This window comes from Antedon bifida, chromosome 10 (genome assembly GCF_963402885.1).
Source record: "Antedon bifida chromosome 10, ecAntBifi1.1, whole genome shotgun sequence".
In the NCBI taxonomy this organism is placed as follows: domain Eukaryota; kingdom Metazoa; phylum Echinodermata; class Crinoidea; order Comatulida; family Antedonidae; genus Antedon; species Antedon bifida.
This window is the reverse complement of record NC_136235.1, coordinates 7,443,126-7,697,380: the sequence shown is the minus strand read 5'-3', so window position 1 is coordinate 7,697,380 and position 254,255 is coordinate 7,443,126. Positions and strand designations below refer to the sequence as shown.

At 31.7% G+C, this 254,255-nt stretch overlaps 4 protein-coding genes and 4 long non-coding RNA genes across 12 annotated transcripts; 6 read left to right on the top strand and 2 right to left on the bottom strand.

Annotated features, from left to right (window-relative positions):
- Nucleotides 1–4,955: 4,955 nt before the first annotated feature.
- LOC144854413 (uncharacterized) lies at nucleotides 4,956–5,796 on the bottom strand. The gene is made up of 2 exons (XR_013614595.1): nucleotides 5,261–5,796; nucleotides 4,956–5,081 (listed from the first exon to the last, which is right to left on the bottom strand). It is a non-coding gene; the product is annotated as an uncharacterized LOC144854413 (long non-coding RNA).
- Nucleotides 5,797–7,838: 2,042 nt separating this feature from the next.
- On the bottom strand, nucleotides 7,839–11,231 carry LOC144853847 (uncharacterized). 2 transcript variants are annotated; one of them, XR_013614436.1, is made up of 5 exons: nucleotides 10,443–11,231; nucleotides 9,306–9,366; nucleotides 8,955–9,032; nucleotides 8,332–8,391; nucleotides 7,839–8,081 (listed from the first exon to the last, which is right to left on the bottom strand). It is a non-coding gene; the product is annotated as an uncharacterized LOC144853847 (long non-coding RNA). The 2 variants fall into 2 exon arrangements; XR_013614435.1 differs by lacking the exon at nucleotides 8,332–8,391.
- Nucleotides 11,232–18,420: 7,189 nt separating this feature from the next.
- On the top strand, nucleotides 18,421–21,592 carry LOC144853848 (uncharacterized). 2 transcript variants are annotated; one of them, XR_013614439.1, is made up of 3 exons: nucleotides 18,421–18,589; nucleotides 18,791–18,826; nucleotides 21,415–21,592. It is a non-coding gene; the product is annotated as an uncharacterized LOC144853848 (long non-coding RNA). The 2 variants fall into 2 exon arrangements; XR_013614438.1 differs by having other exon boundaries at nucleotides 21,353–21,464.
- A 2,163-nt stretch (nucleotides 21,593–23,755) lies between these two features.
- Nucleotides 23,756–24,969, top strand: LOC144854624 (uncharacterized). Its single transcript, XR_013614641.1, has 3 exons — nucleotides 23,756–24,253; nucleotides 24,585–24,689; nucleotides 24,808–24,969. It is a non-coding gene; the product is annotated as an uncharacterized LOC144854624 (long non-coding RNA).
- Nucleotides 24,970–68,478: 43,509 nt separating this feature from the next.
- On the top strand, nucleotides 68,479–254,041 carry LOC144853836 (uncharacterized). Of its 3 annotated transcripts, XM_078711687.1 has the most exons (3): nucleotides 68,479–70,127; nucleotides 253,263–253,484; nucleotides 253,936–254,041. In XM_078711687.1, the coding sequence occupies exon 1, from the start codon at nucleotides 68,560–68,562 to the stop codon at nucleotides 69,322–69,324; it is 765 nt and encodes a 254-aa protein (XP_078567813.1). In that variant the 5' UTR covers nucleotides 68,479–68,559; the 3' UTR covers nucleotides 69,325–70,127; nucleotides 253,263–253,484; nucleotides 253,936–254,041. The 3 variants fall into 3 exon arrangements, with proteins under 3 accessions (XP_078567813.1, XP_078567811.1, XP_078567812.1); XM_078711685.1 differs by lacking the exon at nucleotides 253,936–254,041 and having other exon boundaries at nucleotides 253,263–253,661; XM_078711686.1 differs by lacking the exons at nucleotides 253,263–253,484; nucleotides 253,936–254,041 and adding an exon at nucleotides 70,539–71,524 and having other exon boundaries at nucleotides 68,479–70,348.
- LOC144854623 (uncharacterized) lies at nucleotides 82,399–87,653 on the top strand. The gene is made up of 8 exons (XM_078712557.1): nucleotides 82,399–82,527; nucleotides 82,774–82,863; nucleotides 83,228–83,777; nucleotides 84,230–84,568; nucleotides 84,989–85,027; nucleotides 85,269–85,682; nucleotides 86,124–86,226; nucleotides 87,519–87,653. The coding sequence occupies exons 3-7, from the start codon at nucleotides 83,243–83,245 to the stop codon at nucleotides 86,183–86,185; spliced, it is 1,389 nt and encodes a 462-aa protein (XP_078568683.1). The 5' UTR covers nucleotides 82,399–82,527; nucleotides 82,774–82,863; nucleotides 83,228–83,242; the 3' UTR covers nucleotides 86,186–86,226; nucleotides 87,519–87,653.
- On the top strand, nucleotides 170,150–174,234 carry LOC144854409 (uncharacterized). The gene is made up of 5 exons (XM_078712356.1): nucleotides 170,150–170,743; nucleotides 171,722–171,859; nucleotides 172,435–172,647; nucleotides 173,099–173,154; nucleotides 173,904–174,234. Exons 2-5 carry the CDS (start codon nucleotides 171,791–171,793, stop codon nucleotides 174,097–174,099), a joined length of 534 nt encoding a protein of 177 aa, XP_078568482.1. The 5' UTR covers nucleotides 170,150–170,743; nucleotides 171,722–171,790; the 3' UTR covers nucleotides 174,100–174,234.
- On the top strand, nucleotides 189,938–194,022 carry LOC144854410 (uncharacterized). The gene is made up of 5 exons (XM_078712357.1): nucleotides 189,938–190,531; nucleotides 191,510–191,647; nucleotides 192,223–192,435; nucleotides 192,887–192,942; nucleotides 193,692–194,022. The coding sequence occupies exons 2-5, from the start codon at nucleotides 191,579–191,581 to the stop codon at nucleotides 193,885–193,887; spliced, it is 534 nt and encodes a 177-aa protein (XP_078568483.1). The 5' UTR covers nucleotides 189,938–190,531; nucleotides 191,510–191,578; the 3' UTR covers nucleotides 193,888–194,022.
- Nucleotides 254,042–254,255: the final 214 nt, after the last annotated feature.

Sequence of the window (254,255 nt, the reverse complement as noted above, 5' to 3'; positions counted from 1 at the left end):
GCCCGGGCCACTAGGGCAACACCCCTGGGTCCGCCCCTGCTAAATATAACCTTGATAAAATCTATTTATTTTCATATTTTATTATAAAAAGACAAAATGGTTAAATTCAACCAAAAACCAATTGACTTCAAGTTAATTTACTATTTTTCGTTTTTTTCATGTATAATTAATAATTTGTTTTTGATCTAATTTTTGGTCAAAGTGAACTAGTACTGTATGTGACATTAAAATGGCATATTCAACAAAAATGTTCTAAAAATACAATATATTTTTAATCTGATGACATTCCATAAGTAAACATTCTAAAACTGCCTAAACATACCAAATTCGTCATCCGGGCGCCGGGAGTTTGTCCGTGGGCCATGACAGGACTCTAGGTGCCCATGCCACGTGGAGGAGTATCACGCAGTTCAGATCTTCCAGGTTGGTAACTATATACTTTGCAGCAAATATTGTAGTAGGTTTTCTTTACGGCTGTTGCTGTTTTTGTTGTTCATGTATTTCATGGCTTAGTTTTTTTGAATGGAGAGTATTACCATGTAGCGTTAATTATAAATATTTTTACTTTAGATAAAAGATTTAATTTTACAACAGATATTGTTTCTAATTGGTATAATAATGTTGTTGGTTCATATTCAAGCTAGATGCTGTGTAACTAAGTACTTACAACAATATGTTTTAGCTTATTATTTGGTTTTATATTCAAGCTAGATGCTGTGTATCTAAGTACTGAATACAACAATAGGGCTTGTTATTTGATTTCATATTCAAGCTAGATGCTTTGAAATTGTCGATTAAATAGCATAGCAGGCATGAAGACTAGTTTTGTAACTCACAGAACGCAGTAAAACGGGTGTTGGCACTTTGCATAACTATAAACATGTAGGCAGTGGAAGTATTGACATACAGTAACGTTATGTGCTAGGCCAGGTAGAAAAACAAAGTGGCTTTTTAGACTAAAACTTACTTTTTAGGAAACCTACTATATGAGGTATATTCCACAATACTCTTGATATACTGTAGATTCAGTACAGCAGCCATGTAAGTTTACAGTAACTTTCAGAATTATTTATAAACTTGTGATCCAGTATGATTTTGTATAAAGAATATCTTCCTAACATTTTTTGTCATTCTGTCATGATGCTTTCCAAGATTTGTTTCCAATATTTGTTTCCAATTTTCGGTTTAGGGCAGGATGGCTTGTAATTATGTTATTGTCTAGATTTTCCTTTTAAATCTTTATTTATTTGGTTCATCCAGTTTTTTGGTCTTCTGGTTTGTTCTTCATTGTTATAAAAGATGCCTGTCTATTAAAATATGGATAAATAAAAGATCATTTCATATAATATTAAACGGCTGATGAATGAAACAGCAGGCAAAACTGTTTGTGAACAGTTATGATGGTAGGATACATACTAATGATATACATACATGTAATTATTTAAATAATTATTATTTACAGTGTAAAGAATATTTATTGAAGTAATATTGTTACAGTAGTTATTATTGTGATATGAATTTTTGCCTGGAAAAGATGAATAACACATCTTAGCTATAAATAATATACTGTAGTTGTAATATGAAAGAATCTAGAGCAAAGTATATGTGAGGCTCCAATTTGTAAATGGGTCTGTAACGATATCTCCCCCCGAATTGATCATCATCAATTTGGTGGAATTAAGGAATCCTCAACAACTCTGGTTGAGATGTTGGATACTCTTTATAAAGGCTCTGACAAACCAAACACAGCCGGTACGTTAGTTGCGACTGACTTCACCAAGGCTTTCGATTCCGTCAACCATACGCTTGCAATCCAAAAGCTTTTTGACCTTGGTGTTCGAAATGAAATATTGCCCTGAGTAGTTGATTTTCTTACCAACAGACGCCAAAGAGTTCGTTACCATTCCGAACTCTCTGACTGGGTAATGCTCTCTTGTGGCGTCCCTCAGGGCACTAAGTTTGGTCCAATTATTTTTAACGTTATAATTAACGATGCTGCCGTAAACGCCCAATCATCTAAATTTAAGTATGTTGACGATATTAGCCTTGTCGAGGTCCATCGTGCTTGTGATCCCACTTTTGTTGATTCTGATGTTTGTGATCTAGATAACTGGGCTAGTCACAACTTTCTCAAACTCAATCCATCAAAATGTAAAGCCTTGCAAGTTTGTTTTAAAAAACACCCTCCCGATCCTCCAAACCTAGTTATACCTCGCCAAACTCCTAAAGCCTGTTTTCCTGTCGACGTTAGTCGACGCTATTATCGTTAATCGTTAAAAGTTCAACGACGATCGCTTGAAAACGATCAAGTTGAAATGATAACGATAGCGAGTACCTTTTCCTGTAAATCGTTAACATTTTTACCCGATTCTCGTACGGTTCATGTCTAACAACAAGAAACTGCTGCGCTGTTTCATGTCAAGCGACCATAACAGGCCCGTCCATATCACGCATGTGTCACTGTTGCATGTCCCAGTACTGTACTACTGTAAAACTTCATTCATCTAATGTAATTGTCCGCCGGCAACCAGAGTCGAGTCGTAGGCCCAACCAAACAATGGAACTCGCTCGTGATTGGTGAACATTATTATAGACCTGGGTTAAACTAGGAGGCCAAGGCCCTAGATTTGTGTATGTTTCGAACAGTGTATGCAATTCTAGGATTTAGATTTCTGTTTAAGCAAACTATCAGGATATTTCAGTAATAATGTCGATGATTTTCCACCAAGAATTAGTTAGCGAAATGTCTGTACAAGTTCGCCAAATTTGGTACGGGTTGACCTGATCGTCTCTAAAATGGGTCCGATATCGCCTTGGACGAGTCCTCCTAAATACCAAGCCCCCCTATCAATAATTATAACTTGGAGGACCCTCTTGAACCATGCTTGAACCGACCCGACCGATCGTATGTCAACCCTTTCTAGCCTGCCTAAGGAGACCATGCAGTTTTGTGCCAAGATAAGTATAAATAAATATAGATATAAGTATATATAAATATATGTAAGCTAGGCCTAGCCTAGTGGTGGCCTGTAGTAGGCCTAGCTAGACCTATCTAGTAGGCTAGGCTACTAGGCTACCCATGCATCCGCCTCAGGATGCTCTAGCTGATTGCTCTATGAGGCCAGGCCTCATTATACCCCAACACATTTTATATATGATTCATACCCAAGTACCTAATTAAATGCTAAATGCCTAGTAGTATAATGTTCGATTCGGGTATGAACTGACCAAAATATATACAATTTGGCATGGGTAAGAGTGGCATGGGTACGAGTTTGTTATGGTACGGGTGAGCCAGTATCCCCTCCCCCACCCCCTTAGCTAGGCTAACCAATGGCGATCCACCTATGGCATGGCTAGGCCCAGTAGTATCATCCATTTCCCGGTCTTCTTGAGATAAAATTAAACTAATGATGTTTAACTACATTTTTGCTACAAACTACAGCACTGAACTACTAAATACGTCCGGTCAACCCCGTCCCGTACCCATACCAACTCATATCCATGACAGCTGATGCGTATCCAAGTAAAGTTGAATGCTATGTAAAACATTTATTATTTCTTGAAATGGGACCCTCTACCCACTTTACTTCACGGCATTTTTCTCGCTCTTCTGTGTTCGATCTGTAAATCCTATGATAGACTTTAGGATTTCGTATTCTAGATAACAATTTTTTTAAATAAAACATCTAATTGGTTAGTATGAATTATTTTACGTTCATAAAGTTAGGGGAGACTGTACTCAATAAAAATATGTAGTTCCCCATAGTATCTCAATTGTGTGTACATTCCATTACCCAAATGATATCGGACCTATATTTTAATGTATAATAATAATGCAACTATAAATGTACATTTACACAATGTTTATGCAAAATGTTTTACCTCTATAATATAATTTCAAAAGATTTTAATTGATTGACTATACATAATAAATATTATTTTATTAATTTTGATTTCATTTACTTTACAGTAGTATCTTTTGTTTTTTATTAAATATGTTAATTAGTAACCAATTGAAATAAAATTTAATACATGTTGCGATCCGTGAAATTAAACTATATTAAAGCACTAATAATGTATTTGACTTGTTTGCTTTAATTAATTATCAACAACATTTACACTAACACCAAACTGCATGTCAGTCAGCCATAACAGGTAATTTTATGATGGTACACTTGTTCGGCTACCATATAAAGGAAGAATTTCCAGTATACAGAATATGCCACTGGTAAACGCTCTAGGCTAAACTAAAGCATTTTGAGGAATACAGTAATAGGATGTACAACAAGCCAAGTTTAATTGTTCTAGATAGTTATTCATTTAAAATACCATTTACATACAGTTATATACAATAAGGATTTAAAAATATTACATACACTATGACTATATGAGTTAATTACACAGGCTTTTGCCAGTATTAATGTGCAGCAATCATACCAACTCACCCAGCCTGATGAAGTCAAATTATTAATATACATGAGCCCAGACATCAATAAAAAAATTAATGCTCATATCAATAACAATGACCAGATTATTTTATTGTTGATCAACTTCACAATTTACAAAAGGGCCAAATATTTCATTATTGACTGATTTGGTAAAGGGTGGTGGCACACCAATAACTGATTCTACCTATCCGAAAGATGCATTGGTTTTATAGTAGATTGATTTGGATGATGCTATTGTACAGTTATGTATGTTATTCTACATATATGTTACTCTACATATACAAACACATTACCTGGTTTATTCTCATTAAATAGATCAGGTATTAGGCTACGACCTCCAAGAGCAAATCTTTGCAGAACTAGAAAATCCTTCGTTGTAAATAGTATTCATATTTTTAATTCTAATGTAAGACGATAATGCAATTTTTAAATAGTTTTACATTTTTAACTTTTTATCTTGTATTTTTAATCTGTTATAATACTGCACGTTTTAAATTGTTGCAATATTGTTGTTTTAATCTACCAAGCAAAGTGAATTTCCATTTTTATGGACAAATAAAATTTCTTGAATCTTGAATCTTGAATCTTGATGGGTACCCACACTTTTACATAAATGTTCCATATCTGTAGCTGAAAAATATAAATACGTCACTGCATTAGATATTTTAGTAATGATACAATAAAATTAGCTTTTAATGTTACCATGCAGCAAACAAAATATATATATATTTCTCACAGAATTTGTTATTAAGTGTAATAAGTACTTTTTAGGATGAGAATTAAGGTATAATCTCTGAGAAGCTACTTACCACACACAAATGATGTGAACTGATAAAAATTGCTTTGCTTTGGTGGTACTGTACCTCTAAATCATGCCGCTCTCCTGCGAGAGTGGTGCTAAACCATTCCAAGTTTTTCAAGAGACCTTCTAGTATAGTACAGTATTGAGAAATTTGATTTGATACACTAATAAAGATGCTTAATAATATTGGCTGCTACCATCTTCCGTTGACTGCAATGTAGAAATTGAGACGGACAGTAAATTTTTGTTTATTAACATTAAACATTTCATAAACTGTAACATGGCTTTTACAGTGGTCGTACAGGTATAGAATATAATATAATGGATGGTTTAAAATTTGTATAGCGCATACTAGTGCTAGTAGTATGTAGTAGGCTAGGCAGCCTTCATCATTAGGTCCTGTTTTTAGTATTCAAAGAAATTATTTCGACTCAAGCTTTCTTTGAGACAACTTTGCTGTAAGTATAAGAGTTAGTTAGTTAGTTGCTGGCCAGAGACTCGTCAATTTATTGTTGATATATTTTATTACTCCATCGTCGATAACATATTTCATTTCATCACATTTCATAATTTGTTTTTGTTTAGGTAGTATAAGTGTACATTATTTGATTTATTAAACTAGAAATAAATGGAACTACTAGTAACTTCCCTATTTAAAAATGGTCTTGTCTAGCATCGGCCTTGCCTTCTACTGGGTATAGGTAGGAGGTAGAGCCCGCCGAGGCACTCTGGTAGACACGAGCTAGGCCCCCATTAAAGAAGACCAAGGCCTACCCGTAGGCCGACCTCTCTCGCGGAGTGACTAATAAGCATACGCGGCTAGAGCGAATCTCTTCCCGGTTCCATACACTGAACCACCACTCTAGCTAGCCTACAATATTTAGTGAGACTCGTCAATTTACTATTAAGGCATGCATTGCTAGATATTTTACACATTGATAATACATTTTCTCATATTGGAAGTACTTATTATTTTAATTCATTATGTTTCATACTTTATTTTTTTAGACATTAGTTTCCTTCCTTGATTGAATGAATTGAAAATAAATAAACATATTGTATTAATTAAAGGTTCCTTTAGCAAAATGGAATAACCTTTCCTGTAGTATAAGAATACAAAAATAATTGGGAGCTCCGTACCTGTGCGATGAAGTCTGTGAGTTAAAGAGTACTCGAGCGGAAGAATAACACATACACTAACCTAATCTATTTACCAGCATAACAGCGTCCTCTCCGATTTTTTCGCGTAGATTTTAAATAACGAAAAAATAAATGTCAAATAATAGTTAATTAATGACTAATTATTACACACACTTAATATTTAATAGTGTAAGTTTGTTCCACACATAAAACAGCATTTAATTCCAAAATTGTAATACAATTATATTGGAAAGTTAGATTTGTATTGGTAATTGAAATTTATTATTTGGACTAATAATAAAACACTGTAAAACAGCATTCAAAAACTATCGCGGAAAAATACTTAATCATTTGCAATTTTGTTCAAATCTGGTACAAGCATTTTATATGTATTTGTTCATCTTTGGTAGAAAAATTGGGTAATTTACTAAGATTTTAGATTGTTTGGACCATTTGTAGTTTCAAAATATGATGCCTATGAACACATATGCAACTTGAACTCATTTAGTGAAAATGCTCCTATTAATAATGTACAACAAAAAGAATGACACAGTATTATTCTTTTACATTAATAATAGGTGAAGGCAAATCTTACAACTTGAAGTGACACAAACTTTTTTTTTACGGAGACAGAGTATTATTCTTTAAAATAATGTTACTATTATTAGGTCTAATGCCTTATTTCAAAATGTATTAAACTTAGTTGATTGAAATTGACTCTTTCAGGTGTAGCTACTACACATCTAAATGAACTACTTAATATCATTTTATTAATTACACATAAATACGGGTACATGGGAAGAGGATGTTATCAAAACCAGTAACACCCTACATGGCAAGTGCACCCGTAGCCAGTTTTTTTTTCTTTAAAAAGGGGCAAATGCAAGCAACTGAAGAAAAAATATATTTAAGTCTACCTATTAGATGAAAAAAAGTCTGCTGGCTAGGAGAATTGGCCATAATTCTCATGAGTTAGGCATTTACTAGCAATTTCGCTGATGGTCTCTGTGTGAAAAGGGCACTTAAGAAAAAAAAAGTGGGTGGAACTCATTTGTTGAAATAAATGTGAATATGAATGAATGAATATTCGAGTGGCCATTATGATGACGTCACTTCACGTCATTTTTCATGAACTAAATTTCTTCATTTCAGCCTTTTAGTGGAATATTTAACAGTAACATGACTAATAATGATTATTATAACAATTATTATTTCGCATAATATGTGCAACTTCCATCAATTGGTACATGTGTATTATGAACAAAGTGAACATTACTAAAAGTAGGCCTTTAATAATGCTCTGTTGCAAAATATACTCTCAAGAAGAAACTAGGAAATTAGGAGTGTTGTATGTATACATTTTATTGCAATACCATATAAACCAATAGTAACAACAAGACATGTAATTTATTGTACTGTTAAATAAAACAAAATACTAATTTGTACTATAAATTTCTAAAACATCTTTTATTAACAGTAATTTCTTTGTCACACTAAAATATCACATACAACTAAAATTATTTGATATTTTTAAATGTTTATTTGATAATGCTTTTTCATAATTAAGGAATATTTTTAGGTGCTAAATTCTGTCTTGGACAGGTGATGGTCCTAACAGTGTCATTTCATCCTCAAACCCTATTTCTTCATATGTCTGTTTATGTATTCACACGATCCTGTATTGTATCCTGTAACAATAAATACAACTGTAATTACATGATCACCGAAACAACACATTAATAACATACAACATATAAGGATGAGTAAAAATGTTAATGTTAAACAAACCAACTATTAAATTGTGTAAAATAATATGCCATGTACAATGTTGCCATTGCAACTAAATAAAAACACAGAAATGAATACAAGTGTAACTACACATTAACACAAACAGTGGATAGGGAAAAATCTGGCTTTGTACTAGGCTGTATTGTAGACTTAAATTGTAGACAAAAATATCCTCATCCTCATGATATTTCATATGGACCACTACTGTAGCTTTAAAGATTGATTGAAAATAATTGTTAAGCATATCAGCCTTTTGTTAAGCATCTCAGCTTAAAAACAGAAGTACCTCCAAGATTTAAGGCTGTTGGTTAAAAGTAATTAGATTTATAAGACTTCTTCATCCAAGACCAAAATTTGTTGTTGTTATTTTTCATTTCATTAGCAAGTGCTTGTAAGTAAGAGTAGTACTTGCTCCTACAAAGTTTTTTGAAATTTGCACGAGCAGTAATACAGAATCAGTAAGATACTTCTTCTTGAATTTAAGAATTTTTCTTTGGACTTAAGATGAGCAAGAAGAATGATAAGAATTAAAAATGTCATCATTACAATTAACACTATTAGAAATATCCTTATTGCAACAAATCAGGTCTAAAACATAAGTAGGTTCTTTATTAATTACATTGAAAAAAACCAAAAAGGATTAAATACAACTACACAGCACAAACATTGAATAGAGGCAAATTGGGCTGTCTACCTGACTGTGCACAATACCACAAAGTGAATAAGTGCAAATTTGGCTTTAAACTAGACTGTGCTGTAGACTCATAACTTACTTTTAATGTGCACAATATCAACATCCTCATGACATTTCTATGGGAAAATTTTGCAAGTCCAATAGCATACATGACAACCTGTGGATAGAAGCGCAATGACTGATTAGGACATATTTCATAGTTAAATCATGGACCTATAAATTAGATTAATTTATAGGTCGATTGTTAAATTATTAAGTTAAAATAGACAGCTAGTAGACAAATCATCTAATGATATTATGTTAGTTGATATGCTATGTAGGCCAACATCAAGTTGTACTGGCAATGCAACTAATATAAAACTACAAAGCACAAACAGTGAATAGAGGCAAATTGGGCTGTACATGGCTGTTTAGTAAAATCACAACTTACTTTTAATATCAACATCCTCATGATATTTCTCTGGAAATGCTGCAAGTTCAATAGGAACAAACTGTGGACAGAAACAAAATGATAATGCCTAATTAAGACATGTGTAAACTATGAAGTCTAAAATAGACAGCTAGTAGACTAGTATTTTAGAGCTAGTATTTTATCTTCAACAAGTTGTACTGACAATGCAACTAGTATTAAAAACCCAGCAATTTATAGCTTGTTGACAAACCATCTAATCATTTTGTTAGTTACATGGCATGTACAAAAAGTTGTACTGGCACTGTACTAATATAAAATAAAACTCAGTGTACAGTTACAATGATATACTGTAAAATCTTTTATTTTCATGGCACTAAGTTTTTGCAATTTCATGATTTCAAGCTTAGCATTTCGCCATTTTGATTTTCATAATGGAGCGTTTCTCGTCCATAAGTTTTTCTACACTTACTAATTGTAGCAAAACCATAATGCTAAGTTTTAACCAACATATTTTGCTTAGTATTAAAATTATTATTTGGCTAGGGCTAGCTTATTGGGGGGCTAGCTTAGCAGCCATAGCCTGCCTAGTTTTCAAAGCATTTTAGCGAAATTTTATACTCACTAGGCCTAGGCCTATGCTTGTATAATATTCATAACAATACAGTATTTTATAAGACGCAAATTCAATAAAGCCTTCCCGCGATTTGTTTTAAAAACTACACATCAACCCTACCATATATTAACTGTCAATAATTACTGTTTAACAAGAGGTCAAACTATAGCCTGAGAACACATCAACACGGTATCGGCTAAATTTATGATTCTTCTACTAGCCTTTTTTTCAGATTACCTTTTTTCAGATTTTCATTACACGTAATCTGTGTATTTTTAGCGTGTTAAACATAACTGTAACCTCAAAAGGTTTAGCAGAAAGCCTTAGCAGCAAGTAAGTTGGTAGGTCTAACAAATGTTTCATACATTTAAATATTAAATCAAAAATATACGGTCAGATTATGTGAATCAAATTTGCTAGCTTATAATTAAACAAGATAGTTGACATCAGACATCAGCCAACACGAAAGTTTGGCAAGTGTAAACCTGGACAGTGGGGAAAAACAGTAAAACTGTCATAACTTGTGAATGATTTTTACTTACTTTACAAATTTCAAGAACATGAAGAATTTTCTGCCGGTGTGTTACCAGCAGACATGACTGGCTGAAATATACTTTTGGACCACAGTCCAAACATCGAAAAAAATGTACATTATTAAAATCTGCACCACATGAAATGTGGGCCCGCCGGCCCATCATCTTCAGTTTTGGGTCAGTCATAGGCGTTGGGCACAATAGTCTTACCGTTGGGTCTGATAGTTCTAATGTTTAGCTGGGCTTGGTTGTTTTATATTCTGGTTTGAAAATCTTTTTCAATATTTTAAATAACCAATATTCCATGATCAACTGTTTTATATTGAGTTCTTATACCTACTTTTTGACATGCCATGGATAATAAAGAGATATAAAACTTAAGTTTATCGTTATAATAATAATAATCAAGAATTGGGTTGTGAACACAATTCTATTTTGAGAACGGAGAGGGCGGGTTTTCGACCTCTTTGATCAAGCACGCTCTCTGTTAACACGATCACTTTAAGTTGAAGACAAATTTTCTTATTTTTCCATCACCGATTTCCATCCTAACACGACAACTTTTTTACAAGTAAGTTTTCTAACAATCCGGCACCTTATGCGACACAACTCAGTTACTCATAATTTCCACGACTACAAATACAGCCCTTTCCGTTATGGAAAGTCTACCTATGTACTGTATGTGTGGTAACGTGAGTGCATTTTAGGGTGTGTCCGGACTGGTGTGATTCCAGTTTACACGAGGGCCAACTGTACTAATGTTCGGTCGCCATTGTGATTTAACACACGTTTTTTTTTTTTTTGCTGACTTTATACATATAACATTATATATATTATATATATATATATATATATTTCTGTATACTTATACACATAATTATTCTCTTATATGTCGTGCGATGATTGACTCGCACATGAATCGTATATGTCGTACGATAATGACTCGCACATTTACTTTCGCCTTAGTCGAAGACAAGGCCCATACATAAATCCTCTTGTATGTCGTGCGATTAACGACTCGCACATGAATTTTATATGTCGTGCGATAATGACTCGCACATTTACTTTCGCCTTAGTCGAAGACAAGGCCCATACATAAATCCTCTTATATGTTGTGCGATTAACGACTCGCACATGAATTTTATATGTTGTGCGATAATGACTCGCACATTTACTTTCGCCTTAGTCAAAGACAAGGCCCATACATAAATCCTCTTATATGTCGTGCGATTAACGACTCGCACATGAATTTTATATGTCGTGCGATAATGACTCGCACATTTACTTTCGCCTTAGTCGAAGACAAGGTACATACATAAATCCTCTTGTATGTCGTGCGATTAACGACTCGCACATGAATTTTATATGTCGTGCGATAATGACTCGCACATTTACTTTCGCCTTAGTCGAAGACAAGGCACATACATAAATTCTCTTGTATGTTGTGCGATTAACGACTCGCACATGAATTTTATATGTCGTGCGATAATGACTCGCACATTTACTTTTGCCTTAGTCGAAGACAAGGCACATACATAAATTCTCTTGTATGTCGTGCGATTAACGACTCGCACATGAATTTTATATGTCGTGCGATAATGACTCGCACATTTACTTTCGCCTTAGTCGAAGACAAGGCACATACATAAATTCTCTTGTATGTCGTGCGATTAACGACTCGCACATGAATTTTATATGTCGTGCGATAATGACTCGCACATTTACTTTCGCCTTAGTCGATGACAAGGCCCATTCAAAAATCCACTCGTAGGGAGATATTAACGACACAAACATTTTTGTGATAAAAGCTCTTTTAACAGTACTGTATCAGGTTCGGGCCAAAGAGTACGATTTATACTGAAATCAGGCGTGCTTTAACTGACAGGCACCATAGTAACCGCAAACCACATTACACATTGGTATGGTATATCGGGCGATAACAGACTAGCATTTTCGCCTTAGTAATCAGATATTAAAACTTCCAGTATCCAGTTTTCCCTACTGTGTGATATATTTACTAAGGACACTGTTGCCTATTTATTTCATTTATATACATTAGGTCAAAGTGACGAGTTAAATTCTAGTTTTAATAATATATGTTATTTTATATATATATTAATATATACACACTTCCACTTCTTAGTAAAAAAAAATATAAGCTAACTTTCTATATTAACGTCTACGAACTGAAGTTTGAATTCAGCCTAGCTCCATTATACATATGTATAATACCTATAAAAATTATATCGAACGGCAATACACACTACGTTTGGTAAACATTATTAACATTTTGTTGTATTGTCTTCTTATACCGATTTCTGCTAGGGGTTCATAATGGCTAAACGGACAGCACGTAAGACACAGAAACAACAAACAGCACCCAAACAATCCAACAGCACTTCTGGGGCTTCTGGTGCACCAAAAAGGAAAGCACAAACTACACCTAAACAACTAGCTAAGAAGAAAAAGCTCCCTACCACTGCTTCTACCAGTAGGCCTACAGCTAATACTGACACAAGTAACGTTTCGGCGGTTTCCGCCGAGGTCTCGGAAAGGCTGGAAAAAATGGAGCACATGATTTCTGGATTGGCCGAGGTAGTAACTAATTTGAGTAAGTGTGGGGAGTCTAATATAGACATATCCGATACCACTACTACAATAGCTAACGACGGAGAACTAAACAGCACTCGGTTCTTCGACGACACAACACCAAGTAGGCCTAATATATCAGATATTGCCATGCCACTCACTCAAGCACCAGACACTATTGCCACACCAGCTAAAGACACATTTATTCCATATACTATTGTTGAAGGAGATGCAGCTCAAAACCCCCTCCGGTATACCGGGGGAATTAAGGCCGGAGCTTTGGTCCCCGACAAATTAAAAATAAAAATTAAAGACCAAAAATATGTTGAATTTTCAGATATCGTTAACCCAGACGATAGCGATACATTCGCGTTACAGTTCAACGGGGGCCTTGAAATGGTGCCAAAAAAGAAAAAACGATTCTTGTCCGAACATGAATGGTCCATGGCATTTTACGACTTCGCCACCATACACCTAAGCTATCACCCTACAGATATGCAAGACATTTTCACTTACGCAAAGCAAATTCAAATCATGATGCGAAACAACGCACAAAATTGGCGGTCATACGATGAGGCTTTTCGGAGAGCTAGAGAACATACCAAATGCTCATGGGCCACAGTACGGGGCGACCTTATTCACAATGCTACAACGCTATCGCCCACAAAGTCATTTTCGGGGCTTTAACACCCCACCTTTCAACAGGAAGACCACCGATTCCCAAATACCACTCGGATACTGCCAAGCATACCACACCCCAGCGCGAAAGTGCTTACAACCATACCGCTGTAAGTTCTCTCATAAATGCTTTAAATGCTCCGAAGACAGGCCACACCCATATTTCCTGTGCAAACGAGATACAAATCAATCACGACACACTATGAGTTTGTTAATCGTCGCTGTCTCCGAGTAGCAAAAATCAAGAATTGGGTTGTGAACACAATTCTATTTTGAGAACGGAGAGGGCGGGTTTTCGACCTCTTTGATCAAGCACGCTCTCTGTTAACACGATCACTTTAAGTTGAAGACAAATTTCCCTCCCTCCCGCCCAATATTTAGACACTTAATAAGGGCTATTTTTCTCTGAGCATCCCTGTTGTGCTTACTTAGAATTGGAAAATTATTGCTATATATAACTTATATTTGCTTATGACTTTTATGTGCAGTTTTACATGGGCGAATGTTCATTTACTAATAAACTATTTAAGCCAGAACTTATGTTGTATGCATCTTTATTTAGTATTCTATGAGTTTGTTAATCGTCGCTGTCTCCGAGTAGCAAAATTCATTTTTTACCTAATTTTACATTTGCAATCTTCAATTTAGTTGAGTACATCGTTACGTAGAACATCATTTGACCTATTTTTCAAAACTGAGGGGAAAAAAATGTGCAAATTTGTTTAATACAGTAGTACAAATTCATCTGTTTTATAAAATGTTGTTATTATGAATGAACCGATCACTGATTGTCTTTTCCCATTAAAAAAAACAAATTTGCGGCCCAAACGTCCTAAAAGTACATTAGTTTGTCCTGATCGTCTTGAAATGACCCTCATCATCTGTGAACCCGATTAATAGTTTGACAACCGACTATCCCACTAGGCATAGGTTTAATAGGATCTGTTACGAGTAAGCCAAATAATTAGGTAGTACGGGTTTGCATGGGTACACTACGGGTTAGCCGAAGTGAGTACAAATTGACCAATTTGGGTACGAGTTGGCATGGGTACGGGTTGGTTTGGATACGGGTTGACCAGCATCCTTCCTACTAACCTTCTTGAGGCTATGGCATAGGGCCTATGTGGTGGTAGGCTAGAGGGTCTAGTACAACAAGGCCTAGAGTAGTAGTATAGTAGTACTAGGCTAGGCTAGTAGACTACCTAGAGGGGATTCTAGAGGCCTATCATAACCTACTACTAGATGGTAAGTTTATTCAATATTTAATGTACATCTAATAGAATTTTAAGGGACAAAGACAACCAAGTGGGAATTGATCAACCAGATAGATCCTAACTAACAACATTCATACGAATGAGGGACGAATTGACCAGACCGATTCAATTCAGCAATTGGTCTAGGTGCACACAGCACGTACGTAATATGTGGTAGCTGGTTGGCCAGCAGGCGCGACAACTTGTTAACACAGTTTTACATCGATATAATATACAGTATCTACTATATAATTTAGTTTTAATATAACTAAGCTTATATAATATTATAGGCAGGATAATGCATCACTTGATATTTTTTATACTTAATTTAAATAGTTTATACGTAAGTATTATTTTTAATTTATGTCAAAAGATGACCTTTTGATACGCGATTTTAAAAATAAAATATCACTTTTAATCTGTCAATAAAAAATTAATAGATAATAAATAATATGTCAGGCAAGAACAAAAATATAATAATGCATTTAATTAAATTGTAAATGAAATGTCCATGCAACTGATATTACAATATATTTACAAAAATGATAATGGTGACAATCAATAATATCAATTGGCATTCAGTCTGGTTGCCGGCGGACAATTTCACATTAGATGAATGAAGTTTTACAGTAGTACAGTACTGGGACATGCAACAGTGACACATGCGTGATATGGATGGGCCTGTTATGGTCGCTTGACATGGAACAGCACAGCAGTTTCTTGTTGTTAGACATGAACAGTACGAGAATCGGGTGACATTTTAATGTTAACGTTGAAGATTGCCGATTATTGTTAACGATAACGTCGACAGGAAAACAGGCTTTAATGACAAATGATTCCTGTTTTTTTGGACGTCATGTGCAATTTCTCCTCGCGTGTTTGTGTACTGCTTTTGTAAATTTTCAATTTTGTATATTTTTTATAGATTTTTGAATTTGCACCTTTAGGCCTATATTTTTATATTTGTAAATTTTTAGATTTTTGTCCTTTTGATGTGTACATTAACATGTTAATATTGTTTTAATTCAGCCTTGTGCTGCGATTACGATATATTGAATAAATGAATAAATAATATCGGAGTATAACCTTATTAAAGGAAGGAGTCTGTGTTTTATGCTGTATTTTGTGTGTAGGGATTGTTATAAATACAAGACAAGTATTTTTTACTTTGTGTATAACAAAATCAATGTCCGTAAATAGTTCCGAATTTTATTCTTAATATAATTTGGTTTTTTAAATAATTTGTCAAAGTACTTTTATCACTAGTACTAGTACCTCAGTTTTCATATTTAAAATATCAATTTTTAATACATTTATAATAAGTGCCATTTCCGACCATCTAGATTTGTTATTTTTTCAAAATCGCCTCAACTCAGCCCCAACCTTGGTGGGGCTGAGTTGGTGTGGACTTCCTACAATTGCGCTCCCTTCCCTTCCTTTCACAAAATCCTGGATCCGCCCCTGGATCATGAATGAAATTAAAAGTCATTAACAGAACCTCGAAAAGTCAGGAAATTTCCGGCCTTCTAGGACCCAAAAGTGTTGCCGGCAGAGACTGTCCACTCCTACCCCTAAAGTAAAGCACCATGCTAAAGTAATGCCTGTTTTTCTAGTTTGATTGAAAATGCAAATTAAAACTTGTGAACGATCAAACAATCGGCGGTTCCCACACAGAACACGCGAATCTCAAAAGTGTGCTTGTCGACGGAATTCCGGAAAAAGTCCGATAATTTTTCTGAGTACTAGAGCACGCTATGGGAATGTAATTTCCGGCCAAGTACAGGTGTCATTTAACTTCAATTTTACGTGCGAGAGTACCATTTGCGGCCATCTAGGGGTGTAATTTAACAAAATTCGATTCGACTCAAATACTTGGTACCAAATTCGAACCCCCCTCTGTTAAATCCTGGATCCGCCCCTGCTGATTTTGTAAATCACAGAAAGCAGTAAAACGGATGTTGTCACTTTGCATAACAAATGCAGGTTTCTTGATAGTACAGTAGCATTATGTGCTAGGCCAGGTAGAAAAACAAGATTAGAAAAATGAAAATTCCGTAAAATGAGGTGACTTTTTTGATAAAAACATACTTTTCAGGAAACCTACTGTTAAGTATTTTAACATGAAAAATGAAAATTAATAAAATCAGACTTTGAATAGGCCATTTTGTAGTTTGCAAACAAATTCGTAAGTAATTCTATATTTAAGCTTTAATATCAAAATAGAAACTGTAATTATAATAAAAACAATATTAACTACGGTAATGCTATGAAAAAAGACAAGAAATGAAACAAACTCAGTTACTCTAAAAATTTGCTTTAAAAAATTGTCATAATGTATAGTTAATCCACAGATATTGAATCCTGATTCCTAACATAATGTAAAATGTAATTTATTGCAGATTTGGTAGTAAAATGGCTGAAATTGAATATAAAATGGAAAAATTCACAAAATTAAAAGCTGATGTTAGTAAACACTATGTCGGTGACACATATGCTTGGTTGCAGTTTATAATGTTGGATCATTTACGTGTAGGGGACATCACCAGACAAGATTACACTGCACAAGATTTACTAAATGCTCTAGGTGACAAAGGTCATATTTCTCCTAGTAATGTCCAACTTTTACTCGATATCTGTAAACTATCAGAATTGAAGGCTGCTGAAAATCTTATCATTCAGTATATCAAAGATGTTGAACAAAGTACTGAGGATTATCAACCGTTGTCGCTGTATAGGAGAACCCTGTTTGCTGCATTGAGAGAAGTTGACCCAAAGGGGTTTAGTGATGTTACTGCTAATTATCAACTTAAACAATTACATTTTGACAATATTTGGAAAGTAGTACTTCACCTGGAGGTTAATCAACTGTTAGCCATTGAACCAGACAAAATTAAAAGGTTCGCAAATTGCCTTGGACCACGAGCAAAAAACATATTACTAAAAAATGGTACGTACAAGGGCATGCTCACAAAATCTGCTGGTTTTTTTTTAGTTATTAATATATTTAGGTTAAGAAAAATGTTAGGGTATAAAATGTTGATAATTGGTTTTTGGGCATCTCCATCTACATTTTTGTCTTATTTTTGTTTTCACTTATTTCAAAACTAACAATCTGCATTAAGGTTTTTAATACAAACAATATAAATATATAAATATGACAAAATAATTTAAAAGTGTTAACAATTTTAAACCTTAAAATATTTAAACATGAGTCAAAGAAAGTATCAATATCTTGTAAGTATTGTAGTAATTTTGTGTTGACTTTATAATATTTTTTTTTATTTAAAGGCGCAACATTTCCTATCATTGTCCGTTCCAAATCTAAACTGAGCGCACTTGATGATTGTGTAAAATCTATTGAGCAAGACAACAAATTGAGCCAAAGTTTACCACCATCCTATAAAGTCATTGGAGTAGGATTCAGTGATCCAAAGTCATCGCTATTCTTTCGTCTGTGGACAAATGATCAGAATGCTTTAACACAACTGTTGATCATGCATGTAAATCAAACTCTAATCGAGGGTTTGGCAAATATCTTAGTACCACAACAAAATCAGCAGAAGTTTTTAGAGGACTGGGAGACCATAGTTGATGCAGAGGAAGTGAAAGCTGCATTAAATAAACTAAAGCAAAAAGGTACAGTTTAATTGAATTTAATTGATAATAGACTACTTTTATTGTATACACAATTTGCAATTATCTAAAGTTTAGGCCAAGCATAGGTAGTGGCGGCAGGCTGCATCACTCTTTCTTCTGCTCCGCACCCCATTAGTAAATAACAATAGCATGTATAATTTTGTCTAATAAATATAATCTAAAAACTATTTCTTATTACAGAAACATCAAAAAAGAGACCGCTAAGTCCAGATCCAGGTATTTAGTGATTTTGGGGATTTTTTTTGTAATTAGTGTGTTCCAAATTGCAACTGATAGAAAGAATGATATATAATTTTGGTATTAAATGAGGTTGATTTTCCAAATTGCATATGGTAGAAAGAATGATTATATTCTATTTTTAATATATTGTTGTTTAATATAAACCACACAGTAAAGCCAAAAGAAATTTTGTTATTTAGCCAGTCTAGTAACATTTGTAGGCCTGCGTTAACAAATACTGTAAATTGTCTGTACTAGATGGTTCGCGTCTCGGTCGTGCCCACAGATGCTTCTCGAATACACAGTAATTTCAGCATAAAAAAATGGCGATTTCAAATGTACTATATAATACATTGTCGTTTACAGAAATGAATAAATAGACACAATGATTTATGTAGTCAAATAAAATTAGCACCCTGGGAATTACTTTCGAAGAGCTTGTCACAAAATGAATCAAAATATTTTATTTAAACAAACCCAATTTGTGTTTTGTATGTAACATTAGGGTTGAGAGCTCGGGAACAGGATGGGTACAAAGACGAATAGTTTTTAAATATATTCTTTATCCACTCAGTAAAGAAATATTTTGTTCATGTTTTATAGGCCTATAAATTATAATTATACCACTAAATACAGTAAAACATTTGCGATTTAATACTTTGTTAAAACTATAGAAATTCCAGAAATTACGCGCAATTTACCAAATTTTGGCCTTACGTAAATTTATATATAGATGCATCCCATATGACTATACATGGAGTATTGTAAATTAAATAGTAAACTAGATTATACTAAAAGTGCTGATTATACTACTGTATCTTCATCGTCGTAAGTTCCGACATATTGATCATTATGACACCCTGTAAATATGTTTATAATGTTTAAACTTGGTGTGGTAGTTCGAGATCAGTCGGACACAATCATATGAAGGCAGCATTGATTTTCATCAGTATTTCATTTATTCATATTCATATTCACTGGCATTTATCACATTAAACTACAATCGGCCATCTCTTGAAAAAAAAACCTATAAATACAACAAACAAACATACATAATAATCCACATTTGCTAACTATTATACTCATTACATAATCTTTACTACAATCCATACACATCGCATCAGTATTACATTATTATCAATTATACATAACAAGTGGTAACCACATCTATACCTGGATTAAACGATGGTAATTTTGGAGGTGCATACCCATCTTTAGTCAGCCTCCATCTCCATTCAGCCCAATCTATTAATAAACATGTAAAACCAGGTTCTTAAAGTGGAGGTGTACTCAGGGCTTTTCCTTCTGTTATTTACTTCAGTATATTAATATTAGTAGGTACAAATATAAAAAATCATATAAAAATAAGCAGTTTCTGAGAAATCAGAAAAATAAAAAAATTTTCAAAAATATCGAAAAATCGCTGTATATTTTTTTCAGCAGTTAGGTAATGACCTTAGTTGTAAAGGTCACATTACCAAGTTATGTTACGTCACCTCTCCTCTCTAGGTCCGTTGCGCGGATCGCTCGAGCTGACAAAAGACGCGCAACTACACGTGTGTGATGTGTATCACACCATTTTCGGCCCCCTGCTCTCATCCACATCCGATCGAACAAACACAATTTATTATTGTCTTGCCTTTTGTTATTACTTTTTGCGTCTACTCTTAGCTTCAAAATAAAGCACTGTAAAGAATATAAGTGCCATAGAGAGATATCAATCAAGTGAGGTTAATCTCCATTCGTCTCGCTGATGCTGGGGCCTAGCTAGGCCTAGTCTGATTCACATCTTCGCCGTCGGCAGTTTGTGATGATTGTATGGGCCTAGGTTCTGGTTCAAACGCATAACCATGTCTTTCTGGTCGAGGCCTACGATTAAACATTGCAGTTTTAACTGATAAAATACTTTTATTGCAACTTTTGGGTTGAATTATACAAAAATATATACTTATACTTAAATGAAAATATATCCAATCCATCAACAATAACAATCAAATTACACAAACCATCGAAGAACAGACAAAACAGAAGTCAGGGGAAGATACGACTGTGCATGGATATTTATGCCTACCACTTGTGAAACAGACCAAAGTTTACAATGAAATTTTTTGATCGTTACGTTTTTACTTTTGGAATGCAAAATTCTTTAACTTGTCTTAAATTGTATCTAGATTTAGGTGCTTTTGTCAGAAGGTGATGTAGTCTATGGGAAGGGTTTTTAAGTTTCTGATAGTAATCCTTGCACAGTCTAGTTCGACGTTCACATAGCACAGGCACATTACATTGATCCATTGCTTTGTTGTAACTGAGCTTTGGGAACGTGATTCTAAGCGCCCTACGTTGGATACTTTCCAGTTGGTCAGACTGCAATTTAGTTAAGCACATTCCCCAAACGGGGACGGCGTATTCTAGAACAGGTCTGATAACACAACAACAGTTTGATCCTATATGTATAATATTTCTGGAACTTACATATATTTTTTATAATTTTTTTAAAACGCATGGTTTTTTTTAAATTTACAGGCAAATGAATAGGGAAAAAGGTTTGTAATTTGAACTATCCCCCCAGATGGCATTTTTTTCAGAATAACCATGCAGCATACTACAAATTTGCCTGTGACAGACGTGGACAAACCCCTTCATAAAATCTTCGTTTGCGAAGCAAAGCCAAGAAGTACGGGGCGCCGTATGGGACATTGCTAATTTTGTTGAAATATTACAATTTTGTCTACACAAAATACATTTTGTCAATACAAAATTCATTTTGTCAACACAAAATTCATTTTGTATTGACAAAATTCATTTTGTGTTGACAAAATTTAATCTGTGTGGACAAAATTCATTTTGTCTTGACAAAATTAATTTTGTCTTGACAAAATTCATTTTGTCTCAACAAAATTAATTCTGTGTAAACAAAATTCATTCTGTGTAGACAAAATTAATTCTGTGTGGACAAAATTAATTCTGTGTAGACAAAATTCATTCTGTAATGATAAAATTAATTTTGTGGCGACAAAATTCATTCTGTAACGACAAAATTCATTTTGTGGCGACAAAATGTATTCTGTGTAGACAAAATGTATTCTGTGTAGACAAAATTTATTCTGTGTAGACAAAATTCATTCTGTGTAGACAAAATTCATTCTGTGTAGACAAAATTCATTTTGTTGCAACAAAATTCATTTTGTTAGCCGAGCCTACTCAAGCGTGGGACAAAACGTTTTAACATTTAAATTAGAAGGCGGGGTTGTTATTGGAAACTCAAAGATTGACAGTTATAGGCCTACTATCAAACAGCGGGCTAATATCATTTTACGACCTCCTCTACACCGGTGCCAAAAAAATGGTTAATAGGTAAAGGAATTTAAATTAATTTATCTACCGTGAGTAAAAGCAAACTAATTAAGCAACAGTCTAATATGGAACTTGAATACTTTGCGTCGAGTATAAGTACAGTTTATACTGACGTATAACAATATTATTGTATAGTTAAAATTAATTCCGATTCAGAAAAACGGAACACGTAGCCCTATATGCCTACCAATTTTAGTAATAAATATTAAAGATGGTTGAAGACTTATATCGATACCGATAATATTGATTAAGAAAATGACAACACTATTTACGATAACATCTGATAAGTTGAGTAGTAATGAAATGATTTTAGTTAATACATTTATTTTAATATAATAGTTAGTATAGGCCTATTTATTCTTATGGGAATTGCGTCGTCTATATAGGCCTACCAAGTTTATTTGATAGGAATACTAAATTGCTAATAGGCCTAACTCAAGGCATATATTAATTGTCTCTAATTGGAATAATAGAGATATCTTTATTGAAAAGATATCTTGGTTATAAACAGGGATATATCTCTATTGGAACCTAAGATCTATATTGTAAACTAACTACATCTATTAAAAACTAAGATATTTTAGTTGCCTAAACTAAATAAATGACAGTTTGGTACGCCATAGATTATGATATTGCAAATTGTCGTTAAAAAGTTAAATTTAATTTCAAATTTACGTTTAACTATTAATTTTACTCTCGGTTGCATATTATTATATATTTACACCCTCGAAAGATATAATTCAACCTTGACCAAATAGTTATATGGGTGTTCACACAACTGACATATGGCGTCTCTCAAGTATCCATTCCCATGGCAGTGTATATAACCTTTCCACCTTCTCCACCTTCTCCATGGTTGATTTTAATTATTATACATTGCTATAAGTGCAAATAATTGTTTATAGGTTTACATTATTCTTTGTACTTTTAATGTACGTATTCAGTCTTTGGCTGGCTTGATAAGATTGATGTTAAATAAAAATGCATTTTCCACTAATAAAATATGGAGTTGTATCGAGAGAGTATCGTAATTTCGGGCAGAATGGTTTTCGGTCTGGAAAGGTCATTATTACATTGTCTGGGGTGTTGATATTTATACATCGAATGTTTTATGGGCAATCAGTCCTGAACCTAGCCAACGTAGGCTACCTGGCCTAATTAGGTTTCGCAGGGTGGATGACTGTTATAATAAAACTAACGTGAGCAATCTTTTGTAGTCAGTTCTTTAAATGTTTTTTTTTAAAATAACGGACAGCTTTCAGCATCATTATTTCTGCAATGATTATTATTATCTTAAAATGGATATGAAAGAGTTCCTAGCAATATCATTTTATTGGCTCAACGTGTAGATCAATCAGTTTTAAGCTTGCCATAGTCATACTTAATGTTTTGGAGGACGACAACGGCCTCAAAACGCCCCTGGGAAACCTGTGAAAAACTTTTTGTGACGTCACTAAAAGTTATTTTTGTATTACAGAGATATGAATTTAGGAGTAAATCATTGATTGATGCAAAAGCATGGTAGTAATTACTTATCGCTTTTATACTTTTATTCTTGGATAAGTATGTTAGCTTAATCGAATAAAATTAATTCATATAATCAACCATGTTTTTTTTTAAACGGATTTTAATTTCGTTTTTCAAGGCCACCTTTCACGAAATTCATAGCCAAATGCCTATCTTGCTGGGTACACGGAGTTATTTTGCGCATGCGTGAGAATCACAGAGTCGATCACCTTGGCCTCTCTCTCGACCCTCCTCTCGCGAGCGATGTTTATTTCGCTATTTAGTATACACGTATTATTGAAACATTCATTTTATTATTATTCGTTGTAATTAACTGAAATTGATGGAAATTCGTCCACATCGTCTTGTTAACACGGGTGTTAACATCGTTTTGAAGAAACCGTTGGATGAGTAAATGGTGTTTGACAATGCCATGGCCTGGAGCTAGCTAGGCCTAGGCTAAGCCTTTTTAGTAGTGATGACTGCTGGATACGATGTTTAGTCGCCCGGCCAGAGGTGAGCTGAGAGGGTATGCTTCTTGATGTATCGTTGAGGGTGTTAATGGTAGGCACAATTGTGTTACTGTATTATGTATATACACATTATTTATAAGTACGTTTATTATTATTGTTGTGTGCTGTAGTGTCCGTTTTTGACTAACGCATTAATATTAAATATTGTTTTGTTATTATTACATGCCGCCCTAGGCTAGGCAACACTGAATACTAAATATATTAGGATTCCCAATAAAATGAATAGAGGTGGATTTTCTCTAATGTAGTAATAAAGGGTATAACAGGCCAGGCCAGGTCTAGTTAGGGGTATCTGAGCTTGTATCATATATTATTAATACAGTATAAATAAACAATTCATTTGTATTTTTACCTACCTACAGGTCTATAATTGGAGTGCAACTATGATAATTGATGGACGGGATAAGCAAATGTATTTATTGATTGGAATGGAAGCGCAAATGTTAGAGTCAAATTATAATATTAAGGTAATAGGATACTGAGCATTGCTATTTTAAACTGTTGATCAAACCTACATAATACATTATACTAAATTATTATTTTGAGGGCAGATAAACATGTGCTTATTCATTTTCCTTTTTTCAGGTGAATAGAAAGATGCCCAGCGTACTTTATAATAGATGCTACTTGGATCATGCTTGCACGATACATATGCAGTATACTAAGACACCAAGTATTCAATTCAATTCAATTCAATTCAAAGCAACATTTATTTTCTCCTTTCATATACAAAACAGATTTCAATGAACAATATATATGTAAACAAAATTTCGAAAGAAGAAGGTACACGCCCAGAAAGATGAAAAACACATCTTGTGGAGGACGTACCTATTACAGACACAGACAATGAAAATTTAAAAAAAAATATAAATAAAAAATAAAAAATAAAATAAAAAATAAAAATAAATATAGAATGAGCGCAGACAATTAAAATTACAGAACTAAATATTTATGAAGAATAGTAAAATATGCATAATAGAATGCTTTAGACGTGAATGCTATGGTTACAGTCATACTGTAACTATGGTAATGTATTACCAGACAGTACACTAGTAGTAGCAGTGCATCATATAGTGTTTGTTTTTAACCATCTAAATCCAAATACTATGTACAATGGACATTTATGAAAGAATCCATCTCTTGAATATGATGGAGCTGGCTGGTGTTGATAGAATTAAAATGTATCACTCAGGTCTCAAAAGTAATTTATGTCCCGTTTGAAAAATCCTGCTTGTTCCAAACTCATTATGATACATTTGTTCAATAAAATTCATTCCACACACTATTTCTGCCATATAATTTGTTGATGTTTACAATTTTATTACTAGTACTATTACAGTTTTTCAAAGCCATCTCATGTACTGTTGATTCCATAAATCTGCAAAGATAAGACCAATAAATGGATGGAAATGTACTATTATTTTAATTCAATCCTACCTAGGCCCTATATAGTATTATATTTTATGACTTGGTAACAAACAGAAAGAGGTTATTATTTAATTACAGTACTAACTAAACTATAACAATCCTCTGTGCCTCACCTCTGCTCTACTTTAATTATTAGTATTATTATATTACTATATTAGTCAATAACAAAGTCAGAGCCAAAAACAAGTTCAACACAAGCTTACCTTTTTTATTTACGTCGCCTTGTCCACTTCCTGGAGGTTCGTCGGTGGACCGGCTACTACTACTCTCTTGTACTGTAGGCCATGGAGTGACTCTATGTGTAGGCCTAGCCTAGTAGTAGTATAGTACTAGCGAATTTAGAAGAAACTATAGTCTACTACTAGACCTAGCCTACTTTGTAGTCTGCGTGAGTGGTTTAGTGTGAGATGTACAAATACACCCTTTCTTCTTTTCACGTACAATCTTTGCAGACATAACTTTTTATTGATTTGTGAAATATCGATATTTTCTACGACTGCAGCAACAGGGAGCTTGCAACACGTGAGTTTCGTGTAGGATGGGTTTGTTTATTTTGTTTACACCACACAGTCCGCGAACGAGACAAGGCGGTGATTGGACTGTATTAAAATTCATTAACCAATCACAAAACGACTACTGCCGTGGCTACAACCCCGGGTGTTTCAAACTCTAAATTTGACGATCTCGTACGTGCGTATAGAACGTTCATAAAAATTAAGATGGCGTGCCAGTTGGTCGGCCATTTTGCGGACGTTTTATACCAAAATTTAATTTGTTTATTTCTCAAGTTCTACTAGGTATTTGAATCTAATTTTTTGTGTGCTGTTTATTAACATTAAAAGGATTCATACAAAGTCATTTTTATGAAATTTTAAAATCCTTTCATATCCATTTTAAAGATATATTGTCCCCTGAAAAAATGTTTTTTTTAATCTTTTTGTTGAATATGTTATTTTAATGTCACATAATAGTTATTCACTTTTACAAAAAATTGGGTCTGATAAAAAATTATTTACCTGAAAAAACTGTAATTTAAAGCAAAAATGGTCAAATTGTCTGGAAGCCAATGAGTTTTTGGGTAATTTAACTGTTTATTTTGTCTTTTTATAGGTGAAATAATTTTTCCCCGTTCTTTTTTCTTATGGAAGTGAACAACTTCATTAAAACTGCATAATGGCCTATTAAGTCCGATTTTAAAAATCTTTATTTTTCATGATTTTGGGAGACAATACATCTTTAATTTTAAAATAAAGTATATACATTTTATAAGACTAATAAATAATTTTTTAAACGACAAAATATTAAATAGCCCCATTACTACAATTTTACTTAAGTAATAAGCAGGGCTCTATAAAAACCATTTTCCGATTTTTTAATATAGAATACATTATAATTATAATTATTACTGACGACGTAGATATTAAATTGTCAAAGTATGAATACTGATCATATCTGATAGTTTCAGGGGTCCCTGATATTATAAAATAGATTAATATGATAGCAATAGAGACGGAGGCATGCTCAGCCATAATAACTGAACCAATAACAAATGTCAAAGATTCGCGCGCTGTCATCATTTATAGCTTCACCCTGTCTTGCCCTTTTCACGTTTAAACTCCGCCTTCTAATTTAAATGTTAAAACCGAGCCTACTCAAGCGTGGGACAAAATGTTTCAAAAAACGTTTTGTCCCACGCTTGAGTGGGCTAGGCTAACAAAATTCATTTTGTCGCGACAAAATTCATTTTGTCTACACAGAATGAATTTTGTCTACACAGAATGAATTTTGTCTACACAGAATTAATTTTGTCCACACAGAATTAATTTTGTCTACACAAAATGAATTTTGTCTACACAAAATGAATTTTGTCATTACAGAATGAATTTTGTCACCAAAAAAATGAATTTTGTCGTTACAGAATGAATTTTGTCTACACAGAATGAATTTTGTCTACACAGAATAAATTTTGTCTACACAGAATACATTTTGTCGCCACAAAATGAATTTTGTCGTTACAGAATGAATTTTGTCTACACAGAATTAATTTTGTCCACACAGAATTAATTTTGTCTACACAAAATGAATTTTGTCGTTACAGAATGAATTTTGTCACCAAAAAAATGAATTTTGTCGTTACAGAATGAATTTTGTCTACACAGAATTAATTTTGTCAACACAGAATTAATTTTGTCTGCACAGAATGAATTTTGTTTACACAGAATCAATTTTGTCGAGACAAAATAAATTTTGTCCACACAGAATAAATTTTGTCAACACAAAATGAATTTAGTCAATACAAAATGAATTTTGTGTTGACAAAATGAATTTTGTATTTACAAAATTAATCATGTGTTGACAAAATTGTAATATTTCGACAAAATTAGCAATGTCCCAAACGGCGCCCCGTAAAGAAGAAGAAGAATGTTTATTATGAACTGAATAAAATAAAAATGTGAAATTTTTTTAGAGCACCTCCACTTTAACATCATACTATTCACAACTACATATGACCACAACATTGGTCGCCATATTGGAATCCGAACTCGCACACTGTATCTGCGAGTCATTCTACCATCAATTATAACTACATATATGAGCATAAATAACACATTTAATACAATACTACTATTCATTATCATGACCAATACATCACATTTATTTTGTCCTCCAGATTTCTTGCTTTTCATATTCAACCTTGCTTGTTTTGGAATATTTTTATACAAATCAAATAAAATAACATTGTGACACATGGCTATAATTAACATATTGCATGGTCCACCTGCGATGACGTAACAACTCTGTATTTAAGAAACGGCGTGCTATTGTGTTCGGGCTCTGTTCGCTCACGGCTGGCATTCAGCTTACATGTATGTGTTAGTGTTAACGCCAATAAATGGTTTTTCTGGAATAATATATCGTAGTTGTTGTCTGGCCGTCTGTTATTCTTATCTGCTATCTCTGCGCCCGTAACTACATATACCCCCCAAAAAATCTTATATTAATGCTTAATAATATTATAATGAATTCATAATTGGAACATGGCATTGAACAGACCAAATGCACTATGTCAGTTTTAAAACATTGCATTTTCTTTTCTTTTTTAAAAATGAATAAACATTAAGATGAACCTGGGTCATCAAAACAATTCAGAAGTTCAAGATATCAAGGTATTTTTCAGTTATTTAGTCATTTATTAAAAGTAATAATAATAATAATATCCTGGATTTATAAAGCGCCTAATTTTTTTTTTTTTGATTTTTTTTCATTATTTGCTCACTTCTGGAAACATACTCCCATAATGCAGCTGGTTATCAGCACAAATTTGTTTTTTGACCTTAGTAGGTATCCATTTTATATTTGTAAACCTGGGGGGAGAGAGGCAAATATAAGTAAAGGATACAAGCAATGCGATGAGCACTGGTTTTGAATCCATTATCTCTCAATCCAACGTCCAACAACAGTAAAAATATTTTATTACAAAATATATGTTAAAAACATAATCACTGTAATAGGCCTTTTAAACAGCATCTAGATATTAGAAACTTTCCTTAACCAGATTCCCATTAATTTTGTTTCTAATGTTCAAAATATATTCTGTAAACAGACATTTTGGGCCAGCTCAAAGTTGCTGTAAAGACTATTTGAGAAAATGTGCTCTATTCTATTATTAGACAACTGTGGCTATGATACATGTTAAATGACACGCCATATCTCGGTTGCCATTAGACCACATATTGCATCTTTAGACATTGTTTAGAATGTTTAATTACTACTTTTATAGATGAACCAAAATACGATAAGAAACAAGTGCTTGAAGGAAACAATTTTTTAGTAAAAGAAGATTCACCAAAAGAACATGAAATTGGTAAGTGGTTTGATGTAACATAATAAGACTGCTTTTTATTTGTAAATTCAATTCAATTCAACTTTTATTTCAGACAATTGTCCATATGGTATAATACATTACAAAAAAAAAGATGAAGGAGAGAGGACAAAACTTTTATTTAACTTGAACAGCTTTTAAAGTCAGAATTTAATGTTTCATACAAAGTCAAGTTAAAACCTTGTGCATGGACTCTGCCATTTTTAGAACATAGTTATTTAAAGCTCAGGTACAGGCATGAATTTTAAATATAATATCTGGTTAATTGTACATAAATCAAATATTTGTAACAGAAATCAAGACGAAAAAACATGAATTTCCCTTAATTCGGTCAAATAAAAAATTTTGCAAAATTCTGCCATAAAAACCAGGAAGACTGTTTTTCAGTAGTTAGGTAGTTTAACCTAATGTAATAACATGTCTGGTGACTCCCTAGAAGGTGAAAAAAGATGGTGGATATACGGTGGATAATTTTTGCTATAGCATGGAAATAAAAATCTGAAGTTGAATAAAAATACCAGAAATGTAAAATTCAAGTTATATTACTTATATTTAGTCATCTGATAACATTTTTTACCACACCGTTTATTTTTCATACCTTTTGTAATATAATGTTATGTTATGAGGTACTTTGTAAGGAAGACTCTTTACTCGCTTTGCTGTCGTAACATATATTATTTATTCAGAATATACTTGATACAATAATAATGATGCAGCTAACTAACTGACTAAGGAACAGAGGATTAGTGATGCTGGCTGTAAGGTGTGCGCTCTGTAAAGTGGCTGTAAGGTGTTCTTCTGAAGAAGTGGCTGTGAGGTGTGTGCTCCGTGAGGTGGCTGTAAGGTGTGTGCTCCGTGAGGTGGCTGTAAGGTGTGTCTGGGCTCTTCTGAAACTTGGGAGTATATCGGCTTCGGTTCATTTACATATGTCACTACGTAATCTGTGAGGGTAACGATTGGTTCTAAGTTGGTCCAGGGGTGTTTAAGTGGGAGTGATTAACGGTATAATAAGGTATTTCAATGATGGATGACACTGTCAAATCTGTACTTAAATAGTGTCAATCTCTCCTGGTTTAACGATGGGATAGGTCAAATGTTAAACTAAGTGTTTTCTTTAGGGATTCTTTTATAAACTAATGGTCATTAAAAAACATCTGGACAAACTCTCCTCTGGACTTTCTGGGTCAAATTTGTGAACTCAAATACAAAGGTTGATAGAAATTATAAAAGTATATCATTACATTACATCCCTCTGTTTCCCTTTTTTTTTTCTAATCTATTTAAAATATAAAAATGGTTATAATAGTGGCATGCAAAATTAAAGTTATATAAAAGGAAAAAAAACATGATTATACATATAAGCAAAAATTGAGTTAGCCAAAACCATTGACTCTGAAGTGTAACCTTATCACTTTCACTCTCTCTCTTCTCTCTCTTAAAAAAAATTGAAATTAAAACTGAATTTGGTATAAAATTTCCGGAATTTATAAAAAAAATTTGGAAAAAAATGTATAAAAAATAAAAGTGTTCTTCAAGATCGACATAATTGTGGGTCCGTTGCTTTGGAGGCATGCTACACTCGGATTACCGAAATAAAGACATCACAACGGTTGGGTTTCCCTAAAGAACATCGGTCAAGAAGGCAACTCTTGTTAATTATGCACTCTAATCTATAATAACGCGTTTAGAGATTCGCGTAAATCAAACAAAATCGGTCAAAATAAAAATACAAAACTTAAAAATAGTATGTTACATTGAACATACATCAAATCGTGCCGTCTGTAGGCTCACAGGGCAGTTTGTTTGGCATAGGTGGTGGTGCTTTTCTGAGTGGACACTTGCACGTGATAGTCTCAAGTTCCTGGGCGGAGAGGGTTGTCGTCATCGGCACCGACCTAGGTGTTTCACCTATCATTGGGAAGGACTTGGAGACTATACCGAGTGCTATACATGCCTCACGACTAAGGAATATTTTTTCTGAGCTTTCGGTGATATACGTAACTTGTCTAGTAGTGACAGTCTTACCAAGTTCATCCACACCACTATATCGAAGGATGGCGGCACCAAGTATCGTGATTCCACCATTATTTGCAGCCCTCATTTTCATCGAAACTCATCGCGTTCTAATTAATGGCCTTCAAACATAAATCAATCAAATTAAAACATAAAACTGAAAACTGTGGCTGATTAGCCTAAAATCAATAATTGACTCAAAATATCAAACTTAATCACTTAAAACTTTAAAAGAAACAAACGTGTGTGTCCCGTTGACACAAACTTATCCACAATATATCGTTATCATCACAACTTTATCGATTTAAGCATTTATATTCACAGGTAATTACGATTTCAATCGGTCGACAAATTCGACTTTTGTACTTGATGTACTTGATGAAAATCTCCTGTTCTTGTATATAAATTAATTAATTAATGCTTGAGATTAACGACTCAAAGGTTAAACAAAATATTTGTTACAAATGATTGTCGTTCTTTTCAATATCTCAATATATCGATCATCAAAATTCAAAATTAATCATTATCAAACTCGTTACAAAATCAATACTTAATCATAATTTCAATTCTCTTTTAACTGAAATCACATCGTTACTAAACAAATCTTATCAAATACGTAGACTATGCTATCATTAATTTAGCAAATGTCGTAATTAAAAAAAATTCTTGCAAAAAATTAAATCAGTAATTTGTTGCATTATACAAACGTTTTATGAATCGTTTTGTCGATCCACTTATCGGTATCTGTTTATCATTAATAATCTCTTTAATCAATTTATCTGTATCGTTATATCTGTCGATATTCCACCAAAATTTTCGAACATTGGAGTCGTGTTTTGTTTTATCGGTGTTACATTTGGCTGAAGTCGGTTTAGAATACGAAACTAAAACTTGGAAATGTCCTGCTTTAAATCTACCTCGGTTTAATGTCATATTTGAATCATTAGGTGCTGTCATAATTAGATTAGTTTGTTCCTTAATTTGTTCTTCTTTCATTTGGAATGGGGCTGCTAATCCCATGTTATTCTCTACACAGTCAATGTAAGGTTGCAAGTCAAGGGGTTCTACTTTAGTTGGGTGTGTAAAGGTATCTGATTGCAATTGGGTGGGTGTCCTATCATGTTCGTCGACAAATTCAACATTGGTTTCGTCATTTACTACATTAATGGTATTCTGAATTTTCTCGTTATTATCGGTGGTTTCATTTTATTATTATGATTATTTTAACAATTTAAAAAAAATTTTAAGTGTATACCATGAACTTTCACACAGGGTTACAATTCAAAAATCAAAATGGCTTTGACTTACCCCAATGCTTCGGATCCAATTAAAACGAATTAAAGGAAATGCAAAAAAGTGTTCAACAATGTTCAAATGTTCAAACAACGAATTAAAGAAATGTTAAAAGTGCTCATCAGTGTTCAAATTTTCAAGCAACAAATTCAAAAAATGCGAAAGGTGTTCATCAATTTTCAAAATGGTAAAAAGAGTAAATGTTAAAAAAAAACGTTCTAAAAAAAACTTGAAAGTGTCCAAACGAAACGTTCTTGTCCGCTTGCTTCTGTTTTGATTCTTCTTGTGTCTTCCTCGATTATCTTCTTTGTCTTCATCCAACGGTTATACGAAATTTAAAAATTCTGCTTCTCTTGATCCAGTTAAAATGCTGTCTTGAAAAAAAAAAATTCTGCTTCTCTTGATCCAGTTAACTGCTTAATTGAAAAAAAAACTCTGCTTGTCTGATTAAAATATAAATTTTAGCTTGTCTTCGTGTAATTTTCGGTTTTCTCCTATCAAACAATTATCTGACTGGTGGCTGGTTTTCTTCGTCTTCGTCTCTTGTTCTGTTTCAAGAAATTATCTCTTGCTTTTATTTTCTGCTTCTTGTCTTTATGTTAATTTTCTTGTAAATTTTGGTTTCCTCGCTCTTTTCCTTGTAAAATTTGGGTCTTCCACCATGTAATATAATGTTATGTTATGAGGTACTTTGTAAGGAAGACTCTTTACTCGCTTTGCTGTCGTAACATATATTATTTATTCAGAATATACTTGATACAATAATAATGATGCAGCTAACTAACTGACTAAGGAACAGAGGATTAGTGATGCTGGCTGTAAGGTGTGCGCTCTGTAAAGTGGCTGTAAGGTGTTCTTCTGAAGAAGTGGCTGTGAGGTGTGTGCTCCGTGAGGTGGCTGTAAGGTGTGTGCTCCGTGAGGTGTCTGTAAGGTGTGTCTGGGCTCTTCTGAAACTTGGGAGTATATCGGCTTCGGTTCATTTACATATGTCACTACGTAATCTGTGAGGGTAACGATTGGTTCTAAGTTGGTCCAGGGGTGTTTAAGTGGGAGTGATTAACGGTATAATAAGGTATTTCAATGATGGATGACACTGTCAAATCTGTACTTAAATAGTGTCAATCTCTCCTGGTTTAACGATGGGATAGGTCAAATGTTAAACTAAGTGTTTTCTTTAGGGATTCTTTTATAAACTAATGGTCATTAAAAAACATCTGGACAAACTCTCCTCTGGACTTTCTGGGTCAAATTTGTGAACTCAAATACAAAGGTTGATAGAAATTATAAAAGTATATCATTACATTACACTTTTTAAAATGCCTCTCTATTTACAAAATTTGTGTACAAAAGAATAGAGATTTTACTGTGTAATTTGAACTATCCCCCCACTGATAAGAAAGTGCTTATTTTCAACAAGCTTGTGTAACACAAATAAAATCCCAAAAATTATGAAACATAGGGGAAACTATAGATTGATAATTATTGGAATGTATGATCAATAGAAATTTTTTGCCCGCACCTGGCCTTTAACACACCATGTTTAACTTTTAAATGAATTAAATTTGGGCAGACGGCAGGCAGGCCTTGAAATGAGTCTATTTCGAATATAGTGTTTATTCATTAAAAAAAGCATATATTTTTACTAATACTAATATAATACTAGTTACATTGCACATTTTTCACATAGGCCTAGTACTGGGCAGGCCTAGGCCAAACCAGTCAAACATCCTGCGATGACATACATTAATCAAAGTGTAGCATTTAATGATATGAATAATAACGTGGGTCTGTTATGGTAGTATTGTGTATAATAATTGTGTTTAATAGCTCTGTAATCACCTTTCACTTTGTCTCTCTTGTTTGTTTTCCTGTGTTTATTGAGATTCAAAAGAAAACGGTACAGCATAATGAGCATTCTATGGATTTTGTTCGTTTAAGGTGTGCGATTAACTCTTGTTAAGAAGCAAAGTTCTTCATCAGCCAATTGCAGCGAGCAACCATATGCACTTGAACTCCTGTTCAGGTTAATGGAAGAGCAGAAAGAGTGGAGTAAAAAAGCTGTCAATGATGTTCATGAAACAATAAAACATCTTGATGCTTATTTTAGAAAAAAGAAAATACAATTTCAGAAAGTAGAAACTGGATGTATAGTGTTACATCTAGTGTCACATGACACTGAAGCATTGAATGAGCTATGGGACATGTATTGTAATAAAACGCTGCATAAAGATTTAGCAGAAATAATAGGAGCAGATGAAGACCAGAGCGAACATCAATTGATTGATGTTACGATTCATAAACAAGATTACCAGAATGCACTGGGAAAACTAAAAGAACTTGGTAAAGTATTTGTATTTTGCTATCTTTCTTAATATTAAGGATGAGAGATAAATAACTGTATAATGAATAAATGAATACAAAAAATAATTAAAAATACAAAAAAAAAATAGTTGACTGCAATATTTTGGAAACTTATAAAAAAAAAAATTATACCCTATATATATCACTGCATGGTGTGCTTGGAAACCATTGTTATCTTTTGGAACTAAAACACTATTACTGTAATATTGGTTGATAGTTCAAATAAAATGGTTTGGATAAACTACTTTCTGCTTAGTTTGTATTCTGAATTCACCAACATTCATTAATAAAATGTTTATTTGTTAATTTTGGTCTTGTGCATCCTACAGGAGTAATGATTCATATACATAGATATTTTTTTTTAAACAGAAAAATCTGACAAAGAAAAACTACCAATCCGTATCAAAGAAGATCATAGCTTTCCCAAACTTGTTGAAACAAAAACAGGTGAGCAATTGCAGTTGACAACATATTTCTCAAGCTTAATTAGCTTTTTTTAATGTTGATTTGGCACAGTACCTTTTTCAAAAAGACTAATAGCAATTGACCATGGTAATTTTCCTTCCAAAAACACATTTGTTAAAGCTAACACCTTCTGGACCCAAAAAACTGTTTTAAAGATGTGTCCAGAGAACAGAGATTGGCCAATGTGTCCAGCATCATATATTACTCACTTTTTTCTGAAAGTATTCCTTAATTTGATAATTGGTGTCCCAAAGGAGGAGTTTTTAAATCATCCTAGTTTTCAGTACAATCCAATAAAAAGATATAGTTTTAAAACATTTCAGAATAACAGTTATGAACAAATAGATACCAAAAACTTAACTTTGTGCCAGTTTTTTAAATAGAAGAAATCATCACTCACTGATGAGATTAGACATTGAACTCATTTTTAAACGTTGATAATATTGATACTGTATTGAACACAATATGCTACAGTAAATTGTTTGGCCATCACGCGTGATGCATAACTATAATAACCATAGTTTACAGAATATCACTTCACTTGTTCACTTACACATGATGACAGGCACCCAAAACATGTCGACAAGGTTAGTTGCTTTTAGATGCTCATGTGGTATGGGTAACCGCTATCAGTTTGATTTTACCATATAATCGGTTGTGCATACTGGTTCCTATACAAAAATGAATCATGTAATGTCGTGTGCACCAAGACAATCAGTTTCAGTGTCGACATAAGCACTCACACACTGGTTCCATTCAGTTCCTTGGATATAAGCGCTCTCGTGCAACTAGTTCCTTTTAAATGTTGAGTTGAGTTTCATGTCGACATAAGAGCATCTTGATAAGTAGAACATTATATCCCAGTGAGTATAAGTATCTGTGTTTTTTATTTTTGTTGATAGGTGTACAAAAATACTTTCCAGTGTTAAAACAAATGCATGATGAACTAAAAAAGGAATATCAGGAGAAACATGAAGGTGAGTGTAAAATCATCAAATAATAAGTCTGAACTTAAAATGCATACCGAAAAGTAGAATGACATTTTTTGTCAGCCCAAACAAGGGTGTCTGGTTTTAGATTGTTTTTGAAATTTGAGATGTGAAAAGTCAGTGACACCAGTAAGTTGCACAATATGTGACTACTGACATGTGAAATAGAACTTTTATTTTCATTACAAAGGTAGTTATCAACGTTCAGATTAAACTACAGGTTTTAACAGCTGAAATTTCTAGTTTTATAGACCCGTACATGCAAATAAAAAAAAAAGAGTTTTCTAAAGATCTACTTTGCTTGTGTTATACTAACTAACTAACACTAACTCGGCTATTGTCACTTTGTGGCATCACAAAAATCAAAATGTTGAGAGTGAGATGAGACTCAGAACTCTTCTGCTTGATAATAGGCCTATACAAATTTGTTATCAGATATAAATCATGACATACGTATCTTTATACATGGTGTATATTGAAAATTAATCATGGAGTTACCAATGCTATTAATTTATTCAATTCTGCTCCTCTTGCATAGTTTGAAATAAATAATAAACAATTTTAAATTTAATATTTTGTTATTAAGCAGAGGAATATAACAAGAAGTTTGGCGAATTGCCAATTTGTGAAGAAGAACCCAAGTCACCGAAATCAGAAATGAGTGAGTAAAGCATCTATGTAAACGCACTAAGAACTCTCTTGAATTTGAATAATAATGTTTTTTTTCTTTTGGCACAAAAGGTCATTGTACCTTGTAGATGTTTCATTTATACACAATAGTTTTAGACTGAAATTGAATTTCATCACAACTGTGTTGTATTAGTATGTTTTTGTGTTTTCTTATCAGGAGATTCAGACGAATTATTTGATACATCATTGTCAATTGAGATGTTGCCAATCAGTTTTAAAGAAAAACATGAATCACAAGGACTTGTGAAATCAGAAACAGGTAAATATTTGCAAAATATTAAGTAAATTTTAAATAATTGGACTATTGAGTACCTAAAAATTTAAATATAACTAGATTTAATTCGTCACTATGACGAATTATAGGTTATATGCATTGATTAAAATAAAGATAATTGATTTGTAAAAGATATATTGATTGATTGATTTTCTCAGAATCTTTAATTATTTATAATATATGCTAGGATCTTACTAACGCAAATACAATAGCCGGTATCGCAATCCGATCAAAGATCCCTCTGCGTATAATGTCATAAACCACATTTGTTACATAATAATAAAGACATAAGTTTCTTTTTATCTAGATTTCATTATAAATCATGTGTATAATCTATACACTAAGAAATAAAATTGAACAAACAATACAAATAATAAAAAAAAATCTTATTTCGTTTCGTTACCCAAGGTGAGGCTCGATCTCGGTACCTTGAATGCTATAGACACGAGCACAGACCACCGAGCCATACGCAACTTACTAAAACATGTAGAATGATTCCTCCGTGTATTTACTATTCAGTAGCCACTTTGGTGCAGATAGATTATTACATACCGCAATGAATTATAATTTATTACTATGATGACATCTTTAAAAATTTAAAAAAATGATGCACTGTCAAACTATATACTTTTAACTTTAATATATGAAATTCTTAAGAAAGAAAGTTAATGTTAAGTTTGTTATTTCGGCCTAAGAAAATGTCAAAATTTGTTTGATTGTCGAAATTAATTTTTTTTAATTCAATATGCAATTAATGATGACTTAATCAACTTTTGTTCTCTTAATTTGATAATAATTCATACATATGATACATACACTTCAAGAAAATGAAATAAAAAATAGGTGTTCCCCAGCATTCTGACGATATATATTAATTTTAAAATTTAGCATATTTTCACTATTTTGTTAACTTATACGTGCGTAGCCTGTCACTTTTGACGTGCTTGTATAACGCAATTTCGAGTTGAAAAGTGAATCAAATATGATGATATTATTAAAGAAAGATTGTAAAACAGAAATCGGGCAAAAAGAGTGCGCATTAACGTTTAACGCGCAGTGCGCGTGCAAAATTCTGCGCACTCGTGGCAATTTTTTAAACGCTTAAAATTGCCTGAAACGTACTCTAATTTCATCGAAAATAAATTTTGACAATTTTAAAACTTTTAAGCGCGCGTACGCATGCGTTATATGCGCTACGCACGTAATTATATTGCCATATGATGAAATATGACCTGAAATTTATGAGTACCAAATTTTGTTTAAAAGTGATTCATGCTTGTGAAGATATGATTACAAACGTGATTTCATTAAATCGCGCGTAGACCGCGTAATTTATGATTGCGCAGCGTGAAAACATGACCACATCGATTCCTGGCCATAAGGAATATACTCTGAAAAATTGACTTAGCTAGATGAAACTGATGCCAAGATAATTCACGGACAAAATAGTGCTAAGGAAAGAATAAATAAATAAATAAAGATCCTGACAGAATCAAGAGGTTATATGCATATCATGCATATAACCTAATAACATAAATTAAAAGAAATTTAGATTCGTGGGAGCAGACTATGTCAATTTATTCCAGATCTTTTTTCACCTATTAACCTTGACGGGGTCACATGAGCTCTCTGATTGTTCTTGTATATACTTTTATAATGGGGTGAAGTGAAGTTTAGGTGACTGAGATATTTTCTTCGTCATCTTTTTTTTCCAAAATTTGTTACTTTTTTCTAAGAAAAAGTAGTGTTTTTTTTAATGAAAGAATTCATATTCATGTCCTTAACATAAAATCAACTACATTTTTAAGATGTGTTGTCCCTTTGACTAATTCCAAAAAAAAAAAAAAAGATTGCGAAAAATTAAAATTAATTTACCTGTTAATTACGTAAACCTGTTTTTGGCTCGAATTTTCAACTTAAAGTGAATAACTTTAATATTACTTTAATATGGCCAATTTAAATTTAGGATATTTTGACCTTCATTTTTATGTTTCAAGAGACAATACATCTTTAAAATTACAAAGAAGAAAAGAAAATCTGACCAACCCTGCTTGAGCAGCATAACAAATTTGTTTAAGCTTTACACACTATTATATGTACCTGAAAACTAGATTTGACAAATACTGTATCAAATAAAAATTAAACAATAATGCTATCAAATTAAAAGCATTCAAATTGTATTCAATACTTTTTATTTCCTTATTTTTACATATATTTTTTTAGGTATCCAATTACAAAATAGTGTTACCAAATTTAGAAACACATTTTAAAATTGGATCCACATGAGTGTAATATATCCATGTGTTTTTTATTTGATAGGTATACCAGAACACCTTCAGTTGTTTCAACAAATGCTAGACCAATTGAAAGAGTATGCTGCAATAGAAACAGAATATCAGGAGAAACAAACTAAAGAAAGGAAACATGAAAAAGTACCTGTGTCAAATGAGAGTGAGTTTAATAGAAATATATTTATAATTTACACCACAACAGACAACACACAATTTTATTTTTAGTGTAGGCCACTATGTAATTTCGTGTCATTTTTTTGTTAAAAGCAAAATTCCAGCTGATTTAGTGTCTTTAGGATGTAAAGTAATAAAAAAAATATGTTGCCATTTTTTTAAAAAAGCTTAAGGGTGTCAAATCCAAGATGGCCGCCAATACGTAAAATATCCAATAAATGTACCATATTGGACAAAGTAACACCCATTATGAATAATATTTTAAGTTAAAATTAATGCTATATGGGTTCTCTGCTATATAAAAATTATTATAAACCTATATTCATTAGTATTTTGACATTTTGAATTTCAAAATGGCCGCCATTTTAAAAAAATGGATTAAATTTCTTATTAAAACATGTGCAAGTTATGACGTTGATTGAAATCACATAAAATGATAGGCCTATGACAACAACACGGTTATTAACACAAAATGGTGGCCATTTTGAATTTCAAAATGGCCGCCATTTTTTTAAAAAGGGTTAAATTTCTTATTAAAACATGTGTAAGTTAAATTAAATTAGATTGAAATGACACAAAATGATATGCCTACAACAACATGGTGATTAACTAACTCTGCCAAATGAAATATTTCTAATCAGTGCGCTGTCTTGAATGCATATATTATGCATGCAATATAGTAAGTTGACCTTCCTTCGTTCTCTACTATTGTATCCATCAAACTTCAACAGACTGATCTGTGATCCCAACAAGCTTGTTCAGAAACAAATTGGCAAAAGTACTGCAATCAATACCTCATTTCACCCCCAAATGCTCATACGTTCTTATATACAGTACTGTACCAGCTGACTATGTGATACGACAAAGAATCTCTATTGGAGTCCTCTTTTACTTTATAAGTTTGTCACCTGTATTCACCGTCATATATATTTTTTGCCAATATTCATCCTTTTCTTAGGATCCCATATAGTTTGCCTTCTACAAAACTTTTACCAATGCCTCAAACATTTTCTGTCCAATGTCATCATGCCATGGCCAACAAACACCTCTGTGGGATTTGCAGCATTCTTCATTAATCAAGATATTATCTCTCTTTAAATGTTGGCTTTCAAACTCATCAACTAGATTTGCCAGCTCTGATGAAATTATTAATTTGTGTTATTCCAATGATACCATGCTCAATGACCTTGATCAATTGATGTAAATCCAGCAATTCCCTTTGTCACACATACATGTCGTCTCATAAACTCCAATATCAGTTATCTGTTGAAAGTGATACAGCTGAAGTAACCGGCCATAGTTCAGGTGGTCATGAGCAAAGAAATATTTTATAAAAGCATGTGTACTTTCCATGTGTGCAGATATCGTTGTCTTGTGTCTCTGACATATATAGGGATAGTTTAACCACATCTCTCTGTATTCAAGTTAATATCTTTATGATCAGCGTTTTTCAAACAAAATGATACGTCACTTAGAATCATTTTCTCTGTCTGAATTTTTTCGAGAAAAGTGTCAGAAGTTGTAGAGAGAAAGCAGAGTTTTTAAGATATTTGTGTCACTGTTGTATAGGTAATACAATACAACAAAAGCACTGGCCGCAACACTATTTTCACAATGCTACATGTTTAAAAGCCATATAAGTCACCAGGTCGAAATAATTGCTTCTTGGTGTCATCTCTGTCCACCTCCACTCATCTCGGCCAAGAGTCATCACCAGGCATTATCTTGTATTTCCCTAGTACATGAGTTTTTATACCACAACCATGTGCACTCATCAAACCAGTGTATAATGGTGGTCAACTTTAAGGTACATCTAATGAAATCGGTTGAGATTGTAGAAGATGAGAAGTGGGAGTTAATGCTGCCCATGAAGCTTGTGAATGAGCTGTATCTTTCTTCAAGCTTTTGCCAAAAGTTGACAGGTTGAAAACTTACCAACCATACTGGTGACCATGGCCTTGAAGTTTCAGACATTGAATTACATGGCAATAACGCATTTATTATTGAACACCATATTTATACAGGATTTCACAATCTATAAATTTTTGTTACTGCACATAACCTTACATATTGGGTATCAAAATGACCAGAATTGTACCGTTTTAATTTGAACATCATCCGCCATCTAGGATCTAAGTTAAGCTTGGTTCCCACTAGGACGCAATGCAAAGACGTAGACGCAACGCAAACCAGTTGACCAATGACAAGCGACCGTCAAATAAACCCATCGCTTGTGATTGGTCAAATCCCTTACGTTGCGTTACGTCGTTTTGTTGCGTCTCTAGTGGGAACCAAGCATTAGGGGCCAAAATGTGGTCAAAATGGCCCACTTTTCCTCACTTTCGATGTTAGTTCTGTTTCAGCACGTAACCATGCATATGGGGTATCAAAATGACCGCAATTGTACCGGGAATTTAATTTTATTTAAGTCAATATGACACTTATTCATTTACACAGTTTACAACGTACTTAAAACATAGGCCTATCATAGCTATGTATACCCCTAACCCTAAAGTTGAATTGAAATTTGTCCTGGGAAGAATTTGTTTTTAAAAAAGAGTGTGGGATGTTATTGAAGAGGGGTGGAGGTTGGCGGGTATAGGGACACTGGGGTCTGAGAAGGCTTTAAACTAATTTAGAAAGCCGCCCTGTGGCGGGTATAATTGCCAGTAAGGTATAAATACACTTGTTTTATATTGTGGTCCTGTCTGAGATACAAACATTGAAATACAAGTTTCACTTTTATGAAAAGAAATGGGATCTATAATTTTGCTTAGGCTAGGGGTAGTAAGCTATCAAATTGACCAGAACTGTGTGGTAGGAAATTGTTATAAAGTATTTTAATTAGCCCTGGAAAGGGGGTGGGGATGTATGCCTGTCACCAAGACCGAAACTGTACTGGGAATGTTTTAAACTACATCTGAAAACAGGCACTGAGGGATTATGAGTTGGTAGTGATGGCTAACATAATTTGTACTGGAAACGTCTTAAACACAATCACCCAGTATCTGGGATGTGTTGGGAGGGAGGAAGAGGGGCGGAAATACTGGCGTAATGAAGTATAACGTGATTGGAATTGTACTAGGAAAAGTTACTACATTTGAACTGTCCATGGGAGGAGTTTGTTTTTGTGGCTGGGATGGTGATAGGAGAAAGAAGGCTGGGGGCCACAGTATCTAAATTATATATATCAGCCAATATGACACCTATTCATTTACACAGTTTACAACGTACTTAAAACATAGGCCTATCATAGCTATGTATACCCCTAACCCTAAAGTTGAATTGAAATTTGTCCTGGGAAGAATTTGTTTTTAAAAAAGAGTGTGGGATGTTATTGAAGAGGGGTGGAGGTTGGCGGGTATAGGGACACTGGGGTCTGAGAAGGCTTTAAACTAATTTAGAAAGCCGCCCTGTGGCGGGTATAATTGCCAGTAAGGTATAAATACACTTGTTTTATATTGTGGTCCTGTCTGAGATACAAACATTGAAATACAAGTTTCACTTTTATGAAAAGAAATGAGATCTATAATTTAGATTTAGAATTAATTGTTGCTGAATATTTGATATCAATGTAAGTTGTTCCATACTTTTGCAACTCCAACTTTGAACGATTAGGTAATTCAAGGGTCATAGTAGGGGTATTATATATCTATTATATAGAGAACATTGACAACTTTAGACAGCCTTATATTTAGACAATCCTATGAGAAGTGACTATTTTAGAACATTGTGTTGAAACAACAAAAATTATTTAAATTTATTTTTTAGTGGCGGCCATTTTGAAATCCAAGATGGCCGACAGATTATCGCTATACATAGTTAAGATTGTATAATGTGTAATACCATCAAAACGGACTTGTTCCACATTCATAATTTGTGTTATTGGTGATATTCTGGTTTTAAATAGGGTTATTTGAGTATTGGCGGCCATCTTGAATTTGGTCCTTTAAATTTCTTTAGAAAAAATGGCAACATATTTGATATGAAGATATGAAATAAAGTCGAAGTTTGCTTTTAACAAAAAATATACACGACATTCATATAAACGACATACCAGCCTACATTATTTGGTTAATGTAATCTCTAATGATCATGCAAGGGCTTTCAGGCCACATTTTGTAATAACATTCAGATTGATTTTCAGACCATCATTATTATTAGTTCACATCGGGTGTCTAGAAAACTCAGATCTATAAAACTCAGATCTCAGATATATCTGAGTTTTCTAGATCTAGAAAACTCAGATATCTGACTTTTCTAGATCTAGAAAAATCAGATATCAATATCTGATTTTTCTAGTTCCAGAATGGAACTAGAAAACTCAGATCATCATATGATTGGTTGGTAGGTCATTTGGATCATTCCATTATTAATCAGAAGGTATAGGTCATTTGAAATACTAGAGTATTATTAAAACTGATTACTGTGTACGTTTTCTTACTAATATTGTAACATGTGCTGATGTAGAAGCGGCCTACGGCTTAATTAAATCATGCTAAGCCTACTGTACATTTTAAAAGGTGTATACTGTATTTCTTTATGATTTAACATAGGTTGCTACTACAAGTTACAATAATTATTATAAATATTAGTAAGAAAACGTATAATAATACTGTAGTATTTCAAACAAGCTACCCTCTGATAATAATGGAACGATCTATTTGATGATCTGTGTTTTCTAGTTCCATTTTGGACTACTAGAAAACTCAGATCTTGATATCTGAGTTTTCTAGATTTAGAAAACTCAGATATATCTGAGATCTGAGTTTTCTAGATCTGAGTTTTCTAGACACCCGTTCACATCACATCAAAGCTAGGAACTTTAAATAGTTATAGACAATGTCAAATAGACAATGTCAGTTGAGAGGATGATTTTAACCATTTAAGCCAAATATGTGTTACGTAGTACAGTAGTATATGTCTTCTATAGTTGCTTTTTCTGAAAATAAATATGTTAAAACAATTTTTAATACAAATTTTGTTTTCAATCTAGGAGTACGAGATTTTATTTTTACCTACATTAAAGCAGAATTTTCTCGCTGGTATGACAAGAGGGATTCACTCAGTTTGCTGAAAACCTTGTACAAAGACCTTCTGCTCCCTCATATGCTGGACAAGGCATCTAGCACAATAGACCTGCTGGAATTCTTAATTGAATCTAATCATCTGACAAGCCAGGATTTCACATTGTTTTATGACACCATCAATGCAACAGGAGAATTTGAATTTGTAAGAAAAATTAAAGAGGAAGTTGTAACATTCCCAAATGTCGCGGAGATTTCCTTTTCAAAATTCAGTCGTTACAGATGCATGTTGGTAGAATTTGGAAATAAGCTGACCACAAAAAATGTGGAATCCATCAGTGATCTTGTTAATGAGGCACCAACATTTTATGAAGATAAATGGAGTCTGATTAATGATCTTGAAAAAAGACAGATCATCAGTGAAGGGAAGATGCAACTATTTGTCGAGAAATTAGGTATCTTGAAGCTTGGAGAACCTGAACAAGTTCTAAGAAAATGTATGCATATTTTATGTTTGTTTTCTTCAATAGGACTTTAAAACTATATCTTTTCATGACAGTTTGTGATTTGGATAATAATGAATTATATTATTATGATTTTATTTTATTCATTACTAGTTAATCAAACCAAAATATTTACAGTATTCCACATTTTACAAATTCTCTGTTATAGATAAAAAAAAAAGTTTTATTAAAGTTGAATTAAATCTAGGCCTATATTAATTATTAGTACAGTATTTAAAATCACTCCATACCATTTATTATTTAAACATTACATTTCAGCAACAACAAACCTCATTGTTTGTGATCCTGTAAACATATTTGTGCTACAATTACCGTACTGACGCGGGTATAAGCCCATACTCGGGTATAAGCCCACCCCCGACTTTTGAAAAATGAGGCACTCAGGTATAAGCCCACCCATTAATTCGAAGATCTAGTGTGTGTCGTAATACATATTTTTGTATTTGGCGACGTCCATACACCGAATACACCTACCTTTGATCATAACCAAGCTAGGCTAATATACGCTAGCCCATATGTATGGAACGCCTCCTCTGCCTTCAGTTCACATTTATCATGCAGTACACACCAATGGTCATGCAGTACACACCAATCGTCATGCAGTACCCACCAATGGTCATGCAGTACACACCAATCGTCATGCAGTACACACCAAACATCATTCAGTACACACCAATCGTCATGCAGTACACACCAAAAATCATGCAGTACACACCAAACGTCATGCAGTACACACCAATCGTCATGCAGTACACACCAATGGTCATGCAGTACACACCAAACATCATGCAGTACACACCAAACATCATGCAGTACACACCAATCGTCATGCAGTACACACCAATCGTCATGCAGTCAAATATTGCGTAATTTATACCGCCACCTATCGACAAAATCCAATATCACGTGACGTTTATTAGACGACTGTAAACTAAGGCTATTCAAACTGTATACTACAGGAACTCACGATGTCTACTACTACATCGCACGTGCTTTATGACTAAAATGGCTCGCAAAACTATTAAAGCAATCTTGGAATCTATAGGACGTAGGCGCGGCTAGGAGGCCATTGTAATCATTGAATTCCATAAAAGAAATAATAAATAGTCTTAGTTTTACAGCCGTCTAATAAACGTCACATGATATTCGATTTTGTCGATAGGTGGCGGTATAAATTACGCAATATTTGACTGCATGACGATTGGTGTGTACTGCATGACGATTGGTGTGTACTGCATGATGTTTGGTGTGTACTGCATGACCATTGGTGTGTACTGCATGGCGATTGGTGTGTACTGCATGACGATTGGTGTGTACTGCATCATGTTTGGTGTGTACTGCATGACGATTGGTGTGTACTGCATGATGTTTGGTGTGTACTGCATGACGATTGGTGTGTACTGCATGACGATTGGTGTGTACTGCATGATGATTGGTGTGTACTGCATGACGATTGGTGTGTACTGCATGATAAATGTGAACTGAAGGCAGAGGAGGCGTTCCATACATATGAGGCCTAACGGTCCTGTTTTGTTTACACTCCATCGCGGTCGAAGATCGCTTCACACACGACGCTACATACAAGTCGCCAAAACGGAAAACCACTATTTGATATCGGCTGCCATAAACAAGCTTATTACATTTCTTTGGTACATTTCTATTTAACGAACATTGTATACTTGCTTTTCTGCTTGATAAATTCTTGTTCAATTGATGTTTAAAATAAGATATTCTACGATAAATTACACGAACTATAAGCTTAATTTTCCGACACTCTACACCTCGTGTATTTGAGGCAACGCCGTACACGTGAGGGCGCTCGCTCGCTCGCATGGTGGAAATACACAGTGTGCATGTGCTGTTTTTGACGATCTGCATTTTTGGATCCTCGGGTATAAGCCCACCCCCCAAACTTGACGTGATTTTATGTTCGAGGGGGGTGGGCTTATACCCGCGTCAGTACGGTAATGATTTAAAAATCGTAATATTGCAGATATGGATGATACATAAATTATTTTTTAAAAATGACCTAATTTATCATCATTACCATTTCACATGTTCTCGTGTTTTAGATGTGTCAGAAGATCCAGTTAAAGCAAAGAAACCAAGAAAATCAAGAAAGAGTAAGTATACTGTAACCATGAGGTGTGTGAAAGTGAATTGTTCTGGGAGCGGAGTCTTTTTAAATTAAACGTCTGTAAACTGGAAAATTACCAGAAGCAGCAATATATTCACCAACAATTAGTCAATCTGAACCTGAGCTTGAAAAACAGTGGAAACACCATTTACTGTTAAGTTAATTTGTAGTATTTTATCTTGTTTTATTAGATGAGTCAGAAGATCAAGTTGAAGCAAAGAAACCAAGAAAATCAAAAAAGAGTAAGACAGACAATAAATCATGTATTTTAATTTTAAATGAAAAACATGTAAACAAAAAATTATTATATTTTTTAAATATACTTTTTATATAATACATAAGTTTATATTTGATTTCTTTGATAGAGACAACATTAAGAGACTATGTAAGAGAAATGTTTGTAGAGAAAAAATGTTCTGTTAAAACAGATTCTGAGAAATCACCAAAAGAAATGGAACTAATTAAAGGTAATTAAAAATAGTAAATGTAACATTTATTGTTATTAGGTGATCATTTAGAATAAAATGATCACCTATTGTTATTGTATGAAATCTTTATTAGGTGATCATTTAGAATAAAATGATCACCTATTGTTATTGTATGAAATCTTTATTAGGTGATCATTAGAATAAAATGATCACCTATTGTTATTGTATAAAATCTTTATTATTTTTTTTTTCTTTTTATTGTTTCTGTACACTATTTTGTGTAACAATTATCTCAAAAAGTTAATGTCAATGATTACAAAAATTTCAGAATATCTTTCAAATAATATAACTTAATCTTAATAATCTTTCCAGCGTGATCACTCATCCGTGACGACATTTATACGCCATTTTGCGAAATCACATTATCAATCATATCTCCATAATTCATTATCACATATTAATGAAATTCACTACACGTAAACTTCAGATCAAGGGTAAAAATATTAGCAAATAAAAACGCACGCGCACGTAGGTTCATGCGCGTGATATCGCGCGTTAAAAATTTAAAACGCTCAAAATTAAGTTTTGATCAATTTAGAGCATGAATTAGGCCATTTGCGTGTTTCAAAAAATTACTGCGCAAAAACACGTTTTTGTGCGTGCGTATATAGAAAGCGTAAAAAATAACAATTTTTTGTACAAATTCCATTCTACTCATCTTCCTTAGTACATTCACTAAATTTGAGTCCATTTCGACTTCAAATAGTGCTATACGAGAACGTTAAAAATGACAAAATGCGCACATTAATTGTACAAAAGTGCTAAAAATGGTAAAAAATAAGGCCTCTTTAAAATGAATAGAACTCTTCAGAATGGAAGATGACCCCCAATTTTTTTAACTTATTATGGAAGCCAATGAGTTGTAGATATAAATGCATATACGCATTAGACGTACAAAATGGTATGACGTCATCATTTGGCCACATGAATTTTTAAAATAGGGTTTTTTCCCCTTTTGTCATATACCACCATATTCAACAGAGCGCAACTCGCTTATCTGTGATCGATTTTTTTTAAATTTTTAATATATTCTACCTCAACCAATTATGTTACTTATGAGTTGCCAATATTTTCATTTTGATGGTGTCATCATGTCTTAAAATTTGAATAACGGTGGTTACGTAATTTCACCTACAACGTATATTTGAATACCTTACAGCTCTTCTGAATTAAAGTTGACCTTGATGTTTATAACTTATTGTGAGAGCTGGTGAAATGTAGTAAGAATTCATATAAAGATTAAGCCTATCGAATGTTGTGACGTTATCATATGGCCAGTTGAAGTTAAAGAGTAGTTTTTTCATCTCTTTCGTCAAAGTTATACAAATTTTAAAGAGCGCGCACCGCGCTTCTACGTGCCAAATTTTCTTCCAATTGTTATATTTTATTACTCAATTCATTATCTTTCGATATTGTTATTCACAAGTTTATTTTGATATTGTCATCAGTGCCAACAAATTAGAACATGATGTGTGTCCGTAATTTCACCAATGCTACACTGTATATAGATATACAGTATATACTGTACATAATATATATGGCATATAATAGGCACAACTCAGCACTATAAACGTATAATAGGATGGCATACATCAACATTTTCCGATTGTATGTTAACATACGTGCATGTTTAAAAAATATTAATGTCAATAAAATGATAAAAATGATCACCTATAATTCGTCAAAGTGACGAATTAAATTCTAGTTAGGTGATCATTTAGAATAAAATGATCACCTATTGTTATTGTATAAAATCTTTATTGGTTATCCGCCACAAGCGGATAACCTTTGTTATTGTACGTGTTTCTTTTTTTTTTTATTATTCTTCTTTCTTTCTCAGATTTTGTGCACGCGTTTTCTCTTCAACGTGTTAACATAACATGTTGTAACTTGGTCAACATTTAGACATTTAACTGAAGATGTTCAGCCAAGCTTTTGGACGCTGTCAGATCCGCGTAGCGTAAGTCACGCGCGATTTTCTGAAAATCTTAAATCGGTCATAACTTCGAAACCGATAAATATTTTTTTACGAAATTTTCAACCACGTTTTCTTCACATCAATGGCTAACTTTTGGAATGTTTAACAAATTTTTGGAGACTAGAAAGTTTTCGCGTAAATTGCGTTTGAAATATTTTACTCTTCTTATTTTGTGCACACTGTTTCTCTTCAACGTGTAAACATAATATGTTGTAACTTGTTCAGCATTTAGACATTTTACTGAAGTTGTCCAGCCAAGCTTTTTGACGATGTCAGAGCCGCGTAGCGTAAGTTACGCGTGATTTTCTGAAAATCTTAAATTGGTTATAACTTCGAAACAAACGAATATTTTTTAACGTCATTTTCAGCCACGTTTGCTTCACATCAATAGTTAACTTTTTTAACGCTACCGCAATTTGTAACGTTAGAAAGTGCGCGCGTAAATGGCGTTTGAAATTTTAAAATGCTTCAAATCAATTTCTGATTAAATTAGAGCACGATTCAGGTCATTTTAAGCGTTTAAAAAATTGCCACTGGTGCGCACATTTTTACGCGCGCACGGCGCAGGGAACACGTATGAGCATTTCTTTTACACGATTTGTGTTTTTAAATCTTCGGTTAACAATTTTACGTTATTTTATTCACTTTTCAACTTGAAATGGCGTTCTACGAGCACGTTAAACATGACAGGTTGCGCACGAAAACGTCAACAAATTGTGAAAATGTTCCAAAATATGTCTACTTTTAAAAATGAAACAGTTCACCAGAATGCAAGGTTACCCCAATTTTTTATTTTATTTTCTTGCAGTGTATGAATCATAGGTCTAATTTATAATAGTCTTGAATGTTAAAAAGTGTTTGATGGCTACATTATTTGCATATTAAATGTAATTTTTGAAATAATTATCATCAAACAAACATAAACATATTCAAAGAGTAAAACAATAAACATAACGTTTATCTTTTTTCTTTACATGTTAATATATAAAACTTGAAAGTATGCACTTTCATAATATGTCACTGTTTAAAATGTGTGAAGATTTCATCATAGTAAACATTATGATTAAATTCGATATGTAATAATCAACTTGCATCGAGGGGGTTCACGACATACCGAATGAACGAGGATTCTTTCTTCGGATTTTCTTCACCAGGTGCTCATATGGCTCGATGTGTAGTGCAACCGACTTTGGTATCACAGGTACCGGGTTCGAATCCCATCACGGGAAAACAATCAATTAAAAGGATTTATTTGGTTATTACACTTACAGGGCAGTTTTAATTTTGAATAGGCTACTTTTTTGGAAAAGTCATAACTGAGAAGTACTTTAATACGCAAGATACGTTTTGTTGCGGGCGGATAACCAAACTCGTCCTCAAGTGACGAGTTTAAGATCTAGTTTATTTTTTTTCTTTTTATTCTTTCTGTACACTTTTTGTGTAACAAATATCTCAAAAAGTTTAATGTCAATGATTACCAAAATTTCACAATGTCTTTTAAATACTTTAACTTAGCCATAATAAGCTTTTCAGCGTGATCACTCATCCGTGACGTCATTTATACGCCATTTTGCGAAATCACATTATCAATCATATCTCCATAATTCATTATCACATAATAATGAAATTCACTACACGTAAACTTCAGGTCAAGGGTAAAAATATTAGCAAATAAAAACACACGCGCACGTAGGGTCATGCGCGTGAAATCGCGCGTTAAAAATTTAAAATGCTCAAAATTAAGTTTTGATCAATTTAGAGCATGAATTAGGCCATTTGCATGTTTCAAAAAATTACTGCGCAAAAACACGTTTTTGCGCGTGCGTACATAGGAAGCGTAAAAAATAAAATTGTTTTGTACAAATTGCATTCTACTCATCTTCCTTAATACATTCACCAAATTTGAGTCCATTCCGACTTAAAATAACGCTATATGAGCACGTTAAAAATGACAAAATGCGCACATTAATTGTATCAAAGTGCTAAAAATGGTAAAAAATAAGGCCTTTTTAAAATGAATATAACTCTTCAGAATGGAAGATGACCCCCATTTTTTTTTACTTATTATGGAAGTTAATGAGTTGTAGATATAAATGTATATACACATTAGACGTACAAAATGGTATGACGTCATCATTGGGCCACATGAATTTTTAAAATAGGGTTTTTTCCCACTTTGTCATAGACCACCATATTCAACAGAGCGCAAGTCGCTTATCTGTGCTCGATTTTTTTTAAATTTTTAATATATTCTACCTCAACCAATTATGTTACTCATGAGTTGCCAATATTTTCATTTTGATGACGTCATCACGTCTTAAAATTTGAATAACGGTGGTTACGTAATTTCACCTACAACGTATAGTTGAATACCTTACAGTTCTTCTGAATTAAAGTTGACCTTGATGTTTATAACTTATTATGATAGCTGGTGAAATGTAGATATGAATGCATATAAAAATTAAGCCTATCGAATGTTATGAAGTTATCATATGGCCAGTTGAAGTTAAAAAGTATTTTTTTCATCTCTTTCTTCAAAGTTATACATATTTTAAAGAGCGCGCACCACACTTCTACGTGCCAAATTGTCTTCCAATTGTTATATTTTATTGCTCAATTCATTATCTTTCGATATTGGTATCCACAAGTTTATTTTGATAATGTCATCAGTGCCAAAAACTTAGAACATGATGTGTGTCCGTAATTTCACCAATGCTACACTGATATAGATATACAGTATATACTGTACATAATGTATATGGCATATAATAGGCACAACTAAGCACTATAAGGGTATAATAGGATGGCATACATCAACATTTTCCGATCGTATGTTAACATACGTGCATGTTTGAAAAATATTGATGTCAATAAATTTATAAAAATGATCACCTATAATTCGTCAAAGTGACGAATTAAATTCTAGTTAGGTGATCATTTAGAATAAAATGATCACCTATTGTTATTGTATAAAATCTTTATTAGGTGATCATTTAGAATAAAATGATCACCTATTGTTATTGTATGAAATCTTTATTTATTTTTTTTTTTATTTTTATTCTTTCTGTACACATTTTGTGTAACAAATATCTCAAAAAGTTGAATGGCAATGATCACAAAAATTACACAATGTCTTTCAAATACTTTAACTTAGACATAATAAGCTTTTCAGCGTGATCACTCATCCGTGACGTCATTTATACGCCATTTTGTGAAATCACAATATCAATCATATCTTTACTATTCATTATCACATATTAATGAAATTCACTACAAGTAAACTTCAGGTCAAGGTAAAAATATTAGAAAATAAAAACTTGCGCGTTTCAAGGTCATGCGCGTGAAATCGCGCGTTAAAAATGTAAAAAGCCCAAAATTAAGTTTTGATCAATTTAGAGCATGAATCAGGCCATTTGCGTGTTTCAAAAAATTACTGCGCAAAAACACGTTTTTGCGCGTGCGTACATAGAATGCGTAAAAAATACAATTTTTTTGTACAAATTGCATTCTACTCATCTTCCTTAGTACATTCACTAAATTTGAGTCCATTCAGACTTAAAATAACGCTATACGAGCACGTTAAAAATGACAAAATGCGCACATTAATTGTACAAAAGTGCTAAAAATGGTAAAAAATAAGGCCTTTTTAAAATGAATATAACTCTTCAGAATGGAAGATGACTCCATTTTTTTTAACTTATTATGGAAGTTAATGAGTTGTAGATATAAATGTATATACCTATTAGACGTACAAAATGGTATGACGTCATCATTTGGCCACATGAATTTTTAAAATAGGGTTTTTTCCCATTTTGTCATAGACCACCATATTCAACAGAGCGTAACTCGCTTATCTGTGCTCGATTTTTTTAAAATTTTTAATATATTCTACCTCAACCAATTATGTTACTCATGAGTTGCCAATATTTTCATTTCAATGACGTCATCACATCTTAAAATTTGAATAACGGGGGTTGCGTAATTTCACCTACAACGTATAGTTGAATACCTTACAGCTCTTCTGAATTAAAGTTGACTTTGATGTTTATAACTAATTATGAGAGCTGGTGAAATGTAGATATGAATGCATATAAAAATTAAGCCTATCGAATGTTATGAAGTTACCATATGGCCAGTTGAAGTTAAAAAGTAGTTTTTTCATCTCTTTCGTCAAAGTTATACACATTTTAAAGAGCGCGCACCGCACTTCTACGTGCCAAATTGTCTTCCAATTGTTATATTTTATTGCTCAATTCATTATCTTTCGATATTGGTATCCACAAGTTTATTTTGATAATGTCATCAGTGCCAAAAACTTAGAACATGATGTGTGTCCGTAATTTCACCAATGCTACACTGTATATAGATATACAGTATATACTGTACATAATGTATATGGCATATAATAGGCACAACTAAGCACTATAAGCGTATAATAAGATGGCATACATCTACATTTTCCGATCGTATGTTAACATACGTGCATGTTTAAAAAATATTAATGTCAATAAATTTATAAAAATGATCACCTATAATTCGTCAAAGTGACGAATTAAATTCTAGTTTATTTTTTTTCTTTTTATTCTTTCTGTACACTTTTTGTGTAACAAATATTTCAAAAAGTTTAATGTCAATGATTACCAAAATTTCACAATGTCTTTTAAATACTTTAACTTAGCCATAATAAGCTTTTCAGCGTGATCACTCATCCGTGACGTCATTTATACGCCATTTTGCGAAATCACATTATCAATCATATCTCCATAATTCATTATCACATATTAATGAAATTCACTAAACGTAAACTTCAGGTCAAGGGTAAAAATATTAGCAAATAAAAACACACGCGCACGTAGGGTCATGCGCGTGAAATCGCGCGTTAAAAATTTAAAACGCTCAAAATTAAGTTTTGATCAATTTAGAGCATGAATTAGGCCATTTGCGTGTTTCAAAAAATTACTGCGCAAAAACACGTTTTTGCGCATGCGTACATAGGAAGCGTAAAAAATAAAATTGTTTTGTACAAATTGCATTCTACTCATCTTCCTTAATACATTCACCAAATTTGAGTCCATTCCGACTTAAAATAACGCTATATGAGCACGTTAAAAATGACAAAATGCGCACATTAATTGTACCAAAGTGCTAAAAATGGTAAAAAATAAGGCCTTTTTAAAATGAATATAACTCTTCAGAATGGAAGATGACCCCCATTTTTTTTAACTTATTATGGAAGTTAATGAGTTGTAGATATAAATGTATATACACATTAGACGTACAAAATGGTATGACGTCATCATTTGGCCACATGAATTTTTAAAATAGGGTTTTTTCCCACTTTGTCATAGACCACCATATTCAACAGAGCGCAAGTCGCTTATCTGTGCTCGATTTTTTTTAAATTTTTAATATATTCTACCTCAACCAATTATGTTAATCATGAGTTGCCAATATTTTCATTTTGATGACGTCATCACATCTTAAAATTTGAATAACGGTGGTTACGTAATTTCACCTACAACGTATAGTTGAATACCTTACAGTTCTTCTGAATTAAAGTTGACCTTGATGTTTATAACTTATTATGATAGCTGGTGAAATGTAGATATGAATGCATATAAAAATTAAGCCTATCGAATGTTATGAAGTTATCATATGGCCAGTTGAAGTTAAAAAGTATTTTTTTCATCTCTTTCGTCAAAGTTATACACATTTTAAAGAGCGCGCACCGCACTTCTACGTACCAAATTGTCTTCCAATTGTTATATTTTATTGCTCAATTCATTATCTTTCGATATTGGTATCCACAAGTTTATTTTGATAATGTCATCAGTGCCAAAAACTTAGAACATGATGTGTGTCCGTAATTTCACCAATGCTACACTGTATATAGATATACAGTATATACTGTACATAATGTATATGGCATATAATAGGCACAACTAAGCACTATAAGCGTATAATAGGATGGCATACATCAACATTTTCCGATTGTATGTTAACATACGTGCATGTTTAAAAAATATTAATGTCAATAAATTTATAAAAATGATCACCTATAATTCGTCAAAGTGACGAATTAAATTCTAGTTAGGTGATCATTTAGAATAAAATGATCACCTATTGTTATTGTATAAAATCTTTATTATTATTTTTTTTCTTTTTATTGTTTCTGTACACTATTTTGTGTAACAATTATCTCAAAAAGTTTAATGTCAATGATTACAAAAATTTTAGAATATCTTTCAAATAATATAACTTCATCCTAATAAGCTTTCCAGCGTGATCAATCATCCGTGACGACATTTATACGCCATTTTGCGAAATCACATTATCAATCATATCTCCATAATTCATTATCACATATTAGTGAAATTCACTACACGTAAACTTCAGATCAAGGGTAAAAATATTAGCAAATAAAAACGCACGCGCACATAGGTTCATGCGCGTGATATCGCGCGTTAAAAATTTAAAACGCTCAAAATTAAGTTTTGATCAATTTAGAGCATGAATTAGGCCATTTGCGTGTTTCAAAAAATTACTGCGCAAAAATGCGTTTTTGCGCGCGCGATACTTAAAAAGCGTAAAAAACATGAATTTTTTTTACAAATCTCATTCTACTCACCATCCTTAGTACATTCACCAAATTTGAGTCAGTTCCGACTTAAAATAACGCTATACGAGCACGTTAAAAATGACAAAATGCGCACATTAATTTTACAAAAGTTCTGAAAATGGTGAAAAATAGGTCTTTTTTAAAATGAAAATAATTCTTCAGAATGCAAGATGACCCCCGATTTTTTTAACTTATTCTGGAAGCCATTGAGTTGTAGATATGAATTCATGTACACATTTTTAGTACAAAATGTTTTGACGTCATCAAATGGCCACTTGAATTTAAAAATTAGGATTTGTTATCTTTTTGTGTAGATTATCACATTCAACAGAGCGCATCTTGGTTATGTGTGCTCGAATTTCGCACAACTTTCAGTATGTGCTTGCTTAATTAATTATCTTTATCCTGAGTTGACACTATCTTCATTTTAATGACGTCATCACGCGTAAAAACTTGAATAACGTAGGCCGTGTAATTTCACCTTCGCAGTAAATTTGAATATCTTACAGCTCTTCAGAATTGAAGGTTACCTTGATGATTATAATTTATTATGAAAGCTGATGAAATGTAGATATTAATTCATATAAAAATTAAGCCTATCGGATGTTGTGACGTTAACATATGGCCAGTTGAAGTGAAAAAGTATTTTTTTCAAAGTTATACACAATTCAAAGAGCGCGCACAGCGCTTCTACGTGCCAAATTTTTTTCCAAATCTTATATTTTTTTGCTCAATTAATTATCTTTCGAAATTGTCATCTTAAAGTTTAGTTTGATAACGTCATCATGCCAAAAAATTAGAACATGTGTGTCCCGTAATTTCACCTATGCTACACTGTATATAGATATACAGTATATACTGTACATATTGTATATGGCATATAGGCACAACAAAGCACTATAAGCATATAATAGGATGGCATACATCAACATTTTCCGATCGTATGTTAACGTACGTGCATGTTTAAAAAAAATTAATTTCAGTAAAATGATAAAAATGATCACCTATAATTCGTCAAAGTGACGAATTAAATTCTAGTTAGGTGATCATTTAGAATAAAATGATCACCTATTGTTATTGTACAAAATCTTTATTGTTGTTTTTGTTATTGTTATTATTCTTCTTTCTGTACACTTTTTGTGTAACAATTATCTCAAAAAGTTGAATAGCAATGATCACAAAAATTTTACAATGTCTTTCAAATATTTTAACTTAGACATAATAAGCTTTTCAGCGTGATCACTCATCCGTGACGTCATTTATACGCCATTTTGTGAAATCACAATATCAATCATATCTTTACTATTCATTATCACATATTAATGAAATTCACTACAAGTAAACTTTAGGTCAAGGTAAAAATATTAGAAAATAAAAACTTGCGCGTTTCAAGGTCATGCGCGTGAAATCGCGCGTTAAAAATTTAAAAAGCCCAAAATTAAGTTTTGATCAATTTAGAGCATGAATCAGGCCATTTGCGTGTATCAAAAAATTACTGCGAAAAAAAATATTTTGCGCGCGCAATACTTAAAAAGCGTAAAAAAATGCGATTTTTTTTTACAAATCGCATTCTACTCACCATCCTTAGTACATTCACCAAATTTGAGTCAGTTGCGACTTAAAATAACGCTATACGAGCAGGTTAAAAATGACAAAATGCGCAAATTAATTGCATCAAAGTGCTGAAAATGGTGAAAAATAAGGCATTTTTAAAATGAAAATAATTCTTCAGAATGCAAGATGACCCCCAATTTTTTTAACTTATTCTGGAAGCCATTAAGTTGTAGATATGAATTCATGTACACATTTTACGTACAAAATGTTTTGACGTCATCAAATGGCCACTTGAATTTAAAAATTAGGATTTTTTATCTTTTTGTGTAGAATATCACATTCAACAGAGCGCATCTTGTTTATGTGTGCTCGAATTTCGCACAAATTTCAGTATGTGCTTGCTTAATTAATTATCTTTATCATGAGTTGACACTATTTTCTTTTGATGACGTCATCATGCGTAAAAACTTGAATAACGTAGGCCGTGTAATTTCACCTTCGCAGTAAATTTGAATATCTTACAGCTCTTCAGAATTGAAGGTTACCTTGATGATTATAATTTGTTATGAAAGTTGATGAAATGTAGATATGAATTCATATAAAAATCAAGCCTATCGGATGTTGTGACGTTAACATATGGCCAGTTGAAGTGAAAAAGTAGTTTTTTTCATATTTTTCGTCAAAGTTATACACATTTCAAAGAGCGCGCACAGCGCTTCTACGTGCCAAATTTTTTTTCCAAATCTTATATTTTTTTGCTCAATTAATTATCTTTCGAAATTGTCATCTTAAAGTTTTGTTTGATAACGCCATCATTCCAAAAAATTAGAACATGATGTGTGTCCCGTAATTTCACCTATGCTACACTGTATATAGATATACAGTATATACTGTACATATTGTATATGGCATATAGGCACAACTCAGCACTATAAGTGTATAATAGGATGGCATACATCAACATTTTCCGATCGTATGTTAATGTACGTGCATGTTTAAAAAAAATTAATTTCAGTAAAATGATAAAAATGATCACCTATAATTCGTCAAAGTGACGAATTAAATTCTAGTGAGAAATTGTTTTTGTAAAACAAAAAATGTTTCTTCGCAATTTCTTTCTGTACAGATTTTGTGTAACAAATATCTCAAAAAGTTTAATGTCAATGATTACCAAAATTTCTGAATGTCTTTCAAATACTTTAACTTAGTCCTAATAAGCTTTTCAGCGTGATCACTCATCCGTGACGTCATTTAGACGCCATTTTGTGAAATCACATTATCAATCATATCTCCATAATTCATTATCACATATTAATGAAATTCACTACACGTAAACTTTAGGTCAAGGGTAAAAATATTAACAAATAAAAACGCGCGCACACGTAGGGTCATGCGCGTAAAATCGCGCGTTAAAAATTTAAAAAGCTCAAAATTAAGTTTTGATCAATTTAGAGCATGAATTAGGCCATTTGCGTGTCTCAAAAAATTACTGCGCAAAAAAAATATTTTGCGCGCGCGATACTTACAAAGCGTAAAAAATGCAATTTTTTTATACAAATCGCATTCTACTCACCAGCCTTAGTACATTCACCAAATTTGAGTCAGTTCCACCTTAAAATAACGCTATACGAGCAGGTTAAAAATGACAAAATGCGCAAATTAATTGCATCAAAGTGCTGAAAATGGTGAAAAATAAGGCCTTTTTAAAATGAATATAAATCTTCAGAATGGAAGGTGACCCCTAATTTTTTTAACTTATTCGGGAAGCCATTGGGTTGTAGATACATATTCATGTACACATTAGACGTACAAAATGGAATGACGTCATCAAATGGCCGCTTGAATTTAAAAATTAGTAATTTTTATCTTTTTGTGTGGGTTATCACATTCAATAGAGCGCATCTCCGTTATTTGAGCCCGATTTTCGCAAAAATTTTAGAATGTGCTTGCTCAATTGATTATCTTTCTCATGGGTTGTAAACATTTTTATTTTGATGACGTCATCACGCGTAAAAACTTGAATAACCTAGGTCGTGTAATTTTAGCTACACCATACATTTGAATTTCTAATAGCTCTTCAGAATTAAAGGTGACCTTGAAGATTATAACTTATTATGAAAGCTGTTGAAATGTAGATATGAATTCATATAAAAATTAAGTCTATCGGATGTTGTGATGTTATCATATGGCCAGTTGAAGTTAAAACGTAGTTTTTAGATTTCTTTAGTCGAAGTTATACAAATTTCAATGAGCGCGCATTGCGCTTCTACGTATCAAATTCTCTTCCAATCCTTATATTTATTTGCTCAATTCATTATCTTTCGAAATTGTCATCTTCGAGTTTATTTTGATAATTCCATCATACCAACAAATTTGAACATGATGTGGGTCCCGTAATTTTACCTATGCTACACTGTATATAGATATACAGTATATACTGTGTATATTGTATATGACACATAATAGGTACAACTCAGCACTATAAGTGTATATGCATCATGTCATAGGATGGCGTACATCAGCTTTTTACGATCGTATGTTAACGTACGTGCATGTTTAAAAAATGTTAATTTCATTAAAATGATAAAAATGATCACCTATAATTCGTCAAAGTGACGAATTAAATTCTAGTGAGAAATTGTTTTTGTTAAAAACAAAAAATGTTTCTTCGCAATTTCTTTCTGTACAGATTTTGTGTAACAAATATCTCAAAAAGTTTAATGTCAATGATTACCAAAATTTCAGAATGTCTTTCAAATACTTTAACTTAGTCCTAATAAGCTTTTCAGCGTGATCACTCATCCGTGACGTCATTTATACGCCATTTTGTGAAATCACATTATCAATCATATCTCCATAATTTATTATCACATATTAATGAAATTCACTACACGTAAACTTTAGGTCAAGGGTAAAAATATTAACAAATAAAAACGCGCGCACACGTAGGGTCATGCGCGTACAATCGCGCGTTAAAAATTTAAAAAGTTCAAAATTAAGTTTTGATCAATTTAGAGCATGAATTAGGCCATTTGCGTGTTTCAAAAAATTACTGCGCAAAAAAAATATTTTACGCGCGCGATACTTACAAAGCGTAAAAAATGCAATTTTTTTATACAAATCGCATTCTACTCACCATCCTTAGTACATTCACCAAATTTGAGTCAGTTCCAACTTAAAATAACGCTATACGAGCAGGTTAAAAATGACAAAATGCGCAAATTAATTGCATCAAAGTGCTAAAAATGGTGAAAAATAAGGCCTTTTTAAAATGAATATAAATCTTCAGAATAGCAGGTGACCCCCAATTTTTTTAACTTATTCGGGAAGCCATTGGGTTGTAGATACATATTCATGTACACATTAGACGTACAAAATGGTATGACGTCATCAAATGGCCACTTGAATTTAAAAATTAGTAATTTTTATCTTTTTGTGTGGGTTATCACATTCAATAGAGCGCATCTCCGTTATTTGAGCCCGATTTTCGCAAAAATTTTAGTATGTGCTTGCTCAATTGATTATCTTTCTGATGGGTTGTAAACATTTTTATTTTGATGACGTTATCACGCGTAAAAACTTGAATAACCTAGGTCGTGTAATTTCAGCTACACCATTCATTTGAATATCTAATAGCTCCTCAGAATTAAAGGTGACCTTGAAGATTATAACTTATTATGAAAGCTGATGAAATGTAGATATGAATTCATATAAAAATTAAGCCTATCGGATGTTGTGATGTTATCATATGGCCAGTTGAAGTTAAAACGTAGTTTTAAAATTTCTTTAGTCGAAGTTATACAAATTTCAAAGAGCGCGCATTGCGCTTCTACGTGTCAAATTCTCTTCCAATCCTTATATTTATTTGCTCAATTCATTATCTTTCGAAATTGTCATCTTCGAGTTTATTTTGATAATTCCATCATACCAACAAATTTGAACATGATGTGGGTCCCGTAATATTACCTATGCTACACCTTATATAGATATACAGTATATACTGTATATATTGTATGACACATAATAGGTACAACTAAGCACTATAAGTGTATATGCATCATGTCATAGGATGGCGTACATCAGCTTTTTACGATCGTATGTTAACGTACGTGCATGTTTAAAAAATGTTAATTTCATTAAAATGATAAAAATGATCACCTATAATTCGTCAAAGTGACGAATTAAATTCTAGTTATTATTATTTTTTTTCTTTTTATTGTTTCTGTACACTATTTTGTGTAACAATTATCTCAAAAAGTTTAATGTCAATGATTACCAAAATTTCAGAATATCTTTCAAATAATATAACTTAATCCTAATCAGCTTTCCAGCGTGATCACTCATCCGTGACGTCATTTATACGCCATTTTGTGAAATCACATTATCAATCATATCTCCATAATTCATTATGACATATTAATGAAATTCACTACAGGTAAACTTCAGGTCAAGGGTAAAAATATTAGCAAATAAAAAGTTGCGCGTTTCAAGGTCATGCACGTGAAATCGCGCGTTAAAAATTTAAAACGCGCAAAATTAGGTTTTGATCAATTTAGAGCATGAATTAGGCAATTTGCGCGTTTCCAAAAATTACTGCGCAAAAATGCATTTTTGTGCGCACGATTCTTAAAATGCGTAAAAAATAAAATTTGATGTATAAATCACATTCTACTCACAATCCTTAGTACATTCACCAATTTTGAGTCCATTCCGACTTGAAATAACGCTATACGAGCATGTTAAAAATGACAAAATGCGCACACTAATTGTACAAAAGTGCTAAAAATGGTAAAAAATAAGGACTTTTTAAAATGAATATAACTCTTCAGAATGGCAGATGACCCCCAATTTTTTTAACTTATTATGGAAGCCAATAAGTTGTAGATACAAATGTATATACACATTAGACGTACAAAATGGTATGACGTCTTCAAATGGCCACTTGAATTTAAAAATTAGGGATTTTTATTTTTTTGTGTGGGTTATCACATTCAATAGAGCGCATCTCCGTTATTTGAGCCCGATTTTCGCACAACTTTTAGTAGGTGCTTGCTCAATTAATTATTCTTCTAATGAGTTGTCAACATTTTTATTTTGATGACGTCATCACGCGTAAAAACTTGAATAACCTAGGTCGTGTAATTTCAGCTACACCATACATTTGAATAGCTTATAGCTCTTCAGAATTAAAGGTGACCTTGAAGATTATAACTTATTATGAAAGCTGATGAAATGTAGATATGAATTCATATTAAAATTAAGCCTATCGGATGTTGTGATGTTATCATATGGCCAGTTGAAGTTAAAAAGTAGTTTTTAGATTTCTTTAGTCAAAGTTATACAAATTTCAAAGACCGCGCATTGCGCTTCTACGTGTCAAATTTTCTTCCAATCCTTATATTTATTTGCTCAATTCATTATCTTTCGAAATTGTCATCTTCGAGTTTATTTTGAAAATTCCATCATACCAAAAAATTAGAACACGATATGAGTCCCGTAATTTCACCTATGCTACACTGTATATAGATATACAGTATATACTGTACATATTGTATGGCACATAATTGGTAGAACTCAGCACTATAAGTGTATATGCATCATGTCATAGGATGGCGTACATCAACTTTTAACGATCGTATGTTAACGTACATGCATGTTTGAAAAATGTTAATCTGATTAAAATGATAAAAATGATCACCTATAATTCGTCAAAGTGACGAATTAAATTCTAGTTATTTATTGTTATTTATTGAAATAATGGAAAATAAAATGTTTTTATTCATATTTTGGTTTTTATTAATAAAATAACATTTAATTACAGAATATAATTATAAATTCTATACATCTAAAAATACACTTTAAGAAGTGTGTGTTTATATTTTTTAAACCTATAATAGTTGTGCACATTTTACAGTTTTTGTTTTTTTTACATTATTTTAAAATTGTCATATATTAATTTATGCTGTGTATATCTTAAGCAATAAAGAAACTTTAAATATTGTAAAAGTTGACATTAATCTGGTAAATATATAAATTGCTGCACACCCATTGTCTGGTTCCACCATGTCTTATTAATATATAAAATGAATTCCTTTTACAGGTATTGATGATAGTGAGCCCTCAACTTCACATCAACAGCTACCAAGTCAAGATACAATGACAGACGAACATGCTATAGATGAGATATGTAACTCTGTAAGAAGATTTTGCAGTTACATGAGGGGTGATAACAGATTAAAATCAGATCAGAGTATCATAAAGATGATAAGTAGTCTGAATCACAAAGAAAAATGGAAACAAAAGTGGGAATGGATTCGATGGGAACCATTAAAAGACATTGGTAGAATCCTAGCTCATGTTTTGATTGCTGTAAAAGATGAAAAGTATGTGTTATCTAAAATCATTCCATCATGTACTGATGATGTGGTGAAATATCTATCTACCGAATGTAGTAAATATACCTTTAAATACACTATAGAAGCTTTTCAAAGCAGCCTATATGCAAATGATACAGATTTGTCTACATCATTTTTAATTCATTTGTTGATTAATGCACCACCACTCAAAATGCTTCAATTGAGTAATTTAACAGGTGTAACTATGAATGATACTGTTGGTGCACTATCAAAGAAAGGATTAGTGTTGGAATTAGAGAACCTTAATATCCATTCCAGCTATCTCTATGATATCACAGGTTCTTCATTTGGCACATTACTGGCTATTTCACCTAAACTGAAAACACTTGACATAAGATACTGCAGACTGTCAGGTGTTATCATAGATGCTATGGTGAGGGAATGTGTCAATAGAAACCTAGTGTTGGAATTAGAGAATCTTGATATCCATTCCAACTATCTCAATGACATCACAGGTTCTTCATTTGGCACATTACTGGCTATTTCACCTAAACTGAAAACACTTGACATAGGCTGGTGCAGTCTGTCAGGTGTTATCATAGATGCTATGGTGAGGGAATGTGTCAATAGGAACCTAGTGTTGGAATTAGAGAATCTTGATATCAGTGGGAATACTCTCAGTGACATCACAGGTTCTTCATTTGGCACATTACTGGCTATTTCGCCTAAACTGAAAACACTTAACACAAGCAACTGCTATCTGTCAGGTGTTATCATAGATGCTATGGTGAGGGAATGTGTCAATAGGAACCTGGTGTTGGAATTAGATAATCTTGATATCCATGAGAATATTCTCAGTGATATCACAGGTTCCTCACTTGGCACATTACTGGCTATTTGTCCTAAACTGAAAACACTTAACATGTACAGATGTGATCTGTCAGGTGTTGTCATAGATGCTATGGTGAGGGAATGTGTCAATAGGAACCTAGTGTTGGAATTAGATGAGTTTGTTATCAGTGATAATTCTCTCAGTGACATCACAGGTTCTTCATTTGGCACATTACTGGCTATTTCACCTAAACTGAAAACACTTAACATAAGCTGGTGCAGTCTGTCAGGTGTTATCATAGATGCTATGGTGAGGGAATGTGTCAAAAGGAACCTAGTGTTGGAATTAGATAAGCTTGTTATCAGTGATAATACTCTCAGTGACATCACAGGTTTTTCATTTGGCACATTACTGGCTATTTCGCCTAAACTGAAAACACTTAACATAAGCTGGTGCTGTCTGTCAGGTGTTATCATAGATGCTATGGTGAGGGAATGTGTCAATAGAAACCTAGTGTTGGAATTAGATAATCTTGATATCCATAAGAATATTCTCAGTGATATCACAGGTTCCTCACTTGGCACATTACTGGCTATTTGTCGTAAACTGAAAACACTTAACATGTACAGATGTGATCTGTCAGGTGTTGTCATAGATGCTATGGTGAGGGAATGTGTCAATAGGAACCTAGTGTTGGAATTAGATGAGCTTGTTATCAGTGATAATACTCTCAGTGACATCACAGGTTCTTCATTTGGCACATTACTGGCTATTTCGCCTAAACTGAAAACACTTAACACAAGCAACTGCTATCTGTCAGGTGTTATCATAGATGCTATGGTGAGGGAATGTGTCAATAGGAACCTAGTGTTGGAATTAGATAATCTTGATATCCATGAGAATATTCTCAGTGATATCACAGGTTCCTCACTTGGCACATTACTGGCTATTTGTCCTAAACTGAAAACACTTAACATGTACAGATGTGATCTGTCAGGTGTTGTCATAGATGCTATGGTGAGGGAATGTGTCAATAGGAACCTAGTGTTGGAATTAGATGAGCTTGTTATCAGTGATAATACTCTCAGTGACATCACAGGTTCTTCATTTGGCAGATTACTGGCTATTTCACCTAAACTGAAAACACTTAACATAAGCTGGTGCAGTCTGTCATGTGTTATCATAAATGCTATGGTGAGGGAATGTGTCAAAAGGAACCTAGTGTTGGAATTAGATAAGCTTGTTATCAGTGATAATACTCTCAGTGACATCACAGGTTCTTCATTTGGCACATTACTGGCTATTTCACTTAAACTGAAAACACTTAACATAAGCTGGTGCAGTCTGTCAGGTGTTATCATAGATGCTATGGTGAGAGAATGTGTCAATAGAAACCTAGTGTTGGAATTAGAGAATCTTGTTATCAGTGATAATACTCTCAGTGACATCACAGGTTTTTCACTTGGCACATTACTGGCTATTTGTCCTAAACTGAAAACACTTAACATGTACAGATGTGATCTGTCAGGTGTTGTCATAGATGCTATGGTGAGGGAATGTGTCAATAGGAACCTAGTGTTGGAATTAGATGAGCTTGTTATCAGTGATAATTCTCTCAGTGACATCACAGGTTCTTCATTTGGCACATTACTGGCTATTTCACCTAAACTGAAAACACTTAACATAAGCTGGTGCAGTCTGTCAGGTGTTATCATAGATGCTATGGTGAGGGAATGTGTCAAAAGGAACCTAGTGTTGGAATTAGATAAGCTTGTTATCAGTGATAATACTCTCAGTGACATCACAGGTTTTTCATTTGGCACATTACTGGCTATTTCGCCTAAACTGAAAACACTTAACATAAGCTGGTGCTGTCTGTCAGGTGTTATCATAGATGCTATGGTGAGGGAATGTGTCAATAGGAACCTAGTGTTGGAATTAGATAATCTTGATATCCATAAGAATATTCTCAGTGATATCACAGGTTCCTCACTTGGCACATTACTGGCTATTTGTCGTAAACTGAAAACACTTAACATGTACAGATGTGATCTGTCAGGTGTTGTCATAGATGCTATGGTGAGGGAATGTGTCAATAGGAACCTAGTGTTGGAATTAGATGAGCTTGTTATCAGTGATAATACTCTCAGTGACATCACAGGTTCTTCATTTGGCACATTACTGGCTATTTCGCCTAAACTGAAAACACTTAACACAAGCAACTGCTATCTGTCAGGTGTTATCATAGATGCTATGGTGAGGGAATGTGTCAATAGGAACCTAGTGTTGGAATTAGATAATCTTGATATCCATGAGAATATTCTCAGTGATATCACAGGTTCCTCACTTGGCACATTACTGGCTATTTGTCTTAAACTGAAAACACTTAACATGTACAGATGTGATCTGTCAGGTGTTGTCATAGATGCTATGGTGAGGGAATGTGTCAATAGGAACCTAGTGTTGGAATTAGATGAGCTTGTTATCAGTGATAATACTCTCAGTGACATCACAGGTTCTTCATTTGGCAGATTACTGGCTATTTCACCTAAACTGAAAACACTTAACATAAGCTGGTGCAGTCTGTCATGTGTTATCATAAATGCTATGGTGAGGGAATGTGTCAAAAGGAACCTAGTGTTGGAATTAGATAAGCTTGTTATCAGTGATAATTCTCTCAGTGACATCACAGGTTCTTCATTTGGCACATTACTGGCTATTTCACCTAAACTGAAAACACTTAACATAAGCTGGTGCAGTCTGTCAGGTGTTATCATAGATGCTATGGTGAGAGAATGTGTCAATAGAAACCTAGTGTTGGAATTAGAGAATCTTGTTATCAGTGATAATACTCTCAGTGACATCACAGGTTTTTCATTTGGCACATTACTGGCTATTTCGCCTAAACTGAAAACACTTAACATAAGCAACTGCTGTCTGTCAGGTGTTATCATAGATGCTATGGTGAGGGAATGTGTCAATAGGAACCTAGTGTTGGAATTAGATAATCTTGATATCCATGAGAATATTCTCAGTGATATCACAGGTTCCTCACTTGGCACATTACTGGCTATTTGTCCTAAACTGAAAACACTTAACATGTACAGATGTGATCTGTCAGGTGTTGTCATAGATGCTATGGTGAGGGAATGTGTCAATAGGAACCTAGTGTTGGAATTAGATGAGCTTGTTATCAGTGATAATACTCTCAGTGACATCACAGGTTCTTCATTTGGCACATTACTGGCTATTTCACCTAAACTGAAAACACTTAACATGAATGACTGCAGGCTGTCAGGTGTTATCATAAATGCTATGGTGAGGGAATGTGTCAATAGGAACCTAGTGTTGGAATTAGATAAGCTTGTTATCAGTGGGAATACTCTCAGTGACATCACAGGTTCTGTACTTGGCACATTACTGGCTATTTCGCCTAAACTGAAAACACTTAACATGAATAAATGCAGTCTGTCAGGTGTTATCATAGATGCTATGGTGAGAGAATGTGTCAATAGAAACCTAGTGTTGGAATTAGAGAACCTTGATATCCATTGGAATACTCTCAGTGACATCACAGGTTCTTCCTTTACCACATTACTGGCTATTTCTCCTAAACTGAAACAGCTTCATATGCAGTGGTGTGAATTGCCTAATGATATAGTGCAGAATATAGTGCAGGATATGTGGCAACACTTCCAGAGAATAAATGGTGAATTTTCCTGTTAACTGCTATACAGTAGTTATTAAAGTGCAGCTTAATTTGACATTCATTACAACTGCATGATACATGTACTACAGGCACTTGTTTGTTATCATAATCTTTGGTAATATAAATGTAAATTAAATCATGGTGAATATTGTATTTTAATACATGTCATATTATATATAAAATTGTTTATTTAATATTTGTAAACAATATATTATGTTTAAAATTCAATATTACCTTGGATTTAGTATATTAGTATCTTAAGACAATTGCTAATGCAACCTAATATACTGCACACATAGAATATCATTTGTAATATGTCAGAATTAAGATTTTGATACAGTCTATTTTGATATGCCAGTATTTTTATAATTTGATGAGTCATCTTGAATTTAATTGTAAGACATATTACGCCAAATTTTGTTTAAAATTGTTAGTTTCACAGGATTTGAATGTTGCTATGAGGGGCTTTTCATCGTGATCATAATTCTTCAACTATTTTTTCAATTTTTATTCACTGAAAACTGTACAACCATTTAGTTTTTAAAATAGTTCTTTCCTTTTCTTGTGAATTATGTTTATTATACCTCCATGGTTTATCTATGTATACAAATAAATGACAGGTAAACAATATTTAATTGTTTCTAACTTTTTAAAAGCTACATTCACACCAGAACAGAAGATGGCGCTGTTCATTTATTTTTATAATTTTCCATGAAGTTCTGTCTGCACCATCAAACTTTATGTGACAAAATGTGATGTGCCCATATATGGCATATATCACTACCATATTTGGGCACATCACACTTTTTTTGTCAAACTAGTGTTGCTTTAATATCTATCAAACTAATTGTACAGTTTTATATTTCAAATTGTTAATTTATAAGATGTAAATATTACAGTTTTATATTTATTTAATTTTTGTAAGTATTATATAGTGTTATATTTGATATTAATTCTATTGCACAGTACTATAAGTTCATTCCAATTGATGTATTAATTGCTATTACAAACATTCAACAAGTTGTTGAACTATATAATGAGGTAATTGTTATTACAACATTCAACAAGTTGTTGAACTATATAATGAGGTAATTGTTATTACAAACATTCAACAAGTTGTTGAACTATATAATGAGGTAATTGCTATTACAACATTCAACAAGTTGTTGAACTATATAATGAGGTAATTGCTATTACAAACATTCAACAAGTTGTTGAACTATATAATGAGGGAATTGTTATTCTTCAAAGAGCATAAAGGTGCAACACTGAAGGCATAAACATTACTCAGATGTAAAGTACTAGGCCTAGAAATAAAAGTTAAATTAAAATTACAATTAAACACTATTGCACCTGCAATCTATATTATTTTTTTTTTAAATCACCCGAGTGTGTGATGTGATTGAAGAGAGGAGGAGGTTGGTGAGTATAGGGAGATACTGGGGTCCAGGGGTTATGAGGTAAAACTAAATTTGAAACCTGCCTTGCTAGTAAATAAATAAGTTTTGTTAAGGATAAAACACACATTTTCAAGTTGTCTTTCAGGTCTAGTATCAGATTATGTGTACTTCGTTCTTGTATGTCAAGATATTTGAACTTTCCTAATTCAAATTCTATTTTTAACTTGAATATGCAGATTATATGCCAGTAATTTCGATAATCTACTATTTTTTACAGTATTTTTTTACTTTTTTTATTTTTATTGAGATATTTCAGTTTACTTTGTTGGTGCTCAGTACTAAGTATTAACTGTTACAATTGTAAAGGAAATAAATTTTGCTATTTTAGAAAATTAGACAAATAAATGCAATAAAAATGTCTAACATTCATATATTTTATTGTAATTGTAAGACTTAATTTACTGCTATTGTGTGTTATTACAAAATAATGCAAAAAGGTTTTGAATAATAATCAGAATTTTATATTATGTCATTGTAAGACTTTAGATATTTTCCTGGATATTTGTTTTCAGTTGTGTGTAGGTCGGATGGGGTGGGGAGAAGGGAAGAGGGCATTGGCATAGGAATTATGGTTTTGGAGTTATTATGTAATTATGTATTGGTGGGAATTGTGAATAGAGAATCAGTGTTACTACTATGTATATTATCAAATTAACCTGAGATCAATAAAATACATAATGTATTTTAATGATTATGATAAATTATTTTTTAAATAAAAATATTTTTTATAATAGATAATTTTGACTTTATTTTATTAGACATTGTTTGTGTGGGCGTGTTGTGGGAGAGGGAGTGGACTGGATCCAGAATTTGTGATGTGTCAGGGGTTGTAATTAATAATAATCTTTTAAAAAATAGAGTAACATAAAACGTTTCTAATTTCATCTGGCTGTTTCCAACCTGAACTTTAGATGAGGATGATACATAACCAGTGAAAACAAACTGGATTTAGAAATGTAATTGAATTTCTTACTTATTCAATGCTAGATATCTTGTAAATGGACAGACAGACAGACAGAGAATACAAACATATTGGAGGAGGCTATTAAAGCTATGTTTACACTTCTCCACCACGATATTTTTTTATTCTCCTCTGTTTATTTATGCATTCATTACAAGATATCACAAGAAGATCTTGCTCAACCTTAACACGCAAAACAATCTTAGTTTCGGTCAGAATTGGGTGCTGTACTCCCCAAAAACAGAAACTAGAGGAATGCTTCTCAATAAAAAAAATGATTTATGTTAATATTCCAAATTCAAATTATCTTAATCAGGAATCATTCATGGTAAAATACTTTTACAAAGACTTTTTAGCTAATGGGATTGGAGGGCTATGTTATATACTTTTTATATTTTCACTCAAAAGGCAATTTGACGCTCCATACTCTTTAGAGGTTTACATGTACTACCATCTTGGAACCGACATTTATTCCGTTTTAGCTGTCAGTAGCGAGAGTACACGTGGGTAAGAAAACGTGCCGTTTGTTGTTTAAAATTACCATATAGCCTAGGCCATGGGGAATAATTTAAAGTAAAGGCTTTTGGAAAATAAACATTAAACAAATTCATTGTAAGATAGTTAGTATCATTGAATGAATACTGTTTAGCAACTTTTTTTAGGCCTAGCCTAGGTAGGCCTAGCTAAAACTTTCACCCGCTGCATGCTGCGCGGTGATGATGAGTTACCATGAATGCCCAGTACTGCAGTAGCGCCCCTAGACCTCCTTTGCTTGCCAGGCCCAATGCGATGCAAAACTGCCACTTTTGTTTGCAAGCGGAGTAATTCGGTCCAGTGTGTAATCTTGGTCGCAAACCAATTTAAGCCTAGACTAGCCTCTAGGCTAGGCCTAGCTAGCTAGGAAGTAGTATGTGGACTGTTTAGGATGTGGACATGGGACATTAACAATCAAAAGCCTGGGCTGAATAAAATAGACTGGTCTGGCCACTAACTAAAGTTCAGACTATATGTATCCGAAGAAGATGCCAAAAATGTTTTAAAAAAAGAGGGAAAAACGAAAATAGGCATTTAAGTCTCGAAAACCAATGTTTTTTTTATTATTTATTTTCCACACACAAAATATATAACATAGTATTGGTAATAAACATCATTTAGGTAGAAGAAAAAACAGACAAACTAGTTAAATGTCTTATATAAACCAAGACATGTAAGAGTGCTAAACTAGCCTCAAATAGGAATAGTAGGCCTAGGTAGGTGTAGCCCTTTTTTGTCCTGGCCCCAACTAGCTAGGCTATGCCTATTAAATTATTTATAGACTTGGTCTAGGTCTATTCAATTTATTTTGTAATTAATTTGATAATTTAGTCTAAGATAGATGAAGAATGATAAAAAGGCCTATCTACAGTTATTATTTGGTGCATTTTATTTTGCAAACAAATTGTAAACATTGTTTGAACTTATATTTACATTTAGCAGGTAACAATTCAAAAGCCATATACATCTGATGATGGAGGTACTGGTGAAATAAGATATATTGAGACATGGTGTATTCAAATGCCATATACATCTGATGATAGAGGTACAGGTAAAATAAGATATATTGAGACATGGTGTATTCAAAAGCCACATCTGATGATAGAGGTACAGGTAAAATACCATAAATCTTTTAATAATAACCCACTACTCTAATAGTAACCCATGGGGGTTACTATTAGAGTCACAAAAACTATTGACAAAATGACACTAAAATCAACTTTTTTGATAAGGAGATAATGCATGTTGATCTCGAGAGTAGGGTGGATCGAGTGACGTGTTTTTGAGTTTATAAAATAAAGTTAGAGTTCAACCAAATTTGTTTATTCGTACTGTTTTATTATTTTGCTATGAGTTGCTGACCGGAAATGTTGGGGGTGGGTATTATTTTCAGGTGCCTAATTTAAGATTAGTAATAGTAACCCACTACTCTAATAGTAACCCTGCTTCTAATAGTAACCCACCCTAAAAAACAAGCAAAGAATTATAACCCTGGGTTACAATTAGAAGATTTACGGTAAGATTGTGACATAATTTATTCAAATGCCTTTGTTGTTTTATAGGATGTTATTTTTACAGGAAAATATTGCTAGCAATGGAGCTGACATAGGTCTTATGGGAAAACAACAAAAGAATCCAAGCCAATGGGAGATTTGGAACATGAATGACAATGCTAGATTGATACTACCACTGAACGCCAACAATGATGAAACATATCCATCAGAATTAGATCAGTCAGGTTAGTCAATAAATGATTTGAAATCATTCTTAATGAGAATCTCAGTGGGCTTATTCTTAAAAACATTTTAAGTTCATCTCAAAATGAGTCTGTGTGCTTAATTATTTCAAAAGGAACCATTCACCCCACCCTTAACCTAAGTTAGGTGAGGGCGCTGTGCTAGACATGCGACATCGTATCTGAAGTAGAATCTGCACTAAATATCGTTTTTGTTGTTATAAGTGTTGCACAGTGTTTATTTTCAACGTAAATCATGAATATGAATCGGAGAAAAATGATTAGTCTATGGCTCTGTACCAGTTTGATCTTTTTTCGAGTAAATTATGCTGCAGTTACGCAGCCCAAATGCCGGTTCCGGTAGCTGCGATGGGAAATCACCAGCCCGTGAAAATCACATACAGCCGCGAGGAGTTGTTGCAATTAAGGCCAAATCTAAACACAGATGGGCCTAGCAACCTAAATCTCAATTACAATCCAAAGCTGCGTAAAAGGGGACGCAGAGGAGGAATTAAGGGAAGGCTCAGACGGTTAAATCGTCTTCCTCTACCAACTGTTATTTTTGGAAATGCTCAATCCCTGTGTAATAAGCTTGATCAACTGGAAGCGTGTATGGCAATACAAGAATTCCAAGAATCTAGCTTACTGTGTTTCACCGAAACGTGGTTTAAAGACCAACATACCACTGCAGATGTCAGTATTGATGGGTTCTCATGCGTGCGGGGAGATAGAGATCTGCATGTTACAGGAAAGGAGGGAGGCGGTGGTGTCTGCGCATACATTAACACACGATGGTGTAACAACATCAAGGTAGTAAAAAAACATTGCTGATGTTGAATTCATTGTGATTGCACTACGCCCTTTTTACTTGCCGAGAGAAATACCACAGATCTTTGTGTCAGTTGCATATGTTCAACAAGAAGGAAGTCGTATAGAAGCAGGGAAAAAAATCGCACAGGAAATGAGATTATTAGAGAGCGAGTCACCAGATGCGTTAAAGCTGGTGTTAGGCGACTTCAATCATTGTATGCTTAAAAGAGCACTACCACATTGTCATCAATACGTGAAGATACTTGCCTAGTTGGTTTAATTTCAAATAATAATACATCCCTGTTTAATGAATATGTTGAACAATTTATAGTCTGGTGTAAACAAAATTTTCTTGAACTAAATGCCAAAAAAACTAAAGAGGTTATTGTCGATTTTAGAAGGAAAAATAAAACTAATCATGTAAATATTGAAATTGACAATGAAATTGTTGAAATAGTAGAAAGTCATAAGTACTTGGGATTAATAATTGATAATAAACTAAATTGGGAGAGCAACACTAAAGAACTCCGTACCAAGGCTAATAAGAGAATGTACTTTATATACAAAATGAAACGGTTTAATGTTAGTTCTCATCTCATTCATATGTTTTATTTCTCATATCAATGTAAACAGTAAAAGTCAAATTCAGAGATTAGTAAATAAGGCCAGCAGAGTTATCGGTGTAGAAGTGAAACCTTTAGATGAAATGTTTAATACATTCATACTTCAAAAATTTGACACAATTATGCAAGACCCATCACACCCATTACATTCAGACATCATTATAAGTAGATCAGGAAGGGTTAGACTGACACAGAAACAAATATCCACAAACCGTTTCAGATTTTCACCAATGTACATAGCATGCAATTTATTTAACAAAAACTTTTCAAGATAGTCACTTGTATCATTTGTATTTATTTTTATTGTTATCACATTATATTATTTATTCTACTCGGGTACAAAACATATCTCGAAATTGTTAGCAATTTTGACAATAAAGTTAACTTGTATCTTGTATCTTGTATCTTGTATTGTATCTTGTATCTTGTATAAGTAAATGTATTAGAAAGAAGCACATCTCAAAAGAAAAATAATCAGTGGGCTAAATCTCAAGAACATTATTTGTCTAGAAGTACAGTAATTTCCTCCTTATTTTAGGTGAATGACTGGTCTCAATAGTCATAATATTGTCTGAATCAACCAGCAACTATCAGCCAATCAACATTCTCCAAAAGTTATGTCTCATCTTTGTCAACAGAGGGCTCACTCTACAATTTTAAACCAATCAACATTCTCTATAAAATGCTTCCTCATACTCATCAATAGAGGGCTCACTTTACAACTATTCTATAAACTAGAATAACTACAACCAAAGAATATATATCACAAGAATTAAAGTAATCCGCGATTTTCCCTGTAACAGTAATATTGTCCATGTGGTAGGGCGACGCCATAAGTGAGGATGTATACAACTTTTTGTGACGGTTACACTAATCTAAACCTGGACCACCGGTAGTATTTTCATGATAAAAAATGTTATCCACTACATGCCAACATCATGTTAAATGCTGTTTGGATATTTAATTGTTCGTTTCAATTTATGTAGTAAAAACTGCAGAATAAACAGTTCGCTTCATCAACCGGGCGCTACGATAGCGCTACCAGGCGTGTTGGTGTTGACACGTTTTCACGAAGGGTAGTTTAATAATATTTCTATATTTAACTTGTTTCTGGTAAAACAAATAAATGTTAATGAAATTTAACATTGTATCCTATTAATAACATGTATTTTATACTAATTTATATCATAAAAACAATACTTAATTTACCGGGCGTAGATTAGTATGCGGCAATGGTAAAGAATAGGCCGTGCTGAGTAACGCTTCATTGATTTTTGGTGTTGCTGTTCGGCCTTTTTTGTGAACTAATTTAGCATGGTAGTAAATAATTGTCTGTAGAAGTGAATATACACTAGTTTGTTATTAAATATGTTGTATAAAATGTTTTACAATTGCAAAATATATTATCATAATTCTATTTAATGTGACATGTATAACATCTAATAAATCAAGTCTTATTTAGTCTGTATACATCCGCCCTTATGAGGGCGGCATCACTCTCTGTTACAAATTTCTCATGCCAAAATCGCGGAATACTCATTCTTGTGATATATATTCTTTGGCTCTTCTCAGCATAGGTGAGTCTTTTATCTTTGTCAATAGAGGGCTCACTTTGCAACTTTAAGCAAATCAACATTCTCTAGTAGGCTGTACTGCTTCCAATTTTCCTTCTCTGCACACACAGATCATCAGTATTGGGTTTCTCACAACCAGCTTTTCTCCCTATATTTTAAAAATAAAATTCTGTCAACTCTCACAAATCTTGCTTCTTAAATCAGTATTATTAAATTATTACTTGACACAGCCAAGAAAAGAGAGGGAATCTGGGAGCACGGTATACTGTACTAGAAAAAATATAAATACCTTTTTATATCCAAAGATGTAGACGTAAAAGTATAAGCTTATTTGAATTTCTGTTTAATATAAATAAATAATTGCGAAACTTTAATAAGAAAAATAATCATAATAATTTAGTATATTTTTATAATCTCCTTATTTCGTTTTTTTATATGCTCCTGTTCATATGTAATTAAGATTGTTTGCTTGCTTTTTTTATTGTGTTCTTCTTTGTTTTATATTTGTAAATCACAGGTTTGCCCGCTGGGATTGTTGTGATTTTTTTATACCGAATAAATAAAAAAAAATAAATAAATATACTCAGTTTTAAAAACCCCATCAAAATAGAGTTCACAAATAATTTTTGTTTATGCAACTGAAATATTTATTTTTCATCTAATAAAGAAAGATTATAATGCTTGAATTAAAGTTCATACCTGCTGGTAGATAATATTAGAAAATTTAAACAAGATTTCGGCACTGGGAGAAAATTCAACATACCTTGAACTGATGTCATAGGAGGTCATAATAAATCTCACAACCTCACATGGTTTCTTCTGATCAAGACATTTGTTAAAATTCGTGGATATGTTGTTTGTTCGTTTATAATAGTTTGTCTTTCCAATATTAATTCTTATTTGAGACAACACACATACTCCAAATTTCATTTCCATCATTTCATATGAAATAATAAAACAAAAATATATATAATAAATATAATATAAAATAAATATTATCGCGCATTTTATAATCGATTATTCAAATTCATTCCTCTTTGTGTTGCCAGGAAATCATTAATAATCATAAATATTAAGTAATAATAATAATAATATAATATAAGTTCTACTCCAGCACTTGTATTTAGTATTCATAAACACTATACTTGGCGTATTACACAAAATCCTAATTTAGGTGATGCATAGAGAGTTACACAACAATACATTCTGTCTGCTCTACTTTCCCTTTGTTCATTGGAAAATCAATAAACACAATAAATTTCTATATATACAGAAGGCAGCCATGCAAGAATGGTCCTATGATATCAGAAATTCTGTTGTCACTTTGCATAACAATACAAATCAATAGAAATGTACAGTACCACTGTGTAGAGTTTCGGCCACAACAGATTTCTATGGCGCGCCATTCACGCATATATTAGACCGGGCTATTGTTTTTGCTATTAGTTATCGCATCTCATGCTTTGTTGTATAGTATTTTTTATGACTATTACTACACATTACAGTGTTATCATTCTTAACGTTATTCCACTACAATTTGCATTTATTAGATTTGTTGTTTCCATTCCAGTTTAGTTGTATCATGGAGTCTTGGCGAAAAACAAATTCAATTGTCAGTGACACAGTTAAATACTCTCTTAGTACAGACGTATTAATAGTTTGGCTATGAAAAAAGAAATGCTAAGAAAAAAAAATAAGTTTAATTAAAACGTTTTTCCTTCCATTGCTTAGGTGACCTAAGGAACAAAGAGGAATATCAGGAACTTACACATCAATACAAGCAGAATCAAGAAGAAAATTAGTGATAAAAAAAATAAATTTAATAAAACTTTGTCGTCTTCATTTGATTGGTTTTTAATACAACACAGGAGTAATTCAATGTTTTATCATGGAGCTCAGGTCATGTCTTAACACAGGTGCATAAATAAAACGAACATATCAGACCCAACATAAAAATAATAATTGAGTAATTTGCGGAAATATGCATTTAACATATTTTAACATGCACAGAATAAATGAACATATCATATCATGTCAATATACAAACAAAATGAGTAATAATTGGGATAAAAATGCGACTAAAGATAACATTTGTTGCGTTCAATGCGAACGTCAGAGGAAGTCCCCAAACTAATTACTATGCCTATTATCAATTATTATTTTATTCAGAAAGAAGCAATCAAACACTGTTATTTCAAAGTTCGGAACGTCTGTAATTACTACGGAAATTCGGCCCAATATTACGGACGTAGGGAAATGAAGATAAATAGGGTACTACGGAAATACTTAAATGATGGGGAATCCCCGGCAAAATGCAATGACTACGGACAAATCAACGACCCATATGACGGGGTTTTCCACGTACCTTCTCATGACGCACACAGTCAGAAATTCATTCCGAGCCTGTTCAGAAACATATCTAAAAAAAATTCTTCAATGCCTTTTCGCATAATTCCTCTTGGGTAGTGGTGTTCATTTTATTAGGTAAAATTTTACACGCAAAAACAAACGCACGCATTTCTATTAACATATTTACCAGTGTTTCATTTACATCTTACAACATATTAATTCTTAATAATTATATACTTAATTTCTTCAATTGTTTCTTCCGATAAAATAAATCGTATTCTTAACCACTTCTTCCGTTTCTTATTCCTTCAAAGTTATATGTATTGTACCTCGACACATTAAAATTAGTATATATCCCTACGTACTTCAATTCGTTTTATATTTATAGAAAAATGTACATGACGTTAATAATTCTTTACCGAAACATTTAATTATCACTTTAGTAAATCTTTGTTTCTTATATTATAAATCATTTCTATTGTACCCTGACACAAAAAATTAGTATCACTTAGGCCTCATTCAATTCATTTCTTTTATTTGTAAAAACTATACATTTTAATTTTCACCGTATTGTATTTGTTGTACTCTGAAATATCGGTATCTACGTAATTCTTCGTTTCTTATCTCATCATGCCACCTAGCTACAAAATACGTTCGTATTTTATTTTCATTATTAATTAATTAATTAATTAATTGCCAAGTTTGTCTGTGTCCGTGTTTTCCTGTGTAAAAACAAAAAACAAAAGTAAAACACAATGAAATCGATAATCCTGTATTACATTGTCGTGTCTCATTGTTCCCCTATCAATGGCACTATGGGCGTTCCATAGATATGGTAGTATTATTGTCTGTGGCCGAAATTGTCTGTGGCCGAAGTTGGCCTAATCCACTAATATCAACCTATGAAATGGCAGTAAGCAATAATAGTTTAAACATTATGTTACTAATGCCAACTAAATATAGCCTTGATAAAATCTATTTATATATATATTTTCAACTATTAAATATGTATTGTCCTCCAAAAAACACTAATGAAAAATGAAATTAGTAATGACCGACTTTGAATAGGCCAATCACTTCCGTAAAAATTGTTTTCACTTATAAAAAGACAAAACAGTTAAATTTAACCAAAAACCCATTTACTTTCATCCAATAATTTGTTATTGCACTATATGTGACATACTCAACAAAAATATTCTAAAAATACAATATATTTTTAATCTGATAACATTCCATAAGTAAACAATCTAAAACCGCCTAAACGTACCAGATTCGCCTGACGAGCCCCAGGCGCCGAGAGTTTGTCCCTGAGCCATGACGGGGCTCTAGGTACCCCTATGCCTAGTGAAGGAGTCTATCACGCAGTTAAGATCTTCCATGTTGGTAACTATGTACTCGCAGCAAGTATTCTATGTTTTTTTCTTTACGGTTGTTGCTGTTTTGGTAATTTTTGGCTAAAAATAGTGTATTTCATGGCTTAGTTTTTTTTTCAATAGACAATATTACCATGTAGCGTTAATTATAAATATTTTTACTTTAGATAAAAGATTTAATTTTACAACAGATATTGTTTCCAATTGGTATAATAATGTTGTTGGTTCATATTTAAGCTAGATGCTGTGTAACTAATACAACAATAGGTTTTAGCTTATTATTTGGTTTCATATTCAAGCTAGATGCTGTGTAACTATGTACTGAATACAACAATATGTTTTAGCTTATTATTTGGTTTTATATTCAAGCTATATGCTGTGTAACTAAGTACTGAATACAACAATAGGTTTTAGCTTTGAAATTGTGTGAGGCCCTAGGCTGGTGAATAATGCGTGATTGATAACCGACCTGTAGAGTGCGCTGTCTATTATTATAATAGGCCTAATAACAATGTTCAATTTACTGTTTTGTGTCTATTAGCATAACCTTTTGGTTTCAGTTTCTTTATAGAATTGATTGAAAATGAATAAACGCAGAGTTCAATTTTCAATTAAATAACATAGCATGCAAGACGGATTTTGTAACTCACAGAACGCAGTAAAACGGGTGCTGTACGTCACTTTGCATAACAATAAACATGTAGGCAGTGGAAGTATTGACATACAGTAACGTTATGTGCTAGGCCAGGTAGAAAAACAAGTTGACTCATCCAGGTAGAAAAACAAAATGGCTTTTTAGACTAAAACTTACTTTTTAGAAAACCTACTGTATGATATTCCATAATAATCTTGATATACTGTAAATTCAGTGCAGCAGCCATGTAAGTTTATAGTAACTTTCACAATTATTTATAAACTGGTGATCCAGTATGATTTTGTATAAAGAATATCTTCCTAACGTTTTCTGTCAATCCGTCATGATTTTGGTCTTCTAGTTTGTTCTTCATTGGTATAAAAGATGCCTGTCTATTAAAATATGGATAAACAAAAGATCATTTCATATAGTATTAAACAACTGATGAATGAAACAGCAGGCAAAACTGTTTGTGAACATGTATGATGGTAGGATACATACTAATGATATACATACATGTAATTATTAAAATAATTGTTATTTACAGTGTAAAGAATATTAATTTAAGCAATATTGCTACAGTAGTTATTATTGTGATATGAATTTTTGCCTGGAAAAGATGATATGATGAATAACACGTCTTAGCTATAAATAATATACTGTAGTTGTAAAATGAAAGAATCTAGAGCAAAGAACATGTGAGGCGTCAAATCTCAATTATTGGAGTATAACCTATATTGGACTCTGTGTTTATGCTGTATTTTGTGTTTAGGGATTGTTATAGATAAGACAAGTATTTCTTACTTCAAATTTTTTGATCCCTGAAACTATAAAGCTCCATCTACACTATCAAACTAGTTTGACAAAAAAAGTGTGATGTGCCCAAATATGGTAGTGATATGCTCAAATATGGTAGTGATATGACATCATCATGTCCATATATGTTTACATTTTTTTGTCACATAAAGTTTGATAGTGTAGACAGGGCTTTAGTTAGTGTTGTTAATTTCTTGATTTAAGACAAACAAATTTTGTATTTTAGTTGTTTATGTTCACTGTAGACTTGATCTATTGTGGTAACGACAGCTGATTTTGATCATGTTCATTAAATAAAAAATATATGCAAAGAAACATTATATTGGCCTGTATCCAGAGGGGTGCGTAAAGGTGTGTATAATATTTAATTATACTTTGATAAAGTTTTACAGAAGTGTATATTGTGTTTAGTTGCATTTACCTTTGGTTTATTTATTTGTCTTTTTATGTGTTTAACAAATGTTGTTAATTTTTCAATTGAAAAGGCTACCAATCAAGACTGATTGTTGAAGGTATATGATATATGACGCTGTATAATGAGCGTTGATACTTTGCAAAACAAATACCTTATATACTAATGTACTATTGATCTTTTAGAGCAGCGTTGCAGAATGCTAGGCCAGGGAGATGGGAAAGGTGGCTCATTATAAAACAATGGTTCTTTTGTAGGAAAGCGTACAGTACCAGGTAATCTATAAATTACCTAGAAAAAAACTCTAGCAGGAAGTCTGTAATATACTTTAATAGATTGAGTGCAGTATACAGTCTATCAATTCTTTAAATTTTACAGTAATTTTATTCATTGGTTGAGCATTATTATTTTCAGTTTGAAAAGAAATGATCAGGATTGTAAATGTGAAGTACTGTTCTGTGAAAAAAATTGTAAAATATAGTACTGACATGTAAAAGAAAGGGAAAAAGAACTCTTGTTAATTAGATTTGCTTGAAAATCATGGCTTTTCGTGATCTAGAGGGATGGGATGCCTTGTAATTTTTTTAGAAAATTCACAAGTTTAATTATTATCTAGTAAACCTACTATTGATTTTTTAGACTGGTACTGCTGAAATGGCAGAAGGTGATGCTGGAAAGGAGAAGTTCTCTGATTTGAAAGCTGATCTTGGTAAACACTATGAAGGTAACAAATACTTATGGTTGCGGTTTGTCTTGTTTGATGAGTTAGCTTTAGCAGACATTACCTGTAAAGATAATGGGGCTAACGATCTACTCAATGCACTACAAGACAAAGGTTTTATTACTCCTACTAAAGTTCAGCTTCTTCTCGAGATTGCCATATTGACCGAATTGAAGGAGGCTGTAGATATTGTAATTCAGTATATGAAAGATAACAATGTGGAGAGTAGAGATGAAAACAAATTGTCACCTTACAGAGGAAAATTGTTTAAGGCGTTAAGACAAGTTGACCCAGATGCATTCAAGGGTGTTATTTCTTACTATAAGCTAAAAGATTTAGATTGTCAAAATATTTGGGACACAGTACTAAAACTGGAAATTAGCGGAGAGTTAGCAGATGAACCAGACAAAATATCCAGGTTTGCCTGTCGCCTTGGACAACGTGCAAAGAACATATTGTTAGATAGAGGTATGCATAAGTTGCTTAAGTTTTTAATTGGTTGGGTACAGTATCAATTGTAAATTACCAAAGCAAATAATATAAATTTGTTAATAAGTTCAGAACTTACACAGAATAATAATAATCTTTTGTAAAAGTTATTGAGAGGATTAGGGTTATTACAAAAGGTATTTAGTTAGTTTTTATCATAATTTTTGTCTGGAGGAAATAAGAGAGCTAAGTGCATGACAGGATAAATGTGATTTATAATTAGATCAGCTAGAAATTTAAATATAGGCATGTTCTCTGAATAGTGTTAAAATATTCTCCTTGTTAATTTCATGGGAAATTGTCTCCTTATTAGGAATTTCCCCTGAATATTGGTGTCCCAAAAGAGGAGTCCTACTAGATATTTCACTTCACTTCTGTAATATTTTTTTTATATGTATTATAACAAACTTTTTGTTCTTTTTCTTTAAAAGATGTAAAACTTAAAATTAAAGTGAAGTCCAAGTGTATTCTCAGTCCGCTTAATGGATGTGTGGAGGCTGTTGAGCAACAGAACAAATTAAAAAAAAGTATATTGTCCTCATTTAAGTTTAATGGATTGGGAATCAAGGATCCAAAAGCATCGTTGTCTTTTTGTCTGTGTACAAATAATCAAAAAGCTTTAAAAAAATTGTTGAGAATTCATCTGAATGACAAATTAATCAAAGGTTTAGCTGACATTTTAGTACCAGCCAATCGACAGAAATTTTTAGAAGACTGGGCAACCGAAATTGATTTAAAGGAATACAAAACTGCTTTAAAGGAGTTAGAAGGTAAAAGTTGAATTGACTAATTTGTTTGTGGACACTATTTGCAACATTATTTCAAAGATAAACCAAAAAGGGATTAGTAATTTTATTAAATTGAAACAGGAACAATCTGATATGTCATTACTCTTTATTTGTATTGAGTTGTACTGTTACACCAAAACCAGTCCTGTGTACTTGTTTTACTTGTTTTGCATGTTTTGGTGGACCATTATGGCTCTTAAAACCAGTTCAGGCAGATGAATTTTGGGCACCGCCAAGTTAGTTGGGCTAGGATAAAATCAGCGGTAGGAATGTTTTTGGCTGCCAAATTGTGTCCAGGCTTTACTGGTATTATTAAACCATAGTATGCTAATCTATTGTTAGTTTACCTACTGTTCTTTCACAGATATTTATAATAATAATCAATATCTATTTATTTTACAGGTGCTTCTTCATCGAGCACTGAACAGGAAAGAAGTGATGGTAAATTTGTTTGTGATCATTTTATTAGAGAAAAGAAGCAGTTTAATTATAACAAAAAAGAATTTATCTCTGTACAATTGAGTCTGCCCAAGACAAACCAGATTTACTGTGGGGCTAATTTATTCAAATGTGACTCATTGTAATGAACATCTTTAAATTGTATTGATGTTGTGGTAATTATATGCATTCTTAATGAGCTCTAACACAATTTAAATATATTTACAATTTATTTTTTATTTAGGTGTGCAATTATTAGTAACTCTTGTTAAGAACAAAAGTTCATCATCAGTCCATGACAGTGAGCAACCACATGCATTGGAACTTCTCTTTAAAGCAATGAGAAAACAGGAAGAACTAAGTAGAAGAATTGTCAAAGAAATTCATGAAATAATGGAACAGCTCACTATTTATTTTGATGGAATGCATTTACAATTTGAGAAAGTAGTAACTGGGTGTATAGCATTATATGTAGTGTCACATGACTCTGAAGCATTGGAAAAGCTATGGAAAATGTATTGCAATAAAACACTTCATAAAGATTTAGCCCGAATATTAGTGGTAGATGAAGACCAGAAAGACCAACTTGGTGAATTGGTTAACATTACTATCAATGAACACGATTACAACAGTGCCTTGAGAAAATTAAAAGAATTTGGTAAGAAATTTATGATTTGTAGTTTGTATTGACTATCGTACAGAAAGACCTGGGTTTAATTCAGTCTACTGAGCTGTAAATGAGTACTTAGTTGGAGGATACTAGGGAGGATAATGTGGTGTTGAAAGGAACAAGGACTCACCTTTACCTTTTATGAAAGTTAAATTTTACTTTAAATTACTGAACTGTACACAAGAACAAACACAAACTGAAAACAAGAGGGTTAGGCCCAAAGTTGTCATACTGAAAACCATCAGTTTTAAGCCAGCCCAAGAGTGTCAATGTATGAAAAATCACAATAGTGGGTTTTGTTAATCAACAAACCATCCACCTTTGAAATACATTATTGTTATAGTTATATATACCTATAACTAAATATTAAAATTAAGACAAAATGTTTGATTCACTTCACTTTAAACTGCCATGGAACTCAAATTTCAGATTTTAGAGGATTCAGACATTGTAGCTGGTACATCAACAGAGATATTGCCAACCAGTATTAAAATAGAGCATGGATCAGAAGGACATGTCAAATCAGAAACAGGTAAAAATATACTGTAAATGAAATGTTTGATTGATTTCCAACCTAATATTTAACAATAGAACATTAATTACCAAAAGAAAAAATACATATATTTTACATAAAGATGAAACGTCAAAACAGAGATCTTTAAGCCCAGATCCAGGTATGTTGTTGTCTTATGTTATTATGAGGTTGATTTTAGCCAATTCTAAGTTAATACTGTATACTAAATTTTCTCTATTTTCTTAGGCAAAGACCAATACATTTTTAAATTCATCGTTTGTTATTTTCCCTAGATTATGGGAGCAACTTCCCAATGAAATTAAACAATGTGCTACAATTTCAGACTTTAAAGCCCAACTCATCAAACATTTGATCTCAAAATATTAAGTTGTAATTGTTTATATTGTTTATTCAATGCAGCTTATTTTTAATTGGTGTATCTCATTATAACTTTGTTTTGTTTTGTTTTATTTTGACTTAATTTGTGCTACTTAGTTTTGTTATTTTTGTATTTTATAAGTAATGATGGAGTAAGAGCAGTTTTCTGTTTGGGCTCATGCCTATTACTTGCTCCTGGCAAGATGAATTGTAAAATGTACTTTATGAACTTTTGCCGAATAAATATTATTATTATTATTATTATTATTATTATCTTCACCTCCTATTTTTTTTTATTTGTTTATTTGGATTAAAATTATACTAAAGGAACTAAGTAAGATTTATTCATTTCCAATTATCTAGCAAAGTGATAGACCCCATACATGTAAATAGATAGAATTATAAACTACTTTGATAAAAAAATATTTTTTTATTGTCAAAACTTAAACTGGATATCATTGAATTTGACGATCATGTGACATTATTTATAGGAAAAACAAAATCATTCATGCTTTTTTGTTCCTAAATTCTACATTTTCTATTTAAATACAAATAATTACTATAGTGTATAGTCATCATCATCATGTCTTTAGGTGTGTCAAATACATTATTAATATATATTTTAAACAAGGTACTTTTTGTTCAATTTATCTATTTCTTTACAGCAGCAACACATGTTAAATAGTTTGATAGGCCTGTAATACCATTTTAAAACAATGTTAGAAATATACCTTGAGTGTCTCCATGTTCTCACTGATTACAATTGGTATCTTATTAGGAATCCATTATCTTAGGATTGTACCGTCTAATTTTGTTTAGAAATAGAACCAAATTATGTTATACATACTTAAAATCAATAAGCTATGCCTAATAAAACATCGTAAATTACTGTAGTTATGTATGATACAGTTATATAAGTTTATTCTTTGCAGACGAACACAAAACAATGGCAGATTCAAAAATGTCCGACAATTTTCGAGATCTAAAAGCTGATCTTAGTCGATGCTTTGACGGTGATAGATACCTATGGATAAGATTCCTACTATTTGATGTCTTAAGTATCGGTGACCTTAAAAACCCACTTTCCATTGGAAACGATTTGCTGAATGCACTTGAAGATAAAGGTTTAATCACACCAAATAATGTTAACCTTCTCCTAGAAGTTACGAAAACATCTGAAACGACACAGGCCAAAGATCTTGTATCAAAGTATATGAGAGACAACAACGTTCAGGATAGACGTACTACTAGCAAAACTAAGTTGTCACCTTACAGAAAGCGACTGTTTAAGACCCTAAAACAAGTTGACCCAGACGCATTTAATAATGTTGCTTCTTTCTACGGGTTAAGAAAATATAAATTCTCCAATATTTGGGATGCAGTTCTAAAACTGGAGATTGAGGAAGAATTAGCAGATGATTCAGAAAAAATAAAAAAGTTTGCTAGTCGTCTAGGCAAAAGAGCAAGAAACACACTACTTGTTAAAGGTATGTTTAATTTTTTCCGGAGTTAATTGTAATTAAATGTAGTTAAATAGTAATTTTAATCCGATCATTGATGGGTCAATTGCAATCAATAAATTGTTAATGTATTAACTGATTGTTTATTTTATAGTCAATAGTAAGAAGGACGAGAATGAGACTGCGTCATCAAGTCAAGAATGTGAACCAAGTGAATGTAAATTATTCACAAAGTAAATAAGATAATGGTATGGTAGGGAGAAAACCATAAGAAGGGTAAACAAGAAGATTTATAATATGATTAATAATATTTTGTGACGATGATTATAATGACAGTATTATTCCAACAATGTAGGTTAATGTAATAATGTGTTGATGAATAATGGAAATTTAGAGTGGGTTGTTAATAGTACGACAGCTGAGTATAGGTCAAAAAAACTATTGTGATGCTTTAATGTATTTATGTTCATTAAATTCTTAATCTTCGTTTGAAAGTTATGATTTCAATAATCAAAATAATATTAATCGATTACAAAGTTACAGTAACATGTTTCTATTTTTTTAATCAATATATTAGATTTCTCGATGGATGATTTTAGACACTTAATTGCGGACTTTGCAAGATGGTTTGATTCTCGTGGATTCCTTAACAGTCTAAAAGTTCTATTCATAGAAATGTTAGGTGATATCGAAGCGTTGAAAAGAGCCAACGGTACAACCGAGCTGTTAGCTCTTTTAATGGGGCCTGGGCTATTAAGTAAAAAAAACCTTTCTGTCCTCTATGACACAATAAAGGTAACTAAAGAATTTACCTTTGAGTCAAGCATCACAAAGAAACTTAATCCTTTTACAAATATCAGGGAACGTGAGGTAGTATCATTTTCACAACATACCATTAGTATTTTTGATCTGGGAAAGTCTCTTAGTGATAAGGATATAAAGGATCTTGATGGACGATACAACTTTCCTGTTGTTAAGATGTATACAGATAAATGGAGTTTGATTTTGGATTTTGAACATCGAGGGTTGTTGAGTGAAGACAATATCACGTATCTTAAGAATTTCAACAAGTAAAATATTAAAATGAAGTTGAATTATTAGTTTAATGTAGGTCATGTATGACAACCAATAGTTGTGATAAATTGATGATTATAATAGTTAATAATGAGATTATTTTTGGTTTTTAAAACTGTGAGAATTTTACATACTTTTCCTATTGAGTTTATGACAATTATATGCAAAAAATATCAATAGGCGTATACTATTACTCGAGGTAAATACATGATATTCTTCACAGATTTTGTTTTTGTTGTGGTTTTGTTTTTCACTGATGCTGTTGATTTTAAGATACCATATTATTGGAAGAAAACAATTATTAAAGTAGTTTTGTAGTTTTGAAATAAATGTTTGTGATAGAAATTAAATATGTGGTGTTTTTTTTTTCTTAAGCATTGTTATTCTTTTATTTTAGACACAAACAGTCCATTGTACAAACAGTATACTAATATACATGAATGAATATCATTAATTAATAATACTTGTATATGTGTGCATGCATATGGACTAGGCATAGATGACTTTACTTTATTTATGTACTGTAGTACCAAAGGACAACCGATATTATTTGTCTATGGTAGTACATACTACCACTAGAATGGAATAGCCTTATTAAAATATTCATATTAGTGGTAGTGGTAGTACGATCACTTTTCATGTACGGGATTTTCCATCCAGTGTAATTATAGCTTTGAAAAAAACCCATAATTTATAAAAATATAACAATGTTATGATAATTATTCATCGCGTTAGAAGTGGGAGTAACGCTAATTACCGTTCTGTCAACTTGTATGAGGTATATTCCATAATACTCTTGAATACTGTAGATTCTGTGCAGCAGCCATGTAAGTTTATAGTAACTTTTATGTCTGTTCTTAGTTCCTAGTTCCTTATTCAAATTCAATTAAAGGGACAGTCACAAATATTTTAAAAAACAGAATTTAATACGTAATAATTGTCTAATTGAATTGTTATTGCATCAACATGTTAGCCTTGACCTCCTCTACTTCTTCCGGTCAAAGTTCAATAACATTTATGCATTTACGCCCTCTACGGCGAATAAGTAAGCTTAGAACGTTATAACACTATTACGTATTAAAATCTGTTTTTTAAAACATTTGTGACTGTCCCTTTAATTGAATTTGAATAAGGAACTAGGAACTAAGAACTAGTAACCAACGTCACAGACATGTTACCTTTCACAATTATTTATAAATTGGTGATCCAGTATGATTTTGTATAAAGAATATCTTCCTAACGTTTTGTTATTCCGTCATGATGCTTTCAAAGATTTGTTTCCAATTTTCGGTTTAGGGCAGGATGGTTTGTTATTAATATTATTGTTATTTTTTTCCTTTTAACTCTTTATTTATTTGGTTCATCCAGTTTTTTGGTCTTCTGGTTTGTTCTTCAAAGATCCCTGTCTATTAAAATATGGATAAATAAAAGATCATTTCATATAGTATTAAACGGTTGATGAATGAATCAAAAGGCAAAACTGTTTGTGAACATGTATGATGGTAGGATACAATACTAATGATATACATACATATAATTATTATTTACAGTGTAAAGAATACTAATTGAAGCAATATTGCTACAGTAGTTATTATTGTGATATCAATTTTTGCCTGGAAAAGTTGATATGATGAAAAAAACATCTTAGCTATAGAAAGAATCTAGAGCAAAGTATATGTGAGGCGTCAAAACTCCAATATTGGAGTATAACCTTATTAAAGGAAGGCGAGTCTCTGTTTTATGTTGTATTTTGTGTGTAGGGATTGGTATAAATACAAGACAAGTATTTTTAGTCGCGACTCTACAGCTCACTATGTCGGTCGGTCGGTAAACACTAACTTTATATGGCCTTGTCTTGATATCAGTTTCATCTAGCTAAGTCAATTTTTTACAGTATATTCCTTATGGCCAGGAATTAATGTGGTTATGTTTTCACTGTGCGCAATCAGAAATTACGCGGTCTACGCACGATTTAACGAAATCACGTTTGTAATCATATCTTCACAACCATGAATCACAATTAAATAAAATTTGGTACTCATAAATTTCAGGTAATATTTCATCATATGGCAATACAATTACGTGCACAGCGCATATAACGCATGCGTACGCGCGCTTAAAATTGTCAAAATTTATTTTCGATGAAATTAGAGTACGTTTCAGCCAATTTTAAGCGTTTAAAAAATTGCCATGAGTGCGCAGATTTTCGCACGCACACTGCTCGTTAAACCTCAATATGTACTCTTTTTGCCCGATTTCTGTTTTACAACATTTCTAATATCATCAAGAATCTCCATGTAGGGCTTTCTCTTTCCAGCCCTTGGTTTTCTCCTCTTGACACCTCTTCTGATAATCTATAAGAGTTCCTTTTTCATCGAAAACCTTCTCCTTTAAAGCAAATTGCAGCATCCACTGTAGTATTTTTACTCTACTCAACAGCTCACTATGTCGGTCGGTTGGTCGATCGGTAAACACTAACTCAAATTTGAGCACGCGACTGCAGCCATTTATATGGCCTTGTTTACTTCTAATTTTTCGATCACTGAAACTAATAGTTATACTAATTTAAATTTGTATATTTAAATTTTGAATTGTTTATGTTGCCAGGAAATCATTAATTATAATCATAAATATTGTTTCATGAATCAGGCAGGTATGAATTGATGAGGGAAAGCAGATTCTGGTGCAGATACCCTAATATTATTTCACTTCACTTATAAAAAATAATGCTTAAAATGTAATTAGGTGATCATTTAGAATAAAATGATCACCTATTGTTATTGTACAAAATCTTTATTATTAGGTGATCATTTAGAATAAAATGATCACCTATTGTTATTGTATGAAATCTTTATTAGGTGATCATTTAGAATAAAATGATCACCTATTGTTATTGTACAAAATCTTTATTATTAGGTGATCATTTAGAATAAAATGATCACCTATTGTTATTGTACAAAATCTTTATTATTATTAGGTGATCATTTAGAATAAAATGATCACCTATTGTTATTGTACAAAATCTTTATTGTTATTATTCTTCTTTCTGTACACTTTTGTTTAACAAATATCTCAAAAAGTTGAATGGCAATGATCACAAAAATTTCACAATGTCTTTTAAATACTTTAACTTAGCCATAATAAGCTTTTCAGCGTGATCACTCAACCGTGACGTCATTAATACGCGATTTTGTGAAATCACACTATCAATCATATCTCCATAACTCTTTATCACATATCAATAAAATTCACTATACGTAAACTTCAGGTGAAGGATAAAAATATTAACAAATAAAAACTTACATTTTTCAAGGTCATGCACGTGAAATTGCGCGTTAAAAATTTAAAAAGCTCCAAATTAAGTTTTGATCAATTTAGAGCATGAGTTAGGCCATTTGCGTGTTTCAAAAAATTACTGCGCAAAAATGCGTTTTTGCGTGCGCAATTCTTAAAATGCGTAAAAAATATGAATTTTTTTTACAAATCGTATTCTACTCACCATCCTTAGTACATTCACCAAATTTGAATCTGTTCCGACTTAAAATAACGCTATACGAGCAGGTTAAAAATGACAAAATGCGCACATTAATTGTACAAAAGTGCTAAAAATAGTAAAAAATAAGGCCTTTTTAAAATTAATATAACTCTTCAGAATGCACGATGACCCCCAATTTTTTTAACTTATTCTGGAAGCCAATGAGTTGTAGATATAAATGTATATACACATTAGACGTACAAAATGGTATGACGTCATCATTTGGCCACATGAATTTTTAAAATAGGGTTTTTTCCCCTTTTGTAATGGACCACCATATTCAACAGAGCGCAACTCGCTTATCTGTGATCGATTTTCTTTAAATTTTTAATATATTCTACCTCAACCAATTATGTTACTTATGAGTTGCCAATATTTTTATTTGGATGATGTCATCACGTCTTAAAATTTAAATAACGGTGGTTACGTAATTTTACCTACAAGGTATACTTGAATACCTTACAGCTCTTCTGAATTAAAGTTGACCTTGATGTTTATAACTTATTATGAGAGCTGGTGAAATGTAGATATGAATTATTATAAAAATTAAGCCTATCGGATGTTGTGACGTTATCATATGGCCAGTTGAAGTTAAAAAGTAGTTTTTTCATCTCTTTCGTCAAAGTTATACAATTTTTAAAGAGCGCGCACCGCCCTTCTACGTGCCAAATTTTCTTCCAATTGTTATATTTTATTGCTCAATTCATTATCTTTCGATATTGTTATCCACAAGTTTATTTTGATAATGTCATCAGTGCCGAAAAATTAGAACATGATGTGTGTCCGTAATTTCACCAATGCTACACTGTATATAGATATACAGTATATACTGTACATAATGTATATGGCATATAATAGGCACAGCACTATAGTATAACCGTATAATAGGATGGCATGCATCAACATTTTATGATTGTATTTTAACATACGTGCATGTTTAAAAAATATTAATGTCAATAAAATTATAAAAATGATCACCTATAATTCGTCAAAGTGACGAATTAAATTCTAGTTGTTATTATTATTATTATTAGGTGATCATTTAGAATAAAATGATCACCTATTGTTATTGTACAAAATCTTTATTATTGTTATTATTAGTTATCCGCACTATGGCGGATAACTCCTTGTAACTGTCCTGTTTCATCATCTTATTTTTTTTGGTTATCCGCACTTGGCGGATAACCCCTTGTTATTGTCAGGATCTTTTTTTTTTTTTTTTTCTTTCTTATTCTTCTTTCTTTCCCAGAATTTTGTTGCGCGTGTATCTCTAAATCTTCTCAACATAACAGTGTATAACTTTATCAAAAGATTGACCTCTATCTGAAGATGTCGTAATAAGGTTTTCAATCCCGTGCAAGTGGCGCAGCGTAAGTTACGCGCAATTTTAGGAATTTCGCGTATTTAACATAGGTTAAAAACCAAAAGTCATTTTGTATTGACACTTGGTGAAAATTTAAGTCATATCAAGGGCAAACTTTCTATGGATTAAAAATTGCATGTTTCACACAAAGTTACACGCGCACGCGCGTTTAAAATTTCAAAGTGCGAAAAATCAATTTCTAATCAACTTTCTATGCGTTTCATGTCATTTTGAGCATGTAAAAAATTCCCACGCGCGCGCAAATTTTTACGCGCGCGGTGCGCACGTAGCGTTAAAACATGCTTTTTTCGCGTGATTTATGTTTTTCCAGCCATTTCTAATAATTTTACCAACTTTTAAACAATTTCGACTTAAAATCACGTCATACGAGCACGTGGAATTAGATAATTTACGCGCGTTTTTGATGAAAAAGTTCAAAAATTCGTCAAAATTATGCCTTTTTTTAAACAGTCATAGATTCTAAACTACATGGTTAATTTTATTTTTTATTACATATTCTGAAAGTAGATGAGTTGTAGATATCAATCATGCATCGATATGGCTAACCCGACATTGTGACGTCATTGTATGGCCACTCGAATATAAAATAGTGGATTTTTGTCTCTTTCGTCATAGCTCATCACATTTAATAGAGCGCATCTCCACTTATCGGTATTCCATTTCCCGTTATTTTTTTATATTGTCTAGGTCAATCAATTACCTTTCGCATGATTTACCAGTTTTTAAAATTGTGATGACGTCATCATGTTCAAAAGCGTCAATAACTTTGGTCACTTTTTTTCATCTATTCTGCACTGAATGTAGTACGTATACAATATAGTGTTATGCTTAATATTTCTGTATTCTGTAGACGTGACACAAAATAGAGAGCACACTAAAATTGTTCCAATGGCATAATCGTTTTTCTGTGCGCAATATTCTAACGTATGACGTGCACGTGCAGTTTGCGTGGCGGATAACCCGAATTCGTCAAAGTGACGAGTTCAAATCTAGTTAGTTATCCGCATTCAGCGGATAACTCCTTGTAACTGTCCTGTTTCATCATCTTTTTTTTTTTTTTTTTCTGTATTATTCTTCTTTCTTTCTGTCATTTTTGTGCAGAGCGTATCTCTCTAAAACTTGTAAAGTTAACATTTCATAACTTTGTCAACATGTGGGCATTCACTTGAAGTTGTGCTTTTTTATTTTTGAATGACTTCAGAGTTGCGCAACATGACTTACGCGCGTTTTAACGAATTTCGCGTATTTAACATAAATCGAAAACCATATAACATTTTAAATTGAAACTTAGTAAAAGTTTAATTTATATCTTGCGCTAACTGACTGTGAAAAAAAAATGGCATGTTTCACACAAAGTTACGCGCGCACGCGCGTTTAAAATTTTAAAGTGCGAAAAAATAATTTCTAATCAACTTTCTACGCGTTTCATGTTATTTTAAGCATGTCAAAAATTACCACGCGCGCGCAATTTTTTACGCGCGCGGTGCGCACGTAGCGTTGATAACATACTTTTCCCGCATGATTTATGTTTTTCAAGCCTTTTATAGTACTTTTACCAACTTTTAAACAATTTCGACTTAAAATTACGTCATACGAGCACGTCGAATTGGATAATTTGCGCGCGTTTTTGATGAAAAAGTTCAAAAATTCGTCAAAATGATGCATTTTTTTAAACCGTCGTAGCTTCTAAACTAAACGGTAAAAATTATTTTTATTACATATTCTGGAAGTTAATGAGTTGTAGATATCGGATCATGCATTAATATGGCTAACCGGACATTGTGACGTCATCGTATGGCCACGCGAATATAAAATATAGGATTTTTGTATCTTTCATCATAGCTCATCACATTTAATAGAGCGCATCTCCAATTATCTGTTTTCCATTTTCACCCCGATTTTTATATTATCTAGGTCAATCAACTATCTTTCACATGAGTTAAAAATATTTTAATTTTTATGACGTCATCATGTCTAAAAATGAAAATAACGTGGGTCACTTATTTTCATCTTTACAGTAAATTTCAATCTTTTATAGCTCGTCAGAATAAAACGTGATAATCATTATTAAAACGTTTTCTGGAAGCTATTGGATTGTAGATACGAATTCATGTAAACATTTTGCCAATCGGATGTTGTGACGTCATCATATGGCCAGTTGAATAAAAAAAGTCGTATTTTCATATTTTGCGTAATAGTTCATCACATTTAAAAGGGCGCGCATCTATATTTTACGTATTCAAATTTCTTCTACACGGTAATATGTGGTTGCTGAGATAATGTCCTTCCGAAATTGCTATCTTAGTGTTTCATTTTGATACCGTCGCCATGTTGAAAATAAGAATAAACGGGGGGTCCCGTAATTTCACCTATTCTACACTGTATGTAACATGTATACAGATTATACCGTTTGCACTGTATATACTATATGACGCAAAATTGACAGAATTCAGCACTAACAGCATATGATATTCTTCAGTTCAGGTCATAATGCCATAATCTTTTTCCGTGTGCAAAATTCCAACGTATGACGTGCGCGTGGCGTTTGTCGTGCGGATAACTAACTCGTCAAAGTGACGAGTTTCATGTCTAGTTGGTTTTCCGCAACGAAGTTGCAGGAAAACCTCTTGTGATTGTACGAAATCATCATCATCAACAACTTTTTATTAGTTATCCGCTTAGTAGCGGATAACTCCTTGTAACTGTCCTGTTTCATCATCTTTTTTTTTTTTCTGTATTCTTCTTTCTTTCTGTCATTTTTGTGTCACGCGTAACTCAAAAACGTGTAAACATAACATTTTATAACTTTGTCAACATGTGGGCGTTCACGTGAAGTTGTGCACCCGCTATTGTGAATGACGTCAGAGTTGCGCAACGTGACTTACGCGCGTTTTTATGAATTTCGCGTATTTAACATAGATCGAAAACCATATAACATTTTAATTTGAAACTTAGAAAAAGTTTAAGTTATATCTTGCGCTAACTGACTGTGAGGAAAAAATGGCATGTTTTACACGAAGTTACGCGCGCACGCGCGTTTAAAATTTCAAAATGCGAAAAATCAATTTCTAATCAACTTTCTACGTGTTTTATGTCATTTTGAGCATGTCAAAAATTCCCACACGCGCGCATATTTTTATGCGCGCGGTGCGCACGTAGCGTTAAAAACAATTTTTTCCGCGTGATTTATGTTTTTCCAGCCTTTTCTAGTAATTTTACCAACTTTTAAACAATTTCGACTTAAAATTAACGTCATACCAGCACGTCGAATTGGATAATTTACGTACGTTTTTGATGAAAAAGTTCAAAAATTCCTTAAAATTTGTCAAAATTATACCTTTTTTAAAACAGTCGTAGTTTCTAAACTAAACGGTAAAAGTTATTTTTATTACGTATTCTGGAAGATGATGAGTTGTAGATATCGTATCATGCATCAATATTGCTAACAGGACATTGTGACGTCATCGTATGGCCATGCGAATATAAAATATAGGATTTTTGTATCTTTTGTCATAGAGCATCACATTTAATAGAGCGCATCTTCGCTTATCCGTTTTTCATTTTAACCCAGATTTTGATATTTTTTAGGTCAATCAACTACCTTTCGCATGGGTTAAAAATATTTTAATTTTTTTGACGTCATCATGTCTAAAAATGTAAATAACGTGGGTCACTTATTTTCATCTTTACAGTAACTTTCAATCTGTTATAGTTCGTCAGAATAAAAAGCGGTAATCATGATTAAAACGTTTTCTGGAAGCTATTGTATTGTAAATACGAATTCATATCAACATTTTTCCAATCCGACGTTGTGACGTCATCATATGGCCAGTTGAACAAAAAAAATTGTATTTTCATCTTTTGCGTCATAGTTCATCACATTTAAAAGAGCGCGCATCTATATTTTACGTATTCAAATTTCTTCTACATGTTAATATGTTGTTGCTGAGATAATATCCTTCCGAAATTGGTATTTTAGTGTTTCATTTTGATACCGTCGCCATGTTAAAAAATGGAATAAATGGCGGGTCCCGCAATTTCACCTATTCTACACTGTATGTAATATGTATTCAGATTATACCGTTTATACTGTATATACTATATGACACAAAATTGACAGAATTCAGCACTAACAACATATCATATTCTTCAGATCAGGTCATAATGCCATAATCTTTTTCTGGGTGCAAAATTCTAACGTATGACGTGCACGTGGCGTTTGTCGTGCGGATAACTAACTCGTCAAAGTGACGAGTTTCATGTCTAGTTTATCTTCTTTCTTTCTGTATGATTTTTGTGTATCGCTTTTCTCTGAAACTTGCAAACATAACATTTTGTGAACTATGTTAACATTTTGACATTTATGTAACGTCGTCAAGCGAAGCTTTTCATGATGTTTACAATTGCGCAACGTGACGTACGCGCGATTTAACGATTTTCTCGTATTTAACATAGGTCAAAAACCAAATAACATTTTATATTGAAACTTTGCACAAATTTAATTTATATCATGCGCTAACTTTCTGTCGAACCAAAATTGCGTGTTTTACACAAAGTTACGCGCGCACGCGCATTTAAAATTTCAAAATGCGCTAAATTATTTTCTAATCAAGTTTCTACGCGTTTCATGTCGTTTTAAGCATGTAAAAAATTCCCACGCGTGCGCAAATTTTTACGTGTGCGGTGCGCACGTAGCATTAAAAACATATTTTTTTCGCGTGATTTATGTTTTTCCAGCCTTTTCTAGTAATTTTACCAACTTTTAAACAATTTCGACTTAAAGTAACGTCATACGAGCACGTGGAATTGGACAATTTGCGCGAGTTTTTGTTGAAAAAGTTAAAAAAATTGTCAAAATTATGCCTTTTTTTAAACAGTCGTAATTTCTAAACTGCACGGTCAACTTTTTGTGGATGACATTTTCTGGAAGTTAATGAGTTGTAGATATCGGATCATATATTAATATGGCTAACCGGACATTGTGACGTCATCGTATGGCCACGCTAATATAAAATTTAGGATTTTTGTATCTTTCGTCATAGCTCATCACATTTAATAGAGCGCATCTCCACTTATCCGTTTTCCATTTTCACCCAAATTTTGATATTGTCTAGGTCAATCAACTGTCTTTCGCATGAATTATAAATATTTTAATTTTTTTGACGTCATCATTCCTAAAAATTTAAATTACGTGTGGCATTAATTTCATCTTTACAGTAAATTTTAATCTGTTAAAGCTCGTAAGAATAAAATTTGATAATCACGATTAAAACGTTTTCTGGAAGCTATTGGATTTTAGATACGAAATCATGTGAAAATTTTGCCAATCGGATGTTGTGACGTCATCATATGGCCAGTTAAATGAAAAAAGTCGTATTTTCATCTTTTGCGTCATAATTCATTGCATTTAAAAGAGCGCGCATCAATATTTCACGTATTCAAATTTCTTTTGCACGTTAATATGTTGTTGCTGAGATAATATCCTTCCGAAATTGCTATCTTTGTATTTCATTTTGATGCCGTCGCCATGTTAAAAATTGCAATAAATAGCGGGTCCCGTAATTTCACCTATTCTACACTGTATGTGATATGGATACAGATTATACTGTGTATACTATATATGAATCAAAATAATAGAATTCAGCAATAAAAACATATCATATTCTTCAGTTCAGGTCATAATGCCAACGTGGACACTTCCTTTTGTCCTCAACCTATCCCCTTAATGTTCGGTACGGTAAGGTACGTCGTTACACGTTCATGTTGCACCACTTGCGCGGCGGAAAACCAAACTCGTCAAAGTGACGAGTTACATGTCTAGTTCTGTATTATTCTTCTTTCTTTCTGTCATTTTTGTGCAGAGCGTATCTCTAAAACGTGTAAAGTTAACATTTTATAACTTTGTCAACATATGGGCAATCACGTGAAGTTGTGCTTTCCTATAATTGAATGACGTCAGAGTTGCGCAACATGACTTACGCGCGTTTTTATGAATTTCGCGTATTTAACATAGATCGAAAACCATATAACAATTTAAATTGAAACTTAGCAAAAGTCTAATTTATATCGTGCGCTAACTTTTTATGCACTAAAAATGGCATGTTTTACACGAAGTTACGCGCGCACACGCGTTTAAAATTTTACAATGCGAAAAATCAATTTCTAATCAACTTTCTACGCGTTTCATGTCATTTTGAGCATGTCAAAAATTCCCACACGTGCGCAAATTTTTACGCGCGTGGTGCACACGTAGCGTTAAAAACGTCATTTTTTCGAGTGATTTATGTTTTTCCAGCCTTTTCTAGTAATTTTACCAACTTTTAAACAATTTCGACTTTAAATTACGTCATACGAGCACGTAGAATATGATAATTTGCGCGCTTTTTTGATAAAAAACTTCAAAAATTCGTCAAAATTAAGCCTTTTTTTAAACAATCGTAGTTTTTAAACTAAACGGTAAAAATTATTTTTATTAAACCTTCTGGAAGTTGATGAGTTGTAGATATCAGATCATGCATTAATTTGGCTAACTGGACATTGTGACGTCATCGTATGGCCACGCGAATATGAAATTTAGGATTTTTGTATCTTTCGTCATAACTCCTCACATTTAATAGAGCGCATCTCCACATATCCGTTTTCCATTTTCACCCCGATTTTGATATTGTCTAGGTCAATGAACTATCTTTAGCATGAGTTAAAAATATTTTAATTTTTATGACGTCATCATGCCTAAAAATTTAAATTACGTGTGGCATTAATTTCATCTTTACAGTAAATTTCAATCTGTTATAGCTCGTAAGAATAAAATGTGATAATCACGATTAAAACGTTTTCTTGAAGCTATTGGATTGTAGATACAAAATCATGTGAAAATTTTGCCAATCGGATGTGGTGACGTCATCATATGGCCAGTTAAATAAAAAAAGTCGTATTTTCATATTTTACGTCATAGTTCATTACATTTAAAAGAGCGCGCATTAATATTTCACCTATTCAAATTTCTTCTACACGTTAATATGTTGTTGCTGAGATAATTTCCTTCCAAAATTGCTACCTTCGCGTTTCATTTTAAAACCATCAACATGTTAAAAATTGCAATAAATAGCGGGTCCCGTAATTTCCCCTATTCTACACTGTATGTGATATGTATACAGATTACACTGTGTATACTATATATGAATCAAAATAATAGAATTCAGCAACAACAACATATCATAGTCTTCAGTTCAGGTCATAATGCCATAATCTTTTTCCGTGTGCAATATTCCAACGTATGGCGTGCACGTGGCGTTTGTCGTGCGGATAACTAACTCGTCAAAGTGACGAGTTTCATGTCTAGTTATTAGGTGATCATTTAGAATAAAATGATCACCTATTGTTATTGTACAAAATCTTTATTATTGTTATTAGGTGATCATTTAGAATAAAATGATCACCTATTGTTATTGTATGAAATCTTTATTGTTATTATTATTAGGTGATCATTTAGAATAAAATGATCACCTATTGTTATTGTACAAAATCTTTATTATTATTAGGTGATCATTTAGAATAAAATGATCACCTATTGTTATTGTACAAAATATTATTATTATTCTTCTTTCTGTACACTTTTGTTTAGCAATTATCTCAAAAAGTTGAATAACAATGATCACAAAAATTTCACAATGTCTTTCAAATACTTTAACTTAGCCATAATAAGCTTTTCAGCGTGATCACTCAACCGTGACGTCATTAATACGCGATTTTGTGAAATCACACTATCAATCATATCTCCATAACTCTTTATCACATATCAATAAAATTCACTATACGTAAACTTCAGGTGAAGGATAAAAATATTAACAAATAAAAACTTACATTTTTCAAGGTCATGCACGTGAAATTGCGCGTTAAAAATTTAAAAAGCTCCAAATTAAGTTTTGATCAATTTAGAGCATGAGTTAGGCCATTTGCGTGTTTCAAAAAATTACTGCGCAAAAATGCGTTTTTGCGTGCGCAATTCTTAAAATGCGTAAAAAATATGAATTTTTTTTACAAATCGTATTCTACTCACCATCCTTAGTACATTCACCAAATTTGAGTCTGTTCCGACTTAAAATAACGCTATACGAGCAAGTTAAAAATGACAAAATGCGCACATTAATTGTACAAAAGTGCTAAAAATGGTAAAAAATAAGGCCTTTTTAAAATTAATATAACTCTTCAGAATGCACGATGACCCCCAATTTTTTTAACCTATTCTGGAAGCCAATGAGTTGTAGATATAAATGTATATACACATTAGACGTACAAAATGGTATGACGTCATCATTTGGCCACATTAATTTTTAAAATAGGGTTTTTTCCCATTTTGTAATGGACCACCATATTCAACAGAGCGCAACTCGCTTATCTGTGATCGATTTTCTTTAAATTTTTAATATATTCTACCTCAACCAATTATGTTACTTATGAGTTGCCAATATTTTCATTTGGATGATGTCATCACGTCTTAAAATTTAAATAACGGTGGTTACGTAATTTCACCTACAAGGTATACTTGAATACCTTACAGCTCTTCTGAATTAAAGTTGACCTTGATGTTTATAACTTATTATGAGAGCTGGTGAAATGTAGATATGAATTATTATAAAAATTAAGCCTATCGGATGTTGTGACGTTATCATATGGCCAGTTGAAGTTAAAAAGTATTTTTTTCATCTCTTTCGTCAAAGTTATACAATTTTTAAAGAGCGCGCACCGCCCTTCTACGTGCCAAATTTTCTTCCAATTGTTATATTTTATTGCTCAATTCATTATCTTTCGATATTGTAATCCACAAGTTTATTTTGATAATGTCATCAGTGCCGAAAAATTAGAACATGATGTGTGTCCGTAATTTCACCAATGCTACACTGTATATAGATATACAGTATATACTGTACATAATGTATATGGCATATAATAGGCACAGCACTATAGTATAACCGTATAATAGGATGGCATACATCAACATTTTCTGATTGTATTTTAAAATACGTGCATGTTTAAAAAATATTAATGTCAATAAAATAATAAAAATGATCACCTATAATTCGTCAAAGTGACGAATTAAATTCTAGTTAGGTGATCATTTAGAATAAAATGATCACCTATTGTTATTGTACAAAATCTTTATTATTGTTATTATTATTATTCTTTCTGTACACTTTTGTTTAGCAATTATCTCAAAAAGTTGAATAACAATGATCACAAAAATTTCACAATGTCTTTCAAATACTTTAACTTAGCCATAATAAGCTTTTCAGCGTGATCACTCAACCGTGACGTCATTAATACGCGATTTTGTGAAATCACACTATCAATCATATCTCCATAACTCTTTATCACATATCAATAAAATTCACTATACGTAAACTTCAGGTGAAGGATAAAAATATTAACAAATAAAAACTTACATTTTTCAAGGTCATGCACGTGAAATTGCGCGTTAAAAATTTAAAAAGCTCCAAATTAAGTTTTGATCAATTTAGAGCATGAGTTAGGCCATTTGCGTGTTTCAAAAAATTACTGCGCAAAAATGCGTTTTTGCGTGCGCAATTCTTAAAGTGCGTAAAAAATATGAATTTTTTTTACAAATCGTATTCTACTCACCATCCTTAGTACATTCACCAAATTTGAGTCTGTTCCGACTTAAAATAACGCTATACGAGCAGGTTAAAAATGACAAAATGCGCACATTAATTGTAGAAAAGTGCTAAAAATAGTAAAAAATAAGGCCTTTTTAAAATTAATATAACTCTTCAGAATGCACGATGACCCCCAATTTTTTTAACTTATTCTGGAAGCCAATGAGTTGTAGATATAAATGTATATACACATTAGACGTACAAAATGGTATGACGTCATCATTTGGCCACATGAATTTTTAAAATAGGGTTTTTTCCCCTTTTGTAATGGACCACCATATTCAACAGAGCGCAACTCGCTTATCTGTGATCGATTTTCTTTAAATTTTTAATATATTCTACCTCAACCAATTATGTTACTCATGAGTTGCCAATATTTTCATTTTGATGACGTCATCATGTCTTAAAATTTGATTAACTGTGGTTACATAATTTCACCTACAACGTATATTTGGATACCTTACAGCTCTTCTGAATTAAAGTTGACCTTGATGTTTATAACTTATTATGAGAGCTGGTTAAATGTAGATATGAATTAATATAAAAATTAGGCCTATCGGATCTTGTGACGTTATCATATGGCCAGTTTAAATTAAAAAGCAATTTTTTCATCTCTTTCGTCAAAGTTATACAAATTTTAAAGAGCGCGCACCGCGCTTCTACGTGCCAAATTTTCTTCCAATTGTTATATTTCATTGCTCAATTCTTTATCTTTCGATATTGTTATCCACAAGTTTATTTTGATAATGTCATCAGTGCCAAAAAATTAGAACATGATGTGTGTTCGTAGTTTCACTAATGCTACACTGTATATAGATATACAGTATATACTGTACATAATGTATATATATGGCATATAATAGGCACAACTCAGTACTATAGCGTATAATAGGATGGCATACATCAACATTTTCCGATTGTATGTTAACATACGTGCATGTTTAAAAAATATTAATGTCAATAAAATGATAAAAATGATCACCTATAATTCGTCAAAGTGACGAATTAAATTCTAGTGAGAAATTGTTTTTGTACAAAAAAAATGTTTCTTCGCAATTTCTTTCTGTACAGATTTTGTGTAACAAATATCTCAAAAAGTTTAATGTCAATGATTACCAAAATTTCAGAATTTCTTTCAAATACTTTAACTAAGTCCTAATAAGCTTTTCAGCGTGATCACTCATCCGTGACGTCATTTATACGCCATTTTGTGAAATCACATTATCAATCATATCTCCATAATTAATTATCAGATATTAATGAAATTCACTACACGTAAACTTCAGGTCAAGGGTAAAATTATTAGCAAATAAAAACGCACGCGCACGTAGGGTCATGCGCGTGAACTCGCGCATTAAAAATTTAAAAAGGTCAAAATTACGTTTTGATCAATTTAGAGCATGAATTAGGCCATTTGCATGTTTTAAAAAATTACTGCGCAAAAACACGTTTTTGCACGTGCGTACTTAGAAAGCGTAAAAAATAATTTTTTTTTGTACAAATTGCATTCTACTCATCTTCCTTGGTAGATTCACCAAATGTGAGTCCATTTCGATTTAAAATAGTGCTATACGAGCACGTTAAAAATGACAAAATGCGCACATTAATTGTACAAAAGTGCTAAAAATGGTAAAAATTAAGGCCTTTTTTAAATGAATATAACTCTTCAGAATGGCAGGTGACCCCCAATTTTTTTAACTTATTCAGGAAGCCATTGGGTTGTAGATACATATTCATGTACACATTAGACGTACAAAATGGTATGACGTCATCAAATGGCCACTTCAATTTAAAAATTAGTAATTTTTATCTTTTTGTGTGGGTTATCACATTCAATAGAGCGCATCTCCGTTATTTGAGCCCGATTTTCGCAGAAATGTTAGTATGTGCTTGCTTAATTAATTATCTTTCTCATGAGTTGTCAACATTTTTATTTTGATGACGTCATCACGCGTAAAAACTTGAATAAACTAGGTCGTGTAATTTCAGCTACATTTGAATATCTTACAGCTCTTCAGAATTAAAGGTAACCTTGAAGATTATAATTTATTATGAAAGCTGATGAAATGTAGATATGAATTCATATAAAAATTAAGCCTATCGGATGTTGTGATGTTATCATATGGCCAGTTGAAGTTAAAAAGTAGTTTTTAAATTTTGTTAGTCGTAGTTAATCAAATTTCAAAGAGCGCGCATTGCGCTTCTACGTGTCAAATTCTCTTCCAATCCTTATATTTATTTGCTCGATTCATTATCTTTCGAAATTGTCATCTTAGAGTTTATTTTGATAATTTCATCATACCAAAAAATTAGAACATGATTTGGGTCCCGTAATTTCACCTATGCTACAATGTATATAGATATACAGTATATACTGTACATATTGTATATGAAACATCGTATGTTAACGTACGTGCATGTTTAAAAAAATGTTAATTTCATTAAAATGATAAAACGTACGTGCATGTTTAAAAAAAATGTTAATTTCATTAAAATGATAAAAATGATCACCTATAATTCGTCAAAGTGACGAATTAAATTCTAGTTGTTATTATTATTATTCTTCTTCTTTCTGTACACTTTTGTTTAACAATTATCTCAAAAAGTTGAATAACAATGATCACAAAAATTTCACAATGTCTTTCAAATACTTTAACTTAGCCATAATAAGCTTTTCAGCGTGATCACTCAACCGTGACGTCATTAATACGCGATTTTGTGAAATCACACTATCAATCATATCTCCATAACTCTTTATCACATATCAATAAAATTCACTATACGTAAACTTCAGGTGAAGGATAAAAATATTAACAAATAAAAACTTACATTTTTCAAGGTCATGCACGTGAAATTGCGCGTTAAAAATTTAAAAAGCTCCAAATTAAGTTTTGATCAATTTAGAGCATGAGTTAGGCCATTTGCGTGTTTCAAAAAATTACTGCGCAAAAATGCGTTTTTGCGTGCGCAATTCTTAAAATGAGTAAAAAATATGAATTTTTTTTACAAATCGTATTCTACTCACCATCCTTAGTACATTCACCAAATTTGAGTCTGTTCCGACTTAAAATAACGCTATACGAGCAGGTTAAAAATGACAAAATGCGCACATTAATTGTACAAAAGTGCTAAAAATGGTAAAAAATAAGGCCTTTTTAAAATTAATATAACTCTTCAGAATGCACGATGACCCCCAATTTTTTAAACTTATTCTGGAAGCCAATGAGTTGTAGATATAAATGTATATACACATTAGACGTACAAAATGGTATGACGTCATCATTTGGCCACATTAATTTTTAAAATAGGGTTTTTTCCCCTTTTGTAATGGACCACCATATTCAACAGAGCGCAACTCGCTTATCTGTGATCGATTTTCTTTAAATTTTTAATATATTCTACCTCAACCAATTATGTTACTTATGAGTTGCCAATATTTTCATTTGGATGATGTCATCACGTCTTAAATTTTAAATAACGGTGGTTACGTAATTTCACCTACAAGGTATACTTGAATACCTTACAGCTCTTCTGAATTAAAGTTGACCTTGATGTTTATAACTTATTATGAGAGCTGGTGAAATGTAGATATGAATTATTATAGAAATTAAGCCTATCGGATGTTGTGACGTTATCATATGGCCAGTTGAAGTTAAAAAGTAGTTTTTTCATCTCTTTCGTCAAAGTTATACAATTTTTAAAGAGCGCGCACCGCCCTTCTACGTGCCAAATTTTCTTCCAATTGTTATATTTTATTGCTCAATTCATTATCTTTCGATATTGTAATCCACAAGTTTATTTTGATAATGTCATCAGTGCCGAAAAATTAGAACATGATGTGTGTCCGTAATTTCACCAATGCTACACTGTATATAGATATACAGTATATACTGTACATAATGTATATGGCATATAATAGGCACAGCACTATAGTATAACCGTATAATAGGATGGCATACATCAACATTTTCTGATTGTATTTTAAAATACGTGCATGTTTAAAAAATATTAATGTCAATAAAATAATAAAAATGATCACCTATAATTCGTCAAAGTGACGAATTAAATTCTAGTTAGGTGATCATTTAGAATAAAATGATCACCTATTGTTATTGTACAAAATCTTTATTAGGTGATCATTTAGAATAAAATGATCACCTATTGTTATTGTACAAAATATTATTATTATTCTTCTTTCTGTACACTTTTTGTTTAACAATTATCTCAAAAAGTTGAATAACAATGATCACAAAAATTTCACAATGTCTTTCAAATACTTTAACTTAGCCATAATAAGCTTTTCAGCGTGATCACTCATCCGTGACGTCACGTATACGCCATTTTGTGAAATCACATTATCAATCATATGTCCATAATTCATTATCACATATTTATGAAATCCACTACACGTAAATTTCAGGTTAAGGTAAAAAATATTAACAAATAAAAACTTGCGCATCTCAAGGTCATGCACGTGAAATCGCGCGCAAAGATTTTAAAAAGCTTAAAATTAAGTTTTGATCAATTTAGAGCATGAATTAGGCCATTTGCGTGTTTCAAAAAATTACTGCGCAAAAACACGTTTTTGCGTACGCGATTCTTAGAAGGCGTAAAAAATGAAATTTGATGTATAAATCACATTCTACTCACAATTCTTAGTACATTCACCGATCTTGAGTCCATTCCGACTTAAAATAACGGTATACGAGCACGTTAAAAAAGACAAAATGCGCACATTAATTTCACAAAAGTGCTAAAAATGGTAAAAAATATGTCTTTTTTAAAATGAAAATAACTCTTCAGAATGCACGATGACCCCCAATTTGTTTAACTTATTCTGGAAGCCAATGAGTTGTAGATATAAATGTATATACACATTAGACGTACAAAATGGTATGACGTCATCATTTGGCCACATTAATTTTTAAAATAACGTTTTTTCCCCTTTTGTAATGGACCACCATATTCAACAGAGCGCAACTCGCTTATCTGTGATCGATTTTCTTTAAATTTTTAATATATTCTACCTCAACCAATTATGTTACTTAGGAGTTGCCAATATTTTCATTTGGATGATGTCATCACGTCTTAAAATTTAAATAACGGTGGTTACGTAATTTCACCTACAAGGTATACTTGAATACCTTACAGCTCTTCTGAATTAAAGTTGACCTTGATGTTTATAACTTATTATGAGAGCTGGTGAAATTTAGATATGAATTATTATAAAAATTAAGCCTATCGGATGTTGTGACGTTATCATATGGCCAGTTGAAGTTAAAAAGTAGTTTTTTCATCTCTTTCGTCAAAGTTATACAATTTTTAAAGAGCGCGCACAGCGCTTCTACGTGCCAAATTCTCTTCCAATTCTTATATTTATTTGCTCAATTCATGTTCTTTCGAAATTGCCATCTTCGAATTTATTTTGATAATTCCATCATACCAAAAAATTAGAACATGATATGTGTCCCGTGATTTCACCAATGCTACACAGTATATAGATATACAGTATATATAGGCTAGTCAATCTAGCATTTTGAGTGAAACAAATTGCAAACAGAGATTTTTTTTTTTTAAATGGTTACATATGATAAGGTGATTATTTTTTGAGCATCACACCTCTGACACTCATCCCGAAGGTATGCAAATTAGCTTAAATATGCAAATTAGGGTGAAATTACAGGGTTACCATATCTTAAAAACTACTAATCATAGAGAGTTCATTTTTGCACAGTCTGGTTCAGAATATATATATTTATATTTGCTCTAATGAGACATTTTACATAAAAATGTCCGGAAGTACCAAATTTTGACCCTTGACCCCATTTCTCAATATTTACATAAATATGTGATTAAAATGTCTGTAGAGACTTTATTTTGGACTCAATGACTTGGATATTGTTTTTCAATATCCCCCATAGAACTGTATTATAATTCCCAAAATCACAACTTCGTGACGCACCTCGAAAGTATGCAAATTAGTAGTACAAGTAATATTAAATATGCAAATTAGGGATTGAAATTACAGCGTTGCCATATCTCGAAAACCGCTAATGCTAGAGTGTTGATTTTTTCACTAAAATATTTAAAATGTATATATTTATATTTGCTGTAATGAGACATTTTACAAAAAAATGCCCGGAAGTATGACATTTGACCCTCGACCCCATTTCTCAATATTGCATTATAATGAAAACTAAAATGTCTGTAGAGACTTTGTTTTGCCCTTAAATGACTCTGATACAGGTTTATAATAGCCAACATAGGAATGTTTAGTAAATCTCAAAATCACACCTGTATCACTCACCTTCAAAGTATGCAAATTATTAGTACAAGTTACATGAAATATGCAAATTAGGGGGTGAAATTACAGGTTCCTATATGTATCGAAAACCGCTAAGGTAGAGAGTTGATTTTTTCAAAAACTTGTTCAGAATGTACATATTTATATTTGCTCTAATGAAACATTTTACGAAAAAATGACCGGAAATACAACAATTGACCCTTGACCCTATTTATCAATGTTTGCATACATAATGCGACTAAAATGTCTGTAGATAATTTTTTTGGACTCAAATGACTCGGATACAGTTTTCCTATCGTCAGCATAGGACCTCTTTGTAATTCCCAAAATCACATCTTTGTCACACACCTTGAAAGTATGCAAATTATTAGTACAAGTTACATGAAATATGCAAATTAGGGGTGAAATTACAGTCTTCCCATATCTCGAAAACCATTAATGCTAGAGAGTTGATTTGAATTCAGAGTTGATTCAGAATGTACATATTTATATTCGCTGTAATGAAACCCTATTTCTCAATATTTTCATATAATTCAACTAAAATATCTGTACAGACTGTTTTGGCCGCAAATGCCTCAGATACAGGTTTTCTATAGCCAGCATAGAACTGTTAGTAATTCTCAAAATCACACCTTTGTTACTTCCCTAGAAAATATGCAAATTAGTAGTACAAGAGGTGAAAGTTGCCATATCTCTATCGGTCATTGGCGTTTTTCGAGATACATAAGGCTGTAATTTGCATAATTTCAAATAACTTGTACTAATAATTTGCATACTTTCGAGTTGCTTGACTTTTGGAATTACTAAACGATCCTATACTGGCTATATAAAACCTGTATCCAAGTCATTTGAGGCCAAAACAAAGTCTGTACATACATTTTAGTTGCATTATATGCAAATATTGAGAAATAGGTTCGAGGGTCAAATGTCATAGTTTTAATAATTTTTTTTTTCGATAATGACCCAGATACAGATTTTCTATAGCCAGCATAGAACTGTTTAGTAATTCTCAAAATCACACCTTTGTTACTTCGCTTGAAAGTATGCAAATCAGTAGTACAAGAAAGTTGCCATATCTCTTTCTCTCGGTCATTAGCGTTTTCGAGATACATAAGGCAATTCATTGTAATTTGCATATTTCATATAGCTTGTACTACTAATTTGCATACTTTCAAGGTGCTTGACTTATACTGGCTATATAAAACCTGTATCCGAGTCATTTGAGGCCAAAACAAAGTCTGTACATACATTTTAGTTGCATTATATGCAATTATTGAGAAATAATAATAATAATATCCTGGATTTATATAGCGCCTTATGTTGTGAAACCTCTAAGCGCTGTACATAAACTAATACGAAAAAGGGAATTCCAACCATGCCAAAACGAAGGCGTGATTTTGGGAATTACAAAGCGGTCCTATGCTGACTATAGGAAACATGTATCCGAGTTATTTGAGTCCAAAACAAAGTCTCTACAGACATTTTAGTGGCATTATGTATGCAAACATTGATAAATGGGGTCGAGGGTCAATTGTTGTATTTCCGGTAATTTTTTCGTAAAATGTTTCATTAGAGTAAATATAAATATGTACATTCTGAACAAGTTATTGAAAAAATCAACTCTCTAGCCTTAGTGGTTTTTGATATATAGGAACCTGTAATTTCACCCTCTAATTTGCATATTTCATGTAACTTGTACTAATAATTTGCATACTTTGGAGGTGAGTGATACAGGTGTGATTTTGAGATCTACTAAACAGTCCTATGTTGGCTATTAGAAACCTGTATCGGAGTCATTTGAGGGCAAAACAAAGTCTCTACAGACATTTTAGTTTCATTATATATGCAATATTGAGAAATGGGGTCGAGGGTCAAATGTCATACTTCCGGTCAATTTTTTGTAAAATGTTTCATTGGAGCAAATAGAAATATGTACATTCTGAATACGGCTGTGAAAAAATCAGCTCTCTAGCATTAGTGGTTTTCGAGATATAGGAAAACTGTAATTTTTTCCCCTTATTTGCATATTTTATTTAAATTGTACTACTAATTTGCATACTTTCGAGGTGTGTGACAAAGGTGTGATTTTGGGAATTACAAAGTGATCCTATGCTGGCTATTAGGAACCTATGTCTGGGTCATTTGAGGGCAAAATAAAGTCTCTACAGACATTTTAGTCGCATTGTATATGCAAACATTGAGAAATGGGGTCGAAGGTCAAATGTTGTACTTCCGGTCATTTTTTCGTAAAATGTTTCATTAGAGTAAATATAAATATATATATTTTGAATAGATCAGTGAAAAAATCAATTCTCTCGGACTAGGAGTTTTTGAGATATGGTAACCCTGTAATTTCACCCTAATTTGCATATTTAAGCTAATTTGCATATCATCGGGATGAGTGACAGAGGTGTGATGCTCAAATTTTGATCTCCTCATCATATATGACCATTTAAAAAAGAAAAATCTCTGTTTGCAATTTGTTTCACTTTGGGCTGTTTTTTTTGCTAGATTGACTAGCCTAATACTGTACATAATGTATATGGCATATAATAGGCACAGCACTATAGTATAACCGTATAATAGGATGGCATACATCAACATTTTCTGATTGTATTTTAAAATACGTGCATGTTTAAAAAATATTAATGTCAATAAAATTATAAAAATGATCACCTATAATTCGTCAAAGTGACGAATTAAATTCTAGTTATTAGGTGATCATTTAGAATAAAATGATCACCTATTGTTATTGTACAAAATCTTTATTATTGTTATTATTATTATTCTTTCTGTACACTTTTGTTTAGCAATTATCTCAAAAAGTTGAATAACAATGATCACAAAAATTTCACAATGTCTTTCAAATACTTTAACTTAGCCATAATAAGCTTTTCAGCGTGATCACTCAACCGTGACGTCATTAATACGCGATTTTGTGAAATCACACTATCAATCATATCTCCATAACTCTTTATCACATATCAATAAAATTCACTATACGTAAACTTCAGGTGAAGGATAAAAATATTAACAAATAAAAACTTACATTTTTCAAGGTCATGCACGTGAAATTGCGCGTTAAAAATTTAAAAAGCTCCAAATTAAGTTTTGATCAATTTAGAGCATGAGTTAGGCCATTTGCGTGTTTCAAAAAATTACTGCGCAAAAATGCGTTTTTGCGTGCGCAATTCTTAAAGTGCGTAAAAAATATGAATTTTTTTTACAAATCGTATTCTACTCACCATCCTTAGTACATTCACCAAATTTGAGTCTGTTCCGACTTAAAATAACGCTATACGAGCAGGTTAAAAATGACAAAATGCGCACATTAATTGTAGAAAAGTGCTAAAAATAGTAAAAAATAAGGCCTTTTTAAAATTAATATAACTCTTCAGAATGCACGATGACCCCCAATTTTTTTAACTTATTCTGGAAGCCAATGAGTTGTAGATATAAATGTATATACACATTAGACGTACAAAATGGTATGACGTCATCATTTGGCCACATGAATTTTTAAAATAGGGTTTTTTCCCCTTTTGTAATGGACCACCATATTCAACAGAGCGCAACTCGCTTATCTGTGATCGATTTTCTTTAAATTTTTAATATATTCTACCTCAACCAATTATGTTACTCATGAGTTGCCAATATTTTCATTTTGATGACGTCATCATGTCTTAAAATTTGATTAACTGTGGTTACATAATTTCACCTACAACGTATATTTGGATACCTTACAGCTCTTCTGAATTAAAGTTGACCTTGATGTTTATAACTTATTATGAGAGCTGGTTAAATGTAGATATGAATTAATATAAAAATTAGGCCTATCGGATCTTGTGACGTTATCATATGGCCAGTTTAAATTAAAAAGCAATTTTTTCATCTCTTTCGTCAAAGTTATACAAATTTTAAAGAGCGCGCACCGCGCTTCTACGTGCCAAATTTTCTTCCAATTGTTATATTTCATTGCTCAATTCTTTATCTTTCGATATTGTTATCCACAAGTTTATTTTGATAATGTCATCAGTGCCAAAAAATTAGAACATGATGTGTGTTCGTAGTTTCACTAATGCTACACTGTATATAGATATACAGTATATACTGTACATAATGTATATATATGGCATATAATAGGCACAACTCAGTACTATAGCGTATAATAGGATGGCATACATCAACATTTTCCGATTGTATGTTAACATACGTGCATGTTTAAAAAATATTAATGTCAATAAAATGATAAAAATGATCACCTATAATTCGTCAAAGTGACGAATTAAATTCTAGTTGTTATTATTATTATTCTTCTTCTTTCTGTACACTTTTTGTTTAACAATTATCTCAAAAAGTTGAATAACAATGATCACAAAAATTTCACAATGTCCTTCAAATACTTTAACTTAGCCATAATAAGCTTTTCAGCGTGGTCACTCAACCGTGACGTCATTAATACGCGATTTTGTGAAATCACACTATCAATCATATCTCCATAACTCTTTATCACATATCAATAAAATTCACTATACGTAAACTTCAGGTGAAGGATAAAAATATTACCAAATAAAAACTTACATTTTTCAAGGTCATGCACGTGAAATTGCGCGTTAAAAATTTAAAAAGCTCCAAATTAAGTTTTGATCAATTTAGAGCATGAGTTAGGCCATTTGCGTGTTTCAAAAAATTACTGCGCAAAAATGCGTTTTTGCGTGCGCAATTCTTAAAATGCGTAAAAAATATGATTTTTTTTACAAATCGTATTCTACTCACCATCCTTAGTACATTCACCAAATTTGAGTCTGTTCCGACTTAAAATAACGCTATACGAGCAGGTTAAAAATGACAAAATGCGCACATTAATTGTACAAAAGTGCTAAAAATAGGAAAAAATAAGGCCTTTTTAAAATTAATATAACTCTTCAGAATGCACGATGACCCCCAATTTGTTTAACTTATTCTGGAAGCCAATGAGTTGTAGATATAAATGTATATACACATTAGACGTACAAAATGGTATGACGTCATCATTTGGCCACATGAATTTTTAAAATAGGGTTTTTTCCCCTTTTGTAATGGACCACCATATTCAACAGAGCGCAACTCGCTTATCTGTGATCGATTTTCTCTAAATTTTTAATATATTCTACCTCAACCAATTATGTTACTTATGAGTTGCCAATATTTTCATTTGGATGATGTCATCACATCTTAAAATTTAAATAACGGTGGTTACGTAATTTCACCTACAAGGTATACTTGAATACCTTACAGCTCTTCTGAATTAAAGTTGACCTTGATGTTTATAACTTATTATGAGAGCTGGTGAAATGTAGATATGAATTATTATAAAAATTAAGCCTATCGGATGTTGTGATGTTATCATATGGCCAGTTAAAGTTAAAAAGTAGTTTTTTCATCTCTTTCGTCAAAGTTATACAATTTTTAAAGAGCGCGCACCGCCCTTCTACGTGCCAAATTTTCTTCCAATTGTTATATTTTATTGCTCAATTTATTATCAATCGATATTGTTATCCACAAGTTTATTTTGATAATGTCATCAGTGCCGAAAAATTAGAACATGATGTGTGTCCGTAATTTCACCAATGCTACACTGTATATAGATATACAGTATATACTGTACATAATGTATATGGCATATAGGCACAGCACTATAGTATAACCGTATAATAGGATGGCATACATCAACACCACCTCGCTTATCTGTGATCGATTTTCTTTAAATTTTTAATATATTCTACCTCAACCAATTATGTTACTTATGAGTTGCCAATATTTTCATTAGGATGATGTCATCACGTCTTAAAATTTAAATAACGGTGGTTACGTAATTTCACCTACAAGGTATACTTGAATACCTTACAGCTCTTCTGAATTAAAGTTGACCTTGATGTTTATAACTTATTATGAGAGCTGGTGAAATGTAGATATGAATTATTATAAAAATTAAGCCTATCGGATGTTGTGACGTTATCATATGACCAGTTAAAGTTAAAAAGTAGTTTTTTCATCTCTTTCGTCAAAGTTATACAATTTTTAAAGAGCGCGCACCGCCCTTCTACGTGCCAAATTTTCTTCCAATTGTTATATTTTATTGCTCAATTCATTATCCTTCGATATTGTTATCCACAAGTTTATTTTGATAATGTCATCAGTGCCAAAAAATTAGAACATGATGTGTGTCCGTAATTTCACCAATGCTACACTGTATATAGATATACAGTATATACTGTACATAATGTATATGGCATATAATAGGCACAGCACTATAGTATAACCGTATAATAGGATGGCATACATCAACATTTTCCGATTGTATGTTAACATACGTGCATGTTTAAAAAATATTAATGTCAATAAAATGATAAAAATGATCACCTATAATTCGTCAAAGTGACGAATTAAATTCTAGTTCTTCTTCTTTCTGTACACTTTTGTTTAGCAATTATCTCAAAAAGTTGAATAACAATGATCACAAAAATGTCACAATGTCTTTCAAATACTTTAACTTAGCCATAATAAGCTTTTCAGCGTGATCACTCATCCGTGACGTCACGTATACGCGATTTTGTGAAATCACACTATCAATCATATCTCCATAACTCTTTATCACATATCAATAAAATTCACTATACGTAAACTTCAGGTGAAGGATAAAAATATTACCAAATAAAAACTTACATTTTTCAAGGTCATGCACGTGAAATTGCGCGTTAAAAATTTAAAAAGCTCCAAATTAAGTTTTGATCAATTTAGAGCATGAGTTAGGCCATTTGCGTGCTTCAAAAAATTACTGCGCAAAAATGCGTTTTTGCGTGCGCAATTATTAAAATGCGTAAAAAATATGAATTTTTTTTACAAATCGTATTCTACTCACCATCCTTAGTACATTCACCAAATTTGAGTCTGTTCCGACTTAAAATAACGCTATACGAGCAGGTTAAAAATGACAAAATGCGCACATTAATTGTACAAAAGTGCTAAAAATAGTAAAAAATAAGGCCTTTTTAAAATTAATATAACTCTTCAGAATGCACGATGACCCCCAATTTTTTTAACTTATTCTGGAAGCCAATGAGTTGTAGATATAAATGTATATACACATTAGACGTACAAAATGGTATGACGTCATCATTTGGCCACATTAATTTTTAAAATAGGGTTTTTTCCCCTTTTGTAATGGACCACCATATTCAACAGAGCGCAACTCGCTTATCTGTGATCGATTTTCTCTAAATTTTTAATATATTCTACCTCAACCAATTATGTTACTTATGAGTTGCCAATATTTTCATTTGGATGATGTCATCACGTCTTAAAATTTAAATAACGATGGTTACGTAATTTCACCTACAAGGTATACTTGAATACCTTACAGCTCTTCTGAATTAAAGTTGACCTTGATGTTTATAACTTATTATGAGAGCTGGTGAAATGTAGATATGAATTATTATAAAAATTAAGCCTATCGGATGTTGTGACGTTATCATATGGCCAGTTAAAGTTAAAAAGTAGTTTTTTCATCTCTTTCGTCAAAGTTATACAATTTTTAAAGAGCGCGCACCGCCCTTCTACTTGCCAAATTTTCTTCCAATTGTTATATTTTATTGCTCAATTCATTATCTTTCGATATTGTTATCCACAAGTTTATTTTGATAATGTCATCAGTGCCAAAAATTAGAACATGATGTGTGTTGGTAATTTCACTAATGCTACACTGTACATAATGTATATGGCATATAATAGGCACAACTCAGCACTATAAGGGTATAATAGGATGGCATACATCAACATTTTCCGATTGTATGTTAACATACGTGCATGTTTAAAAAATATTAATGTCAATAAAATTATAAAAATGATCACCTATAATTCGTCAAAGTGACGAATTAAATTCTAGTTATTATTATTCTTCTTCTTCTTCTTTCTGTACACTTTTTGTTTAACAATTATCTCAAAAAGTTGAATAACAATGATCACAAAAATTTCACAATGTCTTTCAAATACTTTAACTTAGCCATAATAAGCTTTTCAGCGTGATCACTTATCCGTGACGTCACGTATACGCCATTTTGTGAAATCACACTATCAATCATATCTCCATAACTCTTTATCACATATCAATAAAATTCACTATACGTAAACTTCAGGTGAAGGATAAAAATATTAACAAATAAAAACTTACATTTTTCAAGGTCATGCACGTGAAATTGCGCGTTAAAAATTTAAAAAGCTCAAAATTAAGTTTTGATCAATTTAGAGCATGAGTTAGGCCATTTGCGTGTTTCAAAAAATTACTGCGCAAAAATGCGTTTTTGCGTGCGCAATTCTTAAAATGCCTAAAAAATATGAATTTTTTTTACAAATCGTATTCTACTCACTATCCTTAGTACATTCACCAAATTTGAGTCTGTTCCGACTTAAAATAACGTTATACGAGCAGAATAAAAATGACAAAATGCGCACATTAATTGTACAAAAGTGCTAAAAATGGTAAAAAATAAGGCCTTTTAAAAATTAATATAACTCTTCAGAATGCACGATGACCCCCAATTTTTTTAACTTATTCTGGAAGCCAATGAGTTGTAGATATAAATGTATATACACATTAGACGTACAAAATGGTATGACGTCATCATTTGGCCACATGAATTTTTAAAATAGGGTTTTTTCCCCTTTTGTAATGGACCACCATATTTAACAGAGTCCAACTCGCTTATCTGTGATCGATTTTCTTTAAATTTTTAATATATTCTACCTCAACCAATTATGTTACTTATGAGTTGCCAATATTTTCATTAGGATGATGTCATCACGTCTTCAAATTTAAATAACGGTGGTTACGTAATTTCACCTACAAGGTATACTTGAATACCTTACAGCTCTTCTGAATTAAAGTTGACCTTGATGTTTATAACTTATTATGAGAGCTGGTGAAATGTAGATATGAATTATTATAAAAATTAAGCCTATCGGATGTTGTGACGTTATCATATGGCCAGTTGAAGTTAAAAAGTAGTTTTTTCATCTCTTTCGTTAAAGTTATACAATTTTTAAAGAGCGCGCACCGCCCTTCTACGTGCCAAATTTTCTTCCAATTGTTATATTTTATTGCTCAATTCATTATCCTTCGATATTGTTATCCACAAGTTTATTTTGATAATGTCATCAGTGCCGAAAAATTAGAACATGATGTGTGTCCGTAATTTCACAAATGCTACACTGTATATAGATATACAGTATATACTGTACATAATGTATATGGCATATAATAGGCACAGCACTATAGTATAACCGTATAATAGGATGGCATACATCAACATTTTCCGATCGTATGTTAACATACGTGCATGTTTAAAAAATATTAATGTCAATAAAATTATAAAAATGATCACCTATAATTCGTCAAAGTGACGAATTAAATTCTAGTTATTCTTCTTCTTCTTCTTCTTTCTGTACACTTTTGTTTAGCAATTATCTCAAAAAGTTGAATAACAATGATCACAAAAATTTCACAATGTCTTTCAAATACTTTAACTTAGCCATAATAAGCTTTTCAGCGTGATCACTCAACCGTGACGTCATTAATACGCGATTTTGTGAAATCACACTATCAATCATATCTCCATAACTCTTTATCACATATCAATAAAATTCACTATACGTAAACTTCAGGTGAAGGATAAAAATATTAACAAATAAAAACTTACATTTTTCAAGGTCATGCACGTGAAATTGCGCGTTAAAAATTTAAAAAGCTCCAAATTAAGTTTTGATCAATTTAGAGCATGAGTTAGGCCATTTGCGTGTTTCAAAAAATTACTGCGCAAAAATGCGTTTTTGCGTGCGCAATTCTTAAAATGCGTAAAAAATATGAATTTTTTTTACAAATCGTATTCTACTCACCATCCTTAGTACATTCACCAAATTTGAGTCTGTTCCGACTTAAAATAACGCTATACGAGCAGGTTAAAAATGACAAAATGCGCACATTAATTGTACAAAAGTGCTAAAAATGGTAAAAAATAAGGCCTTTTTAAAATTAATATAACTCTTCAGAATGCACGATGACCCCCAATTTTTTTAACTTATTCTGGAAGCCAATGAGTTGTAGATATAAATGTATATACACATTAGACGTACAAAATGGTATGACGTCATCATTTGGCCACATTAATTTTTAAAATAGGGTTTTTTCCCATTTTGTAATGGACCACCATATTCAACAGAGCGCAACTCGCTTATCTGTGATCGATTTTCTTTAAATTTTTAATATATTCTACCAATTATGTTACTTATGAGTTGCCAATATTTTCATTTGGATGATGTCATCACGTCTTAAAATTTAAATAACGGTGGTTACGTAATTTCACCTACAAGGTATACTTGAATACCTTACAGCTCTTCTGAATTAAAGTTGACCTTGATGTTTATAACTTATTATGAGAGCTGGTGAAATGTAGATATGAATTATTATAGAAATTAAGCCTATCGGATGTTGTGACGTTATCATATGGCCAGTTGAAGTTAAAAAGTAGTTTTTTCATCTCTTTCGTCAAAGTTATACAATTTTTAAAGAGCGCGCACCGCCCTTCTACGTGCCAAATTTTCTTCCAATTGTTATATTTTATTGCTCAATTCATTATCTTTCGATATTGTAATCCACAAGTTTATTTTGATAATGTCATCAGTGCCGAAAAATTAGAACATGATGTGTGTCCGTAATTTCACCAATGCTACACTGTATATAGATATACAGTATATACTGTACATAATGTATATGGCATATAATAGGCACAGCACTATAGTATAACCGTATAATAGGATGGCATACATCAACATTTTCTGATTGTATTTTAAAATACGTGCATGTTTAAAAAATATTAATGTCAATAAAACTAGAATTTAATTCGTCACTTTGACGAATTATAGGTGATCATTTTTATTATTTTATTGACATTAATATTTTTTAAACATGCACGTATTTTAAAATACAATCAGAAAATGTTGATGTATGCCATCCTATTATACGGTTATACTATAGTGCTGTGCCTATTATATGCCATATACATTATGTACAGTATATACTGTATATCTATATACAGTGTAGCATTGGTGAAATTACGGACACACATCATGTTCTAATTTTTCGGCACTGATGACATTATCAAAATAAACTTGTGGATTACAATATCGAAAGATAATGAATTGAGCAATAAAATATAACAATTGGAAGAAAATTTGGCACGTAGAAGGGCGGTGCGCGCTCTTTAAAAATTGTATAACTTTGACGAAAGAGATGAAAAAACTACTTTTTAACTTCAACTGGCCATATGATAACGTCACAACATCCGATAGGCTTAATTTCTATAATAATTCATATCTACATTTCACCAGCTCTCATAATAAGTTATAAACATCAAGGTCAACTTTAATTCAGAAGAGCTGTAAGGTATTCAAGTATACCTTGTAGGTGAAATTACGTAACCACCGTTATTTAAATTTTAAGACGTGATGACATCATCCAAATGAAAATATTGGCAACTCATAAGTAACATAATTGGTTGAGGTAGAATATATTAAAAATTTAAAGAAAATCGATCACAGATAAGCGAGTTGCGCTCTGTTGAATATGGTGGTCCATTACAAAATGGGAAAAAACCCTATTTTAAAAATTAATGTGGCCAAATGATGACGTCATACCATTTTGTACGTCTAATGTGTATATACATTTATATCTACAACTCATTGGCTTCCAGAATAAGTTAAAAAAATTGGGGGTCATCGTGCATTCTGAAGAGTTATATTAATTTTAAAAAGGCCTTATTTTTTACCATTTTTAGCACTTTTGTACAATTAATGTGCGCATTTTGTCATTTTTAACCTGCTCGTATAGCGTTATTTTAAGTCGGAACAGACTCAAATTTGGTGAATGTACTAAGGATGGTGAGTAGAATACGATTTGTAAAAAAAAATCATATTTTTTACGCATTTTAAGAATTGCGCACGCAAAAACGCATTTTTGCGCAGTAATTTTTTGAAACACGCAAATGGCCTAACTCATGCTCTAAATTGATCAAAACTTAATTTGGAGCTTTTTAAATTTTTAACGCGCAATTTCACGTGCATGACCTTGAAAAATGTAAGTTTTTATTTGTTAATATTTTTATCCTTCACCTGAAGTTTACGTATAGTGAATTTTATTGATATGTGATAACGAGTTATGGAGATATGATTGATAGTGTGATTTCACAAAATCGCGTATTAATGACGTCACGGTTGAGTGATCACGCTGAAAAGCTTATTATGGCTAAGTTAAAGTATTTGAAAGACATTGTGAAATTTTTGTGATCATTGTTATTCAACTTTTTGAGATAATTGCTAAACAAAAGTGTACAGAAAGAAGAAGAAGAAGAATAATAATAACTAGAATTTAATTCGTCACTTTGACGAATTATAGGTGATCATTTTTATAATTTTATTGACATTAATATTTTTTAAACATGCACGTATGTTAACATACGATCGGAAAATGTTGATGTATGCCATCCTATTATACGGTTATACTATAGTGCTGTGCCTATTATATGCCATATACATTATGTACAGTATATACTGTATATCTATATACAGTGTAGCATTGGTGAAATTACGGACACACATCATGTTCTAATTTTTCGGCACTGATGACATTATCAAAATAAACTTGTGGATAACAATATCGAAGGATAATGAATTGAGCAATAAAATATAACAATTGGAAGAAAATTTGGCACGTAGAAGGGCGGTGCGCGCTCTTTAAAAATTGTATAACTTTGACGAAAGAGATGAAAAAACTACTTTTTAACTTCAACTGGCCATATGATAACGTCACAACATCCGATAGGCTTAATTTTTATAATAATTCATATCTACATTTCACCAGCTCTCATAATAAGTTATAAACATCAAGGTCAACTTTAATTCAGAAGAGCTGTAAGGTATTCAAGTATACCTTGTAGGTGAAATTACGTAACCACCGTTATTTAAATTTTAAGACGTGATGACATCATCCAAATGAAAATATTGGCAACTCATAAGTAACATAATTGGTTGAGGTAGAATATATTAAAAATTTAGAGAAAATCGATCACAGATAAGCGAGTTGCGCTCTGTTGAATATGGTGGTCCATTACAAAAGGGAAAAAAACCCTATTTTAAAAATTCATGTGGCCAAATGATGACGTCATACCATTTTGTACGTTTAATGTGTATATACATTTATATCTACAACTCATTGGCTTCCAGAATAAGTTAAAAAAATTGGGGGTCATCGTGCATTCTGAAGAGTTATATTAATTTTAAAAAGGCCTTATTTTTTACTATTTTTAGCACTTTTGTACAATTAATGTGCGCATTTTGTCATTTTTAACCTGCTCGTATAGCGTTATTTTAAGTCGGAACAGACTCAAATTTGGTGAATGTACTAAGGATGGTGAGTAGAATACGATTTGTAAAAAAAATTCATATTTTTTACGCATTTTAAGAATTGCGCACGCAAAAACCCATTTTTGCGCAGTAATTTTTTGAAACACGCAAATGGCCTAACTCATGCTCTAAATTGATCAAAACTTAATTTGGAGCTTTTTAAATTTTTAACGCGCAATTTCACGTGCATGACCTTGAAAAATGTAAGTTTTTATTTGGTAATATTTTTATCCTTCACCTGAAGTTTACGTATAGTGAATTTTATTGATATGTGATAAAGAGTTATGGAGATATGATTGATAGTGTGATTTCACAAAATCGCGTATTAATGACGTCACGGTTGAGTGATCACGCGGAAAAGCTTATTATGGCTAAGTTAAAGTATTTGAAAGACATTGTGAAATTTTTGTGATCATTGTTATTCAACTTTTTGAGATAATTGTTAAACAAAAGTGTACAGAAAGAAGAAGAATAATAATAACAATAATAATAAAGATTTTGTACAATAACAATAGGTGATCATTTTATTCTAAATGATCACCTAACTAGAATTTAATTCGTCACTTTGACGAATTATAGGTGATCATTTTTATCATTTTAATGAAATTAACATTTTTTAAACATGCATGTACGTTAACATACGATCGTAAAAAGTTGATGTACGCCATCCTATGACATGATGCATACGCTTATAGTGCTGAGTTGTGCCTATTACATGCCATATACAATATGTACAGTATATACTGTATATCTATATACAGTGTAGCATAGGTGAAATTACGGGACACACATCATGTTCTAATTTTTTGGTATGATGGAATTATCAAAATAAACTCGAAGATGACAATTTCGAAAGATAATGAATTGAGCAAATAAATATAAGAATTGGAAGAGAATCTGGCACGTAGAAGCGCTGTGCACACTCTTTGAAATGTGTATAAAATTTACGAAAAAGATGAAAAAACTACTTTTTAACTTCATCTGGCCATATGTTAACGTCACAACATGCGATAGGCTTGGTTTTTATATGAATTCATATCTACATTTCATCAGCTTTCATAATAAATTATAATCATCAAGGTAACCTTCAATTCTGAAGAGCTGTAAGATATTCCAATTTACGACAAAGGTGAAATTACACGACCTACGTTATTCAAGTTTTTACGCGTGATGACGTCATCAAAATAAAAACACTGACAACTTATGAGAAAGATAAATAATTAAGCAAGCACACACTGAAATGTGCGCGAAAATCGAGCTCAAAAAGCGGAGATACGCTCTATTGAATGTGATAACCCACACAAACCGGAAAAAAATCCTAATTGTTAAATTCAAGTGGCCATTTGATGAAGTAATACCATTTTGTACGTCTAATGTGTATATACATTTATATCTACAACTCAATGGCTTCCCGAATAAGTTAAAAAACTTAGGGGTCATCGTGCATTCTGAAGAGTTATTTTCATTTTAAAAAGGCCTTATTTTTACCATTTTTAGCACTTTTGTACAATTAATGTGTGCATTTTGTCATTTGTAATGTGCTTGTAGAGCATTATTTTAAGTGGAAATGGACTCAAATTTGGTGAATGTACTAAGAATTGTGAGTAGAATGTGATTTATACATCAAATTTTATTTTTTACGCTTTTTACGAATCGCGTGCGCAAAAACGTGTTTTTGCGCAGTAATTTTTTTAAACACGCAAATGGCCTAATTCATGCTCTAAATTGATCAAAACTTAATTTTGAGCTTTTAAAAATCTTTACGCGCGATTTCACGTGCATGACCTTGAGACGCGCGAGTTTTTATTTGCTAATATTTTTTACCTTGACCTGAAATTTACGTGTAGTGAATTTCATAAATATGTCATAATCAATTATGGACATATGATTGATAATGTGATTTCACAAAATCGCGTATACGTGACGTCACGGTTGAGTGATCACGCTGAAAAGCTTATTATGGCTAAGTTAAAATATTTGAAAGACATTGTGAAATTTTGGTGATCATTGTTATTCAACTTTTTGAGATAATTGCTAAACAAAAGTGTACAGAAAGAAGAAGAATAATAATAACAATAAAGATTTCATACAATAACAATAGGTGATCATTTTATTCTAAATGATCACCTAATAACAATAATAAAGATTTTGTACAATAACAATAGGTGATCATTTTATTCTAAATGATCACCTAATAATAAAAATGATCACCTATAATTCGTCAAAGTGACGAATTAAATTCTAGTTAGGTGATCATTTAGAATAAAATGATCACCTATTGTTATTGTACAAAATATTATTATTATTCTTCTTTCTGTACACTTTTGTTTAGCAATTATCTCAAAAAGTTGAATAACAATGATCACAAAAATTTCACAATGTCTTTCAAATACTTTAACTTAGCCATAATAAGCTTTTCAGCGTGATCACTCAACCGTGACGTCATTAATACGCGATTTTGTGAAATCACACTATCAATCATATCTCCATAACTCTTTATCACATATCAATAAAATTCACTATACGTAAACTTCAGGTGAAGGATAAAAATATTAACAAATAAAAACTTACATTTTTCAAGGTCATGCACGTGAAATTGCGCGTTAAAAATTTAAAAAGCTCCAAATTAAGTTTTGATCAATTTAGAGCATGAGTTAGGCCATTTGCGTGTTTCAAAAAATTACTGCGCAAAAATGCGTTTTTGCGTGCGCAATTCTTAAAATGCGTAAAAAATATGAATTTTTTTTACAAATCGTATTCTACTCACCATCCTTAGTACATTCACCAAATTTGAGTCTGTTCCGACTTAAAATAACGCTATACGAGCAAGTTAAAAATGACAAAATGCGCACATTAATTGTACAAAAGTGCTAAAAATGGTAAAAAATAAGGCCTTTTTAAAATTAATATAACTCTTCAGAATGCACGATGACCCCCAATTTTTTTAACCTATTCTGGAAGCCAATGAGTTGTAGATATAAATGTATATACACATTAGACGTACAAAATGGTATGACGTCATCATTTGGCCACATTAATTTTTAAAATAGGGTTTTTTCCCATTTTGTAATGGACCACCATATTCAACAGAGCGCAACTCGCTTATCTGTGATCGATTTTCTTTAAATTTTTAATATATTCTACCTCAACCAATTATGTTACTTATGAGTTGCCAATATTTTCATTTGGATGATGTCATCACGTCTTAAAATTTAAATAACGGTGGTTACGTAATTTCACCTACAAGGTATACTTGAATACCTTACAGCTCTTCTGAATTAAAGTTGACCTTGATGTTTATAACTTATTATGAGAGCTGGTGAAATGTAGATATGAATTATTATAAAAATTAAGCCTATCGGATGTTGTGACGTTATCATATGGCCAGTTGAAGTTAAAAAGTATTTTTTTCATCTCTTTCGTCAAAGTTATACAATTTTTAAAGAGCGCGCACCGCCCTTCTACGTGCCAAATTTTCTTCCAATTGTTATATTTTATTGCTCAATTCATTATCTTTCGATATTGTAATCCACAAGTTTATTTTGATAATGTCATCAGTGCCGAAAAATTAGAACATGATGTGTGTCCGTAATTTCACCAATGCTACACTGTATATAGATATACAGTATATACTGTACATAATGTATATGGCATATAATAGGCACAGCACTATAGTATAACCGTATAATAGGATGGCATACATCAACATTTTCTGATTGTATTTTAAAATACGTGCATGTTTAAAAAATATTAATGTCAATAAAATAATAAAAATGATCACCTATAATTCGTCAAAGTGACGAATTAAATTCTAGTTCTTCTTCTTTCTGTACACTTTTGTTTAACAATTATCTCAAAAAGTTGAATAACAATGATCACAAAAATTTCACAATGTCTTTCAAATACTTTAACTTAGCCATAATAAGCTTTTCAGCGTGATCACTCAACCGTGACGTCATTAATACGCGATTTTGTGAAATCACACTATCAATCATATCTCCATAACTCTTTATCACATATCAATAAAATTCACTATACGTAAACTTCAGGTGAAGGATAAAAATATTAACAAATAAAAACTTACATTTTTCAAGGTCATGCACGTGAAATTGCGCGTTAAAAATTTAAAAAGCTCCAAATTAAGTTTTGATCAATTTAGAGCATGAGTTAGGCCATTTGCGTGTTTCAAAAAATTACTGCGCAAAAATGCGTTTTTGCGTGCGCAATTCTTAAAATGAGTAAAAAATATGAATTTTTTTTACAAATCGTATTCTACTCACCATCCTTAGTACATTCACCAAATTTGAGTCTGTTCCGACTTAAAATAACGCTATACGAGCAGGTTAAAAATGACAAAATGCGCACATTAATTGTACAAAAGTGCTAAAAATGGTAAAAAATAAGGCCTTTTTAAAATTAATATAACTCTTCAGAATGCACGATGACCCCCAATTTTTTAAACTTATTCTGGAAGCCAATGAGTTGTAGATATAAATGTATATACACATTAGACGTACAAAATGGTATGACGTCATCATTTGGCCACATTAATTTTTAAAATAGGGTTTTTTCCCCTTTTGTAATGGACCACCATATTCAACAGAGCGCAACTCGCTTATCTGTGATCGATTTTCTTTAAATTTTTAATATATTCTACCTCAACCAATTATGTTACTTATGAGTTGCCAATATTTTCATTTGGATGATGTCATCACGTCTTAAATTTTAAATAACGGTGGTTACGTAATTTCACCTACAAGGTATACTTGAATACCTTACAGCTCTTCTGAATTAAAGTTGACCTTGATGTTTATAACTTATTATGAGAGCTGGTGAAATGTAGATATGAATTATTATAGAAATTAAGCCTATCGGATGTTGTGACGTTATCATATGGCCAGTTGAAGTTAAAAAGTAGTTTTTTCATCTCTTTCGTCAAAGTTATACAATTTTTAAAGAGCGCGCACCGCCCTTCTACGTGCCAAATTTTCTTCCAATTGTTATATTTTATTGCTCAATTCATTATCTTTCGATATTGTAATCCACAAGTTTATTTTGATAATGTCATCAGTGCCGAAAAATTAGAACATGATGTGTGTCCGTAATTTCACCAATGCTACACTGTATATAGATATACAGTATATACTGTACATAATGTATATGGCATATAATAGGCACAGCACTATAGTATAACCGTATAATAGGATGGCATACATCAACATTTTCTGATTGTATTTTAAAATACGTGCATGTTTAAAAAATATTAATGTCAATAAAATAATAAAAATGATCACCTATAATTCGTCAAAGTGACGAATTAAATTCTAGTTAGGTGATCATTTAGAATAAAATGATCACCTATTGTTATTGTACAAAATCTTTATTATTAGGTGATCATTTAGAATAAAATGATCACCTATTGTTATTGTATGAAATCTTTATTGTTATTATTATTCTTCTTCTTCTTTCTGTACACTTTTGTTTAGCAATTATCTCAAAAAGTTGAATAACAATGATCACAAAAATTTCACAATGTCTTTCAAATACTTTAACTTAGCCATAATAAGCTTTTCAGCGTGATCACTCAACCGTGACGTCATTAATACGCGATTTTGTGAAATCACACTATCAATCATATCTCCATAACTCTTTATCACATATCAATAAAATTCACTATACGTAAACTTCAGGTGAAGGATAAAAATATTAACAAATAAAAACTTACATTTTTCAAGGTCATGCACGTGAAATTGCGCGTTAAAAATTTAAAAAGCTCCAAATTAAGTTTTGATCAATTTAGAGCATGAGTTAGGCCATTTGCATGTTTCAAAAAATTACTGCGCAAAAATGCGTTTTTGCGTGCGCAATTCTTAAAATGCGTAAAAAATATGAATTTTTTTTACAAATCGTATTCTACTCACCATCCTTAGTACATTCACCAAATTTGAGTCTGTTCCGACTTAAAATAACGCTATACGAGCAGGTTAAAAATGACAAAATGCGCACATTAATTGTACAAAAGTGCTAAAAATGGTAAAAAATAAGGCCTTTTTAAAATTAATATAACTCTTCAGAATGCACGATGACCCCCAATTGTTTTAACTTATTCTGGAAGCCAATGAGTTGTAGATATAAATGTATATACACATTAGACGTACAAAATGGTATGACGTCATCATTTGGCCACATTAATTTTTAAAATAGGGTTTTTTCCCCTTTTGTAATGGACCACCATATTCAACAGAGCGCAACTCGCTTATCTGTGATCGATTTTCTTTAAATTTTTAATATATTCTACCTCAACCAATTATGTTACTTATGAGTTGCCAATATTTTCATTTGGATGATGTCATCACGTCTTAAAATTTAAATAACGGTGGTTACGTAATTTCACCTACAGGGTATACTTGAATACCTTACAGCTCTTCTGAATTAAAGTTGACCTTGATGTTTATAACTTATTATGAGAGCTGGTGAAATGTAGATATGAATTATTATAGAAATTAAGCCTATCGGATGTTGTGACGTTATCATATGGCCAGTTGAAGTTAAAAAGTAGTTTTTTCATCTCTTTCGTCAAAGTTATACAATTTTTAAAGAGCGCGCACCGTCCTTCTACGTGCCAAATTTTCTTCCAATTGTTATATTTTATTGCTCAATTCATTATCTTTCGATATTGTTATCCACAAGTTTATTTTGATAATGTCATCAGTGCCGAAAAATTAGAACATGATGTGTGTCCGTAATTTCACCAATGCTACACTGTATATAGATATACAGTATATACTGTACATAATGTATATGGCATATAATAGGCACAGCACTATAGTATAACCGTATAATAGGATGGCATACATCAACATTTTCCGATTGTATTTTAACATACGTGCATGTTTAAAAAATATTAATGTCAATAAAATAATAAAAATGATCACCTATAATTCGTCAAAGTGACGAATTAAATTCTAGTTGTTATTATTAGGTGATCATTTAGAATAAAATGATCACCTATTGTTATTGTATGAAATCTTTATTGTTATTATTATTCTTCTTCTTCTTTCTGTACACTTTTGTTTAGCAATTATCTTAAAAAGTTGAATAACAATGATCACAAAAATTTCACAATGTCTTTCAAATACTTTAACTTAGCCATAATAAGCTTTTCAGCGTGATCACTCAACCGTGACGTCATTAATACGCGATTTTGTGAAATCACACTATCAATCATATCTCCATAACTCTTTATCACATATCAATACAATTCACTATACGTAAACTTCAGGTGAAGGATAAAAATATTAACAAATAAAAACTTACATTTTTCAAGGTCATGCACGTGAAATTGCGCGTTAAAAATTTAAAAAGCTCCAAATTAAGTTTTGATCAATTTAGAGCATGAGTTAGGCCATTTGCGTGTTTCAAAAAATTACTGCGCAAAAATGCGTTTTTGCGTGCGCAATTCTTAAAATGCGTAAAAAATATGAATTTTTTTTACAAATCGTATTCTACTCACCATCCTTAGTACTTTCACCAAATTTGAGTCTGTTCCGACTTAAAATAACGCTATACGAGCAGGTTAAAAATGACAAAATGCGCACATTAATTGTACAAAAGTGCTAAAAATAGTAAAAAATAAGGCCTTTTTAAAATTAATATAACTCTTCAGAATGCACGATGACCCCCAATTTTTTTAACATATTCTGGAAGCCAATGAGTTGTAGATATAAATGTATATACACATTAGACGTACAAAATGGTATGACGTCATCATTTGGCCACATGAATTTTTAAAATAGGGTTTTTTCCCCTTTTGTAATGGACCACCATATTCAACAGAGCGCAACTCGCTTATCTGTGATCGATTTTCTTTAAATTTTTAATATATTCTACCTCAACCAATTATGTTACTTATGAGTTGCCAATATTTTCATTTGGATGATGTCATCACGTCTTAAAATTTAAATAACGGTGGTTACGTAATTTCACCTACAAGGTATACTTGAATAACTTACGGCTCTTCTGAATTAAAGTTGACCTTGATGTTTATAACTTATTATGAGAGCTGGTGAAATGTAGATATGAATTATTATAAAAATTAAGCCTATCGGATGTTGTGACGTTATCATATGGCCAGTTGAAGTTAAAAAGTAGTTTTTTCATCTCTTTCGTCAAAGTTATACAATTTTTAAAGAGCGCGCACCGCCCTTCTACGTGCCAAATTTTCTTCCAATTGTTATATTTTATTGCTCAATTCATTATCTTTCGATATTGTTATCCACAAGTTTATTTTGATGTCATCAGTGCCGAAAAATTAGAACATGATGTGTGTCCGTAATTTCACCAATGCTAACTGTATATAGATATACAGTATATACTGTACATAATGTATATGGCATATAATAGGCACAGCACTATAGTATAACCGTATAATAGGATGGCATACATCAACATTTTCTGATTGTATTTTAACATACGTGCATGTTTAAAAAATATTAATGTAAATAAAATTATAAAAATGATCACCTATAATTCGTCAAAGTGACGAATTAAATTCTAGTTATTATTCTTCTTCTTTCTGTACACTTTTTGTTTAACAATTATCTCAAAAAGTTGAATAACAATGATCACAAAAATTTCACAATGTCCTTCAAATACTTTAACTTAGCCATAATAAGCTTTTCAGCGTGGTCACTCAACCGTGACGTCATTAATACGCGATTTTGTGAAATCACACTATCAATCATATCTCCATAACTCTTTATCACATATCAATAAAATTCACTATACGTAAACTTCAGGTGAAGGATAAAAATATTACCAAATAAAAACTTACATTTTTCAAGGTCATGCACGTGAAATTGCGCGTTAAAAATTTAAAAAGCTCCAAATTAAGTTTTGATCAATTTAGAGCATGAGTTAGGCCATTTGCGTGTTTCAAAAAATTACTGCGCAAAAATGCGTTTTTGCGTGCGCAATTCTTAAAATGCGTAAAAAATATGATTTTTTTTACAAATCGTATTCTACTCACCATCCTTAGTACATTCACCAAATTTGAGTCTGTTCCGACTTAAAATAACGCTATACGAGCAGGTTAAAAATGACAAAATGCGCACATTAATTGTACAAAAGTGCTAAAAATAGGAAAAAATAAGGCCTTTTTAAAATTAATATAACTCTTCAGAATGCACGATGACCCCCAATTTGTTTAACTTATTCTGGAAGCCAATGAGTTGTAGATATAAATGTATATACACATTAGACGTACAAAATGGTATGACGTCATCATTTGGCCACATGAATTTTTAAAATAGGGTTTTTTCCCCTTTTGTAATGGACCACCATATTCAACAGAGCGCAACTCGCTTATCTGTGATCGATTTTCTCTAAATTTTTAATATATTCTACCTCAACCAATTATGTTACTTATGAGTTGCCAATATTTTCATTTGGATGATGTCATCACATCTTAAAATTTAAATAACGGTGGTTACGTAATTTCACCTACAAGGTATACTTGAATACCTTACAGCTCTTCTGAATTAAAGTTGACCTTGATGTTTATAACTTATTATGAGAGCTGGTGAAATGTAGATATGAATTATTATAAAAATTAAGCCTATCGGATGTTGTGATGTTATCATATGGCCAGTTAAAGTTAAAAAGTAGTTTTTTCATCTCTTTCGTCAAAGTTATACAATTTTTAAAGAGCGCGCACCGCCCTTCTACGTGCCAAATTTTCTTCCAATTGTTATATTTTATTGCTCAATTTATTATCAATCGATATTGTTATCCACAAGTTTATTTTGATAATGTCATCAGTGCCGAAAAATTAGAACATGATGTGTGTCCGTAATTTCACCAATGCTACACTGTATATAGATATACAGTATATACTGTACATAATGTATATGGCATATAGGCACAGCACTATAGTATAACCGTATAATAGGATGGCATACATCAACACCACCTCGCTTATCTGTGATCGATTTTCTTTAAATTTTTAATATATTCTACCTCAACCAATTATGTTACTTATGAGTTGCCAATATTTTCATTAGGATGATGTCATCACGTCTTAAAATTTAAATAACGGTGGTTACGTAATTTCACCTACAAGGTATACTTGAATACCTTACAGCTCTTCTGAATTAAAGTTGACCTTGATGTTTATAACTTATTATGAGAGCTGGTGAAATGTAGATATGAATTATTATAAAAATTAAGCCTATCGGATGTTGTGACGTTATCATATGACCAGTTAAAGTTAAAAAGTAGTTTTTTCATCTCTTTCGTCAAAGTTATACAATTTTTAAAGAGCGCGCACCGCCCTTCTACGTGCCAAATTTTCTTCCAATTGTTATATTTTATTGCTCAATTCATTATCCTTCGATATTGTTATCCACAAGTTTATTTTGATAATGTCATCAGTGCCAAAAAATTAGAACATGATGTGTGTCCGTAATTTCACCAATGCTACACTGTATATAGATATACAGTATATACTGTACATAATGTATATGGCATATAATAGGCACAGCACTATAGTATAACCGTATAATAGGATGGCATACATCAACATTTTCCGATTGTATGTTAACATACGTGCATGTTTAAAAAATATTAATGTCAATAAAATGATAAAAATGATCACCTATAATTCGTCAAAGTGACGAATTAAATTCTAGTTCTTCTTCTTTCTGTACACTTTTGTTTAGCAATTATCTCAAAAAGTTGAATAACAATGATCACAAAAATGTCACAATGTCTTTCAAATACTTTAACTTAGCCATAATAAGCTTTTCAGCGTGATCACTCATCCGTGACGTCACGTATACGCGATTTTGTGAAATCACACTATCAATCATATCTCCATAACTCTTTATCACATATCAATAAAATTCACTATACGTAAACTTCAGGTGAAGGATAAAAATATTACCAAATAAAAACTTACATTTTTCAAGGTCATGCACGTGAAATTGCGCGTTAAAAATTTAAAAAGCTCCAAATTAAGTTTTGATCAATTTAGAGCATGAGTTAGGCCATTTGCGTGCTTCAAAAAATTACTGCGCAAAAATGCGTTTTTGCGTGCGCAATTCTTAAAATGCGTAAAAAATATGAATTTTTTTTACAAATCGTATTCTACTCACCATCCTTAGTACATTCACCAAATTTGAGTCTGTTCCGACTTAAAATAACGCTATACGAGCAGGTTAAAAATGACAAAATGCGCACATTAATTGTACAAAAGTGCTAAAAATAGTAAAAAATAAGGCCTTTTTAAAATTAATATAACTCTTCAGAATGCACGATGACCCCCAATTTTTTTAACTTATTCTGGAAGCCAATGAGTTGTAGATATAAATGTATATACACATTAGACGTACAAAATGGTATGACGTCATCATTTGGCCACATTAATTTTTAAAATAGGGTTTTTTCCCCTTTTGTAATGGACCACCATATTCAACAGAGCGCAACTCGCTTATCTGTGATCGATTTTCTCTAAATTTTTAATATATTCTACCTCAACCAATTATGTTACTTATGAGTTGCCAATATTTTCATTTGGATGATGTCATCACGTCTTAAAATTTAAATAACGATGGTTACGTAATTTCACCTACAAGGTATACTTGAATACCTTACAGCTCTTCTGAATTAAAGTTGACCTTGATGTTTATAACTTATTATGAGAGCTGGTGAAATGTAGATATGAATTATTATAAAAATTAAGCCTATCGGATGTTGTGACGTTATCATATGGCCAGTTAAAGTTAAAAAGTAGTTTTTTCATCTCTTTCGTCAAAGTTATACAATTTTTAAAGAGCGCGCACCGCCCTTCTACTTGCCAAATTTTCTTCCAATTGTTATATTTTATTGCTCAATTCATTATCTTTCGATATTGTTATCCACAAGTTTATTTTGATAATGTCATCAGTGCCAAAAATTAGAACATGATGTGTGTTGGTAATTTCACTAATGCTACACTGTACATAATGTATATGGCATATAATAGGCACAACTCAGCACTATAAGGGTATAATAGGATGGCATACATCAACATTTTCCGATTGTATGTTAACATACGTGCATGTTTAAAAAATATTAATGTCAATAAAATTATAAAAATGATCACCTATAATTCGTCAAAGTGACGAATTAAATTCTAGTTATTATTATTCTTCTTCTTCTTCTTTCTGTACACTTTTTGTTTAACAATTATCTCAAAAAGTTGAATAACAATGATCACAAAAATTTCACAATGTCTTTCAAATACTTTAACTTAGCCATAATAAGCTTTTCAGCGTGATCACTTATCCGTGACGTCACGTATACGCCATTTTGTGAAATCACACTATCAATCATATCTCCATAACTCTTTATCACATATCAATAAAATTCACTATACGTAAACTTCAGGTGAAGGATAAAAATATTAACAAATAAAAACTTACATTTTTCAAGGTCATGCACGTGAAATTGCGCGTTAAAAATTTAAAAAGCTCAAAATTAAGTTTTGATCAATTTAGAGCATGAGTTAGGCCATTTGCGTGTTTCAAAAAATTACTGCGCAAAAATGCGTTTTTGCGTGCGCAATTCTTAAAATGCCTAAAAAATATGAATTTTTTTTACAAATCGTATTCTACTCACTATCCTTAGTACATTCACCAAATTTGAGTCTGTTCCGACTTAAAATAACGTTATACGAGCAGAATAAAAATGACAAAATGCGCACATTAATTGTACAAAAGTGCTAAAAATGGTAAAAAATAAGGCCTTTTTAAAATTAATATAACTCTTCAGAATGCACGATGACCCCCAATTTTTTTAACTTATTCTGGAAGCCAATGAGTTGTAGATATAAATGTATATACACATTAGACGTACAAAATGGTATGACGTCATCATTTGGCCACATGAATTTTTAAAATAGGGTTTTTTCCCCTTTTGTAATGGACCACCATATTTAACAGAGTCCAACTCGCTTATCTGTGATCGATTTTCTTTAAATTTTTAATATATTCTACCTCAACCAATTATGTTACTTATGAGTTGCCAATATTTTCATTAGGATGATGTCATCACGTCTTCAAATTTAAATAACGGTGGTTACGTAATTTCACCTACAAGGTATACTTGAATACCTTACAGCTCTTCTGAATTAAAGTTGACCTTGATGTTTATAACTTATTATGAGAGCTGGTGAAATGTAGATATGAATTATTATAAAAATTAAGCCTATCGGATGTTGTGACGTTATCATATGGCCAGTTGAAGTTAAAAAGTAGTTTTTTCATCTCTTTCGTTAAAGTTATACAATTTTTAAAGAGCGCGCACCGCCCTTCTACGTGCCAAATTTTCTTCCAATTGTTATATTTTATTGCTCAATTCATTATCCTTCGATATTGTTATCCACAAGTTTATTTTGATAATGTCATCAGTGCCGAAAAATTAGAACATGATGTGTGTCCGTAATTTCACAAATGCTACACTGTATATAGATATACAGTATATACTGTACATAATGTATATGGCATATAATAGGCACAGCACTATAGTATAACCGTATAATAGGATGGCATACATCAACATTTTCCGATCGTATGTTAACATACGTGCATGTTTAAAAAATATTAATGTCAATAAAATTATAAAAATGATCACCTATAATTCGTCAAAGTGACGAATTAAATTCTAGTTATTCTTCTTCTTCTTCTTCTTTCTGTACACTTTTGTTTAGCAATTATCTCAAAAAGTTGAATAACAATGATCACAAAAATTTCACAATGTCTTTCAAATACTTTAACTTAGCCATAATAAGCTTTTCAGCGTGATCACTCAACCGTGACGTCATTAATACGCGATTTTGTGAAATCACACTATCAATCATATCTCCATAACTCTTTATCACATATCAATAAAATTCACTATACGTAAACTTCAGGTGAAGGATAAAAATATTAACAAATAAAAACTTACATTTTTCAAGGTCATGCACGTGAAATTGCGCGTTAAAAATTTAAAAAGCTCCAAATTAAGTTTTGATCAATTTAGAGCATGAGTTAGGCCATTTGCGTGTTTCAAAAAATTACTGCGCAAAAATGCGTTTTTGCGTGCGCAATTCTTAAAATGCGTAAAAAATATGAATTTTTTTTACAAATCGTATTCTACTCACCATCCTTAGTACATTCACCAAATTTGAGTCTGTTCCGACTTAAAATAACGCTATACGAGCAGGTTAAAAATGACAAAATGCGCACATTAATTGTACAAAAGTGCTAAAAATGGTAAAAAATAAGGCCTTTTTAAAATTAATATAACTCTTCAGAATGCACGATGACCCCCAATTTTTTTAACTTATTCTGGAAGCCAATGAGTTGTAGATATAAATGTATATACACATTAGACGTACAAAATGGTATGACGTCATCATTTGGCCACATTAATTTTTAAAATAGGGTTTTTTCCCATTTTGTAATGGACCACCATATTCAACAGAGCGCAACTCGCTTATCTGTGATCGATTTTCTTTAAATTTTTAATATATTCTACCAATTATGTTACTTATGAGTTGCCAATATTTTCATTTGGATGATGTCATCACGTCTTAAAATTTAAATAACGGTGGTTACGTAATTTCACCTACAAGGTATACTTGAATACCTTACAGCTCTTCTGAATTAAAGTTGACCTTGATGTTTATAACTTATTATGAGAGCTGGTGAAATGTAGATATGAATTATTATAGAAATTAAGCCTATCGGATGTTGTGACGTTATCATATGGCCAGTTGAAGTTAAAAAGTAGTTTTTTCATCTCTTTCGTCAAAGTTATACAATTTTTAAAGAGCGCGCACCGCCCTTCTACGTGCCAAATTTTCTTCCAATTGTTATATTTTATTGCTCAATTCATTATCTTTCGATATTGTAATCCACAAGTTTATTTTGATAATGTCATCAGTGCCGAAAAATTAGAACATGATGTGTGTCCGTAATTTCACCAATGCTACACTGTATATAGATATACAGTATATACTGTACATAATGTATATGGCATATAATAGGCACAGCACTATAGTATAACCGTATAATAGGATGGCATACATCAACATTTTCTGATTGTATTTTAAAATACGTGCATGTTTAAAAAATATTAATGTCAATAAAACTAGAAATTAATTCGTCACTTTGACGAATTATAGGTGATCATTTTTATTATTTTATTGACATTAATATTTTTTAAACAACAAATTGGCGTCACGGACAGGATGGATGCAACGTTTCAAGCGTTCCTGAAGGAGGATTGCATTGTGTATTTTCAACAATTGTTTTACCAAACCCTGGATCGTGCATAAGACAAGGAGTATTGGACAGATAAGATTTATGAACTTAATTTAATTTTAGAACGGAAAGTGTATGGTTTTATATATATTACAGAATCTTTGTTCCGATGGACATGGCAGCCAGTGTGTTGTTATTTAAGATGATGTTGTGAATTGATGCTTATACTTACCTTATATGAAATATTGTTACTTTTGTATTACATTTACGATACTTATTTTTTGTATTGAAACTCTGTTTATTGTAGTAGTGTTTAAAGTATTTGTAGTTACTATAATATTGTCACAAATTCACCTTCTGCAATGTCGCTAGGCGAATCTAAATCTGAAGCAGCTGCAAGCGGCGATGGCGTTAATGATATGATTGCGGCATTAACTAATGTTTTAAAAGGCGTTTCGGTTCAGAAAGCTCCTCCGATTAAGTTAGTAAAATTTAAGGGTGTTCCAAGATCTCCTGGGGACCTTACGTTAAAAGAATGGCTTGAAGATTTTCGAATTTATTGTGATCATTATTCGTTGGGCGATGATGATCGATACGATACCCTGATTAGTCATCTTGGTGGCTGTGCGAAGGATGAGGTTAAATGCAGTATGAGCATGTGTGAAAATGGGAAGAATGTGAAAGCGGCTATAAGAATTTTAGAACTCGCTTTTAAATCGGAGGATTCTGTTGCATCATATAGTTCAGCATTCTATTCTAGGCAATTGTTACCGGGTGAAACCTTGGCTGAATATAGCCTTTCTTTAATGAAATTGTACTCCCAACTTGTCGAAGCGTCTCGCCCCTCTGAGCAATCCGCTTTGAGACATCTTCAAGATACTACTTTAAAGCAGCGTTTAGTGGACGGTGTTCGTGATCCTACAGTTAAGCGTGAATTACGTCGCATTGAGCTAGCTTTTAGAGGAAAATCTTTTTTTGATATGCGCGAAGAAGTTCTTGAGTTGTATAAAATTGATATTGTTAGGTCAAATCCGCGTGCACATGGCGTAGAATGTAATGAACGGCCCTCAGAACTATCAGAAGTAAAGCGAGAATTGCAAGCATTAAAGAAACAAATTAGCGAAATTCAGCGTTCCCAATTTATATCTAGTCCACCTAAGTTTAATCAAAATTCTACAGGTCCTTTAAAATGTTACAATTGCGGTAAAAATGGTCATACCAAATCTGATTGTGAAATACCTTCTGGGTTGTGTTGGTTTTGTAGAGGAAGAGGTCATTATTCATATGCATGTCCACATAAGAATCGTAGTAGTAATTCTAATACTCCGGGTATCCAACGTAGTGATTCAGATACGCCTACTCAAGATATAATTAATACTGTTTCTAAGTCACAAGCCAATCATCCAATTCCAACTGGTAATGTTGAACGTGAAGTTCATATCCCTGTTGTTGCCACGGACAATAATGGAAATATGTCTAACGCCCAATCCTTGAAATGTTCCGATGCTGTTTTAGTAGATAAATTAGTAGCCAGAAGTCCATGTACTATCGTTAGAATAGGCTCAACTGAGTTAGGTTGTATCTTGGATACAGGGGCTGAAGCTTCAATAATTCCGTCATCGGTCTATAATAAGCAGTTAAAGTCAATTGTTGGAGAGCTGGGATCTGTTAATGGACTTTTCATGAATGTTATCGGTGTTTGTGGGGTGGAGGTTCCAATCGAAGGATATGTAGAAATTCCCATTGTTATAGGTGAACAAAAGTTAACTGGTAGCTTTTTGGTAGTTTCAGATGCTGTCACTGTAACTAATCATAGTAATGAATATCCTGTTTTGATTGGGTGTAACATTTTACGCGAATTACAAGGTTTCCATCTATTACGTGATCTTTCACAGGTAACAGCTACACATGTTGATGCTCCATGGAATAGAAAGGCTGAAATTCTTTTGCAAGTAGATGAGGATGAATCAAGTATCTTAGTTTCTTTGCAACATTCTGACGTGACTGTTCCTTGTGATTCACATTCAGACATTGTTGACGGTAGTGTAAAATCTGATATTGATGATTGTAAATTTAGTGACCACACCCAAAGTCGACTTGTATCCGTCGGTTCTGTGCGTAAGTTATATGACATTAATCACTCTTATTCTAATTCTTTTTGTGGTACCGAGTTAAATTCTGAGAGCCAGCAGTTACCGCCTGGGGTAATTATCAACGGTAACCTTGATTGTGTGGAAACTCAACTAGTGACTAACCTATTGTCCAAATATAATCATGTTTTTTCTCATAGTGCTTTTGATGTTGGAAAGTGTGATGTTATTCCTCATGTTATCAATTTAAAAGATGAAACTCCAATTAGACTACCATATCGTCGTATTCCTCCTCATTCTATATCAAGTGTTAAGTCTATGTTACAAGAAATGTTAGACCAGGGAATAATTAGGCCGTCCAAGAGCGAATTTGCAAGTCCCATTGTGTTGGTCAAAAAGAAAGACGGGTCTTTGCGCATGTGCGTTGATTATAGGAAGTTGAATTTCCAAACGTTGAAAGATTCATTTCCCCTACCACGCATTGATGAGGTTTTAGAAGTACTCACTGGGTCTTGTTATTTTTCTACCTTAGATTTATCTCATGGGTTTTTCCAAATTATAATGGCAGACGAATCTATTAATAAAACTGCATTTAGGGTTCCTTGGGGACTGTATGAATTTGTTCGTATGCCGCAGGGTCTGTCTAATAGCCCGGGAACATTTCAACGTGTAATGGAATATGTATTAGGCGACATGAATTTGACTCAGATTGTGTTGTACTTGGATGACATTTTGATATTTTCTTCTTCGTTTAAACAACATTTATCTAGATTAGAAAATGTGTTGTCTAGATTGTTTAAGTATTGGCCTGCAGGTAATGGGCAGTGCGAACGTTTCAACAAGACCTTATGCAGTTTATTGCGTTCTTTAAGCCCGAAAGATCGACACAAATGGCCCGAATTGCTGCAGCATATTGTGTTTATGTATAATTCCACCCCTCATACCGTTACAGGTGTAACACCGTATCTTCTTATGTTTGGTCGTGAACCATTAATTCCATTAGATCACTTTATTGGAGGTGCGGAACAAGATTGGTCTGAGGATTATTTGACTAAAGAAGCTGATCTCATGAAGAGGGCATATGAAGTGGTTTCACGTAGAATCAAATCAGCAGCAGCTAAAGAAGAGCATCGTTATAAGTCTTGTTCTCCGAAGGAAATATTAGAAATTGGTGATCGGGTTTTACTTCGCCGAAGACATTTTAATACTAGACATAAATTGGCTAATAAGTTCGAGGAGCACTCATATATTGTTGAGACTATTAACAAAGAAGCAGACGTTTTTGGTATCCGCTCTGCAGTTGGGGGTCCTTTGAATTATGTTAACCGCAGACGATTGCGATCAGATCCTAGGAGTGTGGTGGAAGAACCGGTACATTTTGATTGGAATGAGTGGTTGCCGTATGATGGTCTAGAAGCGGATGTAAACTATAAAGATGAAAGTTGTGAGTCTGAATCTGACGATGATGTTGAAAGTTTTAAGATTGTTGTAGATGTGAATTCTGATAAACAAATAGATGTTGAGCGTGATGATTCGGGAGTAATTCCAAGTAACATAATTGGTTGAGGTAGAATATATTAAAAATTTAAAGAAAATCGATCACAGATAAGCGAGTTGCGCTCTGTTGAATATGGTGGTCCATTACAAAATGGGAAAAAACCCTATTTTAAAAATTAATGTGGCCAAATGATGACGTCATACCATTTTGTACGTCTAATGTGTATATACATTTATATCTACAACTCATTGGCTTCCAGAATAAGTTAAAAAAATTGGGGGTCATCATGCATTCTGAAGAGTTATATTAATTTTAAAAAGGCCTTATTTTTTACCATTTTTAGCACTTTTGTACAATTAATGTGCGCATTTTGTCATTTTTAACCTGCTCGTATAGCGTTATTTTAAGTCGGAACAGACTCAAATTTGGTGAATGTACTAAGGATGGTGAGTAGAATACGATTTGTAAAAAAAAATCATATTTTTTACGCATTTTAAGAATTGCGCACGCAAAAACGCATTTTTGCGCAGTAATTTTTTGAAACACGCAAATGGCCTAACTCATGCTCTAAATTGATCAAAACTTAATTTGGAGCTTTTTAAATTTTTAACGCGCAATTTCACGTGCATGACCTTGAAAAATGTAAGTTTTTATTTGTTAATATTTTTATCCTTCACCTGAAGTTTACGTATAGTGAATTTTATTGATATGTGATAAAGAGTTTTGGAGATATGATTGATAGTGTGATTTCACAAAATCGCGTATTAATGACGTCACGGTTGAGTGATCACGCTGAAAAGCTTATTATGGCTAAGTTAAAGTATTTGAAAGACATTGTGAAATTTTTGTGATCATTGTTATTCAACTTTTTGAGATAATTGCTAAACAAAAGTGTACAGAAAGAAGAAGAAGAAGAATAATAATAATAACAATAATAAAGATTTTGTACAATAACAATAGGTGATCATTTTATTCTAAATGATCACCTAATAATAAAAATGATCACCTATAATTCGTCAAAGTGACGAATTAAATTCTAGTTAGGTGATCATTTAGAATAAAATGATCACCTATTGTTATTGTACAAAATATTATTATTATTCTTCTTTCTGTACACTTTTTGTTTAACAATTATCTCAAAAAGTTGAATAACAATGATCACAAAAATTTCACAATGTCTTTCAAATACTTTAACTTAGCCATAATAAGCTTTTCAGCGTGATCACTCATCCGTGACGTCACGTATACGCCATTTTGTGAAATCACATTATCAATCATATGTCCATAATTCATTATCACATATTTATGAAATCCACTACACGTAAATTTCAGGTTAAGGTAAAAAATATTAACAAATAAAAACTTGCGCATCTCAAGGTCATGCACGTGAAATCGCGCGCAAAGATTTTAAAAAGCTTAAAATTAAGTTTTGATCAATTTAGAGCATGAATTAGGCCATTTGCGTGTTTCAAAAAATTACTGCGCAAAAACACGTTTTTGCGTACGCGATTCTTAGAAGGCGTAAAAAATGAAATTTGATGTATAAATCACATTCTACTCACAATTCTTAGTACATTCACCGATCTTGAGTCCATTCCGACTTAAAATAACGGTATACGAGCACGTTAAAAAAGACAAAATGCGCACATTAATTTCACAAAAGTGCTAAAAATGGTAAAAAATATGTCTTTTTTAAAATGAAAATAACTCTTCAGAATGCACGATGACCCCCAATTTGTTTAACTTATTCTGGAAGCCAATGAGTTGTAGATATAAATGTATATACACATTAGACGTACAAAATGGTATGACGTCATCATTTGGCCACATTAATTTTTAAAATAACGTTTTTTCCCCTTTTGTAATGGACCACCATATTCAACAGAGCGCAACTCGCTTATCTGTGATCGATTTTCTTTAAATTTTTAATATATTCTACCTCAACCAATTATGTTACTTAGGAGTTGCCAATATTTTCATTTGGATGATGTCATCACGTCTTAAAATTTAAATAACGGTGGTTACGTAATTTCACCTACAAGGTATACTTGAATACCTTACAGCTCTTCTGAATTAAAGTTGACCTTGATGTTTATAACTTATTATGAGAGCTGGTGAAATTTAGATATGAATTATTATAAAAATTAAGCCTATCGGATGTTGTGACGTTATCATATGGCCAGTTGAAGTTAAAAAGTAGTTTTTTCATCTCTTTCGTCAAAGTTATACAATTTTTAAAGAGCGCGCACAGCGCTTCTACGTGCCAAATTCTCTTCCAATTCTTATATTTATTTGCTCAATTCATGTTCTTTCGAAATTGCCATCTTCGAATTTATTTTGATAATTCCATCATACCAAAAAATTAGAACATGATATGTGTCCCGTGATTTCACCAATGCTACACAGTATATAGATATACAGTATATACTGTACATAATGTATATGGCATATAATAGGCACAGCACTATAGTATAACCGTATAATAGGATGGCATACATCAACATTTTCTGATTGTATTTTAAAATACGTGCATGTTTAAAAAATATTAATGTCAATAAAATTATAAAAATGATCACCTATAATTCGTCAAAGTGACGAATTAAATTCTAGTTCTTCTTCTTTCTGTACACTTTTGTTTAACAATTATCTCAAAAAGTTGAATAACAATGATCACAAAAATTTCACAATGTCTTTCAAATACTTTAACTTAGCCATAATAAGCTTTTCAGCGTGATCACTCAACCGTGACGTCATTAATACGCGATTTTGTGAAATCACACTATCAATCATATCTCCATAACTCTTTATCACATATCAATAAAATTCACTATACGTAAACTTCAGGTGAAGGATAAAAATATTAACAAATAAAAACTTACATTTTTCAAGGTCATGCACGTGAAATTGCGCGTTAAAAATTTAAAAAGCTCCAAATTATGTTTTGATCAATTTAGAGCATGAGTTAGGCCATTTGCGTGTTTCAAAAAATTACTGCGCAAAAATGCGTTTTTGCGTGCGCAATTCTTAAAATGCGTAAAAAATATGAATTTTTTTTACAAATCGTATTCTACTCACTATCCTTAGTACATTCACCAAATTTGAGTCTGTTCCGACTTAAAATAACGCTATACGAGCAGGTTAAAAATGACAAAATGCGCACATTAATTGTACAAAAGTGCTAAAAATAGTAAAAAATAAGGCCTTTTTAAAATTAATATAACTCTTCAGAATGCACGATGACCCCCAATTTTTTTAACTTATTCTGGAAGCCAATGAGTTGTAGATATAAATGTATATACACATTAGACGTACAAAATGGTATGACGTCATCATTTGGCCACATGAATTTTTAAAATAGGGTTTTTTCCCCTTTTGTAATGGACCACCATATTCAACAGAGCGCAACTCGCTTATCTGTGATCGATTTTCTTTAAATTTTTAATATATTCTACCTCAACCAATTATGTTACTTATGAGTTGCCAATATTTTCATTTGGATGATGTCATCACGTCTTAAAATTTAAATAACGGTGGTTACGTAATTTCACCTACAAGGTATATTTGAATACCTTACAGCTCTTCTGAATTAAAGTTGACCTTGATGTTTATAACTTATTATGAGAGCTGATGAAATGTAGATATGAATTCATATAAAAAATAAGCCTATCGGATGTTGCGAAGTTATCATATAGCCAGTTGAAGTTAAAAAGTAGTTTTTAAATTTCTTTAGTCAAAGTTATACAATTTTTAAAGAGCGCGCACCGCCCTTCTACGTGCCAAATTTTCTTCCAATTGTTATATTTTATTGCTCAATTCATTATCCTTCGATATTGTTATCCACAAGTTTATTTTGATAATGTCATCAGTGCCGAAAAATTAGAACATGATGTGTGTCCGTAATTTCACCAATGCTACACTGTATATAGATATACAGTATATACTGTACATAATGTATATGGCATATAATAGGCACAGCACTATAGTATAACCGTATAATAGGATGGCATACATCAACATTTTCCGATCGTATGTTAACATACGTGCATGTTTAAAAAATATTAATGTCAATAAAATTATAAAAATGATCACCTATAATTCGTCAAAGTGACGAATTAAATTCTAGTTAGGTGATCATTTAGAATAAAATGATCACCTATTGTTATTGTACAAAATCTTTATTATTAGGTGATCATTTAGAATAAAATGATCACCTATTGTTATTGTATGAAATCTTTATTAGGTGATCATTTAGAATAAAATGATCACCTATTGTTATTGTACAAAATATTATTATTATTCTTCTTTCTGTACACTTTTTGTTTAACAATTATCTCAAAAAGTTGAATAACAATGATCACAAAAATTTCACAATGTCTTTCAAATACTTTAACTTAGCCATAATAAGCTTTTCAGCGTGATCACTCATCCGTGACGTCACGTATACGCCATTTTGTGAAATCACATTATCAATCATATGTCCATAATTCATTATCACATATTTATGAAATCCACTACACGTAAATTTCAGGTTAAGGTAAAAAATATTAACAAATAAAAACTTGCGCATCTCAAGGTCATGCACGTGAAATCGCGCGCAAAGATTTTAAAAAGCTTAAAATTAAGTTTTGATCAATTTAGAGCATGAATTAGGCCATTTGCGTGTTTCAAAAAATTACTGCGCAAAAACACGTTTTTGCGTACGCGATTCTTAGAAGGCGTAAAAAATGAAATTTGATGTATAAATCACATTCTACTCACAATTCTTAGTACATTCACCGATCTTGAGTCCATTCCGACTTAAAATAACGGTATACGAGCACGTTAAAAAAGACAAAATGCGCACATTAATTTCACAAAAGTTCTGAAAATGGTGAAAAATATGTCTTTTTTAAAATGAAAATAACTCTTCAGAATGCACGATGACCCCTAAGTTTTTTAACTTATTCGGGAAGCCATTGAGTTGTAGATATAAATTTATATACACATTAGACGTACAAAATGGTATTACATCATCAAATGGCCACTTGAATTTAAAAATTTGGATTTTTTTCCGTTTTGTGTAGGTTATCACATTCAATAGACCGCATCTCCGCTATTTGAGCTCGATTTTCGCACAAATGTCAGTGTGTGCTTGCTTAATTATTTATCTCTCTCATAAGTTGTCAGTGTTTTCATTTTGATGACGTCATCACGCGTAAAAACTTGAATAACGTAGGCCGTGTAATTTCACCTTCGCAGTAAATTTGAATATCTTACAGCTCTTCAGAATTGAAGGTTACCTTGATGATTATAATTTATTATGAAAGCTGATGAAATGTAGATATTAATTCATATAAAAATTAAGCCTATCGGATGTTGTGACGTTAACATATGGCCAGTTGAAGTGAAAAAGTAGTTTTTTCATATTTTTCGTCAAAGTTATACACAATTCAAAGAGCGCGCACAGCGCTTCTACGTGCCAAATTTTTTTCCAAATCTTATATTTTTTTGCTCAATTAATTATCTTTCGAAATTGTCATCTTAAAGTTTAGTTTGATAACGTCATCATGCCAAAAAATTAGAACATGTGTGTCCCGTAATTTCACCTATGCTACACTGTATATAGATATACAGTATATACTGTACATATTGTATATGGCATAGGCACAACTCAGCACTATAAGCATATAATAGGATGGCATACATCAACATTTTCCGATCGTATGTTAACATACGTGCATGTTTAAAAAAAAATTTATTTCAGTAAAATGATAAAAATGATCACCTATAATTCGTCAAAGTGACGAATTAAATTCTAGTTGTTATTATTATTCTTCTTCTTTCTGTACACTTTTGTTTAGCAATTATCTCAAAAAGTTGAATAACAATGATCACAAAAATTTCACAATGTCTTTCAAATACTTTAACTTAGCCATAATAAGCTTTTCAGCGTGATCACTCAACCGTGACGTCATTAATGCGCGATTTTGTGAAATCACACTATCAATCATATCTCCATAACTCTTTATCACATATCAATAAAATTCACTATACGTAAACTTCAGGTGAAGGATAAAAATATTAACAAATAAAAACTTACATTTTTCAAGGTCATGCACGTGAAATTGCGCGTTAAAAATTTAAAAAGCTCCAAATTAAGTTTTGATCAATTTAGAGCATGAGTTAGGCCATTTGCGTGTTTCAAAAAATTACTGCGCAAAAATGCGTTTTTGCGTGCGCAATTCTTAAAATGCGTAAAAAATATGAATTTTTTTTACAAATCGTATTCTACTCACCATCCTTAGTACATTCACCAAATTTGAGTCTGTTCCGACTTAAAATAACGCTATACGAGCAGGTTAAAAATGACAAAATGCGCACATTAATTGTACAAAAGTGCTAAAAATGGTAAAAAATAAGGCCTTTTTAAAATTAATATAACTCTTCAGAATGCACGATGACCCCCAATTTTTTTAACTTATTCTGGAAGCCAATGAGTTGTAGATATAAATGTATATACACATTAGACGTACAAAATGGTATGACGTCATCATTTGGCCACATTAATTTTTAAAATAGGGTTTTTTCCCCTTTTGTAATGGACCACCATATTCAACAGAGCGCAACTCGCTTATCTGTGATCGATTTTCTTTAAATTTTTAATATATTCTACCTCAACCAATTATGTTACTTATGAGTTGCCAATATTTTCATTTGGATGATGTCATCACGTCTTAAAATTTAAATAACGGTGGTTACGTAATTTCACCTACAAGGTATACTTGAATACCTTACAGCTCTTCTGAATTAAAGTTGACCTTGATGTTTATAACTTATTATGAGAGCTGGTGAAATGTAGATATGAATTATTATAGAAATTAAGCCTATCGGATGTTGTGACGTTATCATATGGCCAGTTGAAGTTAAAAAGTAGTTTTTTCATCTCTTTCGTCAAAGTTATACAATTTTTAAAGAGCGTGCACCGCCCTTCTACGTGCCAAATTTTCTTCCAATTGTTATATTTTATTGCTCAATTCATTATCTTTCGATATTGTTATCCACAAGTTTATTTTGATAATGTCATCAGTGCCGAAAAATTAGAACATGATGTGTGTCCGTAATTTCACCAATGCTACACTGTATATAGATATACAGTATATACTGTACATAAGGTATATGGCATATAATAGGCACAATTCAGCACTATAAGCGTATAATGGGATGGCATACATCAACATTTTCCGATTGTATGTTAACGTACGTGCATGTTTAAAAAATATTAATGTCAATAAAATGATAAAAATGATCACCTATAATTCGTCAAAGTGACGAATTAAATTCTAGTTAGGTGATCATTTAGAATAAAATGATCACCTATTGTTATTGTACAAAATCTTTATTATTGTTATTAGGTGATCATTTAGAATAAAATGATCACCTATTGTTATTGTACAAAATATTATTATTATTCTTCTTTCTGTACACTTTTTGTTTAACAATTATCTCAAAAAGTTGAATAACAATGATCACAAAAATTTCACAATGTCTTTCAAATACTTTAACTTAGCCATAATAAGCTTTTCAGCGTGATCACTCATCCGTGACGTCACGTATACGCCATTTTGTGAAATCACATTATCAATCATATGTCCATAATTCATTATCACATATTTATGAAATCCACTACACGTAAATTTCAGGTTAAGGTAAAAAATATTAACAAATAAAAACTTGCGCATCTCAAGGTCATGCACGTGAAATCGCGCGCAAAGATTTTAAAAAGCTTAAAATTAAGTTTTGATCAATTTAGAGCATGAATTAGGCCATTTGCGTGTTTCAAAAAATTACTGCGCAAAAACACGTTTTTGCGTACGCGATTCTTAGAAGGCGTAAAAAATGAAATTTGATGTATAAATCACATTCTACTCACAATTCTTAGTACATTCACCGATCTTGAGTCCATTCCGACTTAAAATAACGGTATACGAGCACGTTAAAAAAGACAAAATGCGCACATTAATTTCACAAAAGTGCTAAAAATGGTAAAAAATATGTCTTTTTTAAAATGAAAATAACTCTTCAGAATGCACGATGACCCCCAATTTGTTTAACTTATTCTGGAAGCCAATGAGTTGTAGATATAAATGTATATACACATTAGACGTACAAAATGGTATGACGTCATCATTTGGCCACATTAATTTTTAAAATAACGTTTTTTCCCCTTTTGTAATGGACCACCATATTCAACAGAGCGCAACTCGCTTATCTGTGATCGATTTTCTTTAAATTTTTAATATATTCTACCTCAACCAATTATGTTACTTAGGAGTTGCCAATATTTTCATTTGGATGATGTCATCACGTCTTAAAATTTAAATAACGGTGGTTACGTAATTTCACCTACAAGGTATACTTGAATACCTTACAGCTCTTCTGAATTAAAGTTGACCTTGATGTTTATAACTTATTATGAGAGCTGGTGAAATTTAGATATGAATTATTATAAAAATTAAGCCTATCGGATGTTGTGACGTTATCATATGGCCAGTTGAAGTTAAAAAGTAGTTTTTTCATCTCTTTCGTCAAAGTTATACAATTTTTAAAGAGCGCGCACAGCGCTTCTACGTGCCAAATTCTCTTCCAATTCTTATATTTATTTGCTCAATTCATGTTCTTTCGAAATTGCCATCTTCGAATTTATTTTGATAATTCCATCATACCAAAAAATTAGAACATGATATGTGTCCCGTGATTTCACCAATGCTACACAGTATATAGATATACAGTATATACTGTACATAATGTATATGGCATATAATAGGCACAGCACTATAGTATAACCGTATAATAGGATGGCATACATCAACATTTTCTGATTGTATTTTAAAATACGTGCATGTTTAAAAAATATTAATGTCAATAAAATTATAAAAATGATCACCTATAATTCGTCAAAGTGACGAATTAAATTCTAGTGTGAAATTGTTTTTATATATAAAAAAAATTTTTCTTCACAATTTCTTTCTGTACAGATTTTGTTTAACAAATATCTCAAAAAGTTGAATAGCAATGATAACAAAAATTTCACAATGTCTTTGAAATACTCTAACTTAGTTCTAATAAGCTTTTGAGCGTGATCACTCATCCGTGACGTCATTTATACGCCATTTTGTGAAATCGCATTATCAATCATGTCTCCATAATTCATTATCACATATTAATGAAATTCACTACACGTAAACTTTAGGCCAAGGGTAAAAATATTAGCAAATAAAAACGCACGCGCTCGTAGGATCATGCGCGTGAAATCGCGCGTTAAAAATTAAAAAAGCTCAAAATTACGTTTTGATCAATTTAGAGCATGAATTAGGCCATTTGCGTGTTTTAAAAAATTACTGCGCAAAAACACGTTTTTGCGCGTGCGTACATAGAAAGCGTAACAAATACAATTTTTTTGTACAAACTGCATTCTACTCATCTTCCTTGGTACATCCACCAAATTTGAGTCCATTTCGACTTAAAATAGTGCTATACGAGCACGTTAAAAATGACAAAATGCGCACATTAATTGTACAAAAGTGCTAAAAATGGTAAAAAATAAGGAATTTTTAAAATAAAAATAATTCTTCAGAATGCACGGTGACCCCCAATTTTGTTAACTTATTATGGAAGCCAATGAGTTGTAGATATAAATGTATATACACATTAGACGTACAAAATGGTATGACGTCATCATTTGGCCACATGAATTTTTAAATATAAAAAAAATTTTTCTTCACAATTTCTTTCTGTACAGATTTTGTTTAACAAATATCTCAAAAAGTTGAATAGCAATGATAACAAAAATTTCACAATGTCTTTGAAATACTCTAACTTAGTTCTAATAAGCTTTTGAGCGTGATCACTCATCCGTGACGTCATTTATACGCCATTTTGTGAAATCGCATTATCAATCATGTCTCCATAATTCATTATCACATATTAATGAAATTCACTACACGTAAACTTTAGGCCAAGGGTAAAAATATTAGCAAATAAAAACGCACGCGCTCGTAGGATCATGCGCGTGAAATCGCGCGTTAAAAATTAAAAAAGCTCAAAATTACGTTTTGATCAATTTAGAGCATGAATTAGGCCATTTGCGTGTTTTAAAAAATTACTGCGCAAAAACACGTTTTTGCGCGTGCGTACATAGAAAGCGTAACAAATACAATTTTTTTGTACAAACTGCATTCTACTCATCTTCCTTGGTACATCCACCAAATTTGAGTCCATTTCGACTTAAAATAGTGCTATACGAGCACGTTAAAAATGACAAAATGCGCACATTAATTGTACAAAAGTGCTAAAAATGGTAAAAAATAAGGAATTTTTAAAATAAAAATAATTCTTCAGAATGCACGGTGACCCCCAATTTTGTTAACTTATTATGGAAGCCAATGAGTTGTAGATATAAATGTATATACACATTAGACGTACAAAATGGTATGACGTCATCATTTGGCCACATGAATTTTTAAAATAGGAGATTTTCCCCTTTTGTCATAGACCACCATATTCAACAGAGCGCAACTCGCTTATCTGTGATCGATTTTCCTTTAATTTTTAATATATTCTACCTCAACCAATTATGTTACTCATGAGTTGCCAATATTTTCATTTTGATGACGTCATCATGTCTTAAAATTTGATTAACTGTGGTTACATAATTTCACCTACAACGTATATTTGGATACCTTACAGCTCTTCTGAATTAAAGTTGACCTTGATGTTTATAACTTATTATGAGAGCTGGTTAAATGTAGATATGAATTAATATAAAAATTAGGCCTATCGGATCTTGTGACGTTATCATATGGCCAGTTTAAATTAAAAAGCAATTTTTTCATCTCTTTCGTCAAAGTTATACAAATTTTAAAGAGCGCGCACCGCGCTTCTACGTGCCAAATTTTCTTCCAATTGTTATATTTCATTGCTCAATTCTTTATCTTTCGATATTGTTATCCACAAGTTTATTTTGATAATGTCATCAGTGCCAAAAAATTAGAACATGATGTGTGTTCGTAGTTTCACTAATGCTACACTGTATATAGATATACAGTATATACTGTACATAATGTATATATATGGCATATAATAGGCACAACTCAGTACTATAGCGTATAATAGGATGGCATACATCAACATTTTCCGATTGTATGTTAACATACGTGCATGTTTAAAAAATATTAATGTCAATAAAATGATAAAAATGATCACCTATAATTCGTCAAAGTGACGAATTAAATTCTAGTTATTATTATTCTTCTTCTTCTTCTTTCTGTACACTTTTGTTTAGCAATTATCTCAAAAAGTTGAATAACAATGATCACAAAAATTTCACAATGTCTTTCAAATACTTTAACTTAGCCATAATAAGCTTTTCAGCGTGATCACTCAACCGTGACGTCATTTAGACGCCATTTTGTGAAATCACATTATCAATCATATCTCCATAATTCATTATCACATATTAATGAAATTCACTACACGTAAACTTTAGGTCAAGGGTAAAAATATTAACAAATAAAAACGCGCGCACACGTAGGGTCATGTGCGTGAAATCGCGCGTTAAATATTAAAAAAGCTCAAAATTAAGTTTTGATCAATTTAGAGCATGAATTAGGCCATTTGCATGTTTCAAAAAATTACTGCGCAAAAAAAATATTTTGCGCGCGCGATACTTACAAAGCGTAAAAAATGCAATTTTTTTATACAAATCGCATTCTACTCACCAGCCTTAGTACATTCACCAAATTTGAGTCAGTTCCAACTTAAAATAACGCTATACGAGCAGGTTAAAAATGACAAAATGCGCAAATTAATTGCATCAAAGTGCTGAAAATGGTGAAAAATAAGGCCTTTTTAAAATGAATATAAATCTTCAGAATGGCAGGTGACCCCTAATTTTTTTAACTTATTCGGGAAGCCATTGGGTTGTAGATACATATTCATGTACACATTAGACGTACAAAATGGTATGACGTCATCAAATGGCCACTTGAATTTAAAAATTAGTAATTTTTATCTTTTTGTGTGGGTTATTACATTCAATAGAGCGCATCTCCGTTATTTGAGCCCGATTTTCGCAAACATTTTAGAATGTGCTTGCTCAATTGATTATCTTTCTCATGGGTTGTAAACATTTTTATTTTGATGACGTCATCACGCGTAAAAACTTGAATAACCTAGGTCGTGTAATTTTAGCTACACCATACATTTGAATATCTAATAGCTCTTCAGAATTAAAGGTGACCTTGAAGATTATAACTTATTATGAAAGCTGTTGAAATGTAGATATGAATTCATATAAAAATTAAGCCTATCGGATGTTGTGATGTTATCATATGGCCAGTTGAAGTTAAAACATAGTTTTTAGATTTCTTTAGTCAAAGTTATACAAATTTCAATGAGCGCGCATTCCGCTTCTACATATCAAATTCTCTTCCAATCCTTATATTTATTTGCTCAATTCATTATCTTTCGAAATTGTCATCTTCGAGTTTATTTTGATAATTCCATCATACCAACAAATTTGAACATGATGTGGGTCCCGTAATTTTACCTATGCTACACTGTATATAGATATACAGTATATACTGTATATGTTGTATAATGACACATAATAGGCACAACTCAGCACTATAAGCATATAATAGGATGGGATACATCAACATTTTTCGATCGTATGTTAACGTACGTGCATGTTTAAAAAAAAATTAATTTCAGTAAAAGGATAAAAATGATCACCTATAATTCGTCAAAGTGACGAATTAAATTCTAGTGAGAAATTGTTTTTATAAAAAAAAAATGTTTCTTCACAATTTTTTTCTGTACAGATTTTGTTTAACAAATATCTCAAGAAGTTTATTGTCAATGACTACCAAAATTTTAGAATGTCTTTCAAATACTTTAACTTAGTCCTAATAAGCTTTTCAGCGTGATCACTCATCCGTGACGTCATTTATACGCCATTTTGTGAAATCACATTATCAATCATATCTCCATAATTAATTATCTCATATTAATGAAATTCACTATACGTAAACTTCAGATCAAGGGTAAAAATATTAGCAAATAAAAACGCACGCGCACGTAGGGTCATGCGCGTGAAATCGCGCGTTAAAAATTTAAAAAGCTCAAAATTATGTTTTGATCAATTTAGAGCATGAAATAGGCCATTTGCGTGTTTTAAAAAATTACTGCGCAAAAACACGTTTTTGCGCGTGCGTACACAGAAAGCGTAAAAAATACAACTTTTTTGTACAAACTGCATTCTACTCATCTTCCTTGGTACATCCACCAAATTTGAGTCCATTTCGACTTAAAATAGTGCTATACGAGCACGTTAAAAATGACAAAATTCGCACATTAATTGTACAAAAGTGCTAAAAATGGTAAAAAATAAGGCATTTCTGAAATGAAAATAATTCTTCAGAATGGACGGTGACCCCCAATTTTTTTAACTTATTATGGAAGCCAATGAGTTGTAGATATAAATGTATATACACATTAGACGTACAAAATGGTACAACGTCATCATTTGGCCACATGCATTTTAAAAATAGGGTTTTTACCTCTTTTGTCATAGACCACCATATTCAACAGAGCGCAACTCCGCTATTTGAGCTCGATTTTCGCACAAATTTCAGTGTGTGCTTGCTTTAATTATTTATCTTTCTCATAAGTTTTCAGTGTTTTCATTTTGATGAGGTCATCACCCGTAAAAACTTGAATAACGTAGGTCGTGTAATTTCACCTTCGCCGTAAATTTGAATATCTTACAGCTCTTCAGAATTGAAGGTTACCTTGATGATTATAATTTTTTATGAAAGCTGATGAAATGTAGATATGAATTCATATAAAAACCAAGCCTATCGGATGTTGTGACGTTAACATATGGCCAGATGAAGTTAAAAAGTAGTTTTTTCATCTTTTTCGTCAAAGTTATACAAATTTCAAAGAGCGCGCACGGCGTTTCTACGTGGCAGATTCTCTTCCAATTCTTATATTTATTTGCTCAATTCATTATCTTTCGAAATTGTCATCTTTGAGTTTATTTTGATAATTCCATCATACCAAAAAATTAGAACATGATGTGTGTCCCGTAATTTCACCTATGCTACACTGTATATAGATATACAGTATATACCGGTACTGTACATGTTGTATATGACACATAATAGGTACAACTCAGCACTATAAGCGTATATGCATCATGTCATAGGATGGCGTACATCAACTTTTTACGATCGTATGTTAACGTACGTGCATGTTTAAAAAAATGTTAATTTCATTAAAATGATAAAAATGATCACCTATAATTCGTCAAAGTGACGAATTAAATTCTAGTTGTTATTATTATTATTAGTTATCCGCATTCAGCGGAAAACTCCTTGTAACTGTCCTGTTTCATCTTCTTTTTTTTCTGTATTCTTCTTTCTTTCTGTCATTTTTGTGCAGAGCGTATCTCTAAAACATGTAAACATAACATTTCATAACTTTGTCAACATATGGGCATTCACGTGAAGTTGTGCCCCTCTTATTGTGAATGACGTCAGAGTTACGCAACGTGACTTACGCGCGTTTTTACGTTTTTCGCGTATTTAACATAGATCGAAAACCATATAACAATTTAAAATGAAACTTAGCAAAAGTTTAATTTATATCATGCGCTAATTTTCTGTGTAAAAAAAATGACATGTTTCACACAAAGTTACGCGCGCACGCGCGTTTAAAATTTCAAAATGCGAAAAATTAATTTCTAATCAACTTTCTACGCGTTTCATGTCATTTTAAGCATGTCAAAAATTCCCAGGCGCGCGCATTTTTTTTACGCACGTGTGCGCACGTAGCGCAAAAAACTTTTTTTTTCGCGTGATTTATGTTTTTCCAGCTTTTTCTAGTAATTTTACAAACTTTTAAACTATTTCGACTTAAAATCACGTCATACGGGCACGTAGAATTGGATAATTTTCGCGAGTTTTTGATGAAAAAGTTAAAAAATTCGTCAAAATTTGTCAAAATTATGCCTTTTTTTAAACAGTCGTAATTTCTAAACTGGACGGTCAACTTTTTGTGGATGACATATTCTTGAAGTTGATGAGTTATAGATATCGGATCATGTATTAATATGGCTAACCGGACATTGTGACGTCATCGTATGGCCACGCGAATATAAAATTTAGGATTTTTGTATCTTTCGTCATAGCTCATCACATTTAATAGAGCGCATCTCTACTTATCCGTTTTCCATTTTCACCCCGATTTTGATAGTGTCTAGGTCAATCAACTATCTTTCGCATGAGTTAAAAATATTTTAATTTTTATTACGTCATCATGTCTAAAAACGTAAATAACGTGGGTCACTTATTTTCATCTTTACAGTAAATTTCAATCTGTTATAGCTCGTCAGAATAAAAAGTGATAATCATGATTAAAACGTTTCCTGGAAGCTATTGGATTGTAGATACGAATTCATGTGAACATTTTTCCAATACGACGTTGTGACGTCATTACATGGCCAGTTTAATAAAAAAAGTCGTATTTTCATATTTTGCGTCATAGTTCATCACATTTAAAAGAGCGCGCATCTATATTTTACGTATCCAAATTTCTTTTTCACGTTAACATGTTGCTGCTGAGATAATATCCTTCCGAAATTGCTATCTTAGTTTTTCATTTTGATACCGTCGCCATGTTAAAAATAAGAATAAACGGGGGGTCCCGTAATTTCACCTATTCTACACTGTGTGTAACATGTATACAGATTATACCGTTTGCACTGTATATGCTATATGACACAAAATTGACAGAATCCAGCACTAACAGCATATGATATTCTTCAGTTCAGGTCATAATGCCATAATCTTTTTCCGTGTGCAAAATTCCAACGTATGACGTGCGCGTGGCGTTTGTCGTGCGGATAACTAACTCGTCAAAGTGACGAGTTCAAATCTAGTTCTTCTTCTTTCTGTACACTTTTTGTTTAACAATTATCTCAAAAAGTTGAATAACAATGATCACAAAAATTTAACAATGTCCTTCAAATACTTTAACTTAGCCATAATAAGCTTTTCAGCGTGATCACTCAACCGTGACGTCATTAATACGCGATTTTGTGAAATCACACTATCAATCATATCTCCATAACTCTTTATCACATATCAATAAAATTCACTATACGTAAACTTCAGGTGAAGGATAAAAATATTACCAAATAAAAACTTACATTTTTCAAGGTCATGCACGTGAAATTGCGCGTTAAAAATTTAAAAAGCTCCAAATTAAGTTTTGATCAATTTAGAGCATGAGTTAGGCCATTTGCGTGTTTCAAAAAATTACTGCGCAAAAATGCGTTTTTGCGTGCGCAATTCTTAAAATGCGTAAAAAATATGAATTTTTTTTACAAATCGTATTCTACTCACCATCCTTAGTACATTCACCAAATTTGAATCTGTTCCGACTTAAAATAACGCTATACGAGCAGGTTAAAAATGACAAAATGCGCACATTAATTGTACAAAAGTGCTAAAAATAGTAAAAAATAAGGCCTTTTTAAAATTAATATAACTCTTCAGAATGCACGATGACCCCCAATTTTTTTAACTTATTCTGGAAGCCAATGAGTTGTAGATATAAATGTATATACACATTAGACGTACAAAATGGTATGACGTCATCATTTGGCCACATGAATTTTTAAAATAGGGTTTTTTCCCCTTTTGTAATTGACCACCATATTCAACAGAGCGCAACTCGCTTATCTGTGATCGATTTTCTCTAAATTTTTAATATATTCTACCTCAACCAATTATGTTACTTATGAGTTGCCAATATTTTCATTTGGATGATGTCATCACGTCTTAAAATTTAAATAACGATGGTTACGTAATTTCACCTACAAGGTATACTTGAATACCTTACAGCTCTTCTGAATTAAAGTTGACCTTGACGTTTATAACTTATTATGAGAGCTGGTGAAATGTAGATATGAATTATTATAAAAATTAAGCCTATCGGATGTTGTGACGTTATCATATGGCCAGTTAAAGTTAAAAAGTAGTTTTTTCATCTCTTTCGTCAAAGTTATACAATTTTTAAAGAGCGCGCACCGCCCTTCTACGTGCCAAATTTTCTTCCAATTGTTATATTTTATTGCTCAATTCATTATCCTTCGATATTGTTATCCACAAGTTTATTTTGATAATGTCATCAGTGCCAAAAAATTAGAACATGATGTGTGTCCGTAATTTCACCAATGCTACACTGTATATAGATATACAGTATATACTGTACATAATGTATATGGCATAAATAGGCACAGCACTATAGTATAACCGTATAATAGGATGGCATACATCAACATTTTCCGATTGTATGTTAACATACGTGCATGTTTAAAAAATATTAATGTCAATAAAATGATAAAAATGATCACCTATAATTTGTCAAAGTGACGAATTAAATTCTAGTTAGGTGATCATTTAGAATAAAATGATCACCTATTGTTATTGTACAAAATCTTTATTATTAGGTGATCATTTAGAATAAAATGATCACCTATTGTTATTGTACAAAATCTTTATTAGGTGATCATTTAGAATAAAATGATCACCTATTGTTATTGTACAAAATCTTTATTATTAGGTGATCATTTAGAATAAAATGATCACCTATTGTTATTGTACAAAATCTTTATTATTATTGTTATTAGGTGATCATTTAGAATAAAATGATCACCTATTGTTATTGTACAAAATCTTTATTATTGTTATTATTATTATTCTTCTTCTTTCTGTACACTTTTGTTTAGCAATTATCTCAAAAAGTTGAATAACAATGATCACAAAAATTTCACAATGTCTTTCAAATACTTTAACTTAGCCATAATAAGCTTTTCAGCGTGATCACTCAACCGTGACGTCATTAATACGCGATTTTGTGAAATCACACTATCAATCATATCTCCATAACTCTTTATCACATATCAATAAAATTCACTATACGTAAACTTCAGGTGAAGGATAAAAATATTAACAAATAAAAACTTACATTTTTCAAGGTCATGCACGTGAAATTGCGCGTTAAAAATTTAAAAAGCTCCAAATTAAGTTTTGATCAATTCAGAGCATGAGTTAGGCCATTTGCGTGTTTCAAAAAATTACTGCGCAAAAATGCGTTTTTGCGTGCGCAATTCTTAAAATGCGTAAAAAATATGAATTTTTTTTACAAATCGTATTCTACTCACCATCCTTAGTACATTCACCAAATTTGAGTCTGTTCCGACTTAAAATAACGATATACGAGCAGGTTAAAAATGACAAAATGCGCACATTAATTGTACAAAAGTGCTAAAAATTGTAAAAAATAAGGCCTTTTTAAAATTAATATAACTCTTCAGAATGCACGATGACCCCCAATTTTTTTAACTTATTCTGGAAGCCAATGAGTTGTAGATATAAATGTATATACACATTAGACGTACAAAATGGTATGACGTCATCATTTGGCCACATTAATTTTTAAAATAGGGTTTTTTCCCCTTTTGTAATGGACCACCATATTCAACAGAGCGCAACTCGCTTATCTGTGATCGATTTTCTCTAATTTTTTAATATATTCTACCTCAACCAATTATGTTACTTATGAGTTGCCAATATTTTCATTTGGATGATGTCATCACGTCTTAAAATTTAAATAACGGTGGTTACGTAATTTCACCTACAAGGTATACTTGAATACCTTACAGCTCTTCTGAATTAAAGTTGACCTTGATGTTTATAACTTATTATGAGAGCTGGTGAAATGTAGATATGAATTATTATAGAAATTAAGCCTATCGGATGTTGTGACGTTATCATATGGCCAGTTGAAGTTAAAAAGTAGTTTTTTCATCTCTTTCGTCAAAGTTATACAATTTTTAAAGAGCGCGCACCGCCCTTCTACGTGCCAAATTTTCTTCCAATTGTTATATTTTATTGCTCAATTCATTATCTTTCGATATTGTAATCCACAAGTTTATTTTGATGATGTCATCAGTGCCGAAAAATTAGAACATGATGTGTGTCCGTAGTTTCACCAATGCTACACTGTATATAGATATACAGTATATACTGTACATAATGTATATGGCATATAATAGGCACAGCACTATAGTATAACCGTATAATAGGATGGCATACATCAACATTTTCTGATTGTATTTTAAAATACGTGCATGTTTAAAAAATATTAATGTCAATAAAATAATAAAAATGATCACCTATAATTCGTCAAAGTGACGAATTAAATTCTAGTTATTATTATTCTTCTTCTTTCTGTACACTTTTGTTTAACAATTATCTCAAAAAGTTGAATAACAATGATCACAAAAATTTCACAATGTCTTTCAAATACTTTAACTTAGCCATAATAAGCTTTTCAGCGTGATCACTCAACCGTGACGTCATTAATACGCGATTTTGTGAAATCACACTATCAATCATATCTCCATAACTCTTTATCACATATCAATAAAATTCACTATACGTAAACTTCAGGTGAAGGATAAAAATATTAACAAATAAAAACTTACATTTTTCAAGGTCATGCACGTGAAATTGCGCGTTAAAAATTTAAAAAGCTCCAAATTAAGTTTTGATCAATTTAGAGCATGAGTTAGGCCATTTGCGTGTTTCAAAAAATTACTGCGCAAAAATGCGTTTTTGCGTGCGCAATTCTTAAAATGAGTAAAAAATATGAATTTTTTTTACAAATCGTATTCTACTCACCATCCTTAGTACATTCACCAAATTTGAGTCTGTTCCGACTTAAAATAACGCTATACGAGCAGGTTAAAAATGACAAAATGCGCACATTAATTGTACAAAAGTGCTAAAAATGGTAAAAAATAAGGCCTTTTTAAAATTAATATAACTCTTCAGAATGCACGATGACCCCCAATTTTTTAAACTTATTCTGGAAGCCAATGAGTTGTAGATATAAATGTATATACACATTAGACGTACAAAATGGTATGACGTCATCATTTGGCCACATTAATTTTTAAAATAGGGTTTTTTCCCCTTTTGTAATGGACCACCATATTCAACAGAGCGCAACTCGCTTATCTGTGATCGATTTTCTTTAAATTTTTAATATATTCTACCTCAACCAATTATGTTACTTATGAGTTGCCAATATTTTCATTTGGATGATGTCATCACGTCTTAAATTTTAAATAACGGTGGTTACGTAATTTCACCTACAAGGTATACTTGAATACCTTACAGCTCTTCTGAATTAAAGTTGACCTTGATGTTTATAACTTATTATGAGAGCTGGTGAAATGTAGATATGAATTATTATAGAAATTAAGCCTATCGGATGTTGTGACGTTATCATATGGCCAGTTGAAGTTAAAAAGTAGTTTTTTCATCTCTTTCGTCAAAGTTATACAATTTTTAAAGAGTGCGCACCGCCCTTCTACGTGCCAAATTTTCTTCCAATTGTTATATTTTATTGCTCAATTCATTATCTTTCGATATTGTAATCCACAAGTTTATTTTGATAATGTCATCAGTGCCGAAAAATTAGAACATGATGTGTGTCCGTAATTTCACCAATGCTACACTGTATATAGATATACAGTATATACTGTACATAATGTATATGGCATATAATAGGCACAGCACTATAGTATAACCGTATAATAGGATGGCATACATCAACATTTTCTGATTGTATTTTAAAATACGTGCATGTTTAAAAAATATTAATGTCAATAAAATAATAAAAATGATCACCTATAATTCGTCAAAGTGACGAATTAAATTCTAGTTGTTATTATTATTATTCTTCTTCTTCTTTCTGTACACTTTTGTTTAGCAATTATCTCAAAAAGTTGAATAACAATGATCACAAAAATTTCACAATGTCTTTCAAATACTTTAACTTAGCCATAATAAGCTTTTCAGCGTGATCACTCAACCGTGACGTCATTAATACGCGATTTTGTGAAATCACACTATCAATCATATCTCCATAACTCTTTATCACATATCAATAAAATTCACTATACGTAAACTTCAGGTGAAGGATAAAAATATTAACAAATAAAAACTTACATTTTTCAAGGTCATGCACGTGAAATTGCGCGTTAAAAATTTAAAAAGCTCCAAATTAAGTTTTGATCAATTTAGAGCATGAGTTAGGCCATTTGCGTGTTTCAAAAAATTACTGCGCAAAAATGCGTTTTTGCGTGCGCAATTCTTAAAATGCGTAAAAAATATGAATTTTTTTTACAAATCGTATTCTACTCACCATCCTTAGTACATTCACCAAATTTGAGTCTGTTCCGACTTAAAATAACGTTATACGAGCAGGTTAAAAATGACAAAATGCGCACATTAATTGTACAAAAGTGCTAAAAATGGTAAAAAATAAGGCCTTTTTAAAATTAATATAACTCTTCAGAATGCACGATGACCCCCAATTTTTTTAACTTATTCTGGAAGCCAATGAGTTGTAGATATAAATGTATATACACATTAGACGTACAAAATGGTATGACGTCATCATTTGGCCACATTAATTTTTAAAATAGGGTTTTTTCCCATTTTGTAATGGACCACCATATTCAACAGAGCGCAACTCGCTTATCTGTGATCGATTTTCTTTAAATTTTTAATATATTCTACCTCAACCAATTATGTTACTTATGAGTTGCCAATATTTTCATTTGGATGATGTCATCACGTCTTAAAATTTAAATAACGGTGGTTACGTAATTTCACCTACAAGGTATACTTGAATACCTTACAGCTCTTCTGAATTAAAGTTGACCTTGATGTTTATAACTTATTATGAGAGCTGGTGAAATGTAGATATGAATTATTATAGAAATTAAGCCTATCGGATGTTGTGACGTTATCATATGGCCAGTTGAAGTTAAAAAGTAGTTTTTTCATCTCTTTCGTCAAAGTTATACAATTTTTAAAGAGCGCGCACCGCCCTTCTACGTGCCAAATTTTCTTCCAATTGTTATATTTTATTGCTCAATTCATTATCTTTCGATATTGTAATCCACAAGTTTATTTTGATAATGTCATCAGTGCCGAAAAATTAGAACATGATGTGTGTCCGTAATTTCACCAATGCTACACTGTATATAGATATACAGTATATACTGTACATAATGTATATGGCATATAATAGGCACAGCACTATAGTATAACCGTATAATAGGATGGCATACATCAACATTTTCTGATTGTATTTTAAAATACGTGCATGTTTAAAAAATATTAATGTCAATAAAATTATGAAAATGATCACCTATAATTCGTCAAAGTGACGAATTAAATTCTAGTTATTATTAGGTGATCATTTAGAATAAAATGATCACCTATTGTTATTGTATGAAATCTTTATTGTTATTATTATTCTTCTTCTTCTTTCTGTACACTTTTGTTTAGCAATTATCTTAAAAAGTTGAATAACAATGATCACAAAAATTTCACAATGTCTTTCAAATACTTTAACTTAGCCATAATAAGCTTTTCAGCGTGATCACTCAACCGTGACGTCATTAATACGCGATTTTGTGAAATCACACTATCAATCATATCTCCATAACTCTTTATCACATATCAATACAATTCACTATTCGTAAACTTCAGGTGAAGGATAAAAATATTAACAAATAAAAACTTACATTTTTCAAGGTCATGCACGTGAAATTGCGCGTTAAAAATTTAAAAAGCTCCAAATTAAGTTTTGATCAATTTAGAGCATGAGTTAGGCCATTTGCGTGTTTCAAAAAATTACTGCGCAAAAATGCGTTTTTGCGTGCGCAATTCTTAAAATGCGTAAAAAATATGAATTTTTTTTACAAATCGTATTCTACTCACCATCCTTAGTACATTCACCAAATTTGAGTCTGTTCCGACTTAAAATAACGCTATACGAGCAGGTTAAAAATGACAAAATGCGCACATTAATTGTACAAAAGTGCTAAAAATAGTAAAAAATAAGGCCTTTTTAAAATTAATATAACTCTTCAGAATGCACGATGACCCCCAATTTTTTTAACTTATTCTGGAAGCCAATGAGTTGTAGATATAAATGTATATACACATTAGACGTACAAAATGGTATGACGTCATCATTTGGCCACATGAATTTTTAAAATAGGGTTTTTTCCCCTTTTGTAATGGACCACCATATTCAACAGAGCGCAACTCGCTTATCTGTGATCGATTTTCTTTAAATTTTTAATATATTCTACCTCAACCAATTATGTTACTTATGAGTTGCCAATATTTTCATTTGGATGATGTCATCACGTCTTAAAATTTAAATAACGGTGGTTACGTAATTTCACCTACAAGGTATACTTGAATAACTTACGGCTCTTCTGAATTAAAGTTGACCTTGATGTTTATAACTTATTATGAGAGCTGGTGAAATGTAGATATGAATTATTATAAAAATTAAGCCTATCGGATGTTGTGACGTTATCATATGGCCAGTTGAAGTTAAAAAGTAGTTTTTTCATCTCTTTCGTCAAAGTTATACAATTTTTAAAGAGCGCGCACCGCCCTTCTACGTGCCAAATTTTCTTCCAATTGTTATATTTTATTGCTCAATTCATTATCTTTCGATATTGTTATCCACAAGTTTATTTTGATGTCATCAGTGCCGAAAAATTAGAACATGATGTGTGTCCGTAATTTCACCAATGCTAACTGTATATAGATATACAGTATATACTGTACATAATGTATATGGCATATAATAGGCACAGCACTATAGTATAACCGTATAATAGGATGGCATACATCAACATTTTCCGATTGTATGTTAACATACGTGCATGTTTAAAAAATATTAATGTCAATAAAATGATAAAAATGATCACCTATAATTCGTCAAAGTGACGAATTAAATTCTAGTTGTTATTATTAGGTGATCATTTAGAATAAAATGATCACCTATTGTTATTGTACAAAATATTATTATTATTCTTCTTTCTGTACACTTTTTGTTTAACAATTATCTCAAAAAGTTGAATAACAATGATCACAAAAATTTCACAATGTCTTTCAAATACTTTAACTTAGCCATAATAAGCTTTTCAGCGTGATCACTCATCCGTGACGTCACGTATACGCCATTTTGTGAAATCACATTATCAATCATATGTCCATAATTCATTATCACATATTTATGAAATCCACTACACGTAAATTTCAGGTTAAGGTAAAAAATATTAACAAATAAAAACTTGCGCATCTCAAGGTCATGCACGTGAAATCGCGCGCAAAGATTTTAAAAAGCTTAAAATTAAGTTTTGATCAATTTAGAGCATGAATTAGGCCATTTGCGTGTTTCAAAAAATTACTGCGCAAAAACACGTTTTTGCGTACGCGATTCTTAGAAGGCGTAAAAAATGAAATTTGATGTATAAATCACATTCTACTCACAATTCTTAGTACATTCACCGATCTTGAGTCCATTCCGACTTAAAATAACGGTATACGAGCACGTTAAAAAAGACAAAATGCGCACATTAATTTCACAAAAGTTCTGAAAATGGTGAAAAATATGTCTTTTTTAAAATGAAAATAACTCTTCAGAATGCACGATGACCCCTAAGTTTTTTAACTTATTCGGGAAGCCATTGAGTTGTAGATATAAATTTATATACACATTAGACGTACAAAATGGTATTACATCATCAAATGGCCACTTGAATTTAAAAATTTGGATTTTTTTCCGTTTTGTGTAGGTTATCACATTCAATAGACCGCATCTCCGCTATTTGAGCTCGATTTTCGCACAAATGTCAGTGTGTGCTTGCTTAATTATTTATCTCTCTCATAAGTTGTCAGTGTTTTCATTTTGATGACGTCATCACGCGTAAAAACTTGAATAACGTAGGTCGTGTAATTTCACCTTCGCCGTAAATTTGAATATCTTACAGCTCTTCAGAATTGAAGGTTACCTTGATGATTATAATTTATTATGAAAGCTGATGAAATGTAGATATGAATTCATATAAAAACCAAGCCTATCGGATGTTGTGACGTTAACATATGGCCAGATGAAGTTAAAAAGTAGTTTTTTCATCTCTTTCGTCAAAGTTATGCAAATTTCAAAGAGCGCGCATTGCGCTTCTACGTGCCAATTTCTCTTACAATTCTTTTATATATTTGCTCAATTCATTATCTTTCGAAATTGTCAACTTCAAGTTTATTTTGATAATTCCATCATACCAAAAAATTAGAACATGATGTGTGTCCCGTAATTTCACCTATGCTGCACTGTATATGGATATACAGTATACTGTATACTACAACTTGATTGAGCTCAATTTCCTTATGATGGTATCTAAAAACATGATGACGCCCTCATTGTCGTTGTCCTTAAAAAAAACTGAAGATGGAGAAATCAATTGACTGAAATTAATTCGAGAATTTTTCTAACTGAGAAGCATACAGTTATAAAGTACTCTCTTGAATATTTGTTTTCAAATATCGTTCATTTTTGTGAGACAGATGCAAGTATCCATTTTATGGTGAGTTTAAGGAATTATTGGTTATAATAATTATATGTAGTACTGTAGGCCTAATTCATTGTAGTTAGTTAATGTGTCTGCCATGAGTGGTGAGCACATGTGAAACCACCATGTGAGGAGCCGATTAAAAATTACAGAAGACAGAATTAATAACAAACAGCCATGAATTATTACATGAATATTACTAATGTTTATTTTAGTATTGTTTTAAGTTATGTAGGCCTACAGCAACATCCTAAACTAAAATACTAGCCCAAGGACTAGGCTACTGATCTCTATAAGTAACCCAATATAAGGGACTGTAGTAGATTATGTTGGCCTAGCTTGGCCTTATGCTAGATACAATATGACAGATTCAGTTATTTTGTTGAGTTGTTACTGTCTTTTACTTTTTTGTATACCTATATTGACCATGGAACTAATATTATAAATGAAATTTCAAAGAAAAATCTGTTGAATATATCTGGATATAGGCCTATAGTAAAATCATTTACTGTACGTTCCTTGGGTAAACTTGCAATTTATGTGTTTATATTATAATTTATACATTACTGTATAACTCGGTATTATATTCTGTACCAGTGGAAAGTCGATAACCATGCAGAAATATACTGCTATTATTATGCTCATAACATGTACTGCTAAATTACACTCCTCTATATCCTATTACATCCTGTAATCATTAATTTCCATGGTAACTAGTCTGAAGACAACAGTTAAGATGGTTTCAATGCCATAACATTTAGTTATTCAAGGTAAAGAAACTAGCATGCAGTAACATATGGATTAAAATGCTATTGTTATAAGATTATAAAAGAACAGTTGTCATTTATTTTACATTCCTAGGGTAAATTTTATATGTATATTTGTTTTTATACTTTGTTATGAGTCCTAAATTATTCTTTCTTCTTTTTATTTCTTTACAACCCGGTCAATTTCAACCCACTATTTATTTAATTGGTTAATGCTGTACAGTTGATGAATTGCAGAAAAATACTATTACAAATGTTAATGTTTATTTAATTATTTTTTAAACTAACTAAATTTATTTCTCTCCTCCCCCTCCTGATAATTTGTTATGGTGTGATATGCTACAGTAATAGCAAAGTAATATTTTCTTTGGCCATGCTGGTATTATTAAGAAACTCTAATTCTTCTATGCTCATTACACACTGCTGCTAAATTACACTCCTCTATATCCTATTACATCCTACAATCATTAATTTCCATGGTAACTAGTCTGAAGGCAACAGTTGTTAGGAATGTGTTAATGTCAAGAAATTGCATGTAAGCAAATACAGTGAGGTTAAAGTATAGGAAAACATTTGTTATTGTTAATTAATGCTGTTCCTTTTACAATAATACAACTTTATTATTTAAAAATATAATAGCAATAGAATGAGGATGTGCTTGGTTTTTTAAGCTTAGGTTATAGTTATACATGACTGCAATTTTGATAAACAAAAAATAATAATAATATTTCATTTGATGATTTACTAAATTAAACAAAACAAAAACTTTTTAATCACTAAAAGTTATGTATGCTATTAAAACATCAGAGTACAACATATATCAAAAAGCATAAAAAATAACATACCGTAAATTTAACAACATAGTATTTATCACCGGTGAACTGCCAATGCATAAACTCCTCAATGATACAACGACAATTTGATGATATAAATATACATTTAAAATCTTAAACACATGATGGCACGAGAGAATGATGAAACGGTGACAAGACACAACAAAACAGACATAATTGTTTTGTTCTTAGAAAAAAATATTTGATCAGAAGAAAAACCACATTATTATGAATTTGTACGAGGACATATTATGTCCTCGTAGAAATTCAAACAAATAATCATTGCAAAAAACAAATCATGTCACATTTTCAAAAACAATACATTGTTTACTGTCAAAAAATTCCATCTACAATATAATAATATCGATTACTATAAACATTTTGTACATACATTCTAAACTATGTTAGATAGATACTAAGCCATTACCATACGTTTAATTTAAATTAATTCAGCGCATTAACAAAACAAGGGGAAAACAGTTTTCATAACATGAATAATGACATTTCAATGAAACATGGCTATTTCATCGTCAGAACTTCTATTATCAGCAATAATAATAATAATAAATAAAAAACCTCACATTAATGACATTTGGAAAACAAACATATTATAATTACAGTATTGCTTATTGTATTCTGGTTAATTTTACACTTGTTCTAAGAAAATTACAGATTAAAACAATTATCAGCAATTTTCCACACTACTGACTACACAACACTATTAATGTTTATCTGGTTTATAATCTGCGCATCACTAAAGCACTGCCGCCGAAAAGCGGTTCCCCAAAAACGTTTGATGTAGGATTAACACTTCCTCCCGACTATGATGCGACCAAACCCAATTGTACATGTTTGATATCATAATTATACTTCATTCTCTCATAAGCAATGGCTGCGTCAACCTCAACTAGAAAAACCTCCTGCAAATCGCTTAATTGCTATCTAATAGATAGTTTTGAGCTAAGAAAAGTAAGTCTAGGATCCGGCAAAGGAAGCAGGCAATTCCTTAAGGGCCACATTGCCATCAAAGATGACGACACTACATTGTACGAGTGTTATGTCAACGACATCAGTCAAATGACCATTGCCGGAAAAGTACAGGCTATGCCTGTAGACAGGTTTTTTACCATAAAAGATGGTATCGCAGTGGACAGGATCAACAAAAAAAATTATCATTGGCACCAACTACCAAGGTAAGATGATGTTTACGATTTTCATTCTTTCTATTTCAAATATCATAAAAATATATGTGGCACCAATGTGGCAACAAAACATATATCGCATAGGTAAATGTGTATAGACAACCCAAAACAATAATAAAAGGCTGAAAAAACGGGGTTTTTTTTCCTTAACAAAAACGATTAACCAAAATTATAAACACTACCTTGGTGATTTTCCGATTTCAAGGCAGATAAATGCATAGATTACAACATTACATGTCCTCCGTTATTTAAAAATGCTGCTAAAAATTTAATATGATTTCCATTAAATAAAACCAACATGTCTTATACAGATAATAAAAGTGTTTCATTATATTGCTTTTAGTAATTGTGCATAATAATAGAACAATTCTCATTGAACAAAAGTGCGAAACTACACAATAAGAATTCCGTTTTCCGACGGCGTAAAATTAAACGCCCTGTTAATTTCTTTGTAGATTTTGCATTTACATGCTAATTAACAACAATAATTGTAAAAACAAAACTATATACTGTACTGGAAGCACAAATGGTATCTAGACATTTACCATAATATTCAAATTTTAAATTAATTGATTTCAGTATCTCAATTTCGGATATTCAAACATTACGTTTGATTTTCAAAACATGCGCCAAATAATTATGATTGTTCATGTTACATTACATATAATTTCATTCCAACATCCCCTCCGTAGATTTTTTAACCAAATTGAATTACTGTATATGTAAAATTAAGTATCAATCCCGACCTAGTGCGAAAAAATTATCACTTATAAAGACAACATTACAAATACTGTATAAATCGATCACAATAACACAACAGCACGTTATAAAATAGAATGATAACTTCGTTTCTACTATGTGATGCAAACACTTCCGTTATAACAAATACACATTTTCAAAACAACTATGATTATACATTTATTACTAAAAAAAAACAAACAATAATTAATAAAATATTTCTTATTTCAGTTTTTCTTTAAAGGACCCACTTTTCAATTGAACCAAACCTTAATTCAAGAATACAGAAAACCTGCCATAATGCCGATATCGGATATTCCAAGTAGCCCGACAAAAAAAAGGATATCGGTACGAGGGAAAATAACGGAGGTATATTGACAAATTATTTTTTTACATATTTACATACAAATTACCCTGATTCTCAACGTTCAAAAATTTTACATTTGTAAATTTATATCAAAATAACTATAACAAAAAAAAAACACTACTGCAAACCAAAGCAGCCGTCAGTTTAATATCGTCATATGTATGGAACGCCATATGCGCTTTAATCTTTAATTGTCGTTGTCAACGCCATGACCTGCGACGAGTTTAATTACAGCTAAAGGAGTATGGTCAAACCAAAAAATATAAGCCAAATCATGTACTATCGAATCTTTATATATCTACAATAACTAAGTCTGCTTACATACAGTAATAACATTGTAAATAAAATTGTTAAATAAGAAATATATCATTTCTTTCCTTTTGGCTTATATATTTCATAACTAAACTTACCAAATTCAGTGTTTATTTTATGTATAAATTCCCTACATTATTAATTGAAGACAATTCGATGTAAATTCTGGTTAAATATAATATTAAGGATACAATACATCACCAATTTTGTTTTTCTCTTTGTATACAATATTATGTGTTTAATATATAAGTTACTTATTATATAGATGGGAGAAGTAAGAATCGTCGGCCAAGACCAGAAACGTCTTCGCACACTCCGTCTAACAGACAGCAACAAAAACGAAGTGGAACTTTCGCTATGGGGTGACCATACAGACATTGAATTGGCTCTTGACCTAAGAATTGAGGTGACTGGTGTCATAATCACTCAATGGAAGCACACCAAACGAATTGAATCAACTCCAACCATGATGCTGAAAGTATGTACAAATGAAAAATATTACTTTATTTAAAACACATCATTTACTATACTTATATCTCTCTCTCTTACTTATTGTCAAGAACCATGCAAACATACATAATTTAGCACTAAGCAAACAATTTACATTCGCTTTGACAAAACTGCAACCAAATATTTCTAAATATTTCAAATTTTAATTTACAAATTATTACACACGTTTCCTAAAATAGTATTGCTTGAATAATGTTGTATCATTTGTTATTCATATAACATTAAATATTTTATCTAAATTTTGCCAAATGTATTGTATCTCCAGGTTTATTTACTTACAATATATTAAACCTTAAACAATAATGTTTCTATATATTAAACAAAAAAATGTCAATTGTTAAATTGAAAATATCCAAACATACTGATGAAATTTCAAACAATCATAAATTTATACGGTATACACTTTCTTTTTTTTCTAGTACATCAATGAAAAGACGGAGATATTTGGCCAACTGATTGCCATAACCAGTGATGAGTAAGTAATCCTTTTCATTATCCTATTTTACAGTATTTACCAAAACAAATGCACACATTCATTTAAAATTTTAAAAAGTCCTGGTCAATTTCTACATTGAAACTGGCTGGCATTGGTAAAACCAAAAATATATCACTATAGGGCTAACAAACCTTTCTAACTTCAGAATAACACCTCTTATCCACAATAGAAACATATAAAACAACATGTCAATATAATCTCCTCTATTACAATAATGTAATTTGTATATGACACTTAATGAATCAATTTGTTTGACACTTAATGAATCAAATTCCCACTCTGACAAAGTTTTTATCCATAAATTATCTAGCTATTGCGAACCAACTAAACCCCACACCTAATTTAACATAATTCCAACTAAAACAGAATGCAATATTGCTAACATACATGAGCAACCCAACCCCAAGGTTTAACTAATTCAAGTCCTACAGAAACTTATTCTGACAAATCAAAAACATTTATAAACAATTGAAAATTATTACAAGTTCAAAATTTCGTATATATAACATTCCCTTCCAAAGCAATTTCACTATGAAATTACTTGGGAACAACAATATTTATTATTTTCAAAAACAAACAAATTTAATATTGTACAAACAAAACATTTATAACAAACAAAATCCAACAACTGCACAAAAAAGCAAAACATGTATTTACATAATTCAATTTACAGATAATATTACTATGTTTCACAACATTGTTTATGCATTGTATTATTTATATCACAGACTGGAACGTCCATTTGATCTACTGATAAACGATGACGAAAACGAATATGTCGTAACAGTAGTTCAAGGATCAAGAATTGAAGGAGACCTCCTCAACCTGCCAGCACCAGTCCACCTTCAAATTAACAGCAACGGTGCCACAATGGAGTGTGTCTCCTTAACCACATACATAGAAGACAACGAAACAGAAATTTGAAAAGTAAAAAGCCACACCAACAGAAGAGAGTGCTCAATACCATGAGTAGAGCTTAATACAATAAAATAACAACTATGAACTTGGTTACTTCATGGTGCTTTAATACTAACAAATTGTTTTATATGACCAACAAACCTGGCCACACTCATCAGGTAATATACAAAGCATGATTCATGCTTTGTACATTACCTGATAAGTGTGGCCAGCTTTGCTGGTCATATAAGACAAATATTTAATAATAAAGCACCATGAAGTAACCAAGTTCATAGTTGTTATTTTATTGTATGTATATATATAAATAAAACAGTTAACTCAGTAGTACTATTACAAAGAAAATGTAAATATTCACCTCGCACATGTTAATAAACAAAGAAAAGTTAATTCTTGTATTTCGTTTTGTGCCATATAGTATTTAAAACCAATTTCCATGCCATTTCAAACATTGCAAAACACTTTAATTTTTACTTTGTGTATGTATTGCCAAAACAATATTAATATGAATGAATGCGGTTATCTTGGCCTACCTAATGTTTGACAATCTCATCCATGCAGCTTGGTCTCTCAATTGTTGTAATTTCAAAAAATGCATCCCTTCCTAACTTGCACATCATGATTTCGGCATCATGGAATACCTCTGGAAGTTTTACCTTTTACAACTAATTCATCGCCCCTTTCTTCTTCATCGTCGTCGCGATCAACCACCTTCTAAAATATATTAATGTATGTACAGTATATGAAAACAAAAAACACTAGAATTTAATTCTAATAATGTACACCGAATCAACAATATTAAACTTACTGTACCTGGTTATCATCTTGGCCAGCTTCTTCTACAATGTCATCATCCTGGTAACCAGTATCTATGGTGCCTTCCTGTAACCAAGTTATAGGATCAATCCATCCCTCTTTGCCTGGTTTATAACTACAGCAATCAATAATATATCACAATAGGTTTCTATTCCACCGTCTCATAAGGGGTTCAAGGATTCCATGATTCATGGCTGGATAATGAAGGTGCTATTAGCCAATAACAACAGCACATGCATTGCAGTCTTCATTTATCAAAAAACCATTGCTTAAAAAAATATGTATGTGCATCCATTCATACTCTCGCTTGAAAAAAAAACAATTTAAATGGACTCATCGACATAGGTAGACTTATTTCCCAATCGCTAAAAATCTTGACACAAGTACCGATAAATCTGTACATCATTGCTTATCAATTATGATAAGATAAAAATATGCATTGTCGGCTTCTCCGACATTGGTATGATTAAATGCAAAAGTTTTTTCAGCTATCGAATACAAAAAATATATATACTGAAATTACATGTTCTGATATCCTTAGCCAAACCAATTCTAACCTTCAAGTTCCTTTTCATATCATCATAACACCATTATTACAGTATGGATATATTCACAATCATCAGATAAAAACTCCTTGCAATCAAAACTCATTTTCCACATACATTTCTAACAAATTACATGTCATCATATCCAAAATCCATCATATGAGTCCCGTAATTTGACCTATACTGCAAAAGCAATATAATGAAACACTTCTAATATCTGTATAAGACATGTTGGTTTTATTTATTAATGGAAATCATTTTTAAACAACAGAGAACATGAAATGTTGTAATCAATGCATTTATCTGCCTGAAAAAAAAATGCTGTTCACCTTACCTTACTCTTACAACAAAAATAATCTTGCTGATTAAACTAGGCCTAGGCTAGGCCAGGCTATAATGGCATGGACTAGCTAGGGGCCTAGGCCTAGCCAAGCTAGGTTCTAGGCCTAGCTAGGCCTAGTAGTAGTACAGCCTCCTAGCCTAGGCCTAGGCCCTAGGCCAATAATAGAATAAAGACATTATTTCAAAGTACTCGTGACAGTGTCACGCTAGTTGTACCAATTATTATTTATTCACATTTAGAATATTGTTATTTGTTTATGTTAGTAGTACCTTTCTTTTTAAATTTTCTTTCAAAATTACATAGGCCTCTAGCCCCCTCTATTCGTTTAGTTCATAATTTACTAAGCTATTTCATCGCTGCATGCCATGCCATCAAAACAATAAATGACCTCTTGACCACATATGAAGAAATGGGTACCCTCCACTTCAATGTAGGTAAGTCACATAGCGACGTATATAATTATGGGTCCCGCAATTTCACCTATACTGCACTGTATACAGACACACAGTATACTATTCCATATGATAAAATTGTACAACTTAGCACTATAAACATAATATACGCATCATGTCATAGGATGGCGTACATCAACTTTTTACATTCATATTTTAATGTATGTCCATCAAATAATATATCAGTAACATGATAAAAATGATCACCTATAATTCGTCAAAGTGACGAATTAAATTCTAGTGAGAAATTGTTTTTGTAAAAAAAAAATGTTTCTTCGCAATTTCTTTCTGTACAGATTTTGTTTAACAAATATCTCAAAAAGTTTAATGGTAATGATTACCAAAATTTCACAATGTCTTTCAAATACTTTAACTTAGCCATAATAAGCTTTTCAGCGTGATCACTCATCAGTGACGTCACGTATACGCCATTTTGTGAAATCACATTATCAATCATATATCCATAATTCATTATCACATATTTATGAAATTCACTACACGTAAACTTCAGGTCAAGGGTAAAAATATTAGCAAATAAAAACGCGCGCGCACGTAGAGTCAAGCGCGTGGAATCGCGCATTAAACATTTAAAAAGCTCAAAATTACGTTTTAATCAATTTAGAGCATAAATTAGGCCATTTGCGTGTTTCAAAAAATTACTGCGCAAAAATAGGTTTTTGCGCACGCAATCCTTAAAAAGCGTAAAAATAAAATTTGATGTATACATCACATACTACACACAATCCTTAGTACATTCTCCGATTTTGAGTCCAGTCCGACTTAAAATAACGGTATACGAGCACGTTAAACATGACAAAATGCGCACATTAATTTCACAAAAGTTCTGAAAATGGTGAAAAATATGTCTTTTTTAAAATGAAAATAACTCTTCAGAATGCACGATGACCCCTAAGTTTTTTAACTTATTCGGGAAGCCATTGAGTTGTAGATATAAATGTATATACACATTAGACGTACAAAATGGTATTACGTCATCAAATGGCCACTTGAATTTAAAAATTAGGATTTTTTCCGTTTTGTGTAGGTTATCACATTCAATAGAGCGCATCTCCGCTATTTGATCTCGATTTTCGCACAAATTTCAGTGTGTGCTTACTTAATTATTTATCTTTCTCATAAGTTGTCAGTGTTTTCATTTTGATGACGTCATCATGCGTAAAAACTTGAATAACGTAGGTCGTGTAATTTCACCTTCGCCGTAAATTTGAATATCTTACAGCTCTTCAGAATTGAAGGTTACCTTGATGATTATAATTTATTATGAAAACTGATGAAATGTAGATATTAATTCATATAAAAACCAAGTCTATCGGATGTTGTGACGTTAACATATGGCCAGATGAAGTTAAAAAGTAGTTTTTTCATCTTTTCCATCAAAGTTATACAAATTTCAAAGAGCGTGCACAGCGCTTCTACGTGCCAGATTCTCTTCCAATTCTAATATTTATTTGCTCAATTCATTATCTTTCGAAATTGTCATCTTCGAGTTTATTTTGATAATTCCATTATACCAAAAAATTAGAACATGATGTGGGTCCCATAATTTTACCTATGCTACACTGTATATAGATATACAGTATATACTGTACATATTGTATATGACACATAATAGGTACAACTCAGCGCTATAAGTGCATATGCATCATGTCATAGGATGGCGTACATCAACTTTTTACGATGGTATGTTAACGTACGTGCATGTTTAAAAAATGTTAATTTCATTAAAATGATAAAAATGATCACCTATAATTCGTCAAAGTGACGAATTAAATTCTAGTTATTATTCTTCTTCTTCTTTCTGTACACTTTTGTTTAGCAATTATCTCAAAAAGTTGAATAACAATGATCACAAAAATTTCACAATGTCTTTCAAATACTTTAACTTAGCCATAATAAGCTTTTCAGCGTGATCACTCAACCGTGACGTCATTAATACGCGATTTTGTGAAATCACACTATCAATCATATCTCCATAACTCTTTATCACATATCAATAAAATTCACTATACGTAAACTTCAGGTGAAGGATAAAAATATTAACAAATAAAAACTTACATTTTTCAAGGTCATGCACGTGAAATTGCGCGTTAAAAATTTAAAAAGCTCCAAATTAAGTTTTGATCAATTTAGAGCATGAGTTAGGCCATTTGCGTGTTTCAAAAAATTACTGCGCAAAAATGCGTTTTTGCGTGCGCAATTCTTAAAATGCGTAAAAAATATGAATTTTTTTTACAAATCGTATTCTACTCACCATCCTTAGTACATTCACCAAATTTGAGTCTGTTCCGACTTAAAATAACGCTATACGAGCAGGTTAAAAATGACAAAATGCGCACATTAATTGTACAAAAGTGCTAAAAATGGTAAAAAATAAGGCCTTTTTAAAATTAATATAACTCTTCAGAATGCACGATGACCCCCAATTTTTTTAACTTATTCTGGAAGCCAATGAGTTGTAGATATAAATGTATATACACATTAGACGTACAAAATGGTATGACGTCATCATTTGGCCACATTAATTTTTAAAATAGGGTTTTTTCCCATTTTGTAATGGACCACCATATTCAACAGAGCGCAACTCGCTTATCTGTGATCGATTTTCTTTAAATTTTTAATATATTCTACCTCAACCAATTATGTTACTTATGAGTTGCCAATATTTTCATTTGGATGATGTCATCACGTCTTAAAATTTAAATAACGGTGGTTACGTAATTTCACCTACAAGGTATACTTGAATACCTTACAGCTCTTCTGAATTAAAGTTGACCTTGATGTTTATAACTTATTATGAGAGCTGGTGAAATGTAGATATGAATTATTATAGACATTAAGCCTATCGGATGTTGTGACGTTATCATATGGCCAGTTGAAGTTAAAAAGTAGTTTTTTCATCTCTTTCGTCAAAGTTATACAATTTTTAAAGAGCGCGCACCGCCCTTCTACGTGCCAAATTTTCTTCCAATTGTTATATTTTATTGCTCAATTCATTATCTTTCGATATTGTAATCCACAAGTTTATTTTGATAATGTCATCAGTGCCGAAAAATTAGAACATGATGTGTGTCCGTAATTTCACCAATGCTACACTGTATATAGATATACAGTATATACTGTACATAATGTATATGGCATATAATAGGCACAGCACTATAGTATAACCGTATAATAGGATGGCATACATCAACATTTTCTGATTGTATTTTAAAATACGTGCATGTTTAAAAAATATTAATGTCAATAAAATTATGAAAATGATCACCTATAATTCGTCAAAGTGACGAATTAAATTCTAGTTATTATTGTTATTATTAGGTGATCATTTAGAATAAAATGATCACCTATTGTTATTGTACAAAATCTTTATTATTAGGTGATCATTTAGAATAAAATGATCACCTATTGTTATTGTACAAAATCTTTATTATTAGGTGATCATTTAGAATAAAATGATCACCTATTGTTATTGTACAAAATCTTTATTATTATTGTTATTATTATTATTATTCTTCTTCTTTCTGTACACTTTTGTTTAACAATTATCTCAAAAAGTTGAATAACAATGATCACAAAAATTTCACAATGTCTTTCAAATACTTTAACTTAGCCATAATAAGCTTTTCAGCGTGATCACTCAACCGTGACGTCATTAATACGCGATTTTGTGAAATCACACTATCAATCATATCTCCATAACTCTTTATCACATATCAATAAAATTCACTATACGTAAACTTCAGGTGAAGGATAAAAATATTAACAAATAAAAACTTACATTTTCCAAGGTCATGCACGTGAAATTGTGCGTTAAAAATTTAAAAAGCTCAAAATTAAGTTTTTATCAATTTAGAGCATGAGTTAGGCCATTTGCGTGTTTCAAAAAATTACTGCGCAAAAATGCGTTTTTGCGTGCGCAATTCTTAAAATGCGTAAAAAATATGAATTTTTTTTACAAATCGTATTCTACTCACCATCCTTAGTATATTCACCAAATTTGAGTCTGTTCCGACTTAAAATAACGCTATACGAGCAGGTTAAAAATGACAAAATGCGCACATTAATTGTACAAAAGTGCTAAAAATAGTAAAAAATAAGGCCTTTTTAAAATTAATATAACTCTTCAGAATGCACGATGACCCCAAATTTTTTTAACTTATTCTGGAAGCCAATGAGTTGTAGATATAAATGTATATACACATTAGACGTACAAAATGGTATGACGTCATCATTTGGCCACATGAATTTTTAAAATAGGGTTTTTTCCCCTTTTGTAATGGACCACCATATTCAACAGAGCGCAACTCGCTTATCTGTGATCGATTTTCTTTAAATTTTTAATATATTCTAACTCAACCAATTATGTTACTTATGAGTTGCCAATATTTTCATTTGGATGATGTCATCACGTCTTAAAATTTAAATAACGGTGGTTACGTAATTTCACCTACAAGGTATACTTGAATACCTTACAGCTCTTCTGAATTAAAGTTGACCTTGATGTTTATAACTTATTATGAGAGCTGGTGAAATGTAGATATGAATTATTATAAAAATTAAGCCTATCGGATGTTGTGACGTTATCATATGGCCAGTTGAAGTTAAAAAGTAGTTTTTTCATCTCTTTCGTCAAAGTTATACAATTTTCAAAGAGCGCGCACCGCCCTTCTACGTGCCAAATTTTCTTCCAATTGTTATATTTTATTGCTCAATTCATTATCTTTCGATATTGTTATCCACAAGTTTATTTTGATAATATCATCAGTGCCGAAAAATTAGAACATGATGTGTGTCCGTAATGTCACCAATGCTACACTGTATATAGATATACAGTATATACTGTACATAATGTATATGGCATATAATAGGCACATCACTATAGTATAACCGTATAATAGGATGGCATACATCAACATTTTCTAATTGTATTTTAACATACGTGCATGTTTAAAAAATATTAATGTCAATAAAATGATAAAAATGATCACCTATAATTCGTCAAAGTGACGAATTAAATTCTAGTTAGGTGATCATTTAGAATAAAATGATCACCTATTGTTATTGTACAAAATCTTTATTATTGTTATTAGGTGATCATTTAGAATAAAATGATCACCTATTGTTATTGTGTTAAATCTTTATTATTCTTCTTCTTTCTGTACACTTTTTGTGTAACAATTATCTCAAAAAGTTGAATAACAATGATTACAAAAATTTCACAATGTCTTTCAAATACTTTAACTTAGCCATAATAAGCTTTTCAGCGTGATCACTCATCCGTGACGTCACGTATACGCCATTTTGTGAAATCACATTATCAATCATATGTCCATAATTCATTATCACATATTTATGAAATTCACTACACGTAAACTTCAGGTCAAGGTAAAAAATATTAGCAAATAAAAACTTGCATGTTTCAAGGTCATGCGCGTGAAATCGCGCGTTAAAATTTTAAAATGCTTAAAATTAAATTTTGATCAATTTAGAGCATGAATTAGGCCATTTGCGGGTTTCAAAAAATTACTGCGCAAAAACACGTTTTTGCGCACGCGATTCTTAAAAAGCGTAACAAATAAAATTTGATGTATACATCACATTCTACTCACAATCTTTAGTACATTCTCCGATTTTGAGTCCAGTCCGACTTAAAATAACGGTATACGAGCACGTTAAAAATGACAAAATGCGCACATTAATTGTACAAAAGTGCTAAAAATGGTAAAAATTAGGGCCTTTTTAAAATGAATATAACTCTTCAGAATGGAAGATGATACCCAATTTTTTTAACTTAAGATGGAAGCCAATAAGTTGTAGATATAAATGAATATACACATTAGACGTACAAAATGGTATGACGTCATCAAATGGCCACTTGAATTTAAAAATTAGTAATTTTTTTCTTTTTGTGTGGGTTATCACATTCAATAGAGCGCATCTCCGTTATTTGAGCCCGATTTTCGCACAAATTTTAGTATGTGCTTGCTCAATTAATTATCTTTCTCATGAATTGTCAATATTTTCATTTTGATGACGTCATCACGCGTAAAAACTTGAATAACCTAGGTCGTGTAATTTCAGCTACACCATACATTTGAATGTCTTATAGCTCTTCAGAATTAAAGGTGACCTTGAAGAATAAAACTTATTATGAAAGCTGATAAAATGTAGATATGAATTCATATAAAAATTAAGCCTATCGGATGTTGTGACGTTATCATATGGCCAGTTGAAGTTAAAAAGTAGTTTTTTTCATCTCTTTCGTCAAAGTTATACAATTTTTAAAGAGCAGGCACCGCCCTTTTACGTGCCAAATTTTCTTCCAATTGTTATATTTTATTGCTCAATTCATTATCTTTCGATATTGTTATTCACAAGTTTATTTTGATAATATCATCAGTGCCAAAAACTTAGAACACTATGTGTGTCCGTAATTTCACCAATGCTACACTGTATATAGATATACAGTATACTGTACATAATGTGATATGACATATAATAGGCACAACTAAGCACTATAAGCGTATACGATGGCATACATCAACATTTTCCGATTGTATGTTAACATACGTGCATGTTTAAAAAATATTAATGTCAATAAATTTATAAAAATGATCACCTATAATTCGTCAAAGTGACGAATTAAATTCTAGTTGTTATTATTATTATTCTTCTTCTTCTTCTTCTTTCTGTACACTTTTGTTTAGCAATTATCTCAAAAAGTTGAATAACAATGATCACAAAAATTTCACAATGTCTTTCAAATACTTTAACTTAGCCATAATAAGCTTTTCAGCGTGATCACTCAACCGTGACGTCATTAATACGCGATTTTGTGAAATCACACTATCAATCATATCTCCATAACTCTTTATCACATATCAATAAAATTCACTATACGTAAACTTCAGGTGAAGGATAAAAATATTAACAAATAAAAACTTACATTTTTCAAGGTCATGCACGTGAAATTGCGCGTTAAAAATTTAAAAAGCTCCAAATTAAGTTTTGATCAATTTAGAGCATGAGTTAGGCCATTTGCGTGTTTCAAAAAATTACTGCGCAAAAATGCGTTTTTGCGTGCGCAATTCTTAAAATGCGTAAAAAATATGAATTTTTTTTACAAATCGTATTCTACTCACCATCCTTAGTACATTCACCAAATTTGAGTCTGTTCCGACTTAAAATAACGCTATACGAGCAGGTTAAAAATGACAAAATGCGCACATTAATTGTACAAAAGTGCTAAAAATGGTAAAAAATAAGGCCTTTTTAAAATTAATATAACTCTTCAGAATGCACGATGACCCCCAATTGTTTTAACTTATTCTGGAAGCCAATGAGTTGTAGATATAAATGTATATACACATTAGACGTACAAAATGGTATGACGTCATCATTTGGCCACATTAATTTTTAAAATAGGGTTTTTTCCCATTTTGTAATGGACCACCATATTCAACAGAGCGCAACTCGCTTATCTGTGATCGATTTTCTTTAAATTTTTAATATATTCTACCTCAACCAATTATGTTACTTATGAGTTGCCAATATTTTCATTTGGATGATGTCATCACGTCTTAAAATTTAAATAACGGTGGTTACGTAATTTCACCTACAAGGTATACTTGAATACCTTACAGCTCTTCTGAATTAAAGTTGACCTTGATGTTTATAACTTATTATGAGAGCTGGTGAAATGTAGATATGAATTATTATAGAAATTAAGCCTATCGGATGTTGTGACGTTATCATATGGCCAGTTGAAGTTAAAAAGTAGTTTTTTCATCTCTTTCGTCAAAGTTATACAATTTTTAAAGAGCGCGCACCGCCCTTCTACGTGCCAAATTTTCTTCCAATTGTTATATTTTATTGCTCAATTCATTATCTTTCGATATTGTAATCCACAAGTTTATTTTGATAATGTCATCAGTGCCGAAAAATTAGAACATGATGTGTGTCCGTAATTTCACCAATGCTACACTGTATATAGATATACAGTATATACTGTACATAATGTATATGGCATATAATAGGCACAGCACTATAGTATAACCGTATAATAGGATGGCATACATCAACATTTTCTGATTGTATTTTAAAATACGTGCATGTTTAAAAAATATTAATGTCAATAAAATAATAAAAATGATCACCTATAATTCGTCAAAGTGACGAATTAAATTCTAGTTGTTATTGGTTTTCCGCAACGAAGTTGCAGGAAAACCTCTTGTGATTGTACGAAATCATCATCATCTTTTTTTTCATCTTCTTTCTTTCTGTATGATTTTTGTGTAACGCTTTTCTCTGAAACTTGCAAACATAACATTTTGTGAACTATGTTAACATTTTGACATTTATGTAACGTCGTCAAGCGAAGCTTTTCATGATGTTTACAATTGCGCAACGTGACGTACGCGCGATTTAACGATTTTCTCGTATTTAACATAGGTCAAAAACCAAATAACATTTTAAATTGAAACTTTGCACAAGTTTAATTTATATCATGCGCTAACTTTCTGTTGAACAAAAATTGCGTGTTTTACACAAAGTTACGCGCGCACGCGCATTTAAAATTTCAAAATGCGCAAAATTAATTTCTAATCAACTTTCTACGCGTTTCATGTTGCTTTAAGCATGTAAAAAATTCCCACGCGTGCGCAAATTTTTACGTGTGCGGTGCGCACGTAGCATTAAAAACATATTTTTTCGCGTGATTTATGTTTTTCCAGCCTTTTCTAGTAATTTTACCAACTTTTAAACAATTTCGACTTAAAGTAACGTCATACGAGCACGTGGAATTGGACAATTTGCGCGAGTTTTTGTTGAAAAAGTTAAAAAATTCGTCAAAATTATGCCTTTTTTTAAACAGTCGTAATTTCTAAACTGCACGGTCAACTTTTTGTGGATGACATTTTCTGGAAGTTAATGAGTTGTAGATATCGGATCATGTATTAATATGGCTAACCGGACATTGTGACGTCATCGTATGGCCACGCTAATATAAAATTTAGGATTTTTGTATCTTTCGTCATAGCTCATCACATTTAATAGAGCGCATCTCCACTTATCCGTTTTCCATTTTCACCCAAATTTTGATATTGTCTAGGTCAATCAACTGTCTTTCGCATGAATTAGAAATATTTTAATTTTTTTGACGTCATCATTCCTAAAAATTTAAATTACGTGTGGCATTAATTTACTCTTTACAGTAAATTTTAATCTGTTATAGCTCGTAAGAATAAAATGTGATAATCACGATTAAAACGTTTTATGGAAGCTATTGGATTGTAGATACGAAATCATGTGAAAATTTTGCCAATCGGATGTTGTGACGTCATCATATGGCCAGTTAAATGAAAAAAGTCGTATTTTCATCTTTTGTGTCATAATTCATTACATTTAAAAGAGCGCGCATCAATATTTCACGTATTCAAATTTCTTCTAGACGTTAATATGTTGTTGCTGAGATAATTTCCTTCCGAAATTGCTACCTTCGCATTTCATTTTAAAACCGTCAACATGTTAAAATTTGCAATAAATAGCGGGTCCCGTAATTTCACCTATTCTACACTGTGTGATATGGATACAGATTATACTGTGTATACTATATATGAATCGAAATAATAGAATTCAGCAATAACAACATATCATATTCTTCAGTTCAGGTCATAATGCCAACGTGAACACTTCCTTTTGTCCTCAACCTATCCCTTAATGTTAAAAGGTACGTCGTTACACGTTCATGTTGCACCACTTGCGCGGCGGAAAACCAAACTCGTCAAAGTGACGAGTTACATGTCTAGTTATTATTATTAGGTGATCATTTAGAATAAAATGATCACCTATTGTTATTGTATGAAATCTTTATTAGGTGATCATTTAGAATAAAATGATCACCTATTGTTATTGTACAAAATATTATTATTATTCTTCTTTCTGTACACTTTTTGTTTAACAATTATCTCAAAAAGTTGAATAACAATGATCACAAAAATTTCACAATGTCTTTCAAATACTTTAACTTAGCCATAATAAGCTTTTCAGCGTGATCACTCATCCGTGACGTCACGTATACGCCATTTTGTGAAATCACATTATCAATCATATGTCCATAATTCATTATCACATATTTATGAAATCCACTACACGTAAATTTCAGGTTAAGGTAAAAAATATTAACAAATAAAAACTTGCGCATCTCAAGGTCATGCACGTGAAATCGCGCGCAAAGATTTTAAAAAGCTTAAAATTAAGTTTTGATCAATTTAGAGCATGAATTAGGCCATTTGCGTGTTTCAAAAAATTACTGCGCAAAAACACGTTTTTGCGTACGCGATTCTTAGAAGGCGTAAAAAATGAAATTTGATGTATAAATCACATTCTACTCACAATTCTTAGTACATTCACCGATCTTGAGTCCATTCCGACTTAAAATAACGGTATACGAGCACGTTAAAAAAGACAAAATGCGCACATTAATTTCACAAAAGTTCTGAAAATGGTGAAAAATATGTCTTTTTTAAAATGAAAATAACTCTTCAGAATGCACGATGACCCCTAAGTTTTTTAACTTATTCGGGAAGCCATTGAGTTGTAGATATAAATTTATATACACATTAGACGTACAAAATGGTATTACATCATCAAATGGCCACTTGAATTTAAAAATTTGGATTTTTTTCCGTTTTGTGTAGGTTATCACATTCAATAGACCGCATCTCCGCTATTTGAGCTCGATTTTCGCACAAATGTCAGTGTGTGCTTGCTTAATTATTTATCTCTCTCATAAGTTGTCAGTGTTTTCATTTTGATGACGTCATCACGCGTAAAAACTTGAATAACGTAGGTCGTGTAATTTCACCTTCGCCGTAAATTTGAATATCTTACAGCTCTTCAGAATTGAAGGTTACCTTGATGATTATAATTTATTATGAAAGCTGATGAAATGTAGATATGAATTCATATAAAAACCAAGCCTATCGGATGTTGTGACGTTAACATATGGCCAGATGAAGTTAAAAAGTAGTTTTTTCATCTCTTTCGTCAAAGTTATGCAAATTTCAAAGAGCGCGCATTGCGCTTCTACGTGCCAATTTCTCTTACAATTCTTTTATATATTTGCTCAATTCATTATCTTTCGAAATTGTCAACTTCAAGTTTATTTTGATAATTCCATCATACCAAAAAATTAGAACATGATGTGTGTCCCGTAATTTCACCTATGCTGCACTGTATATGGATATACAGTATACTGTATACTACAACTTGATTGAGCTCAATTTCCTTATGATGGTATCTAAAAACATGATGACGCCCTCATTGTCGTTGTCCTTAAAAAAAACTGAAGATGGAGAAATCAATTGACTGAAATTAATTCGAGAATTTTTCTAACTGAGAAGCATACAGTTATAAAGTACTCTCTTGAATATTTGTTTTCAAATATCGTTCATTTTTGTGAGACAGATGCAAGTATCCATTTTATGGTGAGTTTAAGGAATTATTGGTTATAATAATTATATGTAGTACTGTAGGCCTAATTCATTGTAGTTAGTTAATGTGTCTGCCATGAGTGGTGAGCACATGTGAAACCACCATGTGAGGAGCCGATTAAAAATTACAGAAGACAGAATTAATAACAAACAGCCATGAATTATTACATGAATATTACTAATGTTTATTTTAGTATTGTTTTAAGTTATGTAGGCCTACAGCAACATCCTAAACTAAAATACTAGCCCAAGGACTAGGCTACTGATCTCTATAAGTAACCCAATATAAGGGACTGTAGTAGATTATGTTGGCCTAGCTTGGCCTTATGCTAGATACAATATGACAGATTCAGTTATTTTGTTGAGTTGTTACTGTCTTTTACTTTTTTGTATACCTATATTGACCATGGAACTAATATTATAAATGAAATTTCAAAGAAAAATCTGTTGAATATATCTGGATATAGGCCTATAGTAAAATCATTTACTGTACGTTCCTTGGGTAAACTTGCAATTTATGTGTTTATATTATAATTTATACATTACTGTATAACTCGGTATTATATTCTGTACCAGTGGAAAGTCGATAACCATGCAGAAATATACTGCTATTATTATGCTCATAACATGTACTGCTAAATTACACTCCTCTATATCCTATTACATCCTGTAATCATTAATTTCCATGGTAACTAGTCTGAAGACAACAGTTAAGATGGTTTCAATGCCATAACATTTAGTTATTCAAGGTAAAGAAACTAGCATGCAGTAACATATGGATTAAAATGCTATTGTTATAAGATTATAAAAGAACAGTTGTCATTTATTTTACATTCCTAGGGTAAATTTTATATGTATATTTGTTTTTATACTTTGTTATGAGTCCTAAATTATTCTTTCTTCTTTTTATTTCTTTACAACCCGGTCAATTTCAACCCACTATTTATTTAATTGGTTAATGCTGTACAGTTGATGAATTGCAGAAAAATACTATTACAAATGTTAATGTTTATTTAATTATTTTTTAAACTAACTAAATTTATTTCTCTCCTCCCCCTCCTGATAATTTGTTATGGTGTGATATGCTACAGTAATAGCAAAGTAATATTTTCTTTGGCCATGCTGGTATTATTAAGAAACTCTAATTCTTCTATGCTCATTACACACTGCTGCTAAATTACACTCCTCTATATCCTATTACATCCTACAATCATTAATTTCCATGGTAACTAGTCTGAAGGCAACAGTTGTTAGGAATGTGTTAATGTCAAGAAATTGCATGTAAGCAAATACAGTGAGGTTAAAGTATAGGAAAACATTTGTTATTGTTAATTAATGCTGTTCCTTTTACAATAATACAACTTTATTATTTAAAAATATAATAGCAATAGAATGAGGATGTGCTTGGTTTTTTAAGCTTAGGTTATAGTTATACATGACTGCAATTTTGATAAACAAAAAATAATAATAATATTTCATTTGATGATTTACTAAATTAAACAAAACAAAAACTTTTTAATCACTAAAAGTTATGTATGCTATTAAAACATCAGAGTACAACATATATCAAAAAGCATAAAAAATAACATACCGTAAATTTAACAACATAGTATTTATCACCGGTGAACTGCCAATGCATAAACTCCTCAATGATACAACGACAATTTGATGATATAAATATACATTTAAAATCTTAAACACATGATGGCACGAGAGAATGATGAAACGGTGACAAGACACAACAAAACAGACATAATTGTTTTGTTCTTAGAAAAAAATATTTGATCAGAAGAAAAACCACATTATTATGAATTTGTACGAGGACATATTATGTCCTCGTAGAAATTCAAACAAATAATCATTGCAAAAAACAAATCATGTCACATTTTCAAAAACAATACATTGTTTACTGTCAAAAAATTCCATCTACAATATAATAATATCGATTACTATAAACATTTTGTACATACATTCTAAACTATGTTAGATAGATACTAAGCCATTACCATACGTTTAATTTAAATTAATTCAGCGCATTAACAAAACAAGGGGAAAACAGTTTTCATAACATGAATAATGACATTTCAATGAAACATGGCTATTTCATCGTCAGAACTTCTATTATCAGCAATAATAATAATAATAAATAAAAAACCTCACATTAATGACATTTGGAAAACAAACATATTATAATTACAGTATTGCTTATTGTATTCTGGTTAATTTTACACTTGTTCTAAGAAAATTACAGATTAAAACAATTATCAGCAATTTTCCACACTACTGACTACACAACACTATTAATGTTTATCTGGTTTATAATCTGCGCATCACTAAAGCACTGCCGCCGAAAAGCGGTTCCCCAAAAACGTTTGATGTAGGATTAACACTTCCTCCCGACTATGATGCGACCAAACCCAATTGTACATGTTTGATATCATAATTATACTTCATTCTCTCATAAGCAATGGCTGCGTCAACCTCAACTAGAAAAACCTCCTGCAAATCGCTTAATTGCTATCTAATAGATAGTTTTGAGCTAAGAAAAGTAAGTCTAGGATCCGGCAAAGGAAGCAGGCAATTCCTTAAGGGCCACATTGCCATCAAAGATGACGACACTACATTGTACGAGTGTTATGTCAACGACATCAGTCAAATGACCATTGCCGGAAAAGTACAGGCTATGCCTGTAGACAGGTTTTTTACCATAAAAGATGGTATCGCAGTGGACAGGATCAACAAAAAAAATTATCATTGGCACCAACTACCAAGGTAAGATGATGTTTACGATTTTCATTCTTTCTATTTCAAATATCATAAAAATATATGTGGCACCAATGTGGCAACAAAACATATATCGCATAGGTAAATGTGTATAGACAACCCAAAACAATAATAAAAGGCTGAAAAAACGGGGTTTTTTTTCCTTAACAAAAACGATTAACCAAAATTATAAACACTACCTTGGTGATTTTCCGATTTCAAGGCAGATAAATGCATAGATTACAACATTACATGTCCTCCGTTATTTAAAAATGCTGCTAAAAATTTAATATGATTTCCATTAAATAAAACCAACATGTCTTATACAGATAATAAAAGTGTTTCATTATATTGCTTTTAGTAATTGTGCATAATAATAGAACAATTCTCATTGAACAAAAGTGCGAAACTACACAATAAGAATTCCGTTTTCCGACGGCGTAAAATTAAACGCCCTGTTAATTTCTTTGTAGATTTTGCATTTACATGCTAATTAACAACAATAATTGTAAAAACAAAACTATATACTGTACTGGAAGCACAAATGGTATCTAGACATTTACCATAATATTCAAATTTTAAATTAATTGATTTCAGTATCTCAATTTCGGATATTCAAACATTACGTTTGATTTTCAAAACATGCGCCAAATAATTATGATTGTTCATGTTACATTACATATAATTTCATTCCAACATCCCCTCCGTAGATTTTTTAACCAAATTGAATTACTGTATATGTAAAATTAAGTATCAATCCCGACCTAGTGCGAAAAAATTATCACTTATAAAGACAACATTACAAATACTGTATAAATCGATCACAATAACACAACAGCACGTTATAAAATAGAATGATAACTTCGTTTCTACTATGTGATGCAAACACTTCCGTTATAACAAATACACATTTTCAAAACAACTATGATTATACATTTATTACTAAAAAAAAACAAACAATAATTAATAAAATATTTCTTATTTCAGTTTTTCTTTAAAGGACCCACTTTTCAATTGAACCAAACCTTAATTCAAGAATACAGAAAACCTGCCATAATGCCGATATCGGATATTCCAAGTAGCCCGACAAAAAAAAGGATATCGGTACGAGGGAAAATAACGGAGGTATATTGACAAATTATTTTTTTACATATTTACATACAAATTACCCTGATTCTCAACGTTCAAAAATTTTACATTTGTAAATTTATATCAAAATAACTATAACAAAAAAAAAACACTACTGCAAACCAAAGCAGCCGTCAGTTTAATATCGTCATATGTATGGAACGCCATATGCGCTTTAATCTTTAATTGTCGTTGTCAACGCCATGACCTGCGACGAGTTTAATTACAGCTAAAGGAGTATGGTCAAACCAAAAAATATAAGCCAAATCATGTACTATCGAATCTTTATATATCTACAATAACTAAGTCTGCTTACATACAGTAATAACATTGTAAATAAAATTGTTAAATAAGAAATATATCATTTCTTTCCTTTTGGCTTATATATTTCATAACTAAACTTACCAAATTCAGTGTTTATTTTATGTATAAATTCCCTACATTATTAATTGAAGACAATTCGATGTAAATTCTGGTTAAATATAATATTAAGGATACAATACATCACCAATTTTGTTTTTCTCTTTGTATACAATATTATGTGTTTAATATATAAGTTACTTATTATATAGATGGGAGAAGTAAGAATCGTCGGCCAAGACCAGAAACGTCTTCGCACACTCCGTCTAACAGACAGCAACAAAAACGAAGTGGAACTTTCGCTATGGGGTGACCATACAGACATTGAATTGGCTCTTGACCTAAGAATTGAGGTGACTGGTGTCATAATCACTCAATGGAAGCACACCAAACGAATTGAATCAACTCCAACCATGATGCTGAAAGTATGTACAAATGAAAAATATTACTTTATTTAAAACACATCATTTACTATACTTATATCTCTCTCTCTTACTTATTGTCAAGAACCATGCAAACATACATAATTTAGCACTAAGCAAACAATTTACATTCGCTTTGACAAAACTGCAACCAAATATTTCTAAATATTTCAAATTTTAATTTACAAATTATTACACACGTTTCCTAAAATAGTATTGCTTGAATAATGTTGTATCATTTGTTATTCATATAACATTAAATATTTTATCTAAATTTTGCCAAATGTATTGTATCTCCAGGTTTATTTACTTACAATATATTAAACCTTAAACAATAATGTTTCTATATATTAAACAAAAAAATGTCAATTGTTAAATTGAAAATATCCAAACATACTGATGAAATTTCAAACAATCATAAATTTATACGGTATACACTTTCTTTTTTTTCTAGTACATCAATGAAAAGACGGAGATATTTGGCCAACTGATTGCCATAACCAGTGATGAGTAAGTAATCCTTTTCATTATCCTATTTTACAGTATTTACCAAAACAAATGCACACATTCATTTAAAATTTTAAAAAGTCCTGGTCAATTTCTACATTGAAACTGGCTGGCATTGGTAAAACCAAAAATATATCACTATAGGGCTAACAAACCTTTCTAACTTCAGAATAACACCTCTTATCCACAATAGAAACATATAAAACAACATGTCAATATAATCTCCTCTATTACAATAATGTAATTTGTATATGACACTTAATGAATCAATTTGTTTGACACTTAATGAATCAAATTCCCACTCTGACAAAGTTTTTATCCATAAATTATCTAGCTATTGCGAACCAACTAAACCCCACACCTAATTTAACATAATTCCAACTAAAACAGAATGCAATATTGCTAACATACATGAGCAACCCAACCCCAAGGTTTAACTAATTCAAGTCCTACAGAAACTTATTCTGACAAATCAAAAACATTTATAAACAATTGAAAATTATTACAAGTTCAAAATTTCGTATATATAACATTCCCTTCCAAAGCAATTTCACTATGAAATTACTTGGGAACAACAATATTTATTATTTTCAAAAACAAACAAATTTAATATTGTACAAACAAAACATTTATAACAAACAAAATCCAACAACTGCACAAAAAAGCAAAACATGTATTTACATAATTCAATTTACAGATAATATTACTATGTTTCACAACATTGTTTATGCATTGTATTATTTATATCACAGACTGGAACGTCCATTTGATCTACTGATAAACGATGACGAAAACGAATATGTCGTAACAGTAGTTCAAGGATCAAGAATTGAAGGAGACCTCCTCAACCTGCCAGCACCAGTCCACCTTCAAATTAACAGCAACGGTGCCACAATGGAGTGTGTCTCCTTAACCACATACATAGAAGACAACGAAACAGAAATTTGAAAAGTAAAAAGCCACACCAACAGAAGAGAGTGCTCAATACCATGAGTAGAGCTTAATACAATAAAATAACAACTATGAACTTGGTTACTTCATGGTGCTTTAATACTAACAAATTGTTTTATATGACCAACAAACCTGGCCACACTCATCAGGTAATATACAAAGCATGATTCATGCTTTGTACATTACCTGATAAGTGTGGCCAGCTTTGCTGGTCATATAAGACAAATATTTAATAATAAAGCACCATGAAGTAACCAAGTTCATAGTTGTTATTTTATTGTATGTATATATATAAATAAAACAGTTAACTCAGTAGTACTATTACAAAGAAAATGTAAATATTCACCTCGCACATGTTAATAAACAAAGAAAAGTTAATTCTTGTATTTCGTTTTGTGCCATATAGTATTTAAAACCAATTTCCATGCCATTTCAAACATTGCAAAACACTTTAATTTTTACTTTGTGTATGTATTGCCAAAACAATATTAATATGAATGAATGCGGTTATCTTGGCCTACCTAATGTTTGACAATCTCATCCATGCAGCTTGGTCTCTCAATTGTTGTAATTTCAAAAAATGCATCCCTTCCTAACTTGCACATCATGATTTCGGCATCATGGAATACCTCTGGAAGTTTTACCTTTTACAACTAATTCATCGCCCCTTTCTTCTTCATCGTCGTCGCGATCAACCACCTTCTAAAATATATTAATGTATGTACAGTATATGAAAACAAAAAACACTAGAATTTAATTCTAATAATGTACACCGAATCAACAATATTAAACTTACTGTACCTGGTTATCATCTTGGCCAGCTTCTTCTACAATGTCATCATCCTGGTAACCAGTATCTATGGTGCCTTCCTGTAACCAAGTTATAGGATCAATCCATCCCTCTTTGCCTGGTTTATAACTACAGCAATCAATAATATATCACAATAGGTTTCTATTCCACCGTCTCATAAGGGGTTCAAGGATTCCATGATTCATGGCTGGATAATGAAGGTGCTATTAGCCAATAACAACAGCACATGCATTGCAGTCTTCATTTATCAAAAAACCATTGCTTAAAAAAATATGTATGTGCATCCATTCATACTCTCGCTTGAAAAAAAAACAATTTAAATGGACTCATCGACATAGGTAGACTTATTTCCCAATCGCTAAAAATCTTGACACAAGTACCGATAAATCTGTACATCATTGCTTATCAATTATGATAAGATAAAAATATGCATTGTCGGCTTCTCCGACATTGGTATGATTAAATGCAAAAGTTTTTTCAGCTATCGAATACAAAAAATATATATACTGAAATTACATGTTCTGATATCCTTAGCCAAACCAATTCTAACCTTCAAGTTCCTTTTCATATCATCATAACACCATTATTACAGTATGGATATATTCACAATCATCAGATAAAAACTCCTTGCAATCAAAACTCATTTTCCACATACATTTCTAACAAATTACATGTCATCATATCCAAAATCCATCATATGAGTCCCGTAATTTGACCTATACTGCAAAAGCAATATAATGAAACACTTCTAATATCTGTATAAGACATGTTGGTTTTATTTATTAATGGAAATCATTTTTAAACAACAGAGAACATGAAATGTTGTAATCAATGCATTTATCTGCCTGAAAAAAAAATGCTGTTCACCTTACCTTACTCTTACAACAAAAATAATCTTGCTGATTAAACTAGGCCTAGGCTAGGCCAGGCTATAATGGCATGGACTAGCTAGGGGCCTAGGCCTAGCCAAGCTAGGTTCTAGGCCTAGCTAGGCCTAGTAGTAGTACAGCCTCCTAGCCTAGGCCTAGGCCCTAGGCCAATAATAGAATAAAGACATTATTTCAAAGTACTCGTGACAGTGTCACGCTAGTTGTACCAATTATTATTTATTCACATTTAGAATATTGTTATTTGTTTATGTTAGTAGTACCTTTCTTTTTAAATTTTCTTTCAAAATTACATAGGCCTCTAGCCCCCTCTATTCGTTTAGTTCATAATTTACTAAGCTATTTCATCGCTGCATGCCATGCCATCAAAACAATAAATGACCTCTTGACCACATATGAAGAAATGGGTACCCTCCACTTCAATGTAGGTAAGTCACATAGCGACGTATATAATTATGGGTCCCGCAATTTCACCTATACTGCACTGTATACAGACACACAGTATACTATTCCATATGATAAAATTGTACAACTTAGCACTATAAACATAATATACGCATCATGTCATAGGATGGCGTACATCAACTTTTTACATTCATATTTTAATGTATGTCCATCAAATAATATATCAGTAACATGATAAAAATGATCACCTATAATTCGTCAAAGTGACGAATTAAATTCTAGTGAGAAATTGTTTTTGTAAAAAAAAAATGTTTCTTCGCAATTTCTTTCTGTACAGATTTTGTTTAACAAATATCTCAAAAAGTTTAATGGTAATGATTACCAAAATTTCACAATGTCTTTCAAATACTTTAACTTAGCCATAATAAGCTTTTCAGCGTGATCACTCATCAGTGACGTCACGTATACGCCATTTTGTGAAATCACATTATCAATCATATATCCATAATTCATTATCACATATTTATGAAATTCACTACACGTAAACTTCAGGTCAAGGGTAAAAATATTAGCAAATAAAAACGCGCGCGCACGTAGAGTCAAGCGCGTGGAATCGCGCATTAAACATTTAAAAAGCTCAAAATTACGTTTTAATCAATTTAGAGCATAAATTAGGCCATTTGCGTGTTTCAAAAAATTACTGCGCAAAAATAGGTTTTTGCGCACGCAATCCTTAAAAAGCGTAAAAATAAAATTTGATGTATACATCACATACTACACACAATCCTTAGTACATTCTCCGATTTTGAGTCCAGTCCGACTTAAAATAACGGTATACGAGCACGTTAAACATGACAAAATGCGCACATTAATTTCACAAAAGTTCTGAAAATGGTGAAAAATATGTCTTTTTTAAAATGAAAATAACTCTTCAGAATGCACGATGACCCCTAAGTTTTTTAACTTATTCGGGAAGCCATTGAGTTGTAGATATAAATGTATATACACATTAGACGTACAAAATGGTATTACGTCATCAAATGGCCACTTGAATTTAAAAATTAGGATTTTTTCCGTTTTGTGTAGGTTATCACATTCAATAGAGCGCATCTCCGCTATTTGATCTCGATTTTCGCACAAATTTCAGTGTGTGCTTACTTAATTATTTATCTTTCTCATAAGTTGTCAGTGTTTTCATTTTGATGACGTCATCATGCGTAAAAACTTGAATAACGTAGGTCGTGTAATTTCACCTTCGCCGTAAATTTGAATATCTTACAGCTCTTCAGAATTGAAGGTTACCTTGATGATTATAATTTATTATGAAAACTGATGAAATGTAGATATTAATTCATATAAAAACCAAGTCTATCGGATGTTGTGACGTTAACATATGGCCAGATGAAGTTAAAAAGTAGTTTTTTCATCTTTTCCATCAAAGTTATACAAATTTCAAAGAGCGTGCACAGCGCTTCTACGTGCCAGATTCTCTTCCAATTCTAATATTTATTTGCTCAATTCATTATCTTTCGAAATTGTCATCTTCGAGTTTATTTTGATAATTCCATTATACCAAAAAATTAGAACATGATGTGGGTCCCATAATTTTACCTATGCTACACTGTATATAGATATACAGTATATACTGTACATATTGTATATGACACATAATAGGTACAACTCAGCGCTATAAGTGCATATGCATCATGTCATAGGATGGCGTACATCAACTTTTTACGATGGTATGTTAACGTACGTGCATGTTTAAAAAATGTTAATTTCATTAAAATGATAAAAATGATCACCTATAATTCGTCAAAGTGACGAATTAAATTCTAGTTGTTATTATTATTCTTCTTCTTTCTGTACACTTTTGTTTAGCAATTATCTCAAAAAGTTAAATAACAATGATCACAAAAATTTCACAATGTCTTTCAAATACTTTAACTTAGCCATAATAAGCTTTTCAGCGTGATCACTCAATCGTGACGTCATTAATACGCGATTTTGTGAAATCACACTATCAATCATATCTCCATAACTCTTTATCACATATCAATAAAATTCACTATACGTAAACTTCAGGTGAAGGATAAAAATATTAACAAATAAAAACTTACATTTTTCAAGGTCATGCACGTGAAATTGCGCGTTAAAAATTTAAAAAGCTCCAAATTAAGTTTTGATCAATTTAGAGCATGAGTTAGGCCATTTGCGTGTTTCAAAAAATTACTGCGCAAAAATGCGTTTTTGCGTGCGCAATTCTTAAAATGCGTAAAAAATATGAATTTTTTTTACAAATCGTATTCTACTCACCATCCTTAGTACATTCACCAAATTTGAGTCTGTTCCGACTTAAAATAACGCTATACGAGCAGGTTAAAAATGACAAAATGCGCACATTAATTGTACAAAAGTGCTAAAAATGGTAAAAATAAGGCCTTTTTAAAATTAATATAACTCTTCAGAATGCACGATGACCCCCAATTTTTTTAACTTATTCTGGAAGCCAATGAGTTGTAGATATAAATGTATATACACATTAGACGTACAAAATGGTATGACGTCATCATTTGGCCACATTAATTTTTAAAATAGGGTTTTTTCCCCTTTTGTAATGGACCACCATATTCAACAGAGCGCAACTCGCTTATCTGTGATCGATTTTCTTTAAATTTTTAATATATTCTACCTCAACCAATTATTACTTATGAGTTGCCAATATTTTCATTTGGATAATGTCATCACGTCTTAAAATTTAAATAACGGTGGTTACGTAATTTCACCTACAAGGTATACTTGAATACCTTACAGCTCTTCTGAATTAAAGTTGACCTTGATGTTTATAACTTATTATGAGAGCTGGTGAAATTTAGATATGAATTATTATAAAAATTAAGCCTATCGGATGTTGTGACGTTATCATATGGCCAGTTGAAGTTAAAAAGTAGTTTTTTCATCTCTTTCGTCAAAGTTATACAATTTTTAAAGAGCGCGCACCGCCGTTCTACGTGCCAAATTTTCTTCCAATTGTTATATTTTATTGCTCAATTCATTATCTTTCGATATTGTTATCCACAAGTTTATTTTGATAATGTCATCAGTGCCGAAAAATTAGAACATGATGTGTGTCCGTAATTTCACCAATGCTACACTGTATATAGATATACAGTATATACTGTACATAATGTATATGGCATATAATAGGCACAGCACTATAGTATAACCGTATAATAGGATGGCATACATCAACATTTTCTGATTGTATGTTAACATACGTGCATGTTTAAAAAATATTAATGTCAATAAAATGATAAAAATGATCACCTATAATTCGTCAAAGTGACGAATTAAATTCTAGTTCTTCTTCTTTCTGTACACTTTTTGTTTAACAATTATCTCAAAAAGTTGAATAACAATGATCACAAAAATTTCACAATGTCCTTCAAATACTTTAACTTAGCCATAATAAGCTTTTCAGCGTGGTCACTCAACCGTGACGTCATTAATACGCGATTTTGTGAAATCACACTATCAATCATATCTCCATAACTCTTTATCACATATCAATAAAATTCACTATACGTAAACTTCAGGTGAAGGATAAAAATATTACCAAATAAAAACTTACATTTTTCAAGGTCATGCACGTGAAATTGCGCGTTAAAAATTTAAAAAGCTCCAAATTAAGTTTTGATCAATTTAGAGCATGAGTTAGGCCATTTGCGTGTTTCAAAAAATTACTGCGCAAAAATGCGTTTTTGCGTGCGCAATTCTTAAAATGCGTAAAAAATATGAATTTTTTTTACAAATCGTATTCTACTCACCATCCTTAGTACATTCACCAAATTTGAGTCTGTTCCGACTTAAAATAACGCTATACGAGCAGGTTAAAAATGACAAAATGCGCACATTAATTGTACAAAAGTGCTAAAAATAGTAAAAAATAAGGCCTTTTTAAAATTAATATAACTCTTCAGAATGCACGATGACCCCCAATTTTTTTAACTTATTCTGGAAGCCAATGAGTTGTAGATATAAATGTATATACACATTAGACGTACAAAATGGTATGACGTCATCATTTGGCCACATGAATTTTTAAAATAGGGTTTTTTCCCCTTTTGTAATGGACCACCATATTCAACAGAGCGCAACTCGCTTATCTGTGATCGATTTTCTCTAAATTTTTAATATATTGTACCTCAACCAATTATGTTACTTATGAGTTGCCAATATTTTCATTTGGATGATGTCATCACGTCTTAAAATTTAAATAACGATGGTTACGTAATTTCACCTACAAGGTATACTTGAATACCTTACAGCTCTTCTGAATTAAAGTTGACCTTGATGTTTATAACTTATTATGAGAGCTGGTGAAATGTAGATATGAATTATTATAAAAATTAAGCCTATCGGATGTTGTGACGTTATCATATGGCCAGTTAAAGTTAAAAAGTAGTTTTTTCATCTCTTTCGTCAAAGTTATACAATTTTTAAAGAGCGCGCACCGCCCTTCTACGTGCCAAATTTTCTTCCAATTGTTATATTTTATTGCTCAATTTATTATCTTTCGATATTGTTATCCACAAGTTTATTTTGATAATGTCATCAGTGCCGAAAAATTAGAACATGATGTGTGTCCGTAATTTCACCAATGCTACACTGTATATAGATATACAGTATATACTGTACATAATGTATATGGCATATAATAGGCACAGCACTATAGTATAACCGTATAATAGGATGGCATACATCAACATTTTCTGATTGTATTTTAACATACGTGCATGTTTAAAAAATATTAATGTCAATAAAATTATAAAAATGATCACCTATAATTCGTCAAAGTGACGAATTAAATTCTAGTTATTCTTCTTTCTGTACACTTTTGTTTAGCAATTATCTCAAAAAGTTGAATAACAATGATCACAAAAATTTCACAATGTCTTTCAAATACTTTAACTTAGCCATAATAAGCTTTTCAGCGTGATCACTCAACCGTGACGTCATTAATACGCGATTTTGTGAAATCACACTATCAATCATATCTCCATAACTCTTTATCACATATCAATAAAATTCACTATACGTAAACTTCAGGTGAAGGATAAAAATATTAACAAATAAAAACTTACATTTTTCAAGGTCATGCACGTGAAATTGCGCGTTACAAATTTAAAAAGCTCCAAATTAAGTTTTGATCAATTTAGAGCATGAGTTAGGCCATTTGCGTGTTTCAAAAAATTACTGCGCAAAAATGCGTTTTTGCGTGCGCAATTCCTAAAATGCGTAAAAAATATGAATTTTTTTTACAAATCGTATTCTACTCACCATCCTTAGTACATTCACCAAATTTGAGTCTGTTCCGACTTAAAATAACGCTATACGAGCAGGTTAAAAATGACAAAATGCGCACATTAATTGTACAAAAGTGCTAAAAATGGTAAAAAATAAGGCCTTTTTAAAATTAATATAACTCTTCAGAATGCACGATGACCCCCAATTTTTTTAACTTATTCTGGAAGCCAATGAGTTGTAGATATAAATGTATATACACATTAGACGTACAAAATGGTATGACGTCATCATTTGGCCACATTAATTTTTAAAATAGGAGATTTTCCCCTTTTGTCATAGACCACCATATTCAACAGAGCGCAACTGGCTTATCTGTGATCGATTTTCCTTTAATTTTTAATATATTCTACCTCAACCAATTATGTTACTCATGAGTTGCCAATATTTTCATTTTGATGACGTCATCATGTCTTAAAATTTGATTAACTGTGGTTACATAATTTCACCTACAACGTATATTTGGATACCTTACAGCTCTTCTGAATTAAAGTTGACCTTGATGTTTATAAATTATTATGAGAGCTGGTTAAATGTAGATATGAATTAATATAAAAATTAGGCCTATCGGATCTTGTGACGTTATCATATGGCCAGTTTAAATTAAAAAGCAATTTTTTCATCTCTTTCGTCAAAGTTATACAAATTTTAAAGAGCGCGCACCGCGCTTCTACGTGCCAAATTTTCTTCCAATTGTTATATTTCATTGCTCAATTCTTTATCTTTCGATATTGTTATCCACAAGTTTATTTTGATAATGTCATCAGTGCCAAAAAATTAGAACATGATGTGTGTTCGTAGTTTCACTAATGCTACACTGTATATAGATATACAGTATATACTGTACATAATGTATATATATGGCATATAATAGGCACAACTCAGTACTATAGCGTATAATAGGATGGCATACATCAACATTTTCCGATTGTATGTTAACATACGTGCATGTTTAAAAAATATTAATGTCAATAAAATGATAAAAATGATCACCTATAATTCGTCAAAGTGACGAATTAAATTCTAGTTGTTATTATTAGGTGATCATTTAGAATAAAATGATCACCTATTGTTATTGTACAAAATCTTTATTATTATTGTTATTATTATTATTATTAGGTGATCATTTAGAATAAAATGATCACCTATTGTTATTGTACAAAATCTTTATTATTAGGTGATCATTTAGAATAAAATGATCACCTATTGTTATTGTACAAAATATTATTATTATTCTTCTTTCTGTACACTTTTTGTTTAACAATTATCTCAAAAAGTTGAATAACAATGATCACAAAAATTTCACAATGTCTTTCAAATACTTTAACTTAGCCATAATAAGCTTTTCAGCGTGATCACTCATCCGTGACGTCACGTATACGCCATTTTGTGAAATCACATTATCAATCATATGTCCATAATTCATTATCACATATTTATGAAATCCACTACACGTAAATTTCAGGTTAAGGTAAAAAATATTAACAAATAAAAACTTGCGCATCTCAAGGTCATGCACGTGAAATCGCGCGCAAAGATTTTAAAAAGCTTAAAATTAAGTTTTGATCAATTTAGAGCATGAATTAGGCCATTTGCGTGTTTCAAAAAATTACTGCGCAAAAACACGTTTTTGCGTACGCGATTCTTAGAAGGCGTAAAAAATGAAATTTGATGTATAAATCACATTCTACTCACAATTCTTAGTACATTCACCGATCTTGAGTCCATTCCGACTTAAAATAACGGTATACGAGCACGTTAAAAAAGACAAAATGCGCACATTAATTTCACAAAAGTGCTAAAAATGGTAAAAAATATGTCTTTTTTAAAATGAAAATAACTCTTCAGAATGCACGATGACCCCCAATTTGTTTAACTTATTCTGGAAGCCAATGAGTTGTAGATATAAATGTATATACACATTAGACGTACAAAATGGTATGACGTCATCATTTGGCCACATTAATTTTTAAAATAACGTTTTTTCCCCTTTTGTAATGGACCACCATATTCAACAGAGCGCAACTCGCTTATCTGTGATCGATTTTCTTTAAATTTTTAATATATTCTACCTCAACCAATTATGTTACTTAGGAGTTGCCAATATTTTCATTTGGATGATGTCATCACGTCTTAAAATTTAAATAACGGTGGTTACGTAATTTCACCTACAAGGTATACTTGAATACCTTACAGCTCTTCTGAATTAAAGTTGACCTTGATGTTTATAACTTATTATGAGAGCTGGTGAAATTTAGATATGAATTATTATAAAAATTAAGCCTATCGGATGTTGTGACGTTATCATATGGCCAGTTGAAGTTAAAAAGTAGTTTTTTCATCTCTTTCGTCAAAGTTATACAATTTTTAAAGAGCGCGCACAGCGCTTCTACGTGCCAAATTCTCTTCCAATTCTTATATTTATTTGCTCAATTCATGTTCTTTCGAAATTGCCATCTTCGAATTTATTTTGATAATTCCATCATACCAAAAAATTAGAACATGATATGTGTCCCGTGATTTCACCAATGCTACACAGTATATAGATATACAGTATATACTGTACATAATGTATATGGCATATAATAGGCACAGCACTATAGTATAACCGTATAATAGGATGGCATACATCAACATTTTCTGATTGTATTTTAAAATACGTGCATGTTTAAAAAATATTAATGTCAATAAAATTATAAAAATGATCACCTATAATTCGTCAAAGTGACGAATTAAATTCTAGTGTGAAATTGTTTTTATATATAAAAAAAATTTTTCTTCACAATTTCTTTCTGTACAGATTTTGTTTAACAAATATCTCAAAAAGTTGAATAGCAATGATAACAAAAATTTCACAATGTCTTTGAAATACTCTAACTTAGTTCTAATAAGCTTTTGAGCGTGATCACTCATCCGTGACGTCATTTATACGCCATTTTGTGAAATCGCATTATCAATCATGTCTCCATAATTCATTATCACATATTAATGAAATTCACTACACGTAAACTTTAGGCCAAGGGTAAAAATATTAGCAAATAAAAACGCACGCGCTCGTAGGATCATGCGCGTGAAATCGCGCGTTAAAAATTAAAAAAGCTCAAAATTACGTTTTGATCAATTTAGAGCATGAATTAGGCCATTTGCGTGTTTTAAAAAATTACTGCGCAAAAACACGTTTTTGCGCGTGCGTACATAGAAAGCGTAACAAATACAATTTTTTTGTACAAACTGCATTCTACTCATCTTCCTTGGTACATCCACCAAATTTGAGTCCATTTCGACTTAAAATAGTGCTATACGAGCACGTTAAAAATGACAAAATGCGCACATTAATTGTACAAAAGTGCTAAAAATGGTAAAAAATAAGGAATTTTTAAAATAAAAATAATTCTTCAGAATGCACGGTGACCCCCAATTTTGTTAACTTATTATGGAAGCCAATGAGTTGTAGATATAAATGTATATACACATTAGACGTACAAAATGGTATGACGTCATCATTTGGCCACATGAATTTTTAAATATAAAAAAAATTTTTCTTCACAATTTCTTTCTGTACAGATTTTGTTTAACAAATATCTCAAAAAGTTGAATAGCAATGATAACAAAAATTTCACAATGTCTTTGAAATACTCTAACTTAGTTCTAATAAGCTATTGAGCGTGATCACTCATCCGTGACGTCATTTATACGCCATTTTGTGAAATCGCATTATCAATCATGTCTCCATAATTCATTATCACATATTAATGAAATTCACTACACGTAAACTTTAGGCCAAGGGTAAAAATATTAGCAAATAAAAACGCACGCGCTCGTAGGATCATGCGCGTGAAATCGCGCGTTAAAAATTAAAAAAGCTCAAAATTACGTTTTGATCAATTTAGAGCATGAATTAGGCCATTTGCGTGTTTTAAAAAATTACTGCGCAAAAACACGTTTTTGCGCGTGCGTACATAGAAAGCGTAACAAATACAATTTTTTTGTACAAACTGCATTCTACTCATCTTCCTTGGTACATCCACCAAATTTGAGTCCATTTCGACTTAAAATAGTGCTATACGAGCACGTTAAAAATGACAAAATGCGCACATTAATTGTACAAAAGTGCTAAAAATGGTAAAAAATAAGGAATTTTTAAAATAAAAATAATTCTTCAGAATGCACGGTGACCCCCAATTTTGTTAACTTATTATGGAAGCCAATGAGTTGTAGATATAAATGTATATACACATTAGACGTACAAAATGGTATGACGTCATCATTTGGCCACATGAATTTTTAAAATAGGAGATTTTCCCCTTTTGTCATAGACCACCATATTCAACAGAGCGCAACTCGCTTATCTGTGATCGATTTTCCTTTAATTTTTAATATATTCTACCTCAACCAATTATGTTACTCATGAGTTGCCAATATTTTCATTTTGATGACGTCATCATGTCTTAAAATTTGATTAACTGTGGTTACATAATTTCACCTACAACGTATATTTGGATACCTTACAGCTCTTCTGAATTAAAGTTGACCTTGATGTTTATAACTTATTATGAGAGCTGGTTAAATGTAGATATGAATTAATATAAAAATTAGGCCTATCGGATCTTGTGACGTTATCATATGGCCAGTTTAAATTAAAAAGCAATTTTTTCATCTCTTTCGTCAAAGTTATACAAATTTTAAAGAGCGCGCACCGCGCTTCTACGTGCCAAATTTTCTTCCAATTGTTATATTTCATTGCTCAATTCTTTATCTTTCGATATTGTTATCCACAAGTTTATTTTGATAATGTCATCAGTGCCAAAAAATTAGAACATGATGTGTGTTCGTAGTTTCACTAATGCTACACTGTATATAGATATACAGTATATACTGTACATAATGTATATATATGGCATATAATAGGCACAACTCAGTACTATAGCGTATAATAGGATGGCATACATCAACATTTTCCGATTGTATGTTAACATACGTGCATGTTTAAAAAATATTAATGTCAATAAAATGATAAAAATGATCACCTATAATTCGTCAAAGTGACGAATTAAATTCTAGTTGTTATTATTATTATTCTTCTTCTTTCTGTACACTTTTTGTTTAACAATTATCTCAAAAAGTTGAATAACAATGATCACAAAAATTTCACAATGTCCTTCAAATACTTTAACTTAGCCATAATAAGCTTTTCAGCGTGGTCACTCAACCGTGACGTCATTAATACGCGATTTTGTGAAATCACACTATCAATCATATCTCCATAACTCTTTATCACATATCAATAAAATTCACTATACGTAAACTTCAGGTGAAGGATAAAAATATTACCAAATAAAAACTTACATTTTTCAAGGTCATGCACGTGAAATTGCGCGTTAAAAATTTAAAAAGCTCCAAATTAAGTTTTGATCAATTTAGAGCATGAGTTAGGCCATTTGCGTGTTTCAAAAAATTACTGCGCAAAAATGCGTTTTTGCGTGCGCAATTCTTAAAATGCGTAAAAAATATGATTTTTTTTACAAATCGTATTCTACTCACCATCCTTAGTACATTCACCAAATTTGAGTCTGTTCCGACTTAAAATAACGCTATACGAGCAGGTTAAAAATGACAAAATGCGCACATTAATTGTACAAAAGTGCTAAAAATAGTAAAAAATAAGGCCTTTTTAAAATTAATATAACTCTTCAGAATGCACGATGACCCCCAATTTGTTTAACTTATTCTGGAAGCCAATGAGTTGTAGATATAAATGTATATACACATTAGACGTACAAAATGGTATGACGTCATCATTTGGCCACATGAATTTTTAAAATAGGGTTTTTTCCCCTTTTGTAATGGACCACCATATTCAACAGAGCGCAACTCGCTTATCTGTGATCGATTTTCTCTAAATTTTTAATATATTCTACCTCAACCAATTATGTTACTTATGAGTTGCCAATATTTTCATTTGGATGATGTCATCACATCTTAAAATTTAAATAACGGTGGTTACGTAATTTCACCTACAAGGTATACTTGAATACCTTACAGCTCTTCTGAATTAAAGTTGACCTTGATGTTTATAACTTATTATGAGAGCTGGTGAAATGTAGATATGAATTATTATAAAAATTAAGCCTATCGGATGTTGTGATGTTATCATATGGCCAGTTAAAGTTAAAAAGTAGTTTTTTCATCTCTTTCGTCAAAGTTATACAATTTTTAAAGAGCGCGCACCGCCCTTCTACGTGCCAAATTTTCTTCCAATTGTTATATTTTATTGCTCAATTTATTATCAATCGATATTGTTATCCACAAGTTTATTTTGATAATGTCATCAGTGCCGAAAAATTAGAACATGATGTGTGTCCGTAATTTCACCAATGCTACACTGTATATAGATATACAGTATATACTGTACATAATGTATATGGCATATAGGCACAGCACTATAGTATAACCGTATAATAGGATGGCATACATCAACACCACCTCGCTTATCTGTGATCGATTTTCTTTAAATTTTTAATATATTCTACCTCAACCAATTATGTTACTTATGAGTTGCCAATATTTTCATTAGGATGATGTCATCACGTCTTAAAATTTAAATAACGGTGGTTACGTAATTTCACCTACAAGGTATACTTGAATACCTTACAGCTCTTCTGAATTAAAGTTGACCTTGATGTTTATAACTTATTATGAGAGCTGGTGAAATGTAGATATGAATTATTATAAAAATTAAGCCTATCGGATGTTGTGACGTTATCATATGACCAGTTAAAGTTAAAAAGTAGTTTTTTCATCTCTTTCGTCAAAGTTATACAATTTTTAAAGAGCGCGCACCGCCCTTCTACGTGCCAAATTTTCTTCCAATTGTTATATTTTATTGCTCAATTCATTATCCTTCGATATTGTTATCCACAAGTTTATTTTGATAATGTCATCAGTGCCAAAAAATTAGAACATGATGTGTGTCCGTAATTTCACCAATGCTACACTGTATATAGATATACAGTATATACTGTACATAATGTATATGGCATATAATAGGCACAGCACTATAGTATAACCGTATAATAGGATGGCATACATCAACATTTTCCGATTGTATGTTAACATACGTGCATGTTTAAAAAATATTAATGTCAATAAAATGATAAAAATGATCACCTATAATTCGTCAAAGTGACGAATTAAATTCTAGTTCTTCTTCTTTCTGTACACTTTTGTTTAACAATTATCTCAAAAAGTTGAATAACAATGATCACAAAAATTTCACAATGTCTTTCAAATACTTTAACTTAGCCATAATAAGCTTTTCAGCGTGATCACTCAACCGTGACGTCATTAATACGCGATTTTGTGAAATCACACTATCAATCATATCTCCATAACTCTTTATCACATATCAATAAAATTCACTATACGTAAACTTCAGGTGAAGGATAAAAATATTAACAAATAAAAACTTACATTTTCCAAGGTCATGCACGTGAAATTGCGCGTTAAAAATTTAAAAAGCTCCAAATTAAGTTTTTATCAATTTAGAGCATGAGTTAGGCCATTTGCGTGTTTCAAAAAATTACTGCGCAAAAATGCGTTTTTGCGTGCGCAATTCTTAAAATGCGTAAAAAATATGAATTTTTTTTACAAATCGTATTCTACTCACCATCCTTAGTATATTCACCAAATTTGAGTCTGTTCCGACTTAAAATAATGCTATACGAGCAGGTTAAAAATGACAAAATGCGCACATTAATTGTACAAAAGTGCTAAAAATAGTAAAAGATAAGGCCTTTTTAAAATTAATATAACTCTTCAGAATGCACGATGACCCCAAATTTTTTTAACTTATTCTGGAAGCCAATGAGTTGTAGATATAAATGTATATACACATTAGACGTACAAAATGGTATGACGTCATCATTTGGCCACATGAATTTTTAAAATAGGGTTTTTTGCCCTTTTGTAATGGACCACCATATTCAACAGAGCGCAACTCGCTTATCTGTGATTGATTTTCTTTAAATTTTTAATATATTCTAACTCAACCAATTATGTTACTTATGAGTTGCCAATATTTTCATTTGGATGATGTCATCACGTCTTAAAATTTAAATAACGGTGGTTACGTAATTTCACCTACAAGGTATACTTGAATACCTTACAGCTCTTCTGAATTAAAGTTGACCTTGATGTTTATAACTTATTATGAGAGCTGGTGAAATGTAGATATGAATTATTATAAAAATTAAGCCTATCGGATGTTGTGACGTTATCATATGGCCAGTTGAAGTTAAAAAGTAGTTTTTTCATCTCTTTCGTCCAAGTTATACAATTTTCAAAGAGCGCGCACCGCCCTTCTACGTGCCAAATTTTCTTCCAATTGTTATATTTTATTGCTCAATTCATTATCTTTCGATATTGTTATCCACAAGTTTATTTTGATAATGTCATCAGTGCCGAAAAATTAGAACATGATGTGTGTCCGTAATGTCACCAATGCTACACTGTATATAGATATACAGTATATACTGTACATAATGTATATGGCATATAATAGGCACATCACTATAGTATAACCGTATAATAGGATGGCATACATCAACATTTTCTGATTGTATTTTAACATACGTGCATGTTTAAAAAATATTAATGTCAATAAAATGATAAAAATGATCACCTATAATTCGTCAAAGTGACGAATTAAATTCTAGTTATTATTCTTCTTCTTCTTTCTGTACACTTTTGTTTAGCAATTATCTCTAAAAGTTGAATAACAATGATCACAAAAATTTCACAATGTCTTTCAAATACTTTAACTTAGCCATAATAAGCTTTTCAGCGTGATCACTCAACCGTGACGTCATTAATACGCGATTTTGTGAAATCACACTATCAATCATATCTCCATAACTCTTTATCACATATCAATAAAATTCACTATACGTAAACTTCAGGTGAAGGATAAAAATATTAACAAATAAAAACTTACATTTTTCAAGGTCATGCACGTGAAATTGCGCGTTAAAAATTTAAAAAGCTCCAAATTAAGTTTTGATCAATTTAGAGCATGAGTTAGGCCATTTGCGTGTTTCAAAAAATTACTGCGCAAAAATGCGTTTTTGCGTGCGCAATTCTTAAAATGCGTAAAAAATATGAATTTTTTTTACAAATCGTATTCTACTCACCATCCTTAGTACATTCACCAAATTTGAGTCTGTTCCGACTTAAAATAACGCTATACGAGCAGGTTAAAAATGACAAAATGCGCACATTAATTGTACAAAAGTGCTAAAAATGGTAAAAAATAAGGCCTTTTTAAAATTAATATAACTCTTCAGAATGCACGATGACCCCCAATTGTTTTAACTTATTCTGGAAGCCAATGAGTTGTAGATATAAATGTATATACACATTAGACGTACAAAATGGTATGACGTCATCATTTGGCCACATTAATTTTTAAAATAGGGTTTTTTCCCATTTTGTAATGGACCACCATATTCAACAGAGCGCAACTCGCTTATCTGTGATCGATTTTCTTTAAATTTTTAATATATTCTACCTCAACCAATTATGTTACTTATGAGTTGCCAATATTTTCATTTGGATGATGTCATCACGTCTTAAAATTTAAATAACGGTGGTTACGTAATTTCACCTACAAGGTATACTTGAATACCTTACAGCTCTTCTGAATTAAAGTTGACCTTGATGTTTATAACTTATTATGAGAGCTGGTGAAATGTAGATATGAATTATTATAGAAATTAAGCCTATCGGATGTTGTGACGTTATCATATGGCCAGTTGAAGTTAAAAAGTAGTTTTTTCATCTCTTTCGTCAAAGTTATACAATTTTTAAAGAGCGCGCACCGCCCTTCTACGTGCCAAATTTTCTTCCAATTGTTATATTTTATTGCTCAATTCATTATCTTTCGATATTGTAATCCACAAGTTTATTTTGATAATGTCATCAGTGCCGAAAAATTAGAACATGATGTGTGTCCGTAATTTCACCAATGCTACACTGTATATAGATATACAGTATATACTGTACATAATGTATATGGCATATAATAGGCACAGCACTATAGTATAACCGTATAATAGGATGGCATACATCAACATTTTCTGATTGTATTTTAAAATACGTGCATGTTTAAAAAATATTAATGTCAATAAAATAATAAAAATGATCACCTATAATTCGTCAAAGTGACGAATTAAATTCTAGTTGTTATTATTATTATTAGGTGATCATTTAGAATAAAATGATCACCTATTGTTATTGTATGAAATCTTTATTGTTATTATTAGGTGATCATTTAGAATAAAATGATCACCTATTGTTATTGTACAAAATCTTTATTATTATTGTTATTGGTTATCCGCCTCAAGCGGATAAGCCCTTGGAATTGTAGTGTTTCTTTTTTTTATTATTCTTCCATATTTCCGCCACTTGTTGTGTTCAGCTTTTCTCTGAAACGTGTTAACATAATATGTTGTAACTTTGTAAACATTTAGACATTTAACTGAATTTGTACTGCGAAGCTTTTGGACGCTGTCAGAGCCACGTAGCGTAATTTACGCGCGAATTTCTGAAATTCTTAAATTGATCATAACTTCGAAACAAATAAATATTTTTTAACGAAATTTTCAGCCACGGTTGCTTAACATCAATTGTAAACTGTTTTATCGCTACCGAATTTTGTAACATTAGAAAGTGCGCGCGTAAACGGCGTTTGAAATTTTAAAATGCTTCAAATCATTTTATGATTAAATTAGCGCACGTTTCAGGTCATTTTAAGCGTTTAAAAAATTCCCACCAGATGCGCACATTTTCACGCGCGCACGGCGCAGGGAACGCGTATGAGCCTTTATTTTGCATAGATTGTGTTTTTCAAACTTCAGTTAACAATTTTGCTTTATTTTATTCACTATTCAACTTGAAATGGCGTTCCACGAGCACGTTAAACATGACTGGTTGCGCACGTAAAATGTCTAATAATTGTGAAAATGTTGCAAAATATGTCTAATTTAAAAAATGATACAGTTCATCAGAATGCAAGGTTACCCCCATTTTTTATTTTATTTTCTTGCAGTGTATGAATCATAGGTGTGATTTATTATAGTCTTGAATGTTAAAAAATGTTTGATGGCTACATTATTTGCACATTAAATGTAATTTAAGAAATAATTATCATCTAACAAACATAAACATATTCAAAGAGCAAAACAATAAACATAACGTTTATCTTTTTTCTTTACATGTTGATATATAAAACTTAAAAGTATGCACTTTCATAATATGTAACTGTTTAAAATTTGTGAAGATTTCATCATAGTAAAAATTATGATTTAAGTTTGATATGTAATAATCAACTTGCATCGAGGGGGTTCACGACATACCGAATGAACGAGGACTCTTTCTTCGGATTCTTTTCAGCAGGTGCTCATATGGCTCGATGTGTAGTGCCACCGACTTTGGTATCAGCGGTACCGGGATCGAATCCCATCACGGGAAAGTAATTAAATAACAGTATTTATTTGGTTATTACACTGAAAGGGCAGTTTTAATTTTGAATAGGCTACTTTTTTGGAAAAGTCATAACTGGGAAGTACTTTAACACGCAAGATACGTTTTGTTGCGGGCGGATAACCAAACTCGTCCTCAAGTGACGAGTTCAGATCTAGTTATTATTCTTCTTTCTGTACACTTTTGTTTAGCAATTATCTCAAAAAGTTGAATAACAATGATCACAAAAATTTCACAATGTCTTTCAAATACTTTAACTTAGCCATAATAAGCTTTTCAGCGTGATCACTCAACCGTGACGTCATTAATACGCGATTTTGTGAAATCACACTATCAATCATATCTCCATAACTCTTTATCACATATCAATAAAATTCACTATACGTAAACTTCAGGTGAAGGATAAAAATATTAACAAATAAAAACTTACATTTTTCAAGGTCATGCACGTGAAATTGCGCGTTAAAAATTTAAAAAGCTCCAAATTAAGTTTTGATCAATTTAGAGCATGAGTTAGGCCATTTGCGTGTTTCAAAAAATTACTGCGCAAAAATGCGTTTTTGCGTGCGCAATTCTTAAAAAACGTAAAAAATATGAATTTTTTTTACAAATCGTATTCTACTCATCATCCTTAGTACATTCACCAAATTTGAGTCTGTTCCGACTTAAAATAACGCTATACGAGCAGGTTAAAAATGACAAAATGCGCACATTAATTGTAGAAAAGTGCTAAAAATAGTAAAAAATAAGGCCTTTTTAAAATTAATATAACTCTTCAGAATGCACGATGACCCCCAATTTTTTTAACTTATTCTGGAAGCCAATGAGTTGTAGATATAAATGTATATACACATTAGACGTACAAAATGGTATGACGTCATCATTTGGCCACATGAATTTTTAAAATAGGGTTTTTTCCCCTTTTGTAATGGACCACCATATTCAACAGAGCGCAACTCGCTTATCTGTGATCGATTTTCTTTAAATTTTTAATATATTCTACCTCAACCAATTATGTTACTTATGAGTTGCCAATATTTTCATTTGGATGATGTCATCACGTCTTAAAATTTAAATAACGGTGGTTACGTAATTTCACCTACAAGGTATACTTGAATAACTTACGGCTCTTCTGAATTAAAGTTGACCTTGATGTTTATAACTTATTATGAGAGCTGGTGAAATGTAGATATGAATTATTATAAAAATTAAGCCTATCGGATGTTGTGACGTTATCATATGGCCAGTTGAAGTTAAAAAGTAGTTTTTTCATCTCTTTCGTCAAAGTTATACAATTTTTAAAGAGCGCGCACCGCCCTTCTACGTGCCAAATTTTCTTCCAATTGTTATATTTTATTGCTCAATTCATTATCTTTCGATATTGTTATCCACAAGTTTATTTTGATGTCATCAGTGCCGAAAAATTAGAACATGATGTGTGTCCGTAATTTCACCAATGCTACACTGTATATAGATATACAGTATATACTGTACATAATGTATATGGCATATAATAGGCACAGCAACCGTATAATAGGATGGCATACATCAACATTTTCTGATTGTATTTTAACATGCGTGCATGTTTAAAAAATATTAATGTAAATAAAATTATAAAAATGATCACCTATAATTCGTCAAAGTGACGAATTAAATTCTAGTTAGGTGATCATTTAGAATAAAATGATCACCTATTGTTATTGTATGAAATCTTTATTGTTATTATTATTCTTCTTTCTGTACACTTTTGTTTAGCAATTATCTCAAAAAGTTGAATAACAATGATCACAAAAATTTCACAATGTCTTTCAAATACTTTAACTTAGCCATAATAAGCTTTTCAGCGTGATCACTCAACCGTGACGTCATTAATACGCGATTTTGTGAAATCACACTATCAATCATATCTCCATAACTCTTTATCACATATCAATAAAATTCACTATACGTAAACTTCAGGTGAAGGATAAAAATATTAACAAATAAAAACTTACATTTTTCAAGGTCATGCACGTGAAATTGCGCGTTAAAAATTTAAAAAGCTCCAAATTAAGTTTTGATCAATTTAGAGCATGAGTTAGGCCATTTGCGTGTTTCAAAAAATTACTGCGCAAAAATGCGTTTTTGCGTGCGCAATTCTTAAAATGCGTAAAAAATATGATTTTTTTTACAAATCGTATTCTACTCACCATCCTTAGTACATTCACCAAATTTGAGTCTGTTCCGACTTAAAATAACGCTATACGAGCAGGTTAAAAATGACAAAATGCGCACATTAATTGTACAAAAGTGCTAAAAATGGTAAAAAATAAGGCCTTTTTAAAATTAATATAACTCTTCAGAATGCACGATGACCCCCAATTTTTTTAACTTATTCTGGAAGCCAATGAGTTGTAGATATAAATGTATATACACATTAGACGTACAAAATGGTATGACGTCATCATTTGGCCACATTAATTTTTAAAATAGGGTTTTTTCCCCTTTTGTAATGGACCACCATATTCAACAGAGCGCAACTCGCTTATCTGTGATCGATTTTCTTTAAATTTTTAATATATTCTACCTCAACCAATTATGTTACTTATGAGTTGCCAATATTTTCATTTGGATGATGTCATCACGTCTTAAAATTTAAATAACGGTGGTTACGTAATTTCACCTACAAGGTATACTTGAATACCTTACAGCTCTTCTGAATTAAAGTTGACCTTGATGTTTATAACTTATTATGAGAGCTGGTGAAATGTAGATATGAATTATTATAGAAATTAAGCCTATCGGATGTTGTGACGTTATCATATGGCCAGTTGAAGTTAAAAAGTAGTTTTTTCATCTCTTTCGTCAAAGTTATACAATTTTTAAAGAGCGCGCACCGCCCTTCTACGTGCCAAATTTTCTTCCAATTGTTATATTTTATTGCTCAATTCATTATCTTTCGATATTGTAATCCACAAGTTTATTTTGATAATGTCATCAGTGCCGAAAAATTAGAACATGATGTGTGTCCGTAATTTCACCAATGCTACACTGTATATAGATATACAGTATATACTGTACATAATGTATATGGCATATAATAGGCACAGCACTATAGTATAACCGTATAATAGGATGGCATACATCAACATTTTCTGATTGTATTTTAAAATATGTGCATGTTTAAAAAATATTAATGTCAATAAAATAATAAAAATGATCACCTATAATTCGTCAAAGTGACGAATTAAATTCTAGTTATTCTTCTTTCTGTACACTTTTGTTTAGCAATTATCTCAAAAAGTTGAATAACAATGATCACAAAAATTTCACAATGTCTTTCAAATACTTTAACTTAGCCATAATAAGCTTTTCAGCGTGATCACTCAACCGTGACGTCACGTATACGCGATTTTGTGAAATCACATTATCAATCATATGTCCATAATTGATTATGACATATTTATGAAATTCACTACACGTAAATTTCAGGTCAAGGTAAAAAATATTAGCAAATAAAAACTCGCGCGTCTCAAGGTCATGCACGTGAAATCGCGCGTAAAGATTTTTAAAAGCTCAAAATTAAGTTTTGATCAATTTAGAGCATGAATTAGGCCATTTGCGTGTTTCAAAAAATTACTGCGCAAAAACACGTTTTTGCGCACGCGATTCGTAAAAAGCGTAAAAAATAAAATTTGATGTATAAATCACATTCTACTCACAATTCTTAGTACATTCACCGATCTTGAGTCCATTCCGACTTAAAATAACGATATACGAGCACGTTAAAAAAGACAAAATGCGCACATTAATTTCACAAAAGTTCTGAAAATGGTGAAAAATATGTCTTTTTTAAAATGAAAATAACTCTTCAGAATGCACGATGACCCCTAAGTTTTTTAACTTATTCGGGAAGCCATTGAGTTGTAGATATAAATGTATATACACATTAGACGTACAAAATGGTATTACGTCATCAAATGGCCACTTGAATTTAAAAATTAGGATTTCTTTCCGTTTTGTGTAGGTTATCACATTCAATAGAGCGCATCTCCGCTATTTGAGCTCGATTTTCGCACAAATTTCAGTGTGTGCTTGCTTAATTATTTATCTTTCTCATAAGTTGTCAGTGTTTTCATTTTAATGACGTCATCACGCGTAAAAACTTGAATAACGTAGGTCGTGTAATTTCACCTTTGTCGTAAATTTGAATATCTTACAGCTCTTCAGAATTGAAGGTTACCTTGATGATTATAATTTATTATGAAAGCTGATGAAATGTAGATATGAATTCATATAAAAACCAAGCCTATCGGATGTTGTGACGTTAACATATGGCCAGATGAAGTTAAAAAGTAGTTTTTTCATCTTTTTCGTAAATTTTATACAAATTTCAAAGAGCGTGCACAGCGCTTCTACGTGCCAGATTCTCTTCCAATTCTTATATTTATTTGCTCAATTCATTATCTTTCGAAATTGTCATCTTCGAGTTTATTTTGATAATTCCATCATATCAAAAAATTAGAACATGATGTGTGTCCCGTAATTTCACCTATGCTACACTGTATATAGATATACAGTATATACTGTACATATTGTATATGGCATGTAATAGGCACAACTCAGCACTATAAGCGTATGCATCATGTCATAGGATGGCGTACATCAACTTTTTACGATCGTATGTTAACGTACATGCATGTTTAAAAAATGTTAATTTCATTAAAATGATAAAAATGATCACCTATAATTCGTCAAAGTGACGAATTAAATTCTAGTTAGGTGATCATTTAGAATAAAATGATCACCTATTGTTATTGTACAAAATCTTTATTGGTTATCCGCCTCAAGCGGATAAGCCCTTGGAATTGTAGTGTTACTTTTTTTTTATTGGTTATCCGCCTCAAGCGGATAAGCCCTTGGAATTGTAGTGTTACTTTTTTTTTTTTTTTTTTTTATTATTCTTCTTTCTTTCTCAGATTTTGTGCACGCGTTTTCTCTTCAACGTGTTAACATAACATGTTGTAACTTGGTCAACATTTAGACATTTAACTGAAGATGTTCAGCCAAGCTTTTGGACGCTGTCAGATCCGCGTAGCGTAAGTCACGCGCGATTTTCTGAAAATCTTAAATCGGTCATAACCAATAAATATTTTTTAACGACATTTTCAGCCACGTTTTCTTCACATCAATGGCTAACTTTTGGAATGTTTAACAAATTTTTGGAGACTAGAAAGTTTTCGCGTAAATTGCGTTTGAAATATTTTACTCTTCTTATTTTGTGCACGCTGTTTCTCTTCAACGTGTAAACATAATATGTTGTAACTTGTTCAGCATTTAGACATTTTACTGAAGTTGTCCAGCCAAGCTTTTTGACGAAGTCAGAGCCGCGTAGCGTAAGTTACGCGTGATTTTCTGAAAATCTTAAATTGGTTATAACTTCGAAACAAACGAATATTTTTTAACGTCATTTTCAGCCACGTTTGCTTCACATCAATAGTTAACTTTTTTAACGCTACCGCAATTTGTAACATTAGAAAGTGCGCGCGTAAATGGCGTTTGAAATTTTAAAATGCTTCAAATCAATTTCTGATTAAATTAGAGCACGATTCAGGTCATTTTAAGCGTTTAAAAAATTGCCACTGGTGCGCACAATTTTACGCGCGCACGGCGCAGGGAACACGTATGAGCATTTCTTTTACACGATTTGTGTTTTTAAATCTTCGGTTAACAATTTTACGTTATTTTATTCACTTTTCAACTTGAAATGGCGTTCTACGAGCACGTTAAACATAACAGGTTGCGCACGAAAACGTCAACAAATTGTGAAAATGTTCCAAAATATGTCTACTTTTAAAAATGAAACAGTTCACCAGAATGCAAGGTTACCCCCATTTTTTTTTTTTTTTTCTTGCAGTGTATGAATCATAGGTCTAATTTATAATAGTCTTGAATGTTAAAAAGTGTTTGATGGCTACATTATTTGCATATTAAATGTAATTTTTGAAATAATTATCATCAAACAAACATAAACATGTTCAAAGAGTAAAACAATAGACATAACGTTTATCTTTTTTCTTAAAATGTTAATATATAAAACTTGAAAGTATGCACTTTCATAATATGTGACTGTTTAAAATCTGTGAAGATTTCATCATAGTAAAAATTATGATTTAAGTTCGATATGTAATAATCAACTTGCATCGAGGGGGTTCACGACATACCGAATGAACGAGGATTCTTTCTTCGGATTTTCTTCACCAGGTGCTCATATGGCTCGATGTGTAGTGCAACCGGCTTTGGTATCAGAGGTACCGGGTTCGAATCCCATCACGGGAAAACAATCAATTAACAGGATTTATTAGGTTATTACACTGAAAGGGCAGTTTTAATTTTGAATAGGCTACTTTTTTGGAAAAGTCATGATTGAAAATTACTTGAATGCGCAAGATACGTTTGTTGCGGGCGGATAACCAAACTCGTCCTCAAGTGACGAGTTTCAGATCTAGTTATTCTTCTTTCTTTCTCAGATTTTGTGCACGCTGTTTCTCTGCAAAGTGTTAACATAACATGTTGTAACTTTCTAAACATTTAGACATTTAACTGAAGTTGTACTGCGAAGCTTTTGGACGCTGTCAGAGCCACGTAGCGTAAGTTACGCGCGAATTTATGAAATTCTTAAATTGATCATAACTTTAAAACAAATAAATATTTTTTAACGAAATTTTCAGCCACGGTTGCTTCACATCAATTGTAAACTGTTTTATCGCTACCGAATTTTGTAACATTAGAAAGTGCGCGCGTAAACGGCGTTTGAAATTTTAAAATGCTTCAAATCATTTTCTGATTAAATTAGCGCACGTTTCAGGTCATTTTAAGCGTTTAAAAAATTCCCACCAGATGCGCACATTTTCACGCGCGCACGGCGCAGGGAACGCGTATGAGCCTTTATTTTGCATAGATTGTGTTTTTCAAACTTCAGTTAACAATTTTGCGTTATTTTATTCACTATTCAACTGGAAATGGCGTTCTACGAGCACGTTAAACATGACTGGTTGCGCACGTAAAATGTCTAATAATTGTGAAAATGTTGCAAAATATGTCTACTTTTAAAAACGATACAGTTCATCAGAATGCAAGGTTACCCCCATTTTTTATTTTATTTTCTTGCAGTGTATGAATCATAGGTCTGATTTATTATAGTCTTGAATGCTAAAACGTGTTTGATGGCTACATTATATGCATATTAAATATAAATTTTGAAATTTTGATCATCAAACAAACACTAACATTTTCAAAGAGGAAAACAATAAACATAACGTTTATCTTTTTTCTTCACATTTTAATATATAAAACTTGAAAGTATGAACTTTCATAATATGTTACTGTTTCAAATGTGTGAAGATTTCATCCTAGTAAAAATTATGATTTAGTTTGATAGGTAATAATCAACTTGCATCGAGGGGTTCACGACATACCGAATGAACGAGTAATTGTTCTTCGGATTTTCTTCAGCAGGTGCTCATATGGCTCGATGTGTAGTGCAACCGACTTTGGTATCAGAGGTACCGGGATCGAATCCCGTCACGGGAAAATAATTAAATAAAAGGATTTGTTTGCTTATTACACTGAAAGGGAGTTTTATTATCGAATAGGCTACTTTTTGGAAAAGTCATGATTGAAAAGTACTTGAATGCGCAAGATACGTTTGTTGCGGGCGGATAACCAAACTCGTCCTCAAGTGACGAGTTAAGATCTAGTTATTCTTCTTTCTTTCTCAGATTTTGTGCACGCTGTTTCTCTGCAAAGTGTTAACATAACATGTTGTAACTTTCTAAACATTTAGACATTTAACTGAAGTTGTACTGCGAAGCTTTTGGACGCTGTCAGAGCCACGTAGCGTAAGTTACGCGCGAATTTATGAAATTCTTAAATTGATCATAACTTTAAAACAAATAAATATTTTTTAACGAAATTTTCAGCCACGGTTGCTTCACATCAATTGTAAACTGTTTTATCGCTACCGAATTTTGTAACATTAGAAAGTGCGCGCGTAAACGGCGTTTGAAATTTTAAAATGCTTCAAATCATTTTCTGATTAAATTAGCGCACGTTTCAGGTCATTTTAAGCGTTTAAAAAATTCCCACCAGATGCGCACATTTTCACGCGCGCACGGCGCAGGGAACGCGTATGAGCCTTTATTTTGCATAGATTGTGTTTTTCAAACTTCAGTTAACAATTTTGCGTTATTTTATTCACTATTCAACTGGAAATGGCGTTCTACGAGCACGTTAAACATGACTGGTTGCGCACGTAAAATGTCTAATAATTGTGAAAATGTTGCAAAATATGTCTACTTTTAAAAACGATACAGTTCATCAGAATGCAAGGTTACCCCCATTTTTTATTTTATTTTCTTGCAGTGTATGAATCATAGGTCTGATTTATTATAGTCTTGAATGCTAAAACGTGTTTGATGGCTACATTATATGCATATTAAATATAAATTTTGAAATTTTGATCATCAAACAAACACTAACATTTTCAAAGAGGAAAACAATAAACATAACGTTTATCTTTTTTCTTCACATTTTAATATATAAAACTTGAAAGTATGAACTTTCATAATATGTTACTGTTTCAAATGTGTGAAGATTTCATCCTAGTAAAAATTATGATTTAGTTTGATAGGTAATAATCAACTTGCATCGAGGGGTTCACGACATACCGAATGAACGAGTAATTGTTCTTCGGATTTTCTTCAGCAGGTGCTCATATGGCTCGATGTGTAGTGCAACCGACTTTGGTATCAGAGGTACCGGGATCGAATCCCGTCACGGGAAAATAATTAAATAAAAGGATTTGTTTGCTTATTACACTGAAAGGGAGTTTTATTATCGAATAGGCTACTTTTTGGAAAAGTCATGATTGAAAAGTACTTGAATGCGCAAGATACGTTTGTTGCGGGCGGATAACCAAACTCGTCCTCAAGTGACGAGTTAAGATCTAGTTATTATTAGGTGATCATTTAGAATAAAATGATCACCTATTGTTATTGTACAAAATCTTTATTATTATTGTTATTATTAGGTGATCATTTAGAATAAAATGATCACCTATTGTTATTGTACAAAATCTTTATTATTGTTATTATTATTATTCTTCTTCTTCTTCTTCTTTCTGTACACTTTTTGTTTAACAATTATCTCAAAAAGTTGAATAACAATGATCACAAAAATTTCACAATGTCTTTCAAATACTTTAACTTAGCCATAATAAGCTTTTCAGCATGATCACTCAACCGTGACGTCATTAATACGCGATTTTGTGAAATCACACTATCAATCATATCTCCATAACTCTTTATCACATATCAATAAAATTCACTATACGTAAACTTCAGGTGAAGGATACAAATATTAACAAATAAAAACTTACATTTTTCAAGGTCATGCACGTGAAATTGCGCGTTAAAAATTTAAAAAGCTCAAAATTAAGTTTTGATCAATTTCGAGCATGAGTTAGGCCATTTGCGTGTTTCAAAAAATTACTGCGCAAAAATGCGTTTTTGCGTGCGCAATTCTTAAAATGCGTAAAAAATAAGAATTTTTTTTACAAATCGTATTCTACTCACCATCCTTAGTACATTCACCAAATTTGAGTCTGTTCCGACTTAAAATAACGCTATACGAGCAGGTTAAAATTGACAAAATGCGCACATTAATTGTACAAAAGTGCTAAAAATGGTAAAAAATAAGGCCTTTTTAAAATTAATATAACTCTTCAGAATGCACGATGACCCCCAATTTTTTTAACTTATTCTGGAAGCCAATGAGTTGTAGATATAAATGTATATACACATTAGACGTACAAAATGGTATGACGTCATCATTTGGCCACATTAATTTTTAAAATAGGGTTTTTTCCCCTTTTGTAATGGACCACCATATTCAACAGAGCGCAACTCGCTTATCTGTGATCGATTTTCTTTAAATTTTTAATATATTCTACCTCAACCAATTATGTTACTTATGAGTTGCCAATATTTTCATTTGCATGATGTCATCACGTCTTAAAATTTAAATAACGGTGGTTACGTAATTTCACCTACAAGGTATACTTGAATACCTTACAGCTCTTCTGAATTAAAGTTGACCTTGATGTTTATAACTTATTATGAGAGCTGGTGAAATGTAGATATGAATGCATATAAAAATTAAGCCTATCGAATGTTATAAAGTTATCATATGGCCAGTTGAAGTTAAAAAGTAGTTTTTTCATCTCTTTCGTCAAAGTTATACACATTTTAAAGAGCGCGCACCGCGCTTCCACGTGCCAAATTTTATTCCAATTGTTATATTTTATTGCTCAATTCATTATCTTTCGATATTGGTATCCACAAGTTTATTTTGATAATGTCATCAGTGCCAAAAACTTAGAACATGATGTGTGTCCGTAATTTCACCAATGCTACACTGTATATAGATATAGAGTATACTGTACATAATGTGATATGGCATATAATAGGCACAACAAGCACTATAAGCGTATAATAGGATGGCATACATCAACATTTTCCGATTGTATGTTAACATACGTGCATGTTTAAAAAATATTAATGTCAATAAATTTATAAAAATGATCACCTATAATTCGTCAAAGTGACGAATTAAATTCTAGTTATTATTATTAGGTGATCATTTAGAATAAAATGATCACCTATTGTTATTGTACAAAATATTATTATTATTCTTCTTTCTGTACACTTTTTGTTTAACAATTATCTCAAAAAGTTGAATAACAATGATCACAAAAATTTCACAATGTCTTTCAAATACTTTAACTTAGCCATAATAAGCTTTTCAGCGTGATCACTCATCCGTGACGTCACGTATACGCCATTTTGTGAAATCACATTATCAATCATATGTCCATAATTCATTATCACATATTTATGAAATCCACTACACGTAAATTTCAGGTTAAGGTAAAAAATATTAACAAATAAAAACTTGCGCATCTCAAGGTCATGCACGTGAAATCGCGCGCAAAGATTTTAAAAAGCTTAAAATTAAGTTTTGATCAATTTAGAGCATGAATTAGGCCATTTGCGTGTTTCAAAAAATTACTGCGCAAAAACACGTTTTTGCGTACGCGATTCTTAGAAGGCGTAAAAAATGAAATTTGATGTATAAATCACATTCTACTCACAATTCTTAGTACATTCACCGATCTTGAGTCCATTCCGACTTAAAATAACGGTATACGAGCACGTTAAAAAAGACAAAATGCGCACATTAATTTCACAAAAGTGCTAAAAATGGTAAAAAATATGTCTTTTTTAAAATGAAAATAACTCTTCAGAATGCACGATGACCCCCAATTTGTTTAACTTATTCTGGAAGCCAATGAGTTGTAGATATAAATGTATATACACATTAGACGTACAAAATGGTATGACGTCATCATTTGGCCACATTAATTTTTAAAATAACGTTTTTTCCCCTTTTGTAATGGACCACCATATTCAACAGAGCGCAACTCGCTTATCTGTGATCGATTTTCTTTAAATTTTTAATATATTCTACCTCAACCAATTATGTTACTTAGGAGTTGCCAATATTTTCATTTGGATGATGTCATCACGTCTTAAAATTTAAATAACGGTGGTTACGTAATTTCACCTACAAGGTATACTTGAATACCTTACAGCTCTTCTGAATTAAAGTTGACCTTGATGTTTATAACTTATTATGAGAGCTGGTGAAATTTAGATATGAATTATTATAAAAATTAAGCCTATCGGATGTTGTGACGTTATCATATGGCCAGTTGAAGTTAAAAAGTAGTTTTTTCATCTCTTTCGTCAAAGTTATACAATTTTTAAAGAGCGCGCACAGCGCTTCTACGTGCCAAATTCTCTTCCAATTCTTATATTTATTTGCTCAATTCATGTTCTTTCGAAATTGCCATCTTCGAATTTATTTTGATAATTCCATCATACCAAAAAATTAGAACATGATATGTGTCCCGTGATTTCACCAATGCTACACAGTATATAGATATACAGTATATACTGTACATAATGTATATGGCATATAATAGGCACAGCACTATAGTATAACCGTATAATAGGATGGCATACATCAACATTTTCTGATTGTATTTTAAAATACGTGCATGTTTAAAAAATATTAATGTCAATAAAATTATAAAAATGATCACCTATAATTCGTCAAAGTGACGAATTAAATTCTAGTTCTTCTTCTTTCTGTACACTTTTGTTTAACAATTATCTCAAAAAGTTGAATAACAATGATCACAAAAATTTCACAATGTCTTTCAAATACTTTAACTTAGCCATAATAAGCTTTTCAGCGTGATCACTCAACCGTGACGTCATTAATACGCGATTTTGTGAAATCACACTATCAATCATATCTCCATAACTCTTTATCACATATCAATAAAATTCACTATACGTAAACTTCAGGTGAAGGATAAAAATATTAACAAATAAAAACTTACATTTTTCAAGGTCATGCACGTGAAATTGCGCGTTAAAAATTTAAAAAGCTCCAAATTAAGTTTTGATCAATTTAGAGCATGAGTTAGGCCATTTGCGTGTTTCAAAAAATTACTGCGCAAAAATGCGTTTTTGCGTGCGCAATTCTTAAAATGCGTAAAAAATATGAATTTTTTTTACAAATCGTATTCTACTCACCATCCTTAGTATATTCACCAAATTTGAGTCTGTTCCGACTTAAAATAACGCTATACGAGCAGGTTAAAAATGACAAAATGCGCACATTAATTGTACAAAAGTGCTAAAAATAGTAAAAAATAAGGCCTTTTTAAAATTAATATAACTCTTCAGAATGCACGATGACCCCAAATTTTTTTAACTTATTCTGGAAGCCAATGAGTTGTAAATATAAATGTATATACACATTAGACGTACAAAATGGTATGACGTCATCATTTGGCCACATGAATTTTTAAAATAGGGTTTTTTTTCCCTTTTGTAATGGACCACCATATTCAACAGAGCGCAACTCGCTTATCTGAGATCGATTTTCTTTAAATTTTTAATATATTCTAACTCAACCAATTATGTTACTTATGAGTTGCCAATATTTTCATTTGGATGATGTCATCACGTCTTAAAATTTAAATAACGGTGGTTACGTAATTTCACCTACAAGGTATACTTGAATACCTTACAGCTCTTCTGAATTAAAGTTGACCTTGATGTTTATAACTTATTATGAGAGTTGGTGAAATGTAGATATGAATTATTATAAAAATTAAGCCTATCGGATGTTGTGACGTTATCATATGGCCAGTTGAAGTTAAAAAGTAGTTTTTTCATCTCTTTCGTCAAAGTTATACAATTTTTAAAGAGCGTGCACCGCCCTTCTACGTGCCAAATTTTCTTCCAATTGTTATATTTTATTGCTCAATTCATTATCTTTCGATATTGTTATCCACAAGTTTATTTTGATAATGTCATCAGTGCCGAAAAATTAGAACATGATGTGTGTCCGTAATGTCACCAATGCTACACTGTATATAGATATACAGTATATACTGTACATAATGTATATGGCATATAATAGGCACAGCACTATAGTATAACCGTATAATAGGATGGCATACATCAACATTTTCTGATTGTATTTTAACATACGTGCATGTTTAAAAAATATTAATGTCAATAAAATGATAAAAATGATCACCTATAATTCGTCAAAGTGACGAATTAAATTCTAGTTATTATTCTTCTTCTTCTTTCTGTACACTTTTGTTTAGCAATTATCTCAAAAAGTTGAATAAAAATGATCACAAAAATTTCACAATGTCTTTCAAATACTTGAACTTAGCCATAATAAGCTTTTCAGCGTGATCACTCAACCGTGACGTCATTAATACGCGATTTTGTGAAATCACACTATCAATCATATCTCCATAACTCTTTATCACATATCAATAAAATTCACTATACGTAAACTTCAGGTGAAGGATAAAAATATTAACAAATAAAAACTTACATTTTTCAAGGTCATGCACGTGAAATTGCGCGTTAAAAATTTAAAAAGCTCCAAATTAAGTTTTGATCAATTTAGAGCATGAGTTAGGCCATTTGCGTGTTTCAAAAAATTACTGCGCAAAAATGCGTTTTTGCGTGCGCAATTCTTAAAATGCGTAAAAAATATGAATTTTTTTTACAAATCGTATTCTACTCACCATCCTTAGTACATTCACCAAATTTGAGTCTGTTCCGACTTAAAATAACGCTATACGAGCAGGTTAAAAATGACAAAATGCGCACATTAATTGTACAAAAGTGCTAAAAATGGTAAAAAATAAGGCCTTTTTAAAATTAATATAACTCTTCAGAATGCACGATGACCCCCAATTTTTTTAACTTATTCTGGAAGCCAATGAGTTGGAGATATAAATGTATATACACATTAGACGTACAAAATGGTATGACGTCATCATTTGGCCACATTAATTTTTAAAATAGGGTTTTTTCCCCTTTTGTAATGGACCACCATATTCAACAGAGCGCAACTCGCTTATCTGTGATCGATTTTCTTTAAATTTTTAATATATTCTACCTCAACCAATTATGTTACTTATGAGTTGCCAATATTTTCATTTGGATGATGTCATCACGTCTTAAAATTTAAATAACGGTGGTTACGTAATTTCACCTACAAGGTATACTTGAATACCTTACAGCTCTTCTGAATTAAAGTTGACCTTGATGTTTATAACTTATTATGAGAGCTGGTGAAATGTAGATATGAATTATTATAGAAATTAAGCCTATCGGATGTTGTGACGTTATCATATGGCCAGTTGAAGTTAAAAAGTAGTTTTTTCATCTCTTTCGTCAAAGTTATACAATTTTTAAAGAGCGCGCACCGCCCTTCTACGTGCCAAATTTTCTTCCAATTGTTATATTTTATTGCTCAATTCATTATCTTTCGATATTGTAATCCACAAGTTTATTTTGATAATGTCATCAGTGCCGAAAAATTAGAACATGATGTGTGTCCGTAATTTCACCAATGCTACACTGTATATAGATATACAGTATATACTGTACATAATGTATATGGCATATAATAGGCACAGCACTATAGTATAACCGTATAATAGGATGGCATACATACAGCGCAACTCGCTTATCTGTGATCGATTTTCTTTAAATTTTTAATATATTCTACCTCAACCAATTATGTTACTTATGAGTTGCCAATATTTTCATTTGGATGATGTCATCACGTCTTAAAATTTAAATAACGGTGGTTACGTAATTTCACCTACAAGGTATACTTGAATACCTTACAGCTCTTCTGAATTAAAGTTGACCTTGATGTTTATAACTTATTATGAGAGCTGGTGAAATGTAGATATGAATTATTATAGAAATTAAGCCTATCGGATGTTGTGACGTTATCATATGGCCAGTTGAAGTTAAAAAGTAGTTTTTTCATCTCTTTCGTCAAAGTTCAAATTTCACCTACAAGGTATACTTGAATACCTTACAGCTCTTCTGAATTAAAGTTGACCTTGATGTTTATAACTTATTATGAGAGCTGGTGAAATGTAGATATGAATTATTATAGAAATTAAGCCTATCGGATGTTGTGACGTTATCATATGGCCAGTTGAAGTTAAAAAGTAGTTTTTTCATCTCTTTCGTCAAAGTTATACAATTTTTAAAGAGCGCGCACCGCCCTTCTACGTGCCAAATTTTCTTCCAATTGTTATATTTTATTGCTCAATTCATTATCTTTCGATATTGTAATCCACAAGTTTATTTTGATAATGTCATCAGTGCCGAAAAATTAGAACATGATGTGTGTCCGTAATTTCACCAATGCTACACTGTATATAGATATACAGTATATACTGTACATAATGTATATGGCATATAATAGGCACAGCACTATAGTATAACCGTATAATAGGATGGCATACATACAGCGCAACTCGCTTATCTGTGATCGATTTTCTTTAAATTTTTAATATATTCTACCTCAACCAATTATGTTACTTATGAGTTGCCAATATTTTCATTTGGATGATGTCATCACGTCTTAAAATTTAAATAACGGTGGTTACGTAATTTCACCTACAAGGTATACTTGAATACCTTACAGCTCTTCTGAATTAAAGTTGACCTTGATGTTTATAACTTATTATGAGAGCTGGTGAAATGTAGATATGAATTATTATAGAAATTAAGCCTATCGGATGTTGTGACGTTATCATATGGCCAGTTGAAGTTAAAAAGTAGTTTTTTCATCTCTTTCGTCAAAGTTATACAATTTTTAAAGAGCGCGCACCGCCCTTCTACGTGCCAAATTTTCTTCCAATTGTTATATTTTATTGCTCAATTCATTATCTTTCGATATTGTTATCCACAAGTTTATTTTTATTTTTTTGTACATAATGTATATGGCATATAATAGGCACAGCACTATAGTATAACCGTATAATAGGATGGCATACATCAACATTTTCTGATTGTATTTTAACATACGTGCATGTTTAAAAAATATTAATGTCAATAAAATTATAAAAATGATCACCTATAATTCGTCAAAGTGACGAATTAAATTCTAGTTATTCTTCTTTCTGTACACTTTTGTTTAGCAATTATCTCAAAAAGTTGAATAACAATGATCACAAAAATTTTACAATGTCTTTCAAATACTTTAACTTAGCCATAATAAGCTTTTCAGCGTGATCACTCAACCGTGACGTCACGTATACGCGATTTTGTGAAATCACATTATCAATCATATGTCCATAATTGATTATGACATATTTATGAAATTCACTACACGTAAATTTCAGGTCAAGGTAAAAAATATTAGCAAATAAAAACTCGCGCGTCTCAAGGTCATGCACGTGAAATCGCGCGTAAAGATTTTTAAAAGCTCAAATTAAGTTTTGATCAATTTAGAGCATGAATTAGGCCATTTGCGTGTTTCAAAAAATTACTGCGCAAAAACACGTTTTTGCGCACGCGATTCGTAAAAAGCGTAAAAAATAAAATTTGATGTATAAATCACATTCTACTCACAATTCTTAGTACATTCACCAAATTTGAGTCCATTTCCACTTAAAATAATGCTCTACAAGCACATTACAAATGACAAAATGCACACATTAATTGTACAAAAGTGCTAAAAATGGTAAAAATAAGGCCTTTTTAAAATGAAAATAACTCTTCAGAATGCACGATGACCCCTAAGTTTTTTAACTTATTCGGGAAGCCATTGAGTTGTAGATATAAATGTATATACACATTAGACGTACAAAATGGTATTACTTCATCAAATGGCCACTTGAATTTAACAATTAGGATTTTTTTCCGGTTTGTGTGGGTTATCACATTCAATAGAGCGTATCTCCGCTTTTTGAGCTCGATTTTCGCGCACATTTCAGTGTGTGCTTGCTTAATTATTTATCTTTCTCATAAGTTGTCAGTGTTTTCATTTTGATGACGTCATCACGCGTAAAAACTTGAATAACGTAGGTCGTGTAATTTCACCTTTGTCGTTAATTTGAATATCTTACAGCTCTTCAGAATTGAAGGTTACCTTGATGATTATAATTTATTATGAAAGCTGATGAAATGTAGATATGAATTCATATAAAAACCAAGCCTATCGGATGTTGTGACGTTAACATATGGCCAGATGAAGTTAAAAAGTAGTTTTTTCATCTTTTTCGTAAATTTTATACAAATTTCAAAGAGCGTGCACAGCGCTTCTACGTGCCAGATTCTCTTCCAATTCTTATATTTATTTGCTCAATTCATTATCTTTCGAAATTGTCATCTTCGAGTTTATTTTGATAATTCCATCATATCAAAAAATTAGAACATGATGTGTGTCCCGTAATTTCACCTATGCTACACTGTATATAGATATACAGTATATACTGTACATATTGTATATGGCATGTAATAGGCACAACTCAGCACTATAAGCGTATGCATCATGTCATAGGATGGCGTACATCAACTTTTTACGATCGTATGTTAACGTACATGCATGTTTAAAAAATGTTAATTTCATTAAAATGATAAAAATGATCACCTATAATTCGTCAAAGTGACGAATTAAATTCTAGTTATTCTTCTTTCTGTACACTTTTGTTTAGCAATTATCTCAAAAAGTTGAATAACAATGATCACAAAAATTTCACAATGTCTTTCAAATACTTTAACTTAGCCATAATAAGCTTTTCAGCGTGATCACTCAACCGTGACGTCATTAATACGCGATTTTGTGAAATCACACTATCAATCATATCTCCATAACTCTTTATCACATATCAATAAAATTCACTATACGTAAACTTCAGGTGAAGGGTAAAAATATTAACAAATAAAAACTTACATTTTTCAAGGTCATGCACGTGAAATTGCGCGTTAAAAATTTAAAAAGCTCCAAATTAAGTTTTGATCAATTTAGAGCATGAGTTAGGCCATTTGCGTGTTTCAAAAAATTACTGCGCAAAAATGCGTTTTTGCGTGCGCAATTCTTAAAATGCGTAAAAAATATGAATTTTTTTTACAAATCGTATTCTACTCACCATCCTTAGTACATTCACCAAATTTGAGTCTGTTCCGACTTAAAATAACGCTATACGAGCAGGTTAAAAATGACAAAATGCGCACATTAATTGTACAAAAGTGCTAAAAATAGTAAAAAATTAGGCCTTTTTAAAATTAATATAACTCTTCAGAATGCACGATGACCCCCAATTTTTTTAACTTATTCTGGAAGCCAATGAGTTGTAGATATAAATGTATATACACATTAGACGTACAAAATGGTATGACGTCATCATTTGGCCACATGAATTTTTAAAATAGGGTTTTTTCCCCTTTTGTAATGGACCACCATATTCAACAGAGCGCAACTCGCTTATCTGTGATCGATTTTCTTTAAATTTTTAATATATTCTACCTCAACCAATTATGTTACTTATGAGTTGCCAATATTTTCATTTGGATGATGTCATCACGTCTTAAAATTTAAATAACGGTGGTTACGTAATTTCACCTACAAGGTATACTTGAATAACTTACGGCTCTTCTGAATTAAAGTTGACCTTGATGTTTATAACTTATTATGAGAGCTGGTGAAATTTAGATATGAATTATTATAAAAATTAAGCCTATCGGATGTTGTGACGTTATCATATGGCCAGTTGAAGTTAAAAAGTAGTTTTTTCATCTCTTTCGTCAAAGTTATACAATTTTTAAAGTGCGCGCACCGCCCTTCTACGTGCCAAATTTTCTTCCAATTGTTATATTTTATTGCTCAATTAATTATCTTTCGATATTGTTATCCACAAGTTTATTTTGATGTCATCAGTGCCGAAAAATTAGAACATGATGTGTGTCCGTAATTTCACCAATGCTACACTGTATATAGATATACAGTATATTCTGTACATAATGTATATGGCATATAATAGGCACAGCACTATTAGTATAACCGTATAATAGGATGGCATACATCAACATTTTCCGATTGTATGTTAACATACGTGCATGTTTAAAAAATATTAATGTAAATAAAATTATAAAAATGATCACCTATAATTCGTCAAAGTGACGAATTAAATTCTAGTTCTTCTTCTTTCTGTACACTTTTGTTTAGCAATTATCTCAAAAAGTTGAATAACAATGATCACAAAAATTTCACAATGTCTTTCAAATACTTTAACTTAGCCATAATAAGCTTTTCAGCGTGATCACTCAACCGTGACGTCATTAATACGCTATTTTGTGAAATCACACTATCAATCATATCTCCATAACTCTTTATCACATATCAATAAAATTCACTATACGTAAACTTCAGGTGAAGGATAAAAATATTAATAAATAAAAACTTACATTTTTCAAGGTCATGCACGTGAAATTGCGCGTTAAAAATTTAAAAAGCTCCAAATTAAGTTTTGATCAATTTAGAGCACGAGTTAGGCCATTTGCGTGTTTCAAAAAATTACTGCGCAAAAATGCGTTTTTGCGTGCGCAATTCTTAAAAAACGTAAAAAATATGAATTTTTTTTACAAATCGTATTCTACTCACTATCCTTAGTACATTCACAAAATTTGAGTCTGTTCCGACTTAAAATAACGTTATACGAGCAGAATAAAAATGACAAAATGCGCACATTAATTGTACAAAAGTGCTAAAAATGGTAAAAAATAAGGCCTTTTTAAAATTAATATAACTCTTCAGAATGCACGATGACCCCCAATTTTTTTAACTTATTCTGGAAGCCAATGAGTTGTAGACATAAATGTATATACACATTGGACGTACAAAATGGTATGACGTCATCATTTGGCCACATGAATTTTTAAAATAGGGTTTTTTCCCCTTTTGTAATGGACCACCATATTTAACAGAGTCCAACTCGCTTATCTGTGATCGATTTTCTTTAAATTTTTAATATATTCTACCTCAACCAATTATGTTACTTATGAGTTGCCAATATTTTCATTAGGATGATGTCATCACGTCTTAAAATTTAAATAACGGTGGTTACGTAATTTCACCTACAAGGTATACTTGAATACCTTACAGCTCTTCTGAATTAAAGTTGACCTTGATGTTTATAACTTATTATGAGAGCTGGTGAAATGTAGATATGAATTATTATAAAAATTAAGCCAATCGGATGTTGTGACGTTATCATATGGCCAGTTGAAGTTAAAAAGTAGTTTTTTCATCTCTTTCGTCAAAGTTATACAATTTTTAAAGAGCGCGCACCGCCCTTCTACGTGCCAAATTTTCTTCCAATTGTTATATTTTATTGCTCAATTCATTATCCTTCGATATTGTTATCCACAAGTTTATTTTGATAATGTCATCAGTGCCAAAAAATTAGAACATGATGTGTGTCCGTAATTTCACCAATGCTACAATGTATATAGATATACAGTTATACTGTACATAATGTATATGGCATATAATAGGCACAGCACTATAGTATAACCGTATAATAGGATGGCATACATCAACATTTTCCGATTGTATGTTAACATACGTGCATGTTTAAAAAATATTAATGTCAATAAAATGATAAAAATGATCACCTATAATTCGTCAAAGTGACGAATTAAATTCTAGTTAATTATTTAGTATTTCAATTTTGCAGATTTGTAACATTTTATGTAAAATGGCTAATGCATTATCAGATTTGAAAGAAAATCTCAGCAGACATTATGATGGTGAGAAATATCTTTTAGTCCGGTGGCAGGAGGGGGGATATCACCACCCGAAAGGGGACAAATTGCCATCCAACTTTTCTAGACCAGAATTTTCCGTAGATTACGAATATGGAAGGTAATCGATCAGGATAGGAAGCGTTTTCGAGATATAAGGGGTCAAAGTTCAAAATTGACCAATATAAAAACATGCTATATCTCCGGAAATTCTGGACGTAGTGAGATAATTTTGGTGTCAAATTGTTCACAATGTATATGTTTATATTAGCTTTAACAGAACTTTCTTTGTAAAATTGATCGGACACCCCATTGTTAGCAATTTTGACCTTTGACCTTTTTTTGCTATATCTAAGTAATGGCAGGTCGAAGAGAATTAAAAATAGGAGCAAATTGTTCCCAAGATATACATTTATATTCAGTGTAACAGATGATATTGCTTGAAAATGACCGGAAGTGTGGTTATTAACCTTTGACATAATTGAATAAGGTTATAAAAACATAAATTAATAAATATTTGTCGTAAGGAGCCAATTTTGGTGTCAAATTGTTCACAATATATATGTTTATACTTGTTATAATGCAACATTTTTTTCAAAAAGCTACTGAAACACCTATTTTTCTGTAATTTTAACCTTTGACCTGTTTTTCTCATCTAAATAACGACATGGCATAGAGATTTCTAACGGCAAATTGTTTATAATAGATATTTTTATTCAATCTAATAGATTATACTGTTTGAAAATACAAGTGTGATTATTGCTTTGAAATCCTGTACAAGAGCCTATCAGGGCGGATTTAATTCAAAGAGGTGTGGAAGGGGAATAATACTATTACTATACAGTACAATGTCTTTCAGAAATATTTGAGGAATTTCAATCAGGTATCCATGTATCTCCAATAAACGGAATGTACGGCTCATAGAGAATTCAGAAGTTACCCTTGGTTCATTTTGGCAAATCCATATGGGTTCCTTTTAAAAGGATTGAGGGTGCACAGACAGGCTTTTCCCATGGCTTAATATTGGAACCTACAGTTTTAGTTACCCGATATATTTCTAACACAGTAACTTGTGTAGCCAAATGCATTGATCCGATACAGGGGCCAAATGTAGAACTGAACATACAGTAGAGAATTACAGAAGGGTCTAAATAGATGACCTGCTGTTGTTTCATTTTAGGCAAAATCCAAATCGGTTTCTTAAGGATCGAGAGTGCACAGGCAGCTTTATTCCATGTGCCTGTCTATATAAACCCACATTGTCACCCCTTATATTTCCACTATGTGGCTTAATGTCCATGGATGACCGGCCTTTGGGTTAATTTGGGCAAATCCATAAGTGATCCTTAAGGATCGAGAGTGCAAGGCAGCTTTATTCCATGGGCCCGCCTGTCTATTATGAACCCACAGTGTCACCCCTGTCCATTATGGGGCTTAATGTCCATCCATGGAGGACCGGCCTTTGGGGGTTAATTTGGGCAAATCCATAAGTGTTCCATAAGGATCGAGAGTGCACAGGCAGCTTTATTCCATGTGCCTGTCTATATAAACCCACAGTGTCACCCATTATATTTCCATTATGGGGCTTAATGTCCATCCATGGAGGACCGGCCCTTGGGTTAATTTGGGCAAATCCATAAATTTTCCTTAAGGATCGAGAGTTCACAGGCAGCTTTATTCCATGGGCCGCGCCTGTCTATATGAACTCACAGTGTCACCCCTTATATTTCCATTATGGAGCTTAATGTTCATCCATGAAGAACGACCGGCCCTTGGGTTAATTTGGGCAAATCCATAAAATGTTCTTTATGGATGATCGAGGGTGCACAGGGATATTTATTATATCTCTATGAACCCACATTTTCACCCCACATACATTATTTCCAATATAGGGTCTCTTGTAGCCCCACATAGAGAACCCCGAAAGGTTCATGAAGGATCGGCCCTTGTCAACTTGTGTAATGATAAATGTGCTCTTTTGATTGTGTATGATTGATAGATGTCTTAACAGAATGATAAAACATAACATTGTCTTAAATGTTAGTTTTTATTTGGTTTTAAATGCAAATTGTGTGATTGGTCAATATTGACATTTGACCTTTAATTGCAAAGTATTTGTTTTATAAGGCGACTGAATAACACCATACAATACCTATAACCATACAAATGTATTAAAAGACCAAATTGAACTTTAATAAATTGGTTATAATACATATGTATATAATACATTGTTATAATTGGTCAATTTTGAACTCTGACCCCTTATCTCTTCCTATTCGGTTCCTATCCTGATCGAAGTCTGGTTTGATTAAATACAGTATTATAATAGTATTAATCAAAATTATAATGAAATAACATAACTTTACTAATCAAATAATTTGATTACTTGTAAAACCATCAATATCATAGTTTGGACAACTTTGCATTTATTTGTTAACTAATACGCGTATTAAAATGTTGACCTTCGACCTTATGTCAACTGATGAAATTGACCTTATGTTAACTGATGAAATGATGTATTCGCTCTTTTACATTGCGTATGATTAACAGGATGAGAAAACATCCAATTTTTATTAAATATTAGTTTTTATTTGGTTTTATAGGTACGTTCTATGATTGGTCAATATTGACATTTGACCCTTAATCACAAAGGATTTTTTTTTCATAAGGTGATTGAATAGACACTTATAATCATAAAAATGTAATAAAAGACCAAATTGTGCTTCAATAAATTTGTTATAATACATATACATAATACATTGTTGTAATTGGTCAATTTTGAACTTTGACCCCTTATATCTCGAAAACGCTTCCTATCCTGATCGATTACCTTCCATATTCGTAATCTACGGAAAATTCTAGTCTAGAAAAGTTGGATGGCAATTTGTCCCCTTTCGGGTGGTGATTCCCCCCTCCTGCCACCGGACTATTTGGGTCAAATGCTGTCTGTTTGATCTTCTGCATGTAGGTGACACTGCAATTGATCTATTCAATGCATTGGAAGCCAAAGGTATTATCACTCCAACTAATGTGAAACTGCTTCATGATATTGCTAAACTGTCACAGTTGAAGGAAGCTGTAGATCTTGTAGATCAGTATATGAAAGGCAATGAGCGAAGTACTAAGGGTTATCGACCGATGTCACAATATAGGAGAACCCTGTTCAAGGCATTGAAAGAAGTTGACCCAGATGCGTTGAAGAAAGTTATTTCTTACTATAAATTAAAAAACTTCAAATTCCAAAATATTTGGGACGTAGTACTTAAATTAGAAATTGATGGACAGTTAGACAATACACCAGACAAGATAAGAAGGTTTGCGCACCGCCTTGGACAAAGAGCAAAGAACATATTGCTGCAAAGAGGTAAGTATAAAAGTCTATTGTTCACTTAAGTCTCTGGAGTTTATTTATTTATTTATTTGTTCTTTCTTTAAACTGAAATACACTTTCAATACAAATGTACTGATTTCCAAAGTGGTTCAGTAAACATATTTACAACAAAAATAAAATATAAAAGAAAAACAAAAAGAAAGAAAAAAGATATAAAACTATTTACAATTGTGAAGGCAAAAAGGTTAATACATATATGTTTTCTATAGTGATAGTTCAATATAGTGATAGTTCTATAGTATAGTTTCTCTTAAGGTAGTTATTGTCTGTATTTATTGTAATTAGGTTCTTCATGATTAAGTAGATATTATTGTTCAATCAATTATTTGTAGAATGTCTGTTTTTCCATTGTTGATATTATTGCCATTTCAAATTTATTTTAATGTTTTGTTTATTGTTGCAAGGCTGATGAACACTAGTGAAAGAAGGTTTGGGATTTAATTCTTGACATTAACAAAGGAAGTAAATTAAAACTAAATTTGAACTCGTCACTATGGACGAGTTAGATTATCCACCGCGCAAACGCCACGTGCATGTCATACGTTAGAATATTGCGCACAGAAAAACGATTATGCCATTGTGACCTGAAGAAATTAAAATGTTAGTGTGCCCTTTATTTTGTGTCACGTCTAAGTATATACAATATACACTATATACTGTATACGTAACTACAAATGACCCAAGTTATTCACGCTTTTGAACATGATGACGTCATCACTATTTTAAGAATGGTAAATCATGCGAAAGATAATTGATTGACCTAGACAATATAAAAAAAATGGGGGGAAATGGAATACGGATAAGTGGAGATGCGCTCTATTAAATGTGACCATGTAGTTTAGAAAAAAGGCATAATTTTGACGAATTTTTAAACTTTTTCATAAAAAACGCGCGCAAATTCAACGTGCTCGTATGACGTGATTTTAAGTCCAAATTGTTTGAACGTTGGTAAAAATTTGCGCGCACGTGGGAATTTTGGACATGCTTAAAATTACATGAAACGCTAGATATCGCATGATATAAATTACACTTTTGCCAAGTTTCAATTTAAATTGTTTTATGGTTTCCGATCTATGTTACATACGAGAAATTCATAAAATCGTGCGTAACTTACGCTGCACAACTCTAAAGTTATATAACAAAGTTTCTTGCACATCTACAGCTACAGGTCAATCTTATGACAAAGTTATACAATCTTATGTTGGCCAGAATTAGAGATACGCTGCGAACAAAATTCGTGGAAAGAAAGAAGAACATAGAAAAACAAGGCCAACAGCCATAAGTCGCGTGCTAAAACGCATAGTGATACCAGACCGACCGACCGACATAGTGAACTATAGAGTCGCGTCCACGCAACTAAAAAAGAGAAAAAAATAACAAGGGGTTATCCGCCAAGTGTGGATAACCAATTAAGGATTCTGGAGTAAGAATCACATTCTGTAGTACTGCAAACCTTACTTTACTAGTAGGCCGATTGTATTGTGTTTTTCTTCAGTTTAGCTCATGGTATGATTATTTCAGTTGATATATTCCACTTTAGCTATATTTTGAATTCTTTACATTATTTTAATTTACTATCATTATATAAATTGTTACTCTTTTTAAAAGGTGCAAATATTCCGGTCACTGTTAATTCCAACTCTAATCTGAGCGTACTTCATGACTGTCTGGAATCTATTGACCAACAGAACCAAACAAGCCAAACTATACCAGCATCCATCAAACACATTGGATTTGGACTCAATGGTCCAAAACCATCTCTATATTTTTATCTGTATACAGATAATCAAAATGCTTTAAAAGAATTAATGGATATGCATGTTGGGGATGAACTAATAGAGGGATTAACAGACATTTTAAAACCACAAAATAGACAGAAGTTTATAGAAGACTGGGAGACCAGCATTAACTTAAAGGAATACAAAGCTGCTTTAAAGGAACTAAAGAACAATGGTATAATTTAATTTAATTTGAACACATTGATATTAGAATAGCTTACTGTACATATCTACCTATCACATTTAGTGTAAGCACTACACTGTACATTGTCACTTCCTACTATTGATTAATATTAATAATAATATTATTCAAAATTTAAAATAAATTTTGCTTCTTTTAATCATAAGTATGTGTACAGAAGTATAGTTTTGAATATACTGTATATGTATTGAAGATACATATTACTTTTGTCACCGCTATATGATAAAGGGTTTGGTAAAATGAGTTTTTCCCATCCAAATGCTCTTTCTCTTGAGTGATGTACTGTAATATTTCTACATTTATCTTACAGAGGCTCTTTCATCAAGTAGTGGACAGGAAAGATGTGATGGTAATCTATACTTTAAAACAAATATTTATATTTATCTTTTTAGTGTTTATCTCTTTATTTTGTAAAAATGGATAGGCTGTAGAGATCACAAAAAAACCTATACATAAATCTTTTAACTAACTTGGCACCACTTGGCGAGTATTGCATTTCAGGAACATAAGTATAATAATATCAGAGAAGTGTTTGTTCTTTATTGGAAGTGCCTAGTATATACTTATACTTCATATTGACAAGAGAGTAAAAATGATGGATTAGTACCTATTTTTGGTATGAATTTTGCAGTTTGTTTACCGTATTAGTGCTCTTTTTCTGTTAAGGTGTTCAGCTATTAGTAACTCTTGAGAAGAAGCATAGTTCTTCATTAGCCAATGACAGTGAGCAACCACACGTACTGGAACTTCTTTTTAAACAGAAAGAATGGAGTAAAACAACTGTTGATGTAGTTCATGGAACAATAACAAACCTTGTTACTTATTTTGAAGAAAAGCATCTTCAATTTGAGAAAGTAGAAACTGGAAGTATAGTGTTGCATCTAGTGTCACATGACACGGAAGCGTTGGAAGAGCTGTGGAGCATGTATTGTAATCAAAAGCTGCAGCTACAAAAAGATTTAAAAGATATATTAGTAAAAGATAATAAGGATGAACAACAATTGATTAACATTTCAATTAATGAAAAAGATTATAAAAATGCGCTAAAGAAACTAAACGAATTTGGTAAGTATCAAAAATAGAAGTACTTGAGTCTTAGTTGGGAAAAGAGAATGCACACTACATATCCATCAGTGTAATCTCATAACCCTGAAGAACTACTATAGCTTTGTTGAATTGTTAAGACCAAAGAGAATGCATACTAGATATCCATCAGTGTAACCTCATAACCCTGAAGAACTACTATAGCTTTGTTGAATTGTTAAGACCAAAGAGATTGCACACTACATATCCATCAGTGTAATCTCATAACCCTGAAGAACTACTATAGCTTTGTTGAATTGTTAAGACCAAAGAGAATGCATACTAGATATCCATTAGTGTAACCTCATAACCCTGAAGAACTACTATAGCTTTGTTGAATTGTTAAGACCAAAGAGAATGCACACTACATATCCATCAGTGTAACCTCATAACCCTGAAGAACTACTGTAGCTTTCTTGAATTGGTAAGACCAAAGAGAATGCACACTACATATCCATTAGTGTAACCTCATAACCCTGAAGAACTACTATAGCTTTGTTGAATTGTTAAGACCAAAGAGAATGCACACTACATATCCATCAGTGTAATCTCATAACCCTGAAGAACTACTGTAGCTTTGTTGAATTGTTAAGACCAAAGAGAATGCACACTAGATATCCATCAGTGTAATCTCATAACCCTGAAGAACTACTATAGCTTTGTTGAATTGTTAAGACCAAAGTGTCTGCTCTTCTTCGATTTAAAATTGCTTAAATTTATACACATTTTGTTTTTTTTTTTTTTTTTTATGAAACAGAGGAATTTGACAAGAAAGCTGAGGAATTGCTGATCAATATTAAAGAAGAACCAACATCACCCAAATCACAAACAGGTAAGTTATTCTTGCAGTTCTGTAAAAATAACATAAATAAGATAATAGTATTTGAATTTGTTTTCAGTTGGACAGTAGTAGTTCCTTGCACAAGATACTTACTTCATGTAAAGTTAAATAACATTTAAAAATCCTTATTAGATTCAGACGATTTATCTGGTACATCAACAGAAGAATCTGAGGAAATTAAAAAGGAGCCTACATTGCTCACATCACAAACAGGTAAGTCATTCATACAGTTACGTTTAAACATACCATTGTATTCAACAGAATTAATTTATTGCAATAGATTACAGTTGTTCAAAAGAAGTAGGCTACTTGATTGGCCTACAGTCTTTATGAATTAAAATTTCCATTTTCAATCACCTGTGTAAAGTTATGTATTTCAAACAACAACTCATAAAGCCTGGCGGAGAGTTACAGTATGTGTTGGTTACGCATCACAACACTTCCATTTTTACCTCTCTTTACGCCCATAAAAAATATATTTTGTTTTTATTAATTTCTTTTGAAAGTTGAAAATTACCAACAACAGTTAAATCAAATGTTTGACCAATTAAAGCAGTTTACTGTACTAAAGAAAGAGAATCAGCAGAAAGAAACAAAACTTGAAAAAAAACCTCTTTCAAATAAAGGTAAGTTTACAATTTATAAAAATTATAAAAAATGTTTGCTTATAATTAATTTACAATGTTTGGGAAAGATAAGATTGAGATCATTGAAAGTATGCTATAACAATGCCTTGCGTTTTCTGTTGAAGCAGTCTAGAGATTGTAGTGCAAGCATGTTGTTTGTCTTTAAACGGCGCCATTATTTATTTATTTGTTATAAAGTCAATGCCAGTGTTAATACACTGATCACAGCTATAACCATTATGTGCTTATTGTGTCTAGAACTACATATACAGTTGAATACTTACTTACATTGACTCTTCAGTCTTTATTTGTGAGTGTACAACTTTTCCACTCTCCTATCTAAAGTTTTCTACATGATTTCTCCACCCCACCCACCCTAAAAAAAAAATATTAGTGTTATCAAATATTAAAAACCCTGAAGTGTGTTTAAAACCGCTAACAGAATTACAAAAATATAAATAAACATTTCCCATGGCGACAACGATGAATAGAAATAGACCTATGTGGTGCCGCCGGTGAACCAACTATTTAGCATATAATGAACATTCAGTTGGATCTCACAAAAGGATGCCGACACAAGAAAGTGGACACATGCCATGAAATATGTATACCACTCAAGTTCTCATTTTTTTCCTACTCGGAACACTATTTTGTCATTATATTAACTGCTTTCAATTATGTCAAAGTAGAAACATCTGACCAAATTATGATTATATCACTTTTTAAATGAATTAATTGTTGTATGTTTATTTTACAGACGAAGTTGTAACATCAAAGCCATTTAAGAGATCATTAAGTCCAGATCCAGGTATGTTGTATTTTTTTATGGTAATGAGAATAACTTTATAAATTACATCTTTTAAAAAAGGATTATATATCATTTTTCACCACAATTTGTTTGTTGAATAATGTGTAAGAGATTCATTATGTGACATTTGTATACAGCCTTTAAAAAAAATACAGTGTCAATGTATAATGCTCATTTTAATAGATGAACCTGGACCATCAAAACAATTCAGAAGTTCAAGCTACCTCAAAGGTATGTTTCATTCATTTGCTAAAGTAAAACATTTATATCATTTTTTAGCTATATTTATATTTTAAAAGGGCATGCTGTACTACTGCAATGTTTTACATAAACCAGAAAGAATAGTTGTTGGCCAGTGTGCTTGCAGGTTGTTGAGAATGAAAAGAACCAAGGCTCAAATATTTATTACAACCAGCTTTGGAGTTTTGTACTAATTACAGTAATTAACACATTTTTCCATATTCCATGTTTTGAATGAGACCATTGTAAATCTATACACATTTTGTATAGCTAGCTGTTAATATTATTATTCTATATTAAACAGAGGAATTTGACAAGGAATCTAAAGAATTGTCAATCAATATCAAAAAAGAACCCAAGTCACCAAAATTGGAAGAAGGTGAGTCACATGCATCTAAAGTAAAGTTACTTAAAATTAAAAATGTATTGTACTTTAAGATTAAAATTTGTTTTTATTTTTTGGTATAAGGTTCTTACAAAGTTTTTTAAATGTAGTTTCATATTGTACCATTTATAATTTTAGGACTGCTGTTGACTAAATTGATTATCAGCACCAATTCATTAAAAGTATTTGTCCTATATTACGGTAAACCATAACATACTATTAAGCAAATTGAGACTTTATGGTTTAAGTAAATATGTTTTAAAATGGTTCGAGAGCTATCTGTCTGAGCGAAAGCAATTCACAAATGTAAATAATACATTGTCTGATTATACACACATCCAATGTGGAGTGCCTCAGGGGTCAATCGTGGGCCCACTTGCTTTCCTCTTATATATAAATGACCTATCGAAAGTTGCAAACAAATGTAAAATAAGTATGTATGCTGACGATACTATAATTTATTGTTCTTCAAAAAATGAAAATGAAATATACCAAAGTATAAATGAAGAACTTATACAAATCCACGATTGGCTAAAAAATAATAAATTGAGTCTAAATGTCTCTAAATCCGAGTTCATGTTGATCGGATCGACAAACCGATTGGCAACCATCAAAGAAAAAAATAGATCAGTTAATATAGATAATGCTCTTGTACCACGCGTTCGATATTGCAAACATCTCGGTATCATAATAGACGAACATTTATCATGGAAAAATCAGATTGAATACATTCGAGGTAAAGCTCTAAATGGATTGGGTATGCTCAGACGATGTAGCTATTATTTTCCACAAAACATTTTAAAACATATTGCAAACTCTATTGTAATACCTTACTTGAGCTATTGTAACATCATTTGGGGAAATAGTAGTCAAACTCTAATGAAAAGAGTTCAAACTATCCAAAACAGAACAGCTCGAATCGTGTGTGGTCTAACATGGGACACACCTAGTAGTGAGGCACTAAGACAAATTAATTGGTCAACTTTATTTTATCAAGATAGATATGAATGTTGTATGGTTATATATAAGGTTTTGACAGATAATGCCCCACCTTACCTAAATAATGTATTTACATACAATGATATAAATTATAATCTAAGGCACAGTGATACACATCTATTCATCCCGAAGCCAAAAACCGATTTTAAAAAACGAAGTCTGTCTTATCGTGGAGCAATTATATGGAATAGTCTCAATGTTGATACCCTTCCAAATTCAGTTAAGTTGTTTAAAACGTATCTGAAAAATGCATTGTAAAACATAATGGTATGGTAATTTACGATGGTGTACATCCAACTTTTAAAATGGCTAAATATCATGTAAAATGTGTGTTTTATCACTATTATTTTAAGGTAAATGAAATCAAAAAGATTTATTATGTATTACAGTAGAATCCCCATAAATTATACACTTCGATAAGGGTTCCCGTTTACACGGGAAGTACCGGTATGGTGTACCCTAAATAGAGGTGTCAGATGAAGGGAATTCTGCTGTAATTTTGTTTCTTTTCAATTTCAATTTTTTCGTTTCTTTCGTATTTATATGGTGTTGGTTTTTTTTTGTAATACAGTATCACGAACTTGTGTAAAAACAATCAATGTTGATTGAACGAGTTGTGCTGTACATCAGTCTCGTGTCTAAATAAAGTTTATATATATATTAGGGTATTCAGACGATTTATCTGGTACATCAACTGAGATGTTACCAATCAGTTTTAAAGAGGAACATGGATCACTAGGACTTGTCAAACCAAAAACAGGTGAACTTGTATTGTAAAATTTAAATAATTAGAATAGTGATCATTTGCAAATTTAGGTATAAAGGCTTAATTTACATAGACGAGCGGTAACGATAATAAAAATGTTGAATCTATGAACATTTACACAAATGCAGAGCGGAGGGGCAGTTTCCGCGGAGGATAGAGACCGATTCTATGTGGGACAAGCTACATGGTTTTTTCGTTTACCATTACCGCTTGTCTGGGTAAATTGGCCTTATTAATAAAAAGAAGACAGAATTAAAATAAGTACATGCTTTTCACATTTTCTGAAAACCAAGTAAATGTAAATGGAATGTTTCGGAACAGAAGCTTAAATTAATATAACTGACTCTTCATTGATAGATTGACTAAATTTGCATTTTATCTCAATTTAAATTGGGATTCATTTCAGCCTACCTTTACTTAATTGAACAGACAGATATTATTGCAAAATACAAATTGTACATATTCTATAGACTAAGAAACATTCAATTGTTAATAAATAATACATTCTTTTGTTTTCTTATTGGTAATAATAAAAGAAAGTGTATATTTTATTTGTTGAGATAAAAACTATAAATATATTTTTACAGATAAAGTTGGAACATCAAATCAGAAGAGATCATTAAGTCCAGATCCAGGTATTTTGTTTCTCTTAATATGGTTATTGAAAGGAAATCAATAATAATGAATGAAATATACAAAATGTACGGTTACTTAATATTCTCATTCATCCAGGTAGTATTATTAATTTTTAAAAGATATCAATCTTTCACGACCTATCCAGGTTGTATCATCAAGTTAAATGATGGAATTGTGGTGTTTTATATATACACTGGGGAAGCACCTCCGGGGAAGCACCTCCGGGGAAGCACCAACCCTGAACAGAGGGGGAGGCTTATGTCGGAACTTTCAATTCAGCTATCAATACATTTTCTAGACGCTTTACTAACAGCTCCTCGACCCCATCACGGATCACTGGCCAATTTCCATCATCCGGCCTGATGATACGAACTGGATAGGTAATGACAAGTCACTGTTCTAAACAAGTTCAGTGGATTAGATTGACATCTTTTTAAAATAAACAAAATAATAGTTAATTTGTTGATTAAAAGAAATGGTTTTCTAACTTTTTATTATTGATGAGGAGAAATAAAAAAGGTATTGAAATAGATATTCTACATGTTCTATTCAATAAATAATGTTGCATATTAATTCTGTTAGATGAATGTAGGCCTTCAAAAGACTTCAGGAGATCAGACCACCTTACAGGTATGTTTTAATCATTAATGGTGAATTCTACAATATAATACTTTATTATAGCAACTATTATTATCTATATTATAATCTATTTATAGCATTTATATATATTCCTGCTTGATAGTTTTGCTATTTTTTCAAAGATGTTACAAAGTATAAAAAACAATTGTTTGAAGAAAAAAAGCCTTCTGTAAAAGAGGAATATAAAGATTTACCAAAAGCAATGAAGTATGACATTGGTAAGAAGATAATTGTATTATTTTTTTTAATTTAAAATTCCAGTTTATAAACAAACCATTATTACATTATGCTATTGAAGGTTTATGGCCATAACACAATTCCTAAGTGGGCATTATCATTTCCTCATTCATAATTACATGTAGTGACATGGACTACTTTGATTAGAGTTGCAGCCTAAAAAGGTGAGCGGCATAATTCATAGTCACTTTATTGGCATGAATTTATGGCCTGATCTTTGTATGGTTCTGGTTGTAGAATAAGTCAGTTTCCCCACTTTTGACAGCTAAAATTACATTATTTATACTTTTTTGATATTTATTTTTGGCACACTATTAATAATATTATATTTTATGTTTGAAAAAATCCTGGATCCACCCCTGTCTTTTGAGATGAGTAAGGTAGATTCAGACTACTCAAATCAGCATCTATATATAAAATTCTAAAAAAAAACCAATATATCTTGAATTTACCTTGAATCGCCACAGTCCATCTTCTTTCGATAGAGTGTGGCAGGGTTAAGGGAGCTTTTTGGCCCATTATAAACCCATGTGTTTATTTATCTCTTTCTTGAAGCATATAGTAATAAAGAACACATTTACAAAGTATTATAAATACAATATACTGTATAGGGACACATTTTAGCGAAATGATTAAAATCAGATCCCAGTGAGTTTATGTGTTTTAAATATTTGTTGATAGATGTATCAGAACACCTTAAAATGCTTGACCAACTAAGACAGATTGCTGTACTAGAAACACAATATCAAGAGAAAGAAACAAAAGAGATGGAACATGAAAAAGTATCTGTTGAAGGTAAACATAGAATTATAATTGAGTTGAACACATGTTTTCATCTTTGATGATTTAAGAGTGATAATTTTACATGTAGATTTACACTCAATCAATCTTTATTTTGCATCATTTTTTGTGCTGTGGTGTTACTGTTATAATACGTTATTTTATATAAATTCCTTTCATTTGATTTACCACATTGAACTCACGTTTTACAACATACTAATTTAGGCAAAAAAAAGAATTTAAATTAATTTGAGATCATTTGTATGATTTTGAATAATTAATGGGAACAACTCTACAAGACTGTTTTGATTGTTGGAAACACAGAATAGCCGGCCTTGATCAGTTTCAATTGCCTGGCAAAGTTTCGTAATGGTAGCCAAGTTAGACCTAGGATTTTTTGGGAGTTCGTTGACATAATTAACACTACAGTAGGTGTGATTATAAAATCCAAATAAATACAACATTTAATATTTAATAAAAAATTCGGTAAATGATAAAAAGTTATTTTCCAACTCTGTTCATAAACATTCATTATTCGTATAATAGTACATTACTCTCATTTTAATTTGTATGTTTTTCTCCAAAAATATAGCATGCCATAATTTTTGGTTGCAAAGTTCATACCAGTGTCCAAATATTTCTGAAATACAGTAAAACAAATTTCACTGATGACTTATTTTGTTTTAAATCTTACTAGGAATACGACATTTAAACTTTACATACATTAAAGAAGAATTTTGCCACTGGTATGATAAGAGGGATTCACTCAGTTTGCTGAAAACCTTGTACAAAGACCTTCTGCTCCCTCATATGCTAGACAAGGCATCTAGCACAATAGACCTGCTGGAATTCTTAATTGAATCTAATCATCTGACGAGCAAAGATCTCACATTGTTTTTCGACACCATCAATGCAACAGGAGAATTTGAATTATTAAGAACAATTCAAGAGGAAGTTGTAACATTCCCAAATGTCGAGGAGATTTCCGTTTCAAAATTCAGTAGTCACAGATGCATGTTGGTAGAATTTGGAAATAAGCTGACCACAAAAAATGTGGAATCCATCAGTGATCTTGTTAATGAGACACCAACATCTTATGAAGATAAATGGGGTCTGATTAATGATCTTGAAAACAGAAAGATCATCAGTGAAGGAAAGATGCAACTATTTATCGAGAAATTAGGTATCTTGAAGCTTGGAGAACCTGAAGAAGTTCTAACAAAATGTATGCATATTTTATGTTTGTTTTCTTCAATAGGACTTTAAAATTTGTAATTAGGATAATACTTATATTATTATGAAATCAATATTTTATTCATTACTAGTTCATCACTAATTAATAATAATATCTACAGTATTCCACATTTTACAAATTCTCTATTATAGATAAAAAAAAATAGGAGAAATAATTAAGTAAAATCTATATTAATTAGTATTTAAAATCACTTCATACTATTTATTTAATAAACATTACATTTCAGCACCATTTATTGTTTGATATCTCATGGCCTGTGAGAGCAATACCTGTCACTTATTGAGAGATTTCTAAAACAAAAAACCTACTTTTGTGATTCTGTAAACATATTTGTGCTACAATTAATGATTTAAAAATCTTAATATTTTAAATTTAAATATAGCAGATATGAATGATACATAAATTGTTTATAAAAATGACCTAATTTATCATCATTATCATTTCATATTTTCTCTTGTTTTATAATAGATGCGTCAGAAGATCCAGTTAAAACAAAGAAACCAAGAAAATCAAGTAAGAGTAAGTATACTGTAACCATAAGGTGTGTGAAAGTGAATTGTTCTGGGAGCTGAGTCTTTTTAAATTAAACGTCTGTAAACTGGAAAATTACCAGAAGCAGCAATATATTCACCAACAATTAGTCAATCTAAATCTGAGCTTGAAAAACACTGGAAACACCATTTACTGAAACCTATGAGAAAATTGGAATAAAAGGGACATTTAAAGAATTAAAGTTAATTTGTAGTATTTTCTCTTGTTTTATTAGACGAGTCAGAAGATCAAGTTAAAGCAAAGAAACCAAGAAAATCAAAAAAGAGTAAGACAGACAATAAATCATGTATTTTAATTTTAAATGAAAAACATGTAAACAAAAAATTATTATATTTTTTAAATATACTTTTTATATAATACATAAGTTTATATTTGATTTCTTTGATAGAGACAACATTAAGAGACTATGTAAGAGAAATGTTTGTAGAGAAAAAATGTTCTGTTAAAACAGATTTTGAGAAATCACCAAAAGAAATGGAACTAATTAAAGGTAATTAAAAAATATTAAATGTAACATTTATTGTTATTATTTATTGTTTAGAAATAAAGGAAAATAAAATGTTTTTATTTATATTTTGCTTTTTATTAATAAAATAACATTTAATTACAGAATATAAATTCTATACATCTAAAAATACACTATAAGAAGTGTGTGTTTATATTTTTTAAACCTATAATAGTTGTGCACATTTTACAGTTTTTGTTTCTTTTACATTGTTTAAAATTGTCATATATTAATTTATGCTGTGTATATCTTAAGCAATAAAGAAACTTTTAATATTGTAAAAGTTGACATGAATCTGGTAAATATATAAAATTGCTGCACACCCATTGTCTGGTTCCACCATGTCTTATTAATATAAAATGAATTCCTTTTACAGGTATTGATGATAGTGAGCCCTCAACTTCAATGAGAGATGAACATGCTGTAGATGAGATATGTAACTCTGTAAAAAGATTTTGCACTTGCATGAGACATGGTAAGAGCTTAAAAACAGATCAGGATGTCATAAAGATGATAAGTAGTATGAATCAGGAAGAAAGAAAATGGAAATACCCTAAATGGTGGGAATGGATTCAACAGAAATCATCAGAAGACATTGGTAAAATGCTAGCTCATGTTTTGATTGCTGTAAAAGATGAAGAGTATGTTTTTTCTAAAATCAGTGAATCATGTACTGATGATGTGGTGAAAGGTTTGTCTACTGAATGTAGTAAATACACCTTTAAATACAATATAGAAGCTTTTCATATATATGCAGGTAATACAGGTTGGTCTACATCATTTTTAATTCATTTGTTGATTAATGCACCACAACTCAAAATGCTTCAATTACGTAAGTTAACAGGTGAAGCTATGAATTATAGTGTTGGTGCACTATCAAAGAAAGGATTAGTGTTGGAATTAGAGAACCTTGATATCCATGATAATACTCTCAGTGACATCACAGGTTCTGTACTTGGCACATTACTGGCTATTTCGCCTAAACTGAAAACACTTAACATGAGTGACTGCAGGCTATCAGGTGTTATCATAGATGCTATGGTGAGGGAATGTGTCAATAGGAACCTAATGTTGGAATTAGATAATCTTAATATCAGTGAGAATACTCTCAGTGACATCACAGGTTCTGTACTTGGCACATTACTGGCTAATTCGCCTAAACTGAAAACACTTAACATGACTAACTGCAGTCTGTCAGGTGTTATCATAGATGCCATGGTGAGGGAATGTGTCAATAGGAAACTAGTGTTGGAATTAGATAATCTTAATATCAGTGAGAATATTCTCAGTGACATCACAGGTTCTGTACTTGGAACATTACTGGCTATTTCGCCTAAACTGAAAACACTTGACATGTACTACTGCGATCTGTCAGGTGTTATCATAGATGCTATGGTGAGGGAATGTGTCAATAGGAAACTAGTGTTGGAATTAGAGAATCTTGATATCAGTGTGAATACTCTCAGTGATATCACAGGTTCTTCACTTGGCACATTACTGGCTATTACGTCTAAACTGAAAACACTTGACATAAGCTACTGCGATCTGTCAGGTGTTATCATAGATGATATGGTTAGGGAATGTGTCAATAGGAACATAGTGTTGGAATTAGATATTCTTAATATCAATACGAATACTCTCACTGATATCACAGGTTCTTCATTTACCACATTACTGGAAATTTCTCCTAAACTGAAAAAGCTTGATATGGGTAAGTGTAAATTACCTAATGATATAGTGCAGGATATGAGGCAACACTTTCAGAGTATAAATGGTGTATTTTACTGTGAATTGATATAAAGTAGTTATTAAAGTGCAGCTTAATTTGACATTCATTACAACTGCATGATACAGGTACTTAGACGCATTTTCATTTTTAACTTGAGAACTATTATATATATATAAGAAATATAAATTGTAAATTACAGGAAAAAAAAAAACAAAAATGAACTGACATTACCTCGATATGAAAATTATTATCTTGTATATGAAAAATCAATATTTTATTATACTGACAAGACAAAAAAAAAACGAAAACGGATACGTCACACATTTGTGAAACTTTTGAGCTGATCCCCATTTCATATTCGTAAAGCGTATTCGTGTTGACGAATATCATCAGTCATATTCGTAACTACAAAACGAGTATAGTTTTTGATCTATTTTGCACATTTTGCATTTGAATCAGGAACGATTCATGATTATAATATAATTATAGATTTATTGAAAGTAATTTACTAAAGTAATTTACTAAAATGCTAGGTCAATTTTGATAAATAGCAGTTTTTAAAGTCCTCACTCACTTTGATGTTACGCTAGGCCTAGGCAGCCAAGCACCAAGCAACACGTACCCGCGCTTCGCTCAAATTTAACGCTCTCAATATTTCGTTGCCATGCGAAACAGATTTTTACTGGCTTACGAAAACGAATACGTGTGCGTGACGTATCTGTTTTCGTTTTCGTATTCGTAAGGTTGCGAAACCTCCCTAATGCCTGATTTTTTTTGCCAGCAATATGCTTTCATAGTAACTGTACATCATTTTGATTTACTTATGATAATGTTTGGTTATTTAGTTCTTGCATGTCGTTTTTCTAAATACTGTAATAATGTGAAACTTTAATTTTCCCAAAAGTTTTAAACTTAATAAAATCAGGTTGTTACAAATGGATGGGATATGTTTTTACTTTAATACTAATATTTGTTTGTTATCATAATCTTTGGTAATATAAATGTAAATTAAATCATGGTGAATATTGTATTTTAATATATGTCATATTATATATAAAATTGTTTATTTAATATTTTTAAACAATATGCCATATTATGTTTAAAATTCAATATTACCTTGGATTTAGTATTTTAAGAAAATTGCTAATGCAACCTAATATACTGCACACATAACATATAATTTATAATATGTCAGAATTAAGATTTTGATACAGTCTATTTTGATATGCCAGTATTTTTATAATTTGATGAGTCATCTTGAATTTAATTGTATGACAGGATTTGAATGTTGCTATGAGGGGCTTTTCATCGTGATCATAATTCTTCAACTATTCTTTCAATTTTTATTCACTGAAAACTGTACAACCATTTAGTTTTTAAAAATTGTTCTTTCTTTTTCTTGTGAATTATGTTTATTATTTATACCTCCATGGTTTATCTAAGTATACAAATGAATGACAGGTAAACAATATTTAATTGTTTCTAATTTTTATCTTTATAAATAAGCTAAATTCACACCAGAACGGAAGATGGCGCTGTTCATTTATTTTTATAATTTTCCATGAAGTTCTGTCTGCACCATCAAACTTTATGTGACAAAAGTTGATGTGCCCATATATGGCATATCACTACCATATTTGGGCGTGAAAGTGTAGACAGAGCTTCATGGAAAATTATATAAATTTGTTGTAAATGAAGTACAGTGATTGTTACTGTGCATTTTCAGTCAATAGCATATACTTGTGTTAATTGGGGCAGGGGGTTGTAAATGAAGTACAGTGGTTGTTACTGTGCATTTTCAGTCAATAGCATATACTTGTGTTAATTGGGGCAGGGGGTTGTAAATGAAGTACAGTGGTTGTTACTGTGCATTTTCAGTCAATAGCATACTTGTGTTAATTGGGGCAGGGAGTTGTAAATGAAGTACAGTGGTTGTTACTGTGCATTTTCAGTCAATAGCATACTTGTGTTAATTGGGGCAGGGAGTTGTAAATGAAGTACAGTGATTGTTACTGTGCATTTTCATTCAATAGCATATACTTGTGTTAATTTGGGCAGGGGGGTTGTAAATGAAGGACAGTGGTTGTTACTGTGCATTTTCAGTCAATAGCATACTTGTGTTAATTGGGGCAGGGAGTTGTAAATGAAGTACAGTGGTTGTTACTGTGCATTTTCATTCAATAGCATATACTTGTGTTAATTTGGGCAGGGGGGTTGTAAATGAAGGACAGTGGTTGTTACTGTGCATTTTCAGTCAATAGCATACTTGTGTTAATTGGGGCAGGGAGTTGTAAATGAAGTACAGTGGTTGTTACTGTGCATTTTCAGTCAATAGCATATACTTGTGTTAATTGAGGCAGGGGGTTGTAAATGAAGTACAGTGGTTGTTACTGTGCATTTTAAGTCAATAGCATAGACTTGTGTTAATGGGGCAGGGGGGTTGTAAATGAAGTACAGTGGTTGTTACTGTGCATTTTCAGTCAGCATATACTTGTGTTAATTGGGGCAGGGGGGTTGTAAATGAAGGACAGTGGTTGTTACTGTGCATTTTCAGTCAATAGCATACTTGTGTTAATTGGGGATGGGGGGTTGTAAATGAAGTACAGTGGTTGTTACTGTGCATTTTCAGTCAATAGCATACTTGTGTT

Bases quoted from the DNA above. Each gene is read 5' to 3' on its own strand.
- LOC144853836 (XM_078711687.1), top strand. From the start codon at position 68,560: ATGGTGAGGGAATGTGTCAATAGGAACCTAGTGTTGGAATTAGATAAT.
- LOC144854623 (XM_078712557.1), top strand. From the start codon at position 83,243: ATGGCAGAAGGTGATGCTGGAAAGGAGAAGTTCTCTGATTTGAAAGCT. The intron at 83,778-84,229 runs GTATGCATAAGT...TTTCTTTAAAAG, and splicing joins GAACATATTGTTAGATAGAG to ATGTAAAACTTAAAATTAAA. The intron at 85,028-85,268 runs GTAAATTTGTTT...TTTTTTATTTAG, and splicing joins TGAACAGGAAAGAAGTGATG to GTGTGCAATTATTAGTAACT.
- LOC144854409 (XM_078712356.1), top strand. From the start codon at position 171,791: ATGCCGATATCGGATATTCCAAGTAGCCCGACAAAAAAAAGGATATCG. The intron at 172,648-173,098 runs GTATGTACAAAT...TTTTTTTTCTAG, and splicing joins CTCCAACCATGATGCTGAAA to TACATCAATGAAAAGACGGA. The intron at 173,155-173,903 runs GTAAGTAATCCT...TTTATATCACAG, and splicing joins ATTGCCATAACCAGTGATGA to ACTGGAACGTCCATTTGATC.
- LOC144854410 (XM_078712357.1), top strand. From the start codon at position 191,579: ATGCCGATATCGGATATTCCAAGTAGCCCGACAAAAAAAAGGATATCG. The intron at 191,648-192,222 runs GTATATTGACAA...CTTATTATATAG, and splicing joins TACGAGGGAAAATAACGGAG to ATGGGAGAAGTAAGAATCGT. The intron at 192,436-192,886 runs GTATGTACAAAT...TTTTTTTTCTAG, and splicing joins CTCCAACCATGATGCTGAAA to TACATCAATGAAAAGACGGA.